General features: G+C 40.7%; 18 protein-coding genes and 1 long non-coding RNA gene across 25 annotated transcripts; 13 read left to right on the forward strand and 6 right to left on the reverse strand.

Annotated features, from left to right (window-relative positions):
* The first annotated feature begins 917 nt into the window (after window positions 1-917).
* LOC109992053 (C-type lectin domain family 12 member B) lies at window positions 918-7,759 on the forward strand. The gene is made up of 7 exons (XM_020644528.3): window positions 918-1,187; window positions 2,674-2,739; window positions 3,467-3,565; window positions 4,156-4,350; window positions 5,351-5,508; window positions 5,687-5,805; window positions 6,369-7,759. The coding sequence occupies exons 1-7, from the start codon at window positions 992-994 to the stop codon at window positions 6,508-6,510; spliced, it is 975 nt and encodes a 324-aa protein (XP_020500184.2). The 5' UTR covers window positions 918-991; the 3' UTR covers window positions 6,511-7,759.
* Window positions 7,760-7,898: 139 nt separating this feature from the next.
* On the reverse strand, window positions 7,899-13,843 carry LOC109992009 (membrane-spanning 4-domains subfamily A member 6C). Its single transcript, XM_020644475.3, has 7 exons — window positions 13,701-13,843; window positions 12,204-12,398; window positions 11,356-11,472; window positions 10,306-10,362; window positions 9,954-10,157; window positions 9,045-9,170; window positions 7,899-8,533 (listed from the first exon to the last, which is right to left on the reverse strand). Exons 2-7 carry the CDS (start codon window positions 12,378-12,380, stop codon window positions 8,468-8,470), a joined length of 747 nt encoding a protein of 248 aa, XP_020500131.2. The 5' UTR covers window positions 12,381-12,398; window positions 13,701-13,843; the 3' UTR covers window positions 7,899-8,467.
* A 478-nt stretch (window positions 13,844-14,321) lies between these two features.
* ubqln4 (ubiquilin 4) lies at window positions 14,322-20,653 on the forward strand. Its single transcript, XM_020644538.3, has 7 exons — window positions 14,322-14,512; window positions 16,338-16,489; window positions 16,584-16,720; window positions 16,929-17,299; window positions 17,881-17,996; window positions 18,090-18,261; window positions 19,410-20,653. Exons 1-7 carry the CDS (start codon window positions 14,366-14,368, stop codon window positions 19,548-19,550), a joined length of 1,236 nt encoding a protein of 411 aa, XP_020500194.1. The 5' UTR covers window positions 14,322-14,365; the 3' UTR covers window positions 19,551-20,653.
* Window positions 20,654-21,511: 858 nt separating this feature from the next.
* lamtor2 (late endosomal/lysosomal adaptor, MAPK and MTOR activator 2) lies at window positions 21,512-23,948 on the forward strand. The gene is made up of 4 exons (XM_020644518.3): window positions 21,512-21,714; window positions 22,757-22,919; window positions 23,076-23,165; window positions 23,350-23,948. Exons 1-4 carry the CDS (start codon window positions 21,647-21,649, stop codon window positions 23,404-23,406), a joined length of 378 nt encoding a protein of 125 aa, XP_020500174.1. The 5' UTR covers window positions 21,512-21,646; the 3' UTR covers window positions 23,407-23,948.
* A 745-nt stretch (window positions 23,949-24,693) lies between these two features.
* rab25b (RAB25, member RAS oncogene family b) lies at window positions 24,694-36,929 on the forward strand. The gene is made up of 5 exons (XM_020644487.3): window positions 24,694-25,031; window positions 31,936-32,131; window positions 34,955-35,148; window positions 35,470-35,550; window positions 36,337-36,929. Exons 1-5 carry the CDS (start codon window positions 24,995-24,997, stop codon window positions 36,453-36,455), a joined length of 627 nt encoding a protein of 208 aa, XP_020500143.1. The 5' UTR covers window positions 24,694-24,994; the 3' UTR covers window positions 36,456-36,929.
* Window positions 36,930-38,670: 1,741 nt separating this feature from the next.
* Window positions 38,671-49,650, forward strand: rab11al (RAB11a, member RAS oncogene family, like). The gene is made up of 5 exons (XM_020644511.3): window positions 38,671-39,014; window positions 42,493-42,688; window positions 43,428-43,621; window positions 46,090-46,170; window positions 47,792-49,650. The coding sequence occupies exons 1-5, from the start codon at window positions 38,975-38,977 to the stop codon at window positions 47,929-47,931; spliced, it is 651 nt and encodes a 216-aa protein (XP_020500167.1). The 5' UTR covers window positions 38,671-38,974; the 3' UTR covers window positions 47,932-49,650.
* A 280-nt stretch (window positions 49,651-49,930) lies between these two features.
* Window positions 49,931-62,685, reverse strand: mex3a (mex-3 RNA binding family member A). Its single transcript, XM_020644533.3, has 2 exons — window positions 62,150-62,685; window positions 49,931-58,866 (listed from the first exon to the last, which is right to left on the reverse strand). Exons 1-2 carry the CDS (start codon window positions 62,568-62,570, stop codon window positions 57,713-57,715), a joined length of 1,575 nt encoding a protein of 524 aa, XP_020500189.1. The 5' UTR covers window positions 62,571-62,685; the 3' UTR covers window positions 49,931-57,712.
* Window positions 62,686-76,612: 13,927 nt separating this feature from the next.
* LOC109992029 (lamin-A) lies at window positions 76,613-109,229 on the forward strand. The gene is given in 15 exon segments (XM_020644500.3): window positions 76,613-77,034; window positions 78,685-78,894; window positions 78,896-78,947; window positions 78,950-79,067; window positions 99,171-99,327; window positions 99,941-100,066; window positions 100,759-100,929; window positions 101,109-101,234; window positions 101,462-101,682; window positions 102,103-102,409; window positions 105,245-105,352; window positions 105,449-105,568; window positions 105,666-105,725; window positions 105,871-106,044; window positions 106,836-109,229. Coding segments are annotated over 14 exon segments (1,941 nt in total). The 5' UTR covers window positions 76,613-77,034; window positions 78,685-78,729; the 3' UTR covers window positions 106,872-109,229.
* Window positions 109,230-115,336: 6,107 nt separating this feature from the next.
* Window positions 115,337-120,125, forward strand: LOC109992063 (uncharacterized). Its single transcript, XR_003809155.2, has 3 exons — window positions 115,337-115,998; window positions 116,337-116,444; window positions 116,768-120,125. It is a non-coding gene; the product is annotated as an uncharacterized lncRNA (long non-coding RNA).
* Window positions 120,126-120,390: 265 nt separating this feature from the next.
* pear1 (platelet endothelial aggregation receptor 1) lies at window positions 120,391-175,767 on the reverse strand. Of its 2 annotated transcripts, none has more exons than XM_065958056.1 (23): window positions 175,551-175,767; window positions 148,000-148,110; window positions 146,398-146,499; window positions 146,195-146,295; window positions 141,152-141,244; window positions 136,187-136,433; window positions 133,585-133,687; window positions 133,063-133,199; window positions 132,493-132,705; window positions 131,907-132,081; window positions 131,622-131,742; window positions 131,296-131,459; window positions 130,718-130,820; window positions 129,908-130,060; window positions 129,672-129,803; window positions 129,360-129,491; window positions 128,092-128,214; window positions 127,725-127,943; window positions 126,450-126,559; window positions 126,076-126,202; window positions 125,003-125,065; window positions 123,491-123,682; window positions 120,391-122,725 (listed from the first exon to the last, which is right to left on the reverse strand). In XM_065958056.1, exons 2-23 carry the CDS (start codon window positions 148,104-148,106, stop codon window positions 122,580-122,582), a joined length of 3,063 nt encoding a protein of 1,020 aa, XP_065814128.1. In that variant the 5' UTR covers window positions 148,107-148,110; window positions 175,551-175,767; the 3' UTR covers window positions 120,391-122,579. The 2 variants fall into 2 exon arrangements, with proteins under 2 accessions (XP_065814128.1, XP_065814127.1); XM_065958055.1 differs by lacking the exon at window positions 175,551-175,767 and adding an exon at window positions 172,996-173,143.
* Window positions 175,768-183,360: 7,593 nt separating this feature from the next.
* Window positions 183,361-187,966, forward strand: gpatch4 (G patch domain containing 4). The gene is made up of 8 exons (XM_020644517.3): window positions 183,361-183,506; window positions 184,572-184,652; window positions 184,749-184,822; window positions 184,939-185,031; window positions 185,264-185,380; window positions 185,681-185,802; window positions 185,938-185,991; window positions 186,448-187,966. The coding sequence occupies exons 2-8, from the start codon at window positions 184,574-184,576 to the stop codon at window positions 187,247-187,249; spliced, it is 1,341 nt and encodes a 446-aa protein (XP_020500173.2). The 5' UTR covers window positions 183,361-183,506; window positions 184,572-184,573; the 3' UTR covers window positions 187,250-187,966.
* A 1,812-nt stretch (window positions 187,967-189,778) lies between these two features.
* LOC109976939 (membrane-spanning 4-domains subfamily A member 4D) lies at window positions 189,779-197,121 on the forward strand. 2 transcript variants are annotated; one of them, XM_065957871.1, is made up of 7 exons: window positions 189,779-189,937; window positions 192,848-193,042; window positions 193,764-193,883; window positions 194,606-194,662; window positions 194,811-195,014; window positions 195,263-195,388; window positions 195,786-197,121. In XM_065957871.1, exons 2-7 carry the CDS (start codon window positions 192,866-192,868, stop codon window positions 195,849-195,851), a joined length of 750 nt encoding a protein of 249 aa, XP_065813943.1. In that variant the 5' UTR covers window positions 189,779-189,937; window positions 192,848-192,865; the 3' UTR covers window positions 195,852-197,121. The 2 variants fall into 2 exon arrangements, with proteins under 2 accessions (XP_065813943.1, XP_065813944.1); XM_065957872.1 differs by lacking the exon at window positions 189,779-189,937 and adding an exon at window positions 192,602-192,721.
* An 11,944-nt stretch (window positions 197,122-209,065) lies between these two features.
* Window positions 209,066-215,895, forward strand: LOC109992048 (membrane-spanning 4-domains subfamily A member 6C). 2 transcript variants are annotated; one of them, XM_020644523.3, is made up of 7 exons: window positions 209,066-209,182; window positions 212,174-212,368; window positions 212,971-213,087; window positions 214,081-214,137; window positions 214,286-214,486; window positions 214,617-214,742; window positions 215,259-215,895. In XM_020644523.3, exons 2-7 carry the CDS (start codon window positions 212,192-212,194, stop codon window positions 215,322-215,324), a joined length of 744 nt encoding a protein of 247 aa, XP_020500179.1. In that variant the 5' UTR covers window positions 209,066-209,182; window positions 212,174-212,191; the 3' UTR covers window positions 215,325-215,895. The 2 variants fall into 2 exon arrangements, with proteins under 2 accessions (XP_020500179.1, XP_029135288.1); XM_029279455.2 differs by lacking the exon at window positions 209,066-209,182 and adding an exon at window positions 211,916-212,047.
* Window positions 215,896-216,647: 752 nt separating this feature from the next.
* Window positions 216,648-224,651, forward strand: LOC109992044 (membrane-spanning 4-domains subfamily A member 4D). 2 transcript variants are annotated; one of them, XM_065957611.1, is made up of 8 exons: window positions 216,648-216,800; window positions 217,954-218,141; window positions 218,330-218,443; window positions 219,326-219,382; window positions 219,499-219,696; window positions 220,725-220,847; window positions 221,200-221,301; window positions 224,514-224,651. In XM_065957611.1, the coding sequence occupies exons 2-7, from the start codon at window positions 217,965-217,967 to the stop codon at window positions 221,266-221,268; spliced, it is 738 nt and encodes a 245-aa protein (XP_065813683.1). In that variant the 5' UTR covers window positions 216,648-216,800; window positions 217,954-217,964; the 3' UTR covers window positions 221,269-221,301; window positions 224,514-224,651. The 2 variants fall into 2 exon arrangements, with proteins under 2 accessions (XP_065813683.1, XP_020500176.2); XM_020644520.3 differs by lacking the exon at window positions 224,514-224,651 and having other exon boundaries at window positions 221,200-221,800.
* LOC109992060 (uncharacterized) lies at window positions 224,532-239,148 on the forward strand. The gene is made up of 13 exons (XM_020644534.3): window positions 224,532-224,708; window positions 225,522-225,641; window positions 225,854-225,910; window positions 226,021-226,239; window positions 226,525-226,647; window positions 227,102-227,158; window positions 232,441-232,599; window positions 233,943-234,128; window positions 234,221-234,331; window positions 235,340-235,396; window positions 235,505-235,657; window positions 236,894-237,010; window positions 237,271-239,148. Exons 1-13 carry the CDS (start codon window positions 224,532-224,534, stop codon window positions 237,394-237,396), a joined length of 1,662 nt encoding a protein of 553 aa, XP_020500190.2. The 3' UTR covers window positions 237,397-239,148.
* On the forward strand, window positions 228,097-232,170 carry LOC109992058 (membrane-spanning 4-domains subfamily A member 4A-like). 2 transcript variants are annotated; one of them, XM_020644532.3, is made up of 7 exons: window positions 228,097-228,144; window positions 228,877-228,983; window positions 229,076-229,186; window positions 230,142-230,198; window positions 230,386-230,559; window positions 231,512-231,631; window positions 231,978-232,170. In XM_020644532.3, the coding sequence occupies exons 2-7, from the start codon at window positions 228,888-228,890 to the stop codon at window positions 232,056-232,058; spliced, it is 639 nt and encodes a 212-aa protein (XP_020500188.2). In that variant the 5' UTR covers window positions 228,097-228,144; window positions 228,877-228,887; the 3' UTR covers window positions 232,059-232,170. The 2 variants fall into 2 exon arrangements, with proteins under 2 accessions (XP_020500188.2, XP_029135286.2); XM_029279453.2 differs by lacking the exon at window positions 228,097-228,144 and having other exon boundaries at window positions 228,152-228,983.
* A 10,559-nt stretch (window positions 239,149-249,707) lies between the features above and the next one.
* On the reverse strand, window positions 249,708-257,163 carry rpz4 (rapunzel 4). Its single transcript, XM_020644492.3, has 3 exons — window positions 257,008-257,163; window positions 253,084-253,146; window positions 249,708-252,930 (listed from the first exon to the last, which is right to left on the reverse strand). Exon 3 carries the CDS (start codon window positions 252,902-252,904, stop codon window positions 251,732-251,734), a length of 1,173 nt encoding a protein of 390 aa, XP_020500148.1. The 5' UTR covers window positions 252,905-252,930; window positions 253,084-253,146; window positions 257,008-257,163; the 3' UTR covers window positions 249,708-251,731.
* Window positions 257,164-257,386: 223 nt separating this feature from the next.
* Window positions 257,387-262,238, reverse strand: rpz5 (rapunzel 5). Of its 2 annotated transcripts, XM_065957739.1 has the most exons (3): window positions 262,086-262,209; window positions 261,582-261,635; window positions 257,387-260,588 (listed from the first exon to the last, which is right to left on the reverse strand). In XM_065957739.1, exon 3 carries the CDS (start codon window positions 260,519-260,521, stop codon window positions 259,340-259,342), a length of 1,182 nt encoding a protein of 393 aa, XP_065813811.1. In that variant the 5' UTR covers window positions 260,522-260,588; window positions 261,582-261,635; window positions 262,086-262,209; the 3' UTR covers window positions 257,387-259,339. The 2 variants fall into 2 exon arrangements, with proteins under 2 accessions (XP_065813811.1, XP_065813810.1); XM_065957738.1 differs by lacking the exon at window positions 261,582-261,635 and having other exon boundaries at window positions 262,086-262,238.
* An 8,461-nt stretch (window positions 262,239-270,699) lies between these two features.
* LOC109992046 (protein rapunzel-like) lies at window positions 270,700-272,890 on the reverse strand. Its single transcript, XM_020644522.3, has 2 exons — window positions 272,737-272,890; window positions 270,700-272,193 (listed from the first exon to the last, which is right to left on the reverse strand). The coding sequence occupies exon 2, from the start codon at window positions 272,124-272,126 to the stop codon at window positions 270,945-270,947; it is 1,182 nt and encodes a 393-aa protein (XP_020500178.2). The 5' UTR covers window positions 272,127-272,193; window positions 272,737-272,890; the 3' UTR covers window positions 270,700-270,944.
* Window positions 272,891-285,334: the final 12,444 nt, after the last annotated feature.

Consider the following 285,334-nt stretch of genomic DNA (forward strand, 5'->3'; position numbering starts at 1 on the left):
TTTTTGTTAAACCGCTATAGAGTTTTTACATATGCAACACAAAGTTTAAGTTTTGACAACCTTCATTTTAAGCTGTTAATGGCTCACGTGTAGCTTTAGCATCATTTTAGGGTTAACTGAAGCTTTGGGGTTAGGGCGCCAATACCCTCGTGGTTATGATGCATGCACCATATACGGAGGAGATAGTCCTCAGCGCAGACCTCGATACTTTACTGCATGGCCTCCCCCACTCTCTGCTCACAACATTTCCTGTCTCTCTTCATCTGACTTATCTAATGAAGACAAAAAAAATAAAGCTTTGGTGTTTAGAGGCGCAATCAGATCTTTGCATGTGGCCCAGGTGATGCTGCTGACGCATCTGTTCAGCAGTTTAGTTTCACAAAAAGAGAAAGACTGAATCTATGTTTAAAGTTTGTACTTTTCTTGACCATGTGCATGCACAGATACTTTCCTACGAATCACGTGTTTGTTGGTGCTGACTTTGAACGACGCAGCCTCACTTAGCCACAATCAAATCCACAATTAAGATCAAATGAATAAATAGATAAGAATTTGTCAGAATATTAAGTGGACTTTTAGAGAAAAGGCAACCATGATTTAAAAAAAAATTGTAAAAAAGATGTTTAAATAATGAAAATGTTGAGGATGCATCTTTATTCTTGATGGAAACATTGAAGCTGCATCCTCGACATGCTGTACAAAATGACAGTAAGATGCTCTGTGGAGTTAAGGGAATAAAAATCTGCTCAGCACTTTTAATCTTTTTTGTTTTTACTTTTAAAATCTTAATGCCTGAGTTTGTTACTGAAAATGATCTGGTCGCTGTGGGGACACGACAGCTCCTCCCCCTAAATCAATTTGTCAGTTCCTGCTATTGCAGCATTATGTACATTTGTTTAAATGCAGAACCACGGGAACTTCCGAGACGACACGTGTTGATGAAATTGATGACCACAGAGCAACAATACTAAACCAAACTGTTGAGTTGAAAATGTCCTATGTTACTTCTATAGGTTCAGAAAGAGGAACTTGTCTCTGGTTTTCTTTGTGGTTTTCTGTGAATAAATGTGACTGTCAAAGCCTTCTGTCATTCTCAGAAGAGAGCATTAATGAGAGACTGGTAAGGATGGAGGAAGAAAATAATTATTCTACGGTAGTGTTTAATCATAGTGGCTCCCCTGGAAAAGGTACGTTTTATTTATTTAACTTTTTTAAGTTTAACTGACTCCAAAGCTTATTTCACTCTGACTAGTTTCACAGAAAAAAAAAGTTGGTTTCATCTTTTGACTAGAACACATGCTTACAGCCGGCTTTGTTTGGAAGTTTCACATTGTTCAATCCAGTTGTTAAAAATAAACAAATTAATAAATGGAGATTTTACTTGTTGGGATTTCTGAGCCATGATTAGTGGTGTAGTGGTGCCTAAAGAAGTAGACTCTTCACTTTTCCCCAAAATGTTTTTTTAAGTGACTCGTCCAGCAGAGGAAAAACAGTCTCTGTTATAAATAGTGACATGTACATATTTAGTTTGTGTTTACTAGCCACTTAGAGACGGAGTAAGGAGAGTCATCCCTTTACCATCAGGGGAAAAAAATTGCAGCATACTACTTAATACTGTCAATCAATCAATGGTGTAATCAAAGGAGATTTAGAACTCTATGCAGACTGACAAATAAACTCTGTGTACCTGCGTATACCCTGCACTATACACCACTGGCCATGATACAAAAAATGGCAATCTTTTGCTGTTTTGCAGTTTGTCCACAATTTCCTGTGAAAACAGACCAATCTGAATAAGTTTTTAATCAGAGGCTGCATGCTCCAAAAGATGTTGGTGTTTCATCTCCTCCTACATCAACAGAAATACACGCTGGTGTCTAAAGAGATAAAACAGTGTCAGAAAAAAAAATCTCCTCTTCAAGACGGTAAAAAGTGAGGAACCTCCAAAGGATCACAATCTGAAACCTGTCGTCTTTTATTAATAAATCTAAAAATGTTTTAGGCAGCTTCATGTGTTTCATGTCTTTTTGTCATTTACATGTAATGAGCACTTCCTACGGACAGGATTCTAGGTCAGGGGGAAGCACAGTCAAGAGAAACAATTAAATACTTTCATTAGGGAAGGAAGTGGCTTAATATTTCTGGACCATGTGACTCAAAATGTTGAAAAAACAAAATGTAATAAAACCCAAAATGTAATAACTAGTCAATAATGTAACAAGATGCTGAGCCCAAAACATAATAACTTTTTCCCTTAATATTTCTCTCCTAATAGTGTAATAATTGTATAACATCATAGCGTGAGGCAATCATATACAGTATGGGGGACGGGGGGTATTTGTGTATGATACTCTACAGTTACTACATTTTGGGTCATTGTTACATTTCCGGCTCTTAAGGCTGAAGGATCTGTTTACAGTCGTAGCTTTCAAAATGAATCATCATAGTTACACAACTCTTTAATAGTGAGCAAAAGTGTCTGGGGTAATTGGGCCCCTGCATTGAGTAATATGCTGAAATCACTTGTTGTGTTGCATCCGGGAAGAACAAGAAGAACCTGAAATGATCGACAATGAAGTAAATCTATCACAGCATTAATAAGCTCTGTATTATGCCCCCTTCTGTCTACATGGGAAGTAAAAACTACATACTGTCATTCAATTTTTCATCTAGAGAATAAAGAGGAATCGACAATTTATTCAGTGGTGAAACCTAAAGAGCCCACAGCTGCAATATCAAGTAAGTCATAAAACCTGTTGTTTTCTTTTTCCAATACACCACAGAACATGCTGTGATTATGGGGGGTGGGGTGGTCGTGTGCGCTTACAGCACCCTGTAAGTAACATTTGCTCAGTGATTGAGTTCTACAAAGCCCCTTCAGAAAGTCAGGTTGTAGCTCTCTGAAGTCTGAATCTGTTTCTTTTCCAGAAGTAAGGTACGAGTTCTTCTTGGGACAAGTTTCCCTTTGCACTAAATGACAGTAAATCCTGCTTTCTTCCATTGTTGATGTATGTTCCACTGTGTCTATGAACCTACACAGGAAGTCAGTCAAATGAAAGCTTCTGTGTGATCTCGATGTAGGAGCCCTGTTTAGGAGTTATAAAGTGTAAGACACAAATTGCTGAATTGTTGGAATCTAGCATTTGAAATGGAATGAGAAATACATCTTTCATAAATGAAAAAGATATTTGACTGTCTTATTTCACAGGACGCTCAGGAGCGAAGCCAAGGCAAGCGCATCAATTAATAAATGAGCCCGTCTACATATACTCTGAAAAAATATATCTCTTCCAAAAAAAGTTTCTCAAGATTAACCTAAAAAAAATCCATCTTTGTCCCTTAAGGGGCAAAGTTTATTACAATACAATTTAAAAATGCCTCCTGTTTTACCATAATAACTGATAATTTGATGATGTGATCGTAATTACAGTCATTCTTTAATTATGATCTCTCTAATAACTTGCAGATGTTGAAACAGCTGGACGCTCTAGACTTCATGTGCTGGTGGTGTGTTTGGGGATCCTCTCTGTCCTCCTGGTGACAAGCATCAGTGCTATCATATACAGTAAGTTTCATTCGAACACATGTGAGTCAAACTGAGAACATTCACCTAAACATTTAAAGCAGCTTGATTTATATAAAGTGATGTTGAAATTAGGACTCGACCGATATTGGATTTTTGGGGCTGATATTAGATATTAGGATATTAGGCACTATTAATTTCTCGAGATCTCTTAAAATTTGTATCATTGGGCACTTCGACTTTTGCCAGTCTTCCTTTTTTTTAACATTGGCGTCTGTACTTCTGCATGAGAAAAGGGATGTCCAAGCAGGGAAGTAGTCAGTGTTTTTTTTAGTGTATCAAAAATTGTCTGAATAACCAAAATCTACATTTTTCTCATCGTACTCATTTTAAAAATGGATGCATTTCTTTTTAGCAGCTGATGTGAGTGTTTTGTTTTTTCAAATGGTTCACATGTCAGTCTACTGTGACAACAACATGAAAAGCAATGTGTCTGGATACCTGTCTTAAAAAGGGTCAGGACTAAAGCACGTGTGCATACGGAAAATTATCCTTCTTTGATAAAACCTGCTGCTGCCATTCATCAAAAGATTGTCAAACTGATATGTTCCTCCTTCTTGTTTTCACCATAGTCACTGTGGTAATGAACAAACAGAAAGCAAGCCTCAGCGACCTCAAGGCTGAAATTCAGCAACTGAAAACAGAGAGGGGTGTCTTTGAGAATGAGACACAGAAGCTGAGCAGAGTCACTGACAATCTCAACCGGACGCTGGAAGCCATCCTGAAGTTTGACACCTTCCCAGTAAATAATTTCTGCCCAGAGAAGAGTAAGCGCTCCTTTCTGACCCTAACTATTTATTAACCAAAGAATACAGACAAACGTGAGGCTACAGATACACCATTTTAAAGTACATTAGAATTAATAGATGTACAGGGCAGGTATAAATCTATGTTAATCTGCTTTGCATCCTTTGCCTGCCCTAAGCATGCACTAATATTTATACCCACACGGCGCCATTTTCCACTGATGTCACGATCAGAGTGGGACGCTCAAATGCTGTGATAAAGTCTTGCTGCTGTGTAAGAGGTTTACTAGTTATAGAGATAGTAAGAAAATATGGCTATATTTCAAGTTTTAACTATATTTTGGAAACGTGTTAGCTTCTGTTAGACAAGAGCTATATTTAGCATTCTACCACGTCTGTGCTGACATTACCATTTAAGTTATTTGCAATGTAATTGGATGGTTCACAGTAATGTTAGCTTTAGTTATTTTTGATGTTAGTTAACATTAATATTAGCGAACCAAATTTGTTATGTTAGCCAGCTAACAGTTAGCTCAACGCCAATATTAGCTGTTGTGACTTAGTTTTCAGTAGGCCTGCATGACTTATTGAACTTTGGAGGTGCTGAAATTATAACTATGAATTAGGTTTCCCAACATTTAATATAGGATTAACAACCTTGCCTATCTTCATACAGCGTTTAAGCATTTCCACTCTGAAGATATGAATGAGGAAATTGATCGCCATGAATCTGGAGCACAGTGAATTTAAGAAAGGTTAAAGATGACTGCCTGGTTTACAGGAAATATTGTGAAGCTGTAAGCTGAATAGAAAAAAAACTGAATGTTTTAATAGCCTGAGCAAGTAGATAAAAACTAGTTTATTTAAAAAAGACACAAAAGGCATTGTGAAGTTGAACCAGTAGACCTACAGTTACAAGTAAAATGGATGAAAGAGAGATTTAACCATCAACCTGTACAATACTCTAAATTTGTCTGATCTTGAATCTTCTTTAATTTGTGTCCTTTGTTCATGAATGCAGAGTGTCAGCCGTGTCCGAAAGGCTGGATTCTGTTCCAGGGAAAGTGTTATCTGTTTTTCAATGGAGAATCCAGAAATTGGAAGCAATGGCAAGAGAGCCGAACATACTGCCAAAACAGAGCTTCAGATCTGGTTGTTATAAGTAGTCTCCAAGAACAGGTGAGCTCAACCACTTGAGTTTTAATTGTCTTATGTCAGATGTAGAATTGAATTCCCAAGAAACAAAACGTTACACTCACATCCATGCAATGTTTTAACATTTTAAAAGTTTTAATTCTCTGTAAAGAATCTCTTGAAGTTTGTGTATATGATAATCAGCCACCGATATGTCTTCCAGGAATTCATCAGCAAGCACATCACATTTTACCATGATAAGTATCATGGCTTCTGGTTGGGATTACATACAGTTGACAACAAAAACTGGAAGTGGGTGGATGGACGTAATGACACTTTAGGGTAAGAACGCTTAAAGAAAGTCACAGCACATCACTAATGTCAGCCTCATGTTCATCCAGTCTCACAAACTGCTGAGTTTGTTTGCTAGTTGTATAAACTAGAAAATTATTATATTTTAACAACCACTACCATTAGCATTCAACCACTTCCCGGCAAAACTGATCAATTAATACCAGTGTAAAATAAATTAAAAACATAAACTCATAGCTAACAGTCGTTTTAGCTAGCTAGAACAAGTGTTAGCATGTTATTGGTTATTTCTGTCTTACGTCTGCATAGGCTGGGAAATGGTTGAATGTAAACAGTGATATGACTCAGCATGAAGCACATGGCTTATCAAATATATTGTTTTACCTGAAATAGGGACTTTTGCAATTGATTTAATTTTCATTTTTGATCAATTGAGAAGTGCTGATATTTGAACCATTATTTTTAGATGTCATACGTTTTGTAAGATTTCCGACCTGGCTGACAGAGATTCAACAGACATTAGCTTCCCACCTTCAGTGTGATTTCTGTTGTCACCTGATATTATTACCGATATCCATGTTGTTTGTTCAAAGGTACTGGACGACGCTCGGTTCCTCTGGTCCGTGTGGGCTCATGATCCCCCAGAAGAATCTTACAGCAAACTGGGACCCAGCAACATGTGACTTTTTGAACAAATTCATTTGTGAGTGTGAAGCTCTGACTATGTCTGATTGATTTTGAATTAGAGAACAGTTTTGTTTTCTTAAAATATTCTTGCTCTTGCTGTTTGTTCAGGAGTATACTTTTCCAAAACTATCCACTTAATGAAAACTCAAACAGATATTAACATAAAGTATGAATGACTCCTCCCCCACTCTCTCCTCCCAACATTTCCTGTCTCTCTTCAGCCGTCCTATCCAAAAAGAATCCTTTCATAAATATATATAGGCCTAAATATACAATCTAAAGACAAAGTAGTATGTAGCCTCAGTGTAAGTCGTTTTTTTCCACTGCATCGTTTACAACATCCCTTTAATGTTCTCCAAGTTGCACTGAACGATATTAAATTGGTTTAAATAATCAGAAAACTAAATGTATGTTGTTTTCTAGGGCCAATACCCTTCATATTACCACCCTGCTAGGATCCTTTATCGAGAGAGTTGAAGACTATAAATATCTCGGTGTATGGATAGACGACAAACTAACATTCAAATTTCACACTGACAATCTTACTGACAAATTACGACAGAAAATTGGTGACCTTTATAGAAATAAATTAAATTCCCCTATGTTCTGTCGAAAAAAGACCATCAAAGCAGTTTTTCTTTCAGCTTTGGATTATGGTGATGTGGTCTATAGGTATGCCTCTACCACTACGCTGAAGCCCTTAGATGCTGTTTATCATTCTGCATTTTGATTCATTACCGGCAATCGCGACATGACTCACCGCTGCATTCTACATGATAAGGTTGCTTGGTCCTCTCTTACTGAGAGATGCAATAACCACTGGCATCTTTTTATCTATAAAGCCCTTACCGGAAAGCTACCATCATACAGTATATCACCTCCTTGTTACATCTGAACCCTGTTCCATCTTTAACCCGCTTGAGTGAGAGGTTCCTCATGCCAGGACTGACCTGGGGAAAACTGCTTTTAGTGTTAGTGCTGCAAACTCTTAAATTTGAGCACTTTCATCCCTTATGGATACTTTAGGAATATTCTTTTTAACCGGCTAATACCTGCCTGTTACTGTTTTATTTGATTTTAAATGCTGACTTATCATTGTAGTAATTTCAAGCTTTTTAAATTATGTTGGTTTATTGTTCTTATTGCTCTTTTATTGATTTGATTTTCTGTGGTAGCTTTATCTCATTTTGTTACTCATTGTTTGCCTTTTATGTATGTTTTATCGGCATCATTGTAAATGAGTCACCCTCAATGACTTCTCCGAGAATTTAAATAAAGGTTGATGATGATGACATAATTCAGTGACGCAATTTATTACATTTGTTACATTTTGTGGTCTATTTGAACAGATATTGAGTTTGCAGGAAGGCTTTAAAATCCCCCAAAAATGGGGGAAATAGTCTGTTTAAGTTATGTGTATAAACACTCACAAGAGCTCTGATCCAATCCAACTTTATTTATAGAGCACATTTTTTATTAAATCAATAAAAAAAACATGGGAATAAAAAGAGGAAGGAAGCTAAGGAAACTAAAAACACTAGAAAACGGTTCTGTTAAAGAGGTGGGTTTTAAGGGCCCTTTTAAAAGTGTCCGCAGACTGTGGTGCCCTCGGGTGGTCAGGTAGAGCATTCCATAGATAGCAGTCGATAATAATATCTGATATTTTTCAACGAATGAGCTTTATTAAATTAAAACTAAAGTTTTTATAGTGCTTCATAGACTTTTAGAAACTTTATTTTTTCCAGGCACACATTGGTGATCCACTAAAAACAGCTCCACGTCCCACTTTTTGGTCCTGACCCACCAATTGAGAACCAGTGCTCTAAAAGTATAAGTGCAAATATTTTTAAGCTACCCTTGTAGGAGAAGAACCTTTAATTTCAGCACAGGTTATACCAAGTGAGCGGATGATTTAACAGTAAATACAGTCAGTGGTTATGATTCATAAAAGCACAACAGGAGAGTTCCTGTCTGGTCACTAAAAGTGCAAAGCAGAGGTTTTCATTCAGGCTGCAGGGTTACTGGTGACCTCCTCCAGCAGGGGTTTGTAGAGTTGGGGGTCTTCAGGACTCTAACAGAGAAGAGAGAAGAAAGAGAAAATCATATGAAAAGGTGCAGACACAATCAAATCTGTGAGAATTTCACACATTTACAGAGTGATTACACACATTGACTGTGCATGGTAAATGGACTTGAGCTTGTACACTTTTACACTGCAGGTCACACCTACACATTCACACCCTGATGGCAGAGGCTGCTATGTAAAGTCTTCATTTGGTTTCATTTGTCCCCATTGCAATAAATACATTGAATATTAATTAGCCCTCAGGCTGCTCTTTTTGCACATCTCCACATTGCACTTTACTGACTTAGTAAAAGTTCCCATTTTGGGTTGACCTCTTGACTGATTTTACTGCAATGTTTTATATCGTTTCATATTGTGTTGTGTTGTCTGATTGTTTAACTTTCTTTTGATTTTGATTTTAGGGTGATGTTGTCCTTGTATGTGTTGTCTTCTGTGTGCTGCAAAAACAAAATTCCCCCATGTGGGACAATAAAGAATCTGAATGTGTAGACTCTACCTTGTTCTTCTCTCTCTTCTGAATGAAGCAAAGAGCCTTGATCCCCAAGACAGCAGAGCTGATGACCACACAGAACTCCAGGACGGACAGAACAATCAGCACGGCGTTGATGCTTCTCAAAAGCATCTGATGGGACACAAAAGAAACAGTGACGCGTTTAAAAGCTGTGAATATCTGTAGGAAGCTTCTGACAAACTAATTTTGAGAGTTTCTTCATAGTCAACTTGTTTTAAGTCTGTATAATAATCAGCAGCAGTTAACTTTGAAGACAAAATGTTTCAGTAAAATAATCACAGCCGTCTCATTTCTACGGTGGCTGGGAAGTGCAAAACACTTTAACAAAGCTTGAGACAAATTTACATTTTATAAAACAAAATTACAAAACCCACAACACTTTTATCAAGGACAAAACAAATTTACAAGATGTGAAACACTTTTACACGCGCTGAGACAAATTTACAATTTTACAGAACCTTGACAGAAAGGTAAGTGACCCGGAAGTGAATATCTGGTCCTTCTGTCTCATTGGTGTCCTTTAAAAGTTCAAGAGATCGTCCACACGAAAAGCAAAACTGACTAATCTGGCTCAAATGAGTTCCACAAAACAGGCAAAAACATCTTTCCATCACCACAAACTCTCTATCACTCCAAATCATTGTCTGCCAAGTCTTCTCACCAAAACAAACAAAATGACCCCTCACTCAATCACTTCCTGGTTACTTCCGGCATTTGGTACGTTCCCTTTCCGTTAAGATTCTGTAAATTGTAAATTTGTTTGGGGACTGGTAAAAGTGTTTCACACTTTGTAATTTTGTTTCACACTTCCCAGCCACCGTTTGTTTCCATTCCTCAGCGACACACAGCTTGTATTGTCATCGGTCAGATAACATTTCCCCCACACATACATACCAGAGTTATTTCTTTGGCCTCCAAGCATTTAGTCTGATCAGGAGATAAAGTTGTTGAAGTGTGTCGGTTGTAATCATAATCGTAATAATGATGATTTTCACACATCCACCACAACCAAATGTGTGCAATGTTGATGCTGTAGAGCACGATGGCTGCAATGGAGAAAACAACTCCTGAGAGATTCAGAATCACGTTGAGGATAACCTGTAGAAGAAAAATCTCAATGTATGAACAACCACACATGATGAATGTACAAACTCCTCCTATTTCATGGTCTATATATGAAGACAGATTAAAAGTTGGCGACTCAATGAAAGCTAACAGGAGGATTTTATAAAGCTGGTTTACTCACCAGGCAGGGACTTGGACGCTTCTCAGACACGATGCTCACGACACCAAATAAAATAAACTAAAGAGAGAAGAGACAAAAACATTTAAACTTCCATTCTTTCACACCACCTCTGATACCCATAAGTCATTACTAATATCTTCTACTTTACTGTAATATTAGTCAATCCAAAGATGCAAGGGGAACACTCGAGGAAGCATGTTGTTCATTTCAATGTTTTATATGCATTCAACTTTTAAGTCAATCATCTGAACAATCCTGGTGTCACCTTGTCCTCTGATCTTAAAGGTTCTTCTTGTCCTGCATGCTACAAATCACTTTGTCAGAATTGGACGATATGACAGTGTTCACAAGCATTCAAAAAGCTCCACAGAAGTAGTTTAGTCTTCTTGCTGATGGTCTGATTTTCTTTCATAGATCATATAGTTCTCAGTTTTAAACTGTACCAACTACTTTATTTATTTATACATGTTTAAGATTTATTTTGGGGCTTTTTGCATTTATTTGATGGAACAGTGGATAGAGTAGTAAACAGGGGGAGAGAGTCGGGAATGACATGCGGGAAAGGAGCAACAGGTCGGACCGGAACACGGGCTGCCTGCTTGGAGGACTGTCTCCTTACATGAGGCGCAGATAGCCTAGCTGTTTGGTTGCTCCCCATGTAAGGAGGATACAGCTTCTTTCACCATCTGCTTTCAACAGGTTTAAGATTCAGGATTCATCTCTCAGATAGTAAAACAACTCTCCATACTTTGACCTTTACTCGAGGTTGGAGACGGGGTCGATTGACTGGCCAAAGGATGTAGTGTTTGTTTATCTCAGGCACTTGTAGCTTATAGCTAAATGCTAATGTCAGCATGCCAACGCGCTCACAGTTACATTGCAAAGCAGGTCCTGTCCTGTAGGAAGAAAACCGGCAGCTGAATCTCCAACAGAGCAGCCCCAATAAAGTTACTTTAACTTTACTTTAGTTTTGTAAGGGCTTTGGGATGCACATATTTAAATACACACAAAAAAACAACAACATAAAAAACAAGTAGTGAGTTTGCTTACCAGTCCTCCCATCCAAAAGGGAAACTTGGACTCATCCATTTGCCACCGAGAGCCAGACCCAGAGCAGAGGATCGCTGCGAGGCCGATGTTCAGCAAACCAATCATGATTTGCAGAGCCTGATGGGGGAGCAAACACAGTATGAGCGCCACACACCTGTACAGTTTAAAAGTAGTTACCAGGTGTCAAGATTAAAGTCATCTGGAGAACAACACGGAGGGGGGGGCAGAGAATCCTGTTAGAGGACCTCTGTCTCATAGTTTCATTGTTTACTCAATGTTCCTATCATATATAAAACAGAACATTACCTGAAGACCTGAGACAGGTACAGAGCCCAGACAGTGTCATGAAAACACTCTGCAAATGAGACTTTGTCCTCATAGCTCTTTTCAGACGTTTTTTTTAACTCAGCTCAGCGGTCATCACAGTTTTATACATTTGTATTGATTCTGTGACAGCGTAATGTTGGTGTCCCAGTCTGAGAATTCACATTGCTTTTCAGCGGGAGCTCCACATATACACACAGTCAAACATGCACGCACACACAGCGCTGTGCTCCCCTGCTGGCTCCGCTGAAACCGGCTCGCCTCTGTTACTACCACTAAAGACGGTGGGATCACTTCATCCCCCCATTACACTCCGCAACACTCAGATTGAAGGTGAAACGTCACAGGGGAGTAAATACCGCGGCTTGAAACAGAAATCTGATGAGGGCTTGTGACTTTAATGTGTAGCTTCTGGCATTTCAAACACACAATTTAGTCAGAATTAAATCAGAACTGAGTGGGTGAAGGAAAACGTATGTGTGTACATTTCATAGAGATACTTCAAACATGAGCTTGTTACTTACCCCCAGGACTGACTGAGATGAGCCCTGGAGCTTCTTCAGATGCTGGGACACAGAGCAGCATATAGGGTTGTAACAAAGGCCTTTGAGGATTTGGCATATTGGAGGTAAAACACTTTGGGGGTCCGAGGTCAAAGTGAGCACAGTGACCCCTTCAGCCTTGGTCATGGTCACAGACATCCTGCCTGCTCCGACAGACTGAAAACACAAGAGAGTAACTGCACAATCAGTTTGCTGTTTCTTATTCTTTAAGTTTTAAAATAGTTACAAGCTGAATCTAAATGTCAAAGTAGTCCTCATAATCAGTTTTGCTGACTGACTGACCTTTTCTTTTGGCTGACATTTATTGTCTCTTCTATTCCCTCTGACCAAAGTTTCACACAGTCAGTGAACTTTTTACACTTTGTCATTGAACCTTGAAGTGATTTTATGAACCTGTAAGTTCTTAGTCTGTGTTCTTAGAGCAGTGATTATCAACTGTAATCTGTAACCCCATAATATAAATTATCTCGGGTGATTAGACAATAAACATAAAAATAAAATCCCAATGCTGAAATACTCGCATTGTGCTTGAAAGCGGACAGGCGTGTAAGCAAGAAAAAAGCTGACTCTTGTACAAATGTAGTTGATGACCCCTGCCTTAGAGGAACTACTGGAAACTTTAGGTTTCAGTACAGATTTAAAGACGGCATACAACAGCCCCGTTACCCCTCTGAAACATTGTGTCTGCTGAATGAATTTAGGCTCACAGTTTGCTCGCTCTGTGTCTCTCTACAAAAGTAGTGTGGGAGGCAAAGCCTTCAGTCATCAGACTCCTCTCCTGTGGAAATATCGTCCAGTTTGTGTCAGAGACGCAGACATCATGTCTTACTTTTAATCATTTAATTCTGTATTTGCTGACAAACTGCCTGCACACACTTGATCAAATGTAAGCGCTGGATTTGTACAGCTCTCTATAATGTGACTGCCCCCAGCAAAGTGTGTTTACATTCAGTTATTCTCTCTTTGTTCAATTTGTTCATTTTATTTTTTCTTTATTTGAGACGCTAGAAGTAATGTGAAGCTAAATTCTGAATCTGAATATATATATTTATTTCTTTTCTTTCTTTCTTTCTTTTTTTTTTACATTTGTTGCGGTTTAATTACTTTTACATTTATTCTTCTTATTATTTGCTTTGTTAATCCAATAGAAGATAAATCTAGAAAACACTGTTAGATTTTACTTTACAAACCTTTTCAACACAAAGTCCCAGCTGAGCAGTTTGGTTTTTTTTTTAACTGCGAACATATTTTTCACAACACAAAAAAAAGAGCAAATCGTTTCACTCAGGCCTAAAACTATTGTTCTCGATGTAATTTTATGACTGCAATCTGATAAAACGCGGAAGAAAGTAACATATATAGATGTTATCATCCTCATTCTCCAAAAAAGAGTAAGTTATTACAGTCTATCTGTGCTAAGGAGGCATAAGAAACACTTAAAGGCATTTTTATACTCACATAAAAGTTGTTTTGGGAATAAACTCAAAATTGAGGAAGAGGAAATGTATTTACTTTTATCAGGTACACAAGACACACCTACGCATTATCCCATGATATCTTATTCTAACTAGAGTGCTGCTGTCTCAGTAGCGTTGTGCTCAGTGCTGCCGCTGGCGGTCGGAGGCTGTACTGCACTAGCATATCGTATTATTTTAATTCAGACCTTTAATATATTTAAGGCACAAACGGTGTTCATTGGAAAAACAGCTTGTTACATTGCTTTGGCAAAAATCACAATGTTTTTTTAAGCGATTCTACATCATTGTTGTTGTAATGTGGCGTCCAGCCACGAGGGGCAGCACTGAGCGGATACGCCAGCAGGGAGGGAGATAAACTAATCATTTCCCTGAAGTACATCCCCCATCTGGGAAGTTCACTGCTGAGCCACATTAACCGAGTCACTATTTACCATCTATAGTTCCAATATACTCTTTGGTGAAGTGTCTCGTATATTGTGCTGCTGCCTTTCTTGGCCCGGACGGAAAACAGGTCAAATGGTCAAAAATGTAGAAACGGAGAAATGTCTAAACATGAACACCAGGTGGCGTCAATCACCCGATTCAGCCTGAACCCTGCCGGAAAACACCACAGAAGAAGAAGCAGCAGAAGAGCTACTGGCAACTATGGCGGAGAAAAGCAGCGCGGACAGCAGCGGCGATGCTATTAAAGATGAAAATGTGGCCTCTGAAGGATCTATGATCGTGGTCACCGTCAAAACCCCGAATGGAAAAGAGGACATCACAATTTCAGGGGATTCTTCTGTCGCCCAGGTGAGTTTACTGACGTTTCACATCCGTGCGGGCCGATATGATGCTAGCATGACAAAGCGTCCTCTTAGCTAAAAGGTTTTTTTTTTTTTTAAATGTTGTCTGTGACTTTCATCCTCACGGGTGTTCACGTGTTGGCTGCCACATGTCACATGTTTGCCCATTTAGATTCAAAGCTGTCCTAAAAACTGTGATTACTGAAATGGCAGCAAAGGTAGACGTGGTGTAACGGTGTAAAGAGCGACCCTGTCAAATGGTACCTGTCAGAGGAAAGCGTTAAGAAATGTCAAAAAAACTGTTTGTGTATAAATGACTAAACTTACCTCTTTTATCTTTTTAATGTCTCTTTTGTGAGACACATGTCATGTTTGTGTGTTTACAGTCGTTAAACTATTACAACCACGGAAACTCGTCGGTTAACAGGGTCACTGGTTACACCGTAACACCGGTCGGGATCGGTTAACCAACATTACTAAACACATTTTAGTGCCTTTTTCTTGTGACCTTTGTACACTGTTAACAAATGGCCAAACTAAGAAACGTCATTGTGGATTAACTTGGTCAATATGTTCAGGGGGCTTTGACCCTTTTGATGTCCTCTGTTAATGACACTTTCACTGTGTTTGCATAGACACTAAAAAACCACTGTCTCCTACTGCTTTTGAATAATTACTACGAGTTTAAAGAGGACATATTATCTGCTATCTATCTATTAACTGCTGTGGTCAAAATATAACATGAATCAAGCACCAGAGGAGGTTTGTGAGCCTGTATAAACCAGCTCTCTCAGAATGCTCCGTTTTGGTGTGTGTCTCTTTAAATGCAATGACCCCCCCCCCCTCCCCTGAGTTTTCCCCCGAAGACATCACTCCTATAAAATGGCAGACATACGCAAAAGTTTTGCTCTAGGCTGGGGGTGGAGATACCAGGGGAGGGGAGGGGATTTATTTTATTATAAGAATCTCACTGTGATGTCACAAGTTGAGCAAATTTGAAATGGAGTATTTTTCTCTGTGTTGTAAGACGTATGCAGACCACAAACAAAGGACTGGATGGGTTTATTTCACATTTTGTGGGTCGGTTGACGCTCAGGTTACCCGAATAAATGTTAAATGGGCTATATGTAACTTTTAAAAATACTGCGTTTGTAGTGATACCGCATGGCCGTCAGGCGAACTGCACCAGTAACCTGTTGCTCGCTCTCCCTCGCCTGCTTGTCATACGTGCTCGTACGCACACAAACGAGCATCATCATCAGCCGCGAAACACTGGATATTTACCGGCATGATGTTTACAGGAGGTAAGTGGTCATACACATGTGAAAGTCTGTGAAGGAGTCTGTGTGTCTGTATTCATTCTCCATCCTACAAACGACAGTCTCGGCAGGCACTGGCTGAGAGCGGGAGTGTGTGATGAGTTTGTCCATCTATGAGAGCTCTTACGGTGGATAGAAGTGTGTGGAAGGCGGCCTCTGGCTGTGGAGGTGAAGACCGGGAGTGTGTGATGAGTTTGTACTGTTGATCTCTGTAAGCGGAGTGGAGTGAGGAGGACGTTGAGAACGTGCATAAAATGTCACTTCCTGGAGCTTTCGACAACGAACATCTACTTTTTCACATCAGTTAACCATTTGCGTATTAATGGGCGATAAAAAACGATTTATAGATGTAAAAAGTTACATATAGCCCCTTTAAAATAACACTGTAAAAGTGGATTTTTCATAATTTGTCTCCTTTAATGTTAGTTTTCTACACCCTATATTGTTGGGGGGGAAAACTGTTTACTCATTATTGATAATAAATTGCCCTTGCTCTTTTTTTCTTTTGTCCAGTTCAGACAGGAGGTCTCCAAAAAGTTCCAGGCCAATCAGGACCAGCTGGTGTTGATATTTGCTGGCAAGATTCTGAAGGATGCTGATGCTTTAAGCCAGCATTATATCAGAGATGGGATGACTGTTCATCTTGTTATAAAGACCAACGCAAAGTGAGTGCTTAATTTGTTTTTGGGAGATGTGTTTTGGTTAAGAGGTAACGCCTGCTTAAATTGTTCACCTTTTACATTTTCTTTGTCTCTTAAGACCAACAGCTGGCAGTACATCTCAGGCAAGTTCTAGTTCTGCAGCAGCTCCAAATAGCAGCAGCAGCAGCACCGCTGCTGCAGACAGACCAGGAGGTGGCATGAGTCAGAATCCAACCCAACCTGCTAATGCAATGAGTAAGAGTTAATGTCCTGTCTTGTTTTCCCCCCTTCTGTCCTGTAAGTAACTGTTGATGAAGCTATGGATGTTTTCTTCTTTTAGACACTGTACAGTTTGACACACCAATGACAGAAAACAACACAAATTAAAATGTGATGATTTTGCTTTAATTTGTTCACCATGAAGTATACCTACAAGGCACTAACCTCCAGCTCTCCTCCTCAGGTGGACTTGGTGGTGGACTTGGTAGTGGACTTGGTGGTGGACTTGGTAGTGGACTTGGTAGTGGACTTGGTGGTGGACTTGGTGGTGGACTTGGTGGTGGACTTGGTGGTGGACTTGGGGACCTGTCCAGCCTGTTGGGTCTGGGCTCTGGTTCCACCAACTTCATGGAGATGCAGCAGCAGGTGCAGAGTCAGCTGATGTCAAACCCACAGATGCTGTCGCAGGTCATGGGGAGCCCGATGGTCCAGAACATGATGTCCAACCCAGACCTGATGAGACAGATGTTGGCAGGCAATCCTCAAATGCAGCAATTAATGGACCAGAACCCAGATGTGTCCCAGATGTTTGGAAACCCTGAGCTAATGAGACAGGTCAGTGTAGACTGGTGCTATCTTGTCAGAGCTCTGACATAGCAAAGACAATAAGCACTGGATTTGGGTTAAGAAAATCTTTCTTGTCCCCAAGGGGCATTTTTCTTTGCAACAGAGTTTCATACAGAGAAAATATACATCATTTGAAACAGCATAAAGACATAAATACATCTGTTCTCAGACCAACCAAGTCAGTAATCAAATCTGAGCCTTTACAATCGGGCCTTGAAAATTCTGGACAAAAAAACAACAAGACACCATCACTGCCGCATTTCAAGTAAATACAAGATTTTAATTTTTACAAATTGGACTGACTCCCAGTATGTAAAGCTTGTGTTTAAGCACCTAAACGGACTTGCTCGTCAGCCTATCTGCAAATACATATAGAGACTACAGGGCTGCAACAGAGCAAGTGGTAACTGTAAAGTTCCATTTTGCAAAACATCCTTTGCTCAAACGTTTCTTCTGTGAAAGGAGTAAAATCCTGGATCTCACTACCGGATCACTTGACGCTTACTGCAAACTTCCTCAGGACTGTGTTAGGTTTAGAGTTGACTTTTGTTCTTTTTGTCTTGGAGCAGTTACAGAATCCCACAACGATGTCCATGCTGACCAATCCTCGAGCCATGCAGGCCCTCGTGCAAATCCAACAAGGCCTGCAGACCCTACAAACAGAAGCCCCCGGATTCATGTCCAGGTTCCATCAATTTGCTCTAAATATAAGATAACTAACTCTGAGTGTAGTTTTAAAAATGAATGTGTATTTAAATGTATGCATTTCCCTCTCCAGATTGTCTCTTGGAGGCCTCCCAGTTCCCCCATCCACAGGGGGTAGCATACCTCCAGTAAACCCACAGCCTCCTGGCATGCCATCAGGAGCAGGTCTCCCCTCAGCCAGCAGTCCCTCCCAGCAGCAGCTAATGCAGCAGATGTTACAGATGTTTGCCGGCGGTGGGCCATCAGTATGTTTCATCCAACTGACTTCATTTTTCCTGTTAACAGCTCCTTTTTTTTTTTTTTTTAACTCAAAAACAGATTTCTTTATCTAGTTAAGCTCCTAACTTTTTAGGATTGTTACTGTTATTAAGATACAATAATTATATTTGTGGTGTTGATTTGCAATCATTGCCTTTAGCAAACATGTATGTAAAGAATTTAATTTCAAACCAAAAAAGGCAAACTGTTCTGGAAAAGTTGAGTTTATTTGCTTCTTGAAGGAACTTTCAGTTTGCGTGGAAGCTGGCGCCCCCTGTAGGCAAAGAGATGCTTCTCATCTCTTAGCTGTTAGAAGTGTTTTTCTAAAATCTCACCCAGCTTTCTCTGAAGAGTCAAAGGCATTTCTTTTTGCGAGTCTGCTGTGAAAAATATAACAAAAGCTCTCTCTACTGTCAGTCAGTGTCACATCTACCCCATGACAGCAGATATGAGCATTCAAAAAGACTGTTTAGAATCCACCTTGTTGCTTATGATCTGGTTTGCTTTTGTAGGTCATAAACATGTGTTAGCATGTAGGTTTCACTTAGTTTCAGAACCAGCTCAAACTCCTCACAGTAGCTTTAAAATGTGCATAAAAGCATATACAAATACACGCCAACCAAAAGGTTGCAGTTCTCTGTTTAGTTACGATAAACTACCAGCTTCAGTTAAACATTCATAAAAGGATGGGACAATTCTTTTTAAGTTCAGATCTAAAAGAGTCAGGGGAAATAGTTGTTCTGAAATCAAAAAATGTCACTTTGTAAACAGGGAAAATAATGTCAGCTGTAGTGTCACCCACAGAAATCAGCTTTGTCAAGTGTGAATGAAAATAGAAAGTTCTAGGCCTTTCATCAACATATTTTTGTATTTATTTATTACTTATTGATTGATTTGGAATTTCAGTAGAAGTGTAAGTTGTCACCGCTGAATGTCTCGTCTTTTGTTTTTGTTTTTTTTAAAAGGTTTGAAGTCCTAACACTTAAAATAGTATGGGGTGTGAGTGGATGAGTTTGAACATGTTTTGATGCTGTTGTTACAAAAAAAGTTCCTAAATCAGCTGTTTTATATGAAAAAATAAATGTTTGTTGGAACCTGTGTAGCTGTATCTGACCTCTTGTGACGTCCCTCACAGCTTCAGACCCCAGAGGTTCGTTTCCAGCAGCAGCTCGAGCAGCTCAGCGCCATGGGCTTCATCAACCGCGAAGCCAACCTGCAGGCTCTCATCGCCACGGGAGGGGACGTCAACGCCGCCATCGAGAGACTGCTGGCCTAACTCGCTCAGTTCCTCCTGGGGTTGAAAGGTGAAAAGACCAGCAGAGTCAGGGACGGTTATGGGTGATTTTAAAAAAAAAAAAAGTTATTTCCAACAGACTCGGTCCTACGCTGAATGCTGTGAGCTGCTTCTGCAAAATGATGCCAAGACCGTCGCTGCTGGGACCGCTGAGTTACTCCTGCAACTGTAGCTGGAGATGATTTCTGTAAAGACAAGTGCTTATTCAAAGGATTTAACATTATATTTAATTTAACAAATTCTATTTAGGTGGTAAGAGTTTCAAATCTAAGTTCTGTTGCAGTAGGTTGGATGATGCTCTTATTAGATTCGATCTGTTTCTGTCTTTTGATGGGTTTTTTTTGCCTGGTTTACTGGTATTTATAGAAGTTAAACATTTTCATTATCATAACTGAATCACGCGAGGATGGTCAAACTGCTGCCTCGGTATTTGGAGAGGAGGAAGTGAAAGTTTTCAAGTTGGAGAACAAAGGATGTATTGTGGGTGTGGAAAGGGTTTGACAGTGTTCTTTTTTTTTTTTCACATTTGGAGGAAACTGACTTTTCCACTGCACTAAAACACGCCCCCCCCGTTAGATTAAAGGTTGTGATTGGTCTGACTTGAACCAGGCCGGTTTAAATGTGTCTAAAGAAGAGGAAGAACTATGAATCCTGTGACGTTGAAGGTGCAACCTGCCATACTCTTACCTAGTTGTCGTTGCCTTCAAACCTTTGGTTCAAGTTGATTTCTGGTCGAGTAACATTCCAAAAGTAAAATGAAATGGGACATACTCCTGATATTTTTGTTTGTTTTTTTTCCTAATAAATTGATTCTGTCTCAAGTGTCTGAACAGGTCCCAGATAAACAACGGTGATGCTTAAAATAAATTTGGATGAGCCATTCAAACCCTGTTGATTAAAGATGAAGTAAAACTCATAACAATTACGGTTGTGTATTTTTATACCAGCAGTGCAGAGCCCTAAATATAACGTTGGGATCTGCAATTCCATACACCGCTTAATGATCTGTGAACTCTTTTATTGTATGACTTGTCTGGACAGAAAAGTAGGCTTTTTTTTCAATCCAATAAACCATTTACAACTTGTCTGTGCTGTCTATTGCCTACTGTATTATGTTGAATTACACCCCGTCTTTAAATACATTTTTTCCAACTCCTGTCATATTTTAATGATCTATTAAGTATATAATTCATAAGAATCTAAAATATACATACAGCTACTGAGGCACTTTTTGTTTGTGTTGATTTTTGGTGCCCCCTGTGGACAAAGTGGTACCTAATTTATTTGCTGCTCTTGTCCTATTCATGACTAAGTATTGTTTTCTGATGAAAAATCTCATCTTCTAAATCTATACTGTGGAAAATGTAAATAAAGCTTCTTTAGGCAGCTGATTTTAATCACTTGGTCTGATCTGAAAGAGGGGAAATACTTGTGCTGAAATAAAGAAATGACGCTTCAAGTTTATAAACTGGGAAAATAATGTCAGCTGTAGTGTCACCCACAGAAATTGTAGTCGATTGTGCATAAAAAGAGGAAGTTCAAGGCCTTTCATCATCATTTTAATGGTCTATTAATTATATCATTCATAAGAAACCAAAATGAACGTAGAGCTCCTGTGAGGCGCTTTTTGTTTGTGTACATTTTGGCGCCTCCTGTGGACAAAGTGGTACCTCGTTTCTTTGCTGCACTTGTCCATTGCTGCTTGCCACAAATGTAGCCAAAGTTATTGGGGTTATTATAAAATAAAACGCATGACTTATCATGTGTAGGCTTTAGGATAATTGCAATACATACAAAGAGTTTAGAAAAAAAATTGGCAAAGCCTCCCTAAAATTAAAACCACTCTAATAAAGAGCCGCAAGAAACTGTGGCCTGTTTTCGCTTCGCTCGGAATCCCGGCGCCTACAATTCCCACAATGCATTACGAAGGCTTCCGGAAAGGGAAGCGAACAACACAGTCAGCTGACTTGCCTTTGTGTTGATGAGTAGTTTTTAACAGTTTCAAGGCCGTTTTTTTTTGGTGACAATTTCATATTTGACAGTATTTTGTTTTATCACCGATAAGTTAAAAGGTAAACATGTTACGACCGAAGGCGTTAACGCAGGTCCTGAGCCAGGCGAACACAAACGGAGTCCAGAGCACACTGTGAGTACTGTTAACTAGTAAGCAGCATGCTACCGAGATGCTAGCTGAGGCAGGAGTGTTAGTATATTTAAACAGTTTTACTGATACTTTTATTACCCTTTACAACGCTGTATTTTACATACAACTAAATACGAATAGCTTGTTTAAAAAAAAAAAAAAAAACGCTCATCATTCAATAAAATATTCCGCCTTGAGTCAGGTGAGCAGGCTAAAAATGTAGAAATCAACAACCTGATTTTTACTTTGACATCTTTTGGTAACTATTGAAACACTTTAGGAACAAATGACATGTTTTTTTTTTGCAAGCAGTGCATCTTAAAATATATCAAATGTAATGGTGACTGAAACATTGAATTATTATTATATTCAGTGGCGATTCTAGAGTCTGTTTACCCCCCCATGTGCATCCATCACTATTATATCATATTTTAAACTACACCAAAAAGTGTGATCAGCTTTTGCTCAGCAGCACAGTGAGAGGGAGGGCTGTCATGTGTGGACCCCTGAAGGAGGTATCCTACTGTCATTGCAAACACATTTAGAGCCATTCCTGTGGTTGAAGGTTTGGTAAGCTCGACGTCACTGTAAATGAGGAAAACCTCAGTGTCTTTAGAGTTAAAATGAAGGGTTTCAATTTAGTTTAATTGACAAAATATGAATACAATAAAGTGCTATACATCGCCAGGTGTATTTGCATTATTCTATGATCAATTAATCATCATTTCTAAACATGTGAGAGGTCATGGTTGTATCCATAGACTGCACGTCTCTTAAATCAGACTTCAGACTATTGCTGTATGGAGCACGATGCGTTCCTGTCATACCAGCTTAAAACTGTCAGTCGAAAAGTCATGAAAATGAGCTCTAGCAGAGAGTGGGAACCCTGTATGCACTGTAATGTGATTGGTCAGTTTATGTCCCGCTGCAAACCTTACTGTAACTAGCTGTAGATCTTCTCAACAATGTTAAATTAAGATCAGTCAAAGTCTTTTGTGAAATAATTCAAATCTTTATCTGATGGGTTCTTGAACATCTTCAACAGCTTGTTGAACAACGAAGGTTCCCTCCTGGCTTACTCTGGCTACGGGGACACAGACGCTCGAGTGACAGCCGCCATCGCCAGCAACATCTGGGCGGCATACGACAAGAACGGCCACCAAGCCTTTAACGAAGACAAACTCAAATTCATACTCATGGATTGTATGGTGAGAAGAGCTCTCGTGTTTATGAGGACTGATTTGTGTTTTTGACATTTAGACCTGATACAAACTCTGCTCTGTCTAAAGGAAACTGATAAATGATCAGTGAGTTCAGAACGTAGTTTCCCTTTGTGACCTTCTCGCTCACTGTCTCTCTTTTAGGAAGGAAGAGTGGCCATTACCCGTGTAGCAAACCTCCTCCTGTGCATGTACGCCAAAGAGACAGTCGGCTTTGGAATGCTTAAAGCCAAGGTGAGACTTATGACACGTTTGCGTTCAGTCATTTGCTTTCACAATCAACCAACGTCTCACTTTCAATGGCCTGGTATTCATGAATTCTCCCTTTTTTTTTCTTGTACATGCCAATCTGGCTTTTAGATTCGAGGGAGGAAACAGGGTCCTTGTTAACACTGATCTGTGTGTGTTGTGTTTACAGGCGGAGGCCCTTGTGCAGTACCTGGAGGAACCATTAACTCAGGTAGCAGCATCATAGTGAAGACGTGTCTGTCCCTTCTGTCTGCCTGGAGAGGGGGAAAACAGCTTCATATGATCCAGGTTATTCATGGACTACTGTAACATTCTGTGTACATGCATATATATCTACGAGTGTGTGAGTGAACGTGTGTGTGGGGTGAGGGAGGCAAGGGTTGAACAGTGTATTTATAACCATGGTATTAATCTAAAAGCTTGTATTGGTTTTAAATATTGGCCCGCTGCTTTGACTTGGCGTCTGATGGTCTGTTCTGAAAGTCCACATAGTTTTTCAGGAGGAACTCTGGGTGTAAAAATGCGAAAATGACTCCGCATTTTCTGCAGGGTCCTAGTTGATTTACTCATTTGCAGTTTACGCTCAGGCGTGCCGATCACAGCGAGGCAGAAAATTGAACATTTTGAAACCCATCAGAGGGCCTACATGCAAATGATAAAAAACGTTTGTGGAATTCTTCATAAAAATGTTCTTGCTGATGCAATGCAGTGTGGATTATTTTCTATATGTTGTTGTCAAATAAATAAAAAATGGAATCAATATTCAAACAGACTCATTTTGTGTCTTTGCTCTGCGCTGACTGCTTGGTGTGACACGAGAGGGCTCAAAGATCAACATGACAGATGAGTAGAAGCAAGAAAGAAAATAAATCAGGGGTCCCAAAATGATCCATAAAATCAAAACTTTCTTAAGGAGAGTTATTTACATTGACGTTTTCACAAGGATGTCTTTAGTGACTGCTATGAAAAAATAGTCCCAAAATCGCTAGTGACAAGAGGGTTTTCTTGTATATGGTAATAGTCCGTGGTACACACCTCAATTAAACACGACATTGTGAAAAATTGGCCTATGAAGATGTTGTTTTGGGACTCTCTGCAGCTTCATTGACCTTGACATCGTCCTCAAGTGAGCACCATAAAATAAGCCTGATTGAATAATCCTGGAAATCCTGTCTAGGAAGTCCAATTTTGAGGATGGAAAGATATCACTAAGACCAAAAAGAAGTGTTCATGGTGCAATCTATGTGACCTCTCAGGCTGAAATAGAAACAACAGACCTGTTCAGACAAAACTGATCAGTAAGTTTCACAGAAAAACCATCTGATCTCTTAAAGGTTGATTTTCTGACTTGTTATGATTAAGAAAAATCACTTATTTCCTGCTTCCTGCGTGCAGTGTAATGTTGTTCCAGCAGAAGGCGCCTGACAGACTCACTCAGCCGTACCTGTGAGTCACCCCACCTGTCCAACCTGCCCTGCACTCACTCCACGACAAAGACACGCCTCCGCGTCTGCGCCGCCACTCCCTGCCACAGACCCTGCCTGCTGCAGCAAAACAACCTGGATACACTCAGCATGCCTTGTTCAAACAAGCCAGCTTTCTAGTAACCCAGATAGAGAAGGGCAGAAAGCTGGTGACTTTTATTCATGTGTCCAAACCCACACTTTGCAGCTGTTTCCTCTGCTGAATGCTGACGGTCTGAGGGGCAGTCGGGTCGTGTTGTGAGTCAGTGTCATCTTACATCCTGAGGGCAATCTGTGAGTCCTGGAGACGCGATAGTAACCTGTAGGGCGGCAACATTGAATGGACACAATATGGGGTCAGATGAGGCCTACAACTTAGTCTTTAAGGGTGAGTACGTTTTATCCTGTTATTATATCTTCATAAAGTCTTTGAAATGTGCTCTACAAAATGCTCCTCTGTCCTTTAAATTCCACTTCCTTGTTTATCATTTATTAACTTGGCATTTTCCATGAGCTGGAAAATCTGTGTCAAGAGAGTGCACAACAGTATTATCAAAGAACAGCTTCAGATACAGTTCATAATAATACAGCGTTTAGGTAACAAATGAGCAGAAATAATGTGCCTGTGTGTCAGCAGCTCAGTCAGCTGGTTGGGTAAATAATGTATGCAGGTGTTTTGCAAGTGTCCAAACACCTCAGGTGAGTTGCAGCATTATGAAGCGTGTGTTACAACAATCACATTAACACTTTGAGCACTTTGTCCCTGAGTGAGTGAACTGTAAGCATGCATCACATACAGGCAAATGTTGAAACCAGGATGTGAACTTCTGCTATCTGGAGCATTTTATGCAGCTCAACATTGTAGCACAGCATGTCCGGTTTAAATCTGTATATCTGAGCCAAAAGGCAAAGCATTTCACACATACAGTACGTTTAGCTCACATCCACGGTGTGAAAGTGTCGTCATTGCATCTGCACAAAGCTTCTTTTTTTTTTTAAATTACTCACTCTGTTTGTTCTGTGCCCAACCTACGTGGCGGAGTAATCATTTCTTTTATGCAGCTGGTTAAGACACCAAAATGGCTTTGATCAAACCAGGAGTTAAAGTCTTTAAGAAATGTGAATTGGGTTTAGTTACAGTTATGAGCAAAATAACATATGGATGGTAAAGTCAGTTTTATTAACATGGACAAAACTCACCAGATAATGACAACATTATCTATAGATCGACTCCAGTTGGTAAAGAACTCAGCTGCCAGGCTTCTAACCAGAACCAGAAAGCATGACCACATTACGTCTGTTTTAGCATCTCGACACCGGCTCCCGTGTGTTTTATTAGAAAGATTTTACTGATTACTTTTAAAGAGGACATATTATACCCCTTTTCCACCTTTTCAAACAGTCCCCTGTGGTCTATGAATAATAATAATAATAATATTACATGAATCAAGCACCAGAAGGAGGTTTGTGACCTCTTGAAACGGAGCATTTTTCTCTGTGTTGTAAGACTTATGCAGACCACAAACAAAGAAGTGGATGGGTTTATTTCACATTTTGTGGGTCGGTAGACACTCAGGTTACCCAAATATATGTTCAAAAACACTGTCAAAGTGGATAATATGTCGCCTTTAAATCTCTCCATGGCCTTTCTCCCAGCTCCTTATCAGACCTTTTACGACCATACAAACCCACTCGTACTTTGAGGTCTTCGGGCAGAGGTCTTCTGCTAATTCCAAATTCAAGACTAAGAACTGATGGATATAGAGTGTTTGCCGTGAGGGCTCCACACTAAAGTCTGCAGCAACTAAGAAGCTACAGACAAAGATATAGATCAGAGGTGGATATATAGCAGTGAGAGCTGCATTCTATGCAAGTAGTAGCCACCTAGCCTAGCTTAGCTTGGCAAAAAGACCAGACACAAAAACATAGTCAGACTCTGTCCAGAGGTAGCAAAATCTAATTCCAAGGTCTTTTAAGTTCATGACTAACTTGATATTTCTTATATGTTTAATCACTGCAAAAACTAGATTATAAAAACAACATGTGGTGGTTTATTGAGTTACGTGCAGGACTGTTCGCCTTAACCACATGCAGTTGCTCCTTGAGTCTTTGCTGGTTGTCAAAATCAAGCTGGTAATACTACTCCAAGAAGTCCTTCTCCTGTGAACGAGAAGAGGGGACAAAACTTCCTCCTGTCCCGCTCCCCATTTTAAGCTAAGCTAACTACCTTTGGACTTTAATCTCATACTTACCATGCAGACCTGATGAGATATTTATCTTCTCACGTGACTCTCACCATGAGACTGAATAAGAGAGGTATACAATAAGTAGAAGGAAAGCCAATTTTGCAGCAACAGATCAGAGGAATACCCTCCTGATTGTTGTCACTGAATAAACCGACTCGTGGCTGCGCTGCTCCAAACATCGAGATACCTTCTCGTCTCGAAAGTCTGAGCAGGTTTTCCATTCCTCTCAGTGATTTACAGATAGCTCAGAGAAACTAATCAGCAAAATCAGTTTCTGTAGAATTGGCTTGGAATGTGGAGCCTGCACACTCTCGACCCTCGCATACTGTACAAAAGAAGAAGAACGCTACGGTGGAAAGTGATATACATATGCTCGCAGCCTTGGTATTAAAACTCTTCTTTAATGATACTTTAGCACATACTGTATATATAGTTTATTACAGACTGATACATACGATCAGGGATATGAAAGCCTCTGTACACCCACACAGGTGTTAGTAATTAGACCATGATTACACCTCTTCTCTGGAATATGTGGGTGTGGTCCAGTTTGATGACAGCTCCACTGTTAATTTAAAAGAAACCGTTAATGGGAAGGAGGACTTGGTGACGCGTTATCATGCTTAGGATTTTTTACATCACACATTCTCACCGTAGCTCCTAATATTTACAACCTGAAATCACACACTCATTCCTTACTCCCATAGTGGACCATATAGTGCACTCATTCGGCAAAACTTTAAAAAACTATTTCAGACACTACTCGCTCACTCGCCGGCCACCAATGTGCAGCATAACTCTGGCCGAGGATCAACAACAACGGTTAATAACGGCATGAATTTCAGTAATAACTTAAATTATACTGAGTGTATTTTCACAAAACAGTCATGAATTATGAATACATAGAAAATATTGTATTTTAAATAAATAATTAAACATGTTTTCACTTGTGCCTGTCGTCATGATCAGGACAAACTGTCGTTTCTCTGCTGACAATCTGTTAATCTTGATTAAAACAGATCAAAGATTTCAGTGAAAACGCCCCCAAATGACGCTCCTCTCGTCCATCTGAGAGTCAAAAACCGCTCTGAAAAACCATTTAGCCGCAATGCATGATGGTACATATTGCTTGGATGATGACCATCGGTTGAATAATATTTACAGTCTATGGTTGTACACTACTTTACACAATGCATTGTGGGATACAATGAGTGGACCATATAGGGTATGACACATCCTAATCGTAATTAAAACCCCTGTGTGGACGTACAGAGGCTTTAATGCACGTTTTAAAAACGATGCTTTGTTTTTTTAAATTGCCATTTAAACCTGATTAAACCTGGAGGATGACACATTGCTCTGCTGGAATTCATATAAGTAGTGTTTGAGTTTCCAGCTGGACTTGAGAGCTGTGAGCTGTGACAGCAGTGTGTACAGTACAGTAGTTACATTTCCAGACTTGAAGGTCAATAAAACAAACAAAATGAAACTTTTATCCTCCCTGCAACGCCTCAAGTACGTCCCATCAGCCAGCGTCCTCAGAAGTAACAAACCAGGCCAGGGAGCTTTGAGGCCTCTTGTCTTGCATCGCCATAGAAACCAGAGGTATTGTTTGCTTAAGAAGTTACTCAGTTGTGAAGGAGAAGAGGGGGCAAAACTAGGAAAACAGGCATTCTCACCTCGGGGGGGGGGGGGGGAAGCATTACAGTCAGAGGGAACAATTCAAGTAAAACCAGGACCTTAGACTTCAAGTTAAACATTTTGTGAGTTAAGAACCAGGGGGGCCAGGACGGTTTGTGGTTTCTGTGTCCCTTTAAATGTGGTGGAGGGAAACTGTGACAGTATTCTTGTAAATCTGTGGTTCTGACTGGTGTCCAAGTGAAATTAAAACTCTGATCAAAGTCAGTTCTGGTCCATGAAAGCAACCTCACCACAATGTTCTTTTAGCAGCTTGTCTTGCAGCAAGTGGAGTTTACTCAGTAGTCAATGAATTGTTAATGTTCTGTTCAAACTTAATTCTAAAGACATTTTAAGGACTTTTTTTTCCCATTTTGGTTTAGAAGTCAGGGTTCAAAGTTTATTCTTGATGATTTGGAGAAAAGAGTTGGGAAAGCAGTCTCACTTGAGCATTGTATTCTGTATCATAAAGTTGGTGGGTTTTCTCTGGCACACAGGCGTGATAAACACCTGTTTCTTTTTATATGTTAACCCCTTATTGAAAGTTTGCCTTTTCATGTAGCATCTATGTTGAACTATCAAGCTCGCTCTGCTGACGCTAGCGGTCGGGCCAATGCTTCAAGTCCTGTGGGTTCACTCTGAAATAAGAAAATCCACCTTTTTTTTGCTCCAAACATGTTAAAGATTCAAATTTAAGACTTAAGCATTCTGAACACTTTGAAAGACAAACAAAAAATGAACCCAAACAAAAAAAATGTAAAAATGATCATACATACAAATGACTATTTTTTGGAGCTTTGAGGTATGGACTTGTTGATGCAACACAGCATGCAGCACGGTAATCATTTCATCTTGATATTTTGTTTTCATGATTACAGGAAGCCAAAATCGTAATTGAAATTGAAACTCGATTAAGTGCCCAGCACTGCTCAAAACTAAAAAGGATGTAATTAAATCACAACGTTTCAACCTTTTGTTTATCTTCAGATGGTCGTCTTTCCACCTGAAGATGAACATATGGTCCAACTGTAGTACAGTATGGAATAAAGAATTTTATTAAGGTCTTGCTGCTGTCTTTTAATAACTCTGCACCTACGTGATGTGCAAATAATCAGCCTTTTTTAAGCCCATAATCACAAACAATCATCTCAGTAAATGTCATGTTCAGATTTTCGGTCCAATTGTTTTAGAAGTGTGTTGAAGGCCAACTAACCAGCACCTTCAGTGCTCACAAAATAACACAGAATATCACCTTAAATCTGATGAGAAATTCTAGGGCTCTGGTGGAGCAGTGGTTAGTGCACGCTCGTCCATGTATGGAGGCTGTAGTCCTCCAAGTGGGCGGCCCAGATTGAAATCCGACCCGTGGCCTCTCCCCTGCATGTCATTCCCCACTCTCTCTCTCTCTCTCTCCCTGATTTCATACTATATCAACTGTCCAATCTCTCCAATAAAGGCACAAAAAGCCCACAAATAAATCTGAAAAAAAAAAAAAGAATGGGAAAATTCTGACATTGTGTCGTAGCATAGCGTGTAGATGTGAAACCGCTTAGCATGTTACTTACTGGCCTCGCCTAAAGCTTGTCACATGTAACTTCCTTTAGGAAAACAATTGTCTGTATTAACATTTGAGTTTTTTTTTTTTTTTACACATTTATGGATTAAATATAACCTGTTTGTTATTTTAGTTTTGGGTTAATCTTTTTATTTTTTTTACATTATGACAGAAAGGGGTTAGCTGACGTTGATTATGCTAATCGCAGCTAACAGCCTGCCGACTGTACTCTCAGATTTAAGCACAGCCATGATGGTCATGATTATCTAACTCTGCAAAAAAAAAAAAAAAAAAAAAGCAAAAACGTGTATTTCTAAAACTGTCCCACAGGCTTGTCGCTCTGATCACACCCTAAATCCATAATTAATTGCTGTGAAGATGTCACAAGCATTGTGTTGAGCGTTCACATGTTCACACGCCTCAGCAAGAATCTGACTGTGTGTCTATTCCAGCTCTGCAGTTATCCCAGTCTTACAGTCTTTCCATAATGTGGTCATACTTTCCTATCTGTGCCAATTAAACCAAGCCTCTTTGCGCTCTGAGTCAGCTGCTAACGACTGAAACCCAAACATTAGTCACCGACATGTACAGAGGGGGGTGTCTGTGGTATTTCTCGTCCTGTTTACCCAGCAGGATGGTTCCTCCAACCAAGATTAAAGGAAATAGCAGCTTGACTAGTTCCACCTGATTTGGAAACACTTCACCCGTAGATTGTTGTATTTCCTGAAACTAAGGTGCTTTTGTGAGGGGTATTTTTTGTCAGCCAAACAGACTTTCAGTTTGAAGAGGGGGATGTGTAACCTATCCCTCTAAGAAAAAGAAGAAGGCTTTAATTTGTCCTTCAGCTTTATTCAAATACGGTCTTTACACACCAATAAATATGAGGGGACATGAAAAAGAAAAGAGTGCTTAAAACCAATTTTGGGGAAAGTAAGAGAAAAATAAAGAGACCCCTAGTGAATGAAAAGCAAAAGAAAATCTTCAAAATGTCTATAATTAAGTCCTCATCATCTAGACCACTCCTGTCCAAACCTTTAATTCTCCCTGTGCTTTGCTTCCTTTACTTGTCCTATTCCCTCTCTGCTTTTTAAAAATAATAGTAAAAAGAAAACTTGGTTTATTTTAGAGTTGTCATTCCTGCAGTGCATGCTGGGATAGCCAACAACTTAAGAAGCTGTTTATTTTGTTTTTTGCCGCTGCATGCTCGAGTTTAAATGATTCACTTCTATCACATGAAGGTGTGGTGGGTTTATTTTAAATTGGGAAATCGTATCCCTCATGGTGTAATTACCCGCTGTCCCTGACAGCTAAGACTGAGGACTTATGGGGCTAAAGACAAAGACACACCTTGACTAAAAGCTACAATTAAAAGGGGCTGAAAAGGATAAATTGGGCAGCACAGGGTTGGCTCATGTTACGCATAGCCATTATGAAGTTTGTCGGACTATTTGGTTAAGTGGTAGCTCAGTCTGTAGGGACTTGGATGGGGAATTGGAGGGTCGCTGGTTTTAAAAAAATCAAAAATCTGGAAATTGGTCTGGTAGCTGAAGAGGTGACAGTCCTGAGCACTGCCGAGGTGCCCATGAGCAACCCCCCCCCAACCCCATCTGTCTGACATCTCTCCATTAGTGCATCCTCTTTGTGCATAAGTCCTTATTCCATCCTCTGTGTGTAGTGTAGCATATTCAACAACAGAGTGTAAAACTGAATTTCCCTTCTCTGAGTTAATAAAGTTCATCTTCTTCTTCTAAGTTCTGCCACAAACACACGCAACTGATTGAAACCCTTGTGTCTCTTATTTCTGTCCCCTGCAGTGGTTCTAATAGGAGAATCGGGCGTAGGAAAGAGCAATCTGCTGGGCCGCTTCACCAAAAATGAGTTCAACCACGACAGTCGCACAACCATCGGGGTGGAGTTCAGTTCACGGACGGTGCAGCTTGGAGGTTTCGCCATCAAGGCCCAGATCTGGGACACAGCCGGGCTGGAGAGATACAGAGCCATCACCTCTGCGTGAGTATTATGAATCAGCACACCTGTAATCTGTAATAGATCCATTAATATAAACACGTGTCCCAAATACATATTAAAACTGTGCAGGATGTTAGCATTATTTGTATCAAGTTTCAGATATCCCCAACGTCGTCTCTCCTCGGATGAATGACGTCACTTTTACTACTCTTGTTTATTGCATATTGGGCTTTCGATTTCTGATACCTACATGTCATTCTTCCTGTTGGACATTCAAAATATCTGTTCTTCCTTAGAAAAACTCTCATGTCAGACATCAAAGTGTTCCTTGTTATAATATTCAAAATTACATAACATATCTTTTGAACATTTACAGACAAACTTTATATAATGCACATTTAGTTGATGTTTTCAAATATATATATATATATCTGTCTATTTGTTTAAAATAGGTACAGTCCACCATAATGATTTTTTATTTTATTTTTTTATTAAAGATTTTCTTTTTGGGCTTTTTTGTGCCTTCAATGGAGGAATAGGACAGTGGACAGAGCCGAAAATCAGGGAGAGAGAGTAGGGAACAACACGAGGGAACGGAGCCACAGGTTGGACCCGAACCCGGGCCACCCGCCCGGAGGACCACAGCCTCCACAGATGGGGCACACAACCACTGCGCCACCAGCGCCCCAACGTTAATGAACTTAAAGATGTAAAAATGCCAGATTGTAGCGACTGTATAAAGGCTAATTTCCATCTGTAGACCCTTGTGGTACAGGTTTGTGATACACAGGTATACACGTTTACATATAACCACAATCACAAGCAAAAACCAAACAAGTAGATGATGTTCATATTGGACGCCAAATGTCACAGAGGCGTAAATATCACTCCTTGAACAGACAGTCTGAATATGACTTTAGTGGTGACTGATGGCTCACATTGCTACCTTTGTTTGTGATTCATAAAGGTGTCGTGTTTGTTCATGAAAAATATGCCAAATGAATAAGTGACATGTCGTACTGGTGGATGCACTGGTTTAAATATTGCACTCATATTAAACAGGCACACAGTTTGAGCGTAGCACACAGAAAGACAGATATTTAAATCAACATTTCATGCTTGTTTTCTTGCTCTATAGTTCTTGAGCAAACCTGTATGTCAGCATCTTAAGGTGGTGCTGCTATCAGCCAAAACACACGCAGGGACAAGCAATGATCCTTAGCTCCCTCCCACATTACCTGAAAAACAACCAGCACATTCTGCACTCCTGTCAGCTTATGACTGGCACATATGGGTTCAAAAACTCCAATTGGTTAGAGCAGAGACTTTGTCTGAACAGCTCTCATCAGGTCACTGTCCTATCCGAGGGCACTCCTGATTCATTCTTTTTTTTTTTAAATTAAACTAGAAGGATTAACAGCTGAGACTGGTTTTAAAACAATAGAACCATGTCAGTTTTATTTTTAAGACATGGGAAAATATGAGGATATGCTACAGCGCTGGATTAGCTCTTTTCTGACAGCTTGGCTTTTTGGGTAATTACTTGCAGACTTATTCCAGCATGCAAATTCTCGCTCCCATGGAATTTCCCATTTGTGCTGTAACAAGCAGCTAAAACCTATTAAAGTGGAATTAATTATGCTAGTGGAGGAGAGGAGCAGAAATGTAATTTTGAAGGAAGTATTGATTGGTTCTTCACTTCAGACCAATTGTCATTCATTATATTTTTTTAATGAGAACAGGAGAAACTACTTCTTTTTCTCAATTAGGATAGGAAAGTACTTAAAGCTACCACAGGTGATATTTTGAGTGTTACAATGGATGACGTGACAAGATTAAGTGCAGCGTGAAAAAGGTTATTTAAAGACTTTTTCAAATATGCATTACCGAAAATGTCTATAAGATTTCAGGGCAGCACAGATCTTCCCGTGTTTCCCATTCATAAATGTCCCTCACAGTGTGAAGTTTTCACTGACACATGGGGCCTGGGATCCAAGATAGTGGACAGAAATCCAATATGGGGAACATAGCAACAGAGTCTAACATTATAATGACAGTTTTTGTCTTAATGCTCAATGTATTTGGACATAGTCACAATATCAACAAATGAGTGGACAAGAAAACACAAGACAATCACACTGGTGAAGCATCAGTTCTGTGATCTCAAGTCACCTTTACTGCCAACTGGCTTGCATTGAAAAAGTCTCTCAGGAAAAAGGTCCGGGTAGAATAAGGGAAGAAATGTGTCTGTTTGAGTTAAAACATGTGGCTCAAGGAGTTTTGTGTTTGTGCATGTGTGTAAACATCATCAATCATGAACCCACAGAGAGTTAGTACCTGACTCTGAGGTTCCCATCTAACTCTACATAATAATGATGTTTCTTAACTCAAAGTTCAGTTTTTCTGTTTATCATCACTGTCCTTATTGTGCCCTTTTCGCCTATAGTGTCTTAAATAATATACAATATACTAGATGCTTTAAGTTAGCATTTAGCCTGTGAACATAGTAAGGGATTTATCACCTAAAAAACAAGTGGTTTACAAGCTGGTGGAGACCAAAATAAACCTTTATTGTAGAGACAGGACAGTGGATAGAGTCAGAAATCTGGGAAAGAGAGAGAGAGAGGATTGGATTCCAACCCGGGCCACCCACTTAGAGGGCCTAGCCTCTGTAGATGGCGCGTACAAACCAACGACTAGGCCAGTGGCGCTCCAGTTGTAAACTAACCTTTCACATTCATTTTAAACATAATATCAACAGCTATACAGACAGCAACACTCTGACCTTCAAAGTGGTATTACATGAAACAAAAGGCCCAGGTGTTACACAATCACTTACTGTAAAGTTGGATCACCTCTGCACAGGTATTACAGAGGTGCAGTTGGAGCCTTGCTGGTCTATGACATCACCAAACACCTGACTTATGAGAGCGTGGAGCGATGGCTGAAGGAGCTGTACGAACATGCTGATCCCAACATTGTGGTGATGCTGGTGGGCAACAAGTCTGACCTGGAGCCCGAGAGGTCTGTGCCCACTGAGGAGGCTCAAGACTTTGCAGGTACAAAGTGTACAAGTGTAACCTTGAATTAAACTGAAAACTGAATTTAAAAAGTGATCACTAAACTGTTTGTCCTGTCAATGTTTGTAATTTCTCAATCATGTTTTCTTCACGGTGACAAAACTGACTCTAAATCCCCAAATTGATTTACAATTAAAATATATTGCCTGATGATAGGGCCCAGTTTAGCTCCTGAAATCTCCCTTTTCTTTAAGAATTATTAGATAAAAATAGATATTATTGCTTTACAGTGACACTATAACAAATGTGCATTTTATAAATATCATGTAACCTAAGTAGTATTTTATTTGTGTTATCTAGAAAAGAATGGTCTTTTGTTTCTGGAGACCTCGGCTTTGGCATCAACCAATGTGGAGGCAGCATTCAACAATGTCCTGGAAGGTAATTTGTTTTAATGTATTAAAGAGGACATATTAGACCCCCTTCTTACATCTTTTCAAACAGTCCCCTGTGGTCTAAATGAAACATCTGTGCTGTGCTTTGGTAAAAAAAAATAACATGAATCAGGCACCAGAGGAGGTTTGTGACCCTGTATAAACCAGCTCTCTCAGAACGCTCCGTTTTGGTGTGTGTGTCTCTTTAAATGTAATGAGCCCACCCTGAGTTTTTCCGGTAGACATCACTCCTTCGCTAGGGAGAATAAAAATGGCCGACCTGCACAAAAGTTTTGCTCTAAGCTGGGGGTGGAGTCCATGGGTGGAGATACCAGGGGAGGGGAGGGGAGGGGAGGGGAGGGGATTTTTATTTTAACCAGAATTCCACTGTGACATCACAAGGAGAGCAATTGTATCTCGCTTTGGGGCATGATTGACTTTCTTGGATCTTTCTGTGGGCATATCTCCCTTTCTCTTTCCCTCCATGTCTTCCCCAATAAATAAATATTATTTGTAAACCTGCCTTCATCTCCTAACCTCATAGAGGTTTGGAAAAAGTATTTTGATTGACTGCTTTCGGAGAAACGTTTTCTGTTGAGTTTTGGATTTAAATAAAAAAAATATTCTTCATGAGTTTCTTCATGAGTTTGAGTCAACTTTCATACAGCAAGGAAGTGAGTTTGTTAAGTACTTTGTTTTGATAGTTGTGAGACTTTTTTCTTCTCAAAGCCTGGAAGGTTTCCTCTATTGTAGCACCATGTCAATCTTTAATTTTGTTAATTTTCTGCCACAGAGATCCGCAGGAAGGGGGGCAGTAAGCAAATAAGTCGCAGCTCTATCAGTGCTGTGTCTTTGAACAACTCCAGCTCAGGAAACACAGAGGAGAGTAGGCCCTGTTGCAGAAACGTCTGATCACAAGGACCTTCAGGAGACCAGGGGACTCAGGGGTGCCGAACTCCTCCTTCACCCACAATGCTTTGCTAGAGCTTGAAGATTATGGGGATGATATGGCAACACTGGGTGCCAATGTTAACTTGGAAAAGACTGATACAACGGTTTCACAAATTGCATGCTGGTGATGTATTAAAAAGAGGATTCATATATGTGAATGAATGTATCTGGATAAACATTAACTTTGAAGAGTCCCTGCTGACTATTGAACATAGGTCAAAAGTAAACACATAACTGTGCTACTTGTAAGGTGATATATTTATGATCCATGCAAATATTTGGAAATATTTTAAATGTGCATTATTCATGACAACAGATTGAGGGCATGTTTTGTTTGTGCAGATGATGAGTCTTCCTGTGCTTGTACTCCAGCTGATGACGTTAAGAGGAGTCTGATTTATTCGCTGACGTGAAATTAAAAAGAATATGGAGAAAGTTGGTCTCACAATGTGTTATTTGTCTCCTATGATGAACGATATGAGCACAAAGCTTCTGTGAGGAATTTTTATCTGGCCATGACCTGGCTGGAGTTAATGCTGAGGCCTCTTTATGACCTACAAGTGAGACCATGCACAACGAGAACACTTATTTCTGTATCCTTATTTTTAATGTCTGGAAACACTGATGCAGCAACAGCACACCTGAAAGAGACTGTTTACTTTTTCTAGGGCAAAACTTTACACCTTTGACTGTTAAAAGAAAGCAGGATGAGATTCTTTTGTCAAAAACTGCTATATATATATATATATACCAAAGAACTGTAAGTAAAAGGGGACGAAGCCTGAGTGACATCACCCATAGATATCTGCAGGGGTCTCTGAAGGCTTGTTGATGTCGGGCGCCTTGCTGGACATCCTGTCTCAGCCCAACTTCAAACAACCATACGACAGGCAAGGGATGAAGCTGAGGTGGGATTTAAGCCTCCTGAAAAACTAGCTAGATTGTGCCCACCTGTCAATCAGGTCAGCTACGCTCCTTACTATAGATACATATTGTTCATAAAATCAAAATGGATGCATTATAATAAAATACACCCCTGTACAGTGTGTGCCCATGAAGACATTAACCAATCCAACCAAAATCATTCTTTGTACCAGGCTGTAAACATCTTAATGTCTGCTGTAAAAATTTGCATTTTTGAATGGGGTGTGTATGTGAGTTCCTGGGCTCTTGGACCCAGTCTCAAGTGGACACTCGATGAACTGCAGTTTTTTTCAATTACACATTGTTTCATTTTTCAACACTGAATCTTGCCGCTTGATATATAGCCTACAAGTAAAAAGAGATCAGCAATGAGTTAAGAAAGCATTTTGTATATAGGGGCACCTTAAGCGGTTTCATTTTTTTTTTTTACTTTATCAAGAAAAAGTTTTTCACAAAAAAAAAAAAAAAAAAAAAAATTACAAAAATGGCAAAGCCTCTTTGGTAGATGCTAAAAAAAAAATCACAAACTTTTCAGCTTGTGACCCCAAAAATAAGGGTGCCAGAGACTGGGGACCCCCACCGTCAATGTAGGGTGGTTCAGGCATATAATTATTAAGTAATTTATATGTATAGACAGTGGACAAATACATATTTAAAAAATAGATGTGTGCATCTTTGTCCATATTCATTTTATTTCACTAAATAGTATGTTTTTATTTGAAATTGTATCTATTTTAAAATAACAGGTGAAATATATTGAATAATTTAAATATGTATTAGTATTTTTCGAAGGCATCTCAAGACCACCTTCTTGGGGACTCAAGGGGACCCCTGGTCGAAAGCACAGAAATCTGCTGTGTAGCATAGAGCAGTTAATAAACATGAATAAAACATATTTACAGGATAACAGAAATCAGGAGACAGACAAAATGAAGACACATATTTGTCCTGAAGCATCTAGGGCCCATATGTAGGCGTTCCCTCACAATTTATTTAATTTATCTAATCTCCTTTTTGATATCTCTTGTCTTCCTTGAGAGATGTATCACACCTCTGTAAGGCTGCAGTGATACATATCAATGAGGTTTGATGCTACCTGTTGAGGCTTGGGGCCGCAGACGTCACGAAAATCAACGACCAGCGGGTTGAACCATGAACGGCAGCCAAGCGGGCCAATCACGTCAACGCTCGTGACAGGTGTCGATCAGCTATTGACCATTAGGAGCGAACAAAGGGGGCGGGCCAAAAGACACTGAACGTTACGTCGCAGCCTCCGTAATGGCAAGTGACAGAGGGGTGAGGAAGACGAGGTGAAACTTTTTTTTTTCTGAGCTAGTAGCCGCTGTGGGAACAACAACAGTGGGAAAAAAAATTATTTAACTTCTGGACAAGTTTTTTCGGCGTAGTTTTCGACTTGAGTGCGATTTGACCGTCTTCCGTGTGTGAAGCTACCAGCTACAGTCGTTAACGGGGGTTGTCTGACGGTCTCTCCCAAAAGTACCAGAAGTTTGTTCGACTTCGAGTAAATACGTAGAGGCGTCGAAAAAACAGCAGCGATGACGAACAGAGAGGACGAATACGACTATCTTTTTAAAGGTGAGTCGCTCTTTTTTTTATTATTATTATTATCTCCAAGCTAGCAGGCTTCGTTTCGACACCAAAAACCGTAGTTACACCTGTGAGTGTCACTTGATGCCGAGGTGTTGACCCCCCCTCCCGTGTGCCTGGCAACAAGGTGTCTAAGACGACGTTCATCCAGACCCAGAGACAAAGACACCTGCTGCGAGCTGTAACTTTATCTGAGTCAAGTTGAGACACAAGTTACAACATGGTTTGATAGACATGCCATCTTTTTGCAATATTGCTGCTGGTAAGGAGTATTTATGTGGCGTTCAAGTAGCATCCGCGGTGGAGTCATCATCATCATTTGTGCAGGCCTATGATGCAATCGTCTTGTGATGCGGCGTCGGTTGGGGGGTTGGGGGGGGGGGGGGGGGTCATACACCGTGGTGGGGTTAGAAAACAAAAAACAGCTTTCAATCAGACTGTCTTACAAATGACTTGTCTTTACACTTTCACTTGAGGTTACTTCGTGGTTTACTGGAGATCCCCTGTTTTGAAGTTTAAATGCACTTACAGGTCTTCACACCTGTGCAAAAACACACTCGTTTTTCATTCACCACCTGAAGTCTTTAACAGTAAGAAATGTAAGTATAGGCTCTCTAACAAATATAGGATATGAAATACTTTTTTTTTTTTTTTTTAGATGTCAATAACTTTTTCATGATGGCAAGAGATTATTCGTGTTTTATTCCAACACTTTGTCATCTGGTATGAAATAATATTCTATTTCTGTAATAATGTACTGTGATGGGTGGTAAACACTGTTGTTCCCATATGGCAGCTTTTCATACTTTTACCTAGTCATAAGCAAGGGAAATAAAGTGCCTATGGTCTGTTCAAATATAGAACACTAAACAGGCATGTGTGGTCAAACTGGAAATACCTGCATGAAGTGTGTTTGTGTGTTGCCACAGAGAAGCTCTGAGCACAGGGAAGGCGAGATTTTTTTCATGCACTCAATCTGCGATAAACTGATTTTTGCAGATTCTTCTGAATCATTTGCAGCGCAAGGACAGTGATAAGGCGATGGCTGCCATTAAGTCGTTCTCTCAAACCAGGAAAAGGCTAATGTTATGGTCGTAGTTGTTCTTTGTTCCCACAGCCTCCTTTTGTCCCTCGCTGCTGGATAGCATGAGTCAAGTTGGGTGAGCTTTTAGTGAGTCATATAAACCTTTTCTTACTGATGGAGGCAGCAGTGCGGGGAGTCAACCTACTTCCCTGCTCAAGCCATACCTTTTTCTTTGTACACATTGTGATTTTAGTGATGTTAATGGTTGTCATTACTGGGATATGTTTCAGAAACTTTTCATACCAGTTCTTTCACTCTTTGAATGTTTATCTTTCGTGTGTTTTTGGATTCAAAGCACATTGTACTACACAGCTGAGGGAAGTATGTTAAAAAAGCAGACATTTGTGTCTGTCGCTTTCTTTTAAATTACACATTTTGCATTTTGATGCAAAATCAGTAATTGAAAGAAAACATTTTTCCTACCTTCATCGAGGTGATCTATTTTAAATTGCTGCTCTTTCCTAGCATTATAACTACGCTAATTTTACACAAATAGAAATACTGAAATTGGACGTGTTGTGTTGATCTTTTGTTCAATTTTCAAGGATTTAGGATCAGACTGTCTATTTTTTTTTATTAGTCATTCTTCAAAGGCCAGCTCCATCCCTAGGTGCAAGGTTGTATAATATAATAGTTAGGTGTCATATCTCTTCAGCTGAAGAATGCAAACCCAACAATGGGCTAGTGAATGGGTGTGTAACGCAGCCGTGATAATACCTGTCTGATGGCAGGGCACCTGAAAACGGTTGCATAATGATTTTTGTTCTCCGCCCAAGATCTTTTGTGTCAGACAAAATGGAGAAGGACAGTTTTTTGATGCATAGCAGAGTGACAATTTTACTTTTGGGTGGTATTCTCCCCATAGCTTTGACATATTTGTTAAAATCATATTCTTCAGAAACAAGTTCATATTTATTTGGACAGGTTGCTGCATGCATCTGTTACACCATAGAAACACTGACAAACATTAACACACAGTTTCCCCTAAGACTGAGTTGCATTGCTTATATGCAAGTGTAGACACAGCAGTCCATGTGTTAATGCAATTTCAACATTCCTTAACAAGTTCCTATTTCCTAATAGCAGGGTGGTGAGTTGCTGGGGTTGGTTCCTTTTGACAGACTGACTCACCTGACAATTGTGGAAGTAGTTAACTGACACACACTCACTCTAATAATGGCTGTTAAAGTTCATATTTGGAGAAAGTCCAGTAGAGGATTAGCATTAATTGATATTTAACTGTAAATATAGTAATATATCCCTCGGGCCCACGTCAAGCATCCCAAATGTTTAAGTAAGAAAAACAAAATTAAGCTTTTTTTTCTGTCTTCTCATTACAAGAGAGTGTTACATGGTGACCTCTCAATCACCCTGATGAAGGCCACAAGCTGAAACGCATCGGTCTAATTTGTTAATAAAGTTGATCTTCATACTACAAGTGTTGCTGGAGCTTTGTGAGCTCTTCTAGTCTTTGTCTTCATGCACCTTGATAGTTCCAAGATTATGTGTAAACCCAGCCAAGACTTTCTTTCTCTAAGGTGCTGGTTGTTGTTTACTATCAACTAAAAACTTGTGACACAAACATGGGTATGGCGTTGAGGGTCAAAGTCTACCACAGAATCACTATTTCTCTTAAATGTAACATATGTCAAAATGCTTCCAGTACCAAAAAAACCATGTCCCTCAACAACAGAATCATCCATATGCAAAAAAAAAAATTGTATTGCGTTGACAGGTTGAGTTATCAGATTGTGTGCAGCCTTGACAACAGAATGACATCTCAGCAAAAAACTAAAATCTGTTGGCAGTGGCATGTATGTTGCATTACCGGTGTCTTAGTCCATTTATTCTCCTTAATTTAAAATCTACTTTTTTTTTCTTGGAATACATTTGACAAAATAAATCTGTAAGAAATCAATACTTTAACCCTGATTAACGTGCTCAGTCTGCCTTTATTTCCTGAAAAGAGCAGGTGGTATCTAATATTTTCGGCTACTCAGTGGGAGTCCCCTGAATTTCTGCTCTATTTCGTCTTGGAGCCAAATGTGTGCGTCATTATTCAGGCAGGCTATCCAATCAAATGAGAAACAAATTTGATTTATGAAAAAAAATCAGCTCATGTTGTTTAATGTTACTCCTTCACAGTTGAATAAACTGTTGTACAGTTTGCCTTTACAGCTGCAGTGAAGTAGTACGTAGTGCTGCTGAAACACTGTGCTCAGGCTGCACTCTGTGTATTTTTCACTCTTGAAAATGAGACTGCCCTGTGCTGATTTATTCAAAAATAATTAAAAGGAAAGAACTCTGCAGGTACCGTCCCCTACTGTATTACCATGGTGATGACTGTTCCTCTTTTTAAACCACCTTTTTTTTCCTTTTTAGTGGTGCTGATAGGAGACTCCGGTGTTGGAAAGAGTAACCTGCTGTCTCGCTTCACTCGAAATGAGTTCAACCTGGAGAGCAAGAGCACCATCGGGGTGGAGTTTGCCACTCGCAGCATCCAGGTAGAAGGCAAAACCGTCAAGGCTCAGATCTGGGACACCGCAGGACAGGAGCGATACCGAGCGATCACTTCTGCGTGAGTACAAAACATCACTGAAGCCTTTGTGGAAGCACGGACTCACTTCATGCTTTGACTGCATGCTCCCTTTATACATAATAGTTTTTCCTTTGATTTACAGTGCAGCATACATGCACCCATTTACAGGTCCACATGCAAAGTTCAAAACAGGCAAGGTCTTGATACAAGACATTCAAAAGGCCTCTTTTGTTTCCTCATCACGGGGCATTGTGCCGTCTTTTGTCAAAACTCCTAGTCACAGTCACAGGAAATCAAGCTTCAATATAAATATCTGGGTTTACAGTTTACCTCCAACCAAGGGCCAGTCTCCATCCATGAATTACATTTAATCAGTCATAGCCTTATGATACTGAGAAAAGTTTACGAGAATCAGGAAGTGATAAGTCCTACAAAATGTACCTTTTCGCCTTGGGGGAGGAAGTGTTTTGTAAATCACAGCTTCCTCCTCATCTCTAAGTCAAGTTCCTGTACAAACACTGGTCCCTTTTTTTCAGGTTGTCTATCTCACTGGAGTAGCCAAGCCTGTGGCACCTTTGATTCAAATAACTTGCACCAGTTCTCACCGGCTTACTGTTTTACGAAATGTGTTTCTTGGTTTCTACAATTGCTGCCGATAAAACGTTGTGCCTTTTAAGTTGGCAGAGCTCATGTGACAGAAGAATCCTGAAATCGTCAAAAAAAAAAAATGTTTTCTCTTATTTGTATTATACTCATCTCCTCCTCTTATGATTTCCAGGTACTACCGAGGAGCAGTTGGAGCTCTCTTGGTTTACGACATTGCCAAGCACCTGACGTATGAAAACGCTGAGCGCTGGCTGAAGGAGCTGCAGGATCATGCTGACAGCAACATAGTCATCATGCTGGTGGGCAACAAAAGTGATCTACGCCACCTCAGGGCAGTGCCCACAGATGAGGCCAAGGCCTTTTCAGGTATTGTTGTTGTGTGATTTATGTATGAGCACAAACACTATCCTGCCTGTGTAAGCCTTTGATGTTCTAGGAGTCAGCTTCATTAGAATATTTCCAAGGTTATCGCTTATTGTCTAAGTGAAGTGTAGAATAACATTTGCAGTTGTTGCCTTTTGTCTCTCAGTATCTCTGTTGCGCAGCTTTGAGAAGCTTCAACATCTGTTGATCTTCTGGCTCACCTGCGGATCATTTGACGTAGATGATGGCCCAGAACAACCACAGTCTACTTCCAGTCTTGGACTTCTAGTCTCTGTATTTTGCTTGTATTGCAAATAAGCTTTGAAACAATAATGCAAAGACAGCAAAAATGCCATCACAAAATATGAATGCAATGCATCGTGAATGATACAGCCATTATCTTAACATTTCCAAGAGCAAGAGGTAAATCAAATCTTTCTTTTACTATTATCAGTACTATCACGATACCTTGGAGGAATGTGTCTCTTCAGTTAACTACAGCTACATCAGGACTGATTTGACATCCGCAGAGAACTTGGCCAAAAATGCATTTAAGGCTGTGATACTGGGCCAATCCCCTAGTTCCTTAAATGAGGTATTCAGTACTTTATAACCCATTATGTGTGTTGCAGACAGTACAGCAAAACATGCTGATTTCATCAAGTTTTCTTTCCGTTTATTTTATACCTTTTTTTTTTTTTTTAAGCCTCGTTTGCGTATTCCCTCTGGCAAAACCCATATTAGAAGTGTTTGCACTGTGATACTGTTAAGCATTTTCCATGAACGTGTCACAACACACGTTTCAAAAGGACTCGATTTAAATAAATTAAACCTCCATTTCTCTCGACCCCTCTGAGAATTTCAAGGCTTTGTTTTAGAGCAGATTTAGTTTTTTTTACATTCTGCAGAACTTCACTAAAAATTATGTGTAATTGTCAACCTTTTGACACGCTCATTATTTCTGAGTGGTTGCCCTGTGTGTTTATTCTTGACCTTGGGTTTATTGGCTCGTGTCTGAAGCAGTGTTACACCTGCTTTGACTGGTAAATGACTCGTGCCGAGACTGCCTGTGTGAAAGTCAAATGCATATCCATATCACACTAGGCGTTTGATTTTCTTAGCTAGATAAATACGTTTTCACAAGTCAGTGTCTGCTGGTCGGGCTGATTTGTTTTCCAAACCAGTGACCATAATTATGTATGCTTAATTTACATAAAGACCAGGTGAGGGACCTGTCCAGTCAAAGTCCATTTTCATGTGTTCCTCTCAAAGAGTCAGTCACAGTGAGCCAATCAGAAGTTGTACTTACACCTGTGTGTGAAAATTAAATTCTCACCTATCACACTGATCAAATCTTTTACCAGATTTAAATATTTTCATGTGCAAAGTTGAGATAAGAATTAGGATAATGAAAAATGAAGAAAGCAAGAAAATAAGTCTGCAAAAAGTAGTCGATTTATTGATGAATCAATTAGTGTGGAATCGACAACTAGATTTGCAGATTTATCGCTGCAACAGAAATGTATTCTAAAAGTTGCTTTCCTCAGTCTCAAAAATGACACATCAACACGTCTGCTGACCTCACAGACATTAATTATCACGTTACCTGTCCTCTTGGGCCAATCAGAGAGGAGCTCTGTGATCGGTGTGTGTAATCAATCAATGTAATCAATCTCACCTCCAAACAAAGCAAACATATCAAAGAAATACATAACGTAAACATTGAGTTTTATTTAACTTTAAATAGAAAAAAAAAACACGTTCAATTTACAAACTCATTAATCCGAATAATCTTAGTTTCATTGTAGAAGGTATGCTCCATTAAAATAAACTATAATTTAATTAATAAAAAGAAGCAAATTGTCACATTTAAGTGACTGGATGCATCACAGTTTCTGCGATTTGCTTTAATGTTGACTTGAAGGTGTAATATTGAACAATTCTGCATGAAGAAAACAAACAAATGATGGAATCGTTTGAAACTGTCATATGTTTTGTGCCGATATTATTCCAAATGTTTTTAACATTGTTCATACCCAGATTAGTCAGTTTTATTTTAAAAGGTTAAGTTGCATTTTTTGGGCGATCCGCATGAGACATTTGTCACTGAACAGTTTAATATCCCTTTAAAAAGAACAGATTAAGTGTGCATTTTTGAATCCATGTGACACAGGATTTCTCATCATTTTGAACCCAGTTTGATCTTTCAAGTTTATGTGAGTAACGATGTGTTTAGTCAGGTCATAAAAAAAAAAAACATTCCAGAGCAAATGTCTACGAATGCAAATCACTGAAATTCTGTAACAGGAAGTTTTTCAAATGACTCAATTTGAGGGGAGAACCATGGAGAGAGTCCATCATGACTGTAAATGTCAACACAGCATCTCCCTGCTCTTGTGTAGGTAGTTATAAAGGTTCAGAAACTCACAGATATTAAACATATGGTGTCATTCTGTTTATGTACTTTACAGAGGCGAATGGCTTGTCTTTCCTGGAGACATCAGCGTTAGACTCATCCAATGTGGAGCTGGCTTTCCATACTATTCTCACAGGTATGTTTCCTGTTCGTGTTTTCTTTGTCTTTTGTTTAAAGTGATTATATCAGATCATTGAGTGAAAGTGCATTGGATGCTGGAGTGTACCAATCTTAAACCTCAGAAGCAGCGGTGTTAAGATCTTGATTTATAAAGTACATTGATTTGTCTGAAAGTGTTACATTTCCATCCAGACTTTGATGGTTTACATAACAAGACTTTAAAGCTGCCACTAGATGGCAGCAAAATCCATCCTATTGGTTATCCATGTCCATCACTTGCATGCAGTCTTAAGCAAGAACAACCTTTTTATTTAAGGTAACAAAGGTTATGGGCACACTGAAAAACAATGCAACCAGTTAGTTATTGTTGGGGCAGCCACTCTAAATCATTTATAGGGACAAATCGGCTTTGACCCGCTTAATCGAAAGCATCTCTTCAAGAAAGAACTTCTGATAGTAGTTCACAGACATTAAGCATTTGTAAATGGTTTTGAGCAGTTTCCTGGTGGGGACATAAATTTCAGCTAAGCTAACAAGGGGTATCTGATGTTGAAGATTTGGCAACATTGTTGGAAATGAGTCTACCCCTCGAGTGTCCAAAGGGACAATCCATCAGTGAGTTGTGCTTCCACTATAATTGCTCCAGGGGCGATCAGTGTGTGAGTATGTGCACCACTCACTGTTTGTTTTCTGCTTCTGCTCCATGTTCAATACTCAGGCGCCTCTGCTTGATCCGTTTGAGCCATCCTGCCCAAACCACAGTCATTTCTAATTCATAAAAACTTCAAACTAACCAGCCCCATTGAGCTAATGATGCTAATTAGCTCATTAAGTGAGGAGAATAGAGGAAGTTCAGAGCACATTAGCAGTCAAGCTATAGACCCAGTGAAGCAGGGAAGAAGTCGCATGATGTGTAGATATCAGCAGCAGACAGAGCGTAGGTCAAAGAGGGTCATCCTGATGGATTATTGTCTATATAGGATCAGCAGCTGTAGCTGTGTAGAGTTCTTAGTAATGACTCATGGTTTTACCACCTGACGTGTCACGTCACAGTCAGCCAGGAGTCTTGTTTTGCTTTAAACCTTCTTGCTTAATAGGCAGTTTTTACTTCAGGGCTGTTTTCCACATCTGGCTGTAGTTTAGAGTTAAAGCGGCAGTATGCAACAGTAAACCAGAGCGGTGTTTGCACTAGTCCCGCTCCCTCCCTTTTAAAAAAAAAAAAAAAAAAAGTTTTATGAACTCACCAGCTTATTGACAGTAAAATATTGAAAAAGGAAATGTCAGGGATGAAGAGAAACAAAACAAGCGCAGCTCTTGTGTGCTAAAGATGAGTCCTTTTTCTGTTTGCTGCTTTTATTGCATGAACTTGCAAAATAGGTATTCAGATAGAAATATGAAATGTATTTCATCTTGTTGCATGTAGGGAGTGCCTAAAAGGAGACTTGGTACTGCCACATGACATACCGATGCCAGTTTAGGATGGAAAGAATCCTTCACGGCTGCCAGGAGTCTGGATAGAACAGTTGTTGTTCAGTGTTGTCATGCTGTTTGTCCTTATCACAATATGTCCCACTGTTGGCTAGATTTAAAGGCATCTACACATAACTCATTTCCTTTCACCCTTCTCTCCATCACAGCCATCTACAACATCGTGTCACAGAGGCAGATGTCAGGGCGAAACGACTCAGACTTCTCACCAGCCTCCAACGTAGTGCCCATCACAGTTGAGCCCACCCAAAACTCAGCCAGTAAGGGTGTCTGCTGCCAGAACAACTGAGGCCTTACCACTGACCTCCTCCTTCACCTCAAGGCTATATCGGAGAAACAGCCTGCTAGAAAAACAGACACAGGCAGATGGACAGGTAGCGAGAACCATAATACACAAGGACACTTGTACTGGGAATGATTTGTAAGATGTCTGGTTAAGAAAACTTAATACAGTAACAAATGAGGGGACCAGGGAAGGAGGGATAGTAAGGAAGTTTAGATAAACAGGCAGGGCGGGTTGTTGAGAGGTTTGATGCACTGCATAGTCTGCATTTAGCTATGAGAGAGATGCATCATCAGAACAGATTCAAAATCTAATGAAAAATGTAACACAATATTTGGTCCCTTTTTGTATCTCATCACGATTTCTGTCTTTGCAAACTGCCTCCCTTTCAAAGCTGTACTTTACAAGCCAGTAAATGCTATCTTTCAGTTTCTCACTACCAGGATATTGGGCAATAAAACAAAAAAATACACATCCAAAGAACTGAACTGCTAACCCCACCATCCCCACTGTCATTCCCATTTTACACCAATGTATAATATTCAGGAAATAAAGTCCCCTACAATATTTATTGAACACTAGATTAAGGTCTTGTTTAGCAAAAGGGTTTGCAGTTTAACACTAGTTGCTTTTTGTTTCCCCACCGCTGATAGCTTCACCCTTACGGGAGCTCTCTTGCTTTATACTGCGTTTGTCCACCGTCATATCTGAAGAATCTTAAATAGACAGCGACTCCTCAGTAATAGAGGAGCAAAAGGGTTTTAAGTCATTTTTCCTAAATGCACATGCTGGAATTTGGTCGATGTTGGTTGGCTCATGTTGTGTTCCACCAGACCACTCGGAGCAATAACATCCCTCTCTAACGGTGACATGTAATTTCTTTTTGATTGCTTTTGATCTTTGTTTGGAAGGCTTCCCTGCTCTCTGCACACTTTGTTCTCGACAGATGAGTCATGCTCTTGCAAGCTTTGCACAGCATTAACTCCAACCTCCAACTTTTACAACAGATAGCTGCATCACTTGTGGATGGGTTAACTGCCTCGCATGCTGGTGGGATAAAGGTTTTAGCTTTGCTGATGACTCTTTCACCCCTGCCTCATAACCTATGGGAGAAGTTCGGAGGTTAAGGAATTGTTTTAAATGCATGGACAACCCTGTGCTGCTGTTTCCTGCTAACTGAGATGGATGGATGGATGGATGGATAATGTTTCAGGGGATGAGGTAGTGAGGGCACTCAGCCCTGCCCTGCTCCTGTGGTCTCTGATGTACCCGAGATGGCTTGTTTTACTGTAAGTGAAATCCTCCACTGCTGCCTGCTCACCTACTCCTTTCTATCTCTCTCTACGCTGTATGTAACTGGAACAGGACTCTGCCTTCTGGGATCTCCCCGAGGTCTGCCCTCGCTCTCACTTGTCTTTATTTCCTGTGGAGAGGGCGTGGGTCTGATTCGAGGAGCCAGGATTGGGGTGGTTAGTATCTAATAGTTTAATAGATGAGGAAAAGGAGAAAGTATGGTAGTGCTAGGAGGGAGGGGGGGGCTTAATTAAATCCAAAGGTTGTGCACACAGATGTTGTTTATCCTGCTGATGTGTTTCTGCATCATCACTGACTTCTGTTGACTTCACAGGTCTTAAACTGGGTGGTGTAGGTTAGGGCTTTTTAACATTTATTCTAATATATGTATATTTGGACTGCATATGTATAAAATAAATCTCATTTGTCATAGCCTGCCTCTTCTCATGTCTCCTTAAGATCCTTTTTAATTATTCAGGATGCAAGTAGCTGGATTTTCTATTACTGATTTTGGTCGAAAGTGCTCGGGTAATCAGAGAATATTAAGTCTGCGTGTCCACTTTAATTTAATAACAAGGTATTAAGTGTTAAATTATTTCGTATTATTCGGACTGAAATAATACTCATCATATCCTCAAAGAATCACTTAGCTAGATTAACATTCCCCTTCAAATAAAAAAATAAAAAAAAACACAATTAGTTACAAGTGAAGATCATTTCATTTTTGTTTTATTAGAAACATTTACAATACATCTTGAATCTTGGAAAAATAACAAAGAACCAGAACTAACATGGCGCAGATACAATAATAATAATAAAAATGTCTCCAAAAAATGTAATTCACAAAAAAACATTTGCTATAACAAATAAACCTGCAATATCACATGCCTTGTTAGGGCACGGCATACTGTAACAGAGTTCAAAGACTTCTTTTTTTTTTTTCCATCCATCAAAGTTGACGGTCAGCCACAGAGGGCCGTGAAGGCGACCCTCTTTCACTGTTCACAGAGAAACCAGAAACTATCGCCAGGTGATGCTGGCCCAAAAACTAATGCACTACAACCACTATTAGACCGGTATGAAACACCTCTACTGTGCTGGAAAAATTGGAAACGCTACCAAAGACAAACTGTCAGACTGTTTTGGCCTCTTTGGAAAAGGTTGCGAGTTTCACCAGCGAACGCCACTTCAGCCCCCATCTTTTTACGTGCAGCAGAAAATGTGCTATTGTTGTGTTTTTTTGTTTTTTTTTGTCAAGTTTTCTTCACTGTATCTACTTTTTACACAAACTAAGAACTTCAAGTTAATTCATATGAGGTGCAAAACAGTCTTTCATCTTCTATCAGGTAACTGAGAATACAAAATCCAACTTCAATGTGGGGACTGAAATGTTCTCTTTGCCTGGCTCCAAACTCATGTCAACTGTTTCACTTTCCAAAGAGACTCCCAACTATGAAAATCTACAGAGGAGAAACAGCCCAGGTGTTCCTATGTTCAAGGACAACACAGGACCTGCGCTATTCCTCCTGTCTAAGTGACCATACAACATACATGCAAACTAGTACGGTAATGAATCTGTCGTGTGTGTATATGTGTGCATCTAGTTACATAGATCTACTACACAGTGCGCTGTTGTCCTCCCCTAGATGTGTCCGCTCGATTTGCAAACTTCACCTAATTAGCACATCAGGTGAAGTCTCTCATAAAGGCTGCCTTAAGGCTGATTATGCTCTGTTGCTAGTGATCACAAGCTGTCTGAGTAGTAGATGTAGAAAATGTATGAATGAAAGTGTGTACAAGCTGTGTGTGGCCCCATTGGCAGAGGGGTCACAGCGCCGCCTCATTCATTCCAAGCATTGCAGTCGTAACATGTTTTATAGGTTTGATAAGTAAAAGTGAGTTTAGATTACAGAGGAAATGAGTTATGTGTTTCAGTCAGTAACATGGGCTTAGTCGAAGGGGGGAGAACGGGTAACAGCAAGCAGCACCACACAAAGAATGCTGATGCAGGAAAAATATAGAATTGAGGCACAAAATTGATGCTCTGTGACTAAAATATCTCCAAATTCTAAAAAATATTATATTATTTTCTGTCATTATTCCATTGTGACCGCACTGATGTTGTAGTCGTGCACGTCTGAAGTTAAAATTTAAGCCACGGGGAGCTCTCCTTCCGCGTCCTCCATTAACCACGAAGAACGTGGAAAAAGCAGAGCGGCCGTAACTTTCATAAATAAAACTTCTAAACTTCTTTTCTCATTTGTACTTATTAGTAGAAACTGACTTCCCTGTGTTTAGAAATATATTAACTTCTTGTCATTTTTAATTAAAAAACAAAATGTCTTGAGGTTACTCATAAATATGTTGCTTCATTTTTTTTCTTTTTTGTACTTTCATAAATAACATCCAGATACTGACTTTGTTTTTCCTCTGCTTTCTATGAAATAATAACCCATGTTAGCAAAATAGATTTGAGAAATTGTAATATGTTTTTTTTTCTTTTTTTATTCATTTTAAGTTACTTTCTATAAATGTATGTGGAAGAACTCAAATATAGTCTACGTTGAAAACCTGTCGCAAATTCTTTATAAAAAAAACAAAAAAACTTAAAGCTCACTTGTAAATTGACAAAACAATAAGCATAAGGAGTGCATCGAGTTGAGTGGTCTTTTTTTTTTTTTTTTTTTTACATTCAAATGCATTACTTGCTCAATGTGTGATTTCGACAGGTTGGTACAATTGCTTAAGTGCATCCATTGAAAATAAGGATTTCCTATCACTCCTTTAAAAAAAAAAAGGGATTCTACATAAATGCATAAAGACCTTTTCATATCAAGAGAAGAAAAAACATCAACAGTTTCTACCATTACTATAATAGTAAGCTTAATACAATATCGTAAATAATACTAACAAGAACTTAATGCATCAAATGTCACTGTGAGTCACCCCCCACCCCTTTGTGGCACCACTGAATTCAAAAAGGATCTCACACTGGGTGAGCTGGACAAATGAAACTTACACTTTAGCATATTCTTAAGAATCATAATTAAACTTTATGTATCGATTAGTTAAACTACACGGTAAATATATGATCTTTGACCGATGTTCACGTTAGGTCTTAAAGCTTTGTATACACTTTAGGTATCAGGCTGATGAATTCTTTATGCCATCTTAACTTTTTTTTTTCTTCGGATAAATCTTACCTACTGTACTATACTTTACTTACATGCAGTTAAACTTAAGGATACAGTCGATGGCTCTCTAAATGATATCAACTAAAAGCACAGTGTTGCTTTGTTCACTATCACACTGACCTTACATCGAAAGAGAAAACCCCCTCACAGTTTACTCCGAGGGGTTTAGAAAATGAGGAGTTAGGGTCTGGATTTTCACTGGCTTGTCATTGTGAATTCTTTGCAGACTATTTTATCAAACGACTCGGACAGTCCCTTTTTAATCTCAACCCCTCAACACTGGTCACGTTTTTCTCAGAGAGAGAGATTGACCTTCCCTGGACTATTTTTGTGCCCACAAAACAAGCTCAACCAGGGCGCTAGAAAAATCACTCAAAGGACTGTGGAAGTGCCAGGATGTGCTTTAGGCTGATCTCTTTGGGGAGAAGTAAGTCTGTTACCGGCGCCCCTGTAGTATCAAACTAATCTTACAACACTGAAACATGATATGCCTTCATTTCACAGATATCGACTGAGTGGCCTCCAAGACTTTTTTGGGGGTAAACAGAGTAAATCTAGCCACAAGATTATTCATTAATAATCCTGATTTAATAAACTCTAAATCAAGCCGATCTCCATGCTAGAATAAGTTAACTCGAGTAGTACGTTAGCCCGTGTCCTCTCCTTGTATTTTGTTCTTTGGCTATGTCTGACACTTTTCTTTCATAAACCCTACGCATGAAAAAAGTAGGTGCAAGTAGAGCCATGAAATCAGAAACGTAGTCTTACCATGTAAACAGAAATCCTCTTGAGATATGCTCGGTAACACGCCTGCCTCTGTCTGTAAGTTAATGAAGAATAATGGTCACTACATGACTGCAGTCAGAGTGTAACTACATCACATCATGCTGCTCTCCCTCTCCCTGCTGTGTATGTTTCTGACCTTCAAAACATCACACTGTCACAAGTGAAGTCATCCTGTCCAGCTTTTTTTTCCTTTCTTTTTTTTTTTTTGAACAAAGAGAAGAGACTTCCGTTCTCTCACTCTGGTCCTGTTTGTTTGTTTACACTCCAGGAATCACTTTTACAGCGCAGTGAGATTTCCTCCTTAAGTCACAAATAGATGCAGGTTCATATTTTCAGTGCAACTCCCAACAAAAAAAAAGCAGGAATCCTTAAAGTTTGTCTTGACTCACCCTGTGATCTGATTGAGTTTCAACGTAAAAAAAAAAAAGTAAGCAATCAATTGACTAAATGACCCTGATGAACACAACAAGAACAATTAATTATCCTGAAACTGTTACTAATTCATTATATCTCTGTTTCTACACTGGCATGAATCCATAATGACATTTTAGCCGATGTGAGACAGAAACGCAACAGCATCCTAATAGTCAAGGTCGATTTGTGAATAGAATATTATTTCAAGAACTGACTAAGCAGACCTCCTCTGTGTATTATCCCAGTATAGTCCTATTATTGCTTTTCATCCTAATATACATAGAAACAGATTTACTCATCAGGGCTAGGTTATTACACACAATATTTCTTCGAGTTTTAATTCAAGCTTGGATTTATACATCAGCTGCGTCATAAAAGGATATTCATTATTACAGTTTATAGACGTGGTTCATTTATTTTCTCTATTTGGATGAAGTACTAAGTTAATCAGTTTAAATAATATTTCATAAATGTATGGAATCTATCTAATATACTATTATAGTCCAAAGGGTGATGGGGGCGCATATATAAAAGATTTACTCTCCCTAAGACTCCATGTGCTAAAACATTGACAATGACACCGTCAGCCTTTTTCAAAATAATCAAAACTTCACTTTAAGCGGGCCTTTGTCCGGATGTTCATAACCGATACACATACTGTATTTACATAGATGCTCAGGGTGCTTTCCCATAAAGTACAATACTCATTAACTTATACAGCGTCTAAACAGGGAGACTCTCCAAGTAGCCCTCTCTGCATGAAACCAGTGCAAACCTCCAGCAAGTCATCAGCATGGACTAAATGGACGAGAGGTCTCCCACATTACCACTAGTACTACTGTAGCATTAAGAAGAACAAGAACCACCATAATACAAAAAAAATGATAGGGAATCCTTATGTGCATTTCTTTCAAATCCTATGAAATGTATTCACCATCAGTGGTCGGTTTGGTTTTCATCAATTGCGCATGTTTTGTATAAGGTGCTCTACTTTCTATATTTAAGTAAAGTGTTTTAAGAGCCTAATTTCCTGAATCTCTCTGATCCCCACCCAAGCAGTTTGATTCACATTCTTATTTTTCCTCCAAAAATAAGTACTTTCAAAAAGTTTGTCTACGGGGCGATACTATCAAAGGCCAAAGTTGCTACCTTGTAAGCCAAAGTAATGGCGATATTTGAATAAAAAATATTAAGGCAGAAAACAAAATAACAAAAATACTTAGTTCAAAGAACAGTGTCATACTGCCTTGAATTTGTCGTAGAAAGCTTAAGCCAAACCACTGTGCAATTTTTCCATCCATAAAACCATAACTATTCTTTATTCCTACATCTGATAGAGCTCAGGGTACTTTTTGCAAGTACAGTGCTTTCCCTGCAGTCCACACGTAATGTGAGTGGTCTGCTTTATGTTTTTTTTTTTTTTTTAAAGAATGGCCCTTTGTGTGCTAGGAGACACAATTTGTAATTGTTAATTCCTTTTTGAGACAGAAGCCGAGTTGAATTGTTCTCCAGTACAACAAAAGAGAGGCCTGCTGAATCACCGACACTAGCCCTCATGTGACAACTACTCAAAGCTTGCAGCAAGACTTGAGTGACCAATAAAAATGCAAGATCTGCAAGGTTTTTTTTTTTTTGAGCCTACTTCTCTCTTCTTACAGCCAAAATGAATCCCCCCCTATCATTCAACAGCTTTAATCCCTACCCCCATCCGCTCTCCTCTAGCCCTCTGAAATCCCCAGGCTGGGGCTAAGGCAGACGCAGAGGGTGTGTAATTTGATTCAGCATGAGTGCTGGTTAAATGGGGCGTTTCCTCTGCTTTCCTGTCAATTACAATTGTCTGATTTCATTCTCCAAGCTCAAAGCCAGAGGGGGGCAGCCATTGGCTGAAGCCCTGGTGTCCATAGTGAAAAGGCAGCTGCAGGATGTCCCATACAGTAGCGATCTGCATTGGGGCTGTCTCAAAAAAAAACGACCCCTTCCAGATTTCAGGGCGGTGCATTTGGGAGGTGGAGGGGGGGGATAATGCTGCCCCCTGTGTGATGAGATCACGCAATCTTTGTTTTGTGGGTAAACGTACGTTTGACATCATTCACAGAGTGCGTGCAGCAAATTTTGTGTCATTAACACTGAGAATAGGTAGCTTGTGCGCCTCCTGATAACTGTAGATAATTTATCTTGCTCCTAAGCTTCCCCTTATTTCACAGGCGCTGCCAAATTCACTACTGTCTTTCAGATTTTGTGTGTGTGTGTGTGTGTGTGTGTGTTTTGGGACAAAAGAGGCCCCAACTCCCCAGTAGGGATAGCTCAGAGCGGCAGAAAAGGAGAGGAAAAAGGGGGGGCGGAAGGGGCGATTGGGAGTGGAAGGAGGGGGTCCTATATGCCCAGCTGCATCCACACCATCCAGCTCCCTCTGTGCTTGTAACAGTGAGGTGGGGCTGAAAGGGGCTCGCTGCGGGACCCTGTCCTACTCCTCATACAGCCCCTGAGTCCCCACACGGTCCGCACCTGGACCAACCCATTTGCCTAATTATGAATGAGTAGATCCAGGCCGTGTCCGAGCACTCCCCAGCCCAAGCCGCTACCGGGCCGAGACAATACGCCCCACTCAGAGAGGCCTTCGAAACCAAACGATCAAACTGTAAGCAGGGGGAGACATAAAAGCCAAAGAAAAGAGAGAAAGAAAGGGGGCTAGGCCAGAGCTCCAACTTGGGGTCACAGCCACAGTGTGCCATGAAACACCTGCTCCTGTACAGATTTGCTAATTACAGGGGAGACAGCTGGCCCCTCAGAGCTCGCACATAATGCTGTTAGTATTGGGGAGTAAGGATTACTGGTTGGGGACTCTGTTTTTTACAGTGTCAACTATTTTAGTGGAAGTCGGCTGCTGATTCAGGGAAACAATTTACAGTTTTACTCGGCTTCTGTCCACATTCTAATTCTCCTCTTTATTTACAGTGCACACCTCAGAGAAATGCCTGTTGACTGGAGCTCTTTCTTTGTCCTATATCGTTCAGAGAATGTGGCCAAATGACCACACGAGACAATAAAGCGCGGCTAAGGTGGCTTTGAAACAAGTCCATTGGGGAGACGGATATCGAAAACTAGCCAACTGGAAGAATTCCAAGGCTTTCGGCCTCACAAATTAAATCAGTGCTTTAAGCCAACCGAGGAACCACATGCTTTTCAAGTGCCACGAGGAGCAAGCATTACTAAATCTTTTCAACAAACTGCAGTGACCAAAGTGTAATCAATGGCTACTGGAAAAGAGATTTTACTAAAACACAGCTTTAGCCTTTCTCTGAACAATGATGCCAATAAAATGTAAGTAACCACTGGAAATAAATGATGTAGTGTCCTATCCCTTTTTTAGGATTCATCTGCTTTGTAAGACTTCAAGGTATAAGACTGAAAAAAAGGGGGCAATCATTTGTTCTTTGTTGGGGTTTCAAGGCTACAACCAATCTATTCACATTTTAAATTTGATAAAATATTTATTAGACCAATTATATCAAAACCACAATCACAGTAAATCTGAAAAGGCTGAATTCACCTTCACGTCAGCTCCCAAAATTTCAAGGTTTGATTGAAATCCTCTTTTAGATCATGATGATTGTAAGGTGCAATGAAAAAATCTAGGGTTTTTTTTTTTTCTTCTTCTAAGAACAATATTAACTTTCTAGGTCAGTCGGGTGCAGATTGGGTACCTCAACAATCATCTTCTTTCCTTCCATATAAACCCACTTCATGGTAAAATAAAAATTTGAATCATAAAATGTTCACATCACTGTCTACCTCTGCCTACACTGTGATTCATGAATGAAAAACAGCAGCAGTCCAAAAAACTGAAAATGCAAGTTACTATACTTCTCTTATAAACAAAACTTTTATAAAATATATATGCATATATATATATAAAAGAAAAACTTAAAAATATTTCTTATACTTTTTAGTAAAGCAAGCAGTGCCTTCTAAAATATCTGCTTGATTGTTTTAAAATTTTCTGAAAAAACAAAATGTGTATTATAATAATAATCAGAATAACAGGAAATAATTATTGAACAAACACTGACAAAACTAATGATAAAAACTGATGTGGTTCCTTAAGAGAATATTCGGATGGCCTGTGTGACCTGGGTGTGGCACACTGGGCACTCCGGGTGGTTGAGCTCACAGATTCGGATGGCACACTCCATGCAGAAGAGGTTATGGCCACAGGGCACCAAGGCAGCCGTCACTTTGCTTTCAAAGCAGGTCATGCAGTCCCGCACAGTGGCCGGTGGCGAGTCCGGCACTGGCAGACGGCCCGGGAAACCCTCACCGGCTGAGGTGGGCTCGCTGTGGGCACGGCGAGCCTGGGCATGAGGTGAACCGGATACGGGCACGATGCTGGTGACTGAAGAGTTGTTGGTTCCTCCACCTCCGCAGGACTCGGTTAAGCCAGGGGAGAGTCTGGTCAGGGGGAGAGGGAGGCCTCCGAAGCTCTTGGAGCGTTGCTGGGCATAGAAGGCCACCTGTTTGGGGTAGTCAGGGTCACCCCAGCTCTGGGTACCATCTGATCCAAAGTAAGAGCAAGGCTTCTCTCCAGAGCTGGAGAAGTTGCTCTTGGTGTAGATTCCCCCTCCTTCACTTCCTCCGCCCCCTCCCCCTCCAACCATGGCATCTGAGAAGTTCTGGCGGTAGCTGCTGGTGAGGGGCTTGCGCTGGCCCCCCTGCAGCCCCCACACCTGCTGTAGTCGGCTCTCCAGACCACCGCTACTGCTCGCTGGGCTGCTTCCACCATTTGGCCCCAGACAGTCGTTCTCATTATTGTGGTCGTGAAGGCCTCCTGTTCGGAAGGCGATGTGTGCTTCTATCTCCTCGCGGGCCCGCTCAGCATTGCTCGGCGACCCCGTGATCTCGAAGACGGGGTCGCGGTCTCGACTAGGGGTGACGATGTATGTGCAGGTTTGCTGCTGGATGCGTTTGATGGTGGAGCCTTTAGGCCCCACTACCAGCCCCACGACACGGTATGGCACTCTCACCTGAATGGTAGTCTGACCGGGCAAAGGTGTGGGCGGAGAGCCACTAAAGGACACTCCTAGCTTGTTGCGGGATGCTCGGAGCATGGAGAAGTGCTCTGCAGCAGAGATGATTTCACGACGGGCTAGTGCAACATCCTCCTTCCGGCCAGTGATCAAGAACACCGGCTCCTCTCCTCTAACGGGGGTTTTGATGTAGGTGTTGGTCTTGGCCCTCAGGGCTTTGATCTTGCAACCTGCAGAGACACCAACAAACATTTCAAAATGGGTAAATATGATCAGTCGAATCATGTGATCCACAAATCGAGTGGAACTACTACAAGTGTCATCGTCCTGAGCAAACAGAAATCCTCAGCTCTCCTTTGTTCAGTGGAAATTCAGACTTACTGAATGTAGTACATTTCCCCAGCTAAGGATACGCGGAGTAATTGCAATGATTTATGAGGTTTCCAGCACCTCAGCATTAGTGTACTTTTCAGTAAACCTATCCATTAGCTCTAAATCAGGTACACTTATCTCACTCAAAGATACAAGGATGATCCGGAGGTTTTGGCAGGGTAGGCATGTCTGTTTTTTGGGCTTCATGAGCTACAGCAGATGCAATAAATTTGCTAGATGCTAGTGAGCAATCACTGTCTGACCTCTCCTTGAACTTACGAGACTATACAGTCAGCCCACATGTGCTTCATTTTTCGGCCATTAATGGCTCTGCATTAGTTGTGGTTATGATCAGTTTGTACTACTTTACTTTAATCAATGTTATTCGAGCCTCAATGTTAGGGAGTGCAAGTAATGTTATTCATTATAACATGTTATGTCATGACGGAAAAGGACACACGGTACATCAGCCGCTACTTCGGAGGATTTTCAGGTAGATTTGAGGTCAAGAAGAAGAAGGGCAGAGCTATTCTGTTTATATAACACTCCTTGAAGCACCAGGTATTCCTCGGGTCAGTTTTCATTCAGAAACTCAGGCAGCCTCCCCATTAAGACTTCCACATTTATTGATTTTAATATGCCTTTCTCATTTCGACCATCGTCTTAAAGAGGCCGGTCAGACTCTGTGGACAAGCTAGAATCATCAGGCGTCCAGTGAGCACATCAGAGCTCATCTTACCAGAACTCAGGATGCTTCAAATCAAACAGCACATCATTGCATTAGCTCTGTGAAAATCCCAGCAGCAGGTATCAAAAGCTTTAGAAGACACTGTAAGTTGAAGGCGAATGTCGCTGTAATGCTCCCAAATAGGCCCACTTTGTTCCGGAACACTTACTTCTCTGGGACCAGAAGGATACTTACTGAAGGTTTCAAATTGCTCATACCTAAAATCTGAACATGCCCATTGTGGCCATTGCCTGGTATTAGTCTAATAAGCCTGTCCATGCCATGGGGGGATCAGAGAGTAATTGTCAAATTCCTTTTCTGGGACTACATTGTATCATTCTATTATTCCAAATTTATGTCTCAATTAAAGACCTATCTGTTAACAAAACAGGCACAGATTAATTAAACGCACCCAGAAATTAAGGTCACCGGAGACAAATGTATTCTCAGCTGTAAAAAAGAGGTGCCTGTTATTCAAAACAAAGCCCGAAGAGCTTCACAGGAAGGTACAAGCGCATCCTCGAAATCAATCCCTGTGACTCTGACGGTAGAAAACAATCATATTCAACCCCTTTCTTCACGACAGGATCCTCTGTATGCCAGATCCACGAGGCAGACTGGGCTGCGCGGTGCTGAGGAGAAGGGGGTGTGTACGCATTGCCAGCTAACGAAGGGCCTGAATCAAAAGCAGCTCGACTCAAATCCCCCAAAATCAGCACTTCTTCCCGGGGAAAGGCAAAGAAAAAAAAAAGAAGAAGGGGGCTCTGCACTCGTGCTCACTGGATCAACCCTCCGGTCGTCTTCAGTTACCCCATTAAAATTCAAAACTTACACTTCAGAGTAAATGAACGAGAGCCGCCCTGGACAGACAAGAGGCATTCAGCAGCAAAAAACTGAATCCACATTTACAACAAAAAAAAAGGTAACAGGATGTATCATGACCCCCTCTGACTGAAACCGTTTGACATTTATTGATACCCGTTTTCTTTTGTTGCAAAATAAACTAGGATTTTGCTTGTGCTACCTCACCCACCCTGCAGTCTTTGTACTTCCCTCTGTTCGCCCGCCCATTCCTCCCTCTCTCCTGACACACAACCATGTGGCATTGAGAGTGTGCAGTGGAGTGGGGCTCATGAGGAGCCCCTTGTGCTGAGCTCCAAGGCGTGACTCCCATTCAGCTTTTTAGATGCTATACTGCCTTTCCGTCCTTGTCCTTGTTTTCTCTGCCCCTCTCGCCCATGGGTTCATCACAACAGCTAACAATGGGCAGTCACATTAACACCACCAACCGGCACAAACAAAGAAGGCGAAATAACTACTTCCGAGTTCCCTATATCCAAACTGACTTCAAGATTTTTCAAAGCTGTTTGTGCATAAATATGGAACTTGGATAGAATGAAAAATCACAATGGCAAATGAGTGCAAAGAGGAAGATACTCTTTATTTGTATTTTTTTTTAAAAGCATCCCACCTCCTGGTGCAACTTCTAGCTGAGTCACCCTTTAAGGCCATCCCGTGTGCCAAACAGTAACACTGTCTTAACGCGCCCCTCCCCTCATACCCCGACTTTCACACCTTTGTTTGACAGCTGCTGTCATTCAACTTAAGCCCTTTGTTCAATAAATCACCTCAAACTGGAAGAAAAACGTGCACAATCTGTGGTGTGTCTGTAATTGAACTTTCCAACTCCCTCATATGAAAAAAAAAAACAAAACAAAACAAAAAAAACAAGTGGACCACGCTGCCTCTTTTTCCAATTGTGTCACTGGGGCAGTGCGCAACATAAACAACGAGCTGAATAAATGTGGGGAGACGGAAAAACACCTTCCACTACTGTGGCCAAAATGTGCACATTTCGGGGTGTTTTCTAACAATCGATCTCAAAGTGAAGACATTCCTCTCCTCGCCAGCCGCACGTTGCCTTTTTGAACAGTCTGGCGCGTCTCAGACGACAAAGGAAGCAAGTGCTCTCCGTGCTCCAGTGTGTGTGTGTCTGTGCGCTGACATTGATGGCGTGGATGTAGAATAATTCGCCCAGTAGGGAAACGGGTCTCTCTCTCTCTCTATCTCTCTCTCTTTCTCGTGCCTCTGTGCAAATTCACTCAAAAGCAAAATAAACACAAAAGCAAGCAGATGCAGGTCTTATTTTAATACACGAGCCATATGATGAGTACACGAGAACTTGCAACATTAGAGCAGAAAAAAGTGGGAGGCTGATGTCTCGGGGGAGTACAAAAAACACGCGAGCACACACACACACACCACTCCCTTTTCTTTGTCAAATAACACCAGGTAACAGTTAGGGAACAAAAAAAACAAAGCGCACAGGAAACCACGGAGGGGATAATGCAGCACTGTTAGCGGGATAAAAGCACAACTTTGATGGGGGAATAATTTGCAAGCCAGCGGTTTACCTTGTCTCCCCACTATTTCGGCCACATGTTCAGAGCTGGGCACTGGGACGCATTCTGTTATGTTGCAGCCTCGTCCTTTCGTCTCACTTGAGGAGCTCTCATACAGGGCGCACAACTTGCTCTTCCCTTGCAGAATCGCCGTGTCCCCGCCACCTCCGACGTTGTTCGTGTGGTTGTGGTGGTTGTTATTATTGTTACTCCGGTCCTGTACTCCTGTTGTTGGGGCTCCGCCGACGTCCTCGCCTTCCCCGAGCCCCAGCAGAGACAACTGGCCCAGCGCGACCCTGAGGGCACGGGAGTCGTCTTCCTCTTCGTCGGGCGGCACAAGGAGACCTTCGGTTCCGAAACCGGAGCCGGCCAGATCCCCGCCGTAGCCCCCATTTTTCTCCATGATCCCTGCTAGAACCAGCAGGCTAGGCATGGCTAACAAAAGAGTGTGTGAGACAAAGACAGGGGAAAGAGACTGGAGAAACAGCACCCGTGCCGCCTCCTCCTCCTCCTCGCCCCCTCCTCCTTCCAATTCCCCCCTTTGCGCTAGTCCCTCCCATAGACCGGCCCCCCTTCTCTCTCTATCCGCCAGACTTTTCAGTACAGTAGTCTCTCTCTGAGCTCCTAGGCAAACGGGACACAAGGCCGTCTGCACGATAGATGGGGCGGGCGATGTGTTGCTCCACCCAGTCTGGTTTACACAGCTCTCCTCCTCGCCGAGACAAAACGAGCCGCCCTCCCGTTGTACCATTCCGTCTCAGGTTCCCGAGCCTGTGGCATCTCGAATCCAGCTTCCTCCAGTCACCTATAGAAAGGGAAGAAAACACCTCATCGTTCAGTTCCTGCACCACACTCCCCGTCCAGAGCTGCGGCGTGGCCTGAATACCCGCATTTCTGCCACTTATGTAAGAACAGCCACCTAGGATGTAAACAGTTACGTTATCAAAAGGTGCAAGTACAGTGCGCACATGGTCATCTGCTGATGCTTGAAAAAGATGATGTCAACTTTCATAGCATGAGATTAGAACGAGCAGATCGTGCATAAATTAAGTGTGGGGGGTTCGTGGACTTTCACGGCAGGATTTTTCTTTATTTTTTTCTTTATTTTTGGAGTGAAGGAGTTGGTGGTATTTTTTTTTTTTTTTTTTTTTTTTTGGAGGGGGTCCGCCCACCTCCATGTAGCCGTGCTTTGCGGCAGGTCACCGCGTTGTTGTCTCCGGCGCCGTTGCGCATGAGGATGTTATGTATAGGAGGGAAAGAGAGTGTCTGGAGGGGGGCGGAGGAGGGGAGGGGATGGGGGGGGGGGGGTGCTGTACACGAGGAGGAGAAGAGAAAGGGAGTTGTCAGACAGGCGTTGCAGACCCTATGCAGCGGGGGGACATCAGAAAAGCCCCCGCACATTTCCCGTTAAAAACACACACGCACACACACATGCGCACACACAAGGGTTTTGCAGCAGCAGCCCCGGTGAACAAAGAACCGCGCCGTTTCGTTTCGCGCACAGACTCCCCAAGATGTCCTCGACAGAAGCCACGCCTGACAGCATGGTTGTAGCACAACACAAAGACTCAACTGCAGCAATAAAAGCAAAATTATATTAACATGAATTAAGAAAAAAAAAAAAATCTACAAATAAACACAAAGCATTAAGTGATTTCTTTGCCTTTTAAGGGATTTTTTTTAAAGCTTCCAAACATGCAAAACAAAGTAACTACAACTTTCATTCTCATTTAGATCTAGAAATTTACAATAAAAAAAAAATGTATTAGACAAAAAAAGGAGTTGTTTTATTTCAGAGTAGTAATTTTTTATGACATAAGGGTCACTTGTATATATTTAGCTTTGAGGAAACATTGGAGTTGGTCGATACATTTCCACAAACAACTGATGTCCATGTTTTTAGCTTCCTCAAAGTGCCAGTCAAACTGGAGCTTAGCCTGTCGGTACCATCTGTGCATATATGCATGGTGGGATGTACAGGGAGTGTGTATTGCATAAGACGTACACCTGAATGACAAGGCAAACTCTGGGGATGTTTACTCTCAGAACAAAACACTAGATACTCCACCACTTCATCCTTCAGATTCTTTCTTCACCCTAATAGAAAATAAAGATGTTTCTGCGAACATATTTAGGAAAACACTGAACGCTGATGAATTGCCTTTGGAGGAAATTTTCTGCAAAATCTCTTGTGCTTTGTGTGTCCCAAGGGCGGTGTTGATTTCACCTAGTAGATTACTTTTGCAGTCTATCCCCATCCATTAAATTCAGTTAATCATTCTCCATCATATGTGGTGTTTTCCCACACTGTAAAAACAAAAACACACACCATCTTCCATTTGACAGACTGTGCGTGGCATGTGACTCTTCATGAGATTTAGCATGAATATTTTAGCGTTTCGTGTGAGTACGCCTTCTGCTTTTAATAACACATAGAATGGAGCAACAATATAATCACAAATTTCCCCCCAAAAAACATCAGGTCTGAGAATAGCAACAATATAAAAGCTGTGGTGAAATTGGTACCAGGAAGATAGAGCAGGTGTATTTACATGCATAATCATAGTCTAGACGCGCTCTCTGGGTGCCAATCAGGACGGGGTTGGTTCCCCGAGGTCGTGTTGCAGATGAGGACTCACAGAGAGACTCCTGCTATGAGTCCAGGATTAAAACATCCCCTCTCCACCCAATAACATGGATAAAAAAAAAAAGCAGCGAGCAGGACTAGAGCAGGATGGCGTGATGCATGAAGGACCAGAGGGTCGGCCCAGGGGGGGTGTTTGCCCCCAATCCCCACCCTACCCATGAGTGGAGGAGAGTGAGAGGATTGGATTGGGTGGGTGGGATGGGATGGGATGTGGACACACAAGAGCCGGCCTCTCAGTGGTGTACCGAGTGTGCTAGTGTGTCCAAGAGGTCGTCTGGCTCCATTAAAAGGGGTCTGCGGGGAGTCCAGAGCCTCAATCAATAGCAAGAATGGATCTGGGATCATGTTTCGACACACCCCTCTCTGCTTGGAGTCTGAGTTTGTCGTAGCCTGTTGGCGATTTGATGGGTGATGATATTGTGACCTTTGTGACCCTGAAGTATAAACCTTCCCCGGCTCTGAATGGGTCTGCAGGTCTGCTTTTCATTCAGACCTCTCAGCCAGCCCGGTTTTGCTGGAGGCTACTATTGTCACTCGCACACGTGTGTCTCTGTGTGCGTGTGTGTGTGTGTGTGTGTGTGTGTGTGTGTGTGTGTGTGTGTGTGTTGGTGACAGGATACTTGTGAAACCCAGAGTGCTGAGGTCATGTTACTTGCACATAAAAAACTCAATGATCTTGACCATCTGGCCGTCACAGTAGTGCTGTTTCTCTCTCTCCCCCCCCTCCCCCCCTCCCCCCCCCCCCTCCTCCTGATGAAAGGCTGACTGGCATCGTCGGGGAGGTGCTGTGGTTTTCTCTGCAACAGGAAAAAAACATACCAACCTATGAATCCCAGCACATATCTCTTACCGATATGGACAGTATGCTGTCCTCCAGAAGAGACGGACTTAATAGGCTGTAAAGACATGTCTGAGAATCCCTAAAGGACATCCCTTTGACTTCCACGACCAGATGTCCTTTTCAAGACTTTTCTGGTGCCCCGCTGTCACTTGAATGAGGCTTCTGCGAGCACAAAGGGAAATGTTGGCTAAGCACCACGTGCTGATGCCACAGTGAACGGGCTCTCAGGGATGATGTAAGACCTCATGCAAATGATACTACATCCTGCGCTCGTAGGCTGACGGGAGCCCTGAAGTCCATCAGCTGAACAAACACTCAGTGAAAAGAGAGGCCTTATTGTGTGCCAGGGGTTTTCCCCTCCTGTATTTTACTTTATTTGTTTATTTGTTGTTTGAAGTACTTTTCTCCCACTTTCTTTCCCTTTCCCTGGCAGCAGCATCAGCATCAGCGTGGGTACTTCCAGACAGACTGAACATGGTACGATCAAACTAAACATGACAAAACAAGTTTTTCAAAACAGAGACAAGAAGTTGGAGAAGTGTTGTGGTGCATTTCAAATGTAGAAACCTCATCATACTTAAATCAGCAGAGTGAAAACCCCTCAGCTTCTCCAGTTAGTGTCTGCTATGACGGGACCCACATAATGAGGCCTTCTCGTCCCGAACTCGGGATTAAGTCAGCAGAAATCATTTCTCCGAGCTCCACTTGTATCACAAACTAAAAGGGGGGAGCTCTACATCATGTGTATGTTATTCTCACAGACTCTAAAAACCAGACTGTCTTTGAATAATTTAAGACAAGACTTGACATAGAGACTCTGTGAAGGGATGAGTCATTGCTGATGATTTCAAGGAACGAGAAAAATCATAGAAATTCAACACCCGATTCGATGTAATTCAGCTCAAATTGAAGTTGTTGTTTTTTTTCATTCCACATTGGAATCAGTCCAAATGGGGATGCTGATTCCTTCTCTTGTCACTGGGATTTGTTCAGTGAGCAGTGTGACGCATAAAAACACTCTTACAGAAAACAACTGTCTGTTTGAGTCAGAAAGCGAACGTGTCGCCTCATCCCCAACTTGGTCTGCTTTTTAGGGGAACAGCAAGTGATTTTTTTCATTATTGATTCTTTTGAAATGACGGAGAGATTAGAGCTGAAACAATTCTCTCTTTTGAGAAGGTGGAACCAGCGGATGTTGGCTTGGTAAATGAATCATTAGTCATCAAAGTCACTTCTTGACAAATTTAGTCAAGCTCATTATTTCATCCTGCTGTTTATTAGGGTTGAAATGATACACAGTGATACATAAGAATCAGCTTTACTGTCCAGGTGTGTTCACACACACAAGGAATTTGACTTTGGTGAACTGTGCTCTGTATGTCCAAAAAGTACACCGTTAAATCTCTTCACTAAAAAAGAAGCAAAGACTAATATGCACAGGGCTAAACGAGACAATAGTGAAGTGGTGGGTGGTGCAAATATGCTGAGATAAACTGCCACAGAATAACTTTTGATTCAATGATCAAACACATCTTCAAGAAACACCAGCTAATGTATCAGCCCATTGTTAACATGGTGTACATGTTTCCTTTATATTTATAAGGAGATCTTTTTGAAAGGCCCTGTAATTGAATTATTTCCATATTTTAGATTTTTATTACGAGTCAATAGAACATAGAAATGGAAGTGATAGAAGTGTTCATGCTCGTGACACACGTGTGTTTATAATCTTCACAGAGTTTTGAGCTGAAACTGATCCTTTTATAAAGAATGATGTCATCATAAAATGATGAATCTTGTGATTTACACCCCATATTTCACATGTCAAAAAATGCATGCTGTGAATCAGTTGATGTGACAAACATGTCAGGACTTATTTCCCATCCTTGAACACTTTTTTTTTTAACCTTGTACACACACACACACACACACACACACACACACACACAAAAGGCAACTTCAGCGTCTCCTCACTTGCTGTGAAACACTCACATGTAGATGAAGCTACACACACACACACACACACACACACACACACACACACATACAGACATGCAAACACACTCACCTCGCCCTTTTGACAACATACACACACACACACACACACACACACACACACACAACACACACACACACACACACACACACACACACACACACACACACACACACACACACACTTGCATGCTCTCGGATGTTGTGATTGGGAGAGCTGCTGTCAGCTGGGAATATGAGTCAGGTAGAATGACTTCATTGCTTTTTACGGGTATTAGGTCATCTCTCTTCTCACTCTCATCCCCCTCTCCTCACCATAACCCGTTCCTCCCCCCCCCCACCCTCACCCCCACCCCCCGCCTCTCTAATCACATTGATGCTGTAGCGCCAGTGACACGCCTAGTGATGAGTAAGGCTCACCTCACCGCTCGCTTCCCGTATGCTGGTGATCTCAGCCGTGTCACAGGGAGCTTTGAACTCAGGCGTCCTGCCGGGGACTTCACTTTCTCCCTGGTATTTGCTCCTCGTTATATAGATTATGTGGAATGTAATGCAGACGGTCAGCTGCTTCAGATATCTGCTTTTCACTGTACACAATGTAAGTCTGCATTTTTTTAATCCGCTGGAGGATTAAGTCACAGGATCTGTATCACACTGCAAAATGACTGATCGGGTCCCATTTGATGCCGTCACTGAATTATGATGGCTTGTTCCAACTGAACCCTCTCACACCTGATTGCAGAAGTCAAATGCTCCGAGGTTAATTTATATGTACAAATATTAGTTTGGGAAATCAGGCGTAGCTACATCAATAACCTTTTGACACTGAAGTTGATAGGACAACTATTTATGTTTCTCTGGACAAGCGTCATGAGCAATGACAAATCAATGCATTTACACAAGTGCAATAAGACGTGTTCTTCTTCATTTTGATGCTGCTAAATATCATTCATTTAAAGCAGCTTGATACATCTATTCAGCTGCAGTCCATAAGTATAATGTTCACATATTTGTGCCTAACTTTCATGTCGACTCCACTCCATTGCAGGTAAAAAATATTGTGCCCACAACATTTCTTTTTCTTTTTTTTTTTAAGATTTATTTTTGGGCTTTTTGTGCCTTTATTGGAGAGACAGGACAGTGGATAGAGTTGGAAATCAGGGAGAGAGAGTGAGCGGGGAACGACATGCGGAAGAAGGAGCCACAGGTGTGACTTGAACCTGGCCCGCCCACCCGGAGGACCACAGCCTCCACACATGGGGCGCGCGCAGCAACCACTGCGCCACCAGCGCCCCCACAACATTTCTTTAACTGCTCTCTGTTTGAAGATTCACTTGACAATTTAAAAATAGGATCCATTGATAAAACTAAATCCGATATTTAATTTTAAAGGACCAAACATTTGAAAAAAGGGACAATGTTTACATTTTTGCCAACTCCAACATTAAAACATCTACCACATTGATGCAGTTTTATTCATACAATAATCACACACAATGGTCTTTGGCAGAGTGGATAGTGCACACGCCCCATATGCACAGACTAAAGTCCTTGAATACGGGCGACCCGGGTTCAAACACAACCTGTGGCTCCTTTCCCGGATGTCATTCCTTGTTTGCACCGGTTTTCTGACTCTATCCACTGCCCTGTCTCTCCAATAGAGGCACAAAAAGCCTCCCAAAAAAACAGATTGGTCCTTTTGCCTCTGAGAACTCTTGATGCTTTTTTTTGGTGTCTCTATCCAAACCTTTTCTTCAAGGGCTCTTACATCAAGATGAAGGTATTTCTGCTTTCACTTATTAAAGGATCTGAATACGTCTGCAGCTGCTTAGTACTCCAATACATCTCAAAGGGACATCGGCTGCTTTGTAAGACACTGATTTAGCAGCTACAAAAAGATTAAGTTCTTATATTTAACACTTTGCATGTTAATATTTGAACCAGTTTCCTCAATATTGGACGATAAAGTTTATAAAATAGCGAGGGATGTTGCCTTTAAGTGCAGCTTTCAGCGTCAGTGAGCAGAAACCTGTAACAAGCTGGACGTGTCAACTGGCGCCAAAGGGAAATAAAAAATATGGACACCAGCGCTCACATAAACACAACTAAGTGGTTTGTTTCATTCTCTTTTTTCACTTTGGTGTTTTTCCACTGTCATAGCCTGGCTCAAGGGCCCTTTAATAACTGCAAATAATAATTATTGATTGTAAGAAAGTAAACAATTGGAATGATACCTCCAAACATGGAGTGTGTCCGTCAGTAAAGTGAGTAGTGTGAATGTGGATGTGTGGCATCGTGGAGGGTGGGATGTTGTGAAGCTAAAGGGTGCAAAGACCAAGAGGTGTATAAGATGCCGGGATGAGTCCAGGTGGAATAAGAGAGAGAGAGAGAGGCAGAGTCACACTGCGGTTGTTGGGCCTTGATGCCCTGAGAGCAACAGGCCCAGATGCTCTGAATCTGGCGAGCTGATTCCTCTCTTAGGAACAAGGGAGACTGAAGATTAGTCGAAGCCGAACTATAAAAGGCAGGGCAGCGAGTGTCACACAGTATTGGTGCGGGAAAACGGATCCTCCTGGTGAAGAAAGAGTCATCAAAGTTTTCATGTGAAAGACGTTAGGATTATAAGAACATCACGGTATGCTTTTAAAGGAAAAGGGTTCCCCAACGTTGTCAATAACAGGCCTTACAGCAGAAAAGTGCATATATGTTCTCAATGTTTCTTTCATGGTTTCATCATATGTCTTTTCTTTGTGTCGTGTTGGAGGCTTCTGCTGCCGCCATCATCTTGTACCATGAATTTGTCTGTGATTTATCCCTCGATGGTCTCATGCGGAAAAGAAGAACAATCCACTTAAATCCAAAAACTTCTTCTTTAACAACCCCGTCGCCAATATGAAGAACATAAAGGGTGAGCTCAGAATAAAACAACCTGTAAATGATCAGACTTTTACTTTTTACCACACTATCTCCACTTTTCATCCTGTCCCTGATAACCCCTCTGAATAAAATGAACTGAAGGACATTGAATTGAGCTAACTTAATAAATAAAATTATCTTCAGCGTGACCAGTGATAGCATTAAACGGCTGATATGAACTCATCAGCAGATAACCTTACACTCTGAGAGTCTAATTAGAGAACTTTTCTTTCTATTGGAGAGTTTCTGTTACCCTTTTAAAGGATCTCAATTCTTCTTTCATTACTGATAGTTGTTCAGAGAGTGATCTTTTGGACCACAGTGTCTGAAATAAACTTACTGGTTAGATCATTTCTTTGTGTACATATTAGCCCACACAGCTACTCCTGCTTTCCCAAAGAAATCTGTGTTGATTCGGTGGTCTCCACAGGACATTAGAAAGGTGCCATTTATACCGCAATATGAAGAAAAAAAAAATCAGTGTATCTTTGTGAGTTGGATTATACAATCATTTCTGAGTTGCACATGACAAACTAATCCTGCCCTGAAGGTACAGTTTTAGTGCCTCAGTAGGCACAATCACAGTGGGTGGGGCGACTTTCTCGGCCCATATTTTCCTCCGAGATCATGATGCCTTCAAATGACCCCCTCAGTCCTGTTCCATCATTTATGAACGTTATGAATGTAAACAAAGCATTTACAGCGCCATAACATAGGTCATGTACAATTCAGGTTCAGCTGTTGCATAATGATAAGCATTCACATGGAAGAGCCAGGTAAGAGATCTCCAGCAGCACAGTTCAGTTGTTTTAATTATTGTGTTTTTGTTTTTTTTGTTTTTTTTTGTGTGTGTGTGTGTGTCATAGAATGAGTTTGGGATCACAGGGAATTAAAGTGACGGCACCATTCAACCGGGCCATCTGTACAGCTTGATAGTGGCAGTCATGCTGGTATAGTTGCCTTGAGGAATGGTTGTATGCAATCCTGGCTGCCAGTTTAATTAAATTATCAATTCATGTGAAACTGCGGCTAAGGTCACTGTAACAATCCTTGCCAAAAAAAAAAAGTGCAGTCTATGGAGTCGCAGGGGCCCCCGAGGGCTCTCTGGGGGGGTCCCGAGTGAAATGAACACAGCTGTTGTATTTACTTCAAGGCACTGGGAGCCACGTGCATTGATCCTGATAGCAGGTATCTGGATTGTAAAGCGAGGCTGCTGCTGCCTTAAAATGTAATCATGATCCGTGTCAAATTTGTTGGGATTTCTGAAGCATTGTGATATCCCAATGCTGAATTTACAATTATTTATTTATTTATTTCATCCCAATGCTTGCATGCCTTCTCTGGAAACCACCACCAGCTACAAATAATCCCAATAAAAACGTTAATTGTCGCCGCCAGGTGGCGCCAATAGGCCGCATTGTAATTAGCAGAGATTGACAGCCTAATCAAGAGTGTTGATTTGCAGGTGGCTGCTCACTGCTGGCTCTGAGGAGTTTCCCCCCTCACCGACTTCTTTTTTTTTTCAAAACAGAAAAAGCGACCCCGTGGGTGATATCGTGATTAACCGGACTGTCGTCATTGATAAAGGTTAATGGCGACCGTGAAAAGGGACAGGGACATGTTTTAACCGAGTGCAGAAAAGCTCATTTCCTGGGCAAAGACAGAAGGTAAGAGACTGTTGAGGGAACATTTCTCACTGTAACATTTGTTTAAATGGTTCATGATGTGTTGACGGTTTTTATTTCACATGTCATAAAGCGAGACAGACAGAAAGACTGTTGAACCGATTAATGAACTCTGTGACCCTTGTTTATGGTGATCGTCACCCACCAGTTTTCATTTCCTGTGTGAGTCGGTAGAGGGCGCTGTAGCAGCTTTCTGTGCTTCAGAATGACTTGACGTGTGACTGTGTGCAGCAGGGACGACAGGGGGCGCCAGAGAGAGAGAGAGAGAGAGAGAGAGAGAGAGAGAGAGAGAGAGAGAGAGAGAGAGAGAGAGAGAGAGAGAGAGAGAGAGAGAGAGAGAGAGAGAGAGAGAGAGAGAGAGAGAGAGAGAGAGAGAGAGAGAGAGAGAGAGAGAGCTGTGGTACAATGCAGCTGATGTACTTTGAGGTAAATGTACTTTACGTCAGTATTTCATTATCATGTTAATCATAATAATCATAATTCAGATGCAGTGAAGCACAGGTACAAAGTAGCAAAAGATTCAAATAATTCAAGAACAGTTACTTCAGAGTTGTTCTTTAAATAACGAGGCGTCTTAGTAACCCTTAGCCACTGATTGCTGCCTCACTCGGTGATTTTATCAATGAGAAACTAAGTGCATGAGAGGCCTAACAAAAATTATCCAGATGTGAGATTGTTTATCAATGCAGCGTCTCATATAAGGATTCTAAAAATCAAACAGTAGATGGTGAATGAACTTGAGCTTGCACAGCGCTTCATTCAATCCATCCATCTTTATGTACAAAGACCCAACATGAATCCATCATGAGCACAGTACTACCAACCTCCTTTAACAGAAATCTTTGGGGTAATGTGTCTTTACTGGGACACATGGGACGTGTACCCTACAGTAGCTGGGGATTCAACCCCTGACCCTCCAGTTGAAAGACAACCTACTCTACCACTGAGCCACAGCTGCCTTGACCTGTATGTCAGTATACTCTCCCATGAACAGTTTCCTCAATCGCCTCCAGGGGACAGTGACTTCCTGAAGTAATTAGACAAGTCTCTGATCCTCCCTCGTCCATGGTTTTATGTTATGACCCACCCAAGAACCCATCTCAGACAACTCTCTGTGTCTCCAGTCAATATGTATTCTACATTTCCTGGACTTTATGCAAAATGATCCAATTAATTTACATAAGACTACAGGCTGCCGTGATCACGTTGAGAATAATTTGCATAATAAGCAACACCAAGTCTCACAGAGCAGCTATTGTTTGCCTTCATTGTCTCTGTTGTTTGTGTGGAAGTATAAAGAGAGTGTCACACTTTTATTAAGACTCTCTTTGAGAAAACAAAGTATCAAAGACCGCAGACGTACACAGTATATATCTTTTAACTTTGTCAGACTCTTGTGTGTTGGACAGAGACACAGTTTTTTTTAAAGTTAATGATTAATGCAGACGTGCACACATTGATCTCTTGAATGGAAGAGATAACACAGTGAGAGCAGCCTTAGAATAATACGGTGGTAACTGAATCCCTGCGAATTCACTTAGTGGCTGTGTTGGTCGGGTTACAGGAAAGATGAATTCTTCTGATATCAATCAGATCACACGACCTTCTCATCGTGTTCAGTCCTGTTATCAGAGAAATGATCAAGACGTGAAATACGTACAATAAAGAAAGGGAAGACAAGAGATGAAACATATTAGTGCAAGCTGTCCCTTTTTCTAAGTTTTTCTAATGGTTGCACTGTTCGTACTACTAGCCTGTTATAGCCTCCACTGAAATTCTTCTATGCCACTGCTCTTTTTTTCTCCCGAGAGAGAAGCAAGAGAGTGGCTCCTGATAGAGAAATAAAAGATCAAGATTGCACAACGGGCACGCCTTGTTTGTTGCTGCCCGCCTGGAATGTCATGAGAGCAGAGAGAGAGGAAGGAGAGAGAGAGAGGGAACGAGAGACGAGGAGTGAAACAGGGACAGGAAGAAGGCTGACTGCGAACACATTGTTCGCTACCTGCCTTGTCTGGTGAGTTGCATCACAGTCTGTCATGTCTGCTCCTGTCTGTGTACTTGATGAGTGCCTCTGGGATTCAGATCCCAACTGTGTGTCTGACAGACAGCTGGAAGCTCCAACGTATTTGGGAGAAGCATCTTGGTAGTTACAAAATGATGGTTTATTGTTTTGAATGAATCGTGAACAAAAACATGGAATTTTAAAGATTTAGGTTTTTATTGAATTTTGCGAGCATGGAAAGTTTTTTTCGTCGCCATTGTCTGAAAAGTGATTAAAATGATAATTGGTTACAGACGTATAAAACATTCCTTGTAGATTTTTGAATTTCCCTCGGGATCAATAAAGTATCTATCTATCTATCTATCTAGTGCCTCTTGGAGGAGTTATTATCGGGGTTTTTGGTTTCTCTCTGGTCTCTTGAACGCATCGGGCAAGTTCTTCCGATTTCACCCAAATGACTTCTCAGGCTTTAGGATTTACTGACCTTATGATGTTGGCAGATTCAAGGTCGTGACCTCATGTACATCCTGATCCTGAAAGATACATCTGTATCAGTTCTGTTCTGTAAAGATAGTCCTCAAGGAAAGACAACTGGAATAAGTATCTGTAATCATGTATTTAAATATAGGTCTAACTTCCTTTTAGGGAAAAAAAAGGAACCTCATATTTTCTAAGTTCTTTGAGAGTGGCACCGGTTTAGCTCCGTCACTACAGCAGGCCCCCCTCATACAGAGGCTACAGTACAGTCCGTTATGCATCGGCCGCAGGTTCAACTCCTGGCCCTGGCCCTGGCCCTTTGATGCATGACTACTACTGCATCAGCACTACTCAGCTGCTCCATCAGTAGAAGGCACAAATGCCAAAAAATAAAAAAAATCTTTGAGAGTCTTCAATACTAGTATAACATGAGTCAGGACAAAGGTTAATATAATTTAAGATTTTTCATTATCTTTCTTTTTCAACTTTTAGTTTAGTTTTCCTATGTTTGTAATGATCGTTTGTTAAGTTTAAAAAATGTGAAAATTAAAAAATATTTTAGTTTAGCTAGGGAGGGGTTACTGCCCTTTGTGATGTCACAAAGGGAAAATCTCCAAACGGCCTGTTTGAGCAAACATTTTCTGAAAAGTGGAGCAGGCAAGAGATGGAGAGGATGGTTTATAAACAGACTAGGGACACATATTAGTGTTTTTACATGGTTTATTGTATTTTGCATAATATGTGACCTTTAATCAGAAGGTTGAAATCACTGTTTCAGTGACGATAAACCCCCTACCTATTAGTTGTTTTACCTGGAAGCAAGTCAGATGCTTTGCTTCAGGGATCCTGTTTCAACATAAAAGCATTTATATAATTGTAATCATTGTTTGTAAGAACAAACAAGCAAAGGGAAGAAAGTCTTTGAATTGTTAAAAAAAAAAAAGCTTGTTGAAGAAAGATGATTGGGCTGCCAGCCAGGCATTCTTTGTGCAACTTCCATGGAAACAAGGGCTAAAAACCTTAGATGGAAAAGTCAAAAGAGAGATAGAGACGAGGCGGAGGCTGAAGAAGGCCGTTTGTAGAGGGGATGTGTGACTCAGAGAGGCAGCTTCAGACTCTGACGGCTCCTTTCCACAAGAAGGCCACAGTAAAGCCAGGATACTCCCCGAGCCTGCCCCATGCCCAAAAAACAGAGACGCTGTCTTGCCCCTTGTTTAACCGCACACACACACACACACACACACACAAATAGACTAACCTCCATTTCCATGGTGAGGAGTTGCATACACACACACACACTGAACACGTCTTTTCCTCCATGCATCAGAACTTGATTGGACCTGTGATGCCATTAACTCCACCCAGAGGAGACAAATATAAGACCAGAATGAAGTTGGTTTGATTGTCAGACCTTCAGACGTTCAAGATGACTCGTGGGAATTATTCTTCAAACACTGGGGATGTAACGCAGAATAATTGTGGACTATTTCCTCCTTGGATTCAGTGGCTGAGCCTCCTGACTTTCTATTTTTTTTGCCATGGATAACACCTGAACCCCGCTTTGAGGTGATAAAAGAATTGCCTGCACTCTGGGTTTGTTATTATTACCTTGTCTTGTTGTGCGTTTGTGTGTGCCAAGGTCAGGGAGGACTTTTTCGTTGGCTTTTCTAAAATAGAAACAGAAAGTCTGCTTCCAGCTATTTGCTCTGAAGTTGGCGGTCACGTTTGTTCTCACCAGAAAAGCCGCCTTACAATGTGTTCTTCATAGCAGCAGGTAGGCGCAGGGTGAGATCTGCACATTCACACACTTTCACCCACCTGGGAGCTGCTCAGTATCATCAGTGTCACTGCGTTTTATTGACAGAGCGCTTGCACCAGCAGCTGAGGTCAGTCTGTCTGCGACGGCTCTGTCTGAGTGAAATGAGAAAGGAAGAGATAGGGCCAGTGCAGGGAGAGATAAAGCTCAGCAGCTGCTCTGTGTGTGTCCACACAGAGTCCACACACTCACACACACTCCTGAGTCAGTCTAGCCTGACTCCTCCCAGCAGCCCTACCCTTCCCTCTCTGCTGCTCCCGCCCTCTCTCTCTCTCTCTTCAGCAGTAGGTACATGTGCAGTGAGCGACAGCCAGGAGAGCAGTTCAGGGCACGAGCCAAGGGCGCACACACCCACTAGCAGAGAGCAAAGCAGCATTATTCAACGGATCCTCATCTCTACACTCCTCTAGGGTACGGAAAACACACTCTCTCAGCAGTAGATAAACTTCTAGAAAGGTCCTGCACTTTTTTTTAGTACCTTCAGCAGGCTGCAGTCGAGAGGTTCTCATACAACTGAGGTAAGGTTCAGAGAGTTTTTCTGTCTCCCTGTGAGACTTTTTATGTTGGTTACTCTGCCCGTCAGTGACACTGTTATAAATATGGTACTGTGCTTGTTTGACCTGTTTAGTCAGCTCAGTGTTATTTTCATTTTTATTTTGTCAGGGAGTGGTTTGGCATAACTTTGTAACTTTTAAAAGTTGGAGCACATTTTACTGTTGCTGAAGAGTGGAGCAGCACCTGTGCATGCTCGCCTCATTTTAGGAGCTTAAATGGATGCTTCATTTATTCAGAGTTAGCCCAGAGAGTACTTGGGACTGTATGGGTTTTGCTCCTGTGGGCGTGTGTGCACGCATCATGTGCATGCATGCATGTGTGTGTGTGTGTGCCATCCCACCCATGGGCGTGCTTCCTACCCATGGGCGTGCATGTCCCTGCGTGCACTTCTGGTAATGGGCGGTGAGGGGATGGATGGCAAAGTTTGGTGCGTACGCCCACAGCCACACCAAATTGGAGGAGCTTTTCCCGCCACTCAGTGGGAGAGCTGTTAGGTTCCTAATGGAGCAGCTGCTAAAAAAAAAAAATAGAATGATTAAGTCACACCCTTTTAGCCTCCGCTGGAATATTAACTAAAAAGTACTATTTATTTAAGGTTCTATTTAAGGGGTTTCAATGTATAGTGAAAGACATTGGAAAAAAAAAAAAATATTTAGGATATATAAGCTCTCATAAAAAACCCTATTATTGTATAAAAGAAATAATGCATCTTCAGTGCCAAGACTGTAGGGAGGGTCTCATTTATTCATGTAATCTCTCGCACAAATCTAAACAGCCAAACCGTGGATGTTTGTCCTTCTCAGGACATCATGCTGTATTTATGAGTCAACACTCTGGTATTACTGTAGTTATGAGCAAGATGGTCATTGCAGAACAGCGTGGAAACAGTGAGAAGCATTTTGAAGTCTTTTCCTCTATTTTCCCCCCAAAAACTCTGGAGAGCAGAGAGGGAGGGAAATGTTTTTATTTATTTTGGTGTCCTTGGCTAAAAGTGCTTAATTGCCTCGTGTGTGTGCTGGAGGTGGGAGTTTGTGTTTGTGTGAAATATGTTTGCTCAACAGTAAGCTGCATGAAGTGGATAAACTGCTCCCACAACAATTTGATGGAGCTGGAAGAGAGAACAGTGAGGCGTATGTTATGACAGTGTGTTACCGTTGGTAATGCCACTGTGAACATGGGATGTTTTCAGGAGTACGGAAAGCAGGAAAGGGGAAGGAAAACTTTAACAACTTCTGGAAATAATACAAGTTTTTCTGTCCCTAAAAATCTGGAGTCCTGTAACACAAGAAGCAAGAAAAACAGAAATATAATTTCCTTTGAGAGTTTATTTTGACCTCATGCAGCGTGATTACAGCACAGGCTCGTTTTTATATCAAAAGTTTTATAGACATGCTTTGGAATAAATTTTCATAGAGCTAAGTGAGCAGATCCAGCATTGTAGGCAGTCTGCCAAGACCAGAACCCGGATTGTGCAAGATGAGAACATTTCTTCAGTGTAAACTCCATTAAAGTTTAACCAGTGATTCAGCTGTGATTTGGTGCACTGCGTTTCTAAGGAAGGCAGCTCGTACACTATAGTTTTTATTAATTCTTCCTCTCTCCTTCCCCCCCAGACAGTGACTCACACTCTCTACACTACTTTCTGAGCCATTATTACCATGGAAACCCCAAGCCAGAAACGCTCCAGCCGTGGTGCTGGCGTCTCCCCGGCCCGCATCACCAGGCTGCAGGAGAAGGAGGACCTGTGCAACCTCAATGACCGGCTGGCCACTTACATCGACAAGGTGCGCTCTCTGGAGAGCGAGAACGCCGTACTGCGAATGCGCCATCACCGAGTCCGAGTCATCAACTACCCGAGACTTGTCGGGCATCAGGCGACTTATGAGGCAGAGCTAGCCGACGCCCGCAAAACCCTGGACCAGGTGGCCAAGGAGCGAGCACGCATGCAGCTGGAGCTGAGCAAGATCAGGGAGGAGCACATGGAGCTCAAAGCCAGGTAGGAGGAGCATGTGAGGGTGGAGCTTAAAAGGGAGGGGCTTTGTTACCATAGAGATGTGACAGAGTAGATGTTGGCTTCACAAACAGCACATGTTGTGTGTCTATTTTAGTATATAGGATAATATATTGTAGGCATTTAGTACAGACGACGAGTAGCTAATAATATGTGATACAAGCACTGGTTTAAAAGAAGCGTCATGCAGAGTCAGCAGGATCATGAGGAGCCATCCATAAATCTTTCACTAGTGTTACAGCTTGGATGAAATTACATCTCTGGTGTGAGGTTCCTTTGTGGGGGAATTCCCAGCCTTTTGTAGTCCATTGTAACTCGGGCAAAGTTTCTGAGCCGTTCGAGTGTTTTCCTCACATGATAGGTCGATAGTGTTTACCCTGCGGCCCACTCTGTACACAGTGGTTATTCTATTACACCGTTGCTATGACAACAAAGGTTAAATAAGGATATTACAAGTGACATTATTTATGGCTACATTTACATTGCATCATGTTATGTCCCTGTGCTTGCTGTGGCACATCTCTCCCTGCAGAATTTGATCTTTGAGATTATTTTTTTTAAATTTGAACTTGTACCCGAAACATCTCATAGCTGTACTTAAGGCAGTGCTGCAATCAAAACAACCGATCATGTGGTTCCTTCCAAATGCTGTAATTTAGCATTTCTGCGCTGGGCTGTCTCCAGTTCACACCTGCTTGTTTGGTACAACGGAGGTGGTGCAACACCTACCAGGAATGCAGTGTGGTGTGTGGAGCCGTACCTGACATTAGTGGAGTAAAACACATTCCTGGTGGTTGAGTTTCCATGACTTGTCAGGTTAGACAGCACAGTTATGTCACTTCAGGCCCTCGGGGGTGTTGAAAAAATGACACACCTCGAGCCAAACAGGCTCCACCTTAAACACATAGTGTGCTCTGTTCATAAAGAATTACTGCTCTATAATGACAGAGTGTCTTTCACTGCAGTGTTTGACACGACCTCTGCTGTTACTCATATTAACCCGAACCTTTAATGAGAAAGATAAGATCGTACTTAATCGATTATATTCTCTTTAATGGATTAGTTGCTCTACAAAGATAGAAAATGTGTTTCCTCTAACTCACAGTGTTGTCCTCATATGTCATTTCTTTTTCTCTCCACAATCCAAAAATATTCAGTCGATTTTGATAGAGGAGAAAAGAAACCCTAAAACCTTACCATTTAACACTGAAAACAGAGAATTTAATGTTTGTCTTCTTTAACAACTGTTTAAAGATACAATATACAATAGACGAAACAGCCAGTGTTTCCACGGCAACGATAAACATTCTGTCTGTCATGGCGGCTCATCATGGCGGCTGCCTCGATAAGACATGTCCTGTTACGACTATAACATGACAGATTTCTCTGGTTTTGATAAACTGTCAAATAGTTGAGGTAATGTAAGAACTCAACAAAAAAAATATAACAGGTTTAGTCAATTTTCAACTAATTTAGATATTTGAATGTAAACATGCCAATAGACTTCTACATATTGTACGTTTAATAGTTGATCAAACTCGTCTGAAGGAGTTCTGCTCTAACTCCACGCGGCTCCTCAGATGGACACTGAACACACACGTTGTGACAGTTTGAGTTTGAGTTGTAATGATCCTTTAAAATGTTGTTTTAGGGATGCCAGCCAGGTCTCTCTCCTGGCATTTAAGATAAGTCGGTTGTTTTTTGTTGTCTTAATTTTTACGTGAGTTTCTTGTTTAGATTATTTGAACCAAAAAATGTCACACAAGAAGTGTACACCCTTACATTAAATGACAAAACCCCACAAATAAAAACGCAACAACCAATGTATTTCAAAGCAAAATAGTATTATATTAATAATAGGTGTATGCAGATCTTTGGCGGTGACACAAATGGAGTAGTAACATTTTAAACATCCTGTATTTTTATTATAAACAAAATGAACAAAAACATCTCTTTGTGCCACATATACGCAAAAGTTAGAGCTGTGTTCCATCTTTAAGGGTTCAGTTGTATAAATAAAATTAATATAAAGGTGGATAAAAATCAGTAAGACTATGAGTGTGTGAGTTGAAGGGTAAAAAATAATTGAAAGTATATTGTGGTTTTAAATGGACATAGTAGCATCTCTTTTGAGGTAAATAGATAGGAACTATTGCCTGAGGTGTCATGTTGGCCGTCTGAGTGAGTTTTTTCATCGCCCTGTCCTCGGCTGCAGAGGTGAAAGTCTGCAGAATAGACTGCTGCCGTACGGTGTGGCACAACATGAGGAATGTGTTAACGTCTTGATAAAGTTTAACCCAGGATAGGGTGGAAAAAAAAAATGACTCCACTAAATTTACAAAATACATTTAATAGCATCTAAGACCTTCAGAGGTTCTTTACAGATTATGTTTTTAGACAATAGAGCAATGTTCAACACATGTCTTTTTAAAAACACTGAATTTCAGCGTATCTTCAGATGTGATACAGCAGTCTGTACGGTAAGAACGCACATGGCAGGGAATGCTTTCACGTCAATCAGCACTTCTCTGTTCTTTTCACTAAGTTGACATGATATTATATTACTGAACGATCGCTGTAAAGCATGTCCATGTGGGGGAAGTCAGCGGGTGTGGCTCAGAGGTGTGTGTGTGTGTGTGTGTGTGTGTGTGTGTGTGTGTGTGTGTGTGTGTGTGTGTGTGTGTGTGTGTGTGTGTGTGTGTGTGTGTGTGTGTGTGTGTGTGTGTGTGTGTGTGTGTGTGTGTGTGTGTGTGTGTGTGTGTGTGTGTGTGTGTGTGTGTGTGTGTGTGTGTGTGTGTGTGTGTGTGTGTGTGTGTGTGTGTGTGTGTGTGTGTGTGTAAAGACCAATAAAAATTTACAAACTTTGCGGTTTATGTGCCTTTTAATGTGGCTCGTTCTGAACTCTGCCGACGTGTATTTGTGTGCTCACTTTCACTGACTTCTCAGTGGTGACTCTGTCCCCGAGCTCGTCTACGTGTGGTTTGTAAATTTGCTCTGACGGGAGGTGTATGATGAGGTCGACTTTGTTGTGTGCTCTGGATAAAAAGGCCCAGAATAACCAAGTGTTGAGAGGTCATTAATAAACAATTTGATTATTCACTTCTACGACTTCCCTCATGTCAAAGTGCTTCTTGTAGTCCTCCAGCCACTTGGCAAGAAAAAGTAGCAGCAGGCCAGGCAGCTACACTGTGTTTCAAAAGGAAGCAGATCTTTTGACGCACGTGCGGTGGGAGAGAATTCCTCAATCCAGCCTGCGCCGGCTTGATCTGCTATACTTTCTCTGGCCTGTTTGCTGTTTGGTTGCCATGGTGCTCGGGGGAATCTTGGCTCGGCCGTGTGACGGGGTGGTGACTCAGAGGTTTTTGTTTTTTTTTGTTTTTTTTTTCCCTTCACGGCCTCTGGAATGAGGCTGACTGAGTTCTCACTGTAACGGGAAGTCAGGTTTATTAATACACACTGACGGGCCGCTGAGCTGAGCTTCAAGTAGCGACAGCAGCAGACGGAGGGGAAACAAACACTGGACAGCCACCTCATAATATGTTGACGTTTTTTTTTTTGTGTGTGTGTGTGAGAATGTCCTTGGTTATCTCCCTCATGACTGACAGAACGCACAGCAGCAGGTGGAGCCCCATCTCTGCAGTTCAGTTTCCTGGACACACCTGTTTAGCCCAAAGGCACGACACACGCACGCACACACACACACACACACAGGTTTTATATACATAACTATTACAACAAACACATGCTCTTCCCCCTAGAGGCAAAACCTCAAGCTGTTGGGCCAGAATGCCAACTTCTCTCCCTGCAGCACTATTTGACTTGTAAATAATTTAAAACTGTAGACAAAAGCAGGTGTGGGTGGTTTGAGGTGCTGTAAAATCAAGTCTAAACCTAAACCTTGGAGGCAGGAACACAAGAAAAGAAAAACAGGTCAAAAACAGTAGCTACGAGCCCCTGAGCTACAGTAGGAGCTACAGAGCTGCGTTCACAGGTTTGCCTTGTGTAGTCATCTTTCCTTTAATACCAAAATATATGTCTGTCTGGTGTCTCGTGCCCAGTCTCACCTCCAGCTGTGCTGCTGGCTGTGAAACTTGAGCCTGTGTGGGAGAACTGTTTCGTCAGTGACACCGGCAAGACTCGATCTCTACATCCATTTTCTTTACCGCTCCACCCAGCCGGATGAGCAGGGCGTTCTTTAGTGGTGAAGATGTAACGCTACGTAAGTCGTTTTCACGCTTGTCTTTGTCATGGCAGGAAGTCCTATGTGGACCGTAATGCTCACATAACAGTTGATTAATACGAAGACAAAATTAATCCACAACTATTGTGATAATCAATCTCCAAGCTGCTTGAATCCAATATGAATCAAAGGTAACTTAAGCTTTTGGGGAAGCACTTTTTGTTACATCCTCACATTGAATAGACGTAATGATAAATCCGTGAAGTACAGGAGATGTAAAGTAAAAGCCCTGGTTAAAGATCAGTGTTAGTAAAGTTGTAGTTTCTTGAATACATAATGACTTACTATAACGCTGTCTTCACACAGTGTTTTTAGATTGAAAGCTTTCACACCTTCCAGTTGTAAAAAGATCAACTTTGATGTCTCCCTGTGGCCATAGTCCATCTGATAAGGATGAGACTCAAGTTCTCAAGACTCAAGGTTCGTAAAGTAAACAGCCAAGCCCTTTCCTTCACATCAAAACTACTCTGCATGCACAAAAGCAGGGATTTGCCTCGTCTGACTTTGCCCCACCTGTTGGCTCAGTGCGGGTTTGGGTGTGGCAGCAGGTAGAAGGAGCTCTCTGACTTAATACTACAGCCAAAAAGTGGATTGAATAAACGCTGCTGTAGACACAATGAGGGCGAGCGTGTCCAGTTGCATCAGAACAAAAAAACCAAACTGAAATCAATACACAGATCTGGTGCTGCACAGAACATGCTCTTGAAACGTCTTCACGGATTTGTATGTGATGTTAAAGTCGGCTTTTAGCGTTCATTACTATCGCTAAAGATAACAGCAGGAAGTCCACGTCTTATAAAAGCACATTCCCATTTCCTTTCTTCAGAATATTTGCTCTCTGTAGCATACCCTGTACTAAACATGACATTGTCTGTTTCTGCAGTGCTGAATTGAGTTTTCATATGTCCTCATGATCTCCCACATTTCTCTTTGATTCTATCGTTTAGTTGTGTCCTTGTGAACTTGATTCCCCTGGTCCTGTTCATATAGATCTGTTTTTTTTTTTTCTGCATGTTTCTATAGTAATGTTAGAGCTACACAGGAGACGCTGACATTCAGGTTACTAAGGAAACAGACACACGCTGAGCAACGCATACAATGTGATAAACAAATATTTGAATATCGAGCCGACCTCGACTCGTGTGAGTAAAAAGGGGAAGTCATACAAGGAGAGAATGATAGAGAGTCTGTAGGGAAGTGGTTTATTGTGAGTCATAACTTGAGTTTCAGTGAGTAAGTTTTCTATATTTGACCGCAGGGAAACTTTATCCACGTAACACATTACGCATTAATGTTTAGGGAAACACATGATACCGCTGTGTTACTACGGGGGCCTTGTTATGGACAACAAGAGGAATCATTTGAAGCGCTTGTGCAGAGTCTTCAAAGTCTTTTTCCTAAAATGGAAAACAGCACGCCTGCAGTCCTCCCCTCTGATCATGCAGGCAAGCCTCTCCAGTGCATTTGCTGTTATTTAAAAGAGCAGCTCAAGTGGCAACAGTACGTCACTATGCTGAGAGATCTTTGTGTCTCTAAGAGTTTTAGGTGAAGAAATCACACAACGAAAGAATGACTTTTAAAGCAATGAAAACTCTTTAAATTCTCCAATAAGCCGACAAAGTCATGTATGTAACTTTCTCTTTAATGAATCATTTGTGGAAAAATGTTCACAACACATTTCCAAAATCCAAGGTGACGTGCCAGGACCAGTCCAAAACCCAGAGATTCAATTAACTGTCTTAAAAGTCTGCACAATTTAAAAGCAGAGAATGTTATTTCTGCGTTCTCTCAGACAGGATCCAAAGAAAGAACTGGATCACACAAATCACTCTGGGCACATTTATTTCGGTGCAAAGTGCTTTCTTTGGATCCTGTCCGAGAGAAGGAGTCCACTGAATTATATTTTGAACGTCTAATGTCCTTCTCTGAGAGCACTGGCCTCGATCTTTGGACAACTGAAACGCAATAATTTCCTTTTACAATGTCATTTTTTCTTCTGATTTAAAGAGATTAACTAAAAAATGAAAATTGTTAATTTAAAAAGGGATTTAGTTTTTCAGAAGCTGCAGAGTAAATCAGAGCGCATTACACCCCACACTTCTTCCCGCCAACATCTCAAAGGCTGATTATGCAGACATGCTCAAAAATTAATGACTGTAACATGCTCTTGTAAGGTCAGCACAATTACTGGGATGAAAAATTAATCGTGCCAGCTTTTTATGCTCCTGGTGTATCATTGTTTAAATGTCGAGAACATTGACTCTGACAGCTTTTTTCTGCGGGAAAACTCGCTGGTGTAAGTCTGACCACTTCATACAAAAAGGACTGCATCAGCATGTTGCCAGCAGCCATTAGCACGTAGCGCAGAGTAGCATTTATCCCTGAACTCCAAGACTCATCAGACTAATAGACCCTTTTCACAGCAGACGATTTGACTTGTTATATCAGGAAAATCAGAACTAATAAAGAAAACAGATGTGTGATGTGTTCCAGTAAATAAAGGTTCCCATAAAGCAGCTGTCAGGTTTTAATGTGGAGCAGGATTTGAAAAATGTAAAACACACTCCCCTTGTCCTCCAGAACATCGGCTGTTCTACGGTTTCAAACCGAGCTCAGCGTCCCGAGTCCCGCTCCCCGAGGCCACAGCATCCCCACCTCCAGCAGCCCGCTTCATGGAGCCTCTGTACATCTTTTTCTCATGCTGTTTGATAACTTCTCCTCTGTTCTCCTGGCTGCCTCGAGGGGGGAACCCTGTGTTCCTTTACGATGAGCTCAGCTTGTATTATGTGACAGCAGACAATTGCCTGTCACATCGAGTCATGCCGGGCCAGACGAGAGCTCCGAGAAGTGGCCGTGATTTAGGGTGTTATCCAGCAGGGATTCAAATTTGATCACTCTTTAGTAAGCTCAATGATGCTATTGAATTTCTTCTTGAAAGTAAGAAGAAAAAAAAAAAGAGTCCTTTCTCTTTCTTTCTCACACTTTGCATTTGAGAGCTAAGGATCATTTATGCCTGAATTATCTTTAACGGACACATAACTACATTTTAGTGCTTGTATTCTCCTCTGCTTCAGTTTCTCTACATTTCTTTTTAAACTACGCTGGAACAGACGCTCTATATTTGTATTTAGTGACAGCGATAATTGGGAGACGAACAGTAATGCACTTGAGACAAATTAATGTCAATATATAAAGACTACGAATACCAGCAATGATGAGTTTCATTATCTGATAAGTATCTCAATACATTTTTACGCTCTTAAAGGATAATGTTATTTTCTGTACTTTTTTTTTCATTACAAAAGCACATTAAGGGTATTGTGGCTGTGCCAAGTTTCCTCCCAATCAAAACAGAGCAGACTGCTGCCGGCTGATGTGCAGTGTCGATTCTACTGTTTTGGCCCTCAGGGGCCCCCTACTAGCCTGGGGCCCCAAGCAGTTGCTTGCCTGTCGACAAGCAGCGCCTCTGCTGATGGGATCAAAATATAAAAAAATATTTTAATATTTTGTAAATTGAGAGAAAGCCCATCACACAGTCCTAAGGCCACATGTTGAATCTTCAGGTATCTTATTTTGTTGACTTTAATACTCACAGAGTTAATTAATAACAACAATAGAAGTCAGAAAAATGCAGCAGGTCCTTGTATTTCCAAAGCCGAAGAAGCAGTAAGACTTTTCTTTTAGACTAAGAAAATAAAAAACTATCAGATCAGATGTATGTCGATCTACTCGTCATGCCTGGAAAATTTTATTTTCTTCTTTGTCTTACCTAACATTTATCTTCAGATGAGATGATTTCTCACATCACGGTGCTCTTAGCTTAACGGCTCAGAGTTTTATCATGATCTACAACAGTAACTGATTGTCTATCCACAGAACTAAGAGCTCACAGTACAGATGATCTTATAGATAATACCAGTAGGTGCTATAAGGCGCGGTAAGCGTGTGTCCTGCTGCTCTGGTGACTATTTGTTCTCTCTGCCCCAAACTGACTCCTCAGCGATGGAAAACAGATGTGGCAGGCCTGTGAATGTGCTGGACCACTGCTGCATGGAGCCGTCTCTGCCGGGTTTATTGGTGTGCAAGTAATGAGAGAGTGGGTCTTTGGACTTAGGCGGACCAGAACTGGGTACAGAGAGGAGGTTTTGGCAGGCTGCTGTACTGAGTGTGTGTGTGTGTGTGTGTGTTGGAGTGGAGTTTACACAGAGTTTCCATAGAGCCCTCAGAGCCCGCCAAGCCCTTTATGACTCACTCGCACATGGCCAGGGTAATTCAGTCTAAGATGGTGGGACTCCACAAAGTCTCTCTTTCTCTCTTTCTCTCTCTCTCACTCACTCACTTGCTCTCTCTCTCTTTCTCTTTCTCGCTCGCTCTTTTTGCCCGGGGACCTTCCCATTGGGAAGTGGGGAAGGTGGGTGCCCTGTAACCTGAACCATTCCTGTTACACCATCTGGTCAGTTATGCAACAATTGTTCGGTTTCCGAGTTTCCAGCTCTGCAGAAGCTAATTTACTCTGACATAAATGTACATCGAGCGGGGATGTTTGGATCAGTCCTGCTGTAGAATCTAAACAGGGCACTGAGTTCGTATGGGAACTCTTTCAGAATGTGAATCAAGCGGAGACGTCTCAGATGTTCTGCATTAACAGTCACTCTCATTTACGAGGACTGAGGAAATGTGATGAGGACTTAAAAGACGAGTGTTTACATCTTGATGTGGGGCCTCATCTTCGACAGCAGGGTTTTTGTTTTAAATGGACTTTGATAAGAAGTAATTGAAGAATGTAATTGTTAAGGTTGATCACCTTTATGTCCACTCCTCTGCTGCTGAACCGTTGTATGAATGTTTGTTGCAACGTTAATGCCAGGGTCACAAATTGTTCTTTTTTTTTTCTCCACACAAATCAAGACACACTCAAGTGGTTTGAAACTACATATTTCTTTTCACTGGTTGCCAGATGGGTGTGGTGTGCCACAGAGAGCACACAGTGCCAGAGTGAAGACAATCACTGGAAGTCAGTGCAGCATTATTTCCAGAGTTTTAACAGCTCACCTGACATGTCATGAATGTCCTGATGCGCATTTCTTCTGATTGTGTGTGCTTTTTTTGAATCAGTTTCCCTTCCTGTTTGATGTGTCACATACCAGTCGTTCAGCTCTTCCTTCTTTTTTTTTTTCTCCTTTGTTTTATATTCGATACTAGTCCATTTAGGTTTAGCGTGAGAGCAGCCCATCGTCAGGCTCGTCCCACAACCACAACTTGGTCCTGCTCCAAGCTTCAAATCCCCTTTTTTCTCCCCTCCTCCTCCTCCTCCTCCTCCTCCATACGCTAAAGAATGCTGACCAAAACTCATCAAACTCTCATAAACTCCACATGTGTTTTGTTTAGCTTAAAGCTAACAATAGGAGCAGTTACAATGAGACGGACTGCGTGCAGCTGGAGGTAGATCTGTTCCTCACTGGAGGGCAGGCTGGGACACAATCTGCCGTTAAAACAAGTGAAGGTGGAGATACACCCCACAGATTTCTTGTTCATGCAAATGACATTAAAACTCTAGGATGTCATTAGAGAAACTATTCTAAGCAGAATGATGGGAATAGACACTTTAAGTATTTTAATGACTGTGCAGCACCACATGCTGTTCGTGCAGAGGATTGATGCTTAAAATGACATTCTTCTTCTTTATTTTATTTTGTATTTAACCAGGTGAATAACCCATTGAGATCAGGATCTCTTTCACAAGGGTGATCTGGCCAAGAGGGCAGCAGCACACGTCATAAAAAGCATTACATGATGAAGAGACAGTTTACAAACAATAAGTTAAGAGAGAACAACAATTTACAATGTGCAAATTGACTGACAAATAAAGTGCAGAATGTTGATCACAGATTACAATTCAGAAACACAGGCACTGTCCAATTGTCTCGCGTTTTTTTATCTTTTAAGATTGAGCCAAAGGCTTCGAGCGTAATGAGATCCGCCATTTTCAAGTCCATGCGGTGGGAGCAGCAAAACTAAGCGCTCTTTTCCCGAGCTCAGTGCGGACACGAGGCACAGACAGTTTAAAGACATCACAGGAACACAAGGTTATGCAGGTTATACCTCTGTACTTGGATTCAGAGCGTTGTGGCAATGCAGCTGAATTTATTTTCTAAACATGTTTTAGTGCAAAAGATAATTGGAGATGGTTTATGTTTAGCTGTTGTTTTCTTTGTACTGCACACGTGGCTGTTTGTTACTTCCTGATCGAGATCTTATTTGGAACAGTTAACTCACATAGGAAGTAACCACAGTAATAACTGTCCTGTTTAAAAAACAGGGGAACAAAAGAGTGAAGCGGCTGACTCTGATTCTTTAACATCACAGATAATATTGAAAGTAGTTGTAGATGAGCACCCAGACCACCAGCGTGTGACTCACTGCTGGATGAATCATCAGCTAATCACACAGGGAGGAACAAGGCCTGTTTCATTTACCCTGTGGTGTCTGTGGACACACACACACACACACACACTCTCTTTTCAAACAGGCATTATAATCAGGCGGGACACCCTTCTCTTTCTCCACTTGTTGACTGACACTCTGTTTGAGGAACTGTATGAACAGATGCAAATGTTTGCAGCGATAAATGGGACAAAGAGAGTACTTTTTTTTTTTTTTAGCATGCAGCATTTTTTTTAGCATTTGTAGACAGCTTAAACAAAACCAGGAGTTTGACATGAGAGAACACCGTCGTTCTTCCTCCGTCCATGCCCCCCCCCCCCCCCCCCTCCTCCCTCTGTGGTCGTCCCGTCTGAAGTCTGGTTCCTGAAACCTATCAGACACAGTCGACATTTGCTCTGCTGTAAAAACCCAAAACACTGGGACTCTGTTCCCGTCTGCCACATGTGGACGTGTATGAGCGGCCTCTGGCAAAGGCTGCGTTGTTGTCCATTTCTTGTGATTTATCACACACATACACACACACATAAACACACACACACAATCCCTGTTGTTGTGTCCTGCATCCCTGAGGACACACAGGAAGCAGTCATGTGCCAGCCTGTTATATGTATGTTACTGCGAGTCATGGAGAAGAGGAGTCTGCTAATACGAGGAGGCCCGAATGGCCTCTTTTTTTTTTTTTTTTTTCTTTGATGCAGTCTGTGCTGCTCACATCGCTGTTCATTTAAGAGTGCTCACCTCCTCTTATCACGCGTATATGTTTTAATTTTGTATGATTTAAGGGCTCCTCTGCAGACCTCTAATGCATCTTTTATCTGTAGGTTAAAGTACGTTGTGTTATTTCAGTCCACTGGAAATGAAGCGAGGATCTGTTTATATCACTGTTGTGCACAAGTCTAAAATGTAATTTCCCCAAAACAAAGCAGTTATTTATTTAACTCATGATAAGTCTCGTGATCCTGAATGATCGAGGCGCTAACACTTAAAGTCAGAGTCAGTCAAAGAGATCATTTAATACGTTTTCCGCAGATTTCCTTTTCATATATAAATGTTACTATATATTTAATTTTATTTTGTAAGAAAGCTTTTACAAAATACCGTGCAGTGTCACAGTGAAACACAGAATTAAAAATGTTTCCAGTGACAACATTGTGAGGCTTTGTGCTCTCAAATGGTTTTATCATTTTTTTAATCAGTGGTGAAAAGGACCGACTGCCTCCAGACTCTGATTGTAAACCGTTCAGTACCTTCACATATCACTCAGTCGGCTGAAAATAATATCTCTTTTAGCTGTGATTTGAATTTTTTTTGATTATTTAACTTAATTCAAATTGAAATAATAAGTAGTATTAAGAATGTTCTGCATGTTGTCCTGGTGCCCGTCCTATTTCTGGCTCTGTTCTTTTTGTTTACTATTCAACAACCTTAGTCACCTTTTCCCTCCGCTGTTCTCGATATAAAGCAGCTTTGTGAATGTAAGTAAATGTTGTGACGATGGAAAGAGGAAAAGTTGGTGGTAATAAGAGATGGGAACATTTTACACAATCTGGGGGGAATTCGGGAGAACCCCTGTTTCTTTTTTTTTTTTTTTCCTCTCCTGGGTGTTCGAGCTGTGAGTCATCAGGAAACCCCACCCACACGTGCCCACACATGCTTGCCAGACGGGGTGTGTGATTGTCTGTGTGTTTATGTAGTAACATACCATATGGATCAATGGACACTATTCTTTGAATAGTACTACAGGAAATGATGGAGGCGATGTATTGTGTGTGTGTAACTATAACGGCCCCTCGCAGAGAATGGTTTAAACACACTAGCTGGAAAAACCTTGCGGGTAAAGTGAATGAGACGGACCCCCTCCTCCTGTCTCCCCACAGCTTCAGCAGATGTGCCCATGTGCAAAGTGTGAGCCTCCTCCCCCCCCCCCCCCTCCCCTCCTGCTGCAGGGGAGCTGCTCTATGGTAAACAGCACATGGATGCAGCTCCCAGTGGGTGCATTATGTAGCCATCGCCATCCCTGCAGATACTTTGCTTTTCAATGCAACATGTTTGTATACTTTATTTTAATTTGTCTTTAGTGACAACAAATAGTTCAGATAGTTTTTTTTAAATTGTAAAGAGCCTTGCCACTGTCCTAGATTAATTTTGCGTAAGTCCATTTCACATCTGATTTCAAACGTTTAGATAAACAGCAGATGACGCCGTCAACATTTTCTTTTAGTGCCAATTGAAACTGTAAACAGTTCAAATTATTCAGACAAATGGAAACAATGTTTCTGGAAATATAGGTCAAATAAATGTACAAACGTGTACATCCCCTCACTATATACTCTCTGAGACATTTATGTCAAATCCTCAAAGCGAAATGTCTAAAATATCCGTCCGGATGAAGGTAATGAAAGGAATGTGATTTATTTTAACATCGATGAACTAACCTTTCCATCAGGATTCATTGCAGCCAAGATATCATCCTCTCTTTTTCAGAAAGGATCTGATCAGTGCAGGAGAGAGTAGATCATGTTGACCCTCAGTACTGTGAGCGAGGATTTTTCCTGCAAAAGTAGGAAAAAAAACGGGGGAGGCTGCTCTGTCAGGGCAAAGGTCAGAGAATGAAGCTGTACGATCTCAAGTGTTTTAAATTTGGAGAGAATTTAAAAGCGGCATGAAAAATACTCGGCTCACAAAAAGAATTGTTTAAATGACGGTTTTGGTTAAGTTCTCACTGTGGATTAACTACACCGTCCATCAGTGTCTCGTTGAGCCCTTTCTTGGCTGTGTAGCTGCGGTAATTTAGTTCCCATATCTTGCAGAAATTACAGGTTTGTGTGTTTACGAAAGACAACACCCTCTCAGTGTTGAGATATTTTGAAAAAACCCTTCTGAAAAGTGTGCACTTTCTTTTATTATTTCATTGCATCCCCAGCGTGGTAGTAATGGCATACTAGCAGGCCTGACGACAAGGCCTTGGTTGTCACGGTAACGGCATAGCAAAACAGGAGAGGAGGGAGGCGGGTGGGGGGGGGCTGTGCTTTTTTCTCTCTTTCACTCTACGAGGCGGGGTTCGTTTCTCGTTACTGGGGTGGACAAAGATAGCTGTGAGTCATCCTTGAGGCTGGGAGCTGAGCCAACACATTCCTCCTCCTCCTCCTCAGATTTCTTGTCTCTATTATTCCCCCTCTCTCTCTTTTTTTTTTTGTCTTTCTTTTTTCGTATTTCAAATTCACACTCCCCCACCAGCCTCTCCTCTCATCTCCTCCTCTCTCCCCCCCCCCCATCTCACAATGTCTCCATCCAATAGCTCCCATTTTGTCTCTGCGCCTCAAAATATGTCACTTACTCTTTTGTAACGAAATGCCTTTAAAGCTCTAAAATTGCCGCTGAAGAGGCTGGAGTGATGTGTAAACCTTTATTATTTTTCAGTTATACTCTTTGTTCAAGGGTGCAGACTTTTGTGCGTGGGATAAATGAAGGCATGACAAAATAAGACGAGGTCTACACAAAATAAAGCTTTCCGAAATGACTCTTCTTTTTCCTGTTTTTAATTCCTCCTGTAACGGGGAATTGAGTGGGCCGCGCGGTCGAGGTGCCACAGAGGTCCTCCACTATTCACAAGCTGAGCATCAACTCGGCCGCCTTGTTTTACCCGCAGCAGATCTTCCTTATCTTGATGAAACAGGCTGCTGTTTGTCCACTTTATTTACCTAATTTCCCAAATGGAATCTGCAGTTGTTTGCTCCTCTGTTGGCTCTCGGCCATCCTCAGCACCACATTTGTTAGCCTCATGCTTACTGTGTATTGTTTCGTAAATATTAAAAGTGTGATTTTTTTTCAAAAAAAATTACCCGCACTGTGGCTCCACACGTGTTCAGGCAGGCTGGAGGCGTCACAGCTTTGACGGAACACACCGTAAACAGAAAGTCTGAGCATATTTATGCTGGGGCTCTTTAATTACATATTTCATACTGGATTATATAAACAGGTAGTTTAGACCTCACACACACACACACACACACACACACACACACACACACACACTGCACTGGATTATGTAAATAGCATGTAAGGACACACGTGTGCAGAGACATACATGGTAACTGGGCTGTAAGTATGGCCACATATACGTTTTATAACACATTTTGCTTGCAATGATGTCATACACACACACACACACACACACATACATAAACACATCCAGGGCAAAGAGGCTCTCAACATAAACGGCGCACACACACACACACACACACACACACACACACACACAGGGTTTTTGCGTCCAACACTCCCACACACTCAAACATGCACAAATTCACCCACATGTACACATCTACTTAAGAGAAATACACACACACTCATGCACACACTGACAGGTTTCTTTTCTTTTTTTTTTTAAATGTCCCCTCGTTGTCTTTAGACGCCTCACGCTGTTTTGAAGCAGACATCCAGGAACAGCATCCTGGAGATGCCAGAAGCAGAGATAACATGTTTAAGAAGAGCACAGAGCTGTCAATCATGGACTGTATGTAAAGGAAATAACATGCTCTAAAGCACAAAGTAACACTGCAAAGCAAGTTCATAAAAAATGGGGAGGTACAATATAATGAATGACCTTGTTCTTCTCCATGTTTGCAGTGTGACTGTAGAGGTGAAAATGTATGTCCGTCCACTACTCTGTTAAAAGCTGGAAAAAAACTCAACAGCTGTTTGATTGAATGCTTTGATATATTTTTCAAGTGTTCGTTTTCCACAGAGGAAGAATCCTTTTGACTTTGGTGATCCCTCTATCACCAGCAGCAGGTCAAAGTTTGATCTCAAAATCTACGAGATGGACACATGTTTTAAGATGTTGATATGATGATGTTCAATGGCTTTTATAGACTAATTGAATTGTCCAAGGATGATCTCGTCTGTGTGTCAGTAATATCTTAAGTTGAACTCCTGGATCATCGTCTTTCTTTGTTACTCCTGCAGAGTTATTCGTTAGTCAGTCGTCAAAACTTCAGAGTCAGAAATACTTCATCACCCTGGGTTAACTTTGATTGTTACAGTTGCTCTAACACACGGTAGAGCAGTAGAAATAAAGTAAATAAATAGAATATGAATAAACTAAGGAATGTATGTAAGAGATAAAGTTAATGTAGAATGGGAGAAAAGATGGAGATAAAGCGCAGACTATTAAAGAATGAAGCTGTGTGCAAAAGCGCAGCGAGTAAATAAGAAAATAAGCGATATATACAAAGCGCTGTATAACCAGTGGGATGTTACAAGAGTATTGCTGAGTATGTTTTCAATATTGCACATTCGACATGTGATATTCTCAGGAGCCTCGGCTAGACTTTGATTCCATAAATGAGTAAATGTTGGCACGCTAACGTGCTAAAGTATGATGCTGAACATTTGAACCTAACTTGCTAAAAGTCTTATCAGTCATTGTTCAAAGTCTATCAGGCTGAAGTTAGACTTGACACCACAGTGTCTTAATTGGACCTCAAAGAGCAGCGAGCATAGCTTCACCCTCTCCATTCTCTCAAGCAGACATGTTTTTCTCTCTGACAGCGTTTCTCACGGAGGCTTCTTCTACTGAAGGCGTGATCGTACAAGAAGTTTCAAACAAAAGAATTCTTCAAACTGTGACACAGCATGCCACTCTGAAGCATGGAGCCCTCTTTGTCTTGCCGTCATATTTGTGTATGAAGTGAACACAAATAGTCAAACAGAAAACCCCACTTGTGTCCATTAATTCCCTGCAGGAGTCGATCTGCTGGGCCCATTAGCGCTAATGAACATTACGGTCGCCACACGCGCGCGAGCATTCATGTGCCTGCAAGAATCAGACCGTTAAACTGTTACAGTGAAGAAGAAAGTAATCCAAGTCAAATAAGCTCTATTTCATTTATTGTATTCATCAGGGGACAGTGTGCAGTGACGTCGATCATTTATACAAAGAAAAATGAAAAGATGGTAGCAGCAGATTTAGCGAGTGGCTAATTTCCATCTGTAGTCATAAAACATAAAAGACTCCACTCAGCAGAGGACAACAAAGAAACGCACCTGACAACACTACATAAAGAAATGCTTTTAACACTGTGGAACAATGTATATCCTGCTCCAAATACTAAAACAAAACATGATTGACTATTATGTTATTACATTTGAAAGTGACCAGTAGGTACAAGTTCTTTACTTCACATAAAACATGCAATAACTGTTTTTAAAGTGGCCAAAGTACCCCAAACATCTATCCAGGATCAGACACGTCTGATTGCTTAAACATCGCTGGATCAACAGTGGTAGTGTGTGATACTTTAAAGCTTGTGAGCGAGGTCTTCGATGGCCTTATACGGAAAGAGGGTAGAACTTTATGTACACACACTGTTTGACCCCAAGTTGTAAACAGTATTTAAAAATGTGTGTGCTCACCTCACCGATGCATTTACTTTTTTTACAACCCAGTGAAATGTAAAGCAAACTTGCCCCTCTTTGTTTCAGTCTCATTAAGAAGACCTGTTTTTTTTATTTTAGAGTTTATTGTTGGTCTCCATAATATGTTAATTAGCAGCGTCGTGGTGGATTTAAATACAGTCTGGAAAATGAGTTTTCATCACACCTCCAGAGTTACACAAGCCGGAGGGAACATGACCCGACCAGAGGAGGTGAAATTCATTATCCTGTTACAACACAAAGGAACAGTCTTTAAACTTCTTACAGTAGAAGACATGAATCATTTCACCTCTGTAATCTGCCGCTCATGTCGCTGTTTTGACACTTTGGATGGCCGACATGTTTGTAAGGGGCGACCGTGTTACTGTAGCTGCAAGAATTCAGGGAATGTTTGGAGCCGTTAACGTGGTGAGTGTGTGTGATTTCTGACACCATAATCCCAAGTACCTGCACACCTGGATTGTAAAAAGTTACATTCTTGTGTCTCTTTTAGGAGTCAAAGTACTAAAAACATTTCTGTTACAGAATTGACCCAATTCTTCGAGGAAAAGCTCGCCACAAAAAATGAACATCACTCCCTTCAAGAGGACAGAATTGAATGTGAGACTTTGTGTGTTAGAGAAGCGACTGAGGTTATAATACATAAAACATTGAACATACTTGCCTTTGAGCAACGCTTTCACAACTGGGTTTGAAATAGTAGAAGCTTGTTTTCATAAACTAGTTAAGTTTTTAAATACGAGTCGGTGCTCTGCTGCCCAAAAACTTTGAAAGTTTGAACATTGTTCATTCAGACTCCAGAAAAGGTTGTTGTTAAACTACTATAGATTTAGGGGCTGGTTTATCAGGTGCAACTAGCAAAATAAGTGCAGTGTCATACAATGAGGGTAACATGACATTGAGCAAGTGTGTGTAGAACTACTTAACAGACTCTGAGTTTTTAAAGATGCCATATTATCCTCATTTTCAGCTTTGCATGATTACCCTCAAAGAACTCCTTATTTATCTCATACTGGTCTCAGTAAAAACCCAATTTTCTGGCACCCCTCCCCCTCACACTCCCCACGTGCCCACTTTCTTCTGATTGGCCAGCTCTCTGGAAGCCTTCAGAACGCTGCAGGGCTGCCAGGGGAGGGCTGCTCTCCAGCGCTGGGAGAAGAGAGCACTTTTAACGGCTTACGTCGAGGCTTTAAAAGGAAGCTCTCGAGGAATTCATGGTTTCATATCGGAGAACTGTCTTGTGATTTTCAGGACAAGCTGTTAAGCGCCTTCTGCAGACTCATCCTGGGACTACACCTACATACGTTTACCTCATGAGATGAATCTTTGCCTGCTTTTTCTTTTGGCATTCAGCCTGTGAGTTTTAAACAGAGGATCAGTTCAATTATATGTCAACTTTAAGTCCTTTAAAGAGGCAGGATGTCCCCGCCTCCTCCCCAGACCTTCTCGTACTCGCCTCTTTTTATGCCATGATGCTTATTTGATTTGGATCCACTCAAACACTGGACTGTGTCTCTTCTTGTTGAAACTGAACAATGAGAAGTCTGCCTTCTTTTTTTATTTTTTTGTTTTAATTACCAATTCAGGCCCTCTAAGCTTGAACTTACATCTGTAAAGCATCACAGACATGTTTTCTCTGCTTTTAATTTTTGACTGTTTTTTTCTGAACATGAAAGACTCCATCCATTTTTGCTCTGTTTCCACGCTCTCTCACACAGAGTGGTTCTGTTTCTCTTCAGTTTTTTTTGTCTAAACTCTTTTAAAGCAGAATTGCATTTCCAAGCCTTGTTGGAGTTCATTGAATGTAGTAATAGGGATTGATGGCAGTATCATAAACCAATAAACTAGATTGTAATTTCTTTTGAGGCTTATGAATGGAGTCATATATTTTTTTAATCATTATCCTGTAGTGGAGTAACTTTGTCCTGCAATGTGTTGGTACCACAGTTAAACAGACTTCCACTCACTTTGCTTTCCTGTCCTTACACTGGGCTAGTAGTCTAACTGGTCGACTCTGAGGTCTGTGTAAGAAGCCTGGAAGCTATCTCCTCTGGCAGATGGCCGTTATTAGTGACAATGAAGACAAGCCCACAGGGCTTAATAGAATAACAGTGAGCCCATTTCCTCCCTTGCTGTTCATGAACCACCTATACTGCTAACAATCTCTCTCTCTCTCTATTTGCTCCGCTCTCTTCTACTGCTGGGAATGAAGTTTTTTTTTTTTTCCATGGCTGCGTCCAAGTGTTTCTTTCCGAAACAGAACATTAAATTGGTTCCTGTAGTGATTTTAGAGAAGAGGCGGGGCGCACAAGCACATGTGCAACAAACGTGAATTCTCTTAATTCAACACAGCTTCCCCTGAGATGGAGTTTCATGAACTCTTATTCAGCAACGAAGGCTGATAACAGCACGCTGATGTTCACAACAGTAGTGAACAACTGCGACTCTCTTACTGTACAATGGCAGTGTCTGTGTCGTCCAGCACCTCTGTCCCTGCAGCACCGTCATCAGGTTATCAAGTTTCAGCTGAAGCAGAAAAGAAGGAGCAGCTTTCAGAGAGACCTGATGGAAACTAAAAAAAATACATCTTAGATTAACACATAATGTTGAAGAGTAGACGACAGAATGTTCCTCTCATATCTGTGTAGCATCAAGTCAAAGTGTTTTAGAAAAAGGCAAAGAAATGTATTTCTGTAAAAAAGGATCTTAATTTCATCTTACATTGGTTTGATGTTTTCTTTTTTACATTTTGCATCAGCACTTTGTTACTTCATGAAGCAACATGATATAGATCAACAACTAAAAGCAGGACTTAAGCTGTAGTACGTCAGTCATGAAAAACCTGAAACAAGCTGCAAGACGGGGCAGAAATAGGAGACGTAAACAGTGGGTGATCATGAAATGTACAAAAAAAAAAAAAAGAGATCAAACTAACATCCACATCTCCTGTGTTTTTGTTTTTACAGGAACAGTAAAAAGGAGGCTGACCTGGTCGCCGCTCTCGCCCGGCTGAGAGACCTAGAGGCCCTGCTCAACTCCAAAGATGCTGCGCTCACCACCGCCTTGGGGGAGAAGAGATCCCTGGAGGCCGAGCTCAAGGACCTCAAGGCCCACCTGGCCAAGGTAACAAGCATTTTATTTTTTTAAACGGATCTGAGGTGGTTGTTTTATGCAGGAGGGGTCCGTTTCATGGCTCAGGGCGAACAAAAACTGTGGAAAAAAAAATCTGAATTCATGCTGATTGATATTAGTGAAGGTACTTGCAATGACACAATACAAGTTGTCTTCCTTATAGCACACCACCGTAATTAGAAAGGTCATAGTTCTGTCACTGTTTACATCTGATTATAAGACTTGCATTGATTGTTTTGGGAAGAAAGTTATGACTCCTTGGTTCCAGTGTGGACACTTCAGTGATCATACATAAACCCTCCAGGCAGTTGATTATGAATGGAGACAAGGTGTGGAGGCAGACCAGGTTGCATTGTCTGCTCTTTGTTTTATCAATGAATTTTACCTCAGGACTGAGTCTGATATAGTAATGGCCTTGCTCCACCTACTGGCCTCCTTTGAGAACTACAGGTTAATGATTCGTAGTCATAGTTAATAGCTCAAACGATGCTGCTGATCTCATCTTGAGCTGTGTTTGATTTATTTTTGTTTCTCTTACATGCCTTCATATAAAGAACATTTCCTTCCTCGTCTTCTCTCTCCTCCTCTCTCTTCTCCTTCCCAGTTGGACGGAAACTTAGCCGATGCCAAGAGGCAGTTGCAGGACGAGATGCTGAGAAGAGTGGACGCAGAGAACCGCCTGCAGACTTTGAAGGAGGAACTGGAGTTCCAGAAGAACATCCATGCTGAGGTTCTCACTCTTCACCTCAACCCCTCTTGTTTTTTTTTTATTTAGCTATCTAAGTCATCCGTCCTACTTTTCATCTTTTCCACAGGATATTGATTCACTTCCAACAACCTGCTTGTTTGTTTTGCATTCCTGATGCAGATCTGACCCTCAGATGCACCTTTTTTTTTTTTTTTTTTCCTCCTTTTATTTCAAGTTTATTTTTTAACATAAATGATAAAATACAACGCAAGTCAATATTTATGGATTGCAAACGTTTTACATTTTCACGCATTCTCCACAATATTGAAGCCTGACCAAAACTGACTACAAACGAGCGTTGTCCAAACTTCAACATAATAATCTGGAGTTGCTTTAAGGTCATCAGAGTCTGCTTTGTCTGCCCCAGCTCTGTTCTTCTAAACAAGTAATTACTGCACAGCAACAGACTGATCAATGCAATTTAGTTTATTGACTGAAGCTGCTTCTCTACAGGTGAAACTGTTTATAGTGCCTGAAAGAAATTAAACCAAACTTCACCTCAGGCTCCAGGGCTCTTTGTTGCTTAATAAACTAATACATTGATTTTAGAAAGTCAAATGAGCTTCTTAACAACACAAGTCAACATTAGACTGGACACAGGCATATCCAAGAAAATGAAAGTGAACACTAATGAGACTCAAAGTCATTGCCGATCTTTCTGTTTGTGTCTGCAGGAGCAACGGGAGTTCCAAAGCCGGCAAAAGACACGCACTGAGGAGTTCGTCGGGGGGCGATCGCTGGACTTTGACAGCAAGCTGGCTGAGGCCCTGGCTGATCTGAGAGTCCAACATGAGGAGCAAGTCCGTATCTACAAGGAGGAGATCGAGAAGACCTACACCTCTAAGGTACGTGGGGATGCTGCAGGGGAAACAGCTCTCCATTATTATTATAGTCAACCACACACATCTGTCTTCTTAAGCGTTTTTGATTGTGAAAATATAATAGTAGCTCATGTGTGCTTCAAAGAGCACAGTTTCAATGAGCTGGTTCAGTGCGTTAAACCGCTGCTCTCTGTGTCCGTCAGTTGGAGAACGCCCGTCATTCAGCTGACAGGAACAGCAACCTGATGGGAGCCGCTCATGAAGAGCTGCAGCAGACCCGGGTCCGAATCGAGGGCATGTCAGGCCAGCTCAGCACACTCCAGAAACAGGTTGACACACTCGTACAGTCACACTATCTGTTGCTGCTTGTTAATCTGTCTGCTTGATTTATTGACTGATATTTGCATGAATGCTGCGGAACATCGTTTATCTTACACCTCTAAGCAGCATTGAGTCGACGTGCCTGATGAGGTGAAGCTCAACAGTGTGCAGCCTGCTTGACTGACGACTCCTAATCAACTAACTTCTGTGCATGTGGGTGTTCTCTTTCATTCAGCTATCAGCAAGTGAATCCAAGGTGCGGGATCTGGAGGAAGCTCTGTCGAGGGAGCGGGACATGATGCGGCGGCGGCTGGATGACAAAGATCGGGAGATGGCCGAGATCAGAGCTCGGATGCAAGTCCAGTTGGAGGAGTACCAGGATCTGCTGGACGTCAAACTGGCTCTGGACATGGAGATCAATGCTTACAGGAAGCTGCTGGAGGGAGAGGAGGAGAGGTGAGGTTGTAGGAAATACACAGCCACCTTCAGAAAGATTTTTTTTGAAGGTTGTTAAAGGAAGGGAGGATGCCAAACAATACTCTCTCTACCCAGTTTGCCCATTTCAGCTGATCCGTGGCTGATTTTCAAAAAACAGAGAAGCTGCATACTGCTTCAAATCTCCATGACTGTAAATGTGAAATTCCAGTATACAAAAGGAAAATAAAAGGAACAGACAGACTCAGTAAACATGTACAGAAACCGACTGAGAACCTGGCACAGACTACAGTTCTAGTCCAAGTATAGTTGGTTACATAAGCAGAGTGAAAGAACATTAAGGACACATTGTTCATCATCAATGTGTGACAGATCTCTGCCTGCCTTGCTCTAAACCTATCATATAAATCTCTCTCTCTCTCTCTCTCTCGCTCTCCTCAGACTGCGTTTGTCACCCAGCCCTCCTCCCACCAAGGTCACAGTGACACGGACCTCCGGCTCCAGCCACAGCCACACCAGCCGCCTGCTCAACTCTGCCATCGCAGCCTCCAGCAGCCGCAACTCCTCCGGCGCCGCCAGCACCAAGAAGCGCCGCCTCAACGACAACGACAGCGAGACCTCCAGCATGGTGGGGGGAACCGTGACCAAAGCTCGCATCAGTCAGCAGGCGTCAGCCTCTGGCCGCATCACGGTGGACCATGTCGACCTGGATGGCAAGTTCATCCGTCTCAGCAACAAGGCTGACGAGGTGAGTGGCTCTTGTCTTTAAGTTAGCGCTTTAGAGCATTTAAACTGTAACGCAGTGAAATGGAGACGAAACTGCTCTTCAGAGGTGGAAAATCATACTGGCAACCTCAAACTTTCCCCTTTTTTTATGGATTCAAAGACAACTTTTCTTTCCTTCAACATGCAGCTCCTTTTAATAAAGACTGTTCAGCGGTATCTTTAAACTTTTACCAACAAATTTACGATTTCAAACAAGCATGCCAGGATAAGAATGACGATGATATTTAACATATTTGCTTGCTATTGGTTTTATTTTGAATCTGTATGTGAAGAGCAGGGAGAGCTGTGATCACTTGTAGCTTCTGTCTGCACATTTTAGATTAATCCTTTTTTTTTCTTGTAGGCTGAATTCTCATATTTGATTTCCTGTTAAGAACAAATTCACTTTAAAACTAAACAAATGTGTGGATCAGTGCTTCACAATAAACTACTGAACAAAGAGACACAGACGAGACAACACAGATATGTGCAGAGATGTATGTTACACTCGGAGTGCAAACTCTCATTCAAATCAATATGGAATACAAACCGGGTCAGCAGTCATCACAGGCGTAGGCCAGAGAGTAAAGTTGTGTCTTAAAGCAGCTTTGAAAGGAGCCGAGAGATCCTACTGCTGTTTTTACATTCTCTGAGACTATTCCTGAGTCTCGGTGAAGTTACAGAGATGGACCTGTATCCATAGTGTTGGAGGTGGGCGTGGGACGGTTAACAGACCTCGATCTGAGGATCTGAGGGGGCTCGCTGTGCTGTGTGATGTAGCACTTCTGTAACGTATGTCAGGGCGAGACTCTGCAGGGCTTTAACCCTGAAGCTTCGGCAACAAAAGGTTCCCTTCAAACTCTTAGCACATTCATATTATCTTCCACATTAACTGGATCAGATCCTCTCACCAGCTTCAGTCCTGCCCATGAATACCAACTATCAAATGATTTTGGAAACTTCAGAAACGAGTACATAACATGCATTTTATAGACTTAACCATTTTAAGTGTACTCGTTCCAGTCACATGGCTTTAATCGGATCCTGTATTGTTGTTTTTTTTGTCACTACCTCCCCTTGTTGAGAGTGGGATATTTAGATTAGGCAGCCTTTACTTAAACTCCCTCTCTGGAATTGAACCCTGATTCCCAGTTCACTGGAGTCACCCTGACGGGAACACAAATGACCATTGACAGTTTAAAGGACAGACATTTAAATACAACGTCTCCACATGGCCAGCGGTCTGCTTGAGGTTATCGATAGTCACCGACACGGTGGGATGTTTTTCATCCTCTAGAAGCAGTGCAGTTGAGGTCGTGTGTGGAACTCTATACATTAAGTGTGGCTACATAGGTACAGAAGTTATCAAAGTGTTCGAAAGTGGAAACTTTTGATCTGTGTGTTATATTAACATACTGTTGTAGCTCCTAACGCATATGAATGGTGTCAAAATAAATCCAGGGTTTGTTTGGTTGTCTCTGCAGCTGCATCAAAGTGTGATTGTGTGTGTGTTTCAAATGCACGTATAAGAATAAATAACGTAGCCTGAACTTGATTAAAGTAAAGTTCACCTTTCATCAATGTCGATCAAACAGGACACAAACTCACTCACACAGAAGAGATACAAATGCACCTACAATAATGTGCGCTCACTCATCTGCAAAATTGTGCTTAAACATGCATTAACACTTCACTGCGGTATTGAAACTCATGCAAAGAAATGCTGCTGCATCTATGAGGTGTAATATATTAGTTCTATCACTTTCATCTAACCCACTAATAACTCTCATTGGTGTTCATATGAAAACAAAGAGGCCATTGAGTTGCATACATTTGGTGTTTGTCTTCACTAGCCTCAACAATGCCCCCTGGTGGTAACTTTGAAAACAGCATGCATTTGTTCCATGTTTTAAAAAAGAGATGGCTTTGTCTGGTGGGATGCTGTTAAAGCAAAAGTTATATGATATATGATGAGGTTCAAATCCCCCCCCCTATAAAAAAATCTCTATCAAATGACATGCTTCAGATAGATATTAACATTAGCCATGGCTATAGATGAACAATGGAAGAATAGCCTGAAATTAAACATGACAGACAAAAACAAGTCCCAAGTGAGCCATGAGGTTTAAACACACACATAAGAATCTTTTGATGAATACAAGAGTCCAGAGAGAGAAACTGAATGACAAACTCAAAGAACTGTCTTTTAATCCCTGTGAGCAGGTCAAAAACCTCGGTGTCATATTTGACAAAGACCTCAGCTTCCTACCTCATATCAGGGATGTTACAAAAAAGGCATTTTATCACCTGAAGAACATTGCCAGAGTCCGACAGTTTCTCTCTCAAGCCAATGCAGAGACACTTATTCATGCTTGTATCACTTGTAGAATTGATTACTGTAGTGCTCTTCTTTCTGGTCTTCCCAAAAAGAATATTTTCGCAGTTACAGCTTCTACAAAATTGCAAAAGTTTGCAAAAGCAAACTCAAGACCTACCTTTTTAGTAGAGCTTTTAACTGAATCTGATTTCATCTAGTTTTATTACATTTTGAACCTCCTGTGTTTCCTCATTTAGAATGAATGATAGTGTTTCCTCAGTAGCTGTTATTATCTAGTTATTTTTACCTTAGTTTTTGGATTGTGGGATAGGGGTGGGGGAGGGAGTCATGTTGTTGCTGTTTGATTAAATGTTGATGTAAAGCACTTTGGGATACATTTGTTGGATGAAAATTGCTATACAAATAAAGTTTGATTGATTATCAAATCCTGGGGAGTATGCAGCACTTTAATCTATTGTTTCTTTTTCTTTTTTCTTAAAGGACCAGGTTCTGAGCAACTGGCAGGTGAAGAGGCAGGTTGGAAGTTCGACCCCCATCTCCTTCAAGTTTCCCCACAAGTTCACTCTGAAGGCTGGAGGAAATGTCACTGTAAGTCTACACCAGGAGTCCCCTTTTTTCTGTATTGTGTCAAGCATGGCAGTGACATCATAGAAGTTTTCAAACTGTATCTTTTGACGTATACAGATCTGGGCTGCTTCTGCTGGTGGAACCCACAACCCTCCCACTGACCTGGTGTGGAAGAGCCAGGACTCCTGGGGAACTGGTGACCTCCTGCAGACCATTCTGATCAGCGCCAACGGAGAGGTGTGACTCCTCCCGTGTTCGTTTGAGTTTGTTTTAACTTTCTGCCTTTTGAAAACACAATTACTTCATTAATTGGTCTTTTTTTTTTCACCACCAGGAAATGGCCATGAGGAAAGTGACTCGCACCCTGGTCTACGATGATGATGAAGATGACATGGTAAACTTTTCCTAAAAAATTCCAACAATAATATATGAAATAAATATATATTAACAACAGAATTCTTAGCTGGCTTTGGCTGCAGCGTCTCCCAATGGAGCTGCTGGGTTAAGTTTCTCACACTGCTGTTTGTCGCCCCCTGCAGGGAGCTCACAGCACGAGCGGTGCAGATAATGAGTACAACCTGCGGAGCCGCACGGTGATCTGCGGCTCCTGCGGACAGCCGTCGGGCCGTGAGGGAGGTACTTGCAGCGGTGGTGGTCTAACTGAAGGCCTCGGAGGACATTTCATTTTCATGGGCAACAATGAGCGCAGAAAGGTACTGTTCAATTATCTTTTTACAAAATGTAATTGTTTTAATTATTATTTTATTACTGTATATATCTATGTGAGATTCCTTTGATGATTAAACTCTAAAACAGGAAATATGTAACCTTTTTTAATGTAATTAATCACAAATCACAAATCAATCAATCACAGATCAGTTGTACAACCACAAAAGTGACTAAACTAGCTCCATCAAAACAATTAGTGTCACATCTGTGGGTAAGTTAAGAGAGAGAGAGGGAGGAAGACCACTCTCACAATGCAGAGCTTTGGCCAATGACACCGGGCCCAGGTGTTCTCAGTTAATGACGACACAGCCACACCTACCTGCACCTGAAACACACAAACTAGCCAACAAGTAAAACAAGCAGGGTCGTCACAATACTATAAGTGTTGCTGGAGCTTTTGGTGAGGTTGAGCCAGAAAACCGCACTCTGCTTCTTAAAAACACTGCACCATCTAAACAAATAAAAAAAAAAGTGGTATGCATTTAATACTGAATAAAATGTTCTGGATCAATGTGGAAGTGTACCTCGGTTGTAGACACTTATTTTATTATATTCTCACGTGCGGCTGACAAGCTGTTAAGACATTTTTGGAGTGAACATTGCTTGAGATGACATCATCACTTTGAGGAAACCTTTGAGGAGTTTAGATGCAAAGGTCGTTACGCAAAGAGAACAGAGTCACGACCATGACAAGGAAATAAATGTGTTAGTGTGACCGTGTTTGATATTCTTTTTTTTTTTTTTTAACACTTCACTGTGTCACTTTCTGTTTCAGGCCGGTGTGAGCCCCGAGAACTGCTCCGTCATGTAAACACCACCACCTCACCCGAAGCCCCCTCCTCCTGTAGCCCACAAAGGAGACTAGTTTTCTACAGTTAGGATGTTTCCTCTTTATTTTTTTACATGATCTCGTCTTTTTTTTTTTGTACTCAGATTTAAACGAGGGTTGAATTTGCTTTGAGGTTTTGGGAAAAGGGCACAGGATTTTCATATTCAGCTTTTGAGGTTTTTTTTAATATATATATATATCCAAGTTATGTTATTGCATGTGTGCCATGCTAATGCTTGCTGCTATATCCTGCTCCTCTTGCACACTCTCTCTCTCTCTCTCTCTTACACACACACACACACACACACACACACACACACACACACACACACACACACACACACACACACACACACACACACACACACACACACACACACACACACACACACACACACACACACACACACACACACACACACACACACACACACACACACACACACACACACACACACACACACACACACAGAGCTCCATTGACCAGTGCTTGTGCTTCGATCAGAGCCAGGGTTTCATGTTTAATGGCCAGGCTGTCAACACTCAACACGCACAGCTAGTGAACCCTGTCAGGTCTGTGCAGCCGCACAGGCGACAGAAGAATGAGCCCTGTGGGGTTTCTTACGCAGGTTTATCAAAATAGATCAAATCTTTTCAAAATGATGTCATGTTTACAGTAGACATTTACTGTCCTTGATTTTGAATTGTATTGTGCTATTCTGAAATGCTACATAGAAAAGAAGATTTGGGTTTGTTTTTTTTTGTTTAAAAAAAAAAATGGAGTAGGAAATGTGTCTGACAAAGTTCTGTAAACTCAGGGTCCTCTGCAGGTTCTTTGTCACCGTAGCGGTAGACATGCATGTTGTCGTATCTAGATGACTTTAGGCTGTTGGACAGCTGTGGTGCATGCAGAGAAAATAATTAATTGAGATGAATATTTTTGCATGCCAGAGAAACGTATTTGAACTTCTGCAGAAATAAGGAACTAGTCTTGGTCGGATAAGTCTTGTGTATCTAAGTTTAAGAATATTTAAATATGTTGACTTGTTTGTTTTCTCTTTACAAAATTCCAAAGATGTTTTTTTTGTGATGATAGGAAACTGTGGATTTGTATTTTTTTGGGGAAATATCAGGAATCAGTATTGAAACTTTGCGTCATTACTGACTAATTTGGTGCCATAAATAGAGTATATTTATAGGATTTCTCAGCTCATTCAACCAAATTAACACTATTCTTACAGAGATGCTGCAGTAGTTTTTTAACATATTTTTTTACAGACTGAAAGTGCCTTTTAGAACGGGAGAAAAAATGCACGTCACGTTCAGCAGTCTTGTGACTGTCAGCTGTCCTCTGGTTTGCGTTGCTCCTAAGAACTGGTCATAAGGGCTTTTATTTCTCCTCTCTTTTAAGCTCGCTGGCTTAAAAAAAAAAAAAAATCCCCTGGCATGATTTGGGGGGCCTGAGTAGGATTGTGGGGTTTGTATTCTTTGTGACTTTGGCTTCATGCGCTGCTTTTATTGAGGGCTTTACCAATTATGCACAGCAGGTAGATTTGTACTGTAGTCTGGCAGCTTAATTCATTTATAAGCATATCAAAGCATTTATGGAAAATACTTGATCGCTCTTGTTGGTATTTTTTCTATCTTTTTGTTCTATTTTTTTTTTTTTTTTTGTATTTCTGCCATGTTAGGTTGTTTTGTGTGCCTTAAGGAGATGTCTAACTTTGACACTATGACCCCCTAAAGTGCCTTAGAGATGTTTAATGAAAGGGGTTGAGTTTTCTGCCTCTATGACACTGATTTATAACACTTAAACAAAGCATTTCTCACGTCTCGTTCATGTAAGGTCATGAGATGTGTTTACTTTATGTTATTATAAACTCAGAAGAGATCATTTACAGGGAGAGTTTAGGTTTTTTTTAAGGCTGTCTGATTATAAACCAGGGAGAAGTTTCTTCTTGCCTTAACGTTTCTCAAGACCCTGACAGCTACCATACATGACATCTAAAAAAAAGAAGTCAAGTTGAAGTTAATGACCACGATGTTCTTACCCTTACAAAAAGTCTAAAAGGCTTTTGTGGAGCCTCCCTGTTGAAGTGGATCTAGCTGGAGTCCTGGAGATTCTTCAAAGGAGCTGAGGATTTGTTAACGAAAAAGGATTTCTTATCGTAATCCATTAATGCCAAAGTTGTAATTTGCTTGAAGATGGATTTGTGTTTGTTTCTATTCTCAGAATCGTGTCAGAATTATGGGAAACAATGCCTTCAAGTTGATGTAATGAATTATTCCTTTTTTTTCTTTTCTAAAAACAATGATGAGTAAAAACGTCTTTTTCTTCCAGCGAGTGACTGCTGTCCTTATTTCCTTGATGAAGTCATGTAAATTATGTCTGCACACAGGGACCTCTATTTACCGGCAATGAGCTTCATTCGATTTAAATTAAATGCACAACAAACACATTATGACAGTGGCAGTAGGGAATGACATTCAGGAGAAGAGCCACAGGCCGGATGTGATCCCAGGACCACCTGCCTGAAGGACCACAGCCTTTGTACATGGGGCTTGCACACTAACCACTTGGCTACCATTGCCCCCCTCCCAAAAAAAAACCAACAACAATTTAACGTGTTTCATAGCAAATGCAAAGTCCTTTTGTGTTGATTAATCTGGATTTGTGACAGAAGACGTGGTTAACAGCTCTCATTTGAAATATTTTTAACAAACCGTTCATTGGCAGTGGTTCAACTGCAGAAATATCAGTTCTGATTTTTTTTTTTTTTTTTTACATCTCGATCTATTGATAGGATTCAAGGGGAAAGTGCACCATTTTACACTTGAAACTCTGTTAAAAGGTCTTTGAGAGCACTTCTGAGAATGTGGAAAAGGTTCAACAGCTTTATTATTTTTTTCCTAGTTACTTTTTTGCCCTTGTATGATAGGACAGCTGAAGAGGGACAGGAAATGTTAGGAGGAGAGAGTGGGAGAGGACATGCACCTGAGGGCAGAGGTTTTGAGATTTCAGATTCGGACCTCAAGCCGCTGCGATGACTTTAGCCTCCATACATGGGGCTTTGCAACGTTAGGCTATCTGGCACCCCTAAAGGTTTAACAGCCTTTTGTGGCTGTCGGGGAGTGCTGTGTGAAATTTAGATAAAGTTCCCTGAAGGATGTCACTTGAGTCAGTTTGAGAAATGAACACAATCTGCACGTGTAGAAGAAGAAAGAGTGAGCCACCTCATTTCTACTGGAGGCTAGTGGCTCAAGGCTAAAATAACATAAAAATCTTTGACCTTACAGGTTGCCTTGTGGGTGATGTTGTACACAAGATTAGATAAGTTTGAAGAATGCCTATTAAAGAGGCTTATTGGGGGTCTTTTTGTCTTTATTTGACAGGACAGTGGATAAGAGTAGGAAACCAGGGAGAGAGAGTGTGTGGGGAAGGACATGCAGGAGAGAAGCCACAGGTGGGACTTGAACCTGGGCCGGCTGCAGTGAGGACTACAGTATTAGTATGCTAGGCCTTTCTTTATATAGAGCAGCAGACACACTGATACAGTCATGTGCAAACTCAATTTTTTTTAACTTTAATTTCAGCACAAATCTCACTTAAGGACTATGGTTTGATTAAAATTTAGTTTCGCTTTTGGAAGGCATCTCGCGACCCATCTCTTGGTGTCTCGCGACCCCCAAGGCGGTCCCCACCCCCACTTTGGAAACCACTGGGCTAGGCCATCTGTGCCCTTGGAGATATCTCTTCAAATCAAATGAGTTTCTCTTTCAGTCGTCCAACGCAGAAGAGAAGAAGAGGAGGCAAACGTGGTCGAGACAAGAGCGATGAAATGTTTTGTGTCTCTGCTGAACTCGCCCTTAAACTACCACAAAAGAGAAAAGTAAGCAGCATAAGCTTTTATGCTTCAGTAACGGAGAGTTCTTCTGAAACGGTTAGGGATTAAAATTCACATTCTGAGACGTGACGATTAGCAGCAAATTGGATTTTGAAGCATTTTTATAGTTTTCCAGCGCTGATTGTAAAGTAATCAAACTTCCACGTTTATTTATATAAGAGACCTAAATATAACAATAAAGACGCAGTATAAAACTTTGAACAAATCCAAATGAATTACACAATAAATTTGATTTTAAGAAGGGCCTGTGTGAAATGCAAATTTGGAAGCAAGCCAAATGTGTGAAGACTGAATTTAGCCCTTTACAGATGAGGTCAAACTTTAAAATGTCCCAAGTTCAAGTCTTCTGCCTTACTGAGGCCCCTGCTGGAGTTGTCACAGTCCAGCGTGTTTCCCTGCAGCTTGCTGACTCCTCTGCCTGGATGACAAGTCTGTCCTGGTGCAGCGAGTACCACTTCAGCCCACAGAGGGGCAGTGTTGAGTTAAAGGGGAGCCCTCTATTAACACAGCTCCTTGGTGGGACGGACTCCTTGCTGCTGCTCTGTGGGTGTTGTACAGATCTGAACGTAAGAGAGGAAGGTAAAGTTTGCTCTTTCTGTGTATCTACTATTATCCCACTTAGAGCCAAGCAACGAACCTGGGAGGGCAGAGCCTTCTTCATAGCTGCCCCCTCCCTCTGGAACTCACTCGCTACACACATTCAACACTGCACTGACCCTTCTACTTTCAAATCACTGATCAAAACTCACCTCTTAATGTATGATTGTGATGTGTGTTCTGTTTTTCTGTAGCTGTACCTTCATGTTGTTGTCTTTATGATTAGTTTGTAATGTTGCAATGTCTGTCAGTCTGTCCTTACTGTCTTTTTAACAAATGTACAGTGTCTTGAGATTGAAAGTCAAGATAAACAGATGAACCCGCATCCCTCATCAAGTCTTTTACAACTCTATATAAAACGAAAGTGGCTTACTCTGAATCCTTGAATGGCCCTTTACTATCACAGATAATCATATCTGGCACTTGTGACAAATGAATCATTAATTGCTATCTTTCTTTATCACTAGAAATCCTAATCTTTGATCCCAATTTAATGGCTAACATGTTCAAATGGGGGCAATAACCTTACAGTTTAGTTTTGCTTACCTCCAGTTTTTATTTCCAGTTTTTATTGTCCTGTTAACCTTACGCATTCAACAACTTTCAGCGCTTGAATCCTATTTTAAAACAACTTATTAGTTGCACCCTCCATTGCTCTAAAAATAAAGGCAATCTTAGTTTAACCTTAGATGTATTTAAAGGTCACATATTAAAGTATTTTTAACCAGGTTAAGGTGTGGAATGCAGCCGTGCTGTTTTAAGGACTGTAGCCTCTGTACATGGGATGCACAAATGAACCACTATAACCTATCCACCATTGTACCAACCATTCAAATAAAAAGTTCCAAAAAAGCATCAGAAATGATCACTCCCATCTCCGTTTAACAAACAAGCATTTGAAATGGGTTTTTCTTCTCCTCTTTAGGACAGACCTCACAAAGCTTGACTTCACAATCAAATATTTTTCATACTGCCAAAATAAGCAGAAGTGAAGTCACCGTGTAAATTATTATCTATGAGATTGAAACTCAAGAGAAACAGATGAACCCTCACCATCATCTTTGTTATCAAGTCTTTTTGAACTTTATATAAAACGTGAAAACGAAAGTGGCTTACTCTGAATCCTTGACTGGCCCTTTACTAACACAGATAATCATATCTGGCACTTTTGATAAATTCATGAAGCATTAATTGCTATCTTTCTTTATCACGAGAAATCCTAATCTTTGATCCCAATTTAATGGCTAACATGTTGTTGGGGTTGTATCAAGTCAACTTTGGTTATATTCTTTAATAATTATACTTAATTATTAATAATATAAATAAAATATCATTAAACTATGTTTAATCTCGTTTTGGGGCACCAACCTGTAATCAGGTAAATATAACCAAAATATCACTCAAATCAGTCTCAAATGAGTTATTTAATTACTAATATTATTAATAATGAATAACTATATTTAATAAATTGAAGGCGTGAAATCCGTACACAAAGCCTTCGCACCCAGCTTATATCACAATGCAAATACACCAGTAGTCACAAACAACTGCTCTCTTAAATTATAACAGAATTTATTTAAACAAAGCAACATCAACCCAAAATCAATGAACAAATAACTATTAGAAACTAATCTAAGCAACAAACATTATCAAGCAAGGCTTGTGGATGATGTGTAAATGTGTGTGTGTGTAGATGAGTGTGTATGTAGATGTGTGAGAGAGAGAGAGAGAGAGAGAGAGAGAGAGAGAGAACAAGATGGTGGAGAGAGACAATGCACCATGTGGCTTCGTCACATGGTGACAAAATGGTGGACAACAAAGGAAGCCGTGTGGCTACCTTTTGAAATAGTTTGAGCTCTCTGAGCTGAGTTCAGTAACTGTTACTTAAACACCAGAAAGCCAGTGGCTGGACTTTGATTCAACGGCGGGTACACTGGTCTTTCTGATTGTGAAAGCCGTTGACTGAAGGTAAACTAGCATAGCATTACGTACATAGACGAACACAGCAGTTCATTACAATAAAACAAATGCAGCAGCTTACAACAGATAATATACAGAATGTGACGTGTCATCAACAATGATGCATAATTATCAGTGGTTATAAAAGAAAACATAACTATTTCTGAAACTATTTCTGCCCAGACCAAAGCTCTTACTTGGGGTAACTCCTGGTGATCGTTGCAAAGTTGGTTTGATCGTCACTCTGTTGAATGTTAAATCAACAGATTCAGGCAGGTTTCCTTCGTGGCAGATGTAGGAGGAGGGTAGCGGGATTCAGATCTTCGACCAGAGCGCTGCTCTATAGGGTCTTCTGGTTGCAGGAGCCGAGTTCTTTATGTGTCCTTGTGGATTCAGGGATCAGTGGGCTTCCTTCAGCGCTCCTGTCCAGTTGCGTTCAATGACGTCTTACGAAAAATCAAAGGAAAGAAACTCTTCTTTTTGCTCGAACCTGATAGCATCTGATTGCGCCCAAAACTCAAAAAAATATGCCGTGGAAGTAGTCAGCTGAATCCTCTGATGCTTGAATTCAGCATGTGTATGAGTATGAGAACAAAATGGCCGAGGCCCTTAACGAGCTGAGAGCCGAACATGAGGAGAAGTTCCGCATCTATAAGGAGGAGATGGAGGAGGCCAACAACCTTAAGGTATGGCTATCTTTAGATCTTACCTTGTTTCTTCTACAGGACAAGCATACAAAGTCATAACTGTTTTGCTGGGATCTTAAATTGGATTGTGGACAAACACAACAGCAGTTTTTGTAAAAAAAGAATCAACTTTTTTTTTGTGGATTGGGTTTTTTATTTCATATTGAGAAGTCTATTTGGGAAAGCTATCTTAACAGGAACGATTGCAAAAAGCAACTAGCTAAAGCTAAAGATGTGTTTCAAACAGTGCTGTTTTCATGAGCTGTTTCAGGGCTGTAATCCACTGCTCACTGTATCATCACTATGTCTATCAGTTGGCAACGCTCGTAAAGAAGCGGACCGGTGCAACAACCAGATGGGAGCAATTTTTGAAGATCTTCAGCAGGCCCACAAGAAAATGAAGGACATGTCCGGCCAAATCATTGATTTGCAGAAACAGGTTCACATAGTCATTATATTTGTCGATCACACTTTCTGTCTCTAATACTTTAGCCGTCTGCTGGTTTTACTGGTGTGTGTGTGTGTGTGTGTGTGTGTGTGTGTGTGTGGGACCAACATGAGGCTCTGTCGAGGGAGCGCAGGCCCAGAATGAAGAAAAAGAGCGGGAGATACGTGATCTTAAAGCTGAATTGCAGAAGCGGGAGGATGAATTCCAGAGGCTGCAGGGTGTCAAACTGAGCCTAGACATGGAGATCATTAATTACAGGAAGATGCTGGAGGGAGAGGAGGAGAGGTTGTTGTCAAATATATTCTACACCATGTGGAAAAACATATCCACCTTCGGACAAATAAAGCTTTCTAAGATTGTGGACGGGAGGTATCACAAACAAGAAAAAAAACACTACTCTCTCTGCTGACTTTGACTTTGCCTGATGGTAAAAACAATGAATCTATAAACTGGTTCAGATCAAATGATCATTTGAAAATCTAAGTATACTGTAATAATGTGGACAACAGTGGAAGTGGAACAATGAGAAAAGTTGGCATTCCACTTTCAGCTCCATAAATGTTTGGGTTGAACTGACAGGCCTACACAGATGTCCAAAGAAGGACCCTCCAACAGCTAAGATTTGTGCAGTGTGGACGTGAGGTGTGCATCAGCAGAGGCCATAAAGCATTGACCTACCAGAGCATAAACAGTGACTGTTTCCTGGCTCTTGCTCCTCTCCTCCGAAAGAACCTCTCTACCCAGGGCCGGATGCCATGTACAATCTGCTGTCTCTTGCTCTCTCTCTCTCTCTCTCTCTCTCTCTCTCTCTCTCTCTCTCTCTCTCTGTCTCTCAGAGAGGGCAGGAAAAGAGAGACAGGGAATGTAGAGAGTAGAGAGCTGCAATGACTTGCTGCAAAGGATGGAGGTCGGATTCAAACCCATTTGGTTTAGACCAAAATTGCAATCGACAAGTCAGACCTTGCGAAAGTTGGAAATCAGAATCAGCTGAAGATTTTTCAATCTGGACGTGTCAGCATAAATTCAACCTTGTGCAGGTTGGGTACTTGGCTGCTGACTATTTCTATTTTAAGTATTAATTTCAACCACTCATTGGAGCTGGTTGGTCGCAGAAGAAGAGTGCTGGAACAGAAAGGAGAAGACAAAAGGCTTTTCACCAACATTGTGAGACTGTATCTGTATGTTGACTGAATGCCTTACTCTAATTCAATTATCTAAAATATCTCTCTCTCCTCAGGCTGCGCCGGTCACCTAAGGCTTCACCTTACAAAGACAAAGCAGCAAGGACCCCACGGTCCAGCCACACCAGCCCCCTGTTCCCGTCTACTGCTGGCCCGTCCAGCAGCACCAAGAAGCGCCGCCTCAGTGGCAATCACGGCGAAACCTCTGGCGTGGCCGGAGGCACCGTGACCAAGACTCGCATCAAGTGGCACGCATCAGCCTATGGCCGTATTACAGTAGACGAGGTCGACCTGGATGGCAAGTTTATTCGTCTCAGCAACAAGACTGACGAGGTGAGTGGCGGTTATCTATTGGTTAGAATTTCCGATCTTGTAACTGGGTGTAATTTAATTTAATAGAGATGAGAGTGCACTTAAAATGTAGTGTCAACAGCCGACACAGAGAAATGCAATAGAGTCAAAATGTGTCTGAAGACAGCTTCTTCTGGTCTTATATTTTCTCTGTAAAATATTTTCTGAGTCATGGTGGTGTTACAGAAAAGGCTCTGTATACAGATTGTTTCGCATTTTACACCTGTTGTAAAGCACTGAATACAGAATGTGTCTGGTTGATAAAAAGCGAGTTGCAATTATTGAATCTTGGTATGATACAGCTTTTGAATCCCTTGCAGGACCAAGTTCTCAGCAACTGGCGCTTGAAGAGACAAGTTGGAAGTTTTCCCCCCATTGACTACAAGTTTCCCAAGGGCTTCACTTTGATGTCTGGAGGAACTGTCACTGTAAGTTACACCAGGTTCTCTGTTGATCTTCGATATCTTAGTTTAACTTTTCTCTGCCTTTGCATGAAGGAAGAGAAAATCAATCAATCAATCCTTATTGATGTGAGAGCTTGTAGAATGTGATGTGAGAACTTGTAGAATGTGATGTGAGAGCTTGTAGAATGTGATGTGAGAGCTTGTAGAATGTGATGTGATCACATCACATTCTACAAGCTCTCCTATTCTGCAACACATCTACCTTCATATAAAACACAACTCTCAACTTGCTGTGACTGCAGTGTTTCTCAGTGTTCAGTAACTCTGTTTTGTATCGCCCCCTGCAGGAAAGCACCCACAGTGTGGAGAGGGATTACAATTTACGGAGCCGCACAACCATCTCTGAGAGAGATGTACGCAATAGGGGGGGTCCATCTGATGACCTTTAGGGAGATTCTTAATTCATGGAAACCATCGAACCCAGACAGGTACTGTCCAGTTATTGTTTTAAAACATGGATAACAGGAATAACATAATCAGCATGTGTTATATGAGAATATTACTTGTATTTCATTTTCTAACTAATTGGTAATGTTTGTAAGAATCTAAATAAACTGAAACAGATCTTTGAAAAAGAACAACAAACAGAAATGGGGTTTTCTCAAGAATTCATCATATATTTTAGTATTAAGAAATTAAGATTGATGAAATTATTCCAGATGTCAAAGTCTTTGAAGGATTTAATAAAGTCACAGAAATACTTTCCCGCAGTACAATTCCACAGGAAAATCTAGAATCTGAAAACACTCACAGAACTAAAAAGATGAACTCAAAATGACCGTTATTTGAAGCCACTTTTCTATCGAGAGTGCACACTTGGCCACCCCTCTGGATGCTACTGAATGCTTAGTATTATAAACGTAGAGGATTGCAAATCAACCATCTCGTACATCCTCTGAAGGAGTGCAAACACTTATTTTCCAACTCGTTCTCACAGACCTTGTTTTTTTTTCAGGGAAATATGACAAACATGAAAACAACATGCTTAAATGTGATTAATGTAATTTTTTTCTTAATGATGCAGTTATGCCTCAAATACTTTGCTTGTAAAAAAAAAAAAAAAAGTGATTGGAGGAGCCAGTATGCATACACAATAAGAAAGGCATCACTTCAGCCTCATTTTGAGCCAGAAAAAAACCTGGTGCAGTTTTCCTGTTTTAATTTTTCTCTTTTTCAATCCCTGATTCGGGGCGGTGCGAGGTGCGAGGCTGGATGGCTATCTGTTAAACCAGATAACACCTCATGGGAACCCTATGGAGAATGGTTTTCTCGAGTCAGGATGTTTCATCTACATTTATCACATTTTTTTGTACTCTGATTTCCACAGGGTATCTTTGATTTGACGTTAAAAGGAAAGGGCACATGATTTTCATATTGAGTCTTTTGAGAATGAGCCCTGTGGTGTTTGTTAGTCTGTGTTTATCGCCCATTGAATAGATCAAATCTTGATTCAGCATGTTGGGATGTTTACAGATGACGTTTGATTTACTTGTTTTTTTAAATCATATTGTGCTATTTTTTTTTATACTTTTTTATACTTTATAGAAAAAATCAGGTTCGAAATGTGTCCAAAATAAGTTGAAGTACTGTAAGCTTTGGATGCTCTGCAGGCTGTTTTTCATCTGAGCGGTAAGGCTGGGCGATATGGACAAAATGATCGTCTTTTGTTGTTTAGAAGAATGGCGATACTCAATTTATATCTTTTATTTTCAGTTAATAATTTCAATTCCGCATGGGCCAGATGTCACACAGTCATTTTTATTAACAGCCAGCTGCACAATGTCAACATGTAGGATGAAAAATGACCCCAAAATCCTCCACATGTAAAAAAAAAAAAAAAAATGCCCCTTTAAAGGTCGATTCAGATTAAATGTTTGTTTCAGCTTGTGAACACAACTTTTAAACTGGGCCCCTCCTCATGGGCTCTTTGCCCCCAGAAGCACACACTCATTGCAGGACTGTGTGTGTTCATTTACTGCCTGTAGCCTACCTACACTGCAAGCTACCTGAGAATATATATTTTATTGTGACGGTGTAGGACCAGATGTGCTCGGGTGGTCAGATGTGATCCGGGGTCCTTTGCCTGCAGTCTCATGACTGTCAGCCATACTCTGGTTTTTGCTGCTTCTGAGAACAGGACATAAGGGCTCATATTTCTAATCTCCTTTCAGCTCACTGGCTATAAATTTCCCCTGGCATGATTTGGGAGACTGAGTGGGATTGTGGGATTTGTATTCTTTGTGATTTGTGACAATCATAGCAAAGCATTCAATTGAAAATACTTGATCTTTGATGATGGTCTTTATCTTATCTGGTGTACTTTATGGACACTATGCTGCAATGTATTCTTTTTGTATTATTATTATTGTAGCCTGGCAGATTTTTTTCCCTACTGTACTTAATCAGAGCAAAAAAAATGTTACAGTAGATCCTCTTTTATTCCTTAATCAAACATCTGATTTTGACACTGATCACTAAAGTGCCTTAAAAAGTTTATGACAATCAATAAAGTGGTTTAATCAAATGTGTTTTGTTTTGGTCTCTAAAGCATTTTTCTCATATGCACTCCTGAACATATCTAGATCATTTCAGGGGGACTACTCTGGATATTCTCCCGACCTGGCTGTTCACATACAGCACACATCTCACAGCGGGAGACTATCCCTATCAGACGGAAATATTTGCCTTTATATCATTGCTACTTGTGGTTCAACGGAATCACAATACCAACATAAGAATCGTGAAGAAGAGGTCGTAGTGGTGGTGTGCAGACACTCAATGCACCGTGCAGACAGACCCTAAGACAGATCTATAATAAACAAAAACATGGCATTTATTTCATATGTTCTTTGAAAGTTATGAGACACAGGCCTACAAACCCAAAAAGTTGGGATGTCTAAATGTCAACAACAACAATGTGATGATGTGAAAAACATTGAAACACAATATTTAGTTTAACATAGCACAAAGATATCAAACGCTGAAAATTGGGAAATGTCTTTGTTTTTGGAAAAATATATTCCCATTTAGAATTTTATGACAGCAACACCTTTCCAAAAGGTCGGGCCATTCGCAACAAGAGACTGGAAAAGTTGTGGAATGCTGGAAGGAAACACCTGAAATCGGACAGTTAACACGATGAACTGATGCAACAGGTTCGTCACAAGATTGGGTATTAGAAGAGGATCCCAAAGAGGACGAGTCTATCTGAAGTACAGTAAACATGGGGAGGGAGTCACCCCTCTGTGAAGATGGTGCTGGAGAATAGTGCAAGAAGAATTACAACAAAATAGTTTGTCAGTGTGAAATCCCAAAAGTGTCTTAATAATAGTAAAAGACTCTGTACACAAGGGAAAGGCAAATAAATGAATATTGGATTGCTGTAATCTTCAGAAAAACACACAAACCTTTGTCATGAACATCACTGCTTGGTTTTCAGGATAAGGTCCAGAAGCTGTTGTCTGTCAACACAGTTCAACTCATGTGAAGAGGACACTGTTTACAATCAGGATCCAGAAATGTCACACCTCCCCTGAGCCTGAGGTCATTCAAGATTGACTGAGGTGAAGTGGAAAACTGTCCTTATATAAATTCTGATGAGTCCAGATTTAAATACTGGTTAAATAAATGATGGTTGTCATGCCTCCTGAGGGGGAGGGGTCATCCAGCTTGTTAGCAGTGCTCGGCTCAAAAGCCAGCATCTGTGATGGTATGGGGTAACCCTCACTTTTATGAAGGCTCCATTAGTGCTGAGTCAAACGTACGGGTTTTGGAGCAACATATGCTGCAAAGTAGACCAGAGGTGCTGCTGGTCAGTATGCTTCAAAAAAGCTATTGATTAAAAATATTTTTTTTATTCCAGCGACCAACTGCTTCAATTAAATTCACTGATAAAGAAAAAACACTAACGAAAAGTGCAGCCATTTTATTTACATTATACACATGTTACTATGGTTACATTCAAAAATATATGGCCTTGCATTGTAAAAAAAAAGAGAAAACTCAAAAGTATAGCGTGATGTACATTCTTCTGGTACACAGGGTTTGTATTTACAGCACAACTTCTTGGATTTGAATATTATACCAAACATTACATTTTTCAGAAAATGAACAGGACACAAGAATTTTAGTTGGCAAATCAATTTAGAAAAATAATGATCGACTTCTGTCTGCAATAATTAACAACATTATAACTGCAGCAAAAAAGACTAACCAGCCAATGAAACAGCCAATTCACCCATGACCCAAAACCATATTTAACATGTTTTACAGTTTCCTCTCTTACAGTGTTCCTGTGAGTCTGAACAGTTGGATGGCTGTCGTACAAACAATGTATTATGAAATCAAATGATGCAGCAGAAGAATCAGAGACAAACATCAGCGTGTTAATGTCTTAGATTTAAAGGGGAAGCGCGCCTATTTTGTACATTAAAGTCTGTTTTCAGGTCTTTGAGAGCAGTACTGAATATATAAAAAAAGATTGAATAAAGGGGCACTGATAGCAAAGCGGTTATGTCGCGCGTCTCATGTACAGAGGCTATAGACCTCATTTCGGCAGATCCAACCTCGGCCCTTTGCTGCATGTCATCCTCCAACCCCCCCTCTCCTAACATTTCCTGTCTCTCATCAGCTGCTAAAATGTCCAAAAAACAACTTTAAAAAAGAAAGGAAAAAAGAATTGGTTGGCACTGAGAGAGCTGTGTCCTATATGATAAAGTGCCTTAAGTGATGTCACTTGAGTCAGCCTGAAAATGAAGACAATCTGGATGAATGGCCAAAGATAGCTGCTTCTAGATCAATACATGCGAAACGCTGACCTTACCTGGTTGCATTGTGGGTAATGTAGGCACTAAGTTTAGACAAGTAAGAATTCTAGGGCTAGGTAATATATATATATATATATATATATATATCTCTCTCTCTCTCTCTCTCTCTCTCTCTCTCTCTCTCTCTCTCTCTCTACACACACATTATACCTGTATGTGCTTCTGCAGCTTGATTTGTTTATTAATTTTGGATGGACAACTCTTGAAAAAGCCAATGCAAAAGTGGTAAACTGTTTTATGTGTTTCAGGTGAACTGGCCCTTTAAATACCAAAAACAGAAAACAAGTAGCTCTAGGATACTTTGTGTTAAAATTCATAATGCTGTCATGTCATGGCAGCGAGCTTCATCAACTCATTACCAAAATGTTTCAGATCTTTGGTCACACAAACCCCGTCGAAATATGACCATGTGATAATAGGGCCGCTCTTCATAACAGTAAAGATAACAATATATTTTTCTATATTTACAAAGTTTCCATAAGAGAGCAGCAAAACATTCATCATTATCAATATGTATCTAAATGCCAAATGGAGTGAAACATTGAAAAGCAAATCTTTACTACTTTAAAATACGTGACTTTCAAGATTCATGAAATTGAGGATTTTTGATTTTCTTTTTTCCCCCATTGTTATACATTTGAATGACCTTTGTCTCTTTTTAAGGTCCCCAAGGTTTCCCAATGAGGATATCACAAGGAAGTCCAGCAGTGATGTGTTCATCATGAATTGCAGATATAGAAATGTATGAGACCTGAATTTAACCATTCAGAAGCAGAATGAAGTCCAAACTTATCACTTTAGAAAATTTCTTTTGGTCAAGGTCTGTGAGAACGAGTTGGACACTTTTGAAAAGGGGCTTAAAGACGAAACAAGCCCATTGTGTGGTAGAACTTAAGAGCCTGCCGAAACGAGTTCAAACACTTTCAACTTCCCCGGTTGCTGCTTTTAGCCTTTTAGCCTTTTAGTCTTTTCCCGTGGGAAATAAATGAGACGTTGGTGTCACAACAGTCCAGCGTTCTTCCCTGCAGATACTGGCTCTTCAGTCAGGATGACAAGTCTGTCCTGGTGCAGCGAGTACCACTTCAGCCCACAGGGGGGCAGTGTGGAGTTAAAAGGGGGGACCTCCACAGTAAACAAAGCCCCTTGGTGGGACAGATGCCTTGCTACTTGCTCCGTGGGTGTTGTACAGATCTGATGAACAGGTACAGTTCGCTCTTCATTAGCAATCATCCCTTTAAGGGAGGAGCAGGGCTACAATCTGCTGCTGTGGCTGTCACTGAGGACTCCTCCTCAGGGATGGTGAGGGGGGTCGGCGGAGTGGCGGTAGGTCGTAATGTCCTGGGATGTGACTGTTCACAGGGAGGTCGTAGTGGCTCTGGGGGTCCTCGTGTGGAGGGTGGCCGAGAGAACTCTGGCGCTCTGGGGGGGGGGGGATTAAAAACACAGTAAGATTAATTTTCCAGGTAATAATTACAGAAAACTGTAAAGAAAATCTTCGAGCTTCTACCATAAATATCATAAATATCAGGCCTACATCTATTAAAGTGAACCTCAAAGCGGCTCAACTTCAACCTCCATAATTTACATCATCAGTTCTCCCTGATTCATCATCATTACATTACAGTCAACGTTAATATGCCACTGATCAGTCTGTTGTCATTCTTAGCTGTTACTGCTAATACTAGACATACTTTATTTATTGTACCTCCTCCCTGAGTGGACGGAGCAATCTCTCTTTCCCCAGATTGTGGTGAACGGTGTGAGATTCGGTTTGGGATAATACTCTAGCATACTGTTTCACAATTATGATGAAACATGTTTGACCAAACTGAAGGAAACGCTGTCCCATCAGTGTGAACGCAGAACTGAGAACAACAAACCCAGAGGGAGCTTGACTTAACTTACTTTTCAGAAAGTAATTCGCGATTATACATGAAGTCAGGATATATTTGATATCTGCTACATGTTTAAGATGTCTCATTTAAAACGTTTAAAGTTCAACAACAGTACTTTCCAGTCTTCAGTTGTCAGTCTGGCTTCATGTTGATCTATATGTTTACACTGTAATAAAATGCAGGACAAAAAAAAAAAAACCTCCTCAGCAACCCTTTCCTCTTCCTCTTCCTTCCTTCACTTCCTTGTGAACAGTCGTTAAATTCATCCGGAGATGGTAGAGCTGCTCACCTCTGCGTAAAGTGGCCGTGTTGAACGGCGGGCTGATCTCTGTGTATGCTCGCTCTCGCGGCACGGCTGACTTCATCTCCATGTAGCTGCTCTCCGGGGGGCAGAAGGGCAGGCCCGGCAGGTCTTTGATGGTGGCATACGGGTTCTCGCTGTTCAGAGAGCTGCTGCTCACCGCCACCGAGTCCTTCAGCTCTGTCAGCAAAGGAAGCAGCGAGATGTTAAAAAATACATCTGAGGTACATGTGGACGGTCAGAGCGCAGCAGGATTAAAGGTTAGTACAGTATAAATCTAGTATGGGTTGTAACTTTATAGCAGTTTCCTGGACATCTTCCAAAGATTTTTTAATGTTTTTTATGAGTCCCTGAGACGGACTGAGGAAAAGTTTAAGACCTTTTCATTTCATGGATTGAGATGGTTCAAAGAAAACCCAATGGACAGTCAAATATCATGTAATACAATTGTACGTAACATTTTTCTGTACCCCAGCTATCATTTGGTTGGTTTTACAGGTCATTTGTTTGTAACAAACAAGAGTCAGATGTCGTTCATGTTGAAATACTAGTTTACACGCAAACAGCTCAGTGAGGCTGACATAACAAGGCGTTGAGCATGTTAGCATGTTAGCATGTTAGCATGCCGATAATGGGCAGGTATGATATTGACTTGCTGCGATAACACTGTTTAATATTCCGATAATGATATGACTTGCAGCATTTCCAATATGGGGACCGCCATCGTTGGGCTTCAAAGCATCCCTTCAGTAACCAATGGGTGATGTCCCTGAGATACGTCCATATTTCTTTTATACAGTCAATGATTTTTTTTGCAATGAATTCAGACTTCTGTAATGTGATTGTTGCAAATGCTGATATCACCGTAACGACGAGCATCCCTAACATTAACCACATTCGGTATCTTTGTTTAGCATGTTTGCATGCTAACATTAGCTTACTGGCACCAAACACAACATTCAGGCAGTGGAGGCAACAGGCAGGGCTTGAGGGTACAGTATGTGACTAGTTTTGAAATCATTGAATGAATCAATACATCAACAGTAGTAGTCCTCATGGAATCCGACCTCGACCCCTTTCATCGATCACTCTCTCCTCCCAACATATCCTGTCTTTCCTTAGTTTTTCTATCCAATTATAGCAAAAATAGCCCAAAAAAAGGGTCCACATGGTTGACTGACTGATCCGCCGTAAGCCACCACGCTTTAAGAACTAACAATTGACAGAACCAGAGATTTGAGTTCTGAACTGCCACAGACTTTGTTTGGAATCAAAACGATAATGGATCGTTGATAGCTCATTTCCTTCATGATTTTTACCGTTATAAAGAAATTTCTAAAGCTCCTCATTTTACGTCTTGGAAACTTCTCATCTCAATCATGTGGTCGTTTATTTTTGTGGTGCATCACTTTGCCTCCGTAGTTCTAGTAACCATACTTCTCTGTAGTAGATCATAGAGAGGAGGAGAGGTAAAAAGGTGAAAATAGGGTGATAAATTACCTTTGTTGTAATATTTTCCGAGGCTGGCACTGTAGCTGTAGCTCCGGTCGATTCCAAAAGCTCCTGTGAACAATAAAAGACAAATCATGGCAAACTAATCAAAGGCAGACAAACCTGAAAAATCACTACCAGGTGAGTCGAAGCTGGCGGTGCAACGATCACTGTTTATGAGTTCCTGATTGGTTTTTATGGTCTCAAATCAAACCTGCAGCGTTGACTAGAGTGAATTTTTGTCCAAAGAAAATGTGATGGTTGATAAACTTTTCCACAGGCTGTGTAAAAGAGATTTTTCAAGTTTTCCTGAGCTGTAACTGCACGTCTCTGCTCTGAATTCCTCCTGATTTAGCGTACACTATAATGCTTTTATCAATGATGGTATTTTTACACTTGAGACAATAAAAGTTTCTATCTTCTGAGCGTTTTTCTACACTATTGTTTTACGAGTAAACACATCAAACCAATGCAATATTTACTCCTAAATTACTGATTAGTTTGTGTGATAAAACGTACGTAACTCACATCCAATAAGCTTTCTGCTGACTCATAGGTCTAGTCCACACGTTAGGCGGGTATTTTGGAAAACGGTGTACGTTTTGGCCTCTTGTATGCAAACAGCGTTTTAGGTCACCTTTTGGATTTTCAGAAACTCCATGCAAAGTGTTTATGTGTAGATGGGAAAAATCTATTTTGGGGCTTGTAACGTCACGCTGTGCGCAGGTTTCTCCTCCGTTTGACGTCATTGTGCGACGCTTTCACTTATGTTCCCATGAGATTAGTGCGATAGCAGACGTAACCAAACTAGTGCTGCCACTATGTTGACGAGCAGAGGCGCCTGAATGTACAACTTTGTAAAAATTAAAAGGTCATTGCAGAGAAATGGCGAGAACATTTTAGCATGTCATTTGCAGGTTTGACCCGTCATCTTTTCATCATCATATTTGGGATTAAGGAGACCAGCTCAGTATAGTATCTTTATTAATCCACTTATTTGATCTTACTCTACTGTTTCCTTCAGTGTCTCCTTTAAAAGCATGAATTGTATGGAAACATAGTTTAGCCTCATCCAGACATACCTGAGTCTTTGCGGGGCTCGTGGTGTTTCCAGTCCGCAGGTAGAGTGGCATTGCTCTCGACCCCAAACAAGCCCCGCCTCTCCCGCTCCATGTTTTTCACACTGCAGAACAGCTGGTTATTGGTGTTCTGCAACGAAGACACAGGAATAAAAACAGAAACTATTAACGCTAAGAAACATTTCAAAAACGTCCTTTGAACGGAAGTGAGGCCAATGAAATGTGGCACTGAGGAGCAGTGACGCACAGGTACAAACATTTACGACACAGACAGCTGCTGTTAATTAAACAACAACATGTCCCAATACTGCAAAAAAAAAAAGCTCTTAGGCCTGAAAACAGCCTCGAGTCTCAGACGTTGCCGAGGTGACATTCACCTTGATGGTGCGGTCGTGGTTGTTGGGCAGGTGGGGCAGTGGAGGTCGGTTCTGGCTCAATGTGTGGTAGCTGGGGTTGGAGTAGTAATGATGGTAACTGTGAGGAACATCTGGAGGCCAAAACAAACACATGGAATCACATCTGTGGCTATAAAACCACCTCAAGGTCAATAAAATGCATCCCTGTGGAAGAGTATTAAAAAAAAAAAAAAACGAGAGTGAGTTAAAACCAAAACCATGTATGACCGAGGACACATTTACAAACACCTAAGTCTAATGATCAGTGTATATGAAATACTAAATAATCCATTAAGAAAAAAAAATATGTGACTTTTTATTCACTGGTTGACAGGAGGAATCATTTCACTTGTTCAACACATTATCATTTGCCATCATATCATTTGGCATGATGCCATAAAATAATGCTACGTAAATCAATTGAAGGTTGATCAAACATTAAATAGCAACATGATTTTTGGAAACGCAAGCAAATGTATTTTTTTTTCTTAATAAAGATCCAAATTGAAAGAAACAAACGTGCAAACAGAAGCATGAATTTGTCATAGTCGATTTTTCAGCCGTATAACAGCCAGTTATTCAATGAAAGAAACATTTGACCTTCAGTCTCCTGAAAGTCTCCTACATCAACCCGTATGTTCGTCATGAAAAAGATGACGTGCACATTTGAATGTGTTGTACTTGTACTTTGTGTCCCTTTGTGTTTTTGCTGCTGACTGTTTTGGCCAGTTTTGGAAAAGAGGTTCTTAATCTCAACGGGACTAACACAGTTAAATTAAACATTCAAAATAAAGACAAGCCTTGTACAATTTCGAACCACTATTTTGCTATCGTATCACTAGACATGTTTAGTTTCGTATTCAAAGGTAAATAAATGTGTGAGACTGAATAAAGGGAGAATGTATAACAATGCATTTTTCTGTATCATTCAGGAGTTCAAAGAAGTGATAGAACAAGGCGTCATTGTAATGGTAAATGGACTTGAGCTTGTATAGCCCTTGTCTACTGACTGCTCAAACGATTTTAGGCTGCTATGTAAAGTGACCAACAGAAATGTTCTAATCCCATTCACACGCTGCAGATGAAGCAGAGGGAGCAACCTGGGGTTAAGTGTCTTGCCCGAGGACACATCTGACATGTGGCTGCAGGGGCTGGGGAAACCTTGAGAGACAACCGACTCAGCCACTGATTTGTATCTCCTTGTCATAACTATAACCTATTAACTGCGACCCGCTCTAAACGTCGTCCGTATTGTACCTGGAACAGCGTATTCAGAGTTGACGGTGCGTGCGGTGGAGAAGGAAACAGTCGGCGTGTTGTTCTGCTTGTCCTTCTGCCTGCGGCGGTAGAGCAGCAGCAGAGCCAGCAGCAACACCACCAGTATGACGAGCACCACGATGCCAGCGATGGCTCCCCAGGACTCCCTCTCGCCGGGAGGAAGAGGAACCATAACGCTCCCAGACTGCACAGAGGAGTCTGTGAAAACAGCGAGTGGAAAGTGAATTTAAGTAGCTGAAGAAACCTTCGGTAACGTTCCACAAACAGAAATAGAAGCCAAAGAATACGCTAATGGAAATCAGCACTTTTTAAAAAAAGGCTGAGTTTGAAGTCTTTCTGTCTGTACCTTCTTTGCACTCGTCTCCTCCACCTTCACACACACAGTCTCCAGTGAATCGGTCACAGATGAGGTTGGCTGGACAGGAGCAGGTCTGAGTACAGAACGGACCAAAGCGTCCTGGACTACACGCTGGAAAACACACAAGACAAGACACGCAAACAGAACACTCAATTATGTTGCAAAGATGATAATGATCTGCTAAAGTGATGCTTCACCAGATTCGGAATAATAAGCACAACTTGGTGTGACGCTGAGGAGAGTTACAATAAAGCTTTCTGAAGTTTTCCTAGCTATTTTCTGTCTTTAAAAAAGTTTGGCTCAAGTTGTGAAGAAATATTACAGTCAGTTCTGTGTCTTTTTCCTTTTTTTTTCTGTGTGTGTGTGTGTGTGTGTGTGTGTGTGTGTGTGTGTGTGTGTGTGTGTGTGTGTGTGTGTGTGTGTGTGTGTGTGTGTGACTGGTTGACTTGTATTTTGCTGTTGCCATCATCTGTCCAAGGACAACAGATGGAAATTAGCTAGCTAGCTAAATCTGGTACAAAGCATCTCATCTCTTCTGAGACTAATGTTTTTTTGTACACTGTCCCTGATTCAAATAAACGATTAAACTTTCAACTATCTTAATGAATAGTTAACTGTTTCAGTCAAAGTGGGAGAGGGGGAGATGCAGGAAGAAGGAGATGGAAAAAACAAGTAATCCTTACCCCCTATTTTTGGACAGATTACCAAAAAAAACTATTTCGGGTATAAGATGCAGAATGAGTGGTGGTGAAAAGCCCTGTTAGGTTAAACCTTTATTTCAAGTCAAACTAATCTTCAGAAGGTGTGCAGAACAAAAGTCATTGACCTGGGGATAAATACTCATTAAGTTATAAAGCTGGTGAGCTTAAATGTTTTTAAATCCAAAATGAAAGACATGGAAGCAGATCCTATAGGATGTCGATGTTTAAACTCGGCTGTTTGAACAACTGAGTCTCAGATATGACTCATAGATGGTTCTATTTCAATCCAAAATTTAGTGCTTTGTAAATTGTATTTTGTCTCTCTTTGTATTTCCGTCAGTAACTTTTGTGTTTTTGCTGCTGCCTGTCTTGGCCAGGTCTCCCTTGAAAAATAGGTTTTTAATCTCAATGGGACCAACCTGGTTAAATAAATAAATACAAAATAAACAACTAAGGACTTAAAGTTGTGATTGATCAGCAGCAGTCACAGTTCATATTTGTCAATGGCTCTTTTCCTCTAGTAATTGAACCTTTCTTGCTGAGATATAAACTCACGTATGGAGCAGTCCGTCGCGGTCCAGCCGGGCAAACATTCACAGTGGCCGTCCCGGTGGTCACATGTGGAGTTGTTGGCACAGTTTATACAAACTTCAGAACACTGTTTGCCAAAGTAGCCAGCAGGACAAACTGTAAGACACACAATGTCATGTAAAAGATGACACACAAGGTGACATTGAGATTGAATTTGTAGATATTTTTGCTGTATCTGAGGTTTTTGTGATTCAAAGGTTGCCCACTCTTAGAAAAAGTTTGGACTTGTTTGGATGGTTTGTTGAGCGCTGTGAAATTATTGATGTTAATTCAAACCTTGGTCACAGTTGGCTCCAGTGAACCCAGGTAGACAGTCACACTCTCCGGTCACATGGTGGCAGCGGTACGACTGACCACAGGATGGACACGACATGCTGCACTGCTCTCCATACATACCAGCTCGGCATTCTGGGAAACAAAACAAAAAAAACAAAAAAATAAAGACAGAAATGGAGATGTTGTAAATCTAAAATTATGTCTAAATAAAAAATCCAGATGAAAACAGGACTCACTGTTTTGACAGGTGACTCCCCAGTAGCCTGCGCGACACACACATGCTCCAGTTTCCCTCACACACGTGTCACTGTTGGGACAGTGCTTTAAACAGGTCAGGTTACAGTGACGCCCCCACAGACCCTCTGAACACGGCTGGTTACAGCGTGAACCTGGAGGAAAAACAGAAAATCAGTGCAGGGCAGACAAACTGCCAAGAAGTGTTCATGCCGTTTGTTTTAATAAAGAAATCCAAAAAAATCCAACGTTTGTCTGTCTCCTGCGTCTCGTAGTATGGCCATATAAGGAAATCAAAGCAAATAGAGATTTCTTTTTTTTGGATTGGCACTTGTTTTTATAAATTGTATAACTCTATTCATCCTTTAAGCTCTTAGAGCGGCAGAAACATCTTCATTGATTTAACTGTTTCAGTTTATAGTTAATTTGCAGGTTTTGTTTCATTATTATGAAGTAAGCTTTATTTCTGAATATGGAGAGATTTTACTTCAATTTCTACTACAGGTAATACAATGTATCTGAATACTTCTTCAACAATGAATGTGATTATATTCGACTAAATACATTTTTTGCTTTTAATTCCTGAAAATGAAATTGAAATCTGCAGTAGAATTATCCTAAAAAGAATAAAAAACGGCCGTCAGAAAATGACAGTAGGTGATGTGAAGCCCAGGCTATGAGGAGAAAATTACCCGATGTCAGACATGAGACAGACTTATTTAAAAATGTAGCACACAGTGTTTCACTGGACTGGACTTATCTGTGGTACAAAGCCAAGCTGGCAGAGTCACATAGAGGACGCCATCACTTACCCGACCAGCCTGGCAGACAGTGGCACTCCCCGGTTGTTGCTTGGCAGCCGTCTGCATGAACACAATCACACCTCTTCAGGCAGCCTGGCCCGAACGTGCCCATCTGTGCATGTGAATAAACGCCAACAGGCACAGAATCGTCAGGGGAATCTCCACAACGTTGAGGCCAGCTCAGTCAGAGTCAGACAAAATACTACACTGGCAGAGTGTGATTGTATGGGCAGCCTGGTGGGCTGGCACGACAAAGACCGGAGGAGCACGTCTCCAAAACACAGATGAATGCGTTCAGAGGCTGAAGGGAGGAATGAAAAGCTGGGCCGCATTTCTACAGACTGTCCAATCTCAACTGACATAAATAATTATCACTGTAATGATTTCTGTGTTCATCTTATCAAACACAACAGCTTGTTTGTCTACTCAGCAAGACATGGTGTGGGTGTGTGTTGTGATGCAGTGTCGGGGACTGAGTCCAGGACATTTTCTGTGGCTTGTAGTGATTTGGAATATCAGTTTGCCCACCTCTTTACCTTTAATGAACAAATAAATCAAGCTAAAAAGCCTCATATGAGGGCATTTACCGGGCACGGTTGGTCACAGCGTGCCCCCTTCCAGCCGGCTGTGCAGGTGCAGGTTCCATCTGCAGGATTACATTTTGCCCCATTGGTGCAGTGGCAGGTAGCGTTGCATCCTGGACCCCAGGTTCCCTCAGAGCAGCGGAAGGAGCAGTCCGACCCCCGCCAGCCTGCAGGCATGGGAAAGACCGTCAGCCATGTTTAATTTGTTGAATAGTTGATATAAAGTTGCCTCACCAATTTTAGTATCTTGCATCCTTCAGTCGCTCAAGGTGTGAAGTAACTGACAAGTTTCCTGTTTGACAGTGATAGTGATCAAATGCACTTTTTACCCTCTTTACAGAAGCAGGTCCCATCAACAGGCGAGCAGTCGACAAAGTTTTTGCAGGAGCACTCCAGAGAGCAGTTCTTGCCATAGGTGCCACTTTTACATGGATTCTCACAGTGAACCCCCTGCAAAAAAAAAAAGAAAAAAGAAAAATATTTCAATGTGAAGGCAGGTCACTCTAGTCATTCAATCCAAGAGCTTCTGAATATTAAGTGGAATGAAAATCCAATTGAACTAATGTAATCATCCGCTGATTCATTACTCAATCATGATAATCTCCACCACTCACCGTGAACCCGGGTGCACACTTGCATTGACCTGTTGCACAATCACACACCCCTCCATTCACACACAAACACGGCTCCAGGCAACCGTGACCGTAGAAACCGTGAGCGCAGGTCTCGTTACAGAACAGCCCAGCCCACCCAGGCTGGCAGGTGCATTCTCCTTTCATTGGGTGGCAGCTGAAAAATGAACATATAAACATGTAAATACAGCTCGATGAGCCAGCTACAAACAATACAAAGGAGCAGTGAATAGGTAAGGAGAGCGAAAGGAACACTTTGCCAGTTTTAGCTAGGTTTCATATGATAGACCTATGTGTAAAAATAGTCCCAAAACTTAGGAAAAACTAGAGAAGTATTTCAGAGCTCAAATAGATTTATTTTGAAACGTAAAAGGAGACAAATTTGAGATTTTGTGAACCTTCATTCCCGGAGAAAATAATAAGAATCAGGAGAAATTGGCTTTGTGTTCACACAGATCAATAAGTTGTCCAGGATAAATATATGAAAACATTTTTGAAATCTCTTTTTTATTTTTCCTCTGGGCACTACTGTAGAAACCCCTCCTTCTTCCTGAAGACCTGAACTCACCTGAGTGTGTGTTTGTCCTGGCAGAGACACGTGCGTTCACAGTGCATGCCGTATTTGCCCGGTGCACACATCCTGTCCCTGCAGTGTGGACCGTGAAACCCCGGCTCACACAGGCAGCCTCCGTCGATGTTGTAGCAGCGAGCACCGTTCGCGCAGTCACACACACCTTTGCAGTCCTGACCGTACGAGCCTGCAGCACACTCCTCATTACATCTGGAACATTGAAACAGAGGCTTAAAAAAGACACAGGAAATCAAGTCTGCTGTTGATTCACTGTTGAACGACAAACCAAATCTAATCCAATACTTTGTCTTGTGGTTGGACAGTAATGTTCTGAGCCTGATGCTGTATGTTTCTGTCTCTGATGTCTTTCAAACACTTTAAACTAATTTGAAAGAACAGCTGTAATAGTGGACTGTTGAGTGACTACAAATAGAGACAGACCAACCCAGCTGGTCTTTGATGATGTAATACAAAAGAACAAGCAACCACTCACACTTTTAAGACAACGGTTTTTTTTTTTTTTTGGTTCTTTACTTGCAATTTAACCCACATGAAATGTTCACACACCTACTACCGGTGAAGCCTTTAGCACACTGGCACTGTCCATTTTCAGGGTCACATTTGCCCCTGTTGTGGCAAACACACTCGTCAGCACAGTTTGATCCAAACCGTCCATCTGGGCAGCGCTCCGTGCAAACCGCACCCTGCAGGGAAACAAGAAAAAAAGACTTTGACGAAGACAGAGTGAAATGCAAAGTGAAAAAGAATGAAAAACTGAGATTGTGAAACCAACAAATAATCTTTTTTTTTATTAGGTCAGTTACCCTGACTTCAGAGATAGTTTGTCTCTCCTCGTTCGTGTGTTCCAAAACAGAGAAACCTTAAGTTCTCACATAAGCTGAAAAATTGAATCGTCTTATCCTCATCCATAACACTCAAAATGTTTTCAGAGTTATGTCAGTGTTAACAAAAAGAAACCGTTAGTGCGAGGTTGCGAGCCAGCTGGATTATAACAAATGACCTGATTTAAAGCCTGGCTGCTTCCACAGGTAACGTAAAGGGTAGTGTCAGTGCAACCTGAAAACGTACCGTCCACCCAGGGGGGCAGTCACAGACCCCTTTGCCCTTGCAGATACCACCGTTCTGGCAGGGGCAGCGTGCCTGACATCTTCTGGGACAAGCTTTCTCACAGCTGGAAGAAAAGGGACAGAGTCGATGATTAATAAACGAAGCTAAATGGACCACTTCAGTCCAAAGCACTCAGAGAGTCCTGGGACATTCCTGAGGACTGAAGTAAATGCTTCATACAGCAGTGACAGAGAGCAAAATAAAAGTGTTTTTGGAAGATTTTTAAGGTGGATTATTCATGCTTCAACACTTCCAGTGGTGTAGGGTAAATCAGTTCACTGACTTGAGTACTAAGTTTCAGTGCAACTTTGTTTATCTTCCATATGAATCCGTTTTTTTGCTTTCCTTTCTGAGTATCATTTTGTCAGAATTTCCCAACTGTTGTTTTTTTTTCTGTCAGTACCAACATAACTATCTGACACAAAAATTTATGTAAGTACTTTTTGAATTGTACTTCTGAATTAAAGTACCAATCAGGGTCAGCTTTTTCATCACTAGCCAATCGCAGAGACTCTGTGAGGAGAATGTTTTTCGGTTGCTTGGCAACAGTCAAGTTACAAACTAGCATCATCTCGTTTCTACTGTAAGTAACTCGTGTCGGCAGCTCGCTCTATCTCTCTCTCTCTCTCTCTCTCCTCGCCTCGGTGGTGCTGAGAGATGCGCAGCACTACAGTTGAGCGACGCACACAGTTTGTTACTTTTGCGCTTTTTCAAAAAATGTATATTGATCGGCTGTCAGTGTCTCTGTCGTCTGAGTCCGACATAACCAGCTGAGGGGAACAGATAGTTCGCAGTGACAAAGACTGGCGATCTTTCCATTGGGGTGTTCATCGTGCTTACTTCCTGACAAGAAAAAGTCTCATTCTCGGAGCAGCTGTACACAGATAGAGTGACCTTTTAGACCACAGTTCATATCATATAGCTCTAATATACTCTCTTTGTTGATTATAAAAAAATGTGTCGGAAAAGGGAGAGCAGTAGCTCCTGGATTACTATGAATCTTGGCATTACAGCAGCTGTACAGGAATCATCAGCACAGCTGGAACGTGTCTTTAACCAATCAGAACACTTGGCTGAAACTACCTGTTGTAAAATTCAATTTTGGGATATATTCTTTTCTAAAACCCCCGTGAGGTGAAATAACATGGACGGACTTCAGATACCAACAATTCATCGAGGTGCTTTATCCTATAATCAGTAAATCCAAACCTCCTCCCTTTTTTTTATTTTTTATTATTGAGCTCTCAGTGGAGCTTGTGCTTTCACATCAGTGCTTTAAGAGTTTCCATTAATATCTTGTGGGGAGGAATTTTTATAGCTTACTCATCCTCAGGGGCTTCTGAAAAACAGGGCGTAACAGATGACTCACGGATTATAGTGTTGTGTAGCAGGGTCGTTTTTCCATCTTAAAATTAAATTGTGAAAACAAATGACTAAGTAAGACCTCCCAGTTCTGCGTCTGTCAGACCTCCTGAGAAAATTAACATAATGAAGTGAGCTGTAATGAAATGGTGTTCCACACAGTTAGGCATCAAGTGTCTCATGCTTTGAATGAAGTAATTAAAATGCTTTTATAAAAAAAGATTCTCATACCAAGAAGGACACTGTGACCATGTTTAGCAAAGTTATAGGCCTTAACAACAAATATGGGATGTGCAAGATCATTGTACAATACTGCGATAACGAGATGATAAAAAATAAAAAGTGTATATTATTAGTTATAACTCACATTTCCTGTCTACCTGCTGTTTTTCATGTTTTACGCTATAATCGCAGTGCTTGCGACATGTTTCTCTTGAATACAAATAATTCAGAATGTATTTTTTTTCACCTCCGTCCACCTGCACACCTGTCACACATTCACTTGACATGCTATAGCATATATACCACACCATTTCTTTGTCCAAACCCAGATAATTGTGTCTGGGTCACAGAGAAGGACATAACAGGACAATGGATCACTGTGGGTGGACACTGTTTGTATTTACACAAATGAAACTTACACAATCCAGACGGTGGCGGTAATGCAACACATATGGATGCCAACCACCAAGTTTTTCTTGGTTTGGTTTAAAAAAAAATTTGTTGGCACATCTTGCTGTGAGCCGCCTGTTGTACAGGTCTGTGTTTTTATTTTGAAGAATCGTTCTTCTGGATCTGTCTCTCTGACATACCTGCCTGTTTCCACTAAGCATTTCACCTGTCCTGCAACTTTCAAATTCCTCTGTGTTAGATTTCTTTAGGACATAAAAACGCTTTCCTGCACAACTTTTGTTTCCAGTTACGGTTCTGCTATTGTTTCTTTATGTCCTTCCTTCACTCTAAGCCTGATATTTCTGTATGTTTTTAAACCAGTTTGTATCAATTTTCTCCTCAAGGGACAATCAATAGAGTATTCTACATTAAGTGAAATAATCTGTGAGTAATCTAAATTTAAGAAATAAACAGTTAAAAGATTAACCACTCCATAGTTATTCAATATTTTCAAAAGGCTTCCATGTTTTTCTCCATATCCAAGAGTCATTTCATAATAAATCCCTTTAATTTATTAATGTGTACTTACAAAGTCCCAGTGAATCCGTCCCGGCATAAACACTCTCCTGTTGCTTTATCGCAGGATCCTCCAGTCCCACACTTGCACCTCTGCAGACAGCCTTTACCAAAGGTCCCTGCTGGACATGACTCCTCGCAGTATCGTCCAATGAACCCCGGAAGACACTGACACTCCCCCTTTACGGGATTGCAGAGCGCTCCGTTCTCACACTTGCACTGCTGGCTGCAGGCCGGACCCCAGTGTTTGTCATCACAGGCTGAAAGGTAACGAAACAAACTGTTAATAACGTAATTGATTTTGTAGAATTTGTAATACTTGGACAAGTAATGTAAAATTCAAGCGCTTAATCATTTTGTTTTCTTATGCAATTTATTGATGTGTTGTCTGAAAATGAATTGTAACTTTTGAATTTTGATGCATTAGATTTGTTTTGTCATGTTGTCTAATTCTGTAAAAGTTCATGATACTGTTAACTGGATTCAAATTTAAAACAGGAAACATTTCTTGGAGACCTCAATGGAAAACAAAAGATCTATTCAAAAATGGAAAAACTTCCAACGTAAAGGTCACATATTATCCTCCTTTTCAACGATTTTAAATAAGTCTCAGAGCTCCTTAATACATGTCTGTGAAGTTTCTTGTTCTAAATCCACTCTGATCCTGTATTTGATCACGCCTATAAACCCCTCTATTTCAGCCCTGCTCAGTGTCTGTACCTTTAAATGTAAATGAGCTGTGTCTGACCACGCCCCCTCTCTAGAAGGGCTCAGGTGGCTCAGGCTTTCTCGCTCCATGTCCTATTGTTTACGGTGAGAAGGAAGACTCAGGGCAGAACAAACACCTAGCTGTGGGAGTGTCACCCACCTGGGGGAGGGGTTACTGCCCTTTGTGATGTCATGCAGAGAAAGTCTCCAAACGGCCTGTTTGAGCACACATTTTCTTAAAAGTGGAGCAGGCAACAGACAGAGAGGATGGACTTTTCTCATAATTTGGGGGTTTGTAGATAGACTAGTGACACATAGTGTAAAAAAAAACCTGGTAAAGTGTATTTTGCACAATATGTGACCTTTCAATATAAAAAGACTATTTTCTCACTTTTTAAAACTTAATAATGAAGAGAAGCAGCAAGGAAACTTGAAAGAAAATCTTTGAGTTACATTCTCTCTTTCTTTGCCCACATTTTCCAGTGATTCAAACCAGTCGTCTTCCAGTAACACAACTCCCACTCCAAACACTGAGTCAAACCTACTCTGCCATCCTGGAAATAAAATAAAAACACTTCAGTAAAATAAGATTACTCATGATTATTGTGACTTGCATACACTGCAAGTACAGCCATACTGCGTCTGTTCTGTTATGTCAACATCAGCTTTTCCTCTTTTTTATCATGGTGTCACTTACAGCAGAATATGATGTCATGAAAAACACATAAACAGAAACAAATCTGATTAAAGTCAGTGGGTTTAAACTGCACAGAGTTGAACAACAATAGAAGAGTTGACATAAAGTACTGACTCGTCCATGCATTACTGTTCTCCTTCATGCCTCCACATCCAAATCCTCCCTTTTAACTCAGGAGTGTCGAATTACCTACAAATACTTGTGCTCTGGCAGGGGGATTTGCATGGAGATCACAGGGTGGAGGGGTTTGAATGGTTAATTTAACAGAAGTCTGAGGGGGGTTTCACCGTGTAGCGAAGATTCACACAAGGTTTGGATTTCAATTCATGATGAAGAGATCTCAGTCCTCCGGATGGTGTTGTGAGAAACCCGATTGGTCAAGGGGGCATTCTTGAAATTTCTCATCAATAACTTTGCTCTCCTCGGACATTAGAAATCATCGAGAAAATGTGATATTCGATAGCGCTGACATAAGGCATAAACAGGCGCTGGTTATCCTCTCCTGATTGGAAAACGAGTCCAACAATTTCATGCTGACCTCTGTGCATTTTTTTTGCGTGAGCTGCAGACATCCACGCACAGAATCAAGAGTGCAGAGAGGCCTTGACACCACGTCATATTTGTCGACGTTCCCAGTTTACCCCCGTACCCTCTCGGCCACAGCTTTGAAAAAGTACAAGGACTGCTTTGACGATAATTACACAGAGGGCAGAGGAGAGCCAAATTTGGCCTGGAGCAAAGCGATCTGCTGCTGACTGTAGTGTTTATTGCACTAACTCAGAGCAGGACCCTTGCCTCCTTTGTTTAACTGAATCATAACTTTACTTGTTCTCTGTGTGGGCATTGCGGAGGGGCTCTGCTGGAGTGTGTCAGGTAAACTAATGAGAAACTCAGCTGGAGCAGCCTGTATGTTTACACAGACATTCTCCGGGACAGGAGGGGAGATTTACGAAAGGATCCACAGGGCTGGAAACAAAAGAACTGAGGGCCGATATATTCAGACAGAAGATGAGTGAATGGGTGAAATTGACTATATCGGAGGTGACATTTTGAGGAAGCAGCTGACCAGCAGGGCCTCGACTGACAAATGTCCAAACTTTTCCCATGGGTTTGTTTATCTGCGTATAAACAGTTATTCTCATTTCTCTAACACTGTTGCTGAGCTTGTTTACCTTCTTCAAACACGTGTACCTTAGCCAAATAAAGTGCATCTCACTTTGATAGGGTTATTATAATGACATGTTCTGATCATCTAAGCATCTCTAGACGTTTGACATTTTGACATGAAGGGAGCACTCTGGGGAAAATTTTCTTTCAAGTGTTTGCATCTGTGCAGGGTACTTGGCATGTTTGATTATTTATCACAGTGACCCGACAAAAATGCAGAAGCCCTGATGTGTGCGTGACATGATATACAAACCCGACTTCCCAGAGACAAGGAAACAAATAGGAAACAAACATTATCAAGCAAAGCAAACCACAAAATAAACAGATTGTGTTCATGAAGCTTTTTAGATCTAAAAGGGGGACACATTATACCCCTTCTCCACCTTTTTAAAACAGTCCCCTGTGGTCTAAATGAAACATCTGTGCTGTACTTTGGTCAAAATAAAACATGAGTCAAACACCAGAGGAGGTTTGTGACCCTGTATAATGGTGTCCCACAAGGAACAGTCCTTATCAACGTACTCTTTGAGCAGAGAACATGTTGATTTCCCACATAAGATCAAATATCTGAAGTGCAAACAACATGTTTTCCAGTATTTGCCCCTAACTGAATAAACTACAAACCAACTGAGGCATGAAGAGACACTTTACTCTCTTACTTATTTATATGTACTTGAAGAAGCTCTGAAGTCTCCCTTACAAATCATCTCTTGATTTCAAAAAGACTTCCCAAACAAACAGCTGATTAACAGGATGGAGATGTGTTTATGTATCCTACAGACATCAACATGACCTCTACAGGGATACACATCAGTATCTGAACTAATGCATGCATGTAGACCCAGTAATTGGCCCACAGTTCAGAACTGGCATCTCTTGCACACTGACATGGTGGGAAAATTCCTCCTTTTCCCCTGAGAAGTGTCCAAGCGTTGGTTTGGGTTTTGCTCGCATCGAGAGTCCGAAAAATCTCACGGACATCTAACGGAGCCTCGCTGCTTATTTTTGATTCTGCTTTCTGAGTCCCTCAGTCAAAATCTACTCTTAAAAAGGTTTTACATTAAGTATAAATATGTTGACATAAGATTTCCACATCGTTGCCTTTCTCTTTCCTCAAGCATGACTATTACTGCCTGTTTTTTAAGAGAATAGATTATTCTCCCACTTCTTTCACCTCTACACATTCATGGACAAACAGTCCTAAGAGGGTTCAGCAAAAAACCTCAGGCTCCTCTCTTATTTCCCATCATTAGATAACTCAACACACAGGCATCCAGGAAGTGTCAGGCCTGATTCTGCCAAAAAAGAGACTCCATTAGAGGACAAAATGGAGGAGCCAAGGCTGCAGAGAGGAGAAGGAGTGTAAGAGGAGAAAAGAGCCGAGTGAAAACAAAGAAGAAGAAAAAAGAAGTGTGGGTTAGAGGAGGGAGTGTAACGAGAGACGAAGAGAACTGAGCCATGCAAGAGAAAGAGTGGGGTAACATTTTCCATTTCCCCTTCCCATCATCCCCCTGTCAAAAAATCAACCGCTACCCGGTTAAAGCTAATTCCCGCTCTCTGCAGAGACTTTGGGGAGAAAATGCAGTGAAGCTGTGTACTATTGACCCAGCTGACTGCCATGAAACGAGCTGAAGGTTGTGGAAAAAAAAAAAAAAAACCTCCATCTTAGTGAGGTGAAGCAGCAGCTCCAAGTAATGCGGTTCTGGTTTCACACTTTGGGTTGTTTGGACGATCACGCGTTGGAGATTTGGGACAAGAGAAACAGGGTTAGACTCACTGGCTGGAGATGGTGCCTTTAAGAAGTATTATATAACTGTTTCTGCTGACTTTAGTTTTGTAAAATACATCATTCAAAGAGAAGGAGCAAGATTAATGCCTCTGTTTATAACTCTTTTGTATTGACTAAGGCCACTTTAATTACATTAATCTGATTTTACTTATTGCTCTTGTGTAAATGCTCATGCTTTATGAGTTTGTTTTATTACCCTTGACTGTTCACTTCTCAGCCAAATCAGTAAAGGCAGTTCCACATGTGAACTATCATTATTAATGTTGAATAGTAACTATGAGCGAGAGGTGGAGGTGCAGCTCCTCGTCCCTCTGGTGCGATAAACTGTTTCTGGACTGATGCTCACATCCATGACTCAGTGTGTGCGTGCTGTAATGCTCCCTTGCTGTTTCTATTGGAAACTCCTTCAGTGTGTGATGGAGTGCCGTGTGTGACTGACCGGCCAGTTGTCATTTCCTGTTGTGCATGTAAAGTTTTATTTGTGTGCGCACCTGAGGAAATGAAGAAGGGGACAAGAGAAAGAAATGGGGGAGGGGGAGAGGGGGGAAGAGAGGGAAACGGGCGAAGGAGAGAGTGAGGGAATGTCTGAGCGAGGGGGGAAAAAAGCGTATTCATACCGCTGGAACAGTCGTCTCCTCGCCAGCCTCCCTCACACTGGCAGCGGTCCGGAGCGACACATCGACCGTGGACACACTCCTTGGTACAGCGAGCTGTTGATGAGAAACACACTTTATAACAGGACCAGCCTTGTGGAGAACAGTCAACAAAACATCTGTAGGATGCAATGGATGACAAACAGCAAAGTGTGCAGGAACTTGAAGATGCACAAAGAGCACAGATCAGATTATTGACCCCCCCCTGTTTTTAAATATCTATTTTATTTGACCCTTTTTTAATTTTCTTCTCCTAATGAATTAACACATTTAATAACGGCTTACAATGCGAGTTTCAGAGCAGATTTTTCAGATCCAAACATAGCTCTCATGAGACATGCCTCCTCCATCCCTCAGCCCCCCTACCCTCCTGTCTCCACACATCCCCCACCCCCACTGTCCTGTTTCACTTGAAGGGTTCTGTAAGGCAGAGACAGCAGCAGAGGAGTGCTAATAAATATCAAAATAAAAGTCTGCAATGGACCTGTCTCTCTAGTTCAAATCTAATGTTTGGTACCTTTCAAGACCCCCTCCCTAAGGGGGCTTTTGCCACTACATCACAAGTACATCACCAAAATAGAGCAAAGCCTGCAAGATAGTTCATACAAGCAACATGCTTTATTTTCCACAATCTCCTGACAAGCATATTCTCCCACATTGCTAGTCTATTTAATCTGCAAGATTTCCGTTCTCTCCATCTTCTCTGTTTTTGCCAGTGCTGTCCCGTACCAGTGCTGCACTTGTACTTTCAGCCTCACTACCCCCCCCCCCCCCCAGCATCCACCTGCAGGCTGGGGGGCTTAAATCTCCTCACACCACACATTTCTGCACATAAAGCAAATCTGCAAGAAGTGATGAGGTCGAAGACTATAGACGCCAGACTCAAACAATGATTCATTGCTGCAATAAGCATTTCAAACCATAACAAACATGAGATGTCTGAGCCACTAGAGGGCGTTGTCACTTGGACATTAACAGACTTTATGCCTCTTTTTGGAGAACTTCTTTTAATGCACTCTTGAATCGACAAATTCCTTTTTTCCACAAGATTATGTAAAGTTGCATTTAAATTATTACCAGTTGTACGATTCCTTGCCGCTGTTTTAAAAACATAATTTGCGTTTTCTAGTTATCACAAACCCATGTGAAAAAGTATTCACATGGCTGCATTGTCAGAACCTCCTGAACAGTGCAGGAAAAGACAAACTCAGCGAATGGGAGAAAAGCAAAAGAATTATCTTTCCATGTCTTCTCCTTGTATGAAGAAGCAAAGTATCGCTGAGGATGACCACATGCGACACTATTTTAACTTTGAATGACAATTCTGGCAACCAGTACCATCACTGTTCCCAGTATCCTTTGATGACCTTAACAAAATCTACCGTAATGCTCTCCTCTGTTCAAATCATTCCTGGTTTTTGACGCCCACTCGCTGCCTCAGTCCATGAGAATTCATCGTTACAGCTGCTCACAGTTGGTAGGAGGTGTGTCCTGTACGACTCACCCTATCAGGGCTGTTTTTGTCCCTCTTTGACTAAAACAATTACACGTCAGTCATGATCATATTTGTAATGCTGCTGAGAGAACACTCTAAAGTAGAAGTCGACTTCTCAAACTATTATCATGATGTCTATCAACTTTTTGACTTTACTTGATTAGTTCCTTTTTCTACTGAGATGAAATATCAACTGAAAACTCAACCACTATTTTCAAACATGACTTTCTGTTACTCATATTAACGATGTGTGATGTTTTTATGGGTTAACCATTAGTGTGCTTTTTCTTTAGATGTGTGAGTGTTTTGGTCTTAAGAAACATGGGCCGTGTTTCATATCGTTCGTAGAAAGTCTGCAATGATTTAAAGGTCTTTGTTATTCAATCAGAACTCGTTCTGACTGAGTAGCATTCTTTCTCTCGACATGTTTTCCAGCCGTCATAATGTGAGCGGCCAGCCCGACAGCTGGACTCAACCGTACAATTGCAAGCATCAGTGTTAGATGCCATTCATACTTTGAAGGCCCTTTTCCCTACATGGGGAGACTTTGGCTTTCAAGCCAGCATCATAAACACTTCTACTATCAATTGATTAAATTCTAACAAGCATTCATGACTACAGACTTATAAGATGTCTGCATATTTTTTTAATTTAGAGAAGAAAAGTGTTTTCTAATCACACACCACTGAAAACCAGATGCTATGTATCAGAATGATTTTTGTTCTCTTCCATCGCTGCACGAACAATAACTTAACTGATTATCTTCCTCTGGTTGTAGGTGTGTGTGTGTGTGTGTGTGTGTGTGTGTGTGTGTGTGTGTGTGTGTGTGTGTGTGTGTGTGTGTGTGTGTGTGTGTGTGTGAACACTGGAGGCTCTAAAAAAGAGGCTAACATGTCATCGAATGGAGGAGGTAAGTGTAATTACATATAATTAGCTGTACTTCAGAAATAAAAACAGAGTACGGAGAGCAGGTTAAGGAGGAGGCACTGACAGATGACACGTTAAAAACAGAGATATTTCAATTATAGAACTCAAAACAGCCATCAGTGGGCTCCATCTTGGCTTTTGTGATGCCAGTCAGCTAAATACAAGCTTTTGTGTTTGAATACAAAAGAAAACACAAACACACACGCACACACACACACACAAAAGGCATGCATATTATCTCCGCTGAATGACATTCAGCTCCCTAATGTCAGTTTTCAAAACGAGAAACCTTGTTATTACCGGCGTGCATTTCTGAGACCTTCCGATGATGTGTGAGAAGGTTTGTGAAGCGAAGGTGGACTTTTCTCAAACTTGCATGAAGCCATGTTTTTTTTTCACTTTGTTGAACGCTCACTGCCGACTCAACAATAACAGTGTGTCAGCAAACTGTTGACAGCTGCAGCAATTTTGGTATTTTAAGAAAGCAACAAACTCCGTGGTGCTTTTTTAAACTTCTGCACTCTTTCATTGATCGTGCAACACTACGATTTTTTTTCACAATCCTGACTCTGTAAATGGGCAGAACAAATTGGTTCAGAGTGAAGCACACAATAGCCGGTCATGCACATATAGCTTCCTTTTTTGATAGCTTGATAATATCTGATGTTGTGATGTTAGCTGTTGTTGCAGGACCGATGTTATTTCTGCTGTCTGAAGCTGACAGTCTGGCCCCGAGAAGCTGTTTCATCATCTCTGCATGTCAGCTTTGCAGCAACAGCAGTAGTGACAGTTTGCTAACTCACTTCTAGCTAACATTATGCATTGCGTACTATGTCTCCTTTGCCTTGGCCAAATAAATGGTATGTGTAAATACAGTGTTTACAGCACCAATGTTACCAACTCAATCAACAATATTTGCAGTGTTTGAGCAGAATCGCACACTCCAACATAGTTAGCATGGTTAAGCATAACCAAACTAAAAGTCCGACATGTTAAACCCTTTTGTTTCTGAATAATTGACTGATGCAATCCTGGATGTTCTTTACTAAAATCAGAAATGTTGGATTTAAATATTGTTTATCAGCACTTTTCGTATCAACAACGTGGGATCCAGACTAGAAAATTTTGAAACTTTTTGTTGGCCTCATGAACAATATAATCTGCCAGTTTTCAGTCCAGTGATGAGACCGTTCACATGAAGTTTCTGCTCTTCCACCCTGAGCTGTACACACAGCAGTGCCACACCTCTGAACTCATCACTAACAGATGCTCAGCTGATGAAATAAGAGTTGCTCAAATGATGTGAAATCCTCAAACTGAAATGAAAATATGTATATGAGGGTTTGTCAGCTTGGTTGACATTTCCAGCTTGCAGCAGCAGCAGCAGCAGCAGCAGCCAGTTTATACAGTGAGTCTTCAGCACCAGAAGCACCAGTGGGAATAAAGCCTGTCATTATGGTTATCTCAGTGTCATATGCTACTCATATTAACTTAGCAGCACATTTCAAGGAAAAAGACCAAAAACATTATCAACTTTCTGTGGGTAATGATGATTTGCGTCAGAAATGTGATGACTGTCTTTTCTCTAACCTTAGCGGTCATTTTGGTGTTCAGCTGGATTACTGTCAGTATGCTTCAAGAAACATAGCCATCGACAGTACGACTTTACTGATCCTCAACATCTGACTGAATTATAGCTTATAACTATAGTTTATAGCTTTATAAGGGGTGGATGTATATTTGTGCACTGTAGTAAACTCAATCATCACTGAAAACAATGTTCAAACAAACAATGACTCTTTTTCCGGTACAGAGGAATCAAACGAACGGACACATATCTTCTATTTTACTTGATTTATACATTTTGCGCTCATTAACTCAGAGAGCCTGAATCAGTTCATACACAATGTGTGTTTGCGATCAATCAATCTTTGTTTGTATAGCGCCAATTCAAGTAACAAGTGTTATCTCGGGACGCTTTACAACAGAGCAGGTTAAAAGACCTAACTCATTGCTAGATTACAAAGACCCAGTGTTCAACCATCATGAGCACTTAGCAACATTTAGCAAAAGTTGCAATGGCAAGAAAAATCTTCCTTTTAAGAGGCAAATCCAGGCTCATGAAGAACAGCCATCTATGGAAACTGCGCTGGGCTTGAAAATGGGATAGGTGAATTACTGTATCGATGTATTATTTTGAGTCTGGGTTCAGAGGCGTGTTCTCATGTGTTCGACCTCTGTGGCTAACAGAGGTCACTGAGGTCATGTCCTCAAAACGAAGCTGGTTAGGAAACTGAAGTTTAAACTGATGCCTCTGTATGACCTTCAGATATTAATGAGACCATCGGCAAAATCAATAAATTCATTCATTCATAGGGTTAGGGTAAGTGTAACTGCTGCTGCAGGGAATGCAACCGGTATTTATTTGTGGGGATGGGGGATTAAACAACAGGTTAAAACCACTGATTCCCTGAAGTTAGAGGACTGTTTTGTTTCTTACGTCTGCTCGCCTGCTGTTTGTCTTGGTGCTAAAGATGTCAGCATGCAGACAGGCGGATTGTTTAGAGGTTTCTATAAATACTTACGGACACATTTGTCTCTGCTCTCGTAGTAACCCGGACAGCACTGGTACCTCTTTCGGTAGTCGGTCTTCACCGCCTGCCTGTAGGCCGTCTTGTATGTGATCCTGAAACAATAACAGACAGGATGCTTGGACCTCCCAAACTCACAGGAGAAGGAAGTTAGCCTGACAGGAAAACAGTCATCATGCTGCTGTTGCTGCTGCTACCTGTGGCGCGTGCATCTGTAGGAGGTCCGAGGGTCCGAGCAGGGCTCCTCTGTCACATGGTCATAAGGATGAAAGTAGGACTCCTTCACTGAGGTGGTGAAGCTGAAAAATAGCAAAACAACAGAAATAGGAGAATTGAAAATATCAAAACCAAAACAGATGAAAGCTTTGTCCCAATTCAGGGGCCGGGGTGGACTTCAAGACTGATTGCTTCACAGCGGGGCATCGAAGGCTGTCAGAGTTTGAAGGCTGCCTCAAATGGGGGGCCGACAGATGTGTCCATCTTTTCCTGGGCCACCAAGGATCCATCCAGTGCATCCTTTGTGGCTGGACAGTTCTTGAGATTCATTGCACGCCAATTCAAACGGGATGGCAGATTCTAAGCCGAGAGTAGTTGTTTCTGCACGTCTATCAAGGTTAAGCGACAAGGTCGCTGCTTAGTAATCACAGGGTGAGGGGAGCAACAGCTGGTGAAGCAAACAGGGAATCCTCTTTAAACCCAACCGTGTCATTTCAGTTTGGCCTGAGCCAAGGATGGGTCCTTCGAAGGATGTTAACCCTGAATTTGGACAATCCTAGAGTTTTCCTTATTTTATCAGTCAGATAGAAATGTCCCTTAGTCCATCACTTCAGTCAAGACTGAAATAATTTGTCAAATTTTAGATCTACTGACATTAAACTGGGAACAGACCTTATAAACGATCCCAGATAGTAACTTTTAATCGTTATAGTGAATCAGCAGACAGTTAATGGGCCTCTACTCTTACAGCCAGTTTAGGCGACGAGTGCGTTGCTTAGAAATCACAGGGTGAGGGCAGGAACAGCTGGTGAAGCAAACGGGGAATCCTCTTTAAACCCGACCGTGTCATTTCAGTTTGGCCTGAGCCGTGTACACAGCCTACGAGGATTTTAACCCTGAATTTGGACGCCGTCCTAGAGTTTTCTTTATGTTATCAGTCAGATAGAAATGTCCCTTAGTCCATCACTTTAAAAAAACCTTCAAATTTTAGATCTACTGACATGAAACTGGGAACAGACCTAATAAACGATCCCAGATAGTAACTTTTAATCGACATAGTGAATCAGCGGACAGTTAATAGGCCTCTACTCTTACAGCCAGCCATTTTTCATCGCAAAAATGAAGAATACTCACTGCTGTGTCTGCTTTCTGAAATGCTAAACGTTTCTATTTTCTATGAGCTGTATTCATTTTAGTTTTTGACAAATAGTTTGTTAAAACAAGCAATTTGGATACATCTTGACTTGTGCCGCATCGCTGCAGGTATTTTTAACAGCTCTCTGACGTGTCATACATGAACAGTTGACAGATTATTTTACTAAATAATCACATGCACATGAACAATTTAAGATCATCATCCACCCCAGATGAAGCATTCATGCATTTCACTCATGTTGTTTACATTTTTCTGAGATGTTTGTGTTGTCATTTACGTGATGAATTCATGTCTTGACCCTCATAAATCCTGTTAAACAATAAAGTACACTCTCAGACATCATATGTTAGCAGTTCTGTTTTGGGAAAATATGCACATGCAAAAATAGCACCATTTATTAGTTTGTCCCTGTTGAGCAAGCACTCACCTCTCCCACAGGCTGCACACATTGGGGTCTCTGGGGTTCAGAGAGAAGCTCAGACCAATCAGGAAGCTGAAGAGCAGCAAGGGGGCGGAGCTCTGCAGAGTGGGCATGGTCCTGATGAGAAGGGGGACAAAAGCAGACAGATTTTCACTAAGGGTCGCAAAAACCAAAACATTTCAGAGCCAAGACATATTTGTAATTTTGCTTGGGGAAAAAAATAGAGAAACAAAATGTTTAGAATGCCAAACAATCTGATTCTGCATATTGTTTAGCTTAAAGAAAAATGTTGAAACAATGACAGGGACGTGGGATCTCATGCAGTCATGTGTAATATTAATATGCCACGATAAAAAACAACAATCCCACAAAAGTCCTGAATCTTTAGAGTTGTTTTTTAAAATCTGTGCAGCCTTAAAACACGGCCGACCAAACAGCGGAAAAAATGTTGCACTAGCATGGAAAAAGTAGAAAAAAAGTTCTATTCCCGTTCTCTTGGATGTAAATTCATTGCTTAGTTTATTTGTGTACACTGTAAATAACATTTCAAAGCCTGTTTTTCATTTATATAAAAAAAAGCAGTTCTCTGTGCCTATAAATTGTGGTTTCGATTCAGCTTGTGATTGTTAAAGAGTTCATTAAACGCTCAGCAGAGGTGAGGCAGAGAGCCAGACGTGAAGCTGTCTGTTCCCCGCCGAGCTCCACGCCGTCTCAACAGGGAGCATAAAACACAGGCCTGACATTAGACAGATATATGGGGAGGAGGGAGAGCAGGAGAGAGAGAAAGGGGAATCAGAGTCAAGAAATGTGACTCCCAACTTCATCCTGACCCCGATCAATCAGAGCCGCAGTGAAGCCTCCACACTCCTCTCTGTCCCCGTCCACGCTCCTGCAGCATCTGGATCCCATCAGTGCATCGACCCAAGAGAGAGCTTCAGCACAGGGACCCTGTTAGGCTCTCAGGGAGCAAGAGGGAGGCTTTTTTTTTTCCTTCTTCTTTTCCTCTTAAAATATCCCATGGAATTGAACAGAAGTTCAGCAGGCCAGTACTGTGAGCCGTCTGGTAGAAGTATCGTGGGAATGTAACGATGATGTTGACTTAGGATCAGTACGGTGCGGTCCCCTCTGTTTTCTCAACAAGTCCCCCCTGACAGAATTACAGTATCCCTGCTTCTCATATCATCTCCACATGGCCTCAGGGACATTTCTGATATGTTGGGACAGTGACATCACAGCCGTGGATCAGGATTATCTTCTCTGCTCAAGTGAGCCATGAAAAAAAAAAATCTCAGATCTCAGAAGAGGGAGTGACAACAAACGTCTCTTTGACAGTGTCATCTTTCATGACAAAACTTCCAATAGTTGCTGAAATATTTCACTCTGGGCTTAAGTGAGTGAACGATCATCAAATGTACTTCGCTCCCCACAGAGAAAGGCTCCTAGCACGGCTGTAAATACAGACTCAAGCCTGTTTTAGTCAAACTTTAAATTAAGAAAAAGGTTATCATTTTAGTCTTTGGATGTTTGAGTAAAAAAGAGAACTACAGAAAGTTGTACCCTAGTAGTAAAAGTAGTTTCAGATTCATAACGGCCTGTGCCCATTGACGCTGCACAGAAGTGCAGTTCAGCACTTTCAGCGCGCTAAGAGTAAAAACATCCTCGAAGTCAGCTGTTTTCTGTTGCTGCGCTAACAGAGCTCACAGTTGTAAACAGTTCATCTATGGGAACACCTCTGCGTTCACCAGTTGTCCCTTCTCCCTCACCGACCAATCAAAATCGAGAAGGGGCAAGGCTTTGGATACAAGATGACAACAATGGCGGAACAATGGGGAAAATCATCTGACTCGTCGTCTCGAGGGTCGAGGTCTATAGCTGCTAGTGCCAGGATACGTTATACCTTTAGATTACTTTGATGTTTTCTAGGTGATATTTATTTTGAATAAAGGAAAATATTAAGTGCACTGAGCCTTTAAAGCAGACCTAACATTCATTATCGAGGGAAGCATACGTTCAATTTCATAACCGAAGCATCAATGAGCGCCGGTGAGAAGCGCTCTGAAACTGAGGTCGTGTGTGCTGTCAATAGTCACCAGCCCCAACTCCATCACCAGATTACACTCTGTTTCCCGCTCTGTCTCCTAGTTTTGATTTGTATTGTTAGAAATGAGCCAGAATTCTGTCGCACAGTGTTTGTGTCTTCTAATAAATGTGTGACCACTTTGAAGTTGTTGTTAGTAAGGGTTATATTTAAATGACTAAAACTTTGAATATGTGGGATACGATTGTGGCAAGCTTCAGTATAAACTCAAGAGAAAATGAATTTTAAATGAGTGACTTAGAGATTTGACCCTGGTTTCTGGCACAAGTTTACACTGAATCATTTCACTGTTCAACTGCTTTCTAGCTACTTCTCCTTCATGCCATCCATTTGTGGTGCAGAAACATATTTCTCCCACTTTTCACGCACATATTTGCATTTTAAGTCACTTTACTGTCTTTGGGAAATTTTGGGAAATTTCCTCGGGTGAGGGAAAGATTAGCCTGTGGTTTAGTGAATAATACATGCCTCTCATACTGCCAAGGTCAGGGATCAACTCCCACAAGAAAAACGCTTCATGAGTGTTTACAAAGTGAATCCAATCTTTGCAGAATGAAACACCTCTAAATAAAAATGATTAGACACATCTACGATCTATCAGAAGCTCATTATTCAGGTTTAAGTCTGCATTAACTCTATTGAGTGACTGGTAATCACTGCAGAGGATTTGGCACAGTGAGGCCTGCATCATAAATCAGATCTTCTGCTTCTGATAAACAGCCTCGTACAATCCCTCCTACCCACCGTCAGGAGTTAATTCACTCGCTGGCACAAACGCCTAAAGAAATCTGTGGCACAAAAACAGGATTTTATGAGAACAGGCATATGGCTTTTATTAAGAGGAGTCATCAACTTCACCAGCCACTTCATTGGACTGGGGGTAAATATTTTTCATTACCTTCTTTTCATTTTAATTGTGCTTCATTAGGGAAAGGCTTCAAACCGCATGGGAATTCTTCAACGCTGAGAAAAGAGCGCTTAATGAGTGCAGAGGGAGTTGTTTTGAAGTCAGTCTCAGCCGTTTGCATTGAATGTTTGGGTTACGTACAGTGGGATATGGAGGGGGGGGGGGGGGGCAGGTAGACGTCTGGGGCTCCAGGTGGTTCTACAATCATCTGGAAACTGGACTCTTCAAGGATGCGACCCTCCTTTTTGGTGGTGTAGAGGAGGACAGGTACTCTAAACACAAAGTTTTTCATGAAACTCCACCACAAGTGTGGACTGATTGATTCCTCCCCTTTCCTCCTTTTTCACATAATAGTTTTCTTCTCCATTACAGTCAGTCCTAAGCTATCATTATACTTCCTAAGAGCTTTTTTCCAAACTGCAGCTCTGAACCCTTTCACTCGGACAAGCTTGGCAATGAAGCAGAAAAAAAAAAACGAGTAGCAAGATGTATCCCAACTGTTTTTTCGTTCACTTTTGAGCAGAAGCAGCGTCCGAGAATTATGATTTGGGAAGCTAGGGGACAGCTTGATCGTTAAAGGGGCTTATGATTTTTAAAAGCAATTAAAAATTAAATAACTACTGGAAAATAAGACTAACTTATCACTGATATAAAACAGATATGCAAGTCACGTACAACGCAAGCATACTAAATTCAGAACATTATAAATGAACAAATCAAATGAATACAATAACCACAAATAGTTGAAATCCAAATCACAGCATATGTGGGTTTACTCACAACTTCAGCTTTGAGCAAAAACAATATAAAAAAAGTATATTCAGCTTACCTTACTATGGAAACAACAACGCACAACTCATACTAGCTCGCAGCTGCCTGCCAGCTGTAGATAATGTTAGCCTGAGGGAAAACAGCTCGTATCAATCGTAGCTTACTTTTACCTCACAATGCCTAACTATTCCTGCAACTCCTTTAAAAAGTCCTCTTCTTCATGGTCATCCTCATAGTCCTTATTATTACCATGTTGTGTCAACCACATTAGCTTCCTCAGCGCTTGAATTGGCACTTTGTTAACGTTGCGACTAACATCATCAACACTCTTTTCTTTTTTCCAAAGCAAAAGAATATCAATCCATAAATGAATGTGAATATATTCCTCACTCATTTCGCTGTGAGCATAAGTGTATTTTCATCTCTACCTGTACTGTTTGACTCTGAGGAAGACGCTTTATTAAATTTGCCTTAAGTGATTCATGCGCTCCAGTATTTTCTTTGGTTGCTGTTTTGAAGAAGGTATTCACTGAATTATATTTTGTACATCTGAAGTTCTTCTCTGAGTGCACCGACCTCCATTTGTGGAGTGGCTGAAGCACAAGAGTTTCCTTTTGCTTTGCTAGATCCCTCTCCTGCTTGACTCCTAAACTCGTTATGTTAATGAAACCTCTGTTAATGAAACCTCTGTTAATTTGGAGCTAACTAGCTGCAGACTTACACACTTCACATCCACTGGTGGAAAACATCAAATCAGGACCAAAATGACTAAAAGCTCACAGTGGTAGAGGTTTCTCTGGCATATTTTGGTCCTGTTTGTAATGTAAAAAACAGGCAATCTTTTCTAAAACAAAGAACCTTTCATGTGGCTCCGTAAAGCAATACAAAATAGGCAAAATGCAGCACACGCACACGCGCATGTACACATGCACACATACACTCTCAACGCCCACCACACAGTTTGTAACTGTTTCAAGTACAGACTGTGTGTTTTCATCTTCTGGAGACTTTACACACACACATCAAATGAGCCCCATACGCTGCAAAGAGTTCAGAGACAAACTATTTTTAGTGTCTGAGGACATTCTGCGATTTCACTGAGCTTCTCTTGACTCATTTCTGTCAAGGCCCAAAGTAACGGCCCACGCGTACATGCACGCACCGTACCATCTGAGGAATGCTGTGCGATGTTTAAAAGACCCACAATGCTCTTTCCAGAACCGCACAGGGGCTTCAGTGAAAACAAAGCCCAACTGGAAACAGATGCACCAGTTTTTATATTGAATCTCACTTGACACTCGTATCTACATTATAAGTATATTCTTGGAAAACTAAAGGCCCTTTAGGATGCATAAGCGCTGACAAGTAAAACAATATTTTGATTTTACTTCATGCAAGAGAGACATTGTCTTGATGGATAAGTATTCCCATCACACCCCTTCTTTGTCAAATTTAAACAGTAGGAACAGAGCTCTACTCCAGCTTTGAAAATGTACACTCATCTCTTATGTCATCATCAAAAGAATAAAAGGAACTTTTAAAGAATTATTTTGATAATTTATTAAACAAGCTCTTTACTCTCCTCGCTAACTGTTTTGCTGCTTACTTTTCTACATGATTAGCTCCCAGTTCGTATCCTTCATCAGAGAGGGCTTGCATGTTGTTTGCATGTTCTCCCTGTGCAGCTGGCCTCCTCACACAGTCCAAAGAAATGCTCGTTAGACTCTAAACTCGATATGTCCGCCCTGTGATTGACCGGCGACGATCAGTCCAGGGTGTACACCACCGCTCACTCGACGACAGCTGGGATAAAACTGAACACTTCTACATGTTGATTTGTTAGACGAAGAGAATCATGGTTTCACCAAGGTCATAAGGATTCATCCACTGGACGACTTGAATGTTTGCACAAAATGTTAATGCAATCCAGGTCACAGTCTTTGAGAAACAGCAGGCAGGAGTGGTGGACCAAACCAACATATATTCTATTTGCAGGTCTTACAATGATCAAAAGCTGTACTTTTTTCCTTTTTAATTTGATCCTCATAAGTTAGATTAAAACTAATAACAGGTTCCATAAAAAGAGGGGGTTACTTCTGGTGAAATTTTATGCAAAGCAAATGGCTTCGATCAAGCTGTTTGCGTCCCTGTTTCCGATATTTCTAACCTCACATTTCTGTCTCCTTTATTTATTTCTGTGCAGCTGCAGTGCTAATTGAGGTAGAAAATATTAGTCACCCACTGGAAGGGGAAGCAAAAAAAGGGGAAAGACAAATATTCAAGAAGAAATAAATATTGGCTGGAGTGTTGAGAGACACAGAAAGAGAGAGAGAGGGAGACAGTTCTGCCAAATACAAGTTCATTTTCATGTCGAGGTGCACTGATGTCAGTCAGACTCAGACTCTACACACAATGTGTTTCCATCTTCCAGACTCTCTGTTTGAAGCCATATCTGAGCTCATCTTGGCGCTGCAGACTCCGGCATGTTATTCCAGAATCAATAACATCAAAATCTTAACATGCCTTTGTTCTTTGCACTATTTTAAGCTTCGACTAAAAGCCAGTGAGGGATCCAGAGAGAGGCCGCATGTTGAAATAAGGCAGCCTCTCTTCACTTTCTGCTCTTGAGTTATGACACAGATCCTGCAGGTGCAATGCATTCTTGTTCGTGGATAACATTGCTGATAATTTATAACCCGTTTCAGGCTATCCTTGTAATAATTTACTCTAATAACAGCACCGGATTCCCTCTAAAGCCCTTTTTTAAAATCATTAATAAACCAGCGAACCTGGCGATGACGGACTTAAGAGCTGAGCAGAGAGATGTTTTCTATTTGGAGAATATTTGATCAGAAAACAAAACTGAAACTTCATATTGATGTTCAATGTAAAAAAAAGATGCATTCAATCGGAAATGTTTTGGAGACACATGAAAGTATTTCTTCTGGGGATTCTTTTTTTAAATAAAATCAAGAAACTTAGAGGCTGTTAAACGTTTAACTGAAGGCAGGTGTTCCTTATAAAATGATATTTTAAACATGATATCAATTTCCTCAACTCTGTCACTGCAGTGCAAATACAAAATGGGAAATGCTATAAAGTAAATGACAGTATTTAGAATACATGTTCTATTGTTTGTATTCCCATGTATTACTGATTTCTAGTTTTAATGAGGTAATTAGTCCCTGCAGTGGACTTTCAAATAAAAGTAGCAAGCCAAACCTGTCAGCATCAAGCTGAACTATAGGGAGTGATTTAATCAACTGTGGGTTCCCACAGGGAGGGATAAGCAGTGGTTTAACTCCATTATAACGCCATTAAAACAATAAGAGAGCAGCTATGGAGAATCATTCCTTATGTATCAGACTTAACTCACAACTTCTCTGCCCACCCAGAGCGAGCGCTCTACAAAGTGAAATCTCCTCAAATTGAGCTCCCTGAAAACAAATCGGACTGCAGGCTCACTGACCTCCCTTGAAGGGGCCCTCGACATAGAGAAGTAATTGAGAAACCAGTGCCCTCATTGCATTATAAAACTGGCTAAACCTCCAACAACATACAAAGGAAGGGAGACCAAAAAGGACAAAAAAAAAAATCAACTCAGATGTTTCCTGGCAACCAAATGGTCACACTGCAGAAGATTAAAGCTCGGCTGTGCATGATAACATTCAAAAGATTGGCTTGTGAAGTTGCGGCGTGTATCGAAGCCTTTAAGGAGATTTAAACGATCACCTTCTGATTGTGATCATCACGGGGATCCAGAAAAAAAAAATAATAATCCCAGGAGACTAGAACCAAAGGTTTACAATCAAACATTTGCAGTTGAGCTCTTAGAATAACAAATCTATAAAAGTGCTCGAAGGCAGAAACAGACACAAACTGGAATAAATTAGCCAGAGTCCTCCATGTGACACATCGACCGCAGTCCCCTCTCCCCCATCCCACCCTCGCATTAAACCAGAGTTACTGTAAACTGAGTATAAAACCCATAATCCTTTGCATCTGGGTTCTCGGCGAGGCGCGGGGGACGGGTTCGGGCTGCTACACTGCAGTTAGGTTGGCACACACACTCCCCAGTCGCTGCTGTGCCTCATGTTGGGTGGGTGGCTGCAGAGACCCTTTACAAAACACTGGAGAGACAAACAATGACATGCCACACCCTGAAATGTAACACAAGGACACACAGTCATATCCAATGGACACACACACTTATTTCACGGGCTTCAATGATCAATTTTGCCACATTATGAAGTGTATCCAGTGAAAAATCACACTGCCTACATCAACACGTTCCGCTCTGTTTACAGTAAAGACATCACATACGGTAAAAGGTGGTGCCATAAAGAGAGCTGAACCCCCCCCCCCCCCCGCTCTGGAAAAGTTCTGAGTGGAAAACAGTTGGCAGCTCAAGTGCAGTTGACGGTTCTCGGGGGAGTTGCGTGACAAATGTATGATCCAGCGAGGGAGTCGAGGAGGCCTTTGCACAGAATTTGAAAGTCTGACTTCGCTGAGTGAGCTCTGTAGTGTTTGCTATCTGCAAGATTGATGCAAGAAATTAGACCCTTATGAACTTTTGACTTTCAAAATTTAAAGGAAGGCTGCAGAAATGTGCACTTTGCAAAGTCTGGATTTTTTTCAGACCTATGAACTGTCCCGATTTGAGTCCTCGACTGTGCATCTGCATCTTAAAATTGCAACAGCAGATCTCCACAATTTTGCAAGAGTTTCCAGAAATAACACGGGAAGAAATAATTTGGATTCTTGTCAAACTTCTCCCCGAAAAGGCTCTTAAATACAACGACAGATGCCCATTGCAGCCTGCCAATCTGTCCCATGGCTTGAGTTGTTTAAAAGCTCTGTTAATTAGGGAGCTGCAATGGAAAAACTAATGAAATCACCTCATGTCAACTCTATGTCATCTCTACTGCAACTTGAGGCCAGCTTTCATTTGGCAGCCTCAGGGTATGTGGTCTGGGAGCGTTTCCCCCCTTTTTTCTCCCCCAATTCATATTCATTCAAGTTTTAGATTCCAGGGGGGAAGTTGTCCAGGTTCATCCAATCAGGCTGCAGATCTTAGGTCAGTTAGCTGTGTTGGACATAATCTTACTCTATTGCTCACAAATGTAAGAAAAATGAAAGCTTTAGCATGCAGTCCGTTTGTAAAATATGATCTGACACATAAAATGTCCAACTGCTGCAGGCTAGCAGGAAGACTGGCAGAGAAAATCAAACAGTCTGTTAGTCTGGTTCTTTAGCCAGTGTTTAATCCCACATGTTTACTTTGCAGATTCCCCTGAAGGAGAGGTCGATGCAGATGATGCAGATGATGCAGAGATGGTCTTGATGTCTGTGCGTTCAGAAACATAGCTGATGTTTATCCTCTGCACTTTTTCATGACTTTTACTTTGATGTTTGTTAGAAAAGCAGGAGAGCTCGGCCTTCAGCCTGATGTGAGAGTATTGTGAGTAGGGGTTGGGGAAAAAATCGATTTATGTAAAAATCGAGATTCTTATCTTCTGAGATTTTAAATAGATTCATAACTTCCCAAATGTTTTATTTGTTTTGGGCTAATTAGTCTTTTTCCGCATAAACCCCGCCCCTTTCCAGCCGTTAGCCCTGCAACCATGTGTGAAAGAGCGATGACCCCTAGCTCAGGGAAGCTGTTTCTAAATATGGCCTCCAAATACAAACATAGAACAACTGAATCAAGTTTTAGATGCATATCATTACTTAGAATTTATCTCAGAATCTTTCTCTCCGATATTTATCATCACTCTCTGCGTCAAATAACCCTGCATGTGAAACAGGACGGGGGAAGTGTAGAGACAGGAGTGGAGAGGGGGAGCTGAGGGATGGAGGAGGTGTGTCTGAAGAGGCTGTTTTAAAAACAAAATCGGCCCTTAAAGTTGCAAAGTAAGCCTTAAAATCATCTCTTAAAACCTCCTTTTAAAGAAATGAATTCTGACATTTCTCTCTGGCTCTTAACATCTGTGGGTTTTTCATATGCCGTTATCTTTCTGTATTTTTGTGAAGTCTTTCCGTAACCCTTAAGATGTGCTTCATAAATAATCCCTTCACTTTTACACAAGTGAGATGAGTTACCAGCATGGTAAGTGGGAGTAGACTTATAATCTTAAGGTCTGCTTGGGTGAGGCATGAACCTACGAATGAAAACCTTAAAGTGCCTCAGCACTCAGACCAGCGACGTTACAGTTGGTTGAGCCTATTAACTTTAAAAGCTCAATGGCAAATATGGACACTTCACCGAATCGACCAACCAATCGTACAAGAACATTTGTCATTCAGCCAATGACAGACTTTCATGATTACAGGTCCGACCCAAACTTTGCTGTGGTCCATCCAAAAACAACAGAGCAGAGATCCTGAGGCAGGAGACAAAAACTCCACTGAGTTACTTTAAAGTGTTAACATGAAAGTTAAATCCAGGAGGATGCAGAGTGTGATGACCACACCTTTTCCTGGAGCGGTTAAACGTGAATTAGATAGACTAATGTGTGTGTGTGTGTGTGTGTGTGTGTGTGTGTGTGTGTGTGTGTGTGTGTGCGTGCGTGCGTGCGTGCGTGTGTGTGTGTGCGTGCGTGTGTGTTTATGTTGGAAACAGACTTTTCTAGTGCAGTCAGAAGGTGGTGCATGTACGGTAGTGTGACAGACTCTGTCCCCGCGGTGACGGAGAGCAGAGTCTGTGGATAACAGTGGTAGGAGTGATATGGTCACCATGGTAACACTGTTGTTTTGAACAACATGGACATAAACATGAGTTCAACACTGAGCAGAGTGCCAGACTGAATCTGTACAGACTTCAGCCTGCTGCCAGTCCTAGCTGAGGCTTAATAACAAGCAGTTTTAAGGTTAACAGATCCGTTATAAAACACGCAGCTCGAGATTTTTAAAGAGAGACGTTAAACCTGGAAAACTGGGGGAAAAAAATGGTCCAAATCTGTCGGAAAAGTTGTTGACAAAGCTAATGTTGTAAGTCCAACCCGTCTTAAGTTTGATCGGGCAGTGAGAGAAAAAGATTACGGCAGTGTAATTTTGCGATTTAAACGCAAACTAATTCAGGGCCATCTTTCAAGATCTTTCAGATCTACTCCAGCCCTCCATGTTTGAGCTGACATGGTACAAGGACTGATGTCGCCGACTTTAGAGCGGCAGTCAGGAGAAGATCGATAGTGCAACAACACAGGAGTTAAACCAAGGAGCCCAGGGTGTTAGTCCAGACCATGATGCGTTTCTTTAGCTTAACCAAAGGCAGAAAAAGGACGCTTAAGGGTACCATAAAACAGACCTGGACACACAGACAGAGGACACGGCGATGCATCAGAGTAAACAGACTCAAATCAGACGCTGCTTTGATGTCAAAGACGACTTTGATTAAGCGAAAGTGTTCGACAATCTGCGAGAAGATTAGACATTCAGAAGATTACACAAACACACAAAACAGTTGCGTTAGGTTTTCATTTAGCCCACTTTATAACCTCCGCACAGCACATGCACAGCTGTTTTGTGCCATTCTGAATTAACATTTACATTTTGCATGCTTTGAACACATGCATCGCTCCTTTTACAAGAGCACAACTGAACACGGAGTAAATTCAAACAAATGCTTCATCTGAAATCTTCGGGGACGCTGATGAGAAAAGGAATAAATAATCCATGTTTTCTTCATTCATGAAATGTTTGCTTAGTGCAGATGTGTGTGTTCTGATGTGGTTTACACTCAAATTCTCTTTTGTGTTGTCAGCTTAGGGCTTTCTGCCAGGAGGCCTCTTTGCTCCCCTGTTGCTTGACACGTTTGAGGCTCGTGCGCTCTGCACACAGGCCCACAGTGCAAACTGCTGCCCGGCCCTCCACACTGCAGACTGAAACCACAGGGAGGATGGCTGTGGCTTCAATGGTCAGAGAGAGCAGAGGGGTCCAGAAAAACAACTTTAACCACTAAGACAGTGTGACAAATACACCGTCAGAACTTTACGGAGCAGAACAAACAAAAACACAGACTCAAACACCTTGGATTGAAATCATGTCTGGTCTTTGAAAAGTAAAGTTTTATGCAAAGTTCTGGGACTGAAATGGTGGAAAAACCCAAAATGGAGGCTCTGGCTGAGGTTTCAGAGCGACATGACCATACAGCGCTGTAATTATATGTGCCGTAATGCTCTGTTGATCATACTGGTTGCAGAGACACATAGAGCTCTTATAAAACTCGCAGCTCCTTCCACAAACCGTGACCAGAAAACACAGCTTTGCATTGTAAACGTTCACAGTAAGAGCACGGGCGAAAAACCTCTCCGTCCACAACACAAGACGGCCGCAGCTTGTAAGAGAACAAAATTCACAGCCTATAGAACCGCCGTAATGTAGTTCTGTTTAATGCAGACAACCATATTGTCACAGTTCATTATAACATGAACCATCTGATTCCACAGTGTGGCTCTGACATCATGTGGCAGAGTTAAATCCTTAGTTATCTGTTGGTTAGACAAACCATGAAAATAACTGAAAAGAAATGACTTTAACTCCACATTTTGTAGATGAACCCCAAAAGCCAATTGTGTTATTCCAGTGTAATTAACTGTTGTACCAAACTACATATAACATATTTTACCTTAATAACCTTGGGTTTCAAAACGATGCAGACAGCAAGACCTGCAATTGGTCCGCAGGGTATTTACATCATTTCCCCCACATTCAAAAATCTTCAGAAGGACAAACAAATCCAACATTGTACACTGGCTTTCAGTTGCCATGGTTTCCTATTCACAGACAAGCAGAGAATGTGGTGTAACCGGTGACTGGCGATATAACTAGCATAAAAATCACTCTGCCAGCTCGAGTTTTTGGGCGGAGTATTGCAGAGCTACGCAGACGTACTAACACACGAGGTGCTAACAACAGAATCTCTTGAGATGCATAAACCAGGCTTGTGAACACACTGCTTAAATGAAAAACAGTTTCCTATTGGTGGTGCTAAGTGAAAGCCATAGGATCATTAGAATCATCTGCGCACCATCAATGCCTGTTCCAGTTTTACCCTGACCCACGCAGTACGGCTTCAAAGATCTGGACTGACCGATCGACGCTGCCTCAGAGCTCCACTTCAAACACGACAAAAGGAAAAGCCAAGTTTTAACACAAACTGCATGCATCCTTTAACACAAACCACAACACAATAGCGTGAGGAATTTCGAACTTTGCTGAATCATGCTGTAACTATTTGAAAAGTCCTCTGCCGTGACGAGTCAATAACGAGGAAATGTGTAACGGCTGAAGCCTTTGATTGATCCGTTGGAATGTGTCGTCGTTTCAGCCTGAATCACAGAACGTGTTGTTGATTCAGACGCACACTTCATCCTCATCTCTTCCTGAGCTTTACTATCAGACTGCTGCTCTACATCCAGTCAGGAAACTCTCTCTTCACTCCGTCCATGATTGTATCAGTGAGTCAGTAACTCTTTTGGTTATTTGAATGATTTATTTTCTTCATGATAAGACTACAGTGTTTCCCCTAGGTTTACAGCGTTGGGGGGAGGGTGGGGACAAGCTGACATGCCGACACGATGACACAAACACTTGAAGGAATCTTGGTGTTCATGTGTACTTTTAATGACAGATGTCCTTTTCTATCGGAAAGGTATCCTTAAATGACTTCTTTCCCTGATTTCTGACTCTATCCACTATCCGATCCCTACAATAAAGGCACAAAAAGCACAAAAATAAATCTTAAAAAACTAAAAAACTAAAACTTTTTTTTTTTTTACTTGAACTTTGTTTAGGGGGACCGCCCCCCTAATATAATGGTAGGGGAAACATTGAACACTGGACTATGACTCAAAACTCATACGGTAGCGTTATGGGGATGTTTAATTTCTTCCAAATCTCAAATTAGGTAAAACTAATTGTATAGTCAGAATATTAAAATATCTTCTGTGCTGTGTTCTTATATTTCAATTAATTAATCAAATTTAGTTACTTCTTTTTCCTACTGTACCATTAGTTTGCTAATATCCTCAACAGAAATCAGCCAATTGTTGAGCCTATTGACAAAAGGTGATGATTTTAAGTGATAAAACATATAACTGTAATATGTTTGTTTTTTTATTATTCAACTGAAAAGGCTGTCCTGATGAAGACTCAGTAGAGTCACATCCCTGTTTAATTAAGTCTTGACTTTCAGTTAAGACTGCTTCTCCACACTTCAAACTTTGTTTGTCATCAGGGCAGTCAAACTTTTTTATTAGCTATTCAACCTTTGTCCCCTGTTCCTGAAGAGAACCTTATTCCTCTATTTTTTAACCCAGTGCAGCGCTCACTTCTGCCATTTTTCCGAAAAGGCTGTCAATTCCCATATTTAAAGGGAGAATGTGTGGCTTTTCCATCCAGTAGAACTGGAAAACTTCAGATGTCAAATATTTTTGCTTGACAATTTTTAACACTTTATCAAAACAAAGTACAGCTGAATGAATGATTGTATGACAATTTGTTCTGGGAACTCATCTCAATATTACCCCCAAATTATTTTTCTCTGTCCAAAAGGTTTTTATTTGAATGATGAGGATGACTCAGCAGTGTTTCAAACATTTAAACACCTACAAATTGAGTATGTTCCTACTTTATGTTCTTGATCTACCTATTTAGGCTTTGTGATTGTCTGTTGTCTACTAACCTACCTTCACAATGCAAACTCAAAACATGTAAAAATCCAAACTTCTGCTGAAGTGAGGGTGCATCTAATTTTTCTCAATGTCATATCTTGAACTTTTCAGAGCCTGTATTTGGTCTGCCTAAATGGTACTCACATTAAATTCTGCCGTTGATCCCTGTGATGTTTTCATCCTAATTCTCTGTACACATCCGAGTCTCTTTCTCATGCTCGCATTTCCACCATGACACGCTAACTTCATAACGTTGCTCTCTTTGCTTTATATCGCCTCCAAAACAAACGACTCCTGTCCTCCTCTCGGGGTCAGAAAGTTGTGGGAAACGTTGTATTAAAACGAGATTCATTAGGACCTTAAGTCACTGTGTCCCGAGCTGATCTCCCCAAGATGAAACTATGCAAAGGACAACACTTAATTCAACCATATTTATTAGCCCAGTTCCTGAAACATATACAGAACAGCACACAAGGTCAAGAGCCTTTGAAATCTTCAGAGGAGCAAAGAAAACAGACACAACCTCGGGGGAACTCTTACAACAATCACAATCTGTCGCTGTTTGTGTTTCTCTGAGCAGAGTAAATCTTTGCAAAGAGAAAAAAACTTTGTAACTTTATTATGCATGAAAGCAAACAGCGTCAATGCATGCAGGATCATGTTTCTCAGTCTTTGATCCTTTCTCTAATCCTTTCTTTGTCTAAGACGAGTACTGCGTTGATCACAGAAGTTAAAGCTGTCTTTGCTGCAGATGTGCAACAGCATCACACAGGAGCTCTGCATCGATAGTCCATTGATTCTCTCCACATTGGTGCTTAAATTTCATCCCAATTCCAGCCGGCTCTGTTTGCAATGAGGCTGTGTAGAGCGGAGAAGCAGCTACGAGAAAACTAAAAGTCCTTTCTTTTTACTGATGGAGGCGGTTTGTTTTGTGACTGTGGTTCACTCTCCGTCTTCTCACAATGGGTGAAAATCAAATTGAGTTGCTCTGGTTTTGGTCGTAAATCGATTCTGAAAACTGTATGTGTAAGTGGTTTTCAAGTTAACACAGCTACATCTTGCATTTAATGGTTGTACTGTAGCCAGGGAGAGCTATTTCCAGTTGGCTGCAGGGTTTCATATCATGTTTCTAAAGGATAACTCGGCCAGTATGGTTGATTTTTCTTATTGTCAACAAATCCCATAAAAAACCAAAACCAGAAATGAACACATTCTACTAATAACTCTGCTCCCTTTGTAGCCAGAGCCTGCTAGATCGTATTTCCATGTTCGACAGACCTCCATTGGTGTTCATAATCTATGAAAATAAATCCCAGCATGTTCCGTTACTACGATAAACATGGGGACTGTAGTTTATTTCAGGTCAGTCCAGCATACACCATCCTGCTGCCTTTAACACTCACTAGACAACAAACACGTATTCATCCACAGTTAAAAGTCCACAACCGATGCACTTTTTGACTTCTTTTTCAATACTTTTTTCTTCTAAAAACTACAATAACCAGCTGTCTTTCCTGTAATGATTTTGCTTAGGTAGATGTTTTGAAAGAATCATGTCTTCAGTAGAAACCGTATTTTGGGGCGGCAGTAGTTCAGCATTTAGGGACTTGAGATGGGAACCGGAGGGTCGCCGGTTCTGAAAGTTGGTCTGGTAGCTGGAGGATGCAGGGCTGCAGGGCTCTTCCCGAGTACTGCCTAGGTGCCCTTGAGCAAGGCACCGAACCCCAAACTGCTCTGGTGCGCTCCCTGCATTGCAGTGTGTAGCAGCCCCACTCTGACACTCTCTCCACTATAATGCATGTCCACAGGTCCTGTTTGTTTATGTGTGTGATTCGGGCCTATGTGTGTGAGAAGCATGTCTCTCAATTATTTCCCTAAGAGATAAATAAAGTATAAAAATCTTTTAATTTAAAAAAAAAAAAAAAAATCATATATTGTCACTTCTGGCTGAAAAATGTAATGAATGAAATAAAGCCCACTCAGTCAACTTTTGAAATGGTTGTCCAAAATCCACTGGATGAAGTCATGATGGTAATGGTCTACTTCTTATAGGAGTCAATGGTGGGATAAATTGGGCTTGGAGAGTACTTTAGAGTCAGACTTACACATTCTTGGTTTGTTTTGTTTTTCATGTCTGTTGACAATAAGTAAAATATAGAACATCTGTCTCAGCCTTTAAATCTTTAGCTGTGAAATGAAGCTAATATTCTACAAACATATCATCAATCATAAATGCAAACTATAATTGACTTGTCGGTGGAACAACTTTGATATAAAGGCTCTAGGGTGTCACAAAAGCATTGTGCACATCTGGATGTCCTTCAAGTGTGATAACATATGCAAAAGCTATCTGTATCTATTTCACAGCTTTGGCCATCGTCACAGTCCGTCCATCACAGGCAGGAGGTCCCTCACTGTTGTGCACTTCTTCTTGGACTCGTAGTTTGTTACGAGGCGAAACGGGCGATCACATAGCAGCCAAATAAAGGAGGAAATGCTGAACCACTGCAGGCAACCGAAATGTGCCAACTCATCACAAACCTCTGCATCCAACATGGACGTAAACACAGATGTGCACACACAAAAACTCGACCTGTTCCATGTACCAAAACACACACACACACACAGAGGCACCGTGGTTTCTTTTCTTTCCATTACAACCTTTGTTTTGGCCGAGGAGCGTGCAGATTGCTTACTCTTGCGGTCTCGACCCTCGTGGTAGGGGAGCTGCCGTCTAAACTCTGTTGGAGAGGTGTGAAATCAGACCCCATCTACTTTGGCAAAAACTACCACTAACACAGAAGCTGAAAGAGCTCCAGTGTCTGCAAAACCACAAATTTCAAAAGATTATTTTACATAATTCATGCTGCATTTAAAAATAATTTCTTATAATTTGACAGATGCCTACTGTGTAAAAACAGATTCATGTTTTGTTGATGCATGTCGGGTATGAGCTTCTTGGGGGGTCTTTGGTGCCAAACAAGATGGTCCTGATCCCTCTGAGTGACTGCGGTGACTAAAGAACATAACGGGAAGCAGAATCTTTTACTGAGACACAAGATTTAAGAACGACATATATCATTCTGCGTGGATTATGTTCCCACGCAACGGCCTTAATGTGAGTCTTTAAGTCCTGGGCTGGCTGTATTAAAGAGAAGCAATTTACAGTAAGAGACTTAAACCGCGCTGCATCTGGTTTCAGTTAAGACAACACTTCGATTGTGACTGGATGGCAGTTTTTTTTCTCTCTCTCTCTCTCTCTGTTTGCAGCTGCCACAAAAACAGAGAGCTCGGAAACATTTGAGCATTTGAGTGGCGATCTTTTTCTGTAGCTGTTGATAAAACATTTCTGCTGTTTGTATCCAGGAATAACCGATATTAACATTTCTTCTCCGAAAGGGAAAACAATGTGACACTTGGATGATTTACCAGTGACTCAAGTGTTGCTGCTGCCTCCAGAGTGTGAGCTTCACACTGCGAGACAGATGTGTGTTTCAATTACTGCCATGTGGTCAAGCGTAACAGAGGTATATATACCTTTAAAGGAAAAAAAAAAGAAGAAAAAAACCTTAAATAAGAAGTACATGCTGTTTTCACACTTGCACCCCAGGACAATTCTAGAATGGTTTAGGACTGCCCCTGAAATCTTCTTGAGATGCTTTGTTCATATATGTCCCTCACTGTGCTGAGATTGAAGGACTGAAGGAGGAGGAGGAGGAGGAGGAGGAGAGGAAGAAAAGGAGGTGCTCTGAAGGAAAGACAGGACTCCAGAAATCCAAGAAATTCAGAAAACGCAACATTCTGACTCTACAGTGACAGTTTTTAGCCTTTTTTTATCAGTGCTTAAGAAAAAAAGAAATGTTCTCCTTGAGTGCAAAACGCAAAGAAAAAAGTAGTGAGTCATTTTCTGAGTTAAATGTCTGGGATAAAATGTGTTTAGATTAGAGGGTAACATCAAGAAGGTGTTGGAAGAAGTACTGGTGCTGCTTATATACTTCATCCTCTGTAACCAGGAAAGGCTTGAAGCAGCAGCAGCAGCAGCAGCTCAGCACCACCAACACAGGTATCACCACAACAGTTATCAGTTATTATCTTGATTAGCTCTCCGTTTCTATCCCTATTTCCAGGAAGTCCAGCCCGGGCCAGTAAATTCCTCAAAGTTAAACCCTGCTGGTTTACAGGCCGACCTACTGCATATGGTGTGCTGCCTTTTTGGAGGACGAAGTGGAAACCTGCAACTTATTAAACTGATCATTTTAGAGCCTTTTTTTTTTTTTTTTTTTCAACACATAGCCCCCTGAAAAAAGCTCAGTCTCTCTCCCTCGCTCTCTCTCTCCAGATGGGCCTCATCCTGCAACATCTGGAAGTTAAAGCCTTATTTTCTTCGCTCAAAAACTTCGGCCACGTGTGCTACCCTGAAGGTGAACCCTCATAGATGTTCCTTTACTTAGTCTTAGTCTCTGTGCTTTTCCCAGCAGTGTCACATAGACTGAAACCTTTTCAAACCCCACAGGTGGTGCCATTAATCCACTTTACTGGACCGCCTCGTGGCTAAGACAGGGATGAAAGTAGAACCTTCAGTGAGTGCTCGAGCTAATTGAAAAGTCTTGCGCGGCCGTCTGCATTGTGCAACATATTATTAGCCTCTCGGGGCTTTTTGCTACGACACCTGCATGGCTGTGCATCACAACAGGAAGGCAGAGGGCAAAGAGGAGATGAGAGCCAGATACAGACCACCACACAGGACATCCTGGGCAGCACGGTGGGAGGGCAAACTCAGGAGAGGAATGGCTGCAGTGGCCTGTCATCTTGTTTGGGTATGACGTTCCAACTCAAGGATAATAAGTGAGGAGGAAACTGTTGACACTTTTGTTTTTTTGCAGATTCCCAAAGGCAAACAGGGGCAGGAGGAAACACAGCATGTCTTCTGTGAGTCAGAGACCCGTTCCACACATGCGACAAAACTCCTGAAAATAGAACATACGTTTTCCGGGGTGAGCTGCATGCAAATTTTTCACTTAAAATGTATACATTAGTTTTCCCACCGGCCTCCAAAGAAATTTTCCTCAAGTCAATGTGAAGAGCAGGTACTATTCAGGAAAATTCACAGCGAAGCAAGTGGAATCTGGGAATGGATTTTTTTCCCTTCTACTTCAGAAGAAATATTGAATCAGTTGTTTTAACACAAAAGTTCCTGAATCTTTTTGAAGTCTTCATCTTGCGTCCGCTGCGAGTCTGTTCTATCTTTGTGCATGTTATGAAGCAGCGTCATACTCTTCTGTGCTCCATGTTTGTTTTTTTCCACTCATTTGTGAAACTGCACAAAAACACTAGTATGAAGACAAAAACTGTCAGCATTGCTGAGCACACTGATAGAGCGTCTGCCATCTTGGAGTGTCTTTTTGACATTATATCTTGCCTCCTGAGACCCACCGCCCCCCACCGCTCTCCTTTGTCTAACAGGGAACATCTCCCGTGGTGAAGGACATGTATGAAAGAGGAACCTGGGATTATTTCAGAGGCAGAAGTTCTCGACATTTTCTGAAGTGCGTTTGTTTTTCATAGTGGGGCTTCTTACTAAGCTACTTGAAATCAATTTCAACCATTTGGCAATTAATAAGCAATTCAGTTGTTAACACATTCACAAAAGCAGAAGTGATAACTGCGTATCTTGTCAGCACTTTATTGATGATAACACAAGTTTCTCATTACTTTTAACACCACAACTCCCTGGTTAACTATTATCCGTCGGTGTCTATTAATGTCATCACTTTATTTCACTTTTCTTTCACAGGGCAAAAGAAAAACATGTTTTCATGTAAATCAAACCCTGTCCCTACAGTCCCTCAGGCCCCTGCTCTCTCCTCTGTCTTCAATCAGCTCTGCAGAGGCACACAGGAATGAAAACTGGGACAAACAATAGGAAGCAGATAGGAAACATCTTGCATGTACATCCAGGTCTGCATCTCTACACTCTCTTCCTCTGACATGTAAACAGAATTGAGTTGGGAATAAATTCAGGCGCCTAAAAGGAAAAGTCATTCAACAGAGCCATCAGACCTTCACTGGCTCGCCTTCTCCCACTTCTTTTTTCCAACAGAATTCCTTTTTTTTTTTTTTTTTGGCTTCTGTGTCCATTTTCACAAAGATCCCTTTTTTCCACATGGAGCCTGTGTTGTTTTGAGTAACGGGGACACTGAAATAATGATAATCTGTCATCTCACTTTTCCTGAGCACAAGTTTGTCTTTCAGAAGTGGCCTGGAAAAAACGAGGGGGAAAAAAAGAAAATAAGTCCTCTCATAAAAATGCAAGATGGACGACTGAGCGAGTCGCAGCTTAACACAGCTGGTGGAGTGGATCAGGATCTGGGTCTGAGCAAAAAAAAAAACATCAAAAGTTTGAGCTCAAGTCCAAATTGTGCCAGGCATGACACAGAGGCCATTTGTTTTCCACATGCAAAACGCATATTTTGAATGGTAAAATCATGAACTTCAGTTTTATAACTTGTAAAATAAGTATTCTTTGCTCCATCTGCATGACGTATTAACTTCGATGAATAAAAAACAACAAAAATCTTAAAGATAATTCAGTTTTTGTCACAGGGATGAAAGCAAACAGCGAGACGCCTTTGCCTTATTTCATCTAATTCTACATCTCAGATTGTGTGTGTGACACATAGACACCAAAGAAAGCCCCTGAAGTCTTAATGAACAATGTCTCCACTGCTGCTCCACCCTCCACCCCAAACACCACCCACCAACCACCAACATAAGCAACTTCAGGAAGGACCCTCACCACAGTACAAGTAGTCTGTGGTCACCTCATCAAGCCGCAGCAGGCAGGCTCCTCCTTCTGTTACAGCCCCAAACCCCCCGACCCCAGCTTTTTATGATTGGTTGTTTGAGCCAAAGCCCGAAGAAACTGTACATGTTCTCTCCCCCCCCCAACCCCCAACCCCCCGCCAGAGCAGAGCGAACGACCCAAAACCCCCGAGCTGGAGGGCTGCAGCAGAATCTGATCCAAATTACTTGTGCGGCTGCAGAGCACATGGGTTTGAAAGGCTTATATAAGCCTGTGGTAGGAATATTCAACCCCCGTCACCTTCTGTTGAATTCCCTCAGCTCTTTTGTCTTTTTTATCCAGACTATTTTAGCATCAACAAAACAAAGCTCAAGGTCTAGAATATGGATGTGTTTTAGACTTTTTATTCAAACATTGTTGTATAAAACTGTTAAATGAGGGCGCAAATTATCCAATCACAATTTGCAAAATCTTACAGATAAATTAAAGTATTTTTTCCAGCAACAGTTTTGGCTGTTGACATGTCAGTGTGCGGATCAACACACAACATAAGGAACAAGAGGCCAGCCACTACCAGCCGCATGCTCATTTACTTGAAACACAACAAGCAATGAAGCTGAAACAAGCAAACACAACCGAAGATGCTCCCAGAAAGAGAGTGGTTACGACTCAGACATGCCCACTTCAATGCAGAAAATCTCCTTGATGGTTCTTTTACATAGCGAACATGTTGCATTTATCTTAATTGTATTTGTGTTAAATCTTTTAAAGGGCAATTACATTTATTTATTATGACAAATCCACTTTGACAGTGTTTTTGAACATATATTTGGGTAACCTGAGTTTCTTCAGACCCACACAATGTGAAATAAACCCATCCACTTCTTTGTTTGTGGTCTGCATAAGTCTTAAAACAGAGAAAAATGCTCCATTTCAAATTTGGGTTAGGTCCACCCATGGACTCCACTCCCAGCCTAGAACAAAACTTTTGCACAGGTCTGCCATTTTTATTCTCACTAGCAAAGGAGTGATGTCTACTGGGGGCTCATTGCATTTAAAGAGACACACACACCAAAACGGAGCGTTCTGAGAGAGCTGGTTTATACAGGCTCACAAACCTCCTCTGGTGCTTGATTCATGTTATATTTTGACCAAAGCACAGCACAGATGTTTCATTTAGACCACAGGAGACTGTTTGAAAAGGTGGAGAAGGGGCATAATATGTCCTCTTTAAAAGCACTTTGCTAGGCATCCTATAGCAGGAACTGTCACTGACATGTATGCACATGCAGGTGCACAAACATAATGACCCTTGCTCCAACTTGAATACATTATTTGGGCCTTACACACACAAAAAAACACTCTTTATCATAAATAAGCTTGAGTCTTCCTCTCCACCATCCCAGTCCGAATGCATTCATTCATTAGCTAAGTGCGTAGAGCAGGCGCCCCCTGAACAGAGACTTATAGTCCTGTTCAGGGGGGGGGGGGTCGCAGGTTTGACTCCCAGTCTTAACGCCATTTGGTACATGTCATCCTCCACTCTCTCTCCCCTCATTTCCTGTCTCTCTTGTCTGTGTGTTCAAATACAGGCAGAAAGGCCCCAAATGAATCTTAAAGAAAACATGTCCATTGAGATGTTTAGGACTAGACCAATGAGGTGTGACCATCATACTACCATGCCTCAAATAACTACACAAACAAAGACCTATGTAAGTGAGGCTGTGATGTCACATAAATAACACACACATGCCGTGTGGCTGATGGGTTTAAGCTTGTCAAGACAAACTGTGGCCTTCAGAAGACAACATGCAGACACTCTGGGTACCCTCCATGATGTCACAATAAATTTTCAAAAATGACACGGCACTGGGGATCAGATTAACAGTAATGGCTCTAACCCCAGTTCTTCTTCTTCTTCTTTTTTTTTTTTTTACTCTTTCCTTCCTTGAATCCTTTGTGTCTTTGTCCAGTGTCATCTCCTATCAAAACATATCCAATGACTCGTCTGAACCCGAGTCCTCTCTTAGACAAACAGATGGCATGGCAGGCAGATCTCCAGGTGTCAGACAGGAGACGGGTCAGATCCGTGAAAATGGTTAACCAGAAGAACAGTGATAGTCCAAACATGTCTGGAGACGGGCAGGCGCATCTGAGTGGCTACTTCCCTTAAAATATTAATAAAGATGGCCTCAGAGAGACACCTTAGGGTTACTATTCCCATGCAGATTTAAGACAGAATGAAACAGATAAACCTGAATCAAAATGAAGTACGAATTCTTGGAGAAGAAAAGTTCAGACTTCCTGGTGTTTTGTGGTTGCCAGAGTAGATGTGAGGTCAGGAGTCTAAACCAGGTGGCAGAGATTTCACTCTGATAGTTAATCACATCTCGCCTTCCTCACAGATGTTTTTATGCTTTACAGAGTGCCAGGGCCTTCTTCGTGAAAAAAGATTTCATTCACATGTTGCAGACAATAAGTGCAAAAGTGCAAGAAGTGGATGATTTTACAGCTCGAGGACTCTGTTTCCAAAACAGTTTGATGGTTTTATGGCTCGAAACACACGGGGGATGTGGACTGTTAAAACGTCAGCCGATATGTCAGTGAGTGAGCATGAAAAAGCTCAATAGGCAATATGCTATTAATATTTATGTATGAGAATATACGAGTTTAGATACACTTTGAAAAAAAGGGAGTCATAAATCGAGCAGATGTGAGTCATCTTGTGTCCTTTGTATTTGTGATGGAGAGGAAAATGTGAAAATAACAGAATAAAAACAGCAGGTGGTAGATGTCATGGAAATAATTATGCTGATGGGCTAAAACTGTGACATTAACAAAGCACAGTTGTTCAAGTCACACCTGGCCCCCCCGCATATCCTGTTCCTCAGAACCCTCCGCATGAATTTCTGCTTTCATACTGAAACCTCTGCGCTAATTTCCTTTTACAAGAAAACCTCTGACCTCATGCTCTTTCTCCAAACTGAGATAGACACTGTCCAAACTATGTTTAGCATTAAATTCATAAGTCTGCCCGACAACAGAGGTTGTCTATCAACCTCTGCCTTTTACATATAAAAGCCTGTTTTCTCTTTGTCCTCTTTGCCACATACTGTTCTTGTACTCTGTGGCTTGCTCGTCTCTTTGCAAACAGAATTAAAAACTCTCATTACAGAAATGTCCAGCACAAAGATTAATATTGTAAAGAGCTCTATATATGCTAACTTGTTTGTTTTTTCTCTCCTTTTGATTGAAGGAAGAAGACTTTTTGATCCAGTAGATGTCGCCCGTGAGCACCAGCTTGAAAACCAAAACAAACTGCTGTTTGACGACACCTCCGCTATTCTGAAGCCTCCGCTCTCCTCCAGCGGCACACCTCCAACCCCTTCTCCACTCGCTTTGAATGAAGGAGCGATCAATTAGAACGCACCATAACAAAGCACCATTAAGCACAAGCGGTGGACAAAATAGTGCTTTGCTCGAGCTGCAGTTGCCTGTACCCCATATCCTAAACTCTACAGATCTTTAACAACTTTTTATATTTTTACTTCAGGCCACAAAAAACGATGATACAAGTGAGACACAGCGAGTTTATGAACCCATCTTTAGTTAATCAGACTCTTACATCTCAGAGTCCTAGAAAAAAACAATCAGTGTCACACATCGAGCAAACACGCGAAACAACAAGCATGAAAGCATCAACCACCCTCGTTATACTCTCACATCTGCACTTCATCTCAAACTGCTTCACCTGATTAACTTTCCCCGACATGACATGAGCGAGCTGAGTCACACATCACGCTCAGGATGTCACACGCTTGTTTTGGCTGCAGCCACCACGCCGCCACGTTTCATCAGCCTGAGTCAGCTCCTCTGTGACCCTAAAACAGACCAAGAGGTGGATCCAGATATCTGTATGTAAAAATCAAACACAGCAGAGGCTTAAGAGGAGGAGGAGGAGGAGGAAGAGGAGGAGGAGGAGAAGAAGGAGGTGAGGAGGAAACAGCAGACCTCCTCCCAGCAACTTCCTCTGCAATGAGTCGATAGAGAAGAGCTGCCAGAGGAGCTTTTTCTGACTCACACTCTGTTGATAGAAGCTGGAGACATTTCAGAGCAGAGACGCCAAGAAACTCAAGAAAAAGAAAAAAAAAAAAACAGCAAGTGCATAACGTGATGACACAAAGCCAGGAGCTCACTTAAACAAGTGCTTTAATCACTTGTTGATGAGCTGAGAGATGGTTTGATTATCTGAAGAAAAGAAAAAAAGCGGCCTACATGCTTTGAAAACTAGCAGAGAGAAATCAAGTAGATGATGGGCAGTTTATTTTCAGAATAACAAAACATTTTCTCTTATTTTTTAGAGATACCGATGTTTGGTTCATGACTTCTTCTGGTGTCAGACTCCCACAATGCAACATTTTTTTCCACCTGTAAGAGTCCTGACCTGAGTTTTCCATCATGGATTATCCCACTGGACCATTTATCATCCAACAAATCCTGAATACAAACTTAGACTTTAAGACTTCAAGGTCTCCAAGCCTTCTGAAGACAAAAACCACTCTCTGTATCGCCTCCTTGCCCTCCTTAAATCTCCTCTCTCCTCCTTTTCTCTCCTCCTGCTGCATCATTCAAAGGCTGTCTCCAATTTTTTATAAAGTTAAATGAATGCATACACCTTATTGTTAAGCAGAGTAGCAATTCTGCACAATGTTTGTTTCTGCTTTTAACACTTCTGATTACAGATTAGTCACTTCACCTCAGCATGAGTGATAGAAATCATCATAGTACTAAGTAAAAGTACTTTATTTAGGTGCAGTGACAATAAGCTAAATTATGCAAGTATTGTAAGCAAAAGGAAACGGTTCTTTGAGGATCTAAAGTACAAAAAGATTCCTATAGGATTGTTAGACCCTCATGTAAATTAGACTGCTTGTTGATAAAAAAATGTATTCATCATTTAACGTTCTATCTTTTAGAGTATTTTACATTAGAGAATCACATTTCATGAGCTCATCATTTATTAGAATCAATATTGACCTCAGAACTGAGGTACAGCTGGGGGGCTGGTGGCACAGTGGTTACTGTGTGCGCTCCATGTACAGAGGCTATAGTCCTCCAAAGCGGGCAGCCCAGGTTCAAATCCAACCTGTGGCTCCTTTCCCGCATGTCACTCCCCTCTCTCTCTCTCTCTCTCTCTCTCTCTAACCCTCGCCCTGATTTCCAAATATCCACTGTCCCATCTCTCCAATAAAGGCACAAAAAGACAGAAAAACTTTATGTAATAAGAAAGAACAAAGCTCTTCATAAACTTCACATTTTCAAATTTTACTGCTTTGCTTTGATCGTCATTCTTACTGTATGTAGATTTTTAATTATAAGTTTAACATATGTGTACACATTATTAACAGTATGGCAACTCTGAGTTTTTATTTTCAATTTGGTGATATTTTAACATTATTTATGTGGAGGCTTTTAATAAAATCTTTCAGTTTCCTGCCTTCTCCTGCACTGTATATTCTCCATCTTTTTTCATGCAGTTAAATACTTTTTATTGTGCAAATAAATGTAAATATTAACAGTAGCATTGAATAAATATCCTATATTTGGTGTCTTTTCTGCAACAGTTCTCACTGCTCTGTACTCTCCTACAAATGGATTAGAACTGCACTGAACTATTTCTACTTTAGTAAAGTAAATCATCTGAGCACTTCTTTCACAACTGTTCACAATATGTGCAAGACAACTTTGAAATAAGCTGAAAAAAGAGTAAACCAGTGTATGAAATAGGACCCTACAACAGAAAACTCTAAGGACGATTCTCTATTTCTTTAAACCCAAAACAAAACAAAAAACAACAACCAGAATTTACATTTTTCGACACTTTTAAATCCATCACCGTCCTTTTAAAAACATCTTAACCCTCCTGTAAGAAACGCACTTTTTTTAATGAATGTTGACGTCAGAGAGAAGAAACGTTTTCCGTATTCAGCCTCAAAATAAATGACACATCGAGACAACGACACTGATAACAGTACCGACAAAGCCACAGATGACAACAGATATTATACTATATTATACAGATACTATAAGAAGGATTGAAAAGTTGCATCCTTTAACATTTCTGTGACTTTGTTTCTGTTATCCACACGAGCTGAGCCCCATTCAGTGCGAGAAAGTAGCCTACAACTTCACATCTCTCTGTCGAGTCCATAAAACAACAACTTCTGTCACAACAATTCGTCGCATCTAAAAAACCCTAAAGTCTCCGTTTAGTTCAGTTATAACCACAGAGGACATTTCACTCACCTTTCCAGCCAGGAGCTCCAGGGTTAATGTGTCGCTCTTATCGCAGGCAGACCAACACTTTCCAAAGACCAAACGAAGAAAAAGAAGAAAGTTCTTCTTTTTTTTTTAATTTAACGATTCATCCTAGCTGCAAACATGTGAGTCTCGTGCTCTTAGTAAACTCTTAAAGCGGTGTAAACATTTAGGAGAGAGTGCAAAACAGAGCAGCCGCATCTGACGTGGAGAGGGGGGGGGGGGTTGGGGGAGGGAGGGGGGAGGAGGGTCCTGAAGTGAAGCCAAGGAAAGTGGAAAAAACTGTGACACACAGAGGGGACTGATTGAATGAGGATCAGGAGGAGAGAAAAGGAGGAGGGGATGGAGCAGAGAGGATTTTTAAGGAGGGCGAGGAGGAGGTAGAGAGAGTTGTTTTTGTCTTCAGAAGGCTTGGAGACCTTGATGTCTTGAAATTTAAGTTTGTGTTCAGGATTTTCTGGGAGGATAAACGGTCCTGTGGGATAATGCATGATGGAAAACTCAGGTCATGACTCTTACAGGTGGAAAAACAGCTGGTCTTCCTCAGCATCAAGGTTGACAATCTAACCTATTCACACCTATTACAGTGGCGGTGTGTGAAAAACAAAGAGGAGTAACCACAGGTAGAAAAGAAAAAAAGGGTACTTATTCAAACAAAAAGATACAAACATAAGGCTACTTTTCAACAAAAGTTAAAACAATAAATAAATAAAAATCCATGGAAAAAGCAGTAAAACAAAAAGGAGCCACAAGAAAAAAAAACAAATGACAAACTAACAGAGTCTATGGGAATAGAAAACAAACCATCAAAGTCCAACTTAAAATCCAACAAAACGACGAAATGCCACAAGAAAAAATACACACACAAGACAGGAAGGTAGATCTAATGAACTGACACAGACCTGAATAGTACGTACTGATTTGGTCAAAATCAAGTATGCAGTATCCAGCATGCAAACAAATGCAAGATCTACAGTTTTCCAGAAATACCCGGATATCGTACTTATTTGAAAGCAATGTACATGCATGAGACCAGTACTTCTCCTATGTTTCCTACAATTCAAATCACCAGGGCGGAGATCAAAATGACGGACAGCAACGGCCAATATGATAGGAAATAATCACAAGCAGACTAAACCACACAGACATACCAACAATTATCTTATTCGAATCTCAAAATTCTACAATTCACTTGGCAGACGCTTTTATCATTAAGCGACGTACATCAGAGAGTAAGTACAACACAAGCAAGGATCTAGAAAAAAGGGAACAATGTCAGTAAGTGCAAACGATCAGCTTTGAGTCTGATTGGTCACACAGGTGCTGACAGGCATTGCACAGAGGCAAAGCACAACATTGACGGCAGTTCTTGAGAGCTCTAATCAGTATAGAAACCATCTTATAAGTCGTCGTTATCAAACAAAAACCATCGTCATTATCAGTATTAGTATACGTTCTATTAGTTAGTAGTATGTAGTAGGTGAAGCTGCCTTTTCCTCAGAGGAGTAATGCCACTCTGCTGCCTTCTGCCGTCACTCGTTTGCAAATAACTTCAGCAATATTCTGGTACCTGGCTGGCTGGTCCAGGCTACCTGGCTGATAGTGAGGTCCAATGCTGATGTTGGATGACAATATCTGGACAATTCTTCTGTTCCAGGTCATCCCAAAGTTTTTGGATGGGTTTGAGGTCAAGGCTTCAAGCAGGACAGTCTAGTTCTTCTACATCAAATTGGGGGAAAACATATTTAAAGGCTCCTGTAACTTTTGCCTGAGGATGATGTCATGTTGAAAGAGAACTACTGCCAAAAAAAAGGCAAACTTTAGTCTATAATGTATCCATGTGATGTAGTATGGAAATTAAATTAAGGGGTTTGGCCCACACTATAAAAAAACATTTTTGAACTTTTTCCTGTCTCTCTCATACGTTTCTCATTTCTTGACAGCTGTGTTATAACCTCCTCTGAGATATCTGTCAATCAGCATCGCAGCCAGCAGTTGGTGGATTTCCTCCAAAACAGTAGGCCAGGCATGATAACCAGCCTGTGCAGGACGGGTGTTTGTTCCCCCACCCCATCACCCCCCCTGCTGTGTGCTGACACAGATAAACAATCATGGAAGGAGACCTGCTGGAGCAACATCCTCACTGCCCGGAAACCAGAGCAGAGGGAAATAAAACTGTTTCCTGCAGAACAGACCAGCAGTCCCACTGAGGATCAGGACACAGAGGGGGGGGGGGGGGGGGGGGGTGGCATCACTTAGGCTTTAGATGTCCTTGTCCTGGATGAGGGTTTCTTTTACACCTAAACAAACAGCATCCATTAAATTCAAACCCTGAATTATTAATTTAGGCAATATTTGATTGTCATGCTGAATTTAGAGTAGACGATTTTTATGTTGTGCGGCTATTTAATTAAAATTTAAAATGAAACGACAAATAGTAGCTATTGCACATGCCTGCCTTTAAATCTCTCATCCTGCATAAAACTACTTTTTTTAATTTTGTGTCCCCTTGAAGCTTTATAGGACATCCTAGTGTTAATGTGTATGACATCATTTGTTCATATCTGGGATGTTGCGGAGGTGTCAAGTAACGAGGTACAAATACTTTGTTACCTTACTTAAGTAGAAATTTTGGGTATCTATACTTTACTGGAGTAATTATTTTTCAGCCGACTCCTTAGATTTCACGCAATTATCTGTACTTTCTACTCCTTGCATTTAAAAACCTTGCTACTCCTATTTCATCTCGGCTTGTTTTCATTCTGGCTTGTCATCGTTAAAAAAAAAAAAAAAAAAAACCCTATCCAGATAAATCGTGCCATCCTGATAGAGTGAATTTGACCATACAAGGATAATTGTTACTAAGCCTGCCCTGGGTAAACCAATTTTCTTGTCCAGTTTTGTTATCTTACATCCGTTGCCCTCACAGATTCCTGCAGCTAAACTTGGATGTACATTTACATTCCAATAAAGGCTATTGATAACATGCCTCTGAAGTTTGACTTTTTGCACCATTACAATACTTATAGGCAACTAGTCATCATATCTTCCGCTCCATGAAACACATGTTAATGCTCAGTAGTACACATATATGGTTCTTTAATGTATTTGCATTGTATTAAAATGCGTTCATTTTCAATGGGCATAAACGCGGCTGAAACAGGTGCATCCCAAATTTTTCAACATTAACATTTTAATATAACATTATAGTCATTATGGCCTTTAGAAAAATGTTTTTCTGGGATGTGGGGTAGAGCACTATAGGCCCCTGTGGCGCGGCCTAAGCTTTTGTCCTTAATGACATTTTCTTCCCCCTTACATTACTTTTACTTTTATACTTTAAGTAGTTTTGAAACCCGTACTTTTACACTTTTACTTGAGTAAAAAGCTTGAGTTGATACTTCAACTTCTACAGAAGTCTTTTTAAACCCTATCTATACTTCTACCTGAGTAATAAATGTGAATATTTTTGACACCTCTGGGTGTAAATATTTTTGGTCAAAGTTGCTTAAAATTAGGATGGACCATGATTTTGCTAACCTTCATGGGCCCTCCCCATTGCGACTTGGCCCCAGAAAGCTTTCCCCTTTATCCCTATTACTTTTCACAGGTGAGTGTGAGCAGGGTAGACTGGACCAGGACTTGGACCAGGGTCATCCCTGTCCTTCAGTTTGATCAGTATTTGAAGAAAATATTGAAATATAAAATATAATAAACATAAATAGATACAGTACTACAGATAGAGTTAATTCAAATACAAACACACAGATAGAGAATAGAATGGAATGTTTCTGTGTTCAGTGTGTTGATGTGTCATTTTAACATTTCAACTGTTTATGTCTCCAAAGTTACTCAGTTGTCGTTTGGTACTTTCGTTGTTTCCTCGGCAAACTGGGAGCCAGTATCAACCTACCTTACCTACCTTCCAAACAAATTGGTGAGTGTATCCTGACTAATGGCTTTTTTCACTGGCTCCTTTTTAGGTTTTTCTATGTTGATACAGAAAGGAGAACTGTATTTTGACATTTGCATCTTGTTGTTCATGAAGGTGAGAAAACAGAGGATCACTGCAGCCTCCAGGCTCCTCAGCAAAAGTCCATCCCTGGGTCTCGACATCCTGTACCTGCCAAGAGGGCTCCTGTGCTGGCACCCTTGGCCCCAAAGCCTCCAACAGGGCGACGGGCAAATACAGATGGAGCTCGATCTGGGAGGTTACTGCGCCCTGTTACACCTGACAAGGGAACTGGTAAGATCACAATACATCCTTAATGATGAAAAAAAAAAAAAAATTCACAGGATCCTTTTCTGTTTATTTTACGTTGATACACAAGGAAGTGCAGTATTTTGACATTTGCATCTTGCTGTTCATAAAAGTGAGAAAACAGAGGATCATTGCAGCCTGCAGGCAACTCAGCAAAAGTCCATCTCTCGGTCTAAACTTCCTGACGCTGCCAAGAGGGTCCCTGTGCTGCCTCCTTTGGCCCCAGGCCCTCCAAATAAGCCTCAAACTAAAAAAGGAGGAGCTCAACCTGGGAGGTTCCTTCCCCCTATCAAGGGAACAGGTAGAACATACTTAAAGGACATTTAGTGTGCAGACTTTTCTATTTTCATTATAGCCTTCTTGCGCTCGTGCACCTGAAATTTTATTACGGTTGAGTGTGCTCCTTTTCTTGCTGTTTTGAAGTTCTTCAATACACATTGTATATGAGTATAAAACAAATTCATCCATGAGTTCAATACGTTTATTTAAATATCTAAGTCAGGCTAAGTTGTTTTAAATGAAGGAAAGAAAAAAAAATATCTTTTGATCTAACAGACAAGAAAGCGTTGAGTGGAGGATACCAAGGTTGTGATGCTGCCTTTCCCTATGCCTGCAGCGAGCCTGAACCTCTGCTTCCAGCTGTTGTCGTCTGACGACTGGTAAGACACGGAAACCAGAGAGCATCAGATGTACCAACTTGGGGATTTCCTCATCTGAATAGCTATTTTATCATTATATATACACATCTATAAAGGATAAGAAAGAAATATGAACTTATTAAATGCCACCCCTTTTCCATTAGTCATTGATAAGTATTCAGTCAGCTTCCTTATATCATGTTTTAAGTAGCTGTTTTAACTGTAGGTTTGAGTTGTCAGTGTGGTTGGGTAACTTTTTCCATTAAAACATGCAGGATGAATAAAATCGAGGGATTGAAAGACGTGCGAGCACTTGCACAGCACCACATGGAGATCCTCAAACCCAAACTCCATGAAGTGAGCCTGGTTCTCATAGAGGAGGTATTTTACACGCTGTCCCCTTTGTGTTTCATGTAAATCACTACTACAGCCTACATGTATCTGTGAGTCTGCACACCACAGTATGGACTGATGATGTTCATTGTGACTGTTCAGGTGAAAAACCTTCGCTCCGCTGTCGCCTGTGAGGCTATTAGCACTCTAGCCGAGATGTATGTTCACGTCCAGAAGGCCATGGACCCGGAGGTTGAGGCTACAGGCCAAGCCCTGCTGCTCAAACTGGCACAAACCCCCAGCGTCTTTATTCATGAGCAGGTCAATCTTGCACTGAGAGCCATGGTGGAAAACTGTAGCCATGCAAGGGTCCTTAACGCCCTGTTGAACAAAGGGCTCAGGTAAGTGAAGAAAAATAAAATGTATACCTTTTATCAGCAGGAGCATTAAATATGGGTAAAAAAATGTTGCACTGGATCACATTTGATTGATTTGTTCTTTTCCCTCGTTAGCCACCTTTGTGTTGCTGTGCGATGCGGCATGGCTCGACACCTGCACCAGCTGGCTGACAGCATGGGAGCAGCCTGCATCCTCACAGATGGAAAAGGCCTCACTGAGAGCTTCCTCGCGGCTGCCTCGCAGATCGCTGTGGATGCGGCACCAGAAGTGAGGTTGGTTATCAAGTTCTGTAAACTTACTGTACAACTGTGTAAATACTTGTGGTGTTTGATTTGTTGCTCATTTTTATTTGGTAATGTAGTTTTTAAAAGTATAAACTGCTGAGCATTCTTTCACAGGAAACATGGACAAACCATCCTACATACACTGGCTCGCCACAAGGACTTTCAACGCCTGTGGAAAAAGACTATCCCTGACAAAGAACGCTATTACGTGAACAAGCTCCTAAAGAAGGCCAAGAAATGAAGAAGGGAGGGGGTTTGGGGGGTTGAAGTAGCCTCAAACACAAAGAGTAAACACCTTTACTGGAAGCTGAAAAGGTTATGTCTCCTTAGTCCATGAGTATTATCACCATTGGACCCTTAACTGTATTATTGATAATTCATCCATTTTATTCTGTCCATAAAATGATTTCATATACATCTTCTGCCCAGTTTTAGTTTTCTCTATTTATGTCAATTTAAATTGTGATGTCCCGTCTGTTTTCTTCATGAAGCACATTGGGCTGCATGCTTCACTGTATGGAAACTATTACTCAGCTGGGTTTGACCCTTACTATAATAGATAGCCAACATATTTTCAAATCTACAACTTAGCATGCAGTACAATGCATGACATGCTTGACAGAGGTAGGCATATATGGCATGCCGTTTTTTTATGACGAAGAAAATCATATAAAAGCATAAAAGCTAAAACACTGCTGCAGATGAATATATGCCAAACATAGAATTAAAATCCAGCAGAGAGAATCTATTTAACTTTAAACAAATGCAGTTCATCAATGGTATTTCTCCAGAAGTTAAAATCATACTGAAAAAGATATTCTAGCATCTTGTTTTGATGGTAAAAACTGACCTGCTGGGAAATTGATAAAATCATATAAAGAAAAAAAAAAAATTAAGCTGAGACAAGAATAATAAACGTTTATTTCAGCTGCTCAAAGGATCTGGTAAACAACAGTAGAGTGAACATAAATAGGCTAATTCAGTACAAATGTATTATGTATTATAACGTTTAAAAACCCTGAAGATGTGAACCTGTTAAGGAGTAAGGACATTTTTTGATTAAGAATAGAAAAGAAACTGATTGGTCCAATTAATGAATACTGCAGGTTAACACTTCAGTGCAATCAATGAACAAAGTTATCTAAAGAAACAATTCTTCTATCCAGTGAAGTGGTTACAAAATGATAATAAATGCACTGGCAACATTGCAGTTTATATTTGATGTAAGTCGGTAGGACACACTGCACCATGTCCTGATGTTGACGTAATAACTCAGAGGAAGCTACTTTTTGATTTGTTTCTGGAGCTTAATACCGCCATCTGTTGGTCTTTGAAGGCTATGACCTCTTAAACTGCACTGGGACAGTTTTTAAAACACATGCCAAACAATATTTTTAACATGTATATCCATTATGTGAAGCTAAATTTGGGAGTAATGCGTTTTTTCTTTGGGGCGTAGGAATATTTTAAAATCTGACTGCTGACTTAAATAAATAAGACTTTTACAGCTTTTAAGTTATATGGGTGGCTTTTCAACCAGATTGTCGGAGGTTTGATCCTTAGCTCCTGCAGCCACACGTCCGACGTGTCCACTTAACCCCAAATTGCTCCCGCTGCTTCGGCGGCGTATGAATGTGTATGAACGGATTTGTTTATACTGAAGGACCCTTCAGGGTTTGGGAACAAAATGAGAGGGACCTACTACAATGAAAGGCTATTTGAAAGATATATGGTTAAAACAAATGATTCAGGTGTTTTGCTTGTTTAAATAATTTACATTCCATGTGAATTAGTTTGATATATCTCACGCTACATACTCCGGTACAGTAGGTGGCGGTATTCACCTTTTTAATTAATGTTTGTACATTGTGACGTATTTCCGGTGTCATGTCAGCTTTCTGCTGAAGCCGCATGGCTAGTGATTTCTGCTGTAATATTTACAGTCTATGCTTCTGCTGCATTTAATGAGTGTTTTTCCAAGTCCGGCGTTTGTGGAGATGCAGATTTAATAAAACGAGACACCAAGGAGGTAGGCTGTGTTTTATTTCAGTTTTATTTAAGATGATAAACAATCTGTTGGTTCAACACAGCCGGTGTGTTCAGGTGTCCAACGTGTGGCTTTAATATCAGCTCATTTCTGTCTTGTCAAGTTAAAGAGAGGGAAGTCCTGTGAGAATGAAAATGTGGTTTTAGCACAACAAATGCAGATTGAAGAACCTAACATGGCAGTAAAGTGTCTGAATAAACATTTACAGTCTAAACCTGTGTCCACTGAATAGTTTATCTGAATCACAAGCTGGGAAAAACCTTTTAGTAGCTCAAATCAAGCAGCAGGTTAAAAGATAGATATCCTATTAAAAGGTTTATCTGCCTCTTGACTGTCACAACACAGAGGCTCTGCACAGCTTCCGGTGTGACGACAGCTTCATGGATGTAAACAACAATGTGAAGCAGCTTGTTAACCTGCAGTGTTTCGCAAGATGCATGATGCGGAATGAGTAGAGAATTAATATAAAGTTATTTCATTATTTAAAAGGGATAAGGATAAACTCTGTTCTCATTTTGCATTGTTTTCGACAGAACGCCATCGTGTCATGGCAGGAATTGAATGTACTGAGGCATTTGAAGTCCTTCTCTGACTTTTGCTTTCTGCATAAATCATTTCATGACGGTACACAATCTAGCTAATGTACAACACTTTCCTCTAGTTCAGTGGTTCCTAGTCTTTCTGGTCTGTGTCTCCTGATACACAACAACTAGCTTCTAAATGATGATTTAAATGTGTGACACAGCAGCTTAAATCTTAAAGAGTAACTAACAACATAGTTAGATGAGGGAAAATATGATTATTCGGCGCTTCTCTAGACGTCATCATGAGGTTTAAGTTTTAAATTCAGTAGGGACAGACTCAGTTGTCAGATGTGTACCATACTTTACCAGCTACCATCAGTTTTTTTTTTAACACAATGATTCCTCTTTCTGGTACCGAACATTTAAAGATGGCATTATGTACAACATATTTCAATGAGCTCCGTCACTCTTTTAATTGTCAGTGATCATGGTAATTCATAATTAAATACATTTCCTTTTGAAGGGATGGCTGAAGTCGTACAAGAGAAAAGCCGCGGCTTGAAGTTTGCGGAGCAGCAACTCCTGCGTCACGGCTGGGAACACGGTAACACATTCTGCTGCCTTTTGTTTATGAGTTCAGCCGTCACAAGGTATCAGACTCAGGAGCAGGTTTCTCACTAAACTCACATCGTCCCCTCAGGTAAAGGACTGGGGCGAGCAGAGAACGGCATCTCAGAAGCTATCAAAGTCAAAGTGAAATGTGACAAAGGAGGGGTGAGTGACCTCTGGTTTTAATCTGTCTATATCTTTAGCTTTGCGCTCTTTTTTTTTTTTTTCCTCTGTAGAAAGTTGTATTATTTGTGAACTCGTACGTTGCTCTTCTCTTTTAGGTCGGCCATAAGGAAGGCGAGCAGTTCACCTTCCACTGGTGGGATCACGTCTTCAACAAGGCCTCCTCTAGTCTGCAGGTGGAGTCTGATCAGGTGAGTCCCACCTTCAGGGGGACAGAGCCTTGTCCATATCTGCCACCTCCCTTTGAACTCACTCCTCACACATATTCAACACTGCACTGACCCATCCACTTTTATATCATTACTCAACACTCACCTTTTCAAAACAGTTTTTCATGTATGATTGTGATGTGTGTTCTGTTTATCTGGAGCTTTTAGTCTTTGAGAGAAGGTCACGTTCTGTCTACGTGTCTTTGTGATTCAGAGCGGTATCAAGCTGAAGAAGACGGTGGAGGAAGATGAAGAGGAAGGAATGATCTCCAATAAAATGCCGAGGAAAGCCTCGCTGGCTAAAGCCAAACTGTATGGATGCTTTGTCAAGGTAAAAATGTATTTCCAATATTGTTATTTAGCAATAAAGGGCAATTCCACAGAGAAATCTGCTACTGTATATCATGTGTTGATTGACATGGCTATTAATGTCTCTTTAGATTTATTAAATAAAAAACAGATAGAGCATCAGTATTACCCGTTATCCTTCAACAGTTCAAAAATCAGCTTTAAAATTCAACATGATGTTTATTAGCCAATCTGGGCCAGCAATACAACATTCAGTTCGTTAAGAGGAATTTCAAAGAAAGCTCCGACTCTCACTGATATTTTTTATTTGAATACCTCTCAGTCGGCCACGCTCCTGTCTGGTCAGGAGCAGCCGGAGCCAAAGGCCTCAAACTCAGACGACAGCAGCAGCAGCTCCGATGACGAGGAGGACGAGCAGAAGATGGATCTCTCCAGCACCTTCAAGTAAAAACATCTGATGTTCTTATTATTTTAATTTCTGCAGAGATGAGTACATGGTGCATCGTGTCATCTGTCTCTGGATAAATTCATGCCTTTTTCATGTCTTTGTTAAAGTTTAATTTATTGATTGATTCTCAGTAAGCTCACTGATGCTGACCTGATGAAGGCTTGTGGAGGACGCACCGCCCATAAGTGAGTTCGTTCATAAGATTTCATAAAACCTGAGTGTCTGAAACCCTCAAACGTTTAGAGATCAAACTATGTGGCAGCCAATCACTGATGAACATGTTAGGCTTTTATTTTGAAATGTTTTACTGTCTTCAGTTGAGAGTACTTAACTTGCTGTTTAAATTCAACTCTGCTCTTATTTTGAAGTAAAGTACAGACCTTCTGTTAGATTGAAGGTTATGCTATTAACTGAACCACATAAAAAAGAATTTAGAAATGAATGCATTCATTTCAGAACCTTGATTAATCACAATTAACCAGTAAATGCTGACAGCCCAAAGTATATATATATATTTTTTTAGCTAATAGCTAAACACTAACCCTAACCATAATCAAAGTTTGTATGAGTATTTCAGAATAACCAAATGATGGAAAATGATGATGTCATCATATCTAATGCTTTTCTGCTTGTGTCTGTAGAGGAGCCAGGCACGGCATGACCATGAGTGCCAAGCTGCTGCGGCTTGAGCAGCAGGAGGCCGAGTTCATGGCCAAGTACGGCAAGAAAAAACAACCAGCCAATTCTCCATCGACTCCGGCTCCCTCACAGTCACCTGAGCAGAGAGCTGAGAGGTGTGAGGAGACGGCAGAGGAACCTCGCAGCAAAAAGATGAAGAAGAGGAAATCCACTGGGAGCATTGATGAGCTAAATGTTGACAAAGCCCCCAGCAGTCCTGAGACAGATGAGATACCGAAAAAGAAGAAAAAGAAAGGCAGCGAGAAAAAAGAGGAAATAATCGACGCAGTTTCTCCTGATGAGGACGTGATCTTTGTAGGAAACGTTCAAGCAGAGCGTCCACACAAAACAAAGAGGAAAGATAAAAAGAAGAAAAAGAGCGCAGAGCAGAACGAGGAAGAAGAAGGAACGTCTTCACCTGCAGCAGAGAGTCCAGAGGAGACCACAGAGCTGCACGCTGACGCCACGGTAAAGAAGAAGAAGAAAAAGAAGAAGAAATCCTCCAAACATCAAAGTGAACCTGCTGAGGGACAGGAAAGTAATGTTGCAGAATCCAGCCAATCAGAGCCAGCCGAGGACTCTGTTCTGACAGCCGAAAAGAAAAAACGTGCTGATAAGTTGGACAAAGCAGAAGTCACAGAGGAAGAATCAACAGTGAGGCAGAAAAGGAAAAAATGTAAAAAGGACAAAACATCTGTAGAGGACATTGTGAACGAGGAGGCACTTCCTCCAAAGAAGAAGAAAAAGAAGAAGTCCAAAGAGTAGTGTTTGATTAAAGGGATCTGGACTTCAATCAAGATGTGTGTCTCGTTTGATTGGAGAAGTTAAGATCAGCGTGAATCAATTTATGTTCCAAACACGGACGTGATGGAGGCTCTGATGTCACGAGGCGGGCTTGTCAATGAATTAAGATGCTTTTCTTTCACTGGAGAATCTATGAACACAATGAAATCCAACAGTTGTTTCTCTTTTGCCTGTTAAACAAACTCATGTAGGCTGCAGGATATGGGGGGGGGGAGTTATAATCTGACTTTTTGACAGATGTGACTGTTGTGATATGATTTACAGGACGTGAAATGAAATGTAATATTTTCACTGACGATCCCTCTCAAAACCACAAAGATGTGGGTGTAGGCCAGACCACCTGCAGCTGCATTTTAATATAATGCAGGTTATCTGTACATTTAGAAGAAAAGGAGAGGGAGGGAGTATTGCACTTGGTGTCTTCTATTTGAATATTTGTGCAGCCCTAATCAATATTAATCTGAGCCGTTGATGACCTGCTTCAGATTTTAAAGAACATTTTAGGGACATTAATGACATCAGAATGGATTGAATGAGTCGTTGATTTGATGAGTCATATCTGCAAATCTTCACCTTGCAACTCATACTCATGTCGAATAATTACAGCTGCAAATGATTTATTGCAATATCCCTTTGTCTGACCTATTTACATGAAAATAAAAGACAACTTCTCATAAATGATTTCGTTTTTGCATCATGAAAAACTTCTTAAAGGTGTATTACAGCGGTGCACATATGCATGAGAAAACGTGTTTAAAAAGCTAAATAATAATAAACAACACCAAACATATATAAGTTAACTAAATACCAAACTAAAATCTAACATACATTTATACATGATAAACACACTTCCGCAAAATGTCCAGCAGAGGTCTCTCTACTACATGGAATACAGAACGTGTTATCAAATAAGGCGCCTAATTAACATAATTAGGTGCAATTAAACATTGATAACAGTATAGCACGCTAACACTGCTACAATATAATGTCTGTAGACCTGTTAGAAATGAGAGCAAACTTCAATACAACTCTTTCATTCAGTAGACTAATGAGGAGACTGGACCTGGAAGAAGGTGTTAAAGAGACAGAAAATGGAGAATATGACTAGCTGGTTAATAATACTACTGCATCAATGGACAGGATGAGAAAAATAAAGGGTTTTTGAACATTATAAAGCATGAAAACTTTTAATAGTAGACACCCCAAATAAAAGTACAAACCTGAAAATGGACAAAATATGGAACATTTCAAACTAAAATTGTTCATGTTGTAAAGTGCAATATATAAAATGTAGTGTTGCACAGGGCACCAGATGATGGTGCAGATGACGGTACACTTAATCTGGCTCTGGATCTTTGTCCACCTCATCGAGGTCTTCATCTGAGTTTTCACTCTCTGTCTCATTCTCTTTCTTAGGACTCTCATCTCAGGTCTACGTCCACTTCTTTCCAGCCAACATCAGACTCAAAGTACATGACATAAGGTGGAACGTAGAACATCACCCATCTGACCAACATGATGGATAATAAGTGCAACAACATAGAAACAATTACCATGAACCAAATAAGTGCAACAGCGTAATGTGAGATAATATATGTTCAGAACTATTAATGTGTAAACGTAGCTACAGGTGAAAAACTGTTGTGTGCAATAATTTAAATGCAATAAGTCTCAAAACAGTCTGTTGTTTCATTGTCTCTTTTTACATTTTTATAAAGGGTGTATGTTTAAGCAGTGTTATTACCTGTAGTGTATATTTCTTGTGTTTGTTACAATGTGTTGCTGAATCTGTGCGATAAAACCTATCCTCTATTCTACTCTGCACATTTATTTTGAATGCACATCTTTTTTTAGGCTCTCCAAATGCATAAAACAGCACAAAAACATTCAGGCAGTCAGTAACACAGACAAGCAGAGCAGCTACACTTACACATTCAATCACGGTTTAGATCTCATCAGTCATATAGTGAGATTAAGGATGTTTATTGCACTTGGAATAAATTGACTTCTCAAAGACATTTTATGTCCATTATACGTATGGCACAAGTTGACAATAAAGATGACTTTGACTTTATTCATCCTTCAGCCCTGCGTCATGCTGATGATGTAGATGTAAGAATCGCATAAAGAGAGAAGTCACTTTTGTCTTCTTGATTAATGGACGAATTTTCTACACATTTCCCAGATGGGGAAGTACTTCTGGAAAATGATTCGTTTCTCCTCCCTTTATAAAAAAAAAAGAAAAAAAGAAAGTCTGCTGGCCTACTCGTAGGCAAAGGCGCTCAGTGCTGCCCCTCGTGGCTGGACGCCACATTACAATAACAATGACGTAGAATCGTTTAAAAACATGGTGATTTTTTGCCAAAGCAATGTTACTAGCTATTTTCGCAATGAACATTGTTTGTGCCTGAAATGTTTTAAAGGTCAGAATTAAACTAAGAGGATATGCTAATGCAGTACAGCCTCCGACCGCCAGAGGCAGCGCTGAGCACAACGCTACTGAGACAGCAGCACTCTAGTTAGAAAAAGATATCATGGGATAATACCAATACGTAGGTGTGTCTTGTTTACTTAATAAAAGTAAATCCAGCTCATCGAGTGAGACAGACTTCATCAACTTCCAAAAAACTTCATCCAAAAAACCTTTATGTGAGTACTGAATGCTTTAAACTGGATTACAGTTATTAAATCACATCGAGAGTTTAATGATTAGCTCTTTTTTGTGTTGTGAAAAATATGCTCGTAGTTTAAAAAAAAAAAAAAACTACTCAAATAGGGCTCAGTGTAGGAAGGGTGCGGAAGTAAAATGTAACATCGATTTCTAGATTTAAGCAAGAAAAGAAAAGAGTGGCGACAAGAAAAAAAAAACACAGTTAACAACTAGCCTATAATGTAAACAAATGGCTTGTGAAAATTATGTTTGCAGTGACAGTTAAGCACATGGACTGGCTGTCCTCAACAATGATCCACAAGAAATAAAGAACAAAACCCCTGTAAGGGGCGCAGATTGTAAAGTTGCGCACACTACAAATAACAACAACATTTCTCCACATTTAGCCCTAAAACATCACTTTTTATTCACATTTAGAGAAATATTTGTGAACATTGTCAAATTTACTTTTGTGAATAAAAATGTAAGACAATTTCATTGGCAAATATAAATGTTAAATATTATGTCTAAATGTTGAATGTTTTATCTAAATGTTAAATGTTATATATAAATGTTAAATATTATGTCTAAATGTTGAATGTTTTATATAAATGTTAAATGTTTTATCTAAATGTTAAATGTTATATATAAATGTTAAATGTTATATATAAATGTTAAAAATATATGTCCTGATTCTAAATATTTAGCTACGTTTCTAAATATTTAGTTTTGATCCTATATATTTAGCTAAGATTGTAAATATTTATAATCAAAGCTAAATATATAGAATATAAACTAAATATTTAGCTTTGATTTTGCAATATTTAGCTAAGATTTCTAAATATTTAGCTAAGACTCTAAATATTAACATTTGATTTCTAAATATTGAGCTTTGATTTCTAAATGTTTAGCTAAGATTTCTAAATATTTAGCTAAGACTCTAAATATTAACATTTGATTTCTAAATATTGAGCTTTGATTTCTAAATATTTAGCTAAGATTTCTAAATATTTAGCTAATATGCAAATTCACTCTACCGCCAACCGGAAGCACCAAAATAAAAGTTCGAGGAAGCGATCCAATTTTGAAATTGCGGGATTTTGAAAATGTCGAACGAATTAGCGGAGAATATTGGAAGGGCCGTTTTGGCCGCAATTCAGGGTTTTCAAAGCACTACTTCTTCGGTGTCGGCCACAGGATCTTCCACATCTTCCGCCAATTCGTTTGACATTTTCAAAATCCCGCCAGTCTCCTGTAGGAGACAATGGTTGGATCGCTTCCTCAAACTTTTATTTTGGTGCTTCCGGTGGGCGGTAGAGTGAATTTGCATATTAGCTAAATATTTAGAAATCGTTACTAAATATTTAGAAATCAAATGTTAAAATTTAGAAATCTTAGCTAAATATTTAGAAATCAAAGCTAAATATTTAGTTTATATTCTATATATTTAGCTTTGATTATAAATATTTACAATCTTAGCTAAATATATAGGATTAAAACTAAATATTTAGAATGTAAAGTAAATTTGATTTTTTTTTTAGGGCTAAATGTGGAGAAATGTTGTTGTTATTTGTAGTGTGCGCAACTTTATAATCGGCGCCCAATACCCCCTGGCACACTTGTTTAAGATAAGATGAGATATCTTTATTGTCACTGTTTAGGATTACAAGTACAACGAAATGCTGTTGGAGCAAGCCTGTCTATGCCTAATATCAGAAATATATACAAATACTAAAACCAGATATACAATTAAATAATACAGCATAGTATACAATATACATGAAGTACAATGAAGTTGTATCATAATACTCATATGATAAAGAGCAATGGCAAACACAGATAAATACATTTACAACCAGGTTTCAAAGTATCTTTTTGAGACAGGATGTTCACAATGGCCGTCTTTGAATATGTACCGTAAACCGCTTTGGTAAAGTTAGAAATATATTCATGACAAAAAAATCACTGAAATTACATGAAAGCCCTTTATCCAAAGCAATGTGATGTAGTTTATAGAGCAGGAGGACATTTATTCATAATGGGATTATTGTTTTACCCTACACCTTACAAAAGGGGATTTTATTGAACATTGGGCTATTTATAGGCAATTAAAAAATCCTCAAAGGTTTTTTAAAAGTATTATTTTCCAATCTAAGAAATGTAGTATGAAACATGAGATCACATATGTGTAAAATGATTTTCATGACACTACACCTCTCCTGGGTGAAGTTATTGAATATTTCTGTATAATTTTTTTTCGGTATTGCAATTTGCAGACGGTCCCTGCGCATTCGAGCACTAGGCTCTGCGCAGAGGCCAATGCAAGTTCCCCAGCGTGGAGGACGGCCCGTTTTGAGGAAAATATGAATGTAGCTCCCAGTCTATCTTGTTGTGATTGCAGAGAGGTGTCTGTTTTGTAAAAGAAATGTTCCGCTGATGAGTTATTGATCCGGGAAAGCCGAATCTGTGAATATATTTCTAACTTTACCGAAGTCCAAAAACCTAAAGTTTCCAGGAGTTCCTGTAAGGCCAGGAGGTATCAACTTCATTTGTACAAGTGTCAGCTTTTATTAGAGGGCTTTAGACTATGCTTGCATATACTCCTGACAACTTTCAATCCGGATGTGGAGAAGTTAGTGTCACCTTATGCAACACAGACTAAGAACTTACAGGTTCATAAAATCACTTCAAGGTTCAATGACAAAGTGTAAAAAGTTCACTGACTGTGTGAAACTTTGGTCAGAGGGAATAGAAGAGACGATAAATGTCAGCCAAAAGAAAAGGTCAGTCAGTCAGCAAAACTGATTATGAGGACTACTTTGACATTTAGATTCAGCTTGTAACTATTTTAAAACTTAAGGAATAAGAAACAGCAAACTGATTGTGCAGTTACTCTCTTGTGTTTTCAGTCTGTCGGAGCAGGCAGGATGTCTGTGACCATGACCAAGGCTGAAGGGGTCACTGTGCTCACTTTGACCTCGGACCCCCAAAGTGTTTTACCTCCAATATGCCAAATCCTCAAAGGCCTTTGTTACAGCCCTATATGCTGCTCTGTGTCCCAGCATCTGAAGAAGCTCCAGGGCTCATCTCAGTCAGTCCTGGGGGTAAGTAACAAGCTCATGTTTGAAGTATCTCTATGAAATGTACACACATACGTTTTCCTTCACCCACTCAGTTCTGACTAAATTGTGTGTTTGAAATGCCAGAAGCTACACATTAAAGTCACAAGCCCTCATCAGATTTCTGTTTCAAGCCGCGGTATTTACTCCCCTGTGACGTTTCACCTTCAATCTGAGTGTTGCGGAGTGTAATGGGGGGATGAAGTGATCCCACCGTCTTTAGTGGTAGTAACAGAGGCGAGCCGGTTTCAGCGGAGCCAGCAGGGGAGCGCAGCGCTGTGTGTGCGTGCATGTTTGACTGTGTGTATATGTGGAGCTCCCGCTGAAAAGCAATGTGAATTCTCAGACTGGGACACCAACATTACGCTGTCACAGAATCAATACAAATGTATAAAACTGTGATGACCGCTGAGCTGAGTAAAAAAAAACATCTGAAAAGAGCTATGAGGACAAAGTCTCATTTGCAGAGTGTTTTCATGACACTGTCTGGGCTCTGTACCTGTCTCGGGTCTTCAGGTAATGTTCTGTTTTATATATGATAGGAACATTGAGTAAACAATGAAACTATGAGACAGAGGTCCTCTAACAGGATTCTCTGCCCCCCCCCTCCGTGTTGTTCTCCAGATGACTTTAATCTTGACACCTGGTAACTACTTTTAAACTGTACAGGTGTGTGGCGCTCATACTGTGTTTGCTCCCCCATCAGGCTCTGCAAATCATGATTGGTTTGCTGAACATCGGCCTCGCAGCGATCCTCTGTAGCTCTGGGTCTGGCTCTCGGTGGCAAATGGATGAATACATGTATCCCTTTTGGATGGGAGGACTGGTAAGCAAACTCATGTTGTACTTGTTTTTTATGTTGTTGTTTTTTTTGTGTGTATTTAAATATGTGCATCCCAAAGCCCTTACAAAACTAAAGTAAAGTTAAAGTAACTTTATTGGGGCTGCTCTGTTGGAGATTCAGCTGCCGGTTTTCTTCCTACAGGACAGGACCTGCTTTGCAATGTAACTGTGAGCGTGTTGGCATGCTGACATTAGCATTTAGCTATGAGCTACAAGTGCCTGAGATAAACAAACACTACATCCTTTGGCCAGTCAATCGACCCCGTCTCCAACCTCGAGTAAAGGTCAAAGTATGGAGAGTTGTTTTACTATCTGAGAGATGAATCCTGAATCTTAAACCTGTTGAAAGCAGATGGTAAAAGAAGCTGTATCCTCCTTACATGGGGAGCAACCAAACAGCTAGGCTATCTGCGCCTCATGTAAGGAGACAGTCCTCCAAGCAACAAAGTGATTTGTAGCATGCAGGACAAGAAGAACCTTTAAGATCAGAGGACAAGGTGACTCCAGGATTGTTCAGATGATTGACTTAAAAGTTGAATGCATATAAAACATTGAAATGAACAACATGCTTACTCAAGTGTTCCCCTTGCATCTTTGGATTGACTAATATTACAGTAAAGTAGAAGATATTAGTAGTGACTTATGGGTATCAGAGTTGGTGTGAAAAAATGGAAGTTTAAATGTTTTTGTCTCTTCTCTCTTTAGTTTATTTTATTTGGTTTCATGAGCATCGTGTCTGAGAAGCGTCCAAGTCCCTGCCTGGTGAGTAAACCAGCTTTATAAAATCCTCCTGTTAGCTTTCATTGAGTCGCCAACTTTTAATCTGTCTTCATATAGAGATCATAAAATAGGAGGAGTTTGTACATTCATCATGTGTGGTTGTTCATACATTGAGATTTTTCTTCTACAGGTTATCCTCAACGTGATTCTGAATCTCTCAGGAGTTGTTTTCTCCATTGCAGCCATCGTGCTCTACAGCATCAACATTTCAAACATTTGGTTGTGGTGGATGTGTGAAAATAATCATTATTACAATTATGATTACAACCGACACACTTCAACAACTCCATCTCCTGATAAGACTAAATGCTTGGAGGTCTATGCAATAACTCTGGTATGTATGTGTGGGGGAAATGTTATCTGACCGATGACAATACAAGCTGTGTGTCGCTGAGGAATGGAAACGAGACGGCTGTGATTGTTTTACAGATATGTTTTGTCTTCAAAGTTAACTGCTGCTAATGATGATACAGACTTAAAACAAGTTGACTATGAAGAAACTCTCAAAATGAGTTTGTCAGAAGCTTCCTACAGATATTCACAGCTTTTAAACGCGTCACTGTTTCTTTTGTGTCCCATCAGATGCTTTTGAGAAGCATCAACGCCGTGCTGATTGTTCTGTCCGTCCTGGAGTTCTGTGTGGTCATCAGCTCTGCTGTCTTGGGGATCAAGGCTCTTTGCTTCATTCAGAAGAGAGAGAAGAACAAGGTAGAGTCTACACATTCAGGCTGTGGCTCAGTGGTAGAGTCGGTCATCTCTCAACCAGAAGGTTGGGGGATTGATCCCCAGCGCCTTCAGCAATATGTCCAATGTGTCCTTAGACAAGACACTTAACCCAAAGTTACCCCCACTGCTTCATTGGCGGCATATTAATGTGTATGAATAGATTAGTTACTTCTGATGGTCACTTTACATAGCAGCCTCTGCCATCAGGGTGTGAATGTGTAGGTGTGACCTGCAGTGTAAAAGTGTGCTATACAAGCTCAAGTCCATTTACCATGCACAGTCAATGTGTGTAATCACTCTGACTTCTGAAATTCTCACAGATTTGATTGTGTCTGCACCTTTTCATATGATTTTCTCTTTCTTCTCTCTTCTCTGTTAGAGTCCTGAAGACCCCCAACTCTACAAACCCCTGCTGGAGGAGGTCACCAGTAACCCTGCAGCCTGAATGAAAACCTCTGCTTTGCACTTTTAGTGACCAGACAGGAACTCTCCTGTTGTGCTTTTATGAATCATAACCACTGACTGTATTTACTGTTAAATCATCCGCTCACTTGGTATAACCTGTGCTGAAATTAAAGGTTCTTCTCCTACAAGGGTAGCTTAAAAATGTTTGCACTTATACTTTTAGAGCACTGGTTCTCAACTGGTGGGTCAGGACCAAAAAGTGGATCACCAATGTGTGCCTGGAAAAAATAAAGTTTTTAAAAGTCTATGAAGCACTATAAAAACATGTCCCATGTTTAGTTTTTATTTAATAAATCTCATTCGTTGAGAAATATCAGATATTATGGTCCCGATTTCTAAAGAAGGAGCTGGCGTTGAGTGCTGCATGGTGGTGCAGTTAGTGATGTTGCCTGACAGCGAGGAGGTTCCTGGACAGGAGCGCTCTCTGTGGAGTCTGCACGTTCTCCCTGTGCATGTGTGGGTTCCCTCCAGGTACTCCAGTTACCACAGGACTCCAGTCCAAAGACATGCTCGTTAGGTCAATTGGTGACACTAAATTGCCCGTAGGTGTGAATGTGGGTGTAGCTGGTCTACCCTGCCTCTCACCCAATGGCAGCTGGGATTGGGTCCAGCCCGCCCGTAACCTTCAAAGCATCAAAGATAGTGGATGGATGGAAGTTGGTGTGGGCCTTGAGGCTAGACCAGTTGAGTACCACTGCTTTAGGGCGCTTTTGATAATGATCTTCAGCCATTTATATTTTCTGCTTTTATTTATGTTCTCTGTTTCTTTTTATTATTTTTTAATGTTTGATTGTCAATCCAGCAATGTGCCTTGAGGTCAGAATTGTTGTAGCTTAAAGGGAAGTCAGTCCATGTGTGTGACACTAATGGATGGGGTGTCGCTTTTATTTTACTGCATCATGCCATGTTAAAAAAAAACATGAATAAAAAAAAGTAAAGAAAGCTATGTTTCTTGGACTTTGAATCTCTGCACTGTACTGTACTTTATATGACACCTCAAAGCATGACTGAGAAATGGGATCACTTCTTGTGTTCGAGTCTGTCCCCCCACCATAACTGTGGGCCTAAGAGCTGCGTCTTAAAGTTCTGGACAGCAATGACGTATTGTGATTTATTCATCATTGTTAATTTGAAAGTGTGATTGTCTGCCGTTACAGCTATCATACTGTAACATTTTAACATATAACACATTGGATTGCAGTGACTGTGCCAGCATGGTGATAATAAACACTGGTATGGCCCACTCTCTACTCATCTGTCTTCTATTCAAATGTCAAATGTAAAAGCCTCATTATTATCTGCTGTGCAAACACTTAAATTGTTTCCTGATGCATTAGCAGAGCTCTCTTTATAGCTTCCAGATGAGCACATCAGGGAACATGTAGGTTCCCATTCTTCTCCTTTCCAAATAATAACTGCACAACAAACTTGCACTAGGCCAAACTTTTTCTGGATGGAGATTTTTCTTTTTCCTCTTACAAACAGACAAAGAGGTAAGTCGTAACTCTTTGGTTCAGATTGTAAACATCTTTGCATTTTAGCTTCAATTCCATTAAAAATTGATTTATTGGCATGGAAAGATTCAAGCTTTTTATTTGTCATATGCTCATACAGTAGGGGTGCGCAGTGAAATGTAATGACTGTTCGACAAGGACATGCAATAAAAACGCTCAAACATTATTATAAGATACATACAGTACAATGTAGAAAGATGTAGAGGATATCAAAGGGTTAAGTGTGACGGAAATCAAATATTTACTCTGCCAAAGCGACATAAATAACACAAATTAAGTACAATAAAATAATTACATTTTAAGGAAACAGCTGTTCAGGATTGCAGTAATGCAGAAGCACAAATAGTTAGTGTTTAACTTAAAATACTGTAAACATTGAAAATGTAACTTTGCCTTTAAAATATATACAAATCAGTACAGATTACTTAGGATAAAATAAAAAAAAGTAAAAAAAAAAAATGTCTTTAGTAGTATAAATTTACAGATCTATGTTCTTTGTGTATGTAGGCCTACAGTACAGAGAAGAGTAGCCTCAGATGTGATGTTGCAGTAATACACTTTATAGTCCTACTGCTACATGACTAATCAGATATATTAATGGATGATATGTGATTCTATCACAGGTACCAGAATAGTAAAAAAACAGCATCACAGCAGGCTTACACAGAGGATTCCCTCACGATTGATAGAATTATCTTCTTTGATTGACGTGGGTTATGCAAACCTCTCATCCTTGAAAGTTACAAGATGGACACTGCTCCACACACAGGGCAGCAGACAGAAGATAAAACCTTTGTTACAAGGTCTGTTGCTAGCAGCTCAAGCTCTAGCACAAGCACGAAGAAGAGCTCTGCAAGCTTAGCTGCAGCTAAAGCACGGGCTAAAGTTTTAGCAGCACATGCTCGCACAGCCTTTGTCCAGAAAGGGAATTATTTACTTTTTGAAAAGGCTAATATGGATGCTGCTCTCGCCACATTAAAGCTAGACAAAGAAATGACTGCAGCTGAAGCAGAGGCAGAAGTTCTTGAGTTTACTGCAGCAGAATTAGAGAGAAGCTCTGTAGTTGCTTCAAAGATTGGATCCCTACCACGTCAGGCTGCACAAGAAAGAACCAGTGAATATGTTGAGTGTCATTCTAAAGCCTCTCACGGTGTACTCACTGACCCGGCACATTACAATCCTGCCGCATTTCATGGTGCCGCTCGAGACCGCTTCGATATTCTCCCTCAGGCTGGTTCACGTCTTCTAGTTGACCAACTTCCTAAGCGGGAACCTGATGCTTATCATCACAGCTTCTTACAGACTAGGTCACCGCAGCCATTCCCATCTGCTCTCCGTAAGCAAGCACCTAAGACTCCTTCCGTTGATCATACAGGATTTGGTGAAATTGCTAGATTCCTTGCTAGACGAGAACTTCTTTGCTCTAGTCTTACCAAGTTTGACGATCGACCCGAAAGCTACTGGGGGTGGAGGTCAAGCTTCTTAAACTCGATTCAAGGAGCAAATCTTACCTGCAGTGAAGAGCTGGATCTGCTAACTAATTGGTTAGGTCCTCAGTCTTCAGCACATGTCAGGAGGATTAGAGCTGTCCATGTCCATGATGCAGCAAGAGGTCTGGAGTCCCTTCAGGAGTGTTATGGGTCACCAGAAATGATTGAGAAGGCTCTTTTCGACAGAGTGGAGAAGTTACCCAAGTTCAGTAATAAGGATCCTCAAAAGCTCAGAGACCTTGGTGACCTGCTATAAGAGCTAGCATCAGCACAGTACGAGGGCAACATACCCAGGCGAGCTTGCCTGGACACCCCTAGAGGACTAAATCCCATAGTGGAGAAGTTGCCATTCAGTCTCCAAGACAAATTGATCTCTCACGGCAGTATTTACAAGGCACAACACAACGTGCATTTTCCACCATTTGCTTTCTTTGCTGACTTTGTTTGTCGAGAAGCCGACATCCGCAACGATCCCAATTTTGCTTTGTCATCTTCAGCTGTTACAATGACAAAACCAGATAACGCCACAAGGAAAATGAGCACCTCCAGAAACTTTGTCTCCTCACACAAGACAGAGGTCGCTTCTACATCTAACTCTGACACTATAGAGACCCTCACTGTTAGGCCAGATGTCAACAAACTCTGCCCCATCCACAAAAAACCTCACCCCCTCAAACATTATAGAGGTTTTAGAACCAAAACCATGGAAGAACGCAAGAAGTTTCTCCAACAGACTGGCATATGTTTCAGATGTTGTTCTTCAAGGAAACACTTTGCCAAGGATTGTAGAATTACAGTTCAGTGTAAGGAATGTAACAGCGACAAGCATATGGCAGCTCTTCACCCTGGACCTGCTCCATGGGCTGGCCAGAACCCTAAGTCAGAGAACGGCGGGGAGGAGGATGGGGAGTCATCACCTTCAGTGAACTCAAAGTGTACAGAGGTCTGCGGATCAGGTAACGGTCCACACTCATGTTCTAAGATCTGCCTCATCACAATGCATCCTAGTAAACAAGCAAAAAGGTCTGTGAGACTCTATGCTATTCTGGATGACCAGAGCAACAGATCCCTGGCCAGATCTGAGTTCTTTGACCTCTTCGACCTTAAAGGCACAGAAGCTTTCTACACTCTCCGGACGTGTGCGGGTCTCACTGAGATGTCTGGGAGGAGAGCAACAGGCTTCATAGCAAAACCTCTGGATGGAAGTCTGAGTATAAATCTTCCGACTCTCATAGAGTGCAACTACATACCTACTGACAGGTCAGAAATACCTACACCAGAAGTAGCAGAGAATCATACTCATCTCAACTCCATTGCTCAGCACATCCCTCTACTTAACCCAGAAGCTCAGATATTACTGCTCCTAGGACGTGACATCCTACAGGTACACAAGGTGAGAGATCAGTGTAATGGACCAAACAACGCACCTTACGCCCAACGTTTAGATCTCGGCTGGGTCATCATCGGTGAAGCTTGTCTAGGTGCAGCTCACAAACCTAAGGATGTAAATGTCTACTGCACTTACATCCTCGAGAATGGGCGCCACTCCTTCTTTGAGCCCTGTCCAAATCATCTGACCCTTAAAGAAGAAACCTATAGTGAAAAGTGTACAGTCTCATAGTCTCCACAACATCCAAAGTTCACACCTCATTCATGCTCCGGCTCGATGCACTGAAGAAGACTCTCTGGGAAGTAAGATCTTCCAACACACCAAAGATGACAACAAGGTTGCTCCTTCTGTTGAGGACAAGCAGTTCATTGAACTAATGGATAAGGAGATGTTCATTGATGACGGGAACAGCTGGGTTGCTCCGCTTCCCTTCCGCACGTCAAGACCACATCTGCCGAACAACGGGGAGCAAGCAGTGAATTGATTCAACTCTCTTTGTCGTTCCTTTGAAAGAAAGGCTGAGATGAAGAAGCACTTTTTCACCTTCATGCACCACATTTTCGAAAAGAATCATGCAGAGTTGGCTCCACCATTGAAAGACGAAGAAGAGTGCTGGTACCTCCTAACATTCGTAGTGTACCACCCTCACAAGCCTGGTCAAATTCGAGTGGTGTTCGACTCAAATGCGAAACATCTTGGAGTGTCTCTCAATGACGTGTTGCTCACTGGACCAGACCTGTGTAACAGCTTAGTGTGCTCAGCAGACCTCGTCTTCAGACTGACAGAAGCGAGGAGAGGAAACAAACTACATTGCTTTGTCTCATTATTTCCCTGTTCTTTACAGGACAAATCTAATCTGGCAACAGTCCTCCATACGGGGCCTGTTACAGATTCTTGATGGCCCGTATGGGGATTGGCTTTTCATGTTTATCAGGAGCTGATCCCAAAAATCAACGGTACCTGCAAAGAGAGCTTTTGGTGTGATGCCTGCTGCTGGACGGTGAGCTGTTGGCTCGATCCATTGGAGCTGTGACCCACTGAGAGCAGACGAATAGCTGAGAGGGACTGACGGTGAATGACTGGAGAAGACATGGCAGACAGTGAAAGGAAGAGTCTGGTGTGGAACATCAGGAAGAGCCTGTTTTCGTTGTCGTCTGATAATCTTTTCCAGATTGCTGTTACAATGGCCCAGTTGCAGACAAAGACCCGTCAGAGCTTTCAAGTGAATACGCGGAGGGATGTTTTGAGTACATTCACGCCTTCATGTACAGTAAGGACCTTTTAGAAGCTGAGGACATGGGTATGGGTGAATTATTGGCATTGAAAGATGTTGTTGATGATGTTGTCCTGTCTCAAAGTGGTGTTACCATAAATGTTGAGCAAAGTGAAAACGCAAAGCCACAGCCCACACTTACTACTGCTCCACCTGTTGAAGTAGTTAATCCAGCCACAGTTAATGTACCACTTGCTGATGCAGCCAGTGTAGACACTGCTGCCCTAGCTAACCGTGGGCTATTCACAAAAACAGCTGATGATGCTGCATTGAGTCATGTTAATGTTTTACCAGATAATGTCCAGAGAATGATTTCTGATTACGCAGATTTGGGTAAAACACTTTGTGGTCTTGTACACATTCCTACTTCACAAGACACCACACAACCTACTCCAACACAACATAGCATGCAACCAGACACTACCAAACACCCTACATCAGAACAAGTAATGTCTCTGAAGAATCTCCCCTACATTCATCGTCATGAATTTAAGGTTCATGGGGGCCAAATTGGGGATCACTCATCTGACATTAGTTATAACAGTGTGTGTAGACAGATTGAGGAGGGAGCTAAGGACAGTTTTATTGACTCTGAGATAGTGAGAGCTGTGCTGAGGATGATCAAACCTGGAAATTTCAAAGACATGTTAGTAAATAAGGAAGACATGACTGTAGCTGAGCTGAAGGGGTTCCTCCAATCACATTTGGGTGAGAGAAATAGCACAACTATTTCAAGAGCTTATGTGTGCGAAACAAAATGAACATGAAACCCTGCAACAGTTCCTCTATCGTGTTATTGGCCTGAAACAACAAATCCTTTTCGGTTCAAAACAGTCAGGTTACAGAATTCAGTACAGTCCAGACACAGTACAAGATGTATTTTTACATACAGTGTATCAGCTGATAGGACTCAAACACAACGACATCCGCAGAGAGATGAAATCCCTACTTTCAGACCACACAGTTGCGGATGAGACAATCCTTAAGCACGTCATGAGAATAACTAGCGATGAGAGTGAACAACAGCGTCGGCTAGGGTCAACACAACACGCAAAACATACTGCTGCACATAGTGTACAAGTAGAAAATGTGAAACAGCCAAACATAAAGAAAGAGACTGTTGAACATAAAGCTAAAACAGACACAGTACAGCAGCTTACAGAGAAAATAGATGTACTGACCAAGTTAGTTGACTCATTAGCAGAGACAGTACAGAAAGGACAAACGTGTCGCTGTTCATCTGACAAACCTCATGTAACAAGATGAGAGAAACCCTACGGATGTCCAAGATGCGTGAAAGAAGGCTTACAGGATTGTAAGCACTGTTTGCATGCACTGAACAAGGTCACAGAGCATTAGGTTGCCTAAAACACCCAAAGCATCAGGGAAACGCGAACCGGTTGCTGCGGGGGGGACAAGCAGTAACCGAAGCCCTTTCCAAGTCCCATCAAGAAGATGCTCCAGTTGTGTTAGACATCCACCTTAAAGGCAAGAACAATACAGTCTCTGAAACACCTGATGGCAACAAACGTCGCAAACGCAAGAAAACTGTTGCTGAACCACTGCATGATGTTTCACCATCCCACCAGGGGCTTGTCGCTAAACTAATTGGCAAGAAAGCTTTAACTAAGTGCATCCTCAATGGCCTGGCCGTAAATGCTCTTGTGGACTCTGGGGCTCAAGTCAGCCTAATAGGCAGGCCTTGGAAAGACAAATACCTACCTGATCTTGACATTCGCCCATTGTCTGAACTTGCTGAGCTCCTGGAGGACGAAGAAATGTTGAAAGTGTATGCAGTGAATGGAGAACTCATCTCATTTGATGGTTGGGTTATCATAACAGTGAACTTGCCAAGAAATGAACACCCAAGTTTATCAATTAGCGTTCCCTTTCTCATAAGTTCTCTACCTCTTGAGATGCCACTGATAGGGTTTAATGTGGTAGAAGTGGTGATTCAGGGAAAACTAGATCAACTGTTTCAGCTGTTTCATGTCCATTTCTAATGAAACAGCTCAAAACATTGTTCACATTGTATAAACCAAAAAGACAGTTACTGCTCAGGGACGTTTGACAATTGGTCAGAGCAACAAGAAATTGTGAAAAAGATGCTGTATGATGAGTTGTCTGCTTTTGCAAGAGATGCTAATGATATCGGCTGTGTGCCAACTTTGCAGATGTCATTGTCATGACATTCCAGTGCAGAAGGCCTACTCCTCTATCCCAAAGCCATTAGTCACAGAAGTAAAGGAGTACATCCAAGATCTTTTGGCAAAAGGATAGGTCATCAAGTCAAAGTCTCCTTATGCTGCTCCTGTTGTATGTGTCCACAAAAAGGATGGCTCGCTACGCCTTTGCATTGACTATAGGTTACTGAATCAGAAGACCATCCCTGACAGGCACCCACTACCTCGGATACAAGATCTGACCGATACATTGGGCAGCCACTCCTGGTTCAGTGTCCTTGACCAAGGTAAGGCGTACCACCAAGGGTTCATTATGGCAGAAGGCTCACGACATCTTACTGCCTTTGTAACTCCCTGGGGGCTGTATGAGTGGGTGAGAATACCCTTTGGCCTGTCAAATGCGCCCGCAGCCTTCCACAGGAGTATGGAAGAGATGTTGAACTCACTCAGAGATGACTGTTGTATTCCCTACTTGGACGATATCCTTTGCTATGCAAAGACCTTTGAAGAGCATGTTGAAGGTGTTCGCAAAGTCTTAAAGCACTTGGGGTTAAGTTGAGACCCGAGAAATGTGAATTGTTTCGCAGACAAGTGAGGTATGTGGATCGTCTTGTATCTGAAGGTGTGCACATTGACCCAAAAGACTTACAGGCTGTGCAGCCTCTTGAGGAGAAAACACCGCAGACAGTTGGTGATGTGAGGCTTCCTCAGCTACTACCGCAGCTACATACAGGACTTTACACAAATTGCAAAACCAATGTATGAGCTTCTCCAAGTTAAACCTGGCCTGTCACCAATCAAGGCTAAACAGACAAAAACAAAAGGCCCTCAGCTGTCCTCAAAGACCCCTGTGGAGTGGACCAACGAACACAAAGGAGCACTGAACCATCTCATTGACATGCTCACCAACCCTCCAGTCTTAGCGTACCCCAATTTCAACTTACCTTTTGTGCTGCACACTGATGCCTCTGAGCGTGGCCTTGGTGCTATACTCTAGCAGTGACAAGATGGTGAGCTAAGAGTTATAGGGTATGGCTCCAGAACATTGTCCCCAGCTGAGAAAAACTATCGTCTACACAGCGGGAAATTGGAATTTTTGCCACTGAAATGGGCAGTGTGCGAGAAGTTTAGAGATTATCTATACTATGCCCCGCATTTCACCATTTACACCGATAACAACCCCCTGACGTACATCATAAACACAGCCAAGCTTAATGCTGTTGGGCACCACTGGGTGGGGAGTTGTCCGACTTCAGCGTCGAGGTGAAGTACAGACCTGGAAAGGCGAACAGACGCCGACACATTGTCTCGCATGCCACTTGATATTTATAAGTATGTGACAGAGTGTACCGAAGAGCTGTCACAGGACGTTGTGCAAGCCACATGGAATGGGACCAAAGTGGCTCAGGAAAAGGACGTAACTTGGGTTGCTGCTCTAACCCTCACTGCAGTTGCTGACCAAGAATCTCCCCCGCCACTTCCAAACATCAGCAGGGAGGAATTCATCAAATTTCAGAAGGAAGATCCTTAAGCTAAAAGAGACCAATGCTGTAATGCCCAATGATTTACGACAAACAGTTGGAAGAGCAGCAAGGAAACCCACAGTGTTAAAGTACCTCCACGATGATATGGGGCACATTGGCACCGATCGAATGTTGTCTTTGGCTAGGGAGAGGTTTTACTGGCCGTACATGAAAAAGGAAGTTGGGGAATATGTCACAAGGAAATGTCCCTGTATTAAACAGAAGAAACCCACAGTGCATGTCTGTGCCCCAATGGGCGCAATCACCTCAAACTCACCTTTGGATCTGGTGTGCATAGACTATCTTCATCTTGAGACCAGCCGAGGAGGATAGGAATATATCCTGGTAGTCGTGTATCATTTCACGAGATTTGCTCAGGCGTATCCTACTAAAAACAAGTCTCGAAAGGTGGCAGCAGAGCTCATCTTTGGTGAATTCATCCAGCGTTTCGGATATCCCGGCAGGTTGCATCACGACCAGGGTCGTGAGTTTGAAAATGAGCTCTTCAGGATGCTACAAGAAAAATCTGGCACTGGACATTTGAGAACTTCACCTTATCACCCCCAAGGCAATCCTGCGCGAGAGGTTCAATAGAAGCCTCCTGCAGATGCTCAGGACACTTGGTGACAAAGGAAAAGAGCGTTGGAAAGATCATCTCCAAAAGACTGTGCATGCTTATAATTGTATGTGTCATGAATCGACAGGGTATTCCCCCTACTTCCTGCTTTATGGACACCACCCTCATCTCCCTGTAGACTTGCTGTTTGGTCTAATAGGTGAGAAAAGCACAGTGTCACACAAAACCTATGCAGAAAAGTGGGCAGAAAGGATGACTGAAGCGTACAAGATCGCAAGTGCCGACAGCAAAAAAGAAGAAAAAGAGCACAGAGCAGAACGAGGAAGAAGAAGGAACGTCTTCACCTGCAGCAGAGAGTCCAGAGGAGACCACAGAGCTGCACGCTGACACCACGGTAAAGAAGAAGAAGAAGAAAAAGAAGAAGAAGAAATCCTTCAAACATCAAAGTGAACCTGCTGAGGGACAGGAAAGTAATGTCGCAGAATCCAGCCAATCAGAGCCAGCCGAGGACTCTGTTCTGACAGCCGAAAAGAAAAAACGTGCTGATAAGTTGGACAAAGCAGAAGTCACAGAGGAAGAATCAACAGTGAGGCAGAAAAGGAAAAAATGTAAAAAGGACAAAACATCTGTAGAGGACATTGTGAACGAGGAGGCACTTCCTCCAAAGAAGAAGAAAAAGAAGTCCAAAGAGTAGTGTTTGATTAAAGGGATCTGGACTTCAATCAAGATGTTTGTCTCGTTTGATTGGAGAAGTTAAGATCAGCGTGAATCAGTTTATGTTCCAAACACGGACGTGATGGAGGCTCTGATGTCACGAGGCGGGCTTGTCAATGAATAAAGATGCTTTTCTTTCACTGGAGAATCTATGAACACAATGAAATCCAACAGTTGTTTCTCTTTTGCCTGTTAAACAAACTAAGTAGACTGCAGGATATGGGGGGGGGAGATGGGGGAGTTATAATCTGACTTTTTGACAGATGTGACTGTTGTGATATGATTTACAGGACGTGAAATGAAATGTAATATTTTCACTGACGATCCCTCTCAAAACCACAAAGATGTGGGTGTAGGCCAGACCACCTGCAGCTGCATTTTAATATAATGCAGGTTATCTGTACATTTAGAAGAAAAGGAGAGGGGGGAGTATTGCACTTGGTGTCTTCTATTTAAATATTTGTGCAGCCCTAAACAATATTGTCTGAGCCGTTGATGACCTGCTTCAGATTTTAAAGAACATTTTAGGGACATTAATGACATCAGAATGGATTGAATGAGTCGTTGATTTGATGAGTCATATCTGCAAATCTTCACCTTGCAACTCATACTCATGTCGAATAATTACAGCTGCAAATGATTTATTGCAATATCCCTTTGTCTGACCTCTTTACATGAAAATAAAAGACAACTTCTCATAAATGATTTCGTTTTTGCATCATGAAAAACTTCTTAAAGGTGTATTACAGCGGTGCACATATACATGAGAAAACGTGTTTAAAAAACGAAACAATATTAAACAACACCAAACATATATAAGTTAACTAAATACCAAACTAAAATCTAACATACATTTATACATGATAAACACACTTCCGCAAAATGTCCAGCAGAGGTCTCCCTACTACATGGAATACAGCACGTGTTATCAAATAAGTCGCCTAATTAACATAATTAAGTGCAATTAAACATTGATAACAGTATAGCACGCTAACACTGCTACAATATAATGTCTGTAGACCTGCTAGAAATGAGCACAAACTTCAATACAACTCTTTCATTCAGTAGACTAATGAGGAGACTGGACCTGGAAGAAGGTGTTAAAGAGACAGAAAATGTTGAATATGACTAGCTGGTTAATAATACTGCTGCATCAATGGACAGGATGAGAAAAATAAAGGGTTTTTGAACATTATAAAGCATGAAAACTTTTAATAGTAGACACCCCAAATAAAAGTACAAACCTGAAAATGGACAAAATATGGAACATTTCAAACTAAAATTGTTCATGTTGTAAAGTGCAATATATAAAATATGATGATGGTGCAGATGACGGTACACTTAATCTGGCTCTGGATCTTTGTCCACCTCATCGAGGTCTTCATCTGAGTTTTCACTCTCTGTCTCATTCTCTTTCTTAGGACTCTCATCTCAGGTCTACGTCCACTTCTTTCCAGCCAACATCAGACTCAAAGTACATGACATAAGGTGGAACGTAGAACATCACCCATCTGACCAACATGATGGATAATAAGTGCAACAACATAGAAACAATTACCATGAACCAAATAAGTGCAACAGCGTAATGTGAGATAATATATGTTCAGAACTATTATTGTGTAAACGTAGCTACAGGTGAAAAACTGTTGTGTGCAATAATTTAAATGCAATAAGTCTCAAAACAGTCTGTTGTTTCATTGTCTCTTTTTACATTTGTATAAAGGGTGTATGTTTAAGCAGTGTTATTACCTGTAGTGTATATTTCTTGTGTTTGTTACAATGTGTTGCTGAATCTGTGCGATAAAACCTCTCCTCTATTCTACTCTGCACATTTATTTTGAATGCACATCTTTTTTTAGGCTCTCCAAATGCATAAAACAGCACAAAAACATTCAGGCAGTCAGTAACACAGACAAGCAGAGCAGCTACACTTACACATTCAATCACGGTTTAGATCTCATCAGTCATATAGTGAGATTAAGGATGTTTATTGCACTTGGAATAAATTGACTTCTCAAAGACATTTTATGTCCATTATACGTATGGCACAAGTTGACAATAAAGATGACTTTGACTTTATTCATCCTTCAGCCCTGCGTCATGCTGATGATGTAGATGTAAGAATCGCATAAAGAGAGAAGTCACTTTTGTCTTCTTGATTAATGGACGAATTTTCTACACATTTCCCAGATGGGGAAGTACTTCTGGAAAATGATTCGTTTCTCCTCCCTTTATAAAAAAAAAGAAAAAAAGAAAGTCTGCTGGCCTACTCGTAGGCAAAGGCGCTCAGTGCTGCCCCTCGTGGCTGGACGCCACATTACAATAACAATGACGTAGAATCGTTTAAAAACATTGTGATTTTTTGCCAAAGCAATGTTACTAGCTATTTTCGCAATGAACATTGTTTGTGCCTGAAATGTTTTAAAGGTCAGAATTAAACTAAGAGGATATGCTAATGCAGTACAGCCTCCGACCGCCAGAGGCAGCGCTGAGCACAACGCTACTGAGACAGCAGCACTCTAGTTAGAAAAAGATATCATGGGATAATACGTAGGTGTGTCTTGTTTACTTAATAAAAGTAAATCCAGCTCATCGAGTGAGACAGACTTCATCAACTTCCAAAAAACTTCATCCAAAAAACCTTTATGTGAGTACTGAATGCTTTAAACTGGATTACAGTTATTAAATCACATCGAGAGTTTAATGATTAGCTCTTTTTTGTGTTGTGAAAAATATGCTCGTAGTTTAAAAAAAAAAAAAAACTACTCAAATAGGGCTCAGTGTAGGAAGGGTGCGGAAGTAAAATGTAACATCGTTTTCTAGATTTAAGCAAGAAAAGAAAAGAGTGGCGACAAGAAAAAAAACACAGTTAACAACTAGCCTATAATGTAAACAAATGGCTTGTGAAAATTATGTTTGCAGTGACAGTTAAGCACATGGACTGGCTGTCCTCAACAATGATCCACAAGAAATAAAGAACAAAACCCCTGTAAGGGGCGCAGATTGTAAAGTTGCGCACACTACAAATAACAACAACATTTCTCCACATTTAGCCCTAAAACATCACTTTTTATTCACATTTAGAGAAATATTTGTGAACATTGTCAAATTTACTTTTGTGAATAAAAATGTAAGACAATTTCATTGGCAAATATAAATGTTAAATATTATGTCTAAATGTTGAATGTTTTATCTAAATGTTAAATGTTATATATAAATGTTAAATATTATGTCTAAATGTTGAATGTTTTATCTAAATGTTAAATGTTATATATAAATGTTAAATATTATGTCTAAATGTTGAATGTTTTATCTAAATGTTAAATGTTATATATAAATGTTAAATGTTTTATCTAAATGTTAAATGTTATATATAAATGTTAAATGTTATATATAAATGTTAAATGTTATATATAAATGTTAAAAATATATGTCCTGATTCTAAATATTTAGCTACGTTTCTAAATATTTAGTTTTGATCCTATATATTTAGCTAAGATTGTAAATATTTATAATCAAAGCTAAATATATAGAATATAAACTAAATATTTAGCTTTGATTTCGCAATATTTAGCTAAGACTCTAAATATTAACATTTGATTTCTAAATATTGAGCTTTGATTTCTAAATGTTTAGCTAAGATTTCTAAATATTTAGCTAAGACTCTAAATATTAACATTTGATTTCTAAATATTGAGCTTTGATTTCTAAATATTTAGCTAAGATTTCTAAATATTTAGCTAATATGCAAATTCACTCTACCGCCAACCGGAAGCACCAAAATAAAAGTTCGAGGAAGCGATCCAATTTTGAAATTGCGGGATTTTGAAAATGTCGAACGAATTAGCGGAGAATATTGGAAGGGCCGTTTTGGCCGCAATTCAGGGTTTTCAAAGCACTACTTCTTCGGTGTCGGCCACAGGATCTTCCACATCTTCCGCCAATTCGTTCGACATTTTCAAAATCCCGCCAGTCTCCTGTAGGAGACAATGGTTGGATCGCTTCCTCAAACTTTTATTTTGGTGCTTCCGGTGGGCGGTAGAGTGAATTTGCATATTAGCTAAATATTTAGAAATCGTTACTAAATATTTAGAAATCAAATGTTAAAATTTAGAAATCTTAGCTAAATATTTAGAAATCAAAGCTAAATATTTAGTTTATATTCTATATATTTAGCTTTGATTATAAATATTTACAATCTTAGCTAAATATATAGGATTAAAACTAAATATTTAGAATGTAAAGTAAATTTGATTTTTTTTTTAGGGCTAAATGTGGAGAAATGTTGTTGTTATTTGTAGTGTGCGCAACTTTATAATCGGCGCCCCATACCCCCTGGCACACTTGTTTAAGATAAGATGAGATATCTTTATTGTCACTGTTTAGGATTACAAGTACAACGAAATGCTGTTGGAGCAAGCCTGTCTATGCCTAATATCAGAAATATATACAAATACTAAAACCAGATATACAATTAAATAATACAGCATAGTATACAATATACATGAAGTACAATGAAGTTGTATCATAATACTCATATGATAAAGAGCAATGGCAAACACAGATAAATACATTTACAACCAGGTTTCAAAGTATCTTTTTGAGACAGGATGTTCACAATGGCCGTCTTTGAATATGTACCGTAAACCGCTTTGGTAAAGTTAGAAATATATTCATGACAAAAAAATCACTGAAATTACATGAAAGCCCTTTATCCAAAGCAATGTGATGTAGTTTATAGAGCAGGAGGATATTTATTCATAATGGGATTATTGTTTTACCCTACACCTTACAAAAGGGGATTTTATTGAACATTGGGCTATTTATAGGCAATTAAAAAATCCTCAAAGGTTTTTTAAAAGTATTATTTTCCAATCTAAGAAATGTAGTATGAAACATGAGATCACATATGTGTAAAATGATTTTCATGACACTACACCTCTCCTGGGTGAAGTTATTGAATATTTCTGTATCATTTTTTTTCGGTATTGCAATTTGCAGACGGTCCCTGCGCATTCGAGCACTAGGCTCTGCGCAGAGGCCAATGCAAGTTCCCCAGCGCGGAGGACGGCCCGTTTTGAGGAAAATATGAATGTAGCTCCCAGTCTATCTTGTTGTGATTGCAGAGAGGTGTCTGTTTTGTAAATGAAATGTTCCGCTGATGAGTTATTGATCCGGGAAAGCCGAATCTGTGAATATATTTCTTCCTTTACCGAAGTCCAAAAACCTAAAGTTTCCAGGAGTTCCTGTAAGGCCAGGAGGTATCAACTTCATTTGTACAAGTGTCAGCTTTTATTAGAGGGCGGACTTTAGACTATGCTTGTATATACTCCTGACAACTTTCAATCCGGATGTGGAGAAGTTAGTGTCACCTTATGCGACACAGACTAAGAACTTACAGGTTCATAAAATCACTTCAAGGTTCAATGACAAAGTGTAAAAAGTTCACTGACTGTGTGAAACTTTGGTCAGAGGGAATAGAAGAGACGATAAATGTCAGCCAAAAGAAAAGGTCAGTCACTCAGCAAAACTGATTATGAGGACTACTTTGACATTTAGATTCAGCTTGTAACTATTTTAAAACTTAAGGAATAAGAAACAGCAAACTGATTGTGCAGTTACTCTCTTGTGTTTTCAGTCTGTCGGAGCAGGCAGGATGTCTGTGACCATGACCAAGGCTGAAGGGGTCACTGTGCTCACTTTGACCTCGGACCCCCAAAGTGTTTTACCTCCAATATGCCAAATCCTCAAAGGCCTTTGTTACAGCCCTATATGCTGCTCTGTGTCCCAGCATCTGAAGAAGCTCCAGGGCTCATCTCAGTCAGTCCTGGGGGTAAGTAACAAGCTCATGTTTGAAGTATCTCTATGAAATGTACACACATACGTTTTCCTTCACCCACTCAGTTCTGATTTAATTCTGACTATTTACTCCCCTGTGATGTTTCACCTTCAATCTGAGTGTTGCGGAGTGTAATGGGGGGATGAAGTGATCCCACCGTCTTTAGTGGTAGTAACAGAGGCGAGCCGGTTTCAGCGGAGCCAGCAGGGGAGCGCAGCGCTGTGTGTGTCTCAGACTGGGACACCAACATTACGCTGTCACAGAATCAATACAAATGTATAAAACTGTGATGACCGCTGAGCTGAGTTAAAAAAAAACGTCTGAAAAGAGCTATGAGGACAAAGTCTCATTTGCAGAGTGTTTTCATGACACTGTCTGGGCTCTGTACCTGTCTCGGGTCTTCAGGTAATGTTCTGTTTTATATATGATAGGAACATTGAGTAAACAATGAAACTATGAGACAGAGGTCCTCTAACAGGATTCTCTGCCCCCCCCCCTCCGTGTTGTTCTCCAGATGACTTTAATCTTGACACCTGGTAACTACTTTTAAACTGTACAGGTGTGTGGCGCTCATACTGTGTTTGCTCCCCCATCAGGCTCTGCAAATCATGATTGGTTTGCTGAACATCGGCCTCGCAGCGATCCTCTGCTCTGGGTCTGGCTCTTGGTGGCAAATGGATGAGTCCAAGTTTCCCTTTTGGATGGGAGGACTGGTAAGCAAACTCACTACTTGTTTTTTATGTTGTTGTTTTTTTGTGTGTATTTAAATATGTGCATCCCAAAGCCCTTACAAAACTAAAGTAAAGTTAAAGTAACTTTATTGGGGCTGCTCTGTTGGAGATTCAGCTGCCGGTTTTCTTCCTACAGGACAGGACCTGCTTTGCAATGTAACTGTGAGCGTGTTGGCATGCTGACATTAGCATTTAGCTATAAGCTACAAGTGCCTGAGATAAACAAACACTACATCCTTTGGCCAGTCAATCGACCCCGTCTCCAACCTCGAGTAAAGGTCAAAGTATGGAGAGTTGTTTTACTATCTGAGAGATGAATCCTGAATCTTAAACCTGTTGAAAGCAGATGGTAAAAGAAGCTGTATCCTCCTTACATGGGGAGCAACCAAACAGCTAGGCTATCTGCGCCTCATGTAAGGAGACAGTCCTCCAAGCAGGCAGCCCGTGTTCCGGTCCGACCTGTTGCTCCTTTCCCGCATGTCATTCCCGACTCTCTCCCCCTGTTTACTACTCTATCCACTGTTCCATCAAATAAATGCAAAAAGCCCCAAAATAAATCTTAAAAATGTATAAATAAATAAAGTAGTTGGTACAGTTTAAAACTGAGAACTATATGATCTATGAAAGAAAATCAGACCATCAGCAAGAAGACTAAACTACTTCTGTGGAGCTTTTTGAATGCTTGTGAACGCTGTCATATCGTCCAATTCTGACAACGTGATTTGTAGCATGCAGGAGAAGAAGAACCTTTAAGATCAGAGGACAAGGTGACTCCAGGATTGTTCAGATGATTGACTTAAAAGTTGAATGCATATCAAACATTGAAATGAACAACATGCTTCCTCGAGTGTTCCACTTGCATCTTTGGATTGACTAATATTACAGTAAAGTAGAAGATATTAGTAGTGATTTATGGGTATCAGAGTTGGTGTGAAAGAATGGAAGTTTAAATGTTTTTGTCTCTTCTCTCTTTAGTTTATTTTATTTGGTGTCGTGAGCATCGTGTCTGAGAAGCGTCCAAGTCCCTGCCTGGTGAGTAAACCAGCTTTATAAAATCCTCCTGTTAGCTTTCATTGAGTCGCCAACTTTTAATCTGTCTTCATATAGAGATCATAAAATAGGAGGAGTTTGTACATTCATCATGTGTGGTTGTTCATACATTGAGATTTTTCTTCTACAGGTTATCCTCAACGTGATTCTGAATCTCTCAGGAGTTGCTTTCTCCATTGCAGCCATCGTGCTCTACAGCATCAACATTGCAGAGTTTTGGTTGTGGTGGATGTGTGAAAATAATAATTACAATAATTATTACGACCCAAACACTTCAACAACTCCATCTCCTGATAAGACTAAATGCTTGGAGGTCAAAGGAATAACTCTGGTATGTATGTGTGGGGGAAATGTTATCTGACTGATGACTATGAAGAAACTCTCAAAATGAGTTTGTCAGAAGCTTCCTACAGATATTCACAGCTTTTAAACGCGTCACTGTTTCTTTTGTGTCCCATCAGATGCTTTTGAGAAGCATCAACGCCGTGCTGATTGTTCTGTCCGTCCTGGAGTTCTGTGTGGTCATCAGCTCTGCTGTCTTGGGGATCAAGGCTCTTTGCTTCATTCAGAAGAGAGAGAAGAACAAGGTAGAGTCTACACATTCAGATTCTTTATTGTCCCACATGGGGGAATTTTGTTTTTGCAGCACACAGAAGACAACACATACAAGGACAACATCACCCTAAAATCAAAATCAAAAGAAAGTTAAACAATCAGACAACACAACACAATATGAAACGATATAAAACATTGCAGTAAAATCAGTCAAGAGGTCAACCCAAAATGGGAACTTTTACTAAGTTAGTAAAGTGCAATGTGGAGATGTGCAAAAAGAGCAGCCTGAGGGCTAATTAATATTCAATGTATTTATTGCAATGGGGACAAATGAAACCAAATGAAGACTTTACATAGCAGCCTCTGCCATCAGGGTGTGAATGTGTAGGTGTGACCTGCAGTGTAAAAGTGTGCTATACAAGCTCAAGTCCATTTACCATGCACAGTCAATGTGTGTAATCACTCTGTAAATGTGTGAAATTCTCACAGATTTGATTGTGTCTGCACCTTTTCATATGATTTTCTCTTTCTTCTCTCTTCTCTGTTAGAGTCCTGAAGACCCCCAACTCTACAAACCCCTGCTGGAGGAGGTCACCAGTAACCCTGCAGCCTGAATGAAAACCTCTGCTTTGCACTTTTAGTGACCAGACAGGAACTCTCCTGTTGTGCTTTTATGAATCATAACCACTGACTGTATTTACTGTTAAATCATCCGCTCACTTGGTATAACCTGTGCTGAAATTAAAGGTTCTTCTCCTACAAGGGTAGCTTAAAAATGTTTGCACTTATACTTTTAGAGCACTGGTTCTCAACTGGTGGGTCAGGACCAAAAAGTGGATCACCAATGTGTGCCTGGAAAAAATAAAGTTTTTAAAAGTCTATGAAGCACTATAAAAACATGTCCCATGTTTAGTTTTTATTTAATAAATCTCATTCGTTGAGAAATATCAGATATTATGGTCCCGATTTCTAAAGAAGGAGCTGGCGTTGAGTGCTGCATGGTGGTGCAGTTAGTGATGTTGCCTGACAGCGAGGAGGTTCCTGGACAGGAGCGCTCTCTGTGGAGTCTGCACGTTCTCCCTGTGCATGTGTGGGTTCCCTCCAGGTACTCCAGTTACCACAGGACTCCAGTCCAAAGACATGCTCGTTTTAGCTTCAATTCCATTAAAAATTGATTTATTGGCATGGAAAGATTCAAGCTTTTTATTTGTTACATGCTCATACAGTAGGGGTGCGCAGTGAAATGTAATGACTGTTCGACAAGGCCATGCAATGAAAACGCTCAAACATTATTATAAGATACATACAGTACAATGTAGAAAGATGTAGAGGATATCAAAGGGTTAAGTGTGACGGAAATCAAATATTTACACTGCCAAAGCGACATAAATAACACAAAAATTAAGTACAATAAAATAATTACAGTTTAAGGAAACAGCTGTTCAGGATTGCAGTAATGCAGAAGCACAAATAGTTAGTGTTTAACTTAAAATACTGTAAACATTGAAAATGTAACTTCGCCTTTAAAATATATACAAATCAGTACAGATTACTTAGGATAAAATATAATAAAAAAGTAGGTTAAAAAAAGTTCTTTGTGTATGTAGGCCTACAGTACAGAGGAAAGTAGCCTCAGATGTGATGTTGCAGTAATACACTTTATAGTCCTACTGCTACATGACTAATCAGATATATCAATGGATGATGTGTGATTCTATCGCTTGATTAATAACAATTAAAACAAACTATAGTCATATTACGCACTTTCTTTTTTTTAATCGCTCGACATTTTTAAAGGCCAAGACGGGTAAGCGAGTGCAATATAGCCATCGACCACTGGTGGTCGATGGCCACCAGTGGTCACTGGTGGCGGCACCGAGCACAGTCATGCTGAATGAGCATACAGTTTTCTTCGCTGACTGGGGCGTTGCCATAGTTCCAAGCGTGCCAAAACAACGACACAGCCAGCAGTGAAGAAAGAAGTTTAGATGTGCGTAGGTGTTCCCACGTCGTGTTTACGTGGACATATCTCACACAATTCAGCTGATTAAAGTGTATCTGCGTCTTCAAATCGACTGATAATCCTCCTGGTAGGTTTTGCAAAAAAACGTGTACAACGCTATTGCGCATGTATTCTGAATGTTTTTAAACGGGTTCTTTCCTTGTTTAGCACAGTTTAACTGGATCAAGGCTTTTCTTTAAGATGGAAATGTCAAAGGTTATATTTATGTTACTATATTCAGCTATTTATGCAACTCTTGTACAGTTATTTAAACGAAGTTGTTTTGTATTTTAAAGTGTACGCCTAATGGAAAATATGTAAGTATGCTGGACCTCATTGTTTATTGACAGTGTGTAAAAGTTTGTAACATTGAAAAGAATATGCATGAAAGTAAAAAAAACAAAACTATTTTATTTACGATTTAAGCTGCCAACAAACACATACAGGGAGCCTAAGAATCTGAATTTCTTGGAAGAAGTCTTTCTGTAATCAAATAGAAAAAGTGAAGCTTTCATGTTTTCCAGATTCATTACACTAAAGGTGAAATATTTCAAGACTTTTTTTTTTTTTTTTTAATCTTGATGATAAGGACTTACAGCTCATGAAAATCAAAACTCCAGTACCTCAGAATACGAGAATAATACATCAGACCGATAAAGAAAAAGGTACAATGCAGAAATGTCGATCTTCTTCATTCGCACACATAATTGGTCGAGGTTTATTTTGCATGAATAACTCCATCAATGCAGCAACATTGCCAAAATGTGCAATGGTCTAATAGTTCTTAAATGTTCTTTTTCTGTGTTTGAACGATATAAAATCTGTTATTTTGTTGGTGAAAAGTAAAAAAATATATAGAAAGTTTAAAAAAAACAATAACATCTTTTTCAGGTGTGGTAGAGAAGGGGGTCCCAAACTTTTCAGCTCGTGTCCCCCAAAATATGGGCTCAACAGTCTGGGGACGCCCACTGTCCCTGGAGGTGGTTAAGGCATATACGTAGCGCACAGGCTACAAACTAATAGACAAGACGTACACTAACTGATCACATGCGCTCGACTCCACAACAACATATTGAGACAAGGAGGAAGAAGCAAACAAAATAAAGAGAGATAAAGAAAGGCAGGCAGGCAGAAGCAGAGCATCTACATAATAACAAAAAAGATATGAATATAAATAGCTGTATGTCCTCCTGACCATACTAATAGACAGTTTCCTTTCCTCTTTTTATTCTGTCTCATAGGAGAGGGCAGGATGTCTCTCACCAAGACCAAGGCTAATGGGGTCACTGTGATCACCATAACCTCAGACCCCCAAAGTCTTTGTCCCCCATTTTGCCAAATTCTTAAGTGCCGTTGCTACGGCCCCCCATGTTGCGACTTATCTAAGCACCTGAAGAGGGTCCAGGGATCTTCTCAGTCACTCCTGGGGGTGAGTTCCAACCTGTTTGTTTTAAGATGTCCTATTACTCTCAGCTTTTGATTTTCTGTGCCACACTTTGTATTTATTTACTTTTCACATGTTCTGTCACCACTCAGTTCTGATTTGAGTATTGAGAAAACACAAAACAGGTATTGTTTATTTGTAGTGTTCCTCATACTGTGTTTTCTCCTCTACAGGCTCTGCAAATTATGATTGGCTTGCTGAACATTGGTCTTGGAGCCATCATCACTGGCAACGCCCCTTCCTGGCTAAAGTTTAACTACCTCTTTCCTTTTTGGTTAGGAGGCATGGTAAGCTAGCTAATATAATGTTCAATGCATTTTATGAATGTATTATTTTTTGTCTACTGCCAATACATTCTTAAGGCTTGTTTCCACCCAAATGGAGGTGTGGTTGCTCTGGTGAACGGGAAATGACGTTTCAATGCTCTCATCAGTGGGGATCAAGTTAAAAGAGTTTCTCTTGTACGGTAGTCAGGATAAATGCACTTGAAGCAACCTGAGCAGTCCACACCAATTAACACATAATTACACATTGAGCCGTGTTTATCTTTCACACACAGAGCAGAGATATGATGCCAGTCACGTGTCAAGTTAAACTTCCTGCAACAGTAAAACACACCTACAAAATGGACTTTAAGTCCTGCTGCACATTGTCAGTAATAGTACAGGGTTTTCCCACAGACTTTTGATTAAGAAGCTGCAAGTCACTTCACTAGTATTTTCTAACGAAATTCTGGAGCTCAAGAAATGGCTTCTGGGACAAATTATCCGTCTGTGTGGTAGCTGCAAAGGGGTGGCTGTGGCTCACTGTTAGCGTCGGCCGTCTCTCAACCGGAAGTGCGGGGGTTCTCCTCCGGCCACATGTCTGATCATGTGTCCCTGGGCAAGACACTTACACGAAGCAGCAGCGTATGAATGTGTATGAATGGGATTAGTTAATACTGATGGACACTTTGCACAGCAGCCTCTACCATCAGTGTGTGAATTTGTAGCTGTGACATGCGGTGTAAAAGCACTTTGAGTAGTCAGAGGACTAGAAAAGCGCTTTACAAGCCATTTCAAATTTTCAAGTCGTAAATTGCTCATGATGGTGATTATTTAAATGAGAGCTGTAAATGGATTTTTAAGTGTTTGAGTGAAGTAATATTAAAGTTTTTGTCTCTTCTTTAGTTCATTTTCTTTGGTGCCATGTGCATCTTGTCTGAGAAGTGCCCAAGACCGTGGCTGGTGAGAAGCTTACTGTATTAACATCTTCTTTTGATCTTTCATTTTAAGTCACTCTTATTGTACTTTTGATTTTCTGCTTATTGTGCATGAAATGACACCTGCTGTTTATATTTTAGGTCATCCTCACTGTGATTCTGAATCTATCAGGAGTTGGTTTTGCCATCGCAGCCATTATTCTCTACAGCCTCAGTATGGTTTTCGTTGATATGCAGTGGCTTTGTGACGCATATTATGCGTATGACTTAGATCATACAGTGACTCCTCTGGAGAAGATCCTGACAGAAAAATGCTACGAGGCAGAAATTATGATTGTGGTGAGTGTTTCATAATACAGTTAAAAAAAAGCAAAAAACATTTGTCATAAAAGTTGCCCTTGATAGCAATTACTGCTCTGTTCAGGGGCATGTCCAGAACTTTCTGACTGGGGTGTCCCAACTGGGGAATTGACTTACGCAGGGGGGGGGCCTGAAGTGTTGTGTCCAGAAGAATGTCATTTATTTACACCTTCTGACACCACTAATTTCATCTACTTTTATGTAACACAAGAGCTGAAACTTACATCTTCTTTGCCTTTTTTAAGGTATCTAGAACAAAGATGTTCAATGTCAAATTGTCAAACTTGCAAATACACTATTCAAAGTTTCAGTACCAAATAAAATGCTTGTTAATTCATTAAAATACAGTGTTATGCACCTGTCCTATCAAATCTATATGCATGGTATTTATTTAAAATGTAAAATACATAAATAATATAGTACATTTACATTGACAATAACAACTTGCTGCATGTGGCAAAAAAAAACAAAAAACCCAGAACCGTTGTGTTGACAAATGTCCAGCCCCGAACGAGGCAGACAGCAAATTATAGTTTATTATTTTTGGGGTGGCACCCTTCTAGACACGCCCCTTGTTTCCCAAGGGTTGGGCGATATATTAAATCATTTATAATCAGTAACACCCATGTGAAATCCAAATTGCTTTCTTGACTTTTTTCTTTCCTCATTGACTGCAGGCCTGCTCAGAGGCCGTCAGCTCAAGTTCAAGTTGTTTATTGTCACATGCACCCTTTTTCTGACCTGATGACATTACAGTTTAAACATAAGAAAGAAAATGAAGCATGCTGTACAGTGTGAGCAATACACTGGCAAAAGAGATGATATTAAAAAAAAGAGTTGAGTGTGATTGCTTCCATAATAGTTTGTTCAATCAGAAATATAAAAAAACACAAACAAATAAAAAGGAGAAAAACAAAAGCACTCTACTCATTTTGTTAAATAAAACAGAATGTGATGGTAGACTTTAATGGTAACTCTGTTTGTAATGTATCTGTGTGTACCAACAGAACCTTTGGAGAAGCATTTTCACCTTTCTGATCATGCTGTCGGTCCTTGAGTTCTGCATCGTCATCAGCTCTGCCGTCTTGGGGATCAAGGCTCTGAAGTTAACTAACAAAGGAGAAAACAAGGTAGAGTGAACAAATCATATACTGTTTAACCTGCTGTTGACATATGAGAGGTTGATTTAACGCAAACTCTTATTAACTTTGGGTCATAAAAAAATGAAGCCTATGTTGATTGTTGAAGATAGAAAGGGTATATAATTAATATTTGTTTGTGTGTCTTTGTGCACACATCACCAGTTGAGCTACTACTCAAGATGTTCCTGAATTCAAATAAAAAAGTGCACTGAGAGAATACATGCTCTTCTTAAAGAGTTGAGCTCCTCTGCTTTATTCATTTATATTGTAGAAAAATATATATTTCAAACTAAGATGACATAAATGATCCATGACTGTGATTTTATGTGTTCTCTTTCAGAGCCCTGACGACTCAGAACACGACAGACGACTGCAGGAGGCGGACGTTACCAGGAACCCTACGGTCTAATGAAAGTCTCGACTTTGTGCTTTTAATTACAAGGTACTCAAATATACTCCTGAGCTTTTATACCGTTAACATCAAATAATGTAATATCAGTCTGTTCTTACACAGCTTCCTTAAATATTTGCACTTATATTTGAGATCGTTTTTAAATGATATGCACCTTATCATTCTGAATACACTGCTCTCCATTTCATTCCCTTGGACTTATCGTTAAGTTATCGTTTTTATACAGATTTATAGATCAGCCAACGTGCCTTATAGTCAGTGTGTTTGTAGCTGGAAGTGTGGTTCATTCATGTAGGTGACACAGATGGACTGCTTTTTTAAATTAGTCTTTTTTTAAACATTCATTCATTTGGAAGATAAAATCATCCACATGATTGTTAAATGTTGGATTTCTGTTTGCATGTCTGATCTTGTTTCGAAGATGCCTGTAAACAGTTCATATTTGCGCATTTATTTTCTATTTGTTTTTTAATTCACAGTAAACATAACTCTTTTTCATGACTTTTGAAATACAACAGAAAATACTGTATGTCGTCATTTTTGTTTGCAAAAGGCTTATTTATACGAGGTGGCACATTTAAAAAAATGTATTGCTAATGAAAACAGACCTATTCAAGCCACATCCCCATAGGGCTGGGTATTGTTCAAAAAGATTCGATATCGAAACCTATACCTTGACTTCGATACCGATTCCTAAACGATACTTTTTTCGATACCAATTTTATGAAATCCATTTTAACAAAAAACATTACATTACACATTATGATACAAATCATTGGTTTTATGTTTCAGCTCCATGTCATTTTAAAACATTCAAAGCAGTTTCATAACATGAGAAAATAAACCATTTTACCATAATGTGGTTTAACTAAAGTTGTCTGTTTCAACACTGTCTGTTTTGATCGCGTTGATATTTTTCTAAACTTGCACGATGCAAACTGTAGTCAAGCCTCTCAAAACACAACAACAGACACGCTGCATGCTTATTGGCTCACTGACGCTGATGGTAGGTATGATAGGTATCGAATGAAAGGCCATTTTTCGATACAGACCAGACCAAGAGGAAGCAATTCGATCCTTGCCAAAAAAGTATCGAATTCGATACCCGCTTTCAGGCCTACGACTTCATCTTTCTCTCCAAACCAAGCCTGACCTGCTACAGAGAACAAAGAAAACCACAGCATGAGTGGAAAATGGACCTTACACCTTACTTTGTTCTGGTTTTGTTGGCATAATCTGCAGTATTTCAAATCTAACTCTTTGTGTATATTTACTTTGTTAGATTCCTGTTGTATTCACCTTTTGTTGAGAGTGAAGTCGACCAGAAGTGGATGCATTAATTGAATTGATGGGTGCACGGGGCACCCATCAATTCTAATCATTCAAATGATTAGAGTCACTAACAATTCATTATCATGTTAATCATTCATTATATTCAAATGTTTGTTTTTGTAAACAGTGGCTTATCATTTCTGTCTAAACAATAATAAAACAGTTATATTAACAGTAAACATGTATTTTAAATATCATTCATTACATGTAATATATCTTTTGGTGTGTGTGTTAAATGTTTTTAAAGACGTGCATAAGAAAAGGGCACAGATTTGGAAATGCAGTGATTTGTCACATCAAGTAAGACATATGTACAAATGTTATTGTCACAAATAATGTTTTTAGTTGATTTGTATTTTTGTTCCATTTCCCTAACGCCCTTTTGTGACCCCCAGTGGGTTGGAACCCCACTTTGAGAAACACTTTGTTAAATAATAATGTGGTTTTATGTTACCTGTGGTGTAAAAGCTCCATTTACCATATTGTATATAAGTACATGATCTATTTGTTTTTAACCAACATTTAGCTGTTGTAATATTTGTTTTTGTGGGGTATTTTCTCTGGGATTTTGCCTTCCAGACAGCTGCAGATATCCAGGATATACAGGGAAGAGAGAGAGCGGAGATAACATGCACCAAAGAGCAGAGGGCCAGAGTCGAACACTCTATATTATGCTGTCACATGTTATGCTATCTGAGCCACCAGACTCCCCAGATTTCACTATTTTAGCTACATGAAAAGATGATAAATGAAGGGATCCTGAACATGTAAAATAGTCCAGCAAGAACAAGAAGTTCTGGAAATCGCATTTAGATAATCAAATAGTGAGATAACTATACAGGAAAATTAATTGAACATTCAAGTGAAAAACAAACTTTTAAAATAATGCTCAGAGAGGTTGGGGTTTTGAAGTTGTGATTGTTTAACTTAAAGTCATGTCATGCATGTCGCTGCAAGTTTTTCTTTCCATTTAAGTTGTTAAAACAGCTAGTAGATCAAATCAAAGCAGAGCGCTCTCAACTTTCTTTGTGTTCAGTGTCAAGTTTCTCTCCAGCTCATACATGGAGGGAGGTACTGCCAGGAACTAGTTGGGACTTTATCGTCGCCTCCTCTATGCTGACAGAGTTTTTTGTCAGGTTAGGTCAGGTCAGAACTGAATTGTTTTGGTTTCCTTCTTGACACAAACAGGTAAGTGTTCTGTCTTTGTTTGATAAAATACACGGAAAGAAGCGTAGCTTGGTTAACTTGTGTGTGTTCATGGTTCTTAACTGATCCATTTAACTCATTCAGTGCTCTCACTGTTTTTGTAAGCAACTGTGAGGAACTTTCTTTTATTGTTTTGATCTGAGCCGCCCCCACAGAATGACACATCGTTCCTGTTTGTGGAGCATCGCTTGTAAAAAATCTCCTCCTGCTACATTTAAACTTTGTGATGTACCACTCAGTGAGCTCTAAACGGCTTTGTCGACTGACCCTACAGCAGCTCAGATGCATTCAATAACAACTGTATTGAAATAGTCTTCTTCCTGGTTACCTGCTTATAGGTCACATAGAAACGTCTTTATTAGTTTGAGTCTGCTTCATAACCACCTCTTTAAAATATGACCTTGCAGAGGGCTAATGTTCTTGGCAGATTCTCAAAAAAAAGTGTAAGTTTCAAATACATAAAGAAGGAAATAACAGAGGGATAAAAAAAATCACCAAAGAGTGGGGGTGTTAAAAATGTTTAATCAAAATGGTGCTTGACTTCCTCTCCTCTCATTGGCTGCAGCCTGCTCAAGCTATTTGGGTCCAACTTCCTCATTGCATCTGTTTTTCCCAGACCCAATGTGAAAAAGCTCCAGTGGTGTGAGATTAACAAATAGTTTTCGCATTTGAATGATAAAAGTTTTCTCTCTTGTCTCTTTTAGTCCTCAGGAGTGTGCGAGATGTCTGTGACTTTGACCAGGGCTGACGGGGTCACCGTGCTCACTTTGACTGCGGACCCCCAAAGTGCTTGTCCCCCAATATGCCAAATCCTCAAAGGCCTCTGCTACAGCCCCGTGTGCTGCACGGGGTCTCAGCACTTGAGGAGGCTCAATGGAGCTACTCAGTCACTGCTGGGGGTAAGTTACAACTTAACTTAACATACTTCAACTGTTGAAACATGAATCTGTATTGACATTGGGTCATACATGTAGTAGAAATGTTAAATACATTTTGAAGTTGGTGCCTTCTTGGTTGAGAAAAGGCAGAAAGTGTATTTTTGGCTCATGTGGATGAAAGACACCAACTCCCAGAATGCACAGCAACGCAGGCCAATCCCACTGATCTAGGGTCCTCTATTGACAGACATTTACAACAACAGATAAGGCCGTTTCCTCAACTGATTCCGAGATTTCTTCCAGATGGAATTGGCATCTTGGAAATTCCTGGCAGAAAACAAACTCTATGTCTGTGTCCATAGGCAAACAGTGAGAGCACTGACACTACCAGTCCACCCCAGCTCGAGCCACCCCGGGCTCCTTGTCCTCATAACAGCAGCCGCAGCAGCAACTGCAGCCGCAAAATCCCCTTCATCCATATCAGTTTGAAGTTGAAACATACTTTTTTCGTCATTATCAGCTTTCTCCATAGAGCCTGTTAGCGCAGGGTAAAATGAGGGCGGGATGCACGACCATTCAAAAACACTACCAGTTTTCTAATGATACAAAGCTTAATGCAAATGGGTGAAGTATCCTTTTAATGTTAATACACCTGCGTTTTGGTAATGATCTGTTTATATAGAAAATATCTATTTAGATCAGGTTTACAAACAGGTACAGTTACAGTTATAGGTACAGGTACAGGTGTGGGTACGGGTACAGTTACATGTCAAGGTACAGGTACAGGTCATTCTTGCCCATGCTGTTGTTAATTCTGTGTTTCCGTCTTTACAGGCTGTGCAAATTATGACTGGGCTGCTCACCATCGGCCTCGGAGCGATCGTCTTCATCAGTCACAGTTCCCCTTGGTGGGCTCTTGATTCTACCATGTATCACTTTTGGTTAGGTGGATTGGTAAGCAACCCAATTTTGCAAATGTTTCAGAGTGGATTAATTACCTATACCTGATACCTGATACAATTATCATTATTACCAATCTTTAAATAAGCTTTAAACCCTCATATACTCAGCAGGGCTTCATGATTTCAATCTCAAATGTGTTTGTGAATTACATTGTTGGTGTGGAAGAGCAGAAGCCTGAATCTTTTTTTATTTATTTTTTAAAGTTCATTTTATTTGGTGCTATGTGCATCCTGTCTGAGAGGTGCCCCAGTCCATGTCTGGTGAGTAGTTCCACTTTAACAAGCTGCATGTTATCTCACATTTTGATCACTCTTATTCTAGTTTGTGGTTTTAATTTATTTATGTTTGTTACCCCCCCCCCCCCCCGCAGGTCCTCCTTAACGTGATTCTGAATCTAACAGGAGTTGCATTTGCCATCACCGGCATCGTACTCTACACCATAAACATTACCCTCTTGAGGATGTGGGATGATTGTGAGCCTGATTATTACAACAATTACTATTATAACAGACAATACAACAGACCAACTCCGTCTCCAGAGCAGAAGTTGATGATTGAGAAATGCTTGGAGGGCCAAGCAGTGTCTCTGGTAAGTACTTCATGCCTTTGAGCAAAATGTCAAATGTTCTTCCTTTCATATCTTCATGTTCACACTGAAGCTGTAAGGTATGCCCTTTACTGTTTACAAGTGTTTTTCATGAAAGCCGGATCCTTCTATCAAGCTATCAAGACTGAGTTATTTATTGAGTTTATAATTTGTTTGTATCAACAAAAATAATTCTCGACACATTATATTCAATCTAATTAGAATATATATATATATTTTTTTTTTACTGATTTTCAAGTTAACACTGTTTGTTTTTTGTCCCCCCAGATGATTTTGAGAAGCATCAATGCTGTTCTGATTGTCCTGTCTCTCCTGGAGTTATGCACAGTCATCAGCTCTGCTCTCTTGGGGATCAAGGCTCTGAGGAGCCGTGAGAAGACGGACAACAAGGTAGAGTCTTCAGAAATCATGTTTTACTGCTAAACCTTTATTCTGCACAGGGGAAGACTCACTCAAATTGCTGTAATATCCCTTTTTACCCCCATTTCTTCACTAAATGTTTATGTCATGAGCCTCTGGTCTTTATTTTTGAAACTTTTTCTGATGTCACCTTTCTAATAGTTGACATGAAACCCATTGTTTGATTGTGAGTCCGAGTTGAGTCTCAAGTGTTCAAGTTTAAATCCAAGTTGAGTCTCAAGTCCCAAGTGTTCGGGTATGAGTCCAAGTCATCTATTCCTTTTAAAAATTGGGAAAAGGCGACCATCTTCCTCCCCAACAAATCTTTCACAGAGTGACGCATTTTGCAGTTGACCGCCTTTTTGTACATTTCATTGTCTTGAGAAAAGTGTTACCTGAAAAGTGAATTTAAAAGTATTTATTGATATGAATGTTTCTCTTTTAGAGCCCTGAAGACCCAGAACACAAACAACTGCTGGAGGAGCTCCTTAGTAATCCTACAGTCTAATGACAATCTCAGCTTTGTGCCATATAACTAAATGTTAACCAAATGCATTTAGACATTTAATGTCATGCAGTGTGACATTGAACTTAATTTCCTTTGAGGGCTGCTTAAAAAAATATCTGTAAATATTAGATTCATGTTTGAATATTTTATTTTACAGTGTTTATGGGTATTAGATCAAATTGTTAAGGGGTATGTTTTGGATGTGGGTTTGGTTTTCATTGGAAGGACTTATTTTTGTTCGGAGTAAATATTTCATTCACAGACCATGATACTTTTTATTCTCATGCTGTGACGTCTGTCTGTGAATGTCCTCGTGTATTGCACAATCACACCAGGACTTTTTAAACTTCATCTTGCTGAAAACGTTTCCTGCAATGCTGCTGTTTGTGATCTCTCTTATTTGAACACTGAAATAATCATGCCCTTTCACATTCCTGCTGTTTGAATCCTTACATTTGTGTGTGTTAAGAAAATAACCAATTTCACAATAAAACAGTTGTTTTCTCTTCCTGTAAACATTTCCACTGTCTGATGCTTTACGAAAAGCAGGTTAAAGACCTTACTCATTATGTTACTAAAGAATATGGGCATAGGGGAAGATGGGATAATATGCAGGAAGGATTCCTCCTTTGTATTCCTTTCGTTCCTGTTGGCCACACTTCCTTGCCGCTGAGGTGGAGGTCGGAGCAGGCCGTGCATGAATGAGGATGGCGGTGGATGTAGGGGACAACAAAACAACAAAAGTTATTTTTGATGCTACAAGTTTGACTTTAACGTCCTGTAATCTATTATTCAGCTTCCTTTACTTATTTCTGACTGCTTCATCCAGCACAGATTATTAATGTGGCTATTTGTGGATGTAAAACTATTATTCTGAAAGGAAAAGTAAGAAGTGTAGGCCTAATGGGAGTGGACATTTTTGTGGCTGCAGATAAACTGAGGCTGCTGGTGGAGGAACAAGAAGATCGAAACATCAACAGGTGAGCTCACTGCATGTCACGCACACAATTTAACAGAGACAGCTTGTTATGTGGGCTCTGAACTGGGTGTTATTTGATGGCTTTTTAATGGTAAAGTTTGCCCAAATGTAACAAAATAATTATTTTTCTATGTTCTGGAAGAGAGAGCGAGGTGGGTTTTTGGGTAATTCGACAAAGTGGTAAGGAGGAAAAACACAAGATTGCCCTTAAAACCAAACCATAACTTACCTTGCAGTTAAAGAATCGTAATGTTTTTTGTACATCTTTGTTGTAAGAGTCAGTAGATTCATTAAAAGGTTGTAATGCATGTAGCCTAAGTGTGCCTCAAAAACGTCTCATGTCAGTATATACCGGACAAACAAACAATGATTTCACATTGTCAGTAAAAGCCTCTGCAGCATAGTTTAAAGTTAATCAGTAAAAACCTTTTAAGAAGAGGAACAATAAGTGCACTCTTACTGCCTTAAAGCACTCACATACTGTAATACATCTGCATATTTGGATATGATAGGATTGTTTAACGGAGCCAGAGACTTTCTGTTGACTTTACCAGGTGCTAAGAAGTGAACACATTCATACACTGATCCACTCTAAAAATACACCCTCCATACACACACACCTGCACAACAAAATAACCGACTTCTGAGCTTCAACCTCAAATAAAAAGAACAATTTTCCAAGTGGATAGTCCTGGACAACGCTGAGCTCATCACTAGAATAACTTACTTTCAGGTGTGTGCGTGATGGATCTCAGTCAGAGCATGTTATCTCACCTTAAGGCTTCCTGTTCTGTGTGCCAGAGGTTAATGCTGCAGTCTTGTTTGACCGCAGCTATTGGGGTAAGAAGAATTGACATAAATATATCCGGATACAGCTTAAATGAGCTTTTAGTGTCACACGATGATATTGTGTTGGTATGAATCTCTTACAGACTTTGCAGATCATGGTAGGCGTGTTCAACATTGGACTCGGTCCGGGGCGAACGAGCACAGTTCCTGGAGATTTGGCCAGTTTGGGAGCGGCTTACTGGCTGGGTGGTGTGGTAATAATTATATTTTGGCTTTATTTAACGTTACCAAGAGAACATGTTTCTATAATTTTTCATGCTTAATAGCCTAGTTGTGTTATGTTACATATTTATCCGTTCTTTAACCGAATAGTGTGTGATTCCTTAAAGAGGACATATTATCCCCCTTTTCCACCTTTTCAAACAGTCTCCTGTGGGTTAAATGAAACATCTGTGCTGTGCTTTGGTCAAAATATAACATGAATCAAGCACCAGAGGAGGTTTGTGACCCTGTATAAACCAGCTCTCTCAGAACGCTCCGTTTTTGTGTGTGTGTCTCTTTAAATGCAATGACTTCCCCCTCATCCCGCCCCTCTCTTTCGCGGGATGTGCAGACGAGTTCAGCTCTGAGCTTCCATGGCAACTCGTCAGCGTGCCTCCTGGGGAAAAAAATGGCTGCCTGACACAACACAGGAGGGGAGGGTCTTTTTTTTTTTTTTTTTTTTTACCAGAAACCCACTGTGACATCACAAGGAGAGGAAATTGTAAACAGAGCATTTTTCTCTGTGTTGTAAGACTTATGCAGACCACAAACAAAGGACTGGATGGGTTTATTTTACATCTTGTGGGTCTGAAGACACTCAGGTTACCCAAATATATGTTCAAAAAATTTGTAAAAGTGGATTTGTCATAATATGTCCCCTTTAAGTGACATAATTTGAGAAGCAGAGTAAGGTGTTCTGGCACAACATCACCATCTACCAAGGTGGATGGAGAGTGACCTGATGGAGGCCACAAGCCGAAACTTATCAGTCTAATAAAGTTCTTCATTGATCTTAATACAACAAGTGTTGCTGGAGCTTTTTGACGTCTCTGTGGCATAACTGTAAGCACAAAAAAAGCAGGATTGTTTTAGGATACAAATTCCTCTGATATTTCCGATTAACTCGGTTTCTGCTGCTTGATTGACACTAATGTGATCTCTCTTTAGTTTATTGTAACTGGAATCATGTCCATTTTGGCCGGACGTTTCCCTTCTCGTGTCTTGGTAAGTAACAACAACAACAAGAGCTGTTGTTGAGCACTTATTACAACCCATTTTCCTGAAAAGGTTGGGACAGTGTGTAGAATGTAAATAAAACCAGAATGTGATGATTTGCTAAAAAAAATAGCCCAAAGCACTTTTAAACTACTGCTTGACTTTGACTTCTAACTGAAGGCACCTTTCCTCTCAGGTGGGCTTCACTGTGTTCATGAACATTGCTGCAGCCATCTTTGCCATCACCGGCATCGTGCTGTACGCCATAGACCTGAGGGGCGCCTCCTTCCTCTGGATGTGTGATCGCAGAAGAATCGCTGCTCATCATTTTCATGAAGACAACTGCAGGAATGTGGCGCTCCGTGCTCAGGCAAGCATGCTGCTTAGAAAAAATATTTTATTACAGGTAAATGTTCTGCATTGATAATAATCACTAGGTGAGGGGACATAAAGTCAATAAAATCAGGAATAAAATAAAGGAATTCTGTCATATTATTATATGTTATTGTGACTTTTATGTTTGTGCTTTCTGTGGATAGAGTTGGAATTGAGGGTGAGAGAGGGTAATGACATGCTGAAAAGGTGCCTCAGGTCAGTTTCGGGTCGCCCACTTCGAGGACAGCAGTCTCTGTACATGTGACGTGCAAACCAACTAGCCTACCTGTGCGGCGCACCGTTATAATTGTTACTTTTCATTTATGAATACACCTTTTTTCAATTTTATTTCTTAATGTATGCACTGATTGTTTATATTTGGACCTTTCTTCAATTTTAATAATTCTAAAAATAGCTAGACATACTGAAACTATGACCTGAGCTTCAGTAAGAGAGCTGCAGCTGAGGCTCAAGATGTCTTATTGTCCTCCACATCCTCTGTTTGGTGAGTTTGAGCTTCTTCTCTCAGGCACGAGATACAGAAGCAAAGGTCAACAGGCTGAAAAATGTGTTTTATAACTCAGGCCATCAAACTTCTGAACTCTAATGATGACCCAGTAGACTGATGATGAGTTTTATTTTGGTTTTATGGACGTTTTTATACATTCTCATACACATATTAATCATTTAAGGTAATATGAGTAGGAATACAAAGTAGCATGCACTGGAACAAATGACGTTTATTACTAGTACTTAAAACTTGTACTTGAGTAAATGTTCTTATTTTCCCTTTGCTGCTGTCATGCAGTTTATGGCCTGGCTAGAGTCCACTATCTGTTTGCATCTCTGTACAAAAATGCAAGCATTAAAGTTGTTCAAATAATGCATTTCAAAGTTTTTTATTAATTAATTAAATTGTATTTATTCACTGATTTCTGATCCTTCAGACTGTGCTGACGTCCATGGACACCACGATGATCGTCCTGGCTGTGCTGCAGCTCCTTGTCAGCGTCGGACTTGCTTTTCTGGGCATCAAGGCTTTGATCAGCGAGATGAAAAAAGAAAAGGTATGAACCAGGAGACAAGGTAAACGTGTACACATGCATGAGATGAAAGCTGTGTGCCACGTTCAGAAAGATGAAGTATTAGATCAGCTGGATTGGCAGTAGCAGTCAAAGTGTCCTTTCCTGAAGGTGCAGACAATAAAGACTGAGAATAAACATCAAAGTGAGGAGAGATACACACTTAAAATGAAATGAGAGAACCTGATTCAAAAAAAGATAAAACTTGTGTACATAATATCTGTATAGAACAGCTGTTGAAGTTACATTTCTGATGTTTTATTTAGTATTTACAGTGTAACATTCAGGTAAGTAATGTCTTGAAACATTTCCCTTTTCTCTGTTCAAACAGGGGCGCACAGATGCAGGAGATCAGCTGCTGTTGAAAAAAGTCCTGCAGACCCTTCCTGGTGTTAAAAATAATTTCATCTAAACATGTCTGTGGAGCAGTTCATTCTTTGTTATACTTTTTCCTTAAAAAAATAAAATAAAGACTGCATTGGACTTTATTACCAATAAATGTATTTTTTTGCACGACACAGTAAGTTTGCATGAAAGTTTCTCTACTTAAATTTGTGAATTTGCATAATTTGTCTTTGTTTTTGAGTCCATCAATCAAAGGTTGGTTTTAGTTGCTTTGCGTCTCCTGGTGGTCATGCGTTGACGGTTTTTCACTCGTTTTATGCCACATCTGGTTGTTATTTGGGTCCGTCGTTAGTTGTTTTGCGTATTTAATTATGCTGCCTTCACGAGCTCCTCGGAAATACCAGACTTCCCAGTTGTGCGGGTGTAATGACGACATACACGCGTTCAAGTGCTTGGGTAAAAAGCAGGTACTTCCGCATAGGCTTCATTTTTCGAGACCGGAGGTTGCCCCTTGGTTTTATCTCAGCTGTTGCCCAACACTACTTTTGGGAAATCATCATCGACTAATCAAACAGGAGGAGTTACAGGGAGTCGTCGACACGAACCAGGTAAGCTCCTGTACCCCAAAAGACAAAACAACTATTGCCATATTGAGACAATGTGTTTACTGAAATCCTAACTGGTGATTATAGATATTTATTTATCTTTGAAATAATGTGTTTACGCTTTGTGAGAGAGAAAGAGGGCTGGGTCAGAGAAAAGTAGGAAAAGAGATGGAGGAACAGCACGCTGCTAAACCGAATTGTATCCAACTAAATCTAAATATGAACAGCTGTAACTATGATATAAGTATGATTAAATATCAAACTATTAAAAACTAGTAACTCGCTGCGTTAGGTGAAACGTGGAAAATAATGTGGTTGTAGTAGAGCTGTAGCCTTCATGCCCTTCTCTGCGTCATTATCAACGTAGTTAAGAAGTAGGTAAAATAAAATACAAAGGAAGACAACACGCTACAACATGTGTCTGTGTCAGGCTTCTCTGAGTGCTTTTTTGCTTTCCCTGTTCTAGTTGTCGTGTCTCTTCAATTTCTTTTTACACATCTTTTTTAGTTGTTTTCTGTCTTTAAGGTTGGTTTTAGTTGCTTTGCGTCTCCTGGTGGTCATGCGTTGACGGTTTTTCACTCGTTTTAATGCCACATCTGGTTGTTATTTGGGTCCGTCGTTAGTTGTTGCGCTTATTTAATTATGCTGCCTTCATGAGCTCCTCGGAAATACCAGACTTGCCAGTTGTGCAGGTGTAATGACGACATACACGCGTTCAAGTGCTTGGGTAAAAAGCAGGTAAAAAGCGAAATAATAATAAAAAAAGTTTTAATTTGAGCTCTATGACTGGTATTTCCGAGGAGCACCTGAAGTAGTTTCACCTCCCTGTAATGATAGCCTACAAGAGAGAATCATGTGACACCTGGCCCATGATATTGACACCAGGCCCTAAAAATGTAATTGCTGTTGAAATCGTTAAATTCCTCTGTAATTTGGTGCCAGTTTCAGCTCTTGTCATGTTTCATCACTTTACTTGTTTCACTGCTGTCCGGCATGATCCCACTGTCAGTCTTTATTTGGCCAATTATCTTCCATTGATGTAACCCTCATTCCTGCCATAAGCGCCATCTGAAGTCAAGATTAAAGATGTGACATTTTGTCCCAAACTAAAGACAACATTATTCCCAGGATGTACAGTTCTATAAATAATATATAATGCACATTAGTTTCTTTAGTTCAAATGATATCACATTTTATTTCTGCTATCAGTCTGCTTTTAATGTTTGTTTTGGGATTAATGTGTGACTTGGTTGCTGATACACTGCAGCATCCCAACAGTCTTGATAGGTAGGCGACTCATTTGTTTCCAACCATCCGTTCAGACCTCTCTGTGTGTCTTGTACCAGGTGTCAAACATGTCCGTCAACGTTGTCAAAGATGCAGAAACGACTGTGATCACTGTGACGGTGGACAAAAAGAGCATGCTTCCCCCATTGTGTCAGATCCTCAAAGCTCTCTGCTACAGTCCCGGGTGCTTCAGGTGCACCATTTACGAAGGAATGATGCAGACCAGCGTGACTGCAGCTCTTGGGGTGAAGAAAGTTTAATCATATTTTAATCATATTTATTTTTATGTCGTTAAAGAGGTGGTCCTGATTGATATCATTGTTTTGAATCTATACAGGTGATACAGATCATGGTGGGGCTGTTCAACATTGGACTCGGGTCAGGACGAATAAGCATACATCCTGAGGATTTTGCTCATCTGGGAGTTTCTTACTGGCTGGGTGGTGTGGTAGGGACATATTTATTCCTCTCTTTTTTTAACTAGACCCTTTCACACACGATCTACTCCCCTGAGATTTTACAATATTGTCCGAGTGTGGTGCACATGTGCATAGAAATGTCAGAATCAGTTCACCCCTAGTTAATCGTCAACACACAGTTGGGGTAAGCAGATTTGTGAACGCACTTCTCTGACTCCATTTTTAATAACAGTGATCTCGAAATCAATCAAATGAATTGTGATTACGATTTTTGCCATAATCGAGCTGCCCTAATACCAGTACTAGGGCCTTGCGTTAGTTCAGGCAGAATAGCTGATCTGAGAACCGCCCCAATGCCAACCAATCATTATCACACTCTGACAACAAGGCGGTCTATTTAAACCATTCTGCCTCTTTGCATCACATCCACTCTGCTGCTAGACACGGCTGTGAAATTCTCCTTCCACCACTCCGACCTCCATCAGCTTCAGTCAGCACATTTTATATTCTAGGATGAATTGTTTGCTTGTTATGTCTACAAGATGTCAGAATCATTACATGCACATTCAGGTTCTGTTCTGCATGTCCCTGTGGGGGGAATTTAAAGGTTTGCACTCTCAGCAAAATCTGTGGCATGCTGCACTGATACTGCTGAGAGCTAAGAGCCAGAACCAATACAGCCAAATACAACTGTATTCCCACCAAGTTTCTGTGACCCCCCCCTAGAACCCCCTGAGGACCCCCACTTTGACAAACACTGCGCTAAACGATGCAATAATGAGAAATATTTGACTTCATGTCAACGCTGTGTGAAGTTCAACAGAATCACAATATCAACAACAGAGCAGAGAACAACACACTGGTGAACGGAAAACATCACACAGATCGTGTTGGTGGCGTGCAGACAGCCTATGGCCGTGCAAAGACTGCAGGGTATAAAACGTCGTAACTCGTTTACCTTTTCTGTCTGAAAAAGGGGAACATGAGTTGTGATCATTTCATTGACCTCACTGTTTTGTACGCTTTCCTCTCTTCAGTTCCTTTTGTGTGGAATCGTCTCTGTTCTGGCCGGCCGGTTCTCCTCTTTTTGCTTGGTGAGTAGAGCCCGAAGTCCCTGAAAAACATGCCGTCTTTTATGATTTAAAAAAAAAAAGAAAAAAAAAGAATTGAAGTCAGCTGAATAATGAAATGTGTCTTCTCAGGTGGGCTTCGCTGTGTTTATGAACATAGTGGGATTTATCTTTTCCATCGTTGGCATTGTGATGTACAGCAACGACCTGAAAGAAGACTTGTCTGCCAGGTTTTGCAACTGGAGCGAGTGGAATGATTGCCACATTGTGTTGTCTACTTATCGGGTGAGCAAACTTTTAGACTTAGGATAAAACTGGTTTGAAGTTCTACATTTTTGTCACTGTTTTGTCTGTAAGAAAGAAACAAAAGTTGATCTCTAATACTTCATTTTATACGTTCCAAGCCCCATTTGTTTCTCCTGATGTCCTGACTTAACATGTTGTAAATGTTTCAACACAGAAAACACATACTTTATGTTTTCTAAAGGTGGCCAAAAAATAGAGTCACATAGCAAGAAGCAGATGTTACTCCTAAGAGACAGCGACACATCGTTGTCGTTATGTTTAGCAGTTTTACTGGGTGCATCTTACCCAAGGTTTGTCTCAGGCTTGCACAGAAATAAATGAATTAATTTAGTTACAAAAAGATGTCTCTATTCTTGTCAGTCTTAGAGTTAATTTTACAAATTTGAAACCTTACAAACGTATCTGAACTAGCTAAATAAATTACTGTCTCCAATGTAGCCATTTAGCCACAGCTACAGCTGTCATGGCATGAGTTGAATACACATACACATACTCCATATGCTAACGTTTTGCAAACAACGGGCTGAAGGTGCTAGCAGAGTCATATTTGCACAAATTTATATAACATTTATTTGAGTCTTGACAAAGTAGTTTTATAACCAACATTGATGGTTTCACAGTGAATCTCTGTGTATTGATGTATCTGTTTTTATTAAATACACCTTTAATACTGAATGTTCAAAGCCCATGTTACAGTGTACATCTCCTTCGTTTCAAAAGTCATGTACTTTATTCCTTTTAAACAAGTCCCTAAAACATGTCTGTGCATTTTCTTGTTCTAAATCCACTCCGATCCTGTATTTGATCATGTCTATAAACCCCTCTTTTTCAGCCCTGCTCATAAAAGGTTGTTTCTGTGTCTGTACCTTTAAATGTAAATGAGTTGTCTCTGACCACGCCCCCTCTCTGGAAGGGGACGTGTCTTGGGCTTTCTTGCACCATTGCCCAATTGTTCACTGTGAGAAGGCAGACTCAGAGGGCAGAACAAACACCCACCTGGGGGAAGGGTTACTGCCCTTTGTGATGTCACAAAGGGAACATCTCCAAACGGCCTGTTTGAACACACATTTTCTGAAAAGTGGAGCAGGCAAAATGATTGGGGGGTTTATAGACAGCGTAGGGACACATATTAGTGTTAAAAAAAACATGGTGAAGAGTATTTTACATATCATGTGACCTTTAAATTGACTTCTTTCTTCTTTTTTTTGTCTGAAGCGTTTGTTGACAGGTATTGACATCACGATGATCGTCGCGACTGTTCTCCAGCTGTGTGTCTGCATTAGCTTAGCTGTTCTGAGCATCAAAGCTCTGATCAACATGAAGAAGAAGAAGGTGAGAATCACACAGTAACAATACAAAAAAATGGATGCTGAAAGGTAGCCAGGGTTAAGAAATAAAGAAGTGTAAACGTCATCCTGCTCCTATATTCTCTTTCTTTTCTTGTCAAATCTTTCAAACGTGTTTGAAAATAAAGAAAGATATATTCAGACCTTACACTTGATAGCTGCATCATTAACAGTGTTTTAATTGTATTCAAATATTTTATCTGAATATATGAAAGAGAAAATAAGGAAAGTGTTTGTTTTTTTCAGGATTTAATCAAGGGCCAGTGGTACAAGTGGGCGGGCCAAGGCCCACCCAAAGGCGTCACCTGGCCTGTGAGCGGGCCGGATGATCCTCTTGGTATTTGTTTCTACAAAACAACAGGCCTGAAATAATTTCATCCAAACACAGAGGCGTATGAGAAGGATCAGCAACACATCTTTTCAATCCTTCACATATCAGCTTTAAAATATCCTACATTATACATCATCTTTGAAATACAATATATCAGCTTTAAAGTCAAACTTCTTTAATCACATTCAATCAAATCACAACCATATTATGCATGCAGTTAAACCGTGAGATTGGAAATGTGTTGTTTCTAAATGGCTCGTATCAGCTTATAAATTATGTTTTGAAGTTCTTTTTAAAGAAAGTTGTTAAAAAACAGAAAAGTTTGACAGTCAGTGTTTTTAATTAGTTACATTCTAACTTCTTAATTTGTTAGGAAGACATGTTTTAATCTCTACAGTTAAAAGGAAAACTATAGGCATGGTTAGATACCAAGGCGTAAGTGGGACATTATTAAGTGAAGTTATTGTTTCAAACACTAAAACCTGGGGCTCTCATGGTTCAAGTTGGAAGAGCAGTGATCCCAAACGACATGCACAGAGCTCAGCGACCACTGTTTAAACAAACTGAAGCACGAGGAAGAAAGAGAGGAATGTTTGAGCTAGATGTTTATAATCCCGAGACGAGTGAGTGTGTGCAGCTGCTTCACTGCTGTATTGAGAAAGTTTTAATCAACAAGAGAGAAGTCAAATGTCATTTATTTCAGACTTTATATGAAGTGACAGTGAAGCAGGCTGTGAGCTTTGAGCTTGTGAGCTTATCATACTCTGTGCTTTCAAATGCTAGAGGGTAGGAAACAGCAGCTTTTACCCCCAAAGTAATGCAGTATAATTGTTTTTTTGTGTATATTCAACAGTTCAAAACAGTAGTGTTTAGTTTGCGTGCAAAGGCCCTGACACACTAAGCAGACGGCAAAGAACTAGTGGTGACAAGGGCCTCACGTCGCCTTAGATGCCTTTAGTCTTGGCCAAAAAGTTGCAGTCACCGCAAAGAGTACAACAACGGCCAACCACCTCCTAAGTGCTGCGCATGCATGAGAGGAAATAACTCTCCATGACACCAGGTGGCGGTAGTCTGTAATCGTCAATCCAAAAAATGGAAACCGGACGAGGACGGAGAAGAATGCAGATCTATAGACCGTTGATACGTTGTTATAATACGAGAAGACCATTTTCACACCGCTGTCGCTCACCACTCGTAAAATAGGTACTTCTAATCGAGAATAATGTCCGATAAAAAGTTGCCTCTTGACTGTAGTCCTTCACTTGCTTGCGTCATTCCGTTTTTCTTCTTGTGCACTTTTTTGCTTTGCTGAAGAGCCAATCAGAGGCCTTAATGAAGGCTCAAAAATAAATCTTAAGAAGAAGCAAATCTTTTTTAAAGATTTTATTTTGGGGCTTATTTTTCCTTTTATTTGATAGGAAAGTGGATAGAGTAAGAAATCAGGAGAGAGTGGGGAAGGACATACGATAAAGGAGCCACAGGCCGGATTTGAACCTGGGCCGCTCTCTTGAAGGACTCGTACATGGGGAGCGACCTAACTGCGAGGCCATCAGCGTCCCATAAATCCTCAATTTTAATCTGCTGAACACGTGTGATTTATGTTCAAATCAGCATTTCTCTGGCAGGTCGGGAATGTGTACCTGGAAAAACGATGTTTCAAAAAGTCTATGAAGCGTTTTTCAAACATGTTTGTTTGTTTGTTTATGTCTCTTTTTTTTTCTGTCACGTTTTGTATCGTTTGAAATCCACACTGCTCCATTTTTCCTTGAATAAATCTGATTAGTTGAAAAATATCACAAATTTTGCTTGTGTTTTTTCATGAAGGAGTTAGTTGTGGGTCCTGAGGCTCGAGCAGATGATAGCCATTACTTTAAATGCAGAATGTGCGTTTTTTTGATCCAGTAGGTGTCGCCCTTGAGCACCAGCATAAAACTTCAGTTGAACTTAAAGGGGCTATATGTAACATTCAAAAATACTGTGTTTGTAGTGATACCGCATGGCCGTTAGGCGAACTGCACCAGTAACCTGTTGCTCGCTCTCCCTAGCGTTCTCGTCATACATGCTCGTACGTATACAAACGAGCATGAAGAAGTGTGTGGAAGGCGACCTCTGGCTGTGCAGGTGAAGACCGGGAGTGTGTGATGAGTTTGTACTGTTGATCTCTGTAAGTGGAGCGGAGTGAGGAGGACGTTGAGTGCACAAAATGTCACTTCCTGGAGCTTTCGCGGAAAATACGACCCGGGGAAACTTTTTATACAGGCAACACAGATAGACAGTGAACATCTACTTTTTCACATCAGTTAACCGTTCACTTATTAATGGGCGATAAAAAACGATTTATACATGTAAATATTTACATATAGCCCCTTTAAACTCACTTAAACAGCTTTTATAAGCAAGGGGATGAGTCGACCGGCAGTCCCGTCCATGTAAACATGATGTAGATAAGGCTCAGACAACATCACAGACAGCGGGACTCGCTTGTCAGTCATTGTAGAAAGTCATGACTCACAGCCATTTACAGAGGATAAACTGGATTTCTAAAATGTTGCACATTCTGCCTTTAAAGGTGCACTGTGGAGTTTAGGCAGAGAAATGTGAAAGTTGGAGAAGTGTTCAGATTCTGTGGTATATGTTCGTAACTCTATACACAAACTGTCAGAGGAAAATGCGGTCCCTGGAACACTGTTTGAAGATAAAACATTTATGAGTGCTTTGACCTAAAATACTGTGCTGGCTTGTTGGTAAAAACATTTCCACCCAATTGATTGATTGATTGACAATGCAGTCCACAGGTTAGTGCAGCTCCAGCAAAGGACAATTTTGTCTGCCACTTGCTCTTAATTGTGCTTAATTATGTTGCATTCTAATTGATAACTCCTTCCTGTGAACGTGAGTGGAGAGGGGTTGGGAGAAAGTGAGACTTGCACAAGAGTCCTCCCTCCCCTGGTCTCAGGGGTGGGTGAGAGACAGGGGGCTTCGGGAGAAATCTTGTGCTTAAAAAAGATGAGTGATGATGTGGGGATAAGTCAAATTGGCAAGAAAAGTATTTTCAGAGCATCATGTTTCTTGTGTCCGCACCAGTCATTGGATAATTACTATCACACGAATTAGGACGGTGATGTATTTCTTTATCCCCCCCTTAGTACCACTTTTAGTTTTATTTAAGACACAGTATATAAAACAATAATTATTTAAAAGCTATCGCTACAATCATTTTCCAAGTGTCTAAGAGCAATACAAGTGCACAATTTCAGGTTATGTTGTAAAATATTCAAAGAGTTTGCTGCACTTAAGCTAAAAACAGTTTTTCCTAGGTCATTCCTGGTATGAGGAACCTGGAGAACCAGTCTCTCACTCGAGGTAAGCGAGTTAAAAATGGACCAGGGTTCAGATGCAACAAGGAGGTGGTATGTGATGGTAACTTTTCAATAAGGGCTTTATAGATGAATAGATGCCAGAGGTTAATGCGTCCTTCACTAAGAGAGGGCCAAGTAACCTTATCAAGCAAAATGCAGCGGTGGAATGAATGAGCGAGAGAATTTTTTTTTAAAAGCACTGCAAAAATGTTAAATAGTGGAGGCCTTCAAAATGAACATTCAGCTGGAACTACAACTCCCCAAAAAAATGTCAACATCATCAACATTTTAACCTTCTACAAGGCTTGAAGATTCATAACAGCACTGTAGGTGTTAGACTGCATTAGTTCAAGCTACACAAATAAGATGGTGTAGTGTTCACAGAAAGGCTGCTGGTTTATATTTATTACCTCAAACTGTTATGACAACTTTGGCCACTAGGTGGTGCTCATTCTCCAAAAACCCACACACGCTGTGAGGGTTGTCTCAGACACGCTCTTTCCACAATTTAAAAATTTTAAACTGTTATTACAGTGAAAATGAAAATAATAAATACTCCATGCCCAGGATTGGCTTGTTGACTAGATTTCAATTAATAATATATATTTTTTCCCTCTAATATGAACATTCACATTTAAGTTCTTAAGTTTTAAGTTCATTCAAGTTTTAAACAGAAGTTTGGCTTTTATTGGCAGCTTTATTATAATTATTATAATCTTCAATGACACAAGAGCATTTTTTTTCAGGAGGACTTGTTGAGAAAAAGGTCACTTAATAATTATATAACGCGTTAGAGAAATATATTATTGTATCAGACCCGAAACTCACAACAGCAATGAAGTCAAGGCCTTTATTTAAAGACACAGTAATCGAATTGTTAAGGCTGTGAGACTGATTAGCCGAGTTTATCCAACAGCCTTGTACCTTATCATTGTTCAACCATTATTATTTCTTTGTATTTATACTTATTTGACAACACACCTGTCGGCTCAGACTGAACCTGCTGACTTACTGACTGAGAAGGTGTTAAACTAGTTTGAGATGTATTCTTTTAGACCAGAACTACAGACGTATCACACAAATGTAATCTAAACCTATACAGTGTTTTTCTGTTAGACAACGGTATCAAAATCCAGTTACATTAGGCTGCAGGTCAAAGAAAGAATTCTGTCTCATATGAAACTATAACCAACATTTATCAACCTTAAATTAGATTTTAAACCACCTTGAATAAGCTGACTTTAAGAGCCTTACTCATTATGCGTTCTTGTCTGTACTTTTTTTTACTTGTGTCCCCATGAAACGTCATCTGTTGCGGTCAAGTACTGTCTCAATTCACAAGTTTGCATTTCACCAATAATATTAAAATCCCCAGAAGTGTCCTAACAAGCCGATTTTACCGGGTATGCATCGTTTGCTGACTTGTGTGAACATCTCAGAACAGGTATCCCAGCATTCATTTCTGGATCATCAAATCAAATCAAGTTTATTTGTATAGCACATTTAAAAACAGCTTCATCTGACCAAAGTGATTGGCTGAGACCTGTGAGGAAGCAGAGGAGCAGGCAATGAACGGTAAAACTAAATTCACTTCTAAGAATATTTTAAGCGAGAAGTCAATGCTGAAGAATCTTAATATTGACAATTTTACGATAGTAAATGTAGCTAGCAAGGTCTCATCTGGCCGCACAGTCACACACAGACCACTGCGGACCGTCTTTGATTTGCTCATGTTAATATTGTCCATCTGTCTTCTGAAAGATACAATTCCTGATTTTATTCAAGATCCCCCAAGTCCCCAATTATGAGGAAGTTTCTTAATTAAAATAAGAATAAATCTTCTCTGACCTGCAGACATCACATCACTGTACAGCAGGTGCGTTGAACGTACTTGTCCATTCATGTCAAATTCCTGTTGCACAAACGGTTACAACCCCCGGAGAGGCTTAAGGCACAGCCACAGGTATGTCTGTGTTTTTCATGTATTATCAATCCTGAATGATGAGGTGTAACTTGTCTACGTAACCTGAAGTTACAAACAAAGCTGTCAGGTCCAAAACACATGAATGGAAGGAAGGGCTCTTCACCAGGTAACGACTACGTGCACATTTAAAGGGAATTTTTGATTTCTTTTACTTCAGTTTGGTTCACAAATATTGATGAAAAAGCCCCTAAACAACGCTCCAATCAGATGAGAATCAACATAAATATTCAGACCAGCTTGTGAATCAAAGGTTGCTGATTGAAATCCTGGATCTGTGATGTGAATCTGTGCAAGTCAAACTTAGTGATAGTGCTTACGCCATCTTCAAGAGATGTTTGTGAGCAGGCTCTTCACCCAAACTTCACTTTTTAAACAACAAAGTGCATGTGCAAGTCATGGATCGTATAAACGCTAAAAAGTGAAAGAATACATTTTAAGATATTACATGTAAAAATGTTTTCACATGTGGCAATATCGTGTACCCAATCTCTTTAGAAACCAGGTGTTAACCTTTACAAAAAGGTAAAATGGTCAAGATTTGTACAACTATAAACACCTTAAAAATGTGCTTCACCTGTGAGAAATGAGTGTGTTTTTATGATTTTTGAAGGTGTTAAAGTAAAAGAAAGCCTTGATATCAACAGTTACAGTAAAGTCTGACTATCCAACAGAATTTATGGTTTTACTGTTTTTGAAATGTGGGGTTTGCTGTCCGCTCAAGAGCAAATTGACTGACACAGCGACTTTTCTCTTGTTAAATCAGGAAATCAAACATGTCCCCTTAAAGTCACAGGGTGCCTTACTTTTTGTTTTGCTGCTTACTGGAAGAGAAATCAGACAGGTGTTGTTTGAAATGGTTTATAAACAGGTGGAGATGATGTCTGGAGGCTTAACATAGTTTGTGCCGGTGTCACAGTTTGTCATTGTTCTTATATTGTTTGGAAGGTACGCGGTATGAGAAGGATCTGTGTGATGCCTCAGGTTACATTTTGATATAATTACTATACATTACCTACGATACCACCACTGAAACTTAACAGTAGGGAGGTTTTCTTTGACACACAGTCAGCTCACAGCGCCACAGGAGCCTGTCGGGTCTTGCCCAGACATCGGTATGTAGTGATGGAGGACAGAGGAGAGGAAGAGAGATGGGGTCAGAGACCCAGAGGTACTGAGTGAAAACAAATACAGATAACAAGTCGAGACTGTGTGGTGTCAGTGGGTCTCTTTACACATACATAATGTTTTTTTTATATACAGGGAGAGGGGAGAGTCAGTCTCTGCTGGTCCACGACTTCGGAATAAGATTTGTGTCAAAACTGGAGAAAGCAATTAAACATATCCATGAGCAAATTACATTATTTCACACATGCAAATATTTACTGGCACGCACATAATAAAACTCTTTGCATACGAATTAATCAGCAGAACAGGCAGCTGCGAGGGTGAAATAAAACACAGGTGAGGGCAAAGAATGTCACTTTCTGCTTTGTGATCACAGGACTGCAGCTGCTCTCTCTCTCTCTCTCTTCGAGGTGACGCTGAGGCTCTGCTTGCTTGAGGTGGAGTCCTGTTTGCGCAGAGCAAAGACTTGATTGTTTGGAAGCGGAGACAACAGCTGGCTATGCCCCACTTATGATAAGACACTGTCAATACCGCCTCGCCCACGTAACCGGAATCATATATGAGGGTAAACAAAAATAAAAAAATAAATTGATAGTGACTCTGCACCTGTTAAAGATTTGGAGACACTTCTGATTAGTCTATATGTCCCACACCTGTGCACGCTTGACAGAGATCTAGAGATGAATTGGTGGATTTCCTCTTTTGGTCAATCACATCTTTGGAAGTATAATTATTCGTCAAACTATTCAAGTGTGAAGCCCACCACTAAATAATACCCGACAAAAAGCTGCTAAAAAAGGATCCGCTTGGATGAAGGATGCAGCAGCTCGCCTATCATCAAATCATAACATTTTTTATCATAAAAGATCATCGGCTGCACACTCCCCTCACTTAAGGACATTTATAACTCCTGCTGCCTGAACAAACATTGTAAAGGACAGCACACACCCCGGCTTGTTGCCCTCTGGCAGACGCTACAGGTCTGTCAGAGCACGGACAAACAGACTCAAGGACAGCTTCTTCCCCAGAGCCATAACCACACTCAACCTGGACATGCATTGACCGTCCCACCCTCACCACACATACTGTGCAATATTTATTTTATATTTCTGCAATATCTTACATTTCATACTGTGCAATATTATTTATATTTCTGTAATATCTTACATTTCATACTGTGCAATATTTATCTTATTTTATATTTCTGCAATAATTTTACATTTCATACTGTGCAATATTTATTTTCTGTTATGCTACTACCTGTAAATAACTCCTACCATACATTGCCCATCATACCTGAATGAGAGTTCCTTTTTTTAAATTTTCTTCTTTTGTTGTTTTTAGCTGTGGATTCTTGTATGTGTGTGCACTTTAAGGTGAAGCCAAATAATTTCGTTGTACAATTGTATAATGACAATAAAGACATTCTATTCTATTCTATGACGAATTCCTTGAACTTTAGATCAAGGTTTGAAAATCTGCACTACACGACAGCCTATCAGCCACTGACTTACTATTTTGAGTTGTCTTTGAAGACTCCTTGACTTCGTTTAGCTTCCACACACATTTTAAGGTCCCTGATGATAAAAGTTAGCTGCGTTCAGGGCCTGTAACGGATGATGCATGTTTGACTTCAAGCCCCTCCCACTCACCATCTGACCTGCATCATCAGATTAAAGTATGCGACCACTTTCTCATTACCCCAAAATGACTGCTGTTTCCATGGAGACTAAATTAATGGTGATGAGGCGACGGGTTGCAGTACAATGTATTTCTGCAAAGCGGGCGAATCTTTTCGTTGCCGCGTGATGTTTTTCTGCGTTCCTGAGGTCACCTGATGGGCCGGACTCAATGCAGGGCTGTGTGGCCAAACCATATTCATGGAAAAGTCATTCTGGTCTGATTAAAAGCATCACTTCCCCTATTCAACTATTTTGTAGCATCAGCCCATTTAGCCTACCTGGGCGTGGACAGAAACCGGCCTGAAGCAGCCTTTCCTTACAGACGGAGACGAGGGGGGGACAAAGAAACATGAACATAAACGACTATTTCACAATAGATATTGTTTTATTATTAACTAGAGAAAGATGTTATTAGGCTTAACATTTTATCTAATTACATTTTGAAAATATTCCCTCAAATAGCAATTGACTCGTGTGAGTTTTTAAAAATAATCTTCCTGATTTTTATACTAAATGAATTTTCATTTTGTTGTTTGTTGCCTCTTTTAAACAAGTACAGCTCATGTTATTTTGCATTTTCCTTTTCATGACTTTATTAAAATTCCTTCAACTTTAAGGTCGAGGGTCAAGGTCAAGGGATGAAATCATACCAAAGTCTAACTCTTAGCTTTGGTTCATGCTCTCCTCGTCGATGAAAACAAGGTTTTATTAGTGATATTTTGGGCTGCATGAGGCAGACTATTTGCATAGAAAAAACACTTACCAGTTAAGAACCTCACTTGGCGCGTGAAAAAGCAAAGAGAAATATTAAATATAGAGAAATAAAGTAAATATTTTTTCACATTCATCAGGTAAAAAAAAAAGGGAGGTTCTGTATTTTCTGTAAGTGCAAACAAGCACAAGCAATTATCACAACAGAAACCCCATTTTGACCAACATGTATTTGACGTGTATTTTTACCTCATACATTAAATTGACCGATGTTCCATCTGCTGGAGGAGGCCGGCTTTATGACCTTTTCTGCAGACAGTCAGCAGAGGGAGCTCTAAATATTTTTGCAGGCGCCTCTTGCTTGGTCCAGCTTTGTCCATGGTGGATACAAACATCATCAAAGGAATTATATAATGTCTCTATGTAGTATCTAGATGTGTATGCAAATGTTATACACATCAATGAAAGAGGCTTTTCACAGACTGTGTTCACGTACCCCAGCCAGTTTTGCAGGTATGTAAATTCATAAAGGACAACAGAAAAGTCACGCACTCAATGTCCTTTAATGTTTTATAATTTGTGTAGAGCAGCAGATTACAGATCAACAACGGAAGGCTTTGTGCTGAAACGCGTCCATTGTTGATCTGTAAGCTGCTGATCATTTAGTGTGCTGACTTTTCTGTTTTCTCGTCAGTCTTTTTGCAGTTGCACGCCTGAAGATTTGTTTCTGTACGAGTGTGCTCCTTCTTTCCCATATTGCACATGTTTGTCAGTGTTTGTCAGAGTCGATCTTTCGCAAGCTCTCACAGCTTCGTCTGAAACTTGCTGACGAAGCAGCATGTTGGCCTCAGCTCACTGAGCATTGAATTTACCGGCTCAGTTGCCAGTGGAAATTTGGAAAGCACTTGTGAGAGATTTGCTTTGTTAAGACGTTAATGGCAAAGTTTAAATTCCTTCTGTCTCAGTTTTTGTTCCGCTGGCAAACTAAACAGGTATCCAGACAACAAAGTCTGTCTCCTCTACATGCCCGGCGTGATAATAATTACACATCACAAGACTGTGTGAGCTGCAAAAACAATCATTACTATAACATATAAAGAGATAAATAGGATTCAAAGGTTCCCAACCTGTGTTTTTTTTTGCATACACAACCCCACTAAGCAAAGTGCATAACCTCATTGTTATCACAGATTACTGAACAAACAAATAAAAGCAGCCAAGAGACTTTGTGTGGTCCGTTCTTGCATTGTGCTGTCATGTATGCTAACTGTATACGCACTGATGCTTTGACACAAAATAAGTTCCAAACAGATAAATCAGGTTATTTGAATTGGATAATAGTCCTTGTTTCTGTGAGAGCTTTAACCATTAGGCCGGTTTTACCGTCATTTGAATATTTCTCACAGCCACTGATATGTAAAACTGGACAACTATTCTCAACAAAAGATGAAAAAAGAGAAACTGGCCTGTTCTTTTTTTCTTTCCTGACTTGTTACCTTTCCTACAATCCCTCAAATAATGAGCTTCTTCGAGCTTCTGCAAGACCCCCTGCTGTGGTTGATATTAACATTAATGCAGTGGAAAGTTACCTCTTCTGAACAGGGGTGATCATCTGCTTGTGGGACAGGGACAATGCCAGGATTTTTTTCTCCCATTCCTGATGGGGAGCTTGACTAATATGTTGGGGTGCTACAGTTTATTTAAAAAGAAAACAAAACTACCAAAATACGTTAGGGGGATTAACCGGGGCTAGACAGATTTATGATGTGGCTATAGTGCCCCCCAGCCCCGGTGTAGCGCCGCGCCGTGTTGTGGGATAATACTAGTTAACTTTTTTTATTGGAAGAGTGGGATGAAGATGTTTACATTTGTCTTGCAGAGCGACTTTTAAATATTCTACCCTTTGTTTTTTTAGCTTTCAGGAAAGGTCAGAGGTCACATTTAACTTTACAGTGTTGGCCTTCAAACGAATTAAAGCTTCAACTCTACAAACAGGGAGCAGCTAATTTTGATTTTATGACAGGAAATAAGAAACCTGTTTTATTGCTCGAGTATAAAGGGTTTCTTTTGCAAAAGGGGGAAACTCATGCAGGACAAATGCATAGCAGAGTCCTGCTCGGGAGCGGTTACATTTATAGCAGATTTCGCAAAGCAGGGCACACTCATTGGTAGACTCAGGTAGACAGGTGTTTCATGACACCTTAAAACGGTTACGTTCATGTGCTGGTCATTCAAATCAGGTGACGGTTACGCAAATAGGGTGTCGTACAAGCCAGACGTGTCACCCATGCTTCAGTAACTTTCCACTGTGTAAGCAGAAATTCATGTGTTAAACGCATAAGCAAGAACATATATATTTTTCCATTACACCTGGCAACAAAAAGTCAAAATGTTCACCTTCCCCCTCACTTCAAAAAATGACAGCAACGATTTGGCATTTAGGTTTAGACATAAGTCATACACACTGATCAACACCCTGTGGTTACATCTCTTTACTTCATGTCTCAGGATTTTAAGAAATGTTGGCTGAAAAAATAGACAACTAAATTGACACGCTTGTTTTCCTCCGCACTTGTTCGTTTTTGTTGCTTCACTTGACCCGTCAGTGTGACTGCTGTGACATGAGTCTTTATGCTGAAGATAGAAAAGCCACAACCACATAATTATGGAGCAGTGTGGGTGTTTCCAAAGCAGCTAACCAACATATCCCTTTTTTCTCTTTCTTTTCTCTAAGCTGTAGGACAGTTTGGTGTCATCTCAGTGATTCGTCGCTCTGTTTCACCTCTCTGCTGTGGAGTTAGTTTTTATTTCTTCTCGTTCTCGTCCTGGATATTAAATGGAAGTCTAAGTTGTTTATTGTTTTATTATTGTGGCATTTGAACGGGTGTGGCTAACTGAAACAACCTCTTTGTAAGTTACATAACACAGTGTCCAAAGTACATTGTTTAAGCATCAGGTGAACCACTGACAGGAGCATTCATGGAAAGTTTCATTCACCATTTCATTATGATTATACCCTGTATTTATGGTTATTTTTATTTTGTATTGTATCCTATTTAAATTCTTTAAAGGTAGAGTCAGTAGCATTTTCTAAAAATATTAAATATAGACTGTTACAAAAGTAATGCCGCTCAATCATCATGTATGGGCATCCATCTGAGGTGGTGACTGTGTCTGCAGAGACTCTGTCCTATGCCTGGATTTTTGATGTTTTGGTTGACTAATATCTGAGATAGGTATATATTAGCATATTGACCATAAGTCAATATTTTGTTCTTCTGTATAGTAAAAAACACACCATTTTGTTTTAGTTAGGCGTTGATTGCCACTTGTGAAGATGTCCTGTCTTACACAGGTATAGTCTAATTTTTAGTTAAATCATCACTTACAGTGTAACACAAAGATAGACAAAGTACATCAGAGGTAATCCTGCACCTAGGCTACGAACAACCAGAAGAACTGTGAATCATTAAAAAAAGGTGTAAAAAATGTGTGTTTAGAAGATTTATTACAATCATTGCTTTGGTGTACCAACAAGGGTTTTCAATCTGAGCAGTTTACAACCCAACTTAATATTACAGAGCAGTGCAACAACAACAACACTTTCCACCAACAGATTTAAAGCAAATATTGGGCTTGTTTTGGTCACTGGTGGCAGTTATGTTAAGCACCCCATGTACTGAGGCTGTGGTCCTCAATGCAACGGCCATGGGTTCGAATCCGACTTGGCCATTTGCGCCGTGTCATCCCACACTCTCTACTCCCAACATTTCCTGTCTCTCTTCAGCTGAATAAAGGTGATGTCCCAAAAATATAACAAAAAAACAAAAATTAAAGAAGGACCCCCAACCCAAGACCTACATTTTCCAAAAACTGTCTATCGCTATATAAAAGTAAACCTTCATTTAAAAGCCCGTAATAAGTAGAGATGAAGGTTTTGAGCAGGTTAAACATTCCAGTTTGTGTTACACAACCACACAGGTCAAAAGAGAATAGCTGTGCTCATTATCGGTAAGTAAACAAAGAGTTGCTGTCACTTAGCCTTAGCATGTTCACAGCAGTTTCAGTTCACTACAGCAACTTTGTGTTAGGCCTTTTTCTTTTGTGCTTTCTCCTAGTTTCTGTTCGACTGTGCAGCAGGCAGCAACATTTTTGACTATTTCTCGCAGGTTGTTATAAAATAAAAACTGACATTATGTATTTTACAGTCTCTGTAAATGTCTGCAGACATTTTCTCTCATGGCTTTGAGTCCTCCCAAGGCTGAGGTCACTGCTTATCTCGACCAGCAGAATCTGTCTGACAGCTGGAGTCTACTTCAACAACTTTCCCAGCATGTCCCACTCTACGAAAACAAACCCACCAGTATGAAATTCAGTTGTTGATCTTTTAGCAGAATTTCTCAGCATTGTCAACTTGAACAATTTTATGTTGACTATTTGTCAGTTTCTACAAAATAGAGGTACATGGGAATCAATACAGCCTAGTCAAAGTGGTACGTTCATATATATGTTGTGAGAGAAAAAAAAGCCATCTGCTTTAGAGCAGAAAGCTCATTATTGTCAGTTTAAGAATCTATTTTATAGAGCTTCATTGTATCTGTATCAAGCACAACCTCCGTTTATGAAAACTGAAGCCAATGATGAAGTGCAAACATCTGCAGTTTCTTGAGTGTCCACTTGAGCTTGCTGCAAAAGCCAAAGAATCCCACATTTTTACAGCAGGTATGAACACATTTAGCGTCTGGTACAAAAAATCAATTTGGTATAAATTTCCTGTACATATTTCCTGTTTTTTTAATGGTAGAAACTGTGTAGGGGGTGATGAATTTTTATTAGAAGTCATCCAATTAGATTTTTTTAAGACTAAGAATTATTCATAAATTGAGAAATTAGTGAGAAAAGGGCCTGAAGTAGCTGTTTGCCAGGAGGCTGAAGGCCTGCCTCAGCTCTACCGCTTTACTTGCTTCTAGATTGATCAAAAGCTAGGTTGAGATAGCACTTCCAATATGGCGATTGATTGCGCAGTTGGCTTCATAATGCCTCCACAGAAACCAACGGTTGGGGTCACCGAGAATACATCCATATTTACGTACAAAACACATCTAATGCCTGTCTCCCTGACATTAGAGTGGGATCACTCCTCTGCTACTTATCCTGAGGCTTCTTCCATTATGTCCCCCGTTATATTTTTTGGGAAGGGGGGAGTTTTTCCTTATCACAACTGAGGATCTTTGATCTAGGGTGTCAGTGATTGTGATTCTCCAAGAGGATATGTTCAGAAATTGGGCTTGATAGATACATTTATCTTGACTTATGTATTCCCACTAATACAAGAATCATACTGTAAATATTCAGGTGAGAAAGAGACTATTAGAGAGATGAACTTAAGGAACACACTGTGTAAAATGCCAAAGCCAAGTATAGAGGCAATGATAGACTGTGATTATCTGTGAAAATATGAAGAATCCTACAAACATTAAGGAAGTGATTTTAGAGAGTTTTTCAGTCTCAAACTTCAAGCTGAGTGAATGCAGACGTAAAGGGGCTTATGCTCCTCCCAGTAGTGGAGCTCGTCCGTGAAGCTCCAGGAGCAGGCCAGATCTTTGCTGATTTTGACTGTATGGACCACGCAGTCGCCGGGCAAATTCTCAAACAAGAACTCAGCCAGACTCACCACCGAGAGTCTCTTCTGACCCTGGACAAGCTGCTGGATTCGATTCTTATCCACAGGCTCGGGCGAGGAGCAGTAGGACACCCAGACGTTCAGTTTCTCGTCCGATGAAGGGACCTGGAAGCGACTCTTCCCGGTCGGGCAGTGGAAATTCTTCTTTTTGTTTAATAGGCCTGACGGGGACCTGAATACACGCACGGACCAACCCACCCAGTCATACTTCTTCTTCAGCTTCTCTATGATAGTATCGGCAAGCTGCTGGTTGGTCAACTCTGGATGGTCTCTCACCAGTCGACGGGAATCCAGCTCCGCTTGCTTGGGGAAGCTTTCAATGCAGTCCAAAATGACAGCGTTCATTTTCTCCTGGACAACCTTCATCTTCTCGCCCCATTCCTTCAAGAGTGCATCCTCCTCGTCGTATCCCTTCAGAGCGGCGTGGCCCAGCAGAGCGATGAGCCCGATACAGAAGAGCTTCTTCAGTCGGGCACAGAAGTCCTCCACCGGCCGGCGACTTTTCTCCTCGTAGTTCAGGGTGATCTCGAGCACGGATTCCCCGGAGAAGTTATCTCCTGTCACAGAGTTGTACAGCGTGTTAAGGTTTTTGTCACCGCCGGTTTTGCCAAAGTGGTCCAGGAACGTCTTCTTCTTGACCTCCCGAAACTTTGGTTTGGCATTGAGGATGTCCATGTACTTTCTGAACTGGTTGGTGATGTTCTCCTCAATTGGGAAATACACAGCATCCAATCCGCTTCTCTTAATCTCGTCGTTGATCCGCTGAATCTCCTCTGAGACCACCTCCAGGCGGTCTCGCACCCTCTGAAACTGCTCCTTCATGTATGTAGCCTCTTTACTTTCTACATTGTCCAGAGCCAGTTTAACGATCGGAGCGGCGATGGCGAAAACTGGGAAAAGGTCGCCGGCGATACTCGCAACCACTTCAGCTCCCTGTTCAAACACTTCCATCACAGTTTCCACCATATCCTTCTTCTCTGATACGAGCCTCTGTAGTTCTGCCATTGCAGCTGCTGTGTCTCAGACTGATTCTGACAAGAGAAAAATATTTACATGCTCAGCAACACTCAATAAAGGTCTGATGTTTAAAGCAAGTAAAACTGCTCGAGTAACAGTGGAAAGAAACATGTGAGAAATGAGACGGAGTGTTGGACAGAAATGTTTGGTTTTCTAGTTCTACTTACAGTTCTGTTTCAGTGTTGTTGGACTGTGGCCTTCTCCCTCGCTTCTCTTACGACACAGCAAAACTGATAAGGAAAGAGAGAAACACTCAAGTAAGCTTCAGTGCTGGCTGCTGGCCACACCCAGTGAGCAATGAGTCAACAGTGCAGGGAGCATTCAGCAATGCTCTGTAAAGGTCTGTAAGTTGAATGCGTGTGTTTGCTGTTAAAAGGCTCTGAAGAAAATTTAAAGTTTATGTTATAGGTATTATGGGAAAGGCTTCACAAAATAATTTTATAGCAGGAAAAGGCAGCAAACCATGTCTCTTAGTGTTGAGTACTGAATGACTGCAAACCAAGCTAACGTACAAGGATCACTTAACTCAAGTTAAAAAAAGGTTCTAATGACAGAAACGTCAAATATTTTACTAAAGTATTAATTATTTTAATGAAATGTACAAGTATTTCCTGTCAGCCTAAGTGTGTAAATGTCCATACTTAAGCTTGTTAGCTTAGCTTAGCATAAATACTGCATTTTTTTAATGTCTACAAAAGAAGTTTAAAAACAACAAAATATTGTTACAAGCAGGTTGTCAGACTTTTTAGTGAGCAGTGCCTTCGCGAATTAGGTTTTTTATTTGTCAGAATATGTTATCTTTTTTGTAGCGTCAAGCTAGCTTTCCTCCAGTGTTTCATGACTTTCATATAACCATCTAAAAGGAACTTTGATCCGTATATATCAACAATCCTTTAAACACAAATTACTTCTAATGCAGCAATGAAGTTATAAAAGCCGCAATATATTCTATTCAAACTTTGCAAACACCTTGTAGGAGTATTTGTCACAAATAGTCTGTAGTTAATCCACTTGTTAAGAAGTCTGACATATCTTTAACTGGATTGTTTGAATTTTGGTTTCAGTGGACATAACATAGAGAACAAAGGAATTAAAGCAACATTTGTCATGGTCTGGGTGATTGTTGCTATGAAGGAAATTACTTCTCGTCTTGCACAAAAAAAAAAAGAAGTCTATTGGGTTTTGGAAGTCTTGATCAAATTTCAACAACTCCTCCTTCAGGTCAGAAAGCTGACTTTTAGAGCAAAGCAGATCTACTGCCTGGGCATGTTCAGGCATGTCTGTTTTCAAAACTGGAAAACAGTCATGTGGAAATCGGTGGAAATACAATTTTGGCACAAAATATAGGTACAGTCATCTCCTGGCTTCACAAACCCAGGTCTCATGTAAAGAGTCTTTCACCAAGTGTTGTCATTCAAGTTTCTGACCTGAAGGGTGTTGTTAATGTGCAAGTTTCAGATTGTGACTGGAGGAGAAGCAGCAGAGGTGGTTTTCCTTAGGCCAGCGCTGTCAATAATGGAGCAGCAGCCGTGGGAAGTGATTAAGCTGAAGAGGTAAAACTTGCTGGACAAGGGTGCGTTTTTCCAGTGAATCTCAGCAAGTTACCACGCCAACAAGACAATGGAAAATAATCTGTCAGCTGGTTTCATGTCCCTCTGCTGAGGTCTGCTCTGTGGGGTTTATCTGACTAGACTGCAGAGGATTGCACTGAGAAGAGAGAGCACCCATTTCTCAGCCGGAGACATCACACACCTCTGCAGCAGTTACACACACCTCCATGCATCCAATGACAAAGGAGATGTTTACACTGGGGTTAATATTCAACCAGATAGGCTGCTAATGTTTATGTCTGATGTCTATTTAAAATTAAAGGAATGGTTTTCACAGTTTTAGAGGTATCGGCTTTGTTGCTCAGAGTTGGTGACAAGATTGATTACGCTTTGATGTTTTTCCATTTAATATCAAGCTATAATTAGCATCGTAGTTAGCTTAGCCTTAGCTTAGCATAAAGTGTGGAAACAGAGGTATCGTCTAGTTTTGTTGTCCTGGAAACAAGAACATAAGCTTATGAAAAGACATACAATGTTTAATGTAGAACCCCAAGTGTAAAAAAAACCCCACATTTTCTTTTAACCGTATTTTTTATTCTGTAGATTGCAACAAAACAAAAACTTTTAATTCGTGTGTTGAAGAGGTTCTGGTAGTGAGGTATTTTGAATCGTTTAACTATTAAGCCAGCTGTTCACCTCTCCGTTCAGCCTTTATGCTAAGCTAAAGCTCTTTGCTTAGCTCTTTAGATTAGAGTAGAAGCAATATTGTCATCCACTCTAGGCAAATTGCCCAACTATTTCTATAAGCAACCATCCTGACAATATACAATATCGACCATTAAGCTTGGTAACTTATCTGCAAAATGTCCTTTAAAAACGTCTGAGCTAAAGCAGCAGTATACAGGAAACTCCATCAGGATGTCAGAACATTTACAGCTACTGTATCTTATTTGATTTGACCGTGCTAAAACTGTGATTCCTGTTTTCTTCTGATGTTCTCTCTCTCTCTCTCTCTCTCTCTCTCTCTCTCTCAGGGTCCCAGGGGTTGTGTAACTGCAGACTGAGTGCATGTAAAGCTCCTTCATGTAGGTTAATCTAACTTAAAAGTTCTGAAAGAAATCAGATTTTCAGGAGACAAAGAGCTGGATGTGCAACTGCAGTTTGCATACCAGAGATACCGTTTGAATGTGAGGCTGTAAGTGAACAAGTCTTGTTTATATTTCATATTAAACATTTTTAATATACCATAGTTTAAGTTTAATTCAGTTTACAGTATTGCACTAAGGTGCTTAACTCAAGAATTTCTATGTTATTGTCTTTTGCAGAATATTTGAAAAAGAGAGAAACTTTGAACTCCACTACATTTATTTTGAATTGTCCCCCGGGGACAAATAAAGTTTTTTGAATTGAATTTATTTTACAGCTATTGTTTCAACTCCCACTGCAACCTTTCATATTCATATTTTGCATCCCAAAATACCTAATAAATAGAAGCATCATCATCAAAACTGACAAAGTGCTTACTTGAGGACCTACAGTAATTTATGGTTTCAGGAAGGATGATGTTTTTTTGTTTTTTTTGTCACAGAGGACCCTGCAGCAAAACATGCTCTTTGTTTTTTTTACAGTTCATGGCATAAACTGGTAACACTTCCTGGTTTTTGTGACACTTGATATGAGTTTGCCTCTTGATATGAGCTCTTGTAATAAACACCGGACTGAATAAAAACTATGTAAGCTTCTTTGAAGTATGTTGATTTCCTCATAATTTATCTAGAATAAAATTACATCATTTGATTCATAAGATGAAGTGGAAAGGGAGCAAAACATGTACATGCAGCCATCTTATTTCAACACAAATCACAGAATGGCTCTTCAGGAGTTTAAATGGCCTAGCTCATGTCTCCGTTATATTATGTAGCCACTGCTTCCTCTAAACAAAACGACCCCCCCCTCCCCTCCCCCGTCCCTCTCTCTCTGCTCTACCAGCTGACCACTCAGTCTGACCACCGAGGGACTAAACGATCTGTTAATGCGCCCTCTTAATGGCACACATATCGATCCGTCCGTGTACGAGTGCTCTAATTGTATCAGTTTACAGCCAAAGGACAGAGAGGCAAACAAACATCGCAGGTTAACACCGCAGACCATGTTTTTGTTCCAACAAACGCGTAACGCCTTCAACAAAAGTTTTGGCACTTCCTGTAAAAAGTGGAGCGGTGGCACGAAACTGGCAACCAACGCCCATAGAGTACACAGTTTTGGTTTAAAGTGCACTAAATCCCGCAGATTCATCTTATTACCCACTTTGCTGTATTAAATGAAGCTGTGTTAACGAAATATGTAGAAGTAGCCTATTTGACGTTTTAACAGCAGCACTGTGCGTCATGAGGAAAAAAAAGATCGATTATGTAACAGCAGACTGGAGTGAAGTCGATGAACTTGAATCGATCACTTCCCATTTAAGTGTCTTGTATAAAAACGGAGTTCATATTAATGTCCCTGTCCACTATGAAGCATTTGAAACAGAAATGGACTCACCTTCCAAAGTTTACGGAAGAAATACAAAAACTTCCACACTGTTTGTCTTCCTATTGGTCATGTGGCTCTCGTGTTACAGAGGAGAGGCACACCCAGTCAGACAAGAAAAAAAAAAAAGTTGGGTGGTAGACAAAGAAAAAAGTTGCGAGCTTGATATGCAGCTGCTACCTGTGGCGTTTATTATAACAGTTCAGCCTCCACCCTCATAGTAAACAATGGCGTGTAATTTAACCTTTATTTACCCATGAATTTAGGAGTGGAAATATTGTCAGTAAAAACATCAAAACTGAGCCTTGGCTTTAATAAGTGTAGTAGGTGTAAACAAAAAGAGTGCATTCATAATATTGGGGTAGTTATTACCAATGATGACAGAAATATATTCACATTTTGTTTAGTTTATTGCAAATTAAAGTAAAATAGGCCGATAGACGATACAAGATTCCCAAGAAGGATTGTGGACAATTTGGGAGATAGCATCACAGCTATATTGCACATAAAGCAGCATTCATTTATTAACGTTTTATTTTATTTATACACAGTTGTATCTAGGAATGGGAATAGAAAATCATCTGCAATGGTACATGTAGGCTTTTTCTTCTGTGATCCAGAATAGACTATATTTGATGTGCATGGCTATTTTTTTTAGATCGACACAGCCTAACTCATCTGCAAAATCAATGGACAAAATAATCTCAAAATGGCAAATAAATCGCTTGTTGTAACGATAAACCACAAACAGAATAGTTAATTCACTTTCTTGATAAAAATTAGATAAGAACAATGTCACATAGCCTATTTGTAAGCTACATGTGAAGCTTCAACCAGGACTAGGTTAGATTAGCTTAGCTTAGCATAACTGCAAAAACACAGGCTCTGCCCAAAGGTGACAAAATATATTTGAACACAGAAAAAGCTCAATAATTTAGATATTTAATCTTATTTGATTTGTTAAATCAATACAAATACTGATGTTGACCTTTTGGTTTTAGAGGGGATTGTACGTATGTCAAGACTTTGGAGAGTTACTACTCCGAGAAGTAGGCTAGTCTTACGCAATGTATATGATCAAACAAAAATAGGGAACTTCAGGCTACGTTTACTCGAGAATGATCCGCTGAAAATGGAAAAAAAGTTCCGCATTTAGACAACGCCCTCCATAAGGATCCACAGAAATGACTAAAAACGCTGTAATATACATGCCAGACCAGTAGTTGTGGTGTGACTTTCTAATAAAACGACACACACATGTGCACATACTCTCCCTTCCACAGAGAAGCGGGGTGTAAACATACAAAAATGGCTAATGCGCAAATGTGACCCTAAATTCACAAACAGAACTCAGGAGTCTGCCATTGTTGTTGTAGTCCACTTACTCGCTTACAGCTGTTGTCTTGACTGTAATGCACTCGTTCGTAAAGTCTCTGTTTGCAGAGGAACAGCGTATTGCACGACAAAGGAAACGGTGAAACTTTCTGTGGTCAGGCGCCCAAAACCCCATTGGTGTGTAAACGAACATACATAACTCTGCAAAATGTTACAGATTCTGGCAAAAAATTGTAGTCGTGTAAATGTGGCCTTCTATCTATTGAAAGAGGAATTTTGTCATCTTTGGATAGAGCAAAGCTAGCTGTTTCCAGTTTTTAAACATAGCTAAGTATCCCAAGCTAAGCTAACTCTGAGGGCTCGCAAACAGACTTGCACTTATCTCCTAATGTAACTCTTGGCAAGAAAAATAACAACCCTAGAGTTCGAACTGTTATCTTACAGTCCGTTGAATTTCCTTGTTCTGGAGCCATTACAGGCTTTATAGAACTATGAAGAACAGCATGACCAGTATTGTGGCTAAACCAAATGAAAATTCTTGAAACTACATCACAATTACACAAAAATCAGAAAACAACCTGACTTGTTGATTGTTTTACAGCCTTGACACAATATTCTGCTACGCCAAGAGATCTTAAGAGGGATTACATGGATTAAAGAGGACAGGTACCTCAGTATAAAAGTAGGCAGCCAAAAACATTGACTCATCATTGTATCACTGAGACACTTTGACAAAGCTGGCATGGAAATGTATGGCTCTGAAATTTCTACACCCTGAAGCTGCTATATAACCAACAAAGGAAAGATATATATATATATGTGTGTAAAAGCATAAAGAGTCATTACAAATAAGGCCATGACTCACATTCAAGATCCTGTAGAGAGCAGATTACGCTTGAAGACAGACAACATTCATGAATTGGTTTCTAAATTTAATGGACATATGTCCACTGTTCTCTGGTAAAGACATTCATTGATCTGTATCGCTCCGCTTTTTCTGTCTCTGAGTCTACTCAGAGTGGATGCACAGGTAGGCTCTTTTGTGCTTTCCATAGTAGTAACAATCCTCATGGAAGTTGTTGGACTCAACCACCTCTTTGTAATGGCTGACAGCATGGACCAGGCAGTTGGGGAAGCTGGTGTTCAAAGAAAGAGCCAATGCCATCATGTTGCCCTTCAGCTTCCTGGCCTCGATCTTCTCCTGGATCTGACTCTTGTTGATGGGCTTGGGGTCGACACAGAAAGAGACCACCACTTTGATCTTGTTCTTGGTCAAAAAATCAAACCAGTTGGTTCCCCCACTTCCATGGCACTTCTTTCCTGCCAGCCAGTTGAAAAAGAAGATCCTCTCCCGGTTGTTGAAGGCCCTGATGGACCAGTTCACCCAGTCGTATTTCTTAACAAGTGAATCCAGAAGAGTTTGGGTGAACTCGCTGTTGACCGTGCCGGGGTTCTCCTGAAGGATGTTCTCCAGGTCCATCTTGGCTTGATCTGGGAATTTCTCTGTACATTCATCCACAGCTGCTTTCATTAGGGTCTCAACGTTCTCCATGCGGTCCTTCCACCTCTTCACCATCTCCTCCCCAACCACCCCTTCTTTGAGGGCAGAGTGGCCCATGACGGCGATAATGCCCACCACGAAGAGCTTCTTCAGCCGGGCGCAAAAATCCTCAACTGCCCTTCTGCTTCTCTGCTCTGTGGTGACGACAGTTTCCAGCATGGGGTCTCCTGAGGTGTTCTTCCCAATGACTGCATTGTAGAGGGCGTCCAAGTTCATGTCACTGTCTGTGTTCTCATAATGGCTGAGGAACTTCTCCATCTTCTTCTCTTTGAACTTTGGCTTGGCATTGACAAAGTCCTGGAACTTTTCATACTGGCTGATCATCTGCGCCTCTCGATCGAAGTTCTGCTTGTTCATCGACGTCCTCTGCAGCTCCAAGGCGATTTTGTCTATCTCATCCTGGATCCCCTCCAGTTTTTGGTTGACCAGTTCAAACTGCTGAGTCAGGTAGCGAGCCTCTTTGCCCTCTGGATTACTGAGTAACTCAGCAGAAGCAACAAACACAGCCTCCAGGACAGGGTGAAGCTGGCCCACGGTGGAAGCAAGCACCTCTGAGGCTTGCCCCATGATCTCCACGCCTTTTTCAATTTTGTCCCTGTTCTGCACGATCCAATCTGCCACGTTGTTCATTGTTGTATCGTGTATTTCACGTTAAAATATCAAACTTGTGTTTCACAGCCAAAGACTTTGCTGGTGCCTGAAAGAAGAAGAAACATGAAACCCTTTTAAAGTTCATTATAGAGCATTTTTAAGACATTTAAGTGTTGGTGCTTGATCTTTGTTTTTTAAGCAAATTCAATCAGCTGACATCAAGTCACTGTTTTCTCACAGGACATTTTCCTGACAAACATAACCCTACAATAAAGCAAACAGCAGGTCATGTCGGCACATGTAGGCATCCAGTTTCATGCCGCACCCTCACAGCTTCAGTTAATGACAGGGACTCTTTTTTTTTTTTAAGCCTTGGTGGCATTGAAACAAATCCAAAAAGCTCATGAAAGTATACAAAACCAGGCACTCACCGATGTTAATTCAGAACAAATATTAAACATGGTGTGTGTACTCATGAATTATGACGTGGAGTATTGTGCAACATTGCAGTACTGGTCCTTTGGGATATAATTTTTTATTGCTCTAACAATAGCCAAGACCCAAAGCAAACACAGATGTTCACAACATGGTAGAAGAGGGGGATTTACGTGGTAATGATAGTATGATTTTCAGTAAAGAAAAAAAATACTGAAGAAAGATGACCTAACTCATGGCTTGTTCCCTGGAGGCCAGCTCAGCTAAAGGCACACCCAGGTCTGAGAGAAGAAACCCCCACCAGTGCACTTGTTCAATAATGACATTAAACTCCTCATTACGGACCCTGTCTAATTAAAATATCATGTCTTTTGAAGTTTGTAAAAAAAAAAGTTTTCTAAGGGAAATAGAATATAGACTCACCAATAACTGCTGCAGTGATGAGATCAGTGGTGTCATTTTACAGCTTTTCCTGTCTCTGCACTAATTGCTTTTACTTTATTCACTCACATGCCATCAGTGCCTTTTATATGTTTTTTAGTCATAAGAACCAGCTGATGCCAATAACAAAAAGTGCAACATTCATAATTTGTCATTTGTAATTACACAACGGAATGAAATTTCATTCTAGAAAAGAAAAACAAAAGTGAATAAAAATACTTACTGATTAGTTATGTTGCCTTGTGCTTCAAAATATCTCCAACAAAAGAAAGTTGTCCTTTTGTTTTTTTTTTAAGACACAAAAGTGATATTTTATGACAGAGTTTGAAAAAAAGGCGAGTCCCACAGAGCACTTGATCAAACACTGGTCCACCATTTCAGAGTGAGTTTTTCAGAGCTACAGAGCTTTAATAGATACCACATACGCCAGCCTTCAACAAGACCACATCCCCAAGGGACTCATTTCTACCTCTGGCATTTCTGATGAATTTGAGATTTCACTTATGGGGAAATTGAGGTCTTCTTTCAACTTCCAGTTCCTCAAAGCCTATAATAAATTCTAATGAAGACCAGTTTAAAATAAGGAAAGAAAAGCTTAACAATGGACACCAAATCTTGAGCTTTTTTCTTTCTTTCTTTCTTTAAAAGAAAATTAAAAATATGTTAACTGGATAAAGAAGATGATGGTGATAAAAATAATGTAATCAGAATGTATTTTTTTACTCACCTTTCTTGCTAAATATCCAATGGGCTAGAGTCCAGTTATTCAGTAGTCCATCTGTGCCAGTGAGCACCAGCCTCCTTTGGATGTATATATAGCCTCTCTCTCTCTCTCTCTCTCCTGGTGTCTGTCAGTCTCTCTTTCGTGCACTCCCCCTTTGGAACTCCTCCATCCCGTTCACAGCATTCCTCAGAAACCCACTCAGAGGGATGAGGGGCCGGCACTGACACAGATAACATCCTGTAAACACTCCCCGTGCAGGGACACCATGCACCATGGGAAAAAAAAAAAAGATTTCTCCCTGTCTGCCTGTGTGTGCTTTAGAGAGAGAGAGAGAGAGAGAGAGAGAGAGGGAGAGAGAGAGAGGGAGAATAAAAAGTGGACCAGTTGCAGTGGGGTTCAGCAAAGCGACCCATGAGGACAAAACCCTTTTTGTTGTCCCTGAAACCAGGCTGCCATGGTTACTGCACTGGTTCCTTTAAATGCGAGCTACCCTGTTCTTTGCTTAAAGGCTGAAATGAGCTTCTTTGCAACACGTCAAGAAATAAAAAAACATTATTCAACATGCAGGCCAAGACTTTACTAAAATATAGTGCTTTAGCTTTGCCACTTTTCTCTGAATCTGATAATTAGGGATGGAAAGCGATTGGCTGCTGGACTCATGCATTGCAAAATGGGATGACATTTTGCCGTGCAGAGGAGGCACTCTCTCAGAATCAGTCCGTCACAGAGGAGCCCAGTGAAAGAGCGTCTGTGTTTCACAGGACTCACCATGACAGTCAGCGCTCCCTCACGGCCTTTGTGCTTTATAAAGCAGGCAGTGACATGTGCGCCATGTCCAGCCATGAGATCAGACAGCTCGGGAACAGCAAGTGAAGGAGAGGAAGATTGCAGCGAAGAATGATGCAGGTCAGCCAAGGAATAGGAGAGTTTTGCGAGCAGGTCTGCCACCGCCAAGTTTCTGTGTCGTCCCACTGTCACATCTCACACTTGACTTGTTTGTGCGCATCCAAAAGTGTATCTTAGCTTTCGCAGGGAGTCAACAATATGTGGCGTGATGTGTTGTTCAAGCTGATGCTGGTAAACACACTGTAGAGGGCCTGTACGTGGTGTCACTCAGCTGGAGGACCTCAATCACTCTCTATCCTGTTTGTATTGTGTTGTGTTTTGAATTCCAGACAAATCTCTCCGAACATCTAAATGTCTTTGATGTTGGCAAAAGATCTGCAAGAGCTATTATGGAGTCTAGCTGCAGCATCAAGGGAAAGTGTTGAAGTTGCAGCAAAATTTTGCCTTTGTTGTTTATGGTGTTAGTCTCTCCAGGTGGAAACATGAGTGAAATATTTGAGGTAATGAACTCCAGCTGAGTGGAAGAGGGGGGAAAAGCTTTGTGTTCGTAAAGCTGTGTTGTCTGGCTTTACTCAGCGTGCACAACTCAACATGTTACTGGATGTCTTTCATGGTTTTGTTTAACAGACAGCTTGAAAGTAGGGTCTTTTTTTGATTCATTAATTTATTAGGACAGATCTGCCTCTCACTGTAACCAAGTGGCAACCTCCAGTGTTGACAAATTAAGCCAATGCAGAAGGTTATATATCACCTTAATTATCAGGCAACTATTCAGCAATTCAACTAAAGAGATTTATACAACTGTACTTGTCACTGTGTAGCCGTTTTCACATATGCACTCCGGATAATATCTAGATATTTACAGGAGGACTTCTCCGGAGATTCTCCTGAACTAGTCGTTCACATATGCTCCTCACAGCGGGGGACTTTCCCTGTCAGAGGGGAGGGGGCGCGGGGGGGATTTCCCGACGTAAGACGTGACGTAAATAAACAACGCAGAAGTCCGCTACACAACGTTATAATGAGAATATTTGCCTTTATATCAATGCTATGTGTAATTCAATGGAATGACAACATCCACAAAAGAGTGGAGAACAACATACTGACGAACAGAAAACATGATGCAGCCGCTTAATGACGCGAACGGAGATCGTAGTGGTCGCGGGCAGACACTTTATGCACCGTGCGGCATGTCACTGTACAGTATATAAACGTCATTCTCTTCCTATTGGCTCAAATTGAAAATCTCCGGCGTATATTCGGCCGCGTTCAGACATCAGCTCCTCCGGATTATCTGCGGAAAAAATACTAGGGGTCTGGCAGGATAAACTCCGGGTAATATTGGAGTAAAAAATGTGGCTGTTGCGTTCACACATACAGCTCCTCCTGGAAATCTCCGGAGTTTTTCAGGAGATTTCCGTATGTGTGAAAAGGGTTTATGAGTGAGCAGTCGGATATATTCATAGGATGGAATATAACAAAGGAAGATAAAGATGATACACCTGAAACAGAAAACAAATATGTCAGAAGACCTGCAGAATGTGCAACATTTTATACATTAACACAGCAGAAATCAGGTATGTCACTCTGAATCATGACTGTCTACAAGGAGTGAGGAGCATGTGTCCTGCTGGCTGTGTTGTTGTCAGCCCTGTGTTTACATGGGCGGGACGGCCTTGTGTATAAAGCTGTTTAAGTCGAGGTCGAGAGAAAAGAAGAATAACATACTCACTGCCTATTTGAATGTCATGTAAGTGTTTTTAGATCTCGGTCATTCTGTCTCAATTTATGTGCAATATTGAGCTATGAGCTAACCAAAGTGTGCTAACACAACAATGCAGGACACAGGCAATTGCAGCTCGAGCCAGGAATAATTTTATCCACCTCTTGTGCTTAATAACAGTGCGTTCTAATTAATAACTCCATCGTGCAAAGTGAGTGGCGAGGGGTTGGAGGTGTGTCGCTGGAGGAGAGCGGAGGCTTCAGAATAGCGGAGGTCTCACCAAACAGCAGTTTGTTTTAGTTTCATGCTGGTTCCCAAGGGCGACATCTACTGGATCAAAAAGTCGCACATTGATTCTTTAACCATGTTGAAAACCTGCTCAGAAGAAGTGACAGCACCAGTTAGTTGAACAAACTGTACATTATCAGTAAGTAGGCAAACATAGTCTATAACGACGAATTAGATCCTGTGTTAATTTTAATCATCTACAGAACCACTCAGACCTAACAATGTTTTTATTGCAGAGGTTTCAGCGTTTTTATCACATTTTATTTCTAAGTATGATAAAATCCTTGTTTTAGGTGATTTTAACATACATGTCTGTTGCCCCTCTCAGTCCCTCGCGGGTGATTTTATGGATATTCTAGAATCTTTTAACCTTACTCAGGCAATACAGGAACCCACTCACTCTCAGGGCCACACATTTGATCTTGTTTTATTCAGTGGTCTCTGCCCTAACAACTTTGAGACAAAGGATATCTGTGTGTCAGACCACAAACTGGTTTCATTCATCTCAGCCACCTTTTTTTAGCAAGGCACCTGTCCGCAGCAGGGTTTTTAACTCTACGTCTGCTGGCAAGTTTAAGGAGCTTTTTATTTCTGTCTCTTCAACTGCCCTTTTACCAAAATTTTAACACAGAGGAGCTGGTCTCCTCTTTTAATCTCACTTGTCAAACTGTGCTGGACTCTGTTGCTCCCTATAAAGACAAAAAGACTAACAGAGCTCCACAGCCATAGCTAAACGAACTGACTCAGGATCTAAAAAGAGACTGCAGAAGGAAAGAACGAAAATGGAAAAAAACAGGCTTGCATGTATTTTATGAAATATGGAGAGATACAATGAAACAATGTCAAAAGGCAGTTAAAGAGCAGCATTTTATTCTAATCTGATTTTAGCCAATAATTCTAACCCCAGAGTTTTATTTAAGGTTTTAGAATCAATCAGAATTCTCAGGATCTGTGTGAGAAGTTTTTAACTTATTTTACTAATAAAGTCAAGGACATTATGTGACAAATCATACCCCCAGACCGTATTTTAGACACCAGCAGGGAACTTCACAGTTATTTTAGCAGTTTTGAGCCGGTGTCCTTTACCTTTTTACCTGAAATTTTAACCCACATGAAATCAGCTACGCGCAGCCTTGATTTTATTCCTACAACATTTCTCAAAGAGGTTTTTAACACAGTTGGACCCAGTATTTTATCCATTATTAATAGTTCCTTGGCGGAAGGTGTAGTCCCCTCTGCTTTTAAACATTTCTGTGGTCCAACCACTTTTAAAGAAACCCAACCTTGATCCCACTGATTTTAACAATTTAAGACCAATCTCAAAACTTCAATTTTTATCAAAAGTTTTAGAAAAGGTGGTTTCAACACAACTTTTATCTTTTATGACTGAAAATAACCTCTTTGAGAAATTCCAATCCGGTTTTAGAGCTGGTCACAGCACAGAGACAGCCCTCCTAAAGGTAACCAATGATCTTCTTTTAGCAGCAGATAGAGGGAAGGACACAATTTTAATTCTTTAAGATCTTAGCACAGCTTTTAATACTGTTGATCACACAATTTTAATTGATCATCTCGGAAAATGGGTTGGTTTAAAGGACACTGCACTTAGCTGGTTTTACTCTCATCTTTTAGAAAGAACCTTTGCGGTCACCATCGGTAACTACTCCTCCTCTACCTCTAACATTACCGTCCTCAGGTCTCACAGATATACCTTCCTTTGAGACCTGAGGACGCTAGGAGCCTAGCTGCTGCCAGAAACTGTCTAAACAATATCAACTGCTGGATGGCACAAAACTTTCTCCAGCTGAACAATTCTAAATCTGAAATCATAGTATTCAACCCGCCAAACTCCACTCATATTTCAAAGAGCAGCCTCGGTCCCTTATTCGCCAATGTCCAACCCACCACCAGAAATCTAGGAATAATATTAGATTGCAATCTCACCTTTGAATCCCATATCAAAACAGTTGTCCGATCATGCTTCTTCCATCTACGCACCATCTCCAAAATTAAAACAATACTAATGCAACCAGACCTTGAAAAGATCATCCACGCCCTAATTTCTCCCGACTTGACTACTGTAACTCCCTCTTTTCCGGAATCACAAATAAGTCACTGTCTCACCTCCAGCTAGTCCAAAATGCAGCAGCTAGGCTTCTTATTGGTTGTAACAGATGACATCACATCACTCCAATTTTAGCTTCATTACATTGGCTTCCTGTAAGTTTTAGAATCGATTTTAAGATTTTACTCATTACTTTTAAAGCACGGACGGGGCTGGCTCCCAGCTATATAACAGAGCTACTGACACCATGTAGGCCAGTAGCTCTGACTGCGTCTTTGATCCTCAGGTGGGGGCCTCCTGGTCATTCCAAAGTCGAGACTAAAACTAAAGGTGACCGGGCCTTTTCCGTCAGGGCCCCTCGACTTTGGAACGACCTCCCTGAGGAGATAAGACTTGCAGATTCCCTCAATTCTTTTAAATCCCTTCTTATGTCTTATGTCGTCTTCTTAATGTCTTTTCTTACTGTTTTTTTCTATTTTTATCTTGTTTTACTTCTTACTGTCTTTTTATTTATGCTCTTTATTTATGCTCTTATCTCATATTTATGCTCTTATCTTAACTCCTCTTATGTTTTAACTTGGTAATTTCTTATCTTACTTACTTTGTCTATTTATGTTTTATATATACTTTTTATTTTTATTAATATTTTAGTTTTTTTTAATCCTTTTTGGTCCTTTTGGTCTCAGCTCATGTTGTTGGGTTCTTGTTTAGCTTGGGTTCTTATCATGGTTCTTGTGATGGTCGGGTTATATATGTCTGTTGGGTATCGTGCACTATGGGTTCTTTTCTGTTGAATTGTATTGAATTATTTTTAGTATTTTGCATTTGTTATGTTCTTGCTGTTGTTTATGTTCTTCTGTGTTTGGTTTAGTTTGCTTTGTTCTTGCTGTTTGTCAAAGCACTTTGTAAACCTGTGTTTTTAAAAAGGTGCTATATAAATAAAGTTATTATTATTATTATTACAATAACGAGACTCTGTAGCCATTTTCACATATGCACTCCGGATAATATCTAGATATTTACAGGAGGACTTCTCCGGAGATTCTCCTGACCTAACTGTTCACGTATGCACCTCACAGCTGGAGAGGTCGGGGGATTTCCCGAGGTAAGACGTGATGTAAAAAAAAACAATGCGGAATTGGAGGCCGTAGCAACAGAGTCCGCTTCATGACGCTATAATGAGAATATTTGCCTTTCTAACCAATTAACCCATAAAAGAGAGGAAAACCACATACTGACGGACAGAAAAGGTAATGCAGCCGTTTAATTACATTGACGGAGATCGTAGTAGTCGCGTGCAGTCACTGTATATAAACGTTATTCTCTTTCCATTGGCTCTAATTGAAATCTCCGGAGTATATGCTGCCGCGTTCAGACATCAGCTCACTAGGACTTTCTGCGGAAAAAATACTAGGGGTCCAGCCGGAGAAACGCCGGGTAAAGTCCACACAAAAAATGTGGCTGTTTGTGTTCACTTTAGCCTAAAGACCCTCCGGGTAGCCAAATCTCTGCAGTTTTTCAGGAGATTTCCATATGTGTGAAAAGGGTTTGTGAGAGAAAAAGGTGATACTGTAGGTGAAGTAACATGTGCTAACCAACTTTTTCTTGTATTTGTGTTCCATATATCCACTCCTCAGTGTTACATCAGTGTATCAAAGGATTGCCTCACAAATAGAAAGCAGTTAGTGGGACAGACAGGATTAAGTAACCGTCGTGCTGGATTTTGGTTGACTCCCATGGGAAAAATAAATGTGGGCAGGTCCAACAGGTTCTCTGAAAACAGCTGAGCTGTACAAAAGAAAACTTTATTGCAGTTTAATGTTTTTTCAGTTGTGTGATACTGCCAGAGGCTCACAGAAGCTGGGTCCTGCCCAAATGTCAGAACCTCCCACTGAGACACAGGAGTGGGCAGAACCTCCCACACAGAAACAGGAGTCATAGGAGTGGGCAGGGCCTCCCACAGAGACAGGGGAGTGAGATGGCGCTCTGCCGGAACATAGGGAGGCTGTGGCTCTGAGACACAGGGAGGCTATGGCTCTGAGACACAGGGAGGCTGAGGCTTGAGCTGGAGCCTGGGTTGAGGCCTGGGCTGAGGCTCGGGTTGAGGCAGAGACTCTGGTGTGCTGGGCAGTGGAGGCAGAACATGGAGACGGAAGCCATAGTGGCCATTTTTTCTGGTAGCCGAGCAGGCCAGAGAAAAAAGAAGCAGGTGCCAGTCCAAGGAGACTGCTCTATTATTGCAGTGCTCCTGGCCAAACTAAAAATATCTTGGAAATACCTTATCTTCGAAGAAGGATCTATTCTTTCAAAGGTTTCTGCTGGGTCCATTTTAGGTCAGTTCATTCTGTCACGTTCAGGTAAAAAAAACAAAGTAGGAGGGCCCAATTGCAGAACCAAAAAATATTTATTTTTAAATAAAAAGGCAAACAAAAACTTACTATCTTGAGAAGTCGAAATGTAATAAAGGTAGCCACAAGTAATCACTGGGAGACTGACAACTAACATACCACATCTGCTATAACTACAAACAAATGACAATGAAGTGACACAGAAGGGAAGAAACACAGAGACTAAATAGACACGGGGTAATCAAACACAGGTGAGACTAATAACACAGGTGAAGACAATGAGGGTAATCAACACGGAGGGAAACACACAGAGGCAGGAATACAATACAAGAAACACTGAGGACAACTACAAACTAAATCATGAAACACGAAAGACACACAGAACTCAAGATTCTAACAAAACACACTAGAACACAGAGATGCACGAGGATAATAAATGACAAAATAAAACAAATAACACTGAAGACAAAACTAGGAAACCATCAACACTAGGAAACATTAACACACCAGGGAAACACCAGGGAAGACAGAACTAAAAGATAAATACATCTAAACAAAACTAAAACAGACCAAATTATGACAATCACATTGTTCTCCTTTGGGCATTAAAACAGGACTGGACCCTCAAAGGACCCCTGTGAAGGATAAACCCTTTGACTGTCTGATAACATTTTAAAAAAGGTGTGTTGCATCCTTAGAAAAACACATCACAGGGATTGACTTTACATGATGATATGTGCGTTTATATCTGATGTTTAACAGACAAAAGTCATCTGACCTTGTTTCAAAGCAAATGAACGATTTAGGTGATTATATACAGATTCAGCCCGTCATGTATTCCTAACTTGCAAAAGTACAAATTGTGTGTTAAAAACCAAAAACCTGAACACCTTAAGAGTTCATTTGGGTCTGTGATGGGTTCTGCTCCTCTTTAAGGATAATTTTCTGGCCTCCTCCTCATTTATAGTCCACCCATAGATGAGGAACATACATCTTCTTTTGGAGGAAAAAAAATGATAATGACTGGTGGGGACCATTTGGTTATAATGACATATATTGGTTTCTACACAGAGTTAGTTTAGCATATCTTGACTTAACATGAATATCATGTCACATTACAGCTGACTTTTAGTGATCACATTACATTTCTAATCTCCTGGATGTCACAGCTCCTGGCCAGAAACCATAATAGCTGTTTCCCCTTGTTTCCACTAAGCTAGCTAAAATATACTAAGCTAACCAAGCTATGGTTGCTTTGGCCTTACATGACAAACACAAGCCAGAAGCTCTTATGTACTAATGTAACACTATGCAAAAAATGAAAAAACACAGATTTCAAACTTATGTTTTATTTTTTTTAATAACACAACAATTAAGATACATTAAAAATATGATTATAACATTAATAACTCTTAGTTGAAACTGTCATTGAAATGTATTAGTGTAAAATGTCTACATCATTCTGACACCACTCAGCAAAGGAGAAGATATATGTAAAATAATAGTAAGAAATAAATCACAATCAAGATCTCGTTCAGTGATCTGATAAAATATAAAAGTGTGCGAATATAACTTTTTGAATCTCGGTGAGTCTATTCAGGGTGGATGCACAGCAAAGCCTTTATGTGTTTTTCTTGGTAGTAGCAATCCGCAGGAAAGTTGTTGGACTCAACCACCTCCTTGTAATGGCTGACAGCATGGACCAGGCAGTTGGGGAAGCTTGTGTTCAAAGAAAGAGCCAATGCCATCATGTTGCCCTTCAGCTTCCTGGCCTCGATCTTCTCCTGGATCTGACTCTTGTTGATGGGCTTGGGGTCGACACAGAAAGAGACCACCACTTTGATCTTGTTCTTGGTCAAAAAATCAAACCAGTTGGTTCCCCCACTTCCATGGCACTTCTTTCCTGCCAGCCAGTTGAAAAAGAAGATCCTCTCCCGGTTGTTGAAGGCCCTGATGGACCAGTTCACCCAGTCGTATTTCTTAACAAGTGAATCCAGAAGAGTTTGGGTGAACTCGCTGTTGACCGTGCCGGGGTTCTCCTGAAGGATGTGCTCCAGGTCCATCTTGGCTTGATCTGGGAATTTCTCTGTACATTCATCCACAGCTGCTTTCATTCGGGTCTCAACGTCCTCCATGCGGTCCTTCCACCTCTTCACCATCTCCTCCCCAACCACCCCTTCTTTGAGGGCAGAGTGGCCCATGACGGCGATAATGCCCACCACAAAGAGCTTCTTCAGCCGGGCGCAAAAATCCTCAACTGCCCTTCTGCTTCTCTGCTCTGTGGTGACGACAGTTTCCAGCATGGGGTCTCCTGAGGTGCTCTCCCCAATGACTGCATTGTAGAGGGCGTCCAAGTTCATGTCGCCGTCTGTGTTCTCATAATGGCTGAGAAACTTCTCCATCTTCTTCTCTTTGAACTTTGGCTTGGCATTGACAAAGTCCTGGAACTTTTCATACTGGCTGATCATCTGCGCCTCTCGATCGAAGTTCTGCTTGTTCATCGACGTCCTCTGCAGCTCCAAGGCGATTTTGTCTATCTCATCCTGGATCCCCTCCAGTTTTTGGTTGACCAGTTCAAACTGCTGAGTCAGGTAGCGAGCCTCTTTGCCCTCTGGATTACTGAGTAACTCAGCAGAAGCAACAAACACAGCCTCCAGGACAGGGTGAAGCTGGCCCACGGTGGAAGCAAGCACCTCTGAGGCTTGCCCCATGATCTCCACGCCTTTCTCAATTTTGTCCCTGTTCTGCACGATCCAATCTGCCACGTTGTTCATTGTTGTATCGTGTATTTCACGCTAAAATATCGAACTTGTGTTTCACAGCCAAAGACTTTGCTGGTGCCTGAAAGAAGAAGAAACATGAAACCTTTTTAAAGTTCATTATAGAGCATTTTTAAGACATTTAAGTTGTGGTGCTTGATCTTCATTTTTTCAGTCATGTTTGACAAAGCAAATCCAATCAGCTGACATTAGGTCACTTTTTTTCTCACAGGACATATTACTGCTCAGCTAAATGCACACCCAGGTCTGAAAGAAGAAACCCCCACCAGTGCACTTGTTCAATAATTAAATTACACTCCTCATTACGGACCCTATGTAATTAAAACACCCAACATATTACATATTACATATAATTCATATAGAATAGGTTTACCAATAACTGCTGTTGAGATCAGTGGTGTCATTTTACAGCTTTTCCTATTTCTGCACAAATTGCTTTTACTTTATTCACTCACATGCCATTAGTGCCTTTTGTATGTTTGTTTCTTTGTCATAAGAACCAGCTGATGCCAATAACAAAAAAGGGAAACATTCAAAATTTGTAATTACACAAAATAATGAAATGCAATTCTAGAAAAGAGAAAAAGTGAATAAAAATACTTACTGATTAGTTATGTTGCCTTGTGCTTCAAAATATCTCCAACAAAAAAAGTTATTCTTTTTTAAAAACACTTAAGTGAAATATTTTATGATAGAGTTTGAAAAAAAGGCGAATCCCAGAGCACTTGATCAAACACTGGTCCATCATTTCAGAGTGAGTTTTTCAGAGCTACAGAGTTTTAATAGAGACCACATACGTCAGCCCTCAACAAGTCCTCGTGCTCCATGGGACTCATGTCTATTATGTCGAAATATGTGTCTTCTTTCAACATTCAGTTCCTCAAAGCTTCTAATAAATTCTAATGAGACCAGTTTAAATTACAAAAAAGAAAAGCAGAACAATGGAAACTATCAGAGCAAAAAGACCAGTGATGAATGAACTCCCACAGAGTTGATTTCTACACTTTTTCAGGCTTTATATAGCTCCACACTTTTTAGAGTCAAATTAACCCTTTTCAAATAGTTAAACATTTAACACTGTGAGAGAGTTTCCTTTTCAACTCGCTAAACAGAGCTAAACTAACACTTAGGGATTAGACAAGTAACTCTGCTACGACACTTTTTTTACTACCTGGGGTAATGTTAGTTTCACTCCCTTAACCCATAAGAACCCACGGTGACTCATGTGTCAGACACTTTAAATTTTCTCCTTCAGATTATCAAATGGAGTCCCTAAGTGACAGATACTGAACGGGTTCATGTGACAGATCATGTGAAGCACTTTCCCAAGAACCAAATTTCCCAGATGGCTGTATGTCAGGTCATCACATGGGGCCAAATTAGCAAATTTTACAAAGCTTGTATTTGTTTCTAAAGGTAAGATCCAAGGTATTTAACAATTGTAATGCTTAAATAACATGTCTTTTAATATATTTAACCTGTTCTGACCAAATTTCTAGAACAAATTTACATAAAACAAACATTGCAAGTGAACAAGTGAAGAAGAACCAACAGACTTGAAACCAAAAGAGAATTATTTTAATGGCTGAAAAAGACAAACATTTAACAACTGAATCAACTTTGGGATGCATATCTACTTGTCAGGAGGCAGGGGGTCTCCAAGTGTGGAAACAGGAGAAGAAGGGGGAGTTTGAAAGAAAGCATATGTTTCCATCTGAAAGTCGGCTCTGAAAGTAAGCCTTTTATGGGGGAAAGGGTACCTCAGTATAAATGTACAGCAAACATCCTGCCAGAAAGCACACGTATTTATCATATCAAAGCCCATCCATAAAAACAGTAAGATGAAGATACATTACATATGTGATATATGATTATGAAATTCACAACACCTGGTTGAAAGTGGCACTGAAATGTATTGGTATAAAATGTCTACAACTTCCTGACACCGCTCACCAAAGGGGAAGAAATATATGTAAAAGAATAATAATTATAAGTAAGAAATAAATCACAATCAAGATCTCTTTCAGGGATCTTATAAAAAATAAAAGTGTGTGAATATGGTTTTTTGAGGCTCCGGGAGTCTATTCAGGGTGGATGCACAGCAAAGCCTTTTCGTGTGTTCCAAATTCATGTCACCTTCTGTGTTCTCATAATGGCTGAGGAACTTCTCCACCTTCTTCTGTTTGACATCTGCCTTGGCATTGAAAAGCTCCTGGAACTTTTCGTACTGGCTGATCACATGCGCCTCTCGATTGAAGTTCTGCTTGTTCACTGACGACCTCTGTAGTTCCAGAGCGATTTCGTCAAGCTCATTCTGGATGCCTGCAAGCTTCTGGTTGACAGGCTCAATCTGTTTACTCAGGTAGCTAACCTCTGTGCTGTGTGGGTTGCTGAATAACTCGGCAGAGGCAATTAACACGGCCTCCAAGATGGGGTTAAGCTTGCCCACAGTGGAGGCAAGCACGGCTGACGCTTTCCCCATCATCTCCACTCCATTCTTGATCATGTCTTTGTTTTCGGCAATCCAATTTGCAACGCTGCCCATCTTTGTATCTTGTATTTCACATCAACTGTAATCTGTCTTTTTTGGTGCCTGAAAGAAGAGAAGAAATACAACACTCTTGTAAAAGTCTATCAATGTGCTATTTAATGACAATTCTACAATTCACTTAGTAGACGCTTTTATCCAAAGTGACGTACATCAGAGAGTAAGTGCAACACAGGCAAGGATCTAGAATGGAGGAAAGAATGTCAGTAAGTGCAAATGAACAGCTTTAAATCTGATTGGACACAAAGGAGTTGACAGGCAGAGCACATAGGCAAAGTACAACATCGCTGGCTGTTCTTGAGAGTTCTAATCAGTATAGAAACCTACTTAAAGACGTTGTTTATTGAAAAACACCATCGTCAATACAATCATCATCATCAAAAATAATATCAAAACCATCATCAAGTCGTAGGTATTCATGAAAGAGCTGGGTCTTTAGCTTTTTCTTTAAGGTGCAAAGGGACTGTGCAGATCGAATGGAGTTTGGAAGTTCCTCAACAAGACCTCAACTCAACATTTAGCTGAATTTGGCCTGTTTCTGTTGGAAATACTGATTTCACTTTCATCAAAATGAAGGTAAGACATGAAGAAGGAAAGAGCAAGAGATAAATGTGTTCCTTTTTGCTTCAAATGAATTCTGATGAAGGTAAAGTTTAGTAGAAGTGAGAAGAGCGAAACAATGGAAACTACATTTTGAGGACTTTCTTTCTTTCTTTAATTTGTTCTTTAATTGAACCTAAAAAAAATGATCAAGAAGGTGATGGAGATGCCTGCTCAATCAGAGTAAAAAGAACTCACCTTTCTTGCTGGATATCCAATTGTTTAGAGTCCTGCTGGTCAGTCGTCCTCACTGACTACCTGTATACCTGTGAGCAGTGGTCTTCCTGGGATGTTTATATAGTGTCCCTCTACAACTACAATTCTACAATTCACTTAGCAGACACTTTTATCCAAAGCGACGTACATCAGAGAGTAAGAACAACACAAGCAAGGATCTAGAAAAAAGGGAACAATGTCAGTAAGAGCAAACGATCAGCTTTGAGTCCGATTGGACACATAGGTGCTGACAGGCATTGCACAGAGGCAAAGCACAACATTGAGGGCAGTTTTTGAGAGCTCTAATCAGTATAGAAACCATCTTATAAGTCGTCGTTATCAAACAAAAACAATCGTCACAACCATCATCATCATCAATAATATCGAGACCATCGTCATTAAGTTAGTAGGTATTCATGAAAGAGCTGGGTCTTCAGCTTTTTCTTAAAGGTGCAAAGGGACTCTGCAGATCGAATGGAGTTTGGAAGTTTGTTCCACCACCGGGGGGCGACAGAGGAGAAGAGTCTAGTCAGAGACTTAAGACCCTGTTGTGAAGGTTGGATCAGACGCCTTTCATTGGCAGAGTGTAGTGGGCGGGAGGGAATGTAGACCTGGATGAGAGAGTTAAAGTAAGGAGGAGCCGTTTTAGTCGCTGTTTTGTAAGCGAGCAGGAGAGTTTTAAATTTGATGCGAGCAGCAACTGGGAGCCAGTGTAAGGAGATGAACAGCGGAGTGACATGTGCTCTTTTAGGAAGGTTGAAGACCAGTCGTGCTGCTGCATTTTGTATCATTTGCAGAGGTTTGATAGTGCATGTAGGAAGACCTGCCAGTAGAGAGTTGCAGTAGTCGATGCGTGATATCACAAGAGCCTGTACCAGGAGCTGTGTAGCGTGTTCCGACAGGTAAGGTCTGCTCTTCCTGATGTTGTACAGGGTAAATTGACATGACCGGGCAATCAAGGCTACTTGAACCTTAAAAGTTAGCTGGTCATCAATCATGACACCCAGGTTCCGGGCAGACTTTGTGGGCATGAGTTTGGTTCTTCCAAGCTGGATATTGATCTGTGGTTGCATAGAGGGATTGGCTGGGATGACAAGGAGCTCAGTCTTTGAAAGGTTGAGTTGAAGGTACCGTTCATTCATCCATTTAGAGATATCAGTTAGATATCAGTCCCTCTCCACCCCTCCTCCATCCCAAGAATTCCTTCAGAAACCCCTCAAAGGGATAAGGGGCACTGACACAGATAAAGTCCTGTAAACACTCGACAGAGGTGCATGGACACCTAACACCCTGGGAAAAAAACTTTGCACCCAAGGCCATTGTTAACCATGGGCTTTAATGGCAAAGAGGTCGGACAGAAAGAATAGAAGAGGATGTTTGTATTGAAAATGAAGCAAGTCAGCCGAACAAGAAGAGCGCTTGGAGAGCATGTACACCTTGTCCCTGTGTCAGTCTCATCCCACTCATGACTTGTTTTTGAGTATCCAAAAGTGGATTGTAGATATTTGCAGGGCCTCAACATTATGTGACATGATGAGTGGTACAACAAAATGATGCTGGTAAACACACTGTGGAGGCACGAGTGTGATGTTACACAGCTGGAGGACCTAGTTTCCACGCTCTGTGTACATTTTGTTGTGTTGCACTTTTTGTTTTCCAGTCAATTGTCTCTTACCATCTGAATTCTTTCTATGTTGGCAGTTTTCTGCATTTTTCTGATTGTCTGCGCCCCTGTAGTTCTGCTCGTTCATCGATGTGACCTTCAAAGGCGTCTGTGGCATACTGCAGCATAAACGCAAAGTGTTCAAGTTCCTGTAAAGTTTTGTATATAATATGATAAATATATGCCCTGGTTTTGTATGAGAAAATGTATTCCATCTAAAACAACATTTCAACCAAAAGGTTGGCATTGTTTCCTGACCTTGTTTAGTTGCTTTCCCTTTAAGGAATTAAAAACCTCGGGCCTTTGTTGTCTGCATTTATATAAAGGTATAAAGATGAAGATAATGTAAATCCGTCTGCTGCTGGCATGTGAATAAGTCGTCAAAAAGCTACAAGTGGTGGATGAAAATGTTCTGTGCTGCAGCTCACACCCCCCGCGCCGCCCCCCCATGTCCCTGCACTTTAGAAAACTTGAGCAGGGACCTTTAGCTCCTGGTCCATACGATTGGAAAAGCAGCTGCAGCGTGACTTTATTTCCTGCTGATTATCTGTATTTGCATGAGCCACACAATAAAAGGAAAAGTCAGGAGAATTACCTGCTCAGTCATATGATAATTTTTAAAATGAAGCTGCACCAGAATCTTAAATGATATGATATGATGATGAGGAATGATAAAAATGTACATTTACTTACTTTTCAGAAAATGAAAAACTACCTTCCAACCAATCCAACAACAGAGGTTATATCGTCTTTTTTGTTTGTGTCTTCAAGCTGAAAGATTGAATGAATTCCCTGCCAGAGGAATCTATTGACCTCCTTTTATCTTCTTGACCCTTTCCAGTTGCGAGTCTTTCCTGCTCACCACAAGATGTCTCCTCTGCACGCAGGAAAGTGGCTCACCCCATGAGAGAATATATGCAGCATATTCTGGAAGGGATGGTGCTTGAAAACGTCAGTATCAATAATTCAGAGATAAGAAAAGGCATTATAAGAGATATGTACAGCTTTATTTAGAATGAGCATTATAATACAAAGACAAAGAGATGTGTGAACTAAGATATTAGCTGGATGAAAGATCAAGATAGTGGAACTAACTTTATAATATATGTATAAGTTAAAATAAATTATCTATAGCTGTTAACAAGATGCTGAGAAATTATATAATGAGTAATATGTGCTAAAAGACATTTTCTTTCATGTATGTCCACTCCTCAGGATTACATCAGTTTGTCAAAGGATTGCTTCACAAACAGAAAGTTGTTAGCAGGCCCTCTCAGGATTTAGTAACCGTCATACTGGATTAGTGTGAATCCCATGGGAAAAGTAAATGTGGGAGGGACTGACAGCTCTCTGACTACAGCTGAGCTGTAAAAAATGAAATGTTAGAGTGATGCAATGTATTCTGGATTGTGGGATATTGCCAAAGGCTAACAGAAGTTCACAGTTTTTTAAAATGTTCTCCTTTAGGCATACAAACAGGCCTGCAGAACTCTTAAAGGACCCCTGTGGAGCTCCTCAACCTGTTTACATATCAAAAAGGTGGGCCCTGCAGGATTGTAGGTGCATTCATTTCTGAAGTTTGATAAACTACAGCATATGAAGAAAAATCACACAATTGTGTGTCATTCTTACTTGCGACAGGACCGTTTGTAAGTCACCCAAAGAGTTTGTTGGGTTCTGAGGGGTGTTCTGCCCTACCCTCGGGGTGAATGCTCTGCCCCCTCCTCATTTACATTTTTCTCAGAGATAAGAGAGAAGACACATTCCAGACGACAAAATAGTGATGCCTTTGCAGGTACGGTCACAGTTTATCATGTTATTATAATGTATGATGTACTGATGTTACCATATCAATTGACCCCTCAGCTCCGTCTAACAACGATGCTGCTGTTATGACGACTGAGATGTGTGTGCCTATCAAGGAGCAGTTGTCCCCAATGTTTTACAAATGTTAGCGTAATAATTGTTGACGAAAAAGACAGAGAACAATGCACCATATGATGCAAACCATGCCCAGAATTTGATTAAACCAGCTCCACAACCAAAGACTGAAGTGTTAACAAAATGTCTGCAGCTAGCCAAAAAGCTTAGCTTCCGCCTCTGAAGTCTAACAGCATCCATATTGTTCCAGCTGTATCTGCTTACGATCAAAGCTTTACTGCCTGTGTCTTCTTTAGTCTTTTATCTTAGGCTCATGGAAACATGTAGTTCCTAATTCTAGACCCTGTTGGAAGTTCCTTTAACTCTGACTCAGTAATTCATCAATGGTTATTCTTTTAAGCCCCCTCTTGAAGTACTTAATGTTCCCATCTTTGCATCTATTGCTTCATTTGTACATAAGTGTTTTTGTTCATAATGTATGTGTAGAAATGGACATATTTATGTGCAATAACTGTATCAGATAATTTAAGAAAAACCATGAGTGCAGCAGGGAGATTTTATTTCTAAGATCCTATGAACTGCCAGCTGAAAAAAATCTCCCCAAAATTAAACATGTCTACAATAGTGTATGACTGTGGCTACCAATTTGAAGTTGTGAATGTTATGATTGCATCAGTGTTAAATGCAGACATCCCAGGGGGGTGATATTATACACATTTTTATAATAATACATGTCTTAAGTCGAAAGGCTGGCTATCTGCCTTCTGTAACTTAAACAACCCTAGCAACATGTAAAAGTAAGTCAGTGATTTGATATTAATAATGTCTCTGGTGATACTATTAACATGTCTGACTGTGCAACCTCTACATATTGAGATTCTCACTCACTGAGATTATGCAAAGACTCCTAATTGTATCTAATGTATACATATACAGATCATGTGTTTTTGTAATCCCAGGCATAAATGGATGAATCAGATAAAAGATGAAGGAGAGTTAAAAAAAAGAGACTTGAGCAGTTACATGATTCCCAGATCTTGAATACATCCTAACAAGAACATTATTGTCTGCACCAGTAACCCATCCAATAGTTCTTTGAGACATTAATCTAAAAACCACAGATGTTAATGCTTTTAAAAAATCATTGCAGAGGCTCTGCTTGTCAACAGACAAGGCAGGCAACTGCTCGGGGTCCCAGACCAGTAGGGCCCCCCTAAGGGCTAACAGACTTAAACCAAAGCAGTGGACCAAAATGTGCAAATTTTGCAATGACAGTCGGAAACCTCCTCTGGTTGGAAGGCCCCACAATTCATTTTTGCCTGGGGCCCCCACAGACCCTAGAATCAACACTGTCTCATTGTAATCCTTATTGCCCAAATGATTTGAATGGCACATACGAGGTCATTATGTATCAGCAGTCTAAGTTCTTATTCGTTTCTGAATTTCTTTGGCTTTCAAAAATGCTTAAATTGTATTTGCATGTGTTATAAATTCTTTGTTTTAAAGGTTTTACTTGTCCTCTTTTTCTATCCTAAATCTTGCAGGGTACCAGCTTTATTTGTATTTTCTGTTTACAATCTTTTCATTTGCTTATGTCTGTGAAGCACTTTCGTTAGTTCCCATTGTTTGAAAATAGTTACAGATAAGTTTGACTGGACTTAACTTTACTCGACTTAAATTTGGCCTTCAGGGAAATAAAATGTTTTGTTCATGAAGTGAATCAACCCTGAGCGTCAGCACACACAGTATTTTAACAGTCTGTAGTTTTGGTAGAAAGGTGGTGTTTCCAGTCTGAGTACATCCAGCCCTCTCACTTCCCTCTCCAGATGTTTCCAGGTCAAAGACAACATGGTGTTCAGAGACAGACTAAAACATCACTCGGGGTAAAGAAGTCACAGGAGGGCAGGGCTGCAGGGAAAGTGCTTCCTCAGTCCTCACTTCAAGGCCACTTGTCATGGAAAACAAAAGTGACAGACCTGCTATCAAACTTTTAGGTCATTTTTGGGAGAAAATTACATTTTCTTTTTTTTTTTTAGCTTGAATGGACTGGTAGTAATTTGATGGAACAAAATTAACATTATTGCAATAAACTTGTAATAAAATAATAAATGAAGAGACAGGAGCATAAGGGACATCTTTAACTGTTATCATACAGATATCATAGACCAACACTTAGTCACTTAGTGTCGCAATCCCTCGTTTTATTGAATTGTTGTGTGGAGTTTAATAACACAACTGAACTCTGACCGGCCTGAGTCACACAACAACGATCTGTCCGCACAACAATGACTCCGACAGCGACACACAGCCTCGATACAAGCACATCTGTCACACAGAGATCAATAAAAACTGGGGTTAGATCTGAGGAAACAGATTAAGGTTCAGTATCTGGAAGAGGGCGGATTATTGATTTTAGACAAATTACCCCCAGAGACATCCTGCCCTTTCAGAAGACAGTCAAACCACCTTTATACCAAATGGAAAGTAGAAATTCAATAAGTCTTACTGGAAGACATTAACTAATCATGTTGTTGTACTGCTTATTTACAAAAAGCCTCCAAAATAGGCTTGTATGTACCCATTGAAGATTTAAAAAAAAAACATACTAAAGGTTAATCTGATTCCACACAAACATATTAGAATTACTCTTTGTGATTTATGGTTTCGTATCAGTTTTTATTCTTCAATAAATCATGTATCTAATACCTTCTCGTACTTTTCCTTTATTTTAAATAAGCAACACAGGCATATCACAGAGCCGCCAGCAGAGATGGTCAGCAGTTAAGCCAGGACATTGCAAGAAAAAGAAACGTGCACCTAATATGACAACTGCATGATATTGCATGTGCAGACTGCTAGGACAAAAAAGAGAGGAATTAAGGCAGGGGATTGAACATGTTCTACAAACCAGATCAATAAAGCAATTACAGCTGTAATTCACTAATGCGTTTGTGGACAGACAAATCAGCCTGGGGGACTATTTATAACCCCTTCCTGATGAGGAAACTCCCAGAAGCTGTTGAGGTTACACATCATCGTCCTCTGGCCTCCCACTAAAATTATACTGTTGCTTTTTTAGGAAACCACACAGTGTTAGTTACAGAGTGAACTCCTACACAAAAATGCAACTGAGAAAAAATATAGGAGTCATTCCTTACAACCAGACAGTGTAAAAAGATGGACAATATGGCAGAATAGAGCAGCCACTTCTTGTGGAGCTCCCCCTACTGACTGGTTGCAGTATAGGTCAGCTCTGCCTCCTCTGTCAGACGGGACATGAGTGAAAATAATCCTGTCAAGCGGGACACCAATACTGTGGCTCCACCAGCAGATCCCTACTATGCTGACTTTGGCTGTGACTTCCTTGCTTTTGATTTTTTTTTACGATTAGAGGAGTTGGAGACACACTGTCCATCTTTATACGCAGTAAATGTTCACAACTTGGTACCTGTCTTTACTTAGTTGCTCCTAAAGTTAAAAACGTTTTTCTTTTTTTGGCTCGAAAAAACATGTTTGTTTTCAAAATGTACAACTCTTCTTTTGTTATATAATATACACATTAGTCAAGAATAATGCATAAAGTGAGATTCATGGGGTTTGGTTTGAAGTGTTTCAAATGTACACAAACCGAAGTACATGTGCCAACCCAGGTTCAACATCAAAGTCCTCGGTGGACTGGATTGTGGTTTCAAACATAGCTTTGTGCACCTACAGTCCTCTTTGGGAACTTTCTTCCTGATGTCAGGACAGACTTCATCTGTTTCAAAACATAGAGTTCAGACTGAAGGGGGGGCTGTGCTAGTGTTTCCCTCCAGGCCTTAAATTATTACGTCCGCCCCGTCATCTGATCCTCTATGTTTGTTGAGGTTCTCATGAGGATTTGATGCAGACTGTGATAGATTAACCCACTGAAGGAGTGACGTGGCATTTCCTGGTCCTCCTCTCTTTCATTTCCTCTTTCTCACGCTTTTACTCCTTTACTCGGTCCTCCCTTGGGGTTATTATCCGTAAGTTCAACTCCCCTCTTTGTGTTGGACTACAAGATGAACTAAGCTTATAGGTATGGACAAAGAGTAAGGTCTTTTACCTGATTTTTTTGAAGTGTCTCAAAATAACACTTGTTATGGGTTGACACTATACAAATAAAAATGGATTGATTGATTGATAGATGTCTGTTACTGATAAAACCAAAGAGAGTGTGTTTTTCTCCTGTTTTTAGCAGGAATTTCTGCTTTTAGAGACTGGAGCCAGAAACACAAGCCATTAAATTCTCATTGAAAGTCTGCAAACTTTTATTTATTACGTCCTGATTAATAACACATGTGAAATGTTTTCTTTTCTTTTTCAGAACACAGAGGAGTTGTTGGACATATTAAAGGCTTTAACCCCTTTTGCTAAAGAAAACATGATTGTATGAGAGAAGACAGGCAGACAAGAAAAGATCTGCAGACTACAAATGAGGGAAAACAGATGGGTTAGCAGCAGAGAAAAAAGACTAAAGGTCAGGGTGAAGGAGAAAACACATTAATATTCTGAGATTCTTGATTCGTGATAATGATATGTGTGTGTGTGTGTGCAGCAGTTTACTACAACAGCACAGGGGGGGTTGGAGAGAGACAACATCGCGCCTTGGAGAAGAAAAGCAGACATCGATGGTATCCAAGGAGTAAAGGAAAACATGAGGGAAACTTTGAGGCTCTGCAGATGGCAGAGACACATGTTTACCATCCAGAGGAATTCGTCTTAAAAGCGTTGCTGACAGATGGATTCCCGACACATTCATGACACAGGCAGGCACATGACGACCCTCTGCACCACAGCAGGTTAAACTGCAACTAAAGATGAGACCAGGAACTTATCAGCATCTACTTACATACACAAATACAAATTATAGTGACATTGTTTTTCATTGGTGCATACCAACGAAAAATGTTGTATCATCACAGTACTCTGTCATGTTTGCAGGTTAATAGATTTACTCCAGCTTAACACTTCTAAAGTACACATAAAAAAAATGATATTCAGTCCACTCATGTTGTTTATTAAAAGTATGCATACATGCAAGATCATGTCAAAGTTTCTATCAAAAAAAGTGCCCTATATGTTCCTCTTTCACTTATGGGGTGGGGGGGGGGGGGGGGGGGTCTCATGACAAGACATGACGTAAAAAGAGGAATGCGGAAGTGGCAGACACAAAGCAAATGAGTCTGACGTTATGATGGATTTTTTTTGGCCTTTATATAAATTTTATGTTATGGTAACTGGAGTTTTTTATATTTAATTCAGTATTAATAAAAAACATCCTTTTAGTGTTTTAGTTATTTCTTGTGGATCTGTGATACCTTTGCTGTGTGCTTTTTATTTATTGTTTTACGTCTGCGTTTTAGCCACTGTACCTTTAAGAGGCTAACCTTTCATGTGATTATTTCTCATTGGTTAATTGACAGAGGCGGCCATATTTGTTTTGTACATAAAGACTGTTTTGTAGCATATCTGTAAACCCTCCAGTGGAAGACAATGTGCTGACTGTGACTCCAGTTCTTATCTACAAGTTATTTTTCACATTTACGTCTTCAGTTAGTCAGGTAGTTATTTCACTGGAGTCATAGGAAACAAAACACTGTGTCAAACTTGGTGGCGGCCATGTTGGAAGACCTCATGTCTGTGCTACTGAACACCTGGCAACATTTCTAAAGGTAACACACACTGAAAGTCCAAATCTGATTAAGTTTGAGAGGCAATGGCTGCACACATAGAAGCTTAGTGACTAGCAATAGCTAGCTTTCTGTCAGCTGGGAACCAACATCACCAGAGACAATGTTAGCAAGCAAGCTAGCCAAAGAATGCTAACTGCTAACAACTCTAGTCAGAATCTATACATACATGTTATCCTCAAATGTTACCTCTACATGATGCTAATACTTTAGTCTATAAACTAAACCCTCAGATGGTTGTGTAGCTGGACGCCATCCCTGCTTACTGGTTATTTGTCTGTTCGGCATTTATGAGCATATAAACTTTGTATTTCTCTCAAATATATTGTACATTGTGAGCTCCTGGATAAGTTGACATGGTCATTCTGTGCTAAGGCAGTTTTTACGTCATGCTGGAGAAACTTGTGTTAAAAACTGAATTTTAAAAATGATTAACCAACAAGAGGAGGAAAATTCACACACATGATCAGTTGTTTTATATAAAAATGCTTGATTTCACCAGGTGATTGTAACATAAAATAACTAAGAAACTTATGTACTGGTCTTTAAAATTTGATGTATTCTGAGTCTATATCAGTCT

The sequence above is a fragment of the Labrus bergylta genome, chromosome 8, assembly GCF_963930695.1.
Source record: "Labrus bergylta chromosome 8, fLabBer1.1, whole genome shotgun sequence".
NCBI classification, from domain to species: domain Eukaryota; kingdom Metazoa; phylum Chordata; class Actinopteri; order Labriformes; family Labridae; genus Labrus; species Labrus bergylta.

Coding starts and splice junctions, on each gene's coding strand:
- LOC109992053 (XM_020644528.3), top strand. CDS start 992: ATGTCCTATGTTACTTCTATAGGTTCAGAAAGAGGAACTTGTCTCTGG. Junction 3,566..4,155: donor CATCAGTGCTATCATATACA/GTAAGTTTCATT, acceptor TTTTCACCATAG/TCACTGTGGTAATGAACAAA. Junction 5,806..6,368: donor GGACGTAATGACACTTTAGG/GTAAGAACGCTT, acceptor GTTTGTTCAAAG/GTACTGGACGACGCTCGGTT.
- LOC109992009 (XM_020644475.3), bottom strand. CDS start 12,380: ATGTCTGTGACCATGACCAAGGCTGAAGGGGTCACTGTGCTCACTTTG. Junction 10,363..11,355: donor CCTTTTGGATGGGAGGACTG/GTAAGCAAACTC, acceptor TTCTCTCTTTAG/TTTATTTTATTTGGTGTCGT. Junction 9,171..9,953: donor AGGCCAAAGAAATAACTCTG/GTATGTATGTGT, acceptor GTGTCCCATCAG/ATGCTTTTGAGAAGCATCAA.
- ubqln4 (XM_020644538.3), top strand. CDS start 14,366: ATGGCGGAGAAAAGCAGCGCGGACAGCAGCGGCGATGCTATTAAAGAT. Junction 16,490..16,583: donor GTTATAAAGACCAACGCAAA/GTGAGTGCTTAA, acceptor TTGTCTCTTAAG/ACCAACAGCTGGCAGTACAT. Junction 16,721..16,928: donor CCAACCTGCTAATGCAATGA/GTAAGAGTTAAT, acceptor TCTCCTCCTCAG/GTGGACTTGGTGGTGGACTT.
- lamtor2 (XM_020644518.3), top strand. CDS start 21,647: ATGTTACGACCGAAGGCGTTAACGCAGGTCCTGAGCCAGGCGAACACA. Junction 22,920..23,075: donor TCATACTCATGGATTGTATG/GTGAGAAGAGCT, acceptor TCTCTCTTTTAG/GAAGGAAGAGTGGCCATTAC. Junction 23,166..23,349: donor TTGGAATGCTTAAAGCCAAG/GTGAGACTTATG, acceptor TTGTGTTTACAG/GCGGAGGCCCTTGTGCAGTA.
- rab25b (XM_020644487.3), top strand. CDS start 24,995: ATGGGGTCAGATGAGGCCTACAACTTAGTCTTTAAGG. Junction 32,132..34,954: donor TACAGAGCCATCACCTCTGC/GTGAGTATTATG, acceptor ACCTCTGCACAG/GTATTACAGAGGTGCAGTTG. Junction 35,551..36,336: donor ATTCAACAATGTCCTGGAAG/GTAATTTGTTTT, acceptor TTTCTGCCACAG/AGATCCGCAGGAAGGGGGGC.
- rab11al (XM_020644511.3), top strand. CDS start 38,975: ATGACGAACAGAGAGGACGAATACGACTATCTTTTTAAAG. Junction 39,015..42,492: donor ATACGACTATCTTTTTAAAG/GTGAGTCGCTCT, acceptor TTTCCTTTTTAG/TGGTGCTGATAGGAGACTCC. Junction 46,171..47,791: donor TTTCCATACTATTCTCACAG/GTATGTTTCCTG, acceptor TCTCCATCACAG/CCATCTACAACATCGTGTCA.
- mex3a (XM_020644533.3), bottom strand. CDS start 62,570: ATGCCTAGCCTGCTGGTTCTAGCAGGGATCATGGAGAAAAATGGGGGC. Junction 58,867..62,149: donor CGAAATAGTGGGGAGACAAG/GTAAACCGCTGG, acceptor GTGTCTCTGCAG/GTTGCAAGATCAAAGCCCTG.
- pear1 (XM_065958055.1), bottom strand. CDS start 173,021: ATGTCATGTCGGGGAAAGTTAATCAG. Junction 141,245..146,194: donor GAGCAGAGACAAATGTGTCC/GTAAGTATTTAT, acceptor TCTCATCAACAG/CTCGCTGTACCAAGGAGTGT. Junction 128,215..129,359: donor CGCGACGGACTGCTCCATAC/GTGAGTTTATAT, acceptor TGTGTTTTCCAG/CGTGTAGTCCAGGACGCTTT.
- gpatch4 (XM_020644517.3), top strand. CDS start 184,574: ATGGCTGAAGTCGTACAAGAGAAAAGCCGCGGCTTGAAGTTTGCGGAG. Junction 185,381..185,680: donor TGTATGGATGCTTTGTCAAG/GTAAAAATGTAT, acceptor AATACCTCTCAG/TCGGCCACGCTCCTGTCTGG. Junction 185,803..185,937: donor GATCTCTCCAGCACCTTCAA/GTAAAAACATCT, acceptor ATTGATTCTCAG/TAAGCTCACTGATGCTGACC.
- LOC109976939 (XM_065957871.1), top strand. CDS start 192,866: ATGTCTGTGACCATGACCAAGGCTGAAGGGGTCACTGTGCTCACTTTG. Junction 193,043..193,763: donor CATCTCAGTCAGTCCTGGGG/GTAAGTAACAAG, acceptor CTCCCCCATCAG/GCTCTGCAAATCATGATTGG. Junction 195,015..195,262: donor AGGTCTATGCAATAACTCTG/GTATGTATGTGT, acceptor GTGTCCCATCAG/ATGCTTTTGAGAAGCATCAA.
- LOC109992048 (XM_020644523.3), top strand. CDS start 212,192: ATGTCTGTGACCATGACCAAGGCTGAAGGGGTCACTGTGCTCACTTTG. Junction 213,088..214,080: donor CCTTTTGGATGGGAGGACTG/GTAAGCAAACTC, acceptor TTCTCTCTTTAG/TTTATTTTATTTGGTGTCGT. Junction 214,138..214,285: donor AGCGTCCAAGTCCCTGCCTG/GTGAGTAAACCA, acceptor TTTCTTCTACAG/GTTATCCTCAACGTGATTCT.
- LOC109992044 (XM_065957611.1), top strand. CDS start 217,965: ATGTCTCTCACCAAGACCAAGGCTAATGGGGTCACTGTGATCACCATA. Junction 218,444..219,325: donor CTTTTTGGTTAGGAGGCATG/GTAAGCTAGCTA, acceptor TCTCTTCTTTAG/TTCATTTTCTTTGGTGCCAT. Junction 220,848..221,199: donor CTAACAAAGGAGAAAACAAG/GTAGAGTGAACA, acceptor GTTCTCTTTCAG/AGCCCTGACGACTCAGAACA.
- LOC109992060 (XM_020644534.3), top strand. CDS start 224,532: ATGTCTGTGACTTTGACCAGGGCTGACGGGGTCACCGTGCTCACTTTG. Junction 225,642..225,853: donor ACTTTTGGTTAGGTGGATTG/GTAAGCAACCCA, acceptor TATTTTTTAAAG/TTCATTTTATTTGGTGCTAT. Junction 225,911..226,020: donor GGTGCCCCAGTCCATGTCTG/GTGAGTAGTTCC, acceptor CCCCCCCCGCAG/GTCCTCCTTAACGTGATTCT.
- LOC109992058 (XM_020644532.3), top strand. CDS start 228,888: ATGGATCTCAGTCAGAGCATGTTATCTCACCTTAAGGCTTCCTGTTCT. Junction 228,984..229,075: donor GTTTGACCGCAGCTATTGGG/GTAAGAAGAATT, acceptor AATCTCTTACAG/ACTTTGCAGATCATGGTAGG. Junction 230,560..231,511: donor ATGTGGCGCTCCGTGCTCAG/GCAAGCATGCTG, acceptor CTGATCCTTCAG/ACTGTGCTGACGTCCATGGA.
- rpz4 (XM_020644492.3), bottom strand. CDS start 252,904: ATGGCAGAACTACAGAGGCTCGTATCAGAGAAGAAGGATATGGTGGAA.
- rpz5 (XM_065957738.1), bottom strand. CDS start 260,521: ATGAACAACGTGGCAGATTGGATCGTGCAGAACAGGGACAAAATTGAA.
- LOC109992046 (XM_020644522.3), bottom strand. CDS start 272,126: ATGAACAACGTGGCAGATTGGATCGTGCAGAACAGGGACAAAATTGAG.